The following is a 288,358-nucleotide window of genomic DNA, read 5'->3' on the forward strand; positions in this document are numbered from 1 at the left end:
GCGATTCATTATTTGAAGTAAAATGTTAAGTACAAAGTTTTAACATTTATTAAAATTAAAGCATATTATGATCACCCTTTTTAGCTTAAAATATGATATAGGACAAGATTTCAGAAAGCACAACATATAGAAAGCAGCATATTAGACTCAGTTAAAACTATTATGTGCACGTTACAAAACTCTAACTCAAATTGGCTTCAACAATGAAGTAAGTTCATTGTCACCTAGACTAAAAAGGCCAAAGAGAGGGCCGCTTAATTCAGCTAGCTCAATCCAGAGACAAGGCTTAACCAGCAGCTCACACGATGTCATCATAGAGCAGGATGACCATATGTCCCTGTTTACCCAGGAGAGTCCAGTTTATTCATCCTGTCTGGTTTGGCATTCATCTTGCCTCATTTCATTCTCAAAGTTTTCCTAGTTTACAAGATAAATGATATGTTTACTTAATCAAGGTTTGCTCTCTCTGCTCAGTTTCTGTGTTGTAGGATTCACCCTCTAGTATCACATGATACATCCCCCCACCCCCACCCCACCCACCCACCCATTGCCTGTAGCTCCAGCTTCTTCCATGTGGGTAGCAAATTACCTATAGCAGCTGCAGACCTCACACCCTGACACCCCTTGATTTAGTGGGACAGAAAATCACTTCCAACAGCACCTAGACAAGTGCCGGGACTCACTGTTTCTCCCTGGTCTGATTTAGGTCACGTGGCCATTCCTGCGCATCCATTTAGGAGCATGGGTTTGCTGATGGACTTAGACAGTCATGTTCACACCTAGAGTAAGAATAAGATAATTCCACACAAATCATGCAACCAAGAATGAGGATGGATGAATTCTCCCAAGGAACAACAGTAGCTGTGGGCAGCAGAAGAGGTGAGTGGATACTGGAGAGGTAATTAATACCAAGCCAAAATGATTTTGTCCATTTCCCAGTCAGGTTCGTTGCAGAACCGTAAAAGCACTGGAGCAGGGATCAGCTGACCCAGTTTTCAGCTTTTCCACTAAGTAGCGTTGGGACGGTGGGCCAGCCTGCGCGTCTTAGACCTCAGTTTCCTGTTATTGTTAGGTAAAGTGCGAAGGTAGGACTAGAGTACTTCAAAGATTCTGTTTCGCTCTATGTGTTTAAGTTATGGCTACATTTTCTCATCAGTCTTCAGAGTTATGAGTTCCAGGTTTATTTCCTTACCTGATTTTTCTCACTGGAGTTCATAGACCTCACCTTGGCTTTAGTCTTAAAGCTAGAGGCCTTCCCACTCTGGTGGGGATCTGAAGTGTTCCATTGCTCCCATTAAGTCAGTCATATTCTTTAACTAGCTAACTATCCCCACAGTTTACAACTTGTGTCAGAGTCCAGGAAGATTTGCTTTTAGTTTTTTCCCAGTGAACCAAACAAGTCATAAAAACAGATTTATATCATGGTTTCCTTACAGCTGCATTTCATCCTAGGTTTCTTAAATCAAGAAATTGACTATCATAATGGCTGAATGAATAAAACACGGCAGCAATGAGTGACTGCCTTTAGCAAACGGAGAGGGAGGCTTATTATTTAAATGTTCCTGGTTACATTAAGTGGAGCAAAAGGCTTGGAATCGAAAGTAAGAGAAATAGGCAGCCACGTCAAAAATGCCACCAAGCTGTAAATAAAATATGAAACTGGCTTAGAAAGGGAGCATTACATCGAAGTCAAACACTGATATATAGTCCCTAATTGTGAGACGTTTGTAAAAGGTGACATGACACCTGTCAGTTACCCACAGCAGCCAGGAAGTAGATTACATGAATAATTCACGATCCAGTGCCCTTTGTTGCTAAGCCGTCTAAGCCCAGTCCATAAAATAACTGCTGATACGAGAGAAGGAAAAATATGTTTAAGTTGCAAGAGCCTTATGTTTCACATGGAAATGTTCTAAAGGCAGTTTCATTATGGAACTATGTTCCAGTGAGCACCAGTGGCTAAATAATTAACATGTGAGCCTTGATCAGGTGTAACAAAGGAGGGGGCTTGGGCTCTGGAAACTTTATATGCTCCCTAGGGGAGGCCCATAAGAGAATCTTCAGTATCAGAAACATATCATCACGGCCTTACAATTTTCTCACCCTCCCAAACAGCATGCAAACCTTTAAGAAGGCCAAGTCTGACTTTCGTTTTGGAATCATGGAATTATAGAATATTAAATTTGGGAGGTCACTTAGAGATAGCCTACTTCATTGGTTCTTAGAAGCAACAGAAACCTTTTTTTCAAAGTCTCATGTGAGAGTACACAATGGAAGACAGATAAAAGTGGAATTGTTTTAGTTGACTCTGGGATGGTGGTGAGGAGGAGGATAAAATGGTCAGGAACTACCTACTCAGCAGCCCCTTGCCCCACCCCAGCCCAAGCCCCTGCAGGGATCCAACTGTCCTGTTTCCCAGATAAGAAAACGGAGGCTCTTGAGAGACAAAGGGGCGCACTGAAGTCCCAGAGCCAGACAGTGGCAGAGCTGGGACTGAGAGCCAGACTGCTGCCTCCCGTGCAACACACAGACACATGTACAACTGTAAGTACAGCTTGTCTACACAGCCACGTGAGTAGCCAGGATTTGGAGAAATACCAGTTCTGCAGCTCCCAGGACCTCACAAGTGAGCATGAGGAATAAAAAAAACAACTGACTCTTTCATCTGTGGTCTGGGCCCAGGCAGCCTGATACCTAACAAGCCCCACCTCCCCCACTCCAGTGTTGGCCACAAGGCCAGAGTCAGAGGTCACGAGCCAGGTGGAAGGTGGGGCCTTGGAATGCCCAGGGGACTGGGCAGGCAGCCAGAGGTAACCAGAGCCAGCCATCCAATCCATCTGCTTCCCTGGGCTGCTGTACGAAAAAGTGTCATTGGAGAGAGAGCTTCAGAGGTGGCTGATTCCAGCAGAGAATCCAGCAACGCTGAGGAGGAAGATTTTCTCACCTCGACAAGGTGGTTCATTCCTTGTAGCTTCCTTCCTTCATAATGAAGATTCCAGCAGACAAAGGGGAACAAAAAAAGGTTGTGTTTCATAGAGTTAATGAAAGAAAGAGGACCTTCTTTTTTCATTTTAGGCTTATTTGCTGCCAAGGTTTGGCTTTGTTTTTGGTTTTTGTTTTGTTTTTTAATTTGCAAGGAGATTTCATTCCTGTGTAAACCTACTGTGTGCAAGTGTTTTGGCACAGGTTTTCTCTAATGTTTGCTATTGTCTCAGTTGATTTATAGAAAAGCTTTTCAGGAGGTTTCCAGTTCTAGGAAAATGGTACTGGGAAAGGGAACCAAGTTTCTGATGTGGGTCAAAAGTAAATATAATTTCAAGACTTTCTGAGTGTATTTCTTTGCAATCAGTAATCACTTTTATAATGAACACATAATAATTTGTTTACAAAATAATAATGTGCTGTTGGTTTCACTGGAAATGCTGAAGATGAAATGTTTTCATTCTGACCATTCCAACCAGCCTGAAACAGGGGAAAGTGGGCATCTTGATGTCACAGCTGGTTTGAGGCTGATTCTCTCAGTGCGTATGTCACTATGCCCCTTTGACTATGTGAGGGTGGGAGAATTTCTTTCAACAAACGGAGGTTATTATTAAATGAGTCAATGACTTTCTAAACTAATTAATGCTTGTTCCAATAATGCTTCAATGTCTCACAAGGACGGCCTGGGGAACTCTTCTCCAGTACGAGACTGGTGGGACTAGAGCAGCTGAGTGTGAGACCAGCACATGGATAGACCTCCCGTCAGCCTCAGTTTCCTTGTTTGTAATTCGAGTGCCTGTCTCACAGGATGGCTTCGAGCATTATGGCTACCACATCTGCCTGGCATAATCCTCGCCTAGTTGGATTGTAGTCTGGGTTCCCAGAAATCTGGGACTGAGACAAAGGCTTCCACGCACGTTTTTTATTGCACATGTGACTCGGGGGAGCTGGATTCGAGATGGAGGCGCCACACAGGGGAGAAGCAGGCATCGTCAAGGCGGCTACTGCTTAGCGTTGTCATTTTTAGCAGGTCAACAAACAAAACACCCAGCTAACGTTGAATTCAAATAAGCAACAAAGGTTTTTTTACTGTAAGCGCATACCATGTAATATTTGGGACATACTTAGAGTAAAAAATTCTTTGTTGTTTACCTGGAATTCAAAGTTAACTGAAAGTCCTGTGTTTTATCTGCAACTAGATGCTTGATCCTCTGGGACTGAGAAGTCGTATGAAATCTGTGTTGTCATTGAGCCATGCGTCCCCTTCCCCCACTGGTCAAAGTTAATGTTCCCCGTAGGTCAGGACTCTCGGAGCTCTTCTGTGTTACTCATGTAGGGCTGAGTGTGTTCCCATTTCGGTCCCTAGTGTCAGGTCAGAGCCGAAGGTGAGGTGCCAAGTTGGTCCTGTGTGAGGCTGATCTGAGGCAGCAGTGGCTAGACACGTGACAGCGGAAGGTGTGCAAGAGGTGTCCGTTACAGATGGTGAAGCATAGTGATGGAGAGCGCACATCTTGGAGCAAAAGGCCTGTGTTCGAATCTCAGTTCTGCCACTTAGTAAGGCAGGTAATATAAAGTTTCCATGTCTCAGTTTCTTCACTTTAAAATGGCGATAATAATGCATAGTAGGATTGTTATGAAGACTAAAAACAAATACAAAGTTCTCAGAATGGTCCTTGGGAGATCCTAAGTGTTTGCTGTTATCCTGAGAGTGGTAGATTTCAACCACTGTAACTTTGCAGCTGGGAAAAACTTGAATACCTTGCAACTAACTGTGTTGCCAAATTTTGATCCATGTCCAAAATATTTTTTTTCACAAGTGAGGCTAAATGTTATCACCACCTGGCTCATGTGGTTGTTCTTCAGCACTGAGAAGAATTATTATCTGCCTGGATTATGGTCTTTTAGAGAATCCAGAGGGAAAGGTTTTTCGTGCCCCATTGAACCCGTGGTCTTCCTGAGGAACCAGCTACATGCCCTGAGCCTCCCACCCCTCACTCTCCACCAGTTGTGTCCCCTCCATCCAGCACCACAGGACCCGCTCAGCTGGACGCCGTCTGCTAACCCCGAGGTAACTAGATGTAGCCATGGTTATAGCAGAAATAAATGGCACGTATTGACCAGAACAGAAAATTGTGTATCTCTCCATATGCTGAGATTAATAGTAAGTTTTTTCAAATTCTCTGAAACTTGCTTCTTTGTCCCAGTGTTCACTTCTCAATACCTCACATGACCTGCCAGAAATTCTAAAATGTGAATCTGGGCCTCAAACACAAAATTGCTGAAAAAATGCTGGCTTACAGAGTCACTCAAGTAGTGCTTCCTCCACAAAACCATCCCACGCTCTCCCTGCCCTTAGAAGCTGGCCCCTCGGTGCTGTGTCGGACTGCCGGCAGTCCTCAGCCTCAGCCCCGAAGGCAAAGCATCCTAATGGCTTGTTTGCAGGTCTGTTTTCCTGAGACTGTTGAACTCCATAGGGCAGAGCCACGTATATTCACCTCTGTATCTCTAACCCCCAGCCCACTTCTGGCATAGGGTGGGAGCAGGCCTGATTTATCCAAGTAGGCACAGTATGCACCAAGCCCAGGACCTACAATGTTTTTTAGGGGGGTCCATGAAAAATGTTAAACTTCCCTTAACATCAGAAGAAAAAAAGGAACTGTTAAAGTAGAAGTAAATTTAAAAATATTTCCTCATATCAGAAAAAAATAAAGAAACTTTTAGGGCCCTAAAATCTATTCAGTTGTCTTAATGTTTGTTTATTTTTTAATGGAGAAAGGGCCCCAAAAAGACAAAGTGCCAAGGGCCCACAAAAGTCATAATGTGGTCCTGGTATTGAAAGATGAAGTAAACAAGTGAGTAAATATGCAATGACTGTTTAAAAATGCTTTACAAATGACACAGTGCCATGAGCATGTAGCTTATTACTAAAAGCTGACAGTTTTATTGCTGCCGTAGAGTTCTCCTGACCTTTAGGACATTAGCCTCTAAGGAGTTTAAATTATTTTTCCAAATTGAAGGCTTTTTTTAGTCATATTCATATTCTTTCTTCCTATGAAAGAACAGCTTTAAGTGGCTTCCTATAAAGAATATTGTAGTGGCCTGACTGGCATGGCTCAGTGGTTGAGCGTCAACCTATGAACCGGGAGGTCACGGTTCCATTCCCGGTCAGGGCATGTGCCTAGGTTGCCGGCTCGATCCCCAGTGTGGGGCATGCAGGAGGCAGCCAATCTTTCATCATTGATGTTTTTATCTCTCTCTCCCTCTCCCTTCCTCTCTGAAATCAATAAAAATATTTTTTTAAAAGAATATTGTAGTGTGGACAAGGAGGGGGTAATACAGGCACAGAACAAAAAGGCTCCAGTAGGCAGAAGAGCTGTCCAGGTACTTCTCACTTACATACCCAGTATATATGCCACACGAAGTGAACACTGGATGAAAAGCCGAGTTCCTAAAGAAGGGGAACCAAAGTGACTGTTATTTTTAGAAAAAAGAAGTCCATGAGCCTAACGTTCATGTAATGAAAGCTCACTACCCCACAATCACGGCTCACCGCTGAGAAAAGTGAACTCGAGTACTTCTGGAGCGATCTAGTGCTATCTTCTAACCTTTGAGTTGGTTGATGACAAAAGAATCCTATCTGTCTCTCTCTTGGAAAATATAAACTCAGGGGACGCTGATGCCCAGAGTATCTTCCAAGGGATGCTGAGACCGTTCTGACCCGGAGATCACTCAGGAGACGCTACTCTGGGCTTCCACAGGTACTAAGGCGAATCCGGACACATCCATTTCTTGGAATCTTGAAGAGCCAAACTAACGTAAGAAAGAAACTTTACTTTCTGAAATTATTCTCAGTAGAATTCCTTTAAAATATGAGGCCTCGTGGTGCATTAAAATATGAGAGTACAAAACGACCATAGGTGGTAAACTTAAGGAAAGGGTTATTTTTTCCTTTTTATTCTAAGACATTTTTTCCATAATGCAGCTTTATTAGTCATACAAGAATAAAACAAACAAGAGTTACAATGTATGGAGCCCCAAACCATGCCCTCAGCTCTTCATACACATTTTCTTATTCAAGGAAAAAAATTAAATACAATGTGTTTTGCAAAAGTCATTTTGCAGAACTATTGAGAAGGACATTGTTTCACCTATAAAAGCAGCACAAAAGCAAAATCAACTATAATTAAAAAGCTACCATATTATTAGCTTCCTGTTTAGTTCCTGAGTTGTATGTCCCTAGGCTGGGCTTCCCCTGGCTTGGTTTTGACTTGATGCAGAGGTCAGAGAAGAGTTCTGATGAGAACAGGCTCTGGGGAGAATGGTCATGATCGGGTTCCCAGGAGATGGGCCGCCAAAGAGCAGAGAGCAAAAGGAACAAAGATGTCTAGCAAATGGACAACTACCACCTCCTGAGTGTCTCCAGCTGTTCTAGGCAGCCATTCCAGGCATCTTACCTCCATGCACAAATGTCTCATGATGGATAAGCTCCTGTGTGCCAGGCACCACTCCAGTGTCTGTGTTATTAACAAACCTTCCCAATACATCAGCAGGGCAGGTCCTATTATTATCACTGTCATGTTATAAGCAAGGACACTGAGGCAAAGAAAGCTCAGTGCCAAGATCACCCAACCAGTAAGGGAGGTAGGTCTGGAACCAAACGCGAAGCTACAGAGCCCAATGTAAAGCTCAAAACAATCCCAAGAAGTAGGGACGTTCATTAATCCCTATTTGACTTGCAGAGAACATGAGATTCAGAGAGGCCAGGCGACTTCCTGGCGTTTACCTAGTGAGTAATTAGCAGTGATGAGAAGTTTATCCAAGCAAACCGGGCCCCTGAGCCAACACACTGACATCTCTTCAACACATGCAGTGTCCATGTTCAGGACGGCGCTCCAGCCTGTTTGCTGAGAAGGGATATAATGGTGTGATAGAGAGGCTGCTGCGCAGGGAAAGGAGGCAGGGGGAGGGGCACAGAAGAGGCCCTGGGGAGTATGGCCGAAAGAAAAAGGGGGCCAGCTCTGGGCTTGACACAACAATAGTGGAAGTAGTGCAGCTTTCCAGGACACAAGAAGAGGAAACAAATCAGAAAATGGGTAAGGCGGAGAGATTTCTTAAGGATAAGTTTTTTGTTTGTTTGTTTGTTTTTAATATATTTTATTGATTTTTTACAGAGAGGAAGGGAGAGGGATAGAGAGTTAGAAACATCAATGAGAGAGAAACATCGATCAGCTGCCTCCTGCACACTCCCCACTGGGGATGTGCCCGCAACCAAGGTACATGCCCTTGACTGCAATCGAACCTGGGACCCTTGAGTCCATAGGCTGACGCTCTATCCACTGAGCCAAACCGGTTAGGGCTAGGCAGAGAGATTTCTTAGAAGCACAGGGGCACAGAGAAAGGGGGGACACCCAAGGTGTAAAGAAAAAGAAGAAGGTGAACAAAGTATAAAGAAGGCTGTAGAATAAATGTCCTGGAAAGTTCGGAACCATCAGCTCATGGAGGGCCAGCATTGGGTGGGTGGAGTGACAGCTCACTGCACACCAGCCTCCCGTGGCCTCCACATGCAACACCAGGCAGGCCCTTTCCCCATCGGGTGGCACACACCCGAGGATCGTAAGCAAGGCCCTCGGGGCTTCGTTCACAATAAAACATTGTATGGGCCTTCCACCGATGACTCAGTGTGCACTGTATGTCTGATTGAAAGGAAGATTGGCTTGACCTGCAAGTGCTAACGTGTTGGCTGAGTTGAAATGAGTGCACGATTACATAAGAAATAAAAATACCTGGGGAGCAAGCAGGTTACCACCAGGCATGGGGCATGCAGCATCCTGCGAGGAGAGGTGCCAGGCGGCTCCGTTGCCAGCTGTGAGAATAGCTGTGGTTGGACGGGTGTTTTGTGTAGCTTTTACCCCAGTGTTTGGCACGGAGTCCCGAACACTGGATGGGGCCCCTGAACCCTGCCTGACACCGAATTGCTTTCTCTAATGTCATTCCCGTTTTACTTTGAGAAGGAATGGGTAACAACCAAGGGGAAAGGACAGAGTAATTAAAATTTGTTTTATGTGAAAACTTTATGTGCTGAGCCTTGCAAGAAATAGAGTGTAATGTTTAAAAGAAGACCCTTTGGCCCTGGCCGGTGTGGCTCAGTTGGTTGGAGTGTGGTCTGGTACGGCAAAAGGTCGGGAGTTCGATTCCTGGTCAGGGTACATATCCAGATTGTGGGTTCAATTGGGAGATAATGGATAGATGTTTCTCTCTCACCTCTCTCTCTCTCTCTCTCTCACACACACACACACACACACACACACACACATTGATGTTTCTCTCTCTCTCTGTCTCCCTCCCACTTCCTCTCTCTCTCTAAAATCAATAAAAACATATCCTTGAGTAAGGATTAAAAAAAAAGAAAAAGAAAAAAAAAAGAAGGAACTCTGGGACTAGACATAGATAGGTTCAAGCCTTGGCTCCGTTTCTGTAACAAGTTACTCAGTCTCCCTAAGCCTTAATGTTTTTCATCTGTACAATGGGCATAATACAGGATCAACCTCAGAGAGTCCATGTGGGAACGGTATGAGACAATGCAGGCAAACGGCTTAGTTTAGAACCTGGCACATAAGTGCCTAGCAAATGTTAGCTAGTATTGTCATCTGTAAAATGGGACCGATAACCTCTCCAGTTCCCTCGAGGAATGCTAAGGTGGAAACAAAAGGTTAGCAAGATGAGAGCTCTGTGAAAATCACTTGTCAGGTTTACATTATGCAGTGTGGTGTAGTAAAACCAATATTGAACATGGAGTTGGAAGACTTGGATTCCGGTCTGTGGACCTTCATCTGTTTATCCTCTAAGGCAGTGGTTCTCAACCTTCTGGCCCTTTAAATACAGTTCCTCATGTTGTGACCCCACCATAGAATTATTTTCGTTGCTACTTCATAACTGTAATGTTGCTACTGTTATGAATCGTAATGTAAATATCTGATATGCAGGATGGTCTTAGGCGACCCCTGTGAAAAGGTCGTTCGACCGCCAAAGGGGTCGAAGCCCACAGGTTGAGAACCGCTGCTCTAAGGGGTGGGTTGATTAAGTCCCCTTTGACCTTCCCTTTCGCTCTGACATTCTGGGACTCCAGGGCCTCTTCCTTCTCCTGCTCATCTGTGGCAGGAAGGCGGAGACCCTCCCTCGGGTGGGTTTGTGGCTGTAATACCCATTTCCCGGTGGCCTGCCAGGGCCCTATTTGACCAACTCAAAAAAGGAAAGAAAAAAAAAAGTACTCACACATATCGGGGAAGACGTGCCAGATACTTTTAGTAAAAAAAAGGCGAACGGAAGAACTGTGTGTAATTCTATTGCATAAACAGTCTAGAATAATTTTTAAAATATAGATTTTTGTATTGCAGGGATTATCTCTTGGGCAAGTTAAGCAAACTTTCACTTTAGGGTTTACACATTTCTGAACCGTATACCGTGAGCATGTTTTACTTGATAATGAAAGCAATTATAGTAAAGATGTAAATGAAATTCCAAATATGTTTGTTGTAGAGAGTTTTGGGAGAAAATAAGAAAATCGCTTATTACTTAGGCCAACCTAGAAATATTGCTTTAACATTTTCATTTATATTCTTTCAGTCTTTTTTCTATCTGTGTACTAGTATATCACAGAGAAATACATGTATTTATTTACAAAACATAACCACGTTGTCCATGCTGTCTTATAATTAGCCTCACTTAACAATATATTGTTTGTGTTTCCCTGTCATTAAAGTCTCTCCTACAATCTACAGCATGATTTCAATGACTGCTTACTTTTCCATATTGTATGTGGCCAACCTTCTCTTGCTGCACATTTTGGCTCTTCTTGGTTTTCCCATTGACAGGCTTCTGGAGAATAATGAAACGCTGAAATGTTTGGCTTGCTTTCTCTCTTTGGGTAGAGCCGGCTGCTCTGTCTTTTCTTCCTCCTCTTTGTATCCTTTAGCTTTTGGGTGGAGGCCCAGCGAGCTCCACAAGGGGTGGTGTGTGTTTAAGAAACTCAGCTAAAGAAACAAACTGATCTCAAAGAGCTCTAAACCTAGAGTGTCGGGAAAATGCTGAGCATTGTAATTGGCCTAATGCTGCTCCCGTGAGAGATGCCATCTCCCTCGGCCTCCAGAGTTCTGGCAGGGAGCTTCACTCTTCTCATCCAGCCGATGACAGATAAATATTCCTCACTTCAACAGTTTTGTGCGGCCCCCAAAATGTTTCCCTCGGCCTGTCAAACACTCATTGGCAATGCCTACCAGCTCATCTTTGAAGATGGAAAAAACATGCTTGGTGACATCAGCAAACCGAGACTGTGGGCTATGGGTTTCATCAAAAAGATAGCCTCTTGGACCACACTGGCCCCTGCTCCCTGAGCCAGGCTGTTGGTCCAGTGATGGTGACTCAGGAGGGAATGCCAATGACGAGCGACAGGCATGCCAGGGAATTACTCAGCACATGCCAACAAGTAACCTCATACGGTAATCAAACGCCGGCCAATCTGCGAACACTTTGCGTAACAGCATATTTGGATTTGGGGCTTAGCTCTTAGAGCTTGAGTTTCACGTTTGCCTGAGCCTAGTCCCAGCTTCCCAGGGCCCCTCCGGTGTGCCCTGTCTCTGCTTCCAAGTGCAGAGAGCAGTTCTTCCAAGAGCCAGAACTTGGCTCTCCCTTCGAGGTAATGCCAAACTCTGCCAGAGATCAGCTGTCTCATCTGTCTGCACTCCTCGTTCGGGCCAGCACTGCTTCTCCGTACGCCCTGTTTCTTACCAGTAGGCCAGCAATGTGGGTGATGAATGCCTCCTTTGCTGTTGGGATACTTAATAGTCAGTCTTGGTATTGTGATTTCTGATGCACCCTACCAACAAGAGGGAGGTTTGTTGACTGACAACTGCTGATATAATAAAATTCTATCCAGTCCTGGCTGTAATAACTGCCAAAGTATTCCTGTACCAACAGGCATTTGGACTGTCCAGAAGCCTCAGAAAGGGCAGAGAAGCTTACAGATTTCAAAGCGCCTCACTTATGGATCTGGTCCTTCTGCAGATATCCTGAAAACTGAGAGTTTGATGGATTTCATTTAGGATCCACATGATATGATATCCTCTCTGCTTTCCCACACAAATGTGCTTTACAATGGCAGCCACTCTCTGGGGTCCCTTGAAGCTGAAGGCCAGGGCCAAATGAGCCAACTGGCCCACACACCTCATCGGCACTGCCTCCACGTGTGTCAGCGTTTCCTCAAGGCCTAAGTATTTGTACTCAAGGTGATATCGAACATGAAGTGTTTAAATAGCAATACCTTGGGTGAGAGACAAAGGCTAATCAATGATTGTGTCCATAATTCTTCCAATGAAGGAACCATTTATATTCAAACTCCAAGTGAGAAGAAATTGTTCCCATGAGGTAGGGCTTTTAAAATGCCCCTGCTCTTGCCACAGTGCCCTGAGAGCTGGATGGCACCTGGAGAATGTGGTTGCAGACAGAGGCCCAGGTTAGAGAGACCAAGAGCTGCAGTCACTCAGCAATAGCTGTATTAGAGACCAAAGCCTTCCCCAGGAAGAAGTTGATAAGGACTCAGTATTTAAACACAGTACTTTGCAAAGAGAAATGAATCAGTAATCAAAGATCCTGAAGAAAGAAGCTGACATTCCAACACAGATCTAATAATAAAACCTCATGGGATGTTCACCAGCTCTCCAGAGTAGGTGTGAACAGCAAGATTTCCCTTGCTCCATCAGTTAAGGGTCACCGCCAGTTCATTTGTTTGTTTTTTCCTTTTATTTATTTATTTTTCTAATTTATGTTGTTTTTATTTTTTAGTTACAGTCAACAAACAATATTATATTAGTTTTAGATGTACAACATAGTGATTAGACATTTATATAACTTATGAAGTGATCGCCCCAGTAAGTCTAGTACCCATCTGATGAAGAGATTCATGCAATAGGCCTTTCCTTCTCATGGCTGCGGGCACCAGTTTTCCTCTGGCACCCGGGACCCAGGCCTTCGCTCTGGCCAGAGCCGTCTTCTGTCCTCCATCTTCGCAGCCCCGGCTAGAGCTGCCTTCCGTCTTCCATCTTCGCAGCTCCGGCTCGCCTTCAGTCTTCGCTCTGCCACTTGGAGCCTACGTATGCAAATTAACCACAACCTTTGTCGGTGGTTAATTTGCATATCACGCTGATTAGACAATGGGAGGCGTAGCGAAGGTATGGTCAATTACCCTGTTTGTCTATTATTAGATAAGATTGACTATATTCCCTATGCTGTACTTTACATCCCCATGACTATCTTCATAACTGGCATTCTGCACATCTCAATAAGGAGAAACTGAAGGTTGATATCTGAACCCATTATAAAATGTGCTTATTACCAAGTGTGGGTTCTGTCATTCTCAAAAACAAACAAGAAATCTTTTCCTTCCAGAAAGAATGAAAACCCCACTAACTTTTGTTAACTATAGGTATGTTTGGGGGGTAGAATCCTCACTGTGTCTCTGATTTTAACTGTGGATGATAAAAAGCAGAAGATGCCCAACTGAAGCAGCTATTAATACTTTTTGTAGCACTAGATATATGTATACCTGTGAGCCAAGGGCAATATGAAAGTAAAATCTCTTTCAAAGTAGAAAATAGACTGCTTGTCTTTTACAAAGCAAGAATCAAGCACAGTAATTATTATTATTATTTTTAAATATATTTTTATTGATTTCAGAGAGGAAGGGAGAGGAAAAGAGAGATAGAAACATCAATGATGAGAATCATTGATCGGCTGCCTCCTGCACGCCCCCTACGGGGGATTGAGCCCGCGACCCAGGCATGTGACCTTGACCGGAATCGAACCTGGGACCTTTCAGTCTGTAGGCCAATGCTCTACCCATTGAGCAAAACTGGCTAGGGCTAGCACAGTAATTATTAATGCTTTATTGATAGTTATTAGTCCCCCCAAATCTCAACAAGTTGAACCTATACTACCTATGTTTTAGAAGAACATAAAATGTGGCCTCCAGTGACAATAATGAAAGGAAAGAATAAATTTGGGAAATTCTCTGAATAGTTCATCATAGAAATTAATCAACCCCAAGCCTTCAAATGTTAAAGACAATTTTTGAAGGTTTAAGAGATGTTCTTCAAAGAGCTATTTCTTTCATATGAACTATGTGAAGATCATTTTAAAGTTTTAAAGTCACACAATATGTAGAACACAAGAAAGGTGGTAGCATTTAGAGAAAAGGCCTAGATGTTTGGCCTCTGCTACTGATTTCTGATGTTGACGAGTCAGGAGCCATTCCCAGGAAGGCTCGCAGCAGAACCTCAGAGCAAGAGTGGCACCTGAAGTACAGGTTTCCCCTGCAGGGTTGTTCCTGGAGTTCCTCTGCTGAGGTAGGTGGGGACGTGGGTGTCATGTTGACCTATGAGCAGCACTGTGGTGGTTTCCTCAAAGCAATTCAATTTCCATTCCCATACCCTACATTTAATAAAACTCTACAAACCATGAGAACCTATCAGGAACAAAGTGTGGTGCCATCCTGCCTCCCACTCTACTAATTATCTGCTTTTTTCTTTCACTTGGTCTCCTTCTAATTATTGAGCCATCACCTCCAATTCCAGAAGCCAATGCCTATTTTATTTTTCCAATCTAAAGATGAATAAGGAGTTTATTTTCTCTCGTCCAATGTCCAAGATGAACTTTCTCAACTCATCCTCCTCAAGGAAAAGAAGTTGTTGGCTGAGTCCCATTTGTAAGTTTATATACATCCTACCAATAGCATATACATACGCAGGTGCAGTGTCCTCTCTCTCAGGAACGCTGTGCTCCATGGATGTGCATCAAGTGATGTAAAGGTCGCTATGGTTATCATTTCTGTTTCGTTGATAGTGTGGAGGGAGAAAAGCACCCCAAATGGGCATATTGCAATTTAGAAGAATCTCTGGATACTTTTAAAGCATTGGACCACAATGCACATTTTTTAAAGTGTCATCAATGACAGCATATTGGTTGTCATTTCTTGGAAACAGTCATGTAGGCCTAGAACATTGTTTCTGCTTCTTAGATGCCTATTTGTTTCCCACCTTTAGGATGCACTCTGATTATCTAAGGTTAAGTCATTTGACAGGGGTGACAGGAAGATGAAAATCATGGGGTGAATGTGGGAAAGGGATGAAGAAAACAAGCTTAATTGTTTAAAATTATCAATAATTCTTACTCTTTTCCTGGATCTGCCACCCTCTGCTGTGCAACTTTTGGACCCTCTGGGCCTCAGCTTCCCCAACTCTAAAATTGGGATAATAATAGGGCCTAACTGCAAGTTGTGAGGTACAATGGGTTACCATTTGTTAAGCGTTTGGGGTACTGTCTGGCACTTAAGTGCTCTCTAAGTGTCCCCATCCGTATTAATATTCTAGCCTGCATGTGAGCAGTCTGGGCTGGGCCTTTGGAAGGAGAATAATCAACACCACCATCGCACATTCTTGGAAAGAGTGTGTTGTGAATCAGCCAATTGACACACAAGCTTCCCCTCCCACATTTCCCATGATAGCTCCTCCTCCCTTCCCCAGGCTCAGTATCTTTCCTTCATCAACTCTAAACCACAGATAACTTACTGCTTCCAGGGGAATTTGTATTTTCACAAGGCTCACATACGTGAAAAGGTGTGACTTGGTGGAACTGCAGAAGGTGAGGGTGAAAGGATGCTTCTAAAACCCTCAAACACACCCCAGATGTGGTTACTTCATCCATCTACCTGTGAAGCTGACTCTGGCAGGGGAGGCGCTTGCACTTCACTAATTGCAGTACTGCCCTCCAAATCTTGCAATCTAAAAGAGAGAACGTTGATCCAGAGTGATAATAAACAGGTTAAGTAATTCAAGCCCGGTGATGTGGACTAACTCCCTGAATCAGGTATTGGCATGGAGGTGCAGGGCACACGCAGGTGGAACAAGACCTGGTGTTTGGCTTCAATAACTTCCCAGTTTATTGGAAGGGACAAAACACAGCAGATGGTGATAAGGGAATGTTTGTGAGTGAAAGGGAAAGAGAGGTGTGTTGACAGAAGACAGACTGAGCAGGTTAGAGAACAGAAACTTGAAAGCATTGGAGGTCTTCGGAAAGGGAGGCTCGGGTATGAACTGGAAAGTGACGTAGCCCAGCCCTTTCCGGCTGGATGATTAGCTGAGTGCCGAGCACAGGAATCTTCACTAGAGAGAAATGGGAGCCTGAGTGTCAAGGACTTATTCTCATCCACTTGACATCATCTTCAGATTTTCATTTAACTTTTCCCTTCCACATCAGACACCCCTAATTCTTGGGTGGTCTGCCACTCCACTTCCTGCCAAGTCCCACTACTTTACTCTAGGTGGAGGGCTGAGGGTATGGATCTTATTTCAAAAGGAGAGGGGAAATTGAAACCAGAAAGGCTTTTGATGAACTTTAAGAGATTCTTTTTTTTCTCCAGCACAGGTTCCCCAAGGCTGGTATCTCTAGTTGAAAGCTTGTTTTTTTATTTTTGGTGAGAGTCAACCATTCAAAATGGAAGTCCTTTTATAATTGGATCTGGTTATGCAAACATAGCCCATTGATGTCATCAAATAGGGTCCAGATGCAAACAACGCACTGGAGTATAACTCGGAATAACTCCCAGGAGCTCAGGCAAACCATCTCTCTCCCTACCACCCTTTTACCTCATAAGAATTCCTTCCATTTGGAAATGAGCAACAGGAAAAGAAACAAAAAAGGACTATTAAGATGTCTCAAATGGTCTTAAAATGACAGCAGTAACTAGTGAGAGTTGCTGGGATCACACAAAATTGCCATGTAAACAACTGAAGTAATTTCAGAGTTATGTGCGATTAGGCATGCATCCCTAAGAAAGGTTAGGCACCTCCATTTCATGAAAGATAAATCAATTACAACGGGAAGGCAGGTTCCAAACGGAGGTCACCCCGTGACTCACAGCCAGGTGCCCACAAGACGACTGGGTTCGCTACAATTTGTTTAACAGGGCGTCACATTCCCTGGGGCCCTGGGTGTTTTAACTGTTCTGGATAGACAGTAACCAGTTGTTGGGTGAGGCCTAATACGGGGAACCCTAGAATGGTAATGGTGCTGCCATTTTCTGCACAAAAGAAAGTTTCAGTTGTGTAAAAGGAGGTAGGTAACGCACAGCAAGTCCTAGACCTCAGAGCTGACTGCCACTGCTGCCTGATTTTCCCAGAATGCCATTGTCTTGTGAGTACCTGTTTGGTCAAGAGGCCAAAGTCTTGACTAGTGTCGTGGGTCAGATTTCCTACTTTCAGAATAATTCTTAATTTTTAAAGGTCTTTTTTTGTGTGGGGGGAGGGGAGGGGGAGAAGGAGGGGACAGGCTCCAGGACTACTATGACTCTGTGAACCTTCATAGGTAGCTGAGCAAATGATGAAAAGTTGCGGGGGGGGGGGGGGGGGGGCGGCGTGGGGAGAGAGAGAGAACACAAAACAGTACTTTAAGTTAGGAAAACCAAAGTCTAGAAAAGTGGTAAAGTGGTTGGTGCAATCTTCCTGAGTTAGCTCTGGGGCAGAATTACACACTAACCAAGAAATCCCCAGAAGGTGCTCAGTGAATGTTGGTAGAATGAATGTTGACTAAAACCCTGAAGCTTCTCCTGTGAGATTCTTCTTCACATCAGGTGTTATCAACAGGAAGTTCTTTCTATGGTCAACCCCCAAATCCCGTCTCCAGCAGCTTCAGCCCATTCTCTCCCTTCCTGCTCTGAGGAGACCAGGAGAGATGCTGACAGTTCTGTTCTTCCATCGCTATTAAATTTGTACATCTTAAACTTGCCCTCAACCTTCCATTTTTGTGGGCTGAATGCCAATTTTGTAAGCTTTTCCTTCAAAATTGTAATTTCACAAACACTTTCATGTACCAAACATACGAATCACAAATGTTGAGAAATAACTTACACATTACCATATAGACATAGCCACACCGAGATAAATAATGTGCTTTGTTCATAAAGATGCTGCTCCCGTTGAAATCCCTGCATCCCGGGCAGTTGGTGGCAGCACTGTAGGTTTCTATCTTCTCTCTTGAGCCTGGAAGGAGGTGATAGCTGATGAGCTAGACTAATGAGCTGCAGGTTTGCACTGATTAAATGCCCATTTGGGGGTGGGGGGGGTGGGAAGGGATGGCTGACAGGAGCAGGAGAAAGCTGCGAGGAAGCTTGTAGCAATTTCCCGAATCTACAGCTACCAGTGAGCTTTGTGTGCTTAGAGCTATTATTAGCAAAACAATGGCTGGAAAATGTACCAGGGAGAAAATTAAGAAATGACAGGCTTGTTTTTTAAAAGTAAGAGAAAAGCTTGTTTGTTAAGTTTCTCCAAGCAGAAAGTTTCACTTTAGCGAGGAGATGCATCATCCACCCATGGTGCCTGGGTCAGGAGAGTGAATAGGTAGTGTGAGCTCTGGTTTTTTTCAAGCAGCCTCTGATCTCGGGGGCTACTGCTCAGGTGGGAACATGGGCTCGGGGCTCTCCAAGGGAGGGTAAGCATAGTACGTACCTCAAAACCCCAAAGCTACCTGTGAACCAGGGTGTAGATGCTGATGGGGTGGAGGGGATGCACAGGCATGTGGTGGTGAATGGAGAGAGCTGTCATTTTTAAAGAGTAACAGAACAATCTCTGGCTAGGGCTCTGCTGTCCAACACAGTGGCCACTAACCACATGTGGCTACTGAGCCCTGGCAATGTGGCTGGTCCGATTGAGATGCGCTGTATGTGTAAAATACCCACCAAAGGCCACAGAGTTAGTATTTAAAAAAAAGAATGCAAAAGCATTATTAATCATTGTTAAGATCGACTACATGTTGAAATGATAGTATTTTGGATGGATTGGGCTAAACAAAATAAATGCTACAACATAGGTGAACCTTGAAAACACTATGCTGAGTGAAAGAAGCCAGACACAAAAGGCCACACATTGCATGATTCCACTTATATGAAATAGCCAAGAGGCAAAGCCGTAGAGACAGAAGGTGGATGAGTAGTTGCTTAGGGATAGGGGGTTTGGGAGGGAAACGGGAAGTGAGTGCTAATGGGTATGGAGTTTCTTTATGGGCTGAGGAAAATGTTCTAAAATTGATTGTGGTACCGGTTGCACAACTCTGTGAGTATACTCAATTGTACATTTTATTTATTTATTTTTAAATATATTTTTATTGATTTCAGAGAGGTAGGGTGAGGAGAGAGAGATAGAAACATCAATGATGAAAGAGAATCATTGATCAGCTGCCTTGTGCAGACCCCCTCTGGGGATCGAGTCTGCAATTCAGGCATGTGCCCTGACCTGGAATAGAACCATGACCTCCTGGTTCATAGGTCAATGCTCAACTACTGAGCCATGCCAGCTGGGCTCAACTGTATACTTTAAATGGGTGAATTAGAAGATATGTGAATTATAGTTTAATAAAGCTATTTAAAATAAATACATCTGGATACAAAATAATTTAATCTGTTTATTTTAAACTTTTAGAAATGTGGCTATTAGAAATTTTTAAATTACATAAGTGGCTCCCACTATATGCTGTTGGTGTCCTGGGCTAAGGAGACTGAGAATGAGGGTAAAACTCCAGGGCTGGGGCAGGCATCTGCCCCAAGTACCAGCTCATGGGACTGATGACAGACATAATGATGGCTTCTAGATACACTGGGGGCTCTGTGTTTGGTCATCTCTCCAGAAGACTCTTATCAGCTCAGCCATGGGCAAAGCAGACCTGCCTTTCACAGTGGCTGTTCCAGCTGCCTCCAGTCCTGACCTGCTACCTCTGGGGCTAAGAGGATCCACATCTTGACCCACTTGTAACACTTTTGTATACCCGAAGTCCATCCTTGGTAAGCTCCAGCAGGCAGACCAGGGAGCTCTGAGCCTAGGGAATGGAAACTTCTGGCCAAGGGAGCTTGTCTGGTCTGTTTATGAAATACCATAAACAAAGCCTCGTGTTAATTAGAGGCTTTGTGGGATGCAGCCCAAAGGGATGCCTTGGGTACCTTCTTGACATTTTCTCCCCAACCCAGGTTTCTTTCCAGTTCAGATCCCTTCCCAAGCCCAAAAGCGCAACAGTTTTTCAAAGGGCTCAGCTCAGTGGAAGTTGGATAAGACAGCTAGCTATACACGGGCCTCCCAAAAGACAGGATTCCATGACTTGTCTCTGGGGACAGAAAGATGATTGGACTGAGGGTGAACTGAGGTGAATTAACCAGGTGAACTGTAACCCCAAAGACCTGGAGGAGAGGAGAGAAAAGCAAATACACTGTGCTTGGCAGTGGTTAAGTTTTAGACATGCAGACTGAGTACTTGACACCATTCTGTGTCTTGTCCGAGTTATGTCCTGATATTTGCTCGCACTGCAGTAAACATTAGTTTTTCTCATGACTGTGTATTAGGTCTCAATGGACAGGGTGGGTGGCAAGCAAAGAAATGGAGTAGGCAAAGTTCATGAAGCTAGTGGTATTGTCTGGGCAAAGTAAGCACTCCTGCTTTCTTGCCCTGAGGAAGCAACAACAGAAAGTTAACTGTGTTCAATGTAGGCATAGGAGACACAGATGAGTACATCTTCTGTATGACTAGTAGCTCCTGACAAGTAAAGCTTATATAAATTATTCATGCCCATATCTCCACATTAGGGCCTAGCACATGGTATATACTCAAGGAATATTTGTAGCATGGATGGGTGGATGGATGGATGGATTGAAGAATATGACCCAGTAGATAATTAACATTCATGTTACATAATGATTTGGTATTTTGGGTGGTAGATGATGAGGAGGAAGGATGTGAAAGAATTCATTTATGAGATAGGGAAATAAATTCTGAAAGTGTTAAAATAAAACAAATATGACAGCATTTTTAATTTTGTCATTTATCTAGCTTTTTCCAAACAGTGCTTAGATATATTGAATAAGACTGAGGGTGGGAAGGGGGGAAAATGCCTAGAGTTACAGCTCATGGGCCTCTCTCTCTGGATCTTGTAAAATGCAAACCACTTAGGAGTGGGTGAATGACTTAATGATGATGTTGTCAGGGCCCTCGGAATAAATATTTCCTTTTCCAGACCCACTGCTGGTACTACACAGTGCAGCTGGCATATCATTAAGAGGTTGAGATCTCCTCATTCTTATCTTCTGAGTCAGGCAGCACAAGATGGTGAAAACTTTCTCAAAAAGCATTTGGATCATTCATCCCTTTTCCCTGTAAGGCGAGGCAATCCTTTTTGACCAAGCATCTTGTCCTACAGGTAAGTTGGCTTTGTGTGTTTGGCAGTTAGCAATCTATATTTTAAAACAAGGTATTTAAAAGTCAGAGTACAGCCCTGACCGGTTTGGCTCAGTGGATAGAGCATCGACCTGCGGACTCAAGGGTCCCAGGTTCGATTCCGGTCAAGGGCATGTGCCTTGGTTGCGGGCACATACCCAGTGGGGAGTGTGCAGGAGGCAGCTGATCGATGTTTCTCTCTCATCGATGTTTCTGGCTCTCTATCCCTGTCCCTTCCTCTCTGTAAAAAATCAGTAAAATATATTTAAAAAAATAAAAAATAAAAAAATAAAAAAAATAAAAGTCAGAGTACAGAAAGAGTTCCTATCTCCTGATAGTTCTAAGATAGAGCTCAAGAGGCCCATCCGGAATATTAGAGGGCAGAGAACTTTAAAGAAAGCAAAACCATGTGTTATTTTCAGATTGAACTTAGAGCTCTCAGAAGTCTGTGAAACTGTCTTATGTGGGCCCATGACACGCCAGTAATCAAGGTGGATGGGACCCTGGCAGGGGAGCTAATAAAGCCGGGTTCTTTTAAGAAAATTTTCTGTGATATCATGACGGGGAGGTGCAGGTGCAGCTGGACGGGAAGCCTTGGTGCCAAAGCTCACTGTGATGGGTCCAAATGCCTGGCACCCATGTTCCCTGACTCAAGTCACTTCTGCTCATGAACCTATGCTCTGACTCACAAGCAGCCAGCAGCAGCTGAGAGGAAATGATGTGGCAACTGTGTCCGAAGACGATGGTTAAACGTTGGAAACAGAAAAGAAAATTCATTAAAAAAAAATATGCCATTGTATTTTACAAAAGGCCGTGGAAGATTTCAAAAGCATGCTTAGCATTCCGAGTATTCTCCCTTCTGTGTCTTTGGAGACTGGCTCTGAAAGTGATTTTTTTGTTTACTTAACATTTAATCAAAAGAGATTTGGACCCCGCCAGCTTTTGAACAACAGCTTCTGTAGCGCTGCCTCCGTGCATTTAGTTCGGGGAGAGAAACTTCACCCATATGGAGAATTTGATGTCTGTAATATGTACTAAAAGATCAGCTGCTCTAACTTTACAGCGCTAATAAAAGGGAAGAATTTTCCTGTGCTCAGGTCTTTTATGAATTATAAATAACCATTCACTTTGGAAGATTGCACATCATAAAATTTTTTTTCACAAATATGCACAAATCCACTTTAAGATCCAAGGAAAAAAGATGTTCAGAAGTCTCAGATGTACTCAGTTTTGATTTTGTGGGGGAAACATGTTCTTTTACCATATGGATGCTTTCAAGGGGGCAATCAGCTGGGGCTTTATAATGACACCCCAGTGGCTAAATAAGGGATTTCTTTCCTTCTAACATTATTTCTCTGTTATTAAAGGTGGAAAAACCTTCCACAAATAGCATACTATTAGAGTGCTTTAGGGGGTATCCTGGGAATCAAGGTTATGTGTCTGCTCCAGAAATACTGTCTGTAATTATCATTCCTCAGTGGTTCTGAGGATGATGCAGTGTCGGTGTTTTCATTAATTTCTTGATTCTACAAGTCTGGAGTGCCGGCCTGCTCTTGATATTCAATATTTTACAGTAGGAGGTTTTTGTGTTTTAAGGGTCACAGGTCTCTCCCCCTCCCTTCCTCTCATAATAACCATTTCCTGCCTTCTTTTGTTTGCTAAAATAAAAAGGTATGAAAGACTAGACATGAAAAGAAAAAAGTCAGATATGAGATTCTCCCAAATCCAAGCCTTCATCTTTCCCATTTATAATCTAATATGAATATTAAAAGAGAGAATATTCAGATCTAACAACTGAAAAGGGTTCACAGGTCAGGCTATCACATTGCTTTTTCCCCTAATACTTTATTTTGAGTGTTTCCAACTATATACAAAGTTAAAATAATTTCACAGTGAGCAAACATCTTGTAGATTCTGCCTTTAACATTGTACTATTCTTGCTGTGATATAGATATCACATATCTATACATCCCACCTTCATTAATCCATCCTTTTGTCATGCCTTTAAAAGTAAATTGTAGGCATCAACCAATTTCCACCTAAAATCTTCAGTTCAACATTTTCTTTTTATGTAAAATTTATATACAATGAAATATAAAATCTTCAGTGTGTATTTCCTGAGTTTACCTGTATACCTGAATGCCTATAAAGAAATAGACTATTACCATCACCCCAGAAAGTTCCCCCATGCCACTTTCCTGTCAATTATTGCCCCTCCTCCTTTTTCCAGAGGCAACCACTGTGGGTTTTTTTTTTTTTTTACAGATTTGTTTTGCCTATTCTAAATTTCATATAAATGGAATCAAATAGAAAAAACTCTTTTATATAAGATTTCTTTCATGCAGCATACAGTTTTTGAGGTTTATTAACGTTAATGTGTGATAGTAGTTCACGCCTTTGTATTGCTGAATAGTACTTCATTGCATGATTAAGTCACAATTTCATCTATTCACCTGTGCATGGCCACCTGGGCATGGCCACCTGGCCTATATCCATTTTCTGGCTATTGTGAATAAAGCTGTTGGGAACATTGGTATACAAGTCTTTTTATAGACATACTAGGGGCCCAGTGCACGAATTTGTGCACCTTGGAAGGAACTGTGAGCCACGAGGCTGCAGTGGGCACAAGGGCGGGTCTCGGCCCATCCTCCACACCCCCACCAGGCTCCTCCCACCACGGCTCCTGGTCCCCTGTCTGCTGGCAGCCCCACTCCTGCCTCCACTGCTCCCACACGCTGACAGCGCCAGCCCTGCTTGCACCCGCTGATGGCGCAGAGCAATTGGGGCCAGTGCCAGCAGTGGGTGCAAGCGGCAGTTGCGGCCCTGGTAAGCCCTCAGGAGCAGGGGGAGGTGGAGAAGCACTCAGGGGCTATCAGGGCCAGCAGCTGCTGCTCACACCCGCTGATGGTGCTGAGGGAACAGGGCCAGTGCCCAGCACGGGCAGCTGGTGCAAGCGGCAGCTCTGGTGCTGGCAGCAGGTGTGAGCAGGGCCAGCACCAGCAGCAGGTGCGAGCGCTGGGCAGAACCACGGTGCATGGGAGCAAAGAATTTTCAGAAACCACCAGAGGCTCGCCCTGCTGATAGTGACCGGTGCCCCACCTTGGTCTGGTGCCCCAGCTCACCTGCTCCACCATCCTACTGCTGCCAACACCTGCCATGTTCTGCACATGCCCCCTGGTGGTTAGTGCATGTCATAGCGACCGGTTGTTCGTTTGTTCCGCTGTATGGTCTATTTACATATTAGCCTTTTATTCTATAGGATGTTTTCATTTCCCTTGGGAAAAGACCTACTTGTGTCATTGCTAATCACAGGCTAGGTGTGTGTTTAGTTTTTAAAGAAACTGCTATTCCTGTTTCTAAAGTGGGTGCTCCATTTTATATTCTCACCAACAATGTATAAGAGTTCCAGTAGCTCCTCATCCTTGATGACATTTTGGTTGTCAGCCCTTTTATTTTAAGCCATCCCGATGTAGCGATATCTCATTGTGGTTTTAATTTGCATTTTTTCCAGTGACTAAGGACATTGGACATGTTGTCATGTGCTTATTTGCATTTCGTATGCCTTCTTTTATGATCTGTCTGTTTAAATCTTCTGTCCTTTCAAAAATAATTTTTGTCTTATTATTGAGTAAGAGTTCTTTATACATCCTGGACATTGGTCCTCTATTGAGTTTATATTCACAAATATTTTCTTCCAGTCTATGGTTTGCCTATTCATTTTGTTAATGGTCTCTCTTCTGATGAGAATATTTTATTTTGATAAAGTCTTATTTATCAATTTTCCTTGTATGGTTATTGCTTCCAGTGATATAAACAAAGCACCTTGGTCTTTATAAATGGTGTTCCCAAAATCTTCTGTAGGCTCAAGAAAACTTAAAGCTTCACTAGGTTCATTGTGATAGATGTGTTTGTCTAAAAAAAAATCCATTTATGTGCCTATTGGAAACAACTGAGGAAAACCTGGCAATCTGTAAACACTCACTCTCAACAGCATCCCAGAGAATGAAGCAAGTTCTAGAACTCCCTTCCACTTTGCTTTATAATAACAATTTTTCTGTTTTATTTGTGGAAAGAGTCACCACTAGTAAAACCACCTGGTCATGGTCTTGTTATAATATCAAGTCAGCCCTTCTTATGGTCAGCATAAATAGGTTTTTATAAATCAATCATATATTATTGAGAAATCATATTTTAAATGATTTGATGTGAATGAATGGAAAGTCTTCCCATAAAGGCTTTAAAAATTTAAAAGAAATAAATTCACAGAGAGACCTAGCTGTCAGTGATAGCATGGGGCAAAATTAAGAACAGATTGAAAAGGGGAATAGTTAGCAATGAGAAAAGCAGGACCTGGAAAAACAGAGACCAGCTCAAGGGACGTCATGATTCTTCCAACCTGTTCTTGGGCTGCACATTGAAACTTTCCCTAAGATTTTACCCCAGACTCTTTGCCAACTGTTCTGCTTGTCAGTGAAGCTGTTCGATTTCTCCCTTTGTTTCTTGTTTGAACCAAAGAGACACTCAATACGGACATGACATTTTGAAAACCAAACTCACGTCTTTTTCACCCTAACTTCATTGTTAGTCTGGCCTACTTTCTCTTAGACACTTTCTTGAGGGTGCAGACTGAATGTGGTCTTTCACACTTTCATGCAAACTCCCCTGAGTGTCTTTCCCTCTCTGATTCCATCTCCTGTGATCCTTCATGGTCTGCAACTGCTAATTTAGTTGTGGGTTATCCCAGGCCTTTTGCTTCTTCAGTTCTCTACTTTTTATCATCAAATTTTCTTCCTTCTTTATTAGAGGCTGTGATTCAGGAAAGAAAAAGGGTGAAATTTAAATGGGTGATCTTTACTGTTTGATTGCAGGTTGAAATTAGCAGTTGAATTTTTGTTTTTGCATTGAACCTACTATTTTGGTTACTGACTGTATGATTCTCATTGGAAGTTATCTTGAAATATGAACTATGGAGAGAGAGCACCAATTTGAAGAGCTCTGGACAGTTCTAACCCTGAGAATACTCACCAATGACTATGTGGGTGTGCCTGCTGGGCTGGGAAAGGATCTAGGATAACAGTGAGTTTCCTAACCCAGCAGTCCTCATCCAATTGCTTGAGTACAAAGATTAGATGTGGGTGACAAGTTTTTCTGGCCTCCTGGATCTGTTCCTGAAGAGAGCAGATAAGGTCAGGATGAGAAAAGGCTAGATTCTGTGTTAGAAAAATTAAATAAGACTTCAGAACCTCTGAAATAAAAAAATATGCCCTAAATAATTAATACACAAACATAATTAAAGTAATCAGAAGGGAGAAATGAATGGGGTTCAAATCATAGGACCGCATGATAAATTATGTCTGGCTCTGCAAGTGGGTTAAATCACTTTCTAAGACATTTCCCACAGCACAAATATCTGCATTTAGCATCACATGCAACAAAAAGTGAACCAAGAATACTTTCCAAGTTACTTTCCCTTTGGAATAGTGATTCCTGCTATGATAGTGTCTCCACTGGGTGCTCGAGGATCTTAGGCAAAGTCTGAGCCAGGTGGGTCCCACTGGTCTGCAGTGGGTAGAGTTAGGTGGGTGTTGCACTTAAACGTGCTGCTAAGGGTCGTGGAGCAACTCGTAAGGCAGTCCTGTTGCCAAACCTCCTCGTGCATTTTCTGCTCATGCATATTCTTTATTTATACTAAACTCCATTCCAGCCTGAAACTAAGCTCAAGCAACTTGGCTTGATCGTGGGGTTCGTCAGGAGCAGAAGAGTCTGGTGTGGACAGGGGACATGGACAATAGGGGAGGGGACCCAAGAGGAACAAGCATCGACGCATCTTCCTTCCTTCTTCCCTCCCTTCCTCGCTCTTCCCTTCTTCCATCAGAATTGTTGGGTGGCAGCTCCATCTTCTAAGGAACAGGTCTGGGAGCAAAGGCAGAGACATGGCAAGAAGACTAAAGACAATTTTCTAGTGACTGAATAAAAACTGACAGTAAAAATGTTAAAGTTTGGTGATTATATTGATAACTAAACTTGAAATCAGTACTGCACAAAAGTTTAACTTATTTTTTAAGCAACACAATGCTGCTTGCTGTGATATATTACCAGAGTGTCATAGGAATATCTGGCTGACTGGCAGCTATGTTCTCTGAAGGGAAGGTTCAGCTATTGCTACAGTAAAGTTTGCTCGAACTTTCCTTAACCATAAAGTTTATCTGAATCTCAGAATATCTATGATCTCGCAAGCTCCAAATTTCCCTTTGAGCTAATGTTTGTCTTTCATTTGTTTCCTAATTAGCCTTCAGGTTTTAGCCCAAAAGTGCATTGCCAGAGGCATAACATCTCCCTTGGTGGTGACCCTCCTTAGCATCCTTCTAAAGTGAATTCATAGGACTGTTCTATGATTTTCAACTTCGCTTTGTGGTACAAGGTCTGTGACTGTTTAGTTGACAATACGTGTGTGCCTCTCTCATTTCCTGTTTTTAAGGACTGCACTTAATTTATTTGAAAGGGCGGAATATTTTAAATTACAATTCAGCAGTTTTACTAAGGAAGGCTGTAAAACACAATGAGCAAGGAGTTTTACTTCCTCCTTACAATTGCTATTCCCCTGTTTTGAAATCCTGATATTCTCCAACCAGTGGGAATGGCTTTAACTTAGGTTGTAACATTTTGAACAGCAACCACGCCATGGCTGGAGTTGGAGAAGGGCATTGGATTCCTGCACACTATAATTCCATTTTTCCAGACGCCTTATTAGTACCCGGAATGTGTCTGCCTGCGCTTGATATTGTTCTATCATGTCGCGCCCCCCTCCCCCAGGCACAGCATTTGGATTGGTTATAGAATACAGTTGCTCAGCCAACCAAGTGAAACCTTTCCCTTGCAACCCTGGCAACACCTGACAGGGGCCATTGACAAATGTTAAGAGAAAACCCCTGATAAATTCAACCAGCTATGAAAATGGCCCTGGGAAGGGCAATGGGGCTAGTCCTGCCCACAGAGCACTTTGTGTGGCCTGAGGTGTTACTGGTTTGTGTCACCTGAAAAAAACTAAACCTGCAAGTGGATGCTTAGGCTTGTGCCCAGGGCATTACCCCAATCTGCTGCCACTTTGGCTAAACTGACTTTTATTAATCAAAACCAGTGTTGGAGCTAGAGATCTGGGGGGGGTGGGGGGGGGAGTTCTCATCTTCTCCCACACCAACAAACCTCCATACCCACCAGAATATTTCCAGTGGCTGGAGATGGAGCCCCCATAAGACTTTGGCTCCAGAGTCACATTACTGTCTCCAGTGCTATTTTTTTCCTTAGGCAAGAGGAGCATTTTCCGAGGGTAGCAAGATACCTGGCTGTGTCCCCAGTGATACCTTTCCAAGCCTTCGGGCTATATATTACCTCCCAGCCTGGCTCTGAACCCTGGGGTGCAGTGGGCCTGTCTGCCTCACCTTGGTACACTCCTCTCAGGATGCTGCTAGAATGAAAGGAACTCTCACCTCTCTCTGGGAGGTTTCTTGACTGAGGCATCTGTAGGCAGACCTGGCAGAAGCTGGGGTGGGGGTGGGGTAGGAATGGAGAGTAAGAAGGGGGACTTGCCAAAAACATGCACAGACAATTCAGAGGCAAACTCATGTTTTCACAAAGACATAATAGCTGTGTGTCTATGATACCCTCCTGAAGTCCCCTTACTTGATCATTCCAGTTAGTCTAGCCACCTTGAAGGCATATTTCAAATCCTGGTTGAGTAATCCATTGTGTAGTGATTAGCTGTTAATGAAGCTGAAAATACCTAAATCATCCAGCAAGTTCTCTGAATTAAATTTTTATGATTACACTGCTAGACCAGTCAGTGTCTTGACAAGGAAAGACCTGGGGATATACACAGATATTTGCACACACAGATAATAATGCACACACAGTCACACACACATAGATAAACCCAGGCAAGAGGAACAAAGGTGGAACAAGGTGGGGGAAAAAGAGAGAACTTCACAGACAGCCATATGAATCTAAGATAACGAAACCCAAGATAACATTGTGAAATTAGAGAAGCTCCTTCAGTGTCCCCCCCATCCCCACCCCCACTCCCACCCAGCATCCTACTCCCTCTTAGCACCACCCTGCAGGGCCTGCCTTGAATTTAATTTTCCATGGGGGAGTGGGGGAGCAGTTGGCTCTCAGACAGTTTAACTAATCCCTTGGGATAATGAATTGATAATGACTTCAAGTTTTAGCCCTTTAGGGGATATTGATATTTTTTTCAAAGGAAACTCATGAAGGTCCAAAAGAACAAAATCTCTAATGGTTGAATTATAAATTGAGAGAAATATCTTTAGTCTAGAGACTTGACCTTACTCAAATACACTTTTAATGTAGAAGCCTCCTCTGAATATTCCTAAAGCCAGAATCACGGGCAAGAAGAGGTCGTCGAGGTCGGGTGGGGACGTGCAGTGGGGAGCAGTCCATCAGTATCTCCGATGCCTCACATGGAGAGGGAGAGGCAGCAGGCTGGACTTCCACGCAGAAACAAACCAGCAGCTGGTGTTAGAATCTTCCATATCTGTCCTTCAGGGAACTTGGAAACTTTCTGGTGACATGAGATGTGGAAAATTACAATTCAGGATATTATATAATGTGTTAAAAACCAAGTCTTATATAACCATGCACAGGCACATAGGTTCTAAAATTGAAGTTCTGAAATTGTGGACATTTGCTCATTAAGGAGACAAGTAAACTGTTTTTTTTTTCCTTTTCCAGTGTTTTCAAAATGTTTAGTTATTACTGGTCAAGTTTTCTGTGGGTATGAACAACAATAAACTATTAAGACTATGGAACAACAACAAAAAGCAAGATCAAATATTTCTTGCTTTGAAAGTTGACTTTTTTTTTTATCTATCTTTGAAATAGAGAAAGAAAAAATAAAATTGACAGTGTATATAGTAGGGTTCTTTGAAACCCATGATTCTAGCTGTATAAAATATCTGAAGTGTTATGAAGGTACCTAGTTTATGCTTCACAATTTGAACTTGACTTAAGACTGAGAACCGGCATCTAGGAGGGGGTATGTTTATCTTTAATGTAGTAATTTGGAGGTGGAGGCATTCCTGGCATAGAACAATGCCTGACGCATTGTAGGCACAAAAATAAATATTTACTGATGACACAGATTTCACAGATATTACCAAAGGAGGAAAACTCTAGAATCCCAATATAGTGGATATTTCCCCCTCTTAATCTCTAAGATATCATCGCTTCCTATTTCCATAGTAACGGGACTCAAAATTGCCAAAACTTGAGAGACACTTGAGATGAAAGCCAGGGGGGGAAAATAGCAAAAGACAAATGTTACAGGCAGCATGCATAACAGTGTGGCAAAGTTTTTTAAATTTGGGAAGATTTTCTTCTTATTTCTTTGCTTGGCATAATGCCATGATTTCCAGAGTGCAGCAGTAATAGCTTCACACCACACTACTGAATGTTCATTGAGTCAATTTTATTCTTTTCTTGAAAGGAAAGGAGAGACCCACGGACCTTGGAAGCAATCAAATGAAGGTAAGACGTTAGAAATTGCTCTCCTGGCAAGCCTTGATGTTAACTACAATGGCTCAAGTGCCCTTGCTCCCTCCCTTCCATGAAGTGAACTAATATTTATTGAGCACCTACTATTTTCTAATCTAGGTAATCTGTTCTACATTCAACTAAATGAAAAATTACAACTCTGAAAAGGGCTCCTAGGAGATGTACATGTAACTACTGGCGTGTATAATAGGCAGAAGTGACTGGTCAGAGCAGCCAGTCCTTCCTAAGGAAGTATGTTTAAGCTGAGTAGGAGGAACTAGGCAGTGGTTGCAGGGCTCCGGGAGGGGGAGCATTCCAGGCAGTGGGAACTCTTGGACCAAGGCCCCCTGGAGGAAGTGTTCAAGTGTTCAAGGAACTGAAAGCAGGCCTAAGCATCCTGCATTGGCCTAACCCCAGAGAATCTTACAGGGTCGGTTTATTAAAGATTTTGGTCTCTATTCCTCCTCACTCAAGAGTGAACTGAAGCTATAATAGGAATGCATGATAGTCCCTTCTTGTGTGTGACCTGGAAATGGCAGTTTTTGGTTTGTCTGAAATCCCTCAGAATATTACCATAAATTCCAGATGGGAACCATCAAATTTCAAAGGGCATGAAATACTCTAAATCTAAATCATATTCAAGATATATTATTTCATGTATGATGATTCAGTAGGCAACTCAGAGTCATCGTCATGAATTTGACTGTCAGAGTTTGACTGTCTAATAATCCCTCCTTTACCTGGGACCTAGCTGGGATGCAGAAAGTCTGCAAGAAATCAAAATAAATGTGACAAAGACTATGCAAATTTTAAACAGATGGGTCCCTCTGGCGTGGCTCAGTGGTTGAGCATCTACCTATGAACGAGGAGGTTGCCTTTCTGATTCCCACCCAGGGTGGGGCATGCAGGAGGCAGCCAATCAATGATTCTCATCATTGATGTTTCTATTTCTCTCTCCCTCTCTCTCTCTCTCTGAAATCAATAAAAATATATTAAAACATTTTTTTAACCAGATGGGAGGTCCTCATTAGAAACGTTGTTGATTTTTTATCTTACACACAATTTTAACAAATGTGCTTTCTGGGTTCCAAGGCCACAGCAGATGGGGAGCAATAATTCAGAAAGGGAGAAGAGGTGGGTGGTGTATGACAATAATGAAAAGGAACAGGGACAGGCACAACTGTAGAAGAGACCAAAATATAAAAATAAAAAGACAAAAAAAAAAAACTACATAAAAAATAAAGGAAGGAAGAAAGGAATGAAAACAATCTGGGACTTTTAGTTAAGGCATCTTACATGCCTTAGCACATCTTCAGGGCATTGTTTTGTCTATAAAGAGACCTTATGCTTAAGAAGTCAACTAAGTTGTCATGTTTTAGAAAGATTTCTAGCCTATAAGGTTAAGCTTTTTAAAAGGGGTTTGGTAGTTAAAAAGTAGATCAGTTTTTTGGGAAAATTATCTATTCAGGATGGTTCTTACAGAGTTTCTGCATAACCATAGTTTTATTGTAGTATGGTTCTGTGGAGGTGTTAATATAGATTTTCAGGTTGAAAAAATACCTGACACATCAGATTTTGCTGAGACTGTTTGATTTTCACAAGTTATCTAATTCTGGGTTTGAATGAAGTCATTGGAAGTGACACTTTCATATCTGAATTGCCATAACGCTATTCCTTTTTTTTTTGAATTGCCATAATGCTATTCTTGATAAGGAATGAGTTTTTTAAATATTTAAAAATATAGTAGGTGATAAAATGCCCTTAATAAATACATTTTAGAGTTCGGCTTTCACATTTTTTGTTGTTGTTATTTTGTTAATCCTCACTTGAGGATATTTCTCCATTGATTTTTAGAGAGAGTGGAAGTGGGGGGGGGGGGGAGAGACAGAGAGAGAGAGAGAGAGAGAGAGAGAGAGAGAGAAACATCAATGATGAGAGAGTATCATTGATCAGCTGCCTCCTGCATGCCCCAAACTGGCAATAGAGCCCACAACCCGGGCATGTGCCCTGACTAAAAATGGAACCGTGACCTCCTGGTTCATAGGTTGATGCTCAACCACTGAGCCACACTGTCTGGACAGCAATGTCATTTTTTTTAAAATTTCTATAGGCATCCTCCTAAGAGCTGGGACTCTGTGAAGTTCTTGCCCCAAAAGCGTACTTTTCAAACTTGATTGTAAAGGAGATTCATGTGGGGAGTGAGTGTCAATTTCTGTTTCCCAGTTCCAAAACTGTGTGCATTATGATCTGGGAGACTTTAAGGGTTTCTCTTTGAAAAACTACTGCTCCAAGAATTTGATACTATCTATTGAATTTAATTCATATTTTTCACTTTTAAATTAAAGGCAAGTAGAGGAGTCATAATAGTTCTCTGAATAGAACTTTCAAATAAATTTCTTTACCTGCCATCCATCCATTCATCCATCCATTCATCCATCCATCCATCCATCCATCCATCCATCCATCCAACTGCAACGGGCCAGGTGCTGGGGGAGAAGTGTCTCTCTTCTTGGGCACCATTAGTTTATGGAGTCCTGGAAGTCTTGTTTATGAAGTGTGCCTGAGAGCCTAGCTCTTGACCACACTGGCTAATGTGGTGTGGTGTGGTGTGATCTGATGAGTCACTGCATTTGGGAAGCTGTAGATTTTCTGTACTCTGATCTCCTACCATTGCCCAATGGTAAACATGGGAGCATAACCAGAGGTCTTTAGCCCTGATTTGGTCCCTGGGGTATGAAAAGAGCAATTATAAGTAATTTAGTAATAATTTCTATGAACACCAGAAAAAAAACAACACACTTTAAATACCCCCAAAATGAGCGATGGCACAAGTACCAGCCAACGATGACATACTGTTACTTATTTCTCCCTTGGCTCGTGGGTGTAGCTGACCTTTGGGGAGACAGAAGCCTCACAGTGCAGTGAGGAGTACTTGGGACTCCAAAGATGGCTGAGGCATAATCCCAACCTTCAGAGAATATCTAACCAGGGAAGAGAGAGAATGGCTCAGGCTGGTGTAAACAAAACTGCGATGCTAGGCTGAATGGTATAAATGTCACAAGGAAGATCCAAAGTGTTGGAGGGGCCTGAGAAGAGAGACATCACACATCCAGGTGGGTTTTCTCAGAGGAAGTGGCATTTGAGTAAGTCCTTGAAGGAAGGGTAGGAATTTGACAAGTTGCAAGGGAAGAGACATTACTGGCAGAGGGGATATCTTGAGCAAATGTGCAGAATAGGAAAGTGGGAATGACTTCTGGGGTAGTGGGAGAAGTCTTGTTGGGACTAACAAAATTCCTGTTGGGAAACTGGAAGTTCTGTTGGGTTTTAGTGGGAGATGAGGCTGGAAAGTTGGGTTTGGTCAAGATGGTATTTAAGTTTGGAGTTTTTCCAGTAGGCAGCAGGGAGCCATTTAAAGGGTGACACCATCACACTTTAGGAAGCAAAGCAGCTGGGTGGAGGAGGATATGGAAGCAGAAAGGTTATACAGACATATTAGTGAGGAGGCTCTGAGAGTGAGGAGGAGGAATAATAAAGCAGTGAGAAGGGCTGGGATAGACAATAAACTGATATGGGAGGTGCCTATGAACAGGTGGCAGGAGTAATAACAATCTAAGGGAAGGAAGAGAACCTGGTTTCCAGGAAAGGTGGTAGTTTGGGTTTGAGGTGGCCATGAGAACCCTTCTGGCAACAGAAAAGGAAGCTGGCCATTAGGAAGAAATAAGTGAGCTCAAGCAGAGACCATGGTTTCGAGTTGAAAAGGGGGGAAACCCTGCAAGGAGTGGGTCACCAAAAATTGAGAAGAGATCCTGATAGGTTGTAGCACAGGGTGAACATTAAACAGTTTGGAGGAAGAGAAACCCCCAAACAAGGCAGAGAAAGAAGATTTGGAGACGTTGGGATAGAAGTGTCAGGGAAACCAGGAAGAGTACATACAGTTCAAGAGGGAGAGAGTGGTCTCAGTGTAAGAAACCGCAGAGGGAAAATTGGGTCAGGCTGAGCAGGTGGCTCTGGATTTGTCTTCAAATTAGAGTGAAACTAAATCCCACCAATGTAGGACAATATCTTACTTAAATCTGGTCTCTGGTTCATTACAAAATCAAGGCCTCTTAAACGTTAGGCACTTCCAAAGGTGTCTATTTTCCTGATCAGTATGAATTAATTTCTTCCACTAACACCTTCTATGACCCTGAATGAGTCATCTTGTCTGGGGGCACCAGTCTTGTCATCTTTAAATTTCCAGTTCAGCGATTCTATGTGTATATGTACATGACAATGCTTGGTAATCTACATGATAGTATACAAACCTATAGAGCCCAAATTGTATTTTACTTTTCGACTTATTTTGTACTCCAATCACCATTTTTTTTTAAATTAAAAATTAGTTTTATTTTTAAGAGGTCCAGAAATGAAACAACTGGAGGAAGGAGCCTTCCCTCTGCCATTTGCCATAGTCTTCCAGTTTTCTGCCCAGGCCTTTTCCTAAGCATTGAGGAGGTGCCCAGAAAAATACCAGAGGAATATATAAAAACATAATGTCACCAAAATTTTCCTAACAAGTAAGGCAGCTATGGAAAGTCTGCCAGTGTCCCGTTCCCCTGGGACCTGCAGCCTGAGGCTTGGTAAGGCCTAACACGGGGAAGAGCCAAGAGCTGGAGCTCAAGGTCTCCCAGGCCTCGGCCCTGAGTGGGCGATTTTGTTTAAAACTCAGAAGCGCTCTATTCCTTTAAATGTAGGCAACGGGGTGCCAATCAATAACCTTAAAAGATGCGAAAGTGCCAAATGGGATGCAGTTTATCTTCTACAACAGCGATAGCATCAGTAATACGGTTTACAGTACAGTAAAAACAGAAGGGGGTGGGGGGGCAAAGTAAAGATGTCTCTATCGTGCTAAGTAAAGTCCGTGGCTTGGACCCAGATTTGACCGAGCTCTGCGGAGTGCGAAGAACAATGTCCGCAGGGTTCCTGGTTCAGCCTGGCACTCGCTTCTTCTCCTTCCTCGGCGCCCTCGCAGCAGCAAGCTGCAAGCTGCAAGCTGCAAGCTGCACTCTTCAATCGCTCTCGATTGCCTGCTCCCCAAAGTGCCTGTTCCGGGGAGGATGGGGCGTTCCGGCGCCGCCAGGACTGCTGAGAGCGCGGCGTGCGTCCGGAGCGCCTTGGCTCGCCGCAGCCCGGCACCGGGTGCCGAGCCGGGGCGCAGGACTAAGTGCGCACCGAGCGCGCTCGCAGCAGCCCTCCGCCGCCAAGCGTCCCAGGATCAGTGTCTGCAGCCGGCTGGGTGGTGCGCGCGCGCTCGAGGGGTGTGTGTGCGCGCGCTCCCGTGGGGCGTGTACTCACAAAGGTGTTTGCTAAATCCACTGCTCGGTGTACCTTCCATCCCGAGTGCGAGCACCCCGGGACTGAAGCGGTGTCTTATCGGCGAGGCCGCGGGGGTGACGCGAGCCAGTTCAAGTTCCCCAGCTCCAGGCAGGGATGAGGGAGCGCAAGGGCGGGGCTGCCACGGTGCCCGCTCGGAACGCCCGTCGCCCAGTTGCGGGGTAGGTTTCGAGCGCTCTGCGCGTTTGCGGACACTTTGGCTGGCTCGGCCCCCAGCCCAGCCACCAGGACAGAGCGGACATTGGGCTCGGAGCCGTGTGCGCTGCAGCCACACGGGGCAGCGGAGCGGGCGCTCTCCTTCCCCACCCGGGTCTGCAAAAGTGAAGTGGAAAACAGCCGCCGAGCGCAGCCTCCTCCCTCTTCCCAGGCGCCGCCGCAGCCCTGGCTGGGGGTTGAGGGGGAGTTCCCCCGGGCTAGCTGGAGGGGAAGCGGGCAGCCCGGCGGCTACAGCCGCACCTCCTCCGCCTTCCTCTCCACCCCCATCCCCTGGGCTCCACGCCGCATTTCTTTGTTTTGAAAGCGCCTCCTCCGCCCAAAGGCTTTTCCCCCGGCGGGCAGGCTTTGACGGAGGGTGGGGCCTCGGCCCGCGGGCCCCGCCCCCCACTTAGCAGGACCTCTGCCCAGGCTCACCCCCCATTTCCCGTCTTCTCCCCGCTGTGACCCACGAGGCGCGTCCTCACTTGCCGGACATCAAAAGAAGGCAGGGAATTGGAAAGGGAAGTGGAGTAGCAGGGGGCGCAGAGACCCACCCACCTTGGGCCAGGTCCGGAGGCCCGCCCCCTCCCGCGGGAATCCCACCTGAGCCCCGAATCCGCCTCGCAGCAGCCGAACATCCTCACAACCCGGCGAGCGCCCAGCCTCGCCGCCCCCTCTACCCCCGTGTCGGCCGAGTGCTCTATTTATGTTTGAGCCCAGCGATTTGCATAGCCCAGCCCCCGGCCCTAGGTCCCCCTATCGGCGCTCCGCCTCAGCCCTGACGTCACTGTGGAGGCCCAACCTCTTGGGCCCATACAAGGAGCGGCGGGCCCTAGATGGCAGCGTGGCGTCGCGGCGGCGTGTGCGTGTCGCGCTTCCTTGTGCCGTTTATAGGGTCCCGGCACTTCCGCTGTCGGGTTAGAAGCGACGCGGTCATGGCGGAGCGCGGACAGCAGCCTCCTCCCGCAAAACGGCTGTGCTGCCGGCCGGGCGGCGGCGGCGGCGGCGGCGGGGGCAGCAGCGGCGGCGGCGGAGCGGGTGGCGGCTACAGCTCTGCCTGTCGGCCCGGCCCGCGGGCGGGCGGCGCGGCTGCGGCGGCGTGCGGGGGCGGCGCGGCGCTGGGGTTGCTGCCGCCGGGCAAGACCCAGAGCCCCGAGTCGCTGCTGGACATCGCGGCACGCAAGGTGGCGGAGAAGTGGCCGTTCCAGCGCGTGGAAGAGCGCTTTGAGCGCATCCCGGAGCCGGTGCAGCGTCGCATCGTCTACTGGTCCTTTCCCCGCAGCGAGCGGGAGATCTGCATGTACTCGTCCTTCAACACCGGCAGCGGCGCCGCGGGCGGCCCCGGCGACGACAGCGGCGGCCCCGCCGGCGCGGGCGGCGGCGCGGGCGGCGCGGGCAGCGGCAGCTCGTCGTCTTCTCCCGCGGCCACCTCAGCGGCCGCCGCCGGAGCCGGAGCCGGGGCTCCGTCGGTGGGGGCGGCCGGGACGGCGGACGGCGGCGACGAGACCCGGCTGCCCTTCCGCCGGGGCATCGCGCTGTTGGAGAGTGGCTGCGTCGACAACGTCCTGCAAGTCGGTGAGTCACGGGCAGCCGCGGGGCCGTCTGTCCACCCGTCAGTCCCTCGGGGGCGGGGCGCCCGCCCGCTCCCCTCCGAGCAGCCCCTCGGTCCGGCGTGCGCCCGCACCCTGCCCGGTGCCCTCACGGGACCGGACGGTCCTCCCGAGCGCGGAGCGCCCGTTTCCTCCCGCCCCTCCCCGCCCCCTGTCTCCCCGGACGGGCCGGTGCGAGTGGGAAATGAATCAGCAGGACGCGCCCCGCGCTGGGGTCGGGGGGTGGGTGTCGGGCGCCCTCCTCCCGGGGAGCAGGTCCTGGAGGGCTGCGAGCCTTGTTGGGGGGCGGATGTGGACAAAGGCGCGGCCGGCCGGCCCCGGCGGAGGGTGTGTGACGGGGCCGTGCGGGGCGGGGGAGGGGGCGCGGGCCGCGCAGACAATGCCGGCCGGGCGAGCCGGTGGCCCGGCCGCGCTCCCCGCTCTCCCTCCGCTCTCCCCTCGCCTGTCGCTCGCCCTCTTTCTTTCTCCTCTTCCCCTCCCGCCCCTGCGTCCGGAGGGGAGGGAGTACATGTTCCTGCGGCTCGGCGGCCGCTCCTCACAGGGCTTCGACGGGCTGCGGCCCCGACGCGCCGGAGTCGCTGCGGCGTCTGGTCCGGCCCGGCGAGCTCCGTGGCCACCGGGGATTTAAATGTCTTCTCCCCTCCGCCTCTCGGCTGGCTCGGAGCAGCGCCGGAGGTGGGGAGCGGGGGGAGTGGGGCGGCGGGCTGGACCCCTCTCCTGAGGGAACCTCTCTCCTGAGGGGACATCTAACCCCTGGACGCCCCGAATGAAATGGCGCGAGTCCGGGAAGGAGCGGCTGGCGCTTCCCTTTTCTCTGGGGCCGCGGCGGTGCCCCGGGGCTGTGGCCGCCCGAGTTCGGTTGGCGCCGGGTGGCCGGTGGTCGCGCGCGGGAGCAGGGACGGGCTCTGAGCTCCCGCCGGCGGGCGCACCAGCGCGAGCCCGAGCCCGAGGGGCTCCGCGGCGGCTCCCGCGTCCCTCCCGGCGCGGCCGCCCGGCAGCCGGGCACGACCCCGCACTTGGTTCTCATTTTCAGGTTTATTTGTGCTCCTTTCAGTTTTCTGTCACCTTCCGAGAAGGGGAAACCAAACAAAAGAGTCTCTATTTCTTTCCAGGGCTTGTAAAGTAGAAGGTATTTGACAAAGGCGAGAGAGGGACTTGTGATTTAAAGCTGTACAGCCCTCCTTTCTCTGGTAGACCAGGAGAGTTTTCTCAAATACGGAGTTTAAAAGCTTTCTCTGTCTCCCCTCGGCCCCCTCAGGGATTTTTTCTTTTCTTTTTCTTTCTTTTCTTTTTTGGCCAGATACCTTTTTCAGCCATAGCGATGGGGATGTCGGAGCCGACTGAAGAGAACAATGCTATAGTGAGCCCCCTCCCCACATTTTTCTCCTGATTGCAAACGGCGTATTTCCTGCTCTTCCCATATTGCCGTGTACTTTAGATTGTAGTGGTGGACCGCGTACCTAATGCATGGGGAGAGGTTTGGAGGCATCGCTGTCTCTTCTTTGTAATGATTTTTTCCGTAGTCAGTTCCTTTTATTCTTGTCTTTGGGGGTTCGGTGGGGATCGGTAGGGGCTCCAGGAGAGAATTGAGATTTGTTTTAATCCTGTCTGCTTAATTTGAATTTTAATGCAATCTGCAAACGTGATTTTCTGCATGGTCATTTATTTCCAAAGGCATCCCCTAGTGTTGCCTTTTCTAGTTTCAGCACCCTATCCTTCTCTCATAGAGGGGGTTCAACTTTTGAGGCTACCCATCCATCCATCCATCCATCCTTTTTTTTTTTTAAACCCAATTAACATACTTTCAAGTTTTTGTTTTTTTTCTCGTTTCCTGCTGCCAGGTTGAAACGGATTGAAGGTATCTATGGATCCTCAGTATAACTAACTAGAGTTTGAGAATTTTTATGGCTTGGCTGGCAACGTTGAGGTTTTTTTTTTTTCTTTCTCCCCTTCTGTGCTTGATTCTGCTTGCAAGCAATGAGGAATGACAGGAGAGCACATAGGGAGGGTTTCTTGGCTGATTGCATTTAAGCCAGGAATTCACTGTGAAAATAAAGCCAAGGAGTGATAAATAAAAGATGCAATCTTCTCTAGGAGACAGACACACAGCATGGGCTTTGCCTGCTTTCATCAGTGAAGAGGCCTGGGCGAGTTGTAAAAGAAAATACTAACTTTATGAATAGTCCCCAAAGGGGAAGGAGACCACTGAATGGAGTTGGCATTGGTTCGTGTGAAGTAAGTAGTATGCTGCTGCTTACAGTTTTGAAGAGTTGACCACCCTTTAGAAACACATACGTGCTAAACAAGTGCTGCAGAAATTGTGGAAAATATTTTTCTCCCCCTCTGAGTTCTGCCAATTTTCTTAACTTCCAAGTTGTACTACTTGTTGTGCCAGTCAGCTTAGAGATAGAAGGTTGTTAAATGCCTGGCAGCTGGCACTGAGATAGAAAACTTAGGACCAGAATTTCTTTCTTTCTTTTGTTTTTGATGGAGAATGGAGGGAGTAGCTAGATTAACCATCTAATTTAGCTCTCAGTGGTGGTTTGAACTGGAATACTAACTCAAGAGGCTTATTTTATAATTTTGTGATTTGAGGTAGAACTCTTTTTCACTTCAGGACATGAAATGAAACAACAGAGTGTAAGCATTGATAGCATCATGAGCGATTTTCTGGTATTGCAAAATTACAAGTTTGTATAAGGAGTATTTATTGACTTTTGTAGAGATGATTAAATTATAATTACAATAGGGAAAATCTAGTTCACTTACACTGTTGAAAATTATTTAATGATTGAGGGACAAAGAATTTAGACATCCCCAGGAATTGAACAGACTTGCTAGTTATTTTTCAACTCCTAGGTTTTAAGAAGACATATAAAGGAAAAAAAAAAAATAGCCCTAACCCGTTTAGCTTAGTGGATAGAGTGTCAGGCTGCGGACTGAATAGTCCCAGGTTCGATTCTGGTCAAGGGCATGTACCTTGGTTGCAGGCACATCCCCAGTGGGGGGTGTTCAGGAGGCAGCTGATCGATGTTTCTCTCTCATCGATGTTTCTAACTCTCTATCCCTCTCCCTTCCTCTCTCTAAAAAATCAATAAAATATATATTTTTTAAAAAAAGGAGAAAATATACTCTCAGTGTGGTAGTTGTAAGTAGTGTTTCATTGGTGCAGAGTTCTCCATTAGCTGATTACAGGAGCAGTGGTTCTCAACCTTCTGGCCCTTTAAATACAGTTCCTCATCTTGTGACCCAACTATAAAATTATTTTCATTGCTATTTCATAACTGTAATGTTGCTACTGTTATGAATCGTAATGTAAATATCTGATATGCAGGATGGTCTTAGGCGACCCCTGTGAAAGGGTCGTTCGACTACCAAAGGGGATGCGACCCACAGGTTGAGAACCGCTGGTTTAGAGGAAGCGTAAGTTGACTTATTTTTGTTAAATAATGACACATTAGAACTTATATGTAAATATTATTGATATCATTTAAGCGATGATTTAGAAGTCACATTAAAAAGTTTCCCCAAAGTTTTGCCTGGGAAAGACTTACCTAATATGGTCTAAAATTTTAATTATAAGGGAAAATAAATGCAATTGGACTGAAACAGCTAACTGGGGCAAATATTTGTAGCATGCTCGACCAAAGGCTGGCAGAGAACTCCAAAAAAATTGGTTAAAAAAAAGATGAATAACCCAGTAGAAAAATGGGTAACACATTCACAAAGAAATGCACACGATTGAGCTTAACTCATCTTCACTCTTTTATAAAGAAACACAAGTAAAAATAACATGCTGTCTTCATCTATCACATTACTAACAAGATGGGTAGGCAGTACTCAAATAGATTGAGGAGATGGTGGGCGAAGAGGATGCTGCTTCCCTGCTTGGCACAATATTTTTTAGTCATTTCTAGAAATTTTTCTGCACAGAGTTGGTCTGTACAGTGAGCAATACCCGTTGCTATAAGGTTTGCAATTCTAAAAGGTTGGAATCATTCTACACTTTTATCAGAAGAGCCCTAGCTGGTTTGGCTCAATGGATAGAGCATCGGCCTGTGGACTGAAGGGTCCCAGGTTCAATTCCAGTCAAAGGCACATGCCTGGGTTGCAGGCTCGGTCCCCAGTAGGGGCAGGAGGCAGCCGATCAGTGATTCTCTCTCATCATTAATGTTTCTATTCCTCTTTCCCTCTCCCTTCCTCTCTGAAATCAATAAAAATATATTAAAAAAAAAAAGAAGGGAACTGATTAAAAAGTACTTGCGGAATACTATGCAACCATGAAAAAAGTGAAGTAGATTTATATGTACTGACAAGAAAAAGGTGATCTGAATATTTTGTTTAAAAACAAGCTAATTGTTCATATAGTATGCTGCAATTTCTGTTTAAAACAAAAAAAGACATACATATAGATGCATAAACATGTCTCGAAAGGTTACACAATCATTGAATAGTGGAGAAAGATGGAGAAGGGCTCTTAAGTGAATAGGCAAGGTTTTGTGAGGAATTTTACTTTTCATTTTATGTCAGTCTTACGGTTAGATTGTTCTTAAAAACTAAAAGCATGTATTTTTGTAATAAAAATCTAGGAAAAATTATTCTTGTGTTTTTAGTTCATTTATATTTTTTGTTTTGAGTGTGTGTGTGTGTGTGTGTCCCCTTTCTGAAGACCTGGTTGCTGTACATCCATTTTTGGGGGGCTTTGAAACACAGTTTCCTTATTTGTGACTAAATAATCACTTTTAAAAAAGGCAAATCTCAAAACAAAACTAGGGTTTTATATAAGAAGGAAATAGTTAATTTTTAAAAGGAGTTGCTTTTATTTTTTTGCTGATTACTTTTTCACTTTGGTAAACACTTTTATGGTCTTTTAAGATTCATAACTTAAAATATTGTGTTTTGGGGGTGGCAAGGCAATAAAAGGTGATTGTTATTAGAATTAAGATGGATAAAAATTTTTAATTAACTAATTTATTTAGGGTTGATTTGTTGGCCTTTCTTTGAGTATTTTGATTTTCTTTACAGACCGGAGGTTATTATATAAAGATGTGATACTAAATTACTTTTAGAATTGGATGTTTTACTTATTGGTGATGGTACATTTTACTGAATGCATTTTCAAGACTAAAGTAATTAATACAGAACAATTTTGAATCAGGTATTACACTTTTTTTGCCTTTTGATTAATGGAAAAAGTACATAAAAGAAAATTTGAAACGGTGCATATGTATTTTTTATTTTTTATGTAAATTGCGATGTGATTTCCTTACAAATTGGGTTTTGAAAGTAAGTTCCTCATCTGTGTTCAGCATTGTTCTGAGGAAAGTTAGGTTTTCAATTTTAGCTGAACAGATCTTGGGATTTGTTATAATACTTAGTTCTCTGATGGTTAGTATTGGTTCAAATCTAAAGTATTCAGGAGACAATACTTTTGTAGCTATATAAGATTTCAACAATACTGGAAGTTGGAATTGCAGATGTGGATTAAGAAAGCATTTCTACTCTTCTTCAATCTTTTTAATTTCTTGCCACACACTTGTATTCTGAGTACACCCTTGGATTGTAAAAGAAAAGGCCATTCCTATTGTTTGTTTGTTTCTTTCCCCCAGCTTTGCATTTAATTTCATCCCTTTGCAGATTTGAGACTTTGATGCCTTTCCTTTTAAAAACTATAGGATGCCTGTGGAATATGTGTTTTAATAGAAGAAATACTGCAATTAATTGAGCAAGTCAGGTTATAATTGTCTTGAGTATGTCCTGGCCGGTTTTTGAGATGTTTATCCTGGGCCTTTTTTCTTTTCACAATGGATAATCAATTGCTTTCAATTCTAACTCCAAGTGTTTCCTTTGGAAAGACACAGACCAGCATATATTTTCTGCTCACACTCATATTAAGAGAGTTCAATTAATGTATGATTTCAGCTAGTAATATGTTCAGTGAACAGGATGGCAGTGGAGGAATGACTGATGTTTTCTTTTAAGAAAGCTATACCTTTGAAAAATTACACAGGTGGCCCTGCCTGGTGTGCCAGTTGCTTGAGCGTTGTCCTGTGCACCAGGAGGTTGCCAGTTTGATTCCTGGTCCAATTCCTGGTCTGGGTTGCATGCTCCATTCTCCATTAGGGGGTGGGGGTGGGGGGGGCGGTGCAGGAGGCAGAAGATTTGTACTCTCAAATTGATGTTTTTCTCTCCCTCCCTTCTCTCTCTAAAAATCAATAACCTATTCTTTAAAAAAAAATTACACGATTAGATCTATACTAATTCACATGCTTGCATGCTTTATTATTTTTGTTAGAAAATTAATTTTCTTCAATGATGCAAAATGAATCTTTGTTGTCTTTACTTTAAGACGCTTACTTACATATACATATGATAAACTCGTTGCATTAGAAATTTTTTTAAATTTATTTTTTTAATATATATTTTTATTGATTTCAGAGAGGAAGGGAGAGGGGAAGAGAGAAACATCAATGATGAGAGAGAATCATTGATTGGCTGCCTCCTGCATGCCCCCTACATGTGCCCCGGCATGTGCCCTTGACCGGAATCGAACCTGGGACCTTTCCAGTCCGAAGGCTGATGCTCTATCCACTGAGCCAAACTGGCTAGGGCTGCATTAGAAATTTTTATAGGGCAGTCATTAAATTTGAACTGCTGTTGACCCTCAACTGTTATATTTGAGGACAAATATCCTAGAAAAGAAAGCAGATTACAGGTAAGTATAAACATTTTAGAAACAAAGCAGATTATAGGCCATTATTTATTAGATGGTAATATAATAAACTACATGGAACCTACAAAACCATTTTTAGTCACCTTTCAAATAACTATAATACAATTTTTTTTTTTTTTTTTTTTTTTTGCTGGCTGCTTCTCATTTATTTTCCACTTGGTGCAAGGCACATGGCTATGGGGTGTTAGGCAGGCTTGCATGTGGCTTGGGTAGTAAAGACTGGGGCTCTCTCAACTTCGCTGTTTTGATATAAAAGAACCCAACTGCTTCTGCTTGCTGCAGCCGGCCTAGTCTACGCCAGGTGGGGTGAGAGGGAAGGGGATGGAGGAGGGGGGGAGGGGCTCAAAGCCTAGCGCCTCTGGAAGTCTGGTGGCTGGTGCTGGCTACTCAGGATGGGGGCCCAGCGTTGACTTTGCCAGGCTGGCCGCCAGGCTGCTTCCTTGTGGCTTCCCGAGCCAGGTCACAGGTGATCATGCTGCTGGAGGCCTGGGGAGATTCCGAGTGCTCTGGGGACTCCAACACTGTGGCCATGAATGGGAGAGTGGACTTCCCAAAAAAGAAGCTTGCCCACCAGTGACCCGGGTCGGCTTTGGGGAGACCGGGATGGTGGGGGATGGCTTCCCCAGGGTACTGGGCACTTCCACAGGAGCTGTTACTGGAAGTGGAACCACGGCGGCGCCGGTAGTAGCCGTGGGTGGCCATGAGTGAGCCGCTGGAGGGGATGGCGGCCATGCTCTTGCTTGTGCACTGGTGGAAACCTTGGCGGCGACCCCTCGCGGACCTCGGCGTGCGATAACGGGATAACGGGGGCGCTAGGCCAGGGAGCCCATTTGCAGAGGAGACCGTGGGAGGCCACACCACGGAGACGCGCGGAGGTCACTATGATACAATTTTAAGAACAGTACTTTCTCACAGTAAAAAAACCTAACTTAATTTTCTTGGCTTATTAACTTTTTGAGATAGCTAACTAAATGTTTAGGGATTACTGTAAATTAGAAAACATGAGCTGTTTCCTCCTTTAAATGGATGGGAATACTCTCCATCTCTTTCTGAGAAATTAGTATCAAGTGATAATTTTGAGAAAAACATTGCATTACATAGTCTTGTCCCATGAGAAGTGACTCTTGTTCTCAATCCTAGCCAGAGTCTCTAAATAAATAAATAAAAAGTGTGTTGGTTATATTTGTTTAAAAAATCTGAGTATCTTTCCAGTTTTTGCTTTCAGTGCCTGTGTTCTGCTGAGAATACACTTTGTACATAGTTTTCAATTCTTTTTTTTTTTTAATATATTTTATTGATTTTTTACAGAGAGGAAGGGAGAGAGAGAGAGAGTTAGAAACATCGATGAGAGAGAAACATCGATCAGCTGCCTCCTGCACATATCCTACTGAGGATGTGCCCACAACTCAGGTACACGCCCTTGACCGGAATCGAACACGGGACCTTTCAGTCCGCAGGCTGATGCTCTATCCACTGAGCCAAACCGGTTTCGGCCTAGTTTTCAATTCTTTAAAAATAATAGGTAGCCAAAGCAGGCTTTGGAGAGAATGCAGTGCAAAATCTGCTTTTCATTTTGAACTTAAAGATTGCCTTTCAGCTGATAGTAAATGAACTCTGTTACTAAGGGTATGCAGTTTTATATTTGTGGAAATCTTATGTGAGAATTAGTTTTGAGTCAGCTAACATATATTTACATATATTTATTTATGTATTTGTAACTAAGTTGATCAAAAGTGAGCAGAAAAAGAGACAAATGAATCCAGGTGTCATTTGATTATGGTTACCTCAAGCATATTTCAGTGACTTCTGTGTATAGATACAGTTCCATTTCTTCTTAAAACAAAATATGCTAACAGATGAGAAGCTATTTTTATACAATATCTTGCATGATAGCCGTTATCAACTTATAGAGCTATGTAGGTTTTAGAGATGAAAAGATGACATAAATTCCAGCCTTTTCCATTTTGCTGATGAGAAATCTGAGGCATAGACATATTGAGTAATTTGAAAAGTTAAATTTTGTGTCTCTTTCCACTGCTTGGCTACCTCTTAATTTGCTGGGAGTGTTTGGTAAATCTCAGAAAAATCTTAGAAATGAGAACAATATTTTTTTGTTGTTTGTTAATCCTCACCCAAGGATATTCCCCCCCCTTGATTTTTCAAGAGAGTTGAAGGGAGGGAGGGAAGAAAAGAGAAAAAGGGGGAGAGAGAGAGACAGAGAGAGAGAGAGAAAGAATGAAAGAAAAGAAAGAAAGAAAGGTAGATGTGAGAAAGACTCACTGATTGGTTGCCTCCTGCACGCACCCAACTCCAGCTGGGGATCGAACCTGCAACCCAGGTACTTGCCCTTGACTTGAATCAAACCCTCGAGACCCTTCAGTGCCTGGACAGATGCTCTAACCACTTAGAAACATCGGCCAAGGCAGAGGAACAATATTCTTGAATGTAAATTGACTGAACTGTTGCAGAGTTTATTTTGCTCACATTTCTTTGAATGTTATAAAAGTATTTCTAGACAGCATTTTAATTTTAGGCCACATTCTAATAGCTTCAGTTAAGCAATGATTCTAGCATACTAAATACATGGTAGTGTAAAACATTTGTAGACATTTTTGGAAATTGTAGAGCTGTTCTAAAGTGAGGTTAAAATTCAGGAAAAGTTAGTTATAATTGCTAACTATTTGAATATTACAGCTGTGTGAATATACATGAAATTATGCATACACCCATGTAATCAAGAATTTACTAAAAGTTTAGTGCTTTGACTGCTCTGAATTTAGTATGTTTATGAAAACTTATCTAGTAGTGTCTGTATTTGACTTGTTTTTGTACATTTTTCAGTGTGTTGTCAGTCCCTCCACCTTCATCATCAGTGAATGGTATACACATAACCCCTAGATACACTTTATTCACATAATTGATGTGGCTTCAAAACTTAGTGACCTCTCTAATTTTAAAGTCCTCTTTGATTTGGTGCTTTTCTTCACTGAGCTGAACATAATTTACCTGAGCCTCCTAATACTACTGCAACAATATCATCTGTATAAAAGCCTAAGCAACCGTTGACTGTTAGACCGTTTGCTATGACGTGCACTGGCCACCAGGGAGCAGACACTCAACGCACAGGAAACCTGGAACAGACTGATGCCTCAGAGGGGAGGGGGAGAAGGGCGGGAAGAGATTAACCGAAGATCTTATATGCATACTAGAGTCTTGGTGCACCGTGGGGTCCCTCGGCCTGGCCTGCAGGGATCGGACCGGAACTGGCAGTCCACATCCCCTGAGGGGTCCCAGATTGCGAGAGGGCGCAGGCCAGGCCGAGGGACCCCACTGGTGCATCAATCCATGCACCAGGCCTCTAGTTTATTACTAATACTAATAGCAGTTAACACTTCCATTATACTTAACCATTGCCAGATACTGTTCCAAGTACTTTATATTTCTTTTCTTTTTTTTAAATATACATTTTTATTGATTTCAGAGAGGAAGGGAGAGGGAGAGAGAGATAGAAATATCAATGATGAGAAAGAATCATTGATTGGCTGCCTCCTGCATGTCCCCTACTAGGGATTGAGCCTGCAACCTGGGCATGTGCCCTTGGCCGGAATCAAACCAGGACACTTCAGTCTGCAGGCCCACACTCTATCCCCTGAGCCAAATTGACTAGGGCATACTGTCTTATTCTTGAGTATATTTCTTTTCTTTTAAAATAATTTAAAATGTTTTATTTATTTATTTTTTATTTTTGTTGTTAATTCTTACCTGAGGATATTTTTCCATTGATTTTTAGGGTAGTGAAAGAGGGAGGGAAAGACAGAAACATTGATGTGAGAGAAACACATTGATTGGTTGCCTCCTCAACGAGACCTGTCAGGGCTCGCTGGGGAGGAGCCTACAACCAAGATACATTCCCTTGACCGGAATCGAACCCGGGGCCGTTCCCTTGACCAGAATTGAACCTGGGACCCCTTTGGTCCACAGGCCGTTGCTCTATCCACTGAGGCCAAACTGGCTAGCGCAGCACTTTATATTTCTTAACAGAGGTATGAAACACTTTTTAAAAAATGTTTTTATTGATTATCAGTGAGGAAGAGAGAGAGAGAGATAGAGAGAGAGAGAGAGAGAGAGAGAGAGAGAAACATCCATGATGAGAGAGAATCATGGATCTGCTACCTCATGCACGCCCCCTAATGGGGATCGAGTTCACAGCCTGGGCATGTGCCCTGACCAGGAATCAAACCAGTAACCTCTTGGTGCACAGGATGATGCCCAACCACTGAGCCACCGCAGTCGGGCCCTATGAAGCACGTTTATTCTCATGTTAACTGATGAGGAAACAGAAGCATAGGAAAAAAAGTGCTAGTAACTTTTGTTCAAGGTCACACAGGCTGGTAAATTATGGAGCTAGAAACAGCTTGTCTGACTGGTACTTCTACTGTCTAACTAGTACTACCTGTGATGCATCATCTACATATATAAAAAGCCAGCAACCATAACCCTGGAATGACTGGTCACTATGATGCCCACTGTGGCCAGCGAACTGGCCCGATCTGGGGGTGAGGCTGGCTGGCCAACCCCATCCCCGATGGGCCCCCACCACCCCAATTGGCCCGCAGCCCCTCCCCTCCATTGGCCCTGCCCCTAATTGCCTGCCCCCTACCCCAATAGGGGGCAGGGCCAGCCCATCAACAACCTGTGGCCCCTCCCCCCGGCAGGCCCCACCCCTGATGGGCCCCCGCCACCCCATGGGCCTGCGGCCCCTCCCACCAGCCAGCTCCACCCCTGATCGGCCCCCCCACTCCGATCAGGGGCAGGGCCGACCAGCCAACCACCCATGGCCCCTCCCCAGACCACTGGTCCCCTATCAGCCTCCCCTACCCCATTTGGGGGCGGGGCCAGCTGGCCCACCACCCACATCCCCTCCCCATGGCCAGCCCTGCCTCCAATCGGCCCCCTCCACCCCAATCAGGGGCTGGTCCCCTCAGCCAATTGCCCACAGCCCCTTCCCCCAGCCAGCCCAGCCCTGATCAGGTCTGATCAGGGGCGGGCCAGCTGGCTAACCTCCAGCAGCTGCCTCCTTCTGAAAGGCCCGGCCCCGATCCACCCCTATTGGGGCCGGGCCGGCCAGACCTCACCCGTGCACAAATTCATGCACTGGGCCTCTAGTCATTAAATAAGATAAACCTAAAGAAGGTTCATCTCTAGGTTTATAGTCTCTTGCTACTTTCTAGGGCAGCTGTGGGCAAACTACGGCCCGTAGGCCGGATCCGGCCCGTTTGAAATGAATAAAACTAAAAAAAATAAAAAGACCGTGCCCTTTTATGTAATGATGTTTACTTTGAATTTATATTAGTTCACACAAACACTCCATCCATGCTTTTGTTCCGGCCCTCTGGTCCAGTTTAAGAACCCATTGTGGCCCTCGAGTCAAAAAGTTTGCCCACTCCTGTTCTAGAGTGTCTTTCACTGTGGCCAGAATTTTAACTTGTATTCATAGCTATGATTTTTAAGGTGTATTTTTAAAATTTGACTTGAAAACCTGCATTATAAATTCCTTTTATGAGTGAGTTTCAGCTTTGGAGGAAGGTTGTGTGGGGTGATTTTGTCATCTTCTATCAGACATTTTAAACTTTTAAATGAGGAATGACATGTAGGCTAGATCTAATTGTGGTATATATGCAGTGAAGGCAATTTTTCAAAGTATATTAAAGAAATATATCTATCTCATTTAAGCACCTTTTTAAATGTTATGATTAAACATTATACTATTAATTATTGCTGGTAAGATGATTTAAATTCTTTAAAAGAGAGAGTTTATTGGGAAGATGTTAATTGGAAGGATGCAATAGAACCTGCCAGTACATTGAAACTCTTACTAACTGAATAAGCTGATCACATAAATTGGAAGCTCATTTAGTGAATTATTGTGCTTAAAATTCAGGTGACTCCTTGCCTGGTCCTGGCTTATGTAACACTCTGTTTACTTAAAGCATTTTTCATTGTCAATTGATGTCAGATCCATAATGTTGGAAGGTATTATACAGAAAATATGATTAAAAAGATAGCATGTAGAGTAAGTCTACAGAAACAAGGTTTAAATTTTTGTACTTAATTTAATTACACCAGTACAATTTAGAAGTGTACCTGTTAAATATTTGCTGACAGTGACCAGCTTTTTTATATGTGAAGTATAGATATTTTATAATTTCAGTGTAAAGGGCAGAGCCTGGTGTCTCTTCTAGTGTTGCTATTGGTCTGGGTAAAGGCCTGCAGAAGTCCAAAGGTAGCATACTGAATTTGTTATTGTGGAACCTTTGCATCCTGCTACTGCTTTATATGAACTCATTTCTACAAAGATGGTGGTCATGAATTTTATAAGTATTTGTCATAAAATAAACATTTAAAATTCAGGTAACAGAAGTTTATAATTAATTGTTGTATTTGAGTAAGGACTTTTTAAAATGTCCTGTTTCTTTAGCATTCTTTAAGCTTTCTTAGCACTTAAGATTTTGTACTCTTGCCAACATGACTAGTTTTCTCTTCCTTCCCTCCCCCAATTATCACCTGTGTAACTTTTGTCTTATACTTTCTATACTTTATCCAGACCTGCAGTAAAGCTGAGGACTGAAGTGACCAATATCTGCTTTGTGATGATGGTGGAATCAAGTGAGACTTGAAGTCAGGAGATGGAGTAGCCTCAGAGCTTCAGCTTCTCCCCTCCTTCCTTGTCTCCCTCCCTCCTTCTTTTCCTCCTTCCCTTACTACCCTTATTCTCTCCCTTCCTTTTTTGGAATGGGGGAATGGAGTAGGAGGAGAGAGAAGTAGGAGGGAGTGATAGGGAAAAAGGCAAGAAATTGGAAGAGGTAGGAAGTACCAATGATGAGAATGTACTCCACTCCTTTCTTTCCCTGTAATTGTCTCCTCCCCTCCAACCTCCCTTGATTTAGGGAAATAAAGCTGAGGTCACAAGGACCTATGTATTCTGCTGCTTGGCTGCTATTTTTAGCTTGGCTCCACATTAGGCTGGCACCAGGCCATGATGGCACAGGGCCAATGCATTGTGGGACTGCTGGCAAGTTTCAAAAACCTGATTTTTCAGGTATCAGACTAATTTTCAGACATTCTACTGTGATATTCTACTTACCTCTACTTTTACTAAATGGATGTGCATGTTTTTATTTGTCTTTTGGCTTTTTAAAGAAGGGATTCAAAAAAAAAAAAAAAAAAAAAAAAAAAAAAAAAAAGAAGGGATTCATTAAAAAAAATATTGTTGAAAGTATTACATATGTGGGACTCATTTTTGATAGTATTATACTACTATAGCTATTTTGGATGGAAGAAAGATTTAAGAATTGCGTTATCAGGTCAGACTTACATCCAGCTCAATAATTTTGGTTTTGTGGCAGCACCAAGAGGTGTGAAATTTGCCTGATTGATTTAATGTGCCTTGGGCATCTTTAAAATTGCCATTGCTGTTGAAGTGTGGAGTTTCAATTGGTTCATATAATTATAGGTGTCATCAGACATTTAACAAAACAATGTATTTATTTTTATGCAGTTATCAGTGTTCCCTTTGCTAACAAAGTTGTCTGTGTTTAGGTTTAGTTAGTGCTATAGGAATATGTAGGAATAAAAAAGCCCACTATTTATTCTCATAGGAAGCAGCTAGGTTTTGGTTGAAATATCAGTATTTGGGTCTAGATTTTATATACCTTAGAGCCAGTATTTATGTGGGTTGTATTTGCAAATTGGGTTTCAAACTTTTGGATGCACGTGTAAACTTGATTATCAATTGTACTCACATAGAAAAAATATATTGTATTTGTTCTTGAGTAATTTTGGAAAGAAGTAAAAAGAATGTCACATTGTGAATCTGTATCTTTGGAAGGGACTTTGGTAAGAATAACAGTATTTATATTCTTTCCATAGCGGTACACAGGAAAGCTGAGTGTAGGTTAGGGATGATGTTTGGTGTACCGTGGACTACACTAAATATGAATAGAAATAGGGATGATAATTGTTAGGCTTATTCAATGAATAGTGGTGTAACGTATTTAGATCTGTTGGGTATCAGGAAAACATTTAGTTAGTGCATTGATCTGATGTCCTTCTTAAGATAGTACCAAATAATTGGCCAAAATAACTAGAAATAGAATCAAATTGATTTCTCCCCTCCCCCCCTCACTTTAATGTAACTATTAGGTGAATTCTGCTGAATTCAATTTTGTGAAATAAGAAAGTATAAGGTGAAAAACACACAATACGATTAAAAAGTGGGAAGAAGACACCCGGATAGACATTTCTCCAAAGAGGACTTACAGATGGCCAATAGACATAAAAGATGCTCAGCATTACTAATTAGAGAAATGCAAATTAAAACCACAATGAGATATTTTACAACTGTCAAAATGGCTATCATCAATAAATTAGTAAACAGTAAGTGTTGGTGAGGATGTAGAGAAAAGGGAACCATTGTACTTTGTTGGTGAGATTGCAAATTGGTGTAGTCATTATGAAAAACAGTATGGAGGTTCTTCAAATAATTAAAAGTTGAACTACCATATGACCCAGAAATCCCACTTCTGAGTATTTATCCAAAGATATGTGCACCCTTGTGTTCAATTGCAGCATTAATTGTAATAGCCAAGATATGAAGCAATTTAAGTGTCCTTTGATATACCATTGGATAAAGATGTGCTATATATATATATATATATATATATATATATATATACACAATGGAATATTACTCAGCCATAAAAAATGGAATCTTACTATTTGCAACAATATGGATGGATATAGAGGGTGTTATGCTCAGAGGATGTTATGCTCAGTGAAGTAAGTCAGACAGAGAAGGACAAATACTGTATGATTTAACATATGTGGAATTGAAAGATTAAAATACCCGAACAAACGAAACAGAAACAAACATAAATAGAGAACATTTTGATAGTTACCAGATGGGAGGGGAGTTGGGAGGCTGGGTGAAAAAGGTAAGGGGATTAAGAAGTACAAATTGGCAGTTACAAAATAGTCACGAGGATATAAAGTACAGCATAAGGAATATAGTTAATAATATTTTAATAACTCTCTATGGTGTCAGGTGGGAAGTATCAGGGGGATCACTTTGTAAGTTATATAAATGTGTAACCACTACGCTGACCCCCGAAACTAATATAATATTGAATGTCGCTTGTAACTGAAAATAAAATTTTTCAAAAAGTGTAAGGTGAGGGATTAGTGAAAGGTGAGTTGCCGTTCTAATAGCATATAGGAGGCAGATGTTATAGAGTTTATTTAAATTTTTATATCTTAAAATGAGAAACTTACATTGCGGATAACAGCCAGTTTGCTGTTACCGATCCAAGAATATTTTATTACTTAGGGTGAAAACAAAAATTTAGGAAATAATCAGAATGTCTTGGGGAAAGAATATTGACTGAGTGTCAAGTATATTGAACTATATCACAGTGTAGTAATTATACCATATGGTCTCTGCAGTTAGAGGTTATGGTAGATATTCGAAAAGGGGCTTGGAGATACAACCATTAATCTATGTATATATATTTCTGCAGATAGGTGTACATGTGTGTGTGTGTGTGTAAAATTTAATATGATGCATAGAACATTGTAATCTACTGGATGGTAGTAGGTAAATGACAATCTTTTGGGTCCTTAATTTAATATAGATTTTATTTAGGTGAGTCATGTAAAAGATGTCAGCTCCAGCTTAACTAACAGGCTTGATTAAAACCAAAGCCCAGAAGGTAGTTTGACTAGTGCTGTTTAGTGTATGAGCAAATTGTTCAAATGACGTTCCTTATTGGAACTTGTCAGAGCAGTTTCTTTGGAGTTTTCATGGATCTCTTTGCAACTTAATAAAAAGGCATTTTGTCTAAGCTGTTTCATAAATAGCAGGAAATTCCAAAGTACTGGATAGTATTGCATTTTTGCTTTCAAAAAGGACTTTTGTGGTGGGAAAAACAGTTTTGTAAAAACTATTTATTTTAACAGTTTATATGGCAAAGTACTTTTATTTTAAAATGGACAGATTTTTTAAACATTCTTATATTAACAGTAATTTAAGTTTCATCCATGATTTTTCATGCTCATTTATTTTTTATAGTTTGTTTGCAGAGTTTATAATATTAGATTTGTTAGAAAAAAATTGGAGATACCAGATCAATGACTGATTTTATTCAAATTTCAGTGTATGTATTAGGTCTGAATTGGTATTAGTAGCTCATAGCTTAGCAGTGGGTTGTCTTTTGCTTTTGATAAATCATGAAGCTTTTGTGAAATTTATTTTTTGACACATAATGATATGCTTTGTATTTTTTAAACTGTGTGTGTGTGTGTGTGTGTGTGTGTGTGTGTGTGTTTTGGGTTTGGAGAAGGAATGTGGTAGTGATGGGCTAAGTGGTGGTGGGATAAACTCAAGAAAGCACAAATTTAAGTAGCTATGTTTAAATATATAGAGGGTTCCTTTCCTCCCCCCTTTTCAGTTCAGGAATTTATGTTTCGTTGTGCTGCTTATTTAATGTCATTATATAAAAACTCATATTTTTACTTATCCCCCCACCCCTCCATTCTTTCTGTTAATGATAGTGACAGTTCAGAATGTAGTCTGTGAAAGTTCACGGTATGACAGTCTATTTTATGGTGGTATTAGGGATGTATTGACTATTGTATCTCTAAAAGGCTAATTTTAAAAATTCACTTCTTAAAGTGATGATTCCATCTTTGAGCCTTTACAATTTTGGAGCAGCTAGTTTTCTCCTTTTTGGTTTGCCTTTTTAATAATTTAGAATTGAGTTTTGACAACTCTTCAAGAAGCCTTATTTAATAAATCTAGAAAAATCTATATATCCTGACTCTTTCAAGAAGCCTTACTTGAGAAATCTACAACCATCGTATTGTTTTTAACACTCCGGTGTGGGGTGAATTTCCCGCCAAAATATAAGATGGCGCGGGCAATTATTTAGGTTTCCCGCGCAAAATCAGGGATTTTTATGATACCTATTACCCCAATGGGTATGAAACGGTTCGCATACGCAGGTAGGTATCTTTGTGAACGGCAAACAAACAAATATTTGGTAATACGCAGTTACAATCGGCCCGAGTTTACACGTTTCCCGCACTCCACCGCAAATCTATATGAACCGAGTTAAGACGGCTCCCGCGGAGTACGCGCAATTCACGCGAGCCGACTTAACTCGTTTCCCCCACTCCAAGTGTTAAAAAGATATAGTAACGCGTATGGCTCCCGCTCTCACAGCCATTGCAGTACATTGAGCTCCATAGAGACAGCGCTGGGGCCAGTGTGAGCTGGCCGGGCACTGGGTGACTGTGTGCTCGCTGAGGGAAAGTAATTAAACCTGGGCAAAGGAGATCCTAAGAAGCCGAGAGGCAAAATGTCATCGTATGCTTTCTTTGTGCAAACTTGCTGGGAGGAACAAAAGAAGAAGCACCCAGATGCTTCAGTCAACTTCTCAGAGTTTTCTAAGAAGTGCTCAGAGAGGTGGAAGACCATGTCTGCTAAGGAGAAAGGAAAATTTGAAGACATGGCAAAGGCAGACAAGGCTCGTTATGAGAGAGAAATGAAAACTTATATTCCTCCTAAAGGGGAAACAAAAAAGAAATTCAAGGATCCCAATGCACCCAAGAAGCCTCCTTCGGCCTTTTTCTTGTTTTGTTCTGAGTATTTCCCAAAAATCAAAGGAGAGCATCCTGGCCTATCCATTGGTGACATTGCAAAGAAGCTGGGAGAGATGTGGAATAACACTGCTGCAGATGACAAGCAGCCTTATGAAAAGAAGGCTGCTAAGCTGAAGGAGAAATATGAAAAGGATATTGCTGCATACTGAGCTAAAGGAAAGCCTGATGCTGCCAAAAAGGGAGTTGTCAAGACTGAAAAAAGCAAGAAAAAGAAGGAAGAGGAAGAAGATGAGGAAGATGATGAGGAGGAAGAGGTGGAGGAAGATGAAGAAGATGATGATGATGAATAAATTGGTTCTAGCGCAGTTTTTTTTCTTGTCTATAAAGCATTTAACCCCCCTGTACACAACTCACTCCTTTTAAAGAAAAAAACTGAAATGTAAGGCTGTGTAAGATTTGTTTTTAAACTGTACGGTGTCTTTTTTTGTATAGTTAACACACTACCGAATGTGTCTTTAGATAGTCCTGTCCTGGTGGTATTTTCAATAGCCACTAGCCTTGCCTGGTACAATATGGGGGTTATAAATTGGCATAGAAATTTAAAGCAGGTTCTTTTTTGTGCACAGCACAAATTAGTTATATATGGGGATGGTAGCTTTTCATCTTCAGTTGTCTCTGATGCAGCTTATACGAAATAATTGTTGTTCTGTTAACTGAATACCACTCTAATTGCAAAAAAAAAAGTTGCAGCTGTTTTGTTGACATTCTGAATGCTTCTAAGTAAATACAATCTTTTTTATTAAAAAAAATAAAAAAAATAAAAAGATTTAGTAAACCAGGTAGGTACATTTAGGTAATCTGGTTTTTATTTTACCTAGTGAAAGTAGGTAGACCAAGGGGTTGTTGCAGAGACTGACACTTGACTGCCTGATCATGGCTTTTTCTAAACTTTAGAGTACAAATGAGGAACTCATCTTTAATGTAAAAATTGGAGGAAATGAGGGATAGTTTTTAATGAGAAATCAGAAAATTAATTTTTTTTTTAAGATTGCAGGTTTCTAAGCACCTCTGATAGAGGGTACAACAGTTAGCTATAAAACAATTCAAAACATGAAGTGGTAACAAATAAATGTAAGAATATTCTACCACATACTGTTACAGAGTCATTTTTGTTTCCTAAATGTCGAGTCTTGTTTTTTTTGGGATGAGAATCAGTATTTAAGGTAGGTACAAAGTCCCTTTTTGGAGTGAAAGTGAATCTGCTAGATTGAAAAAAAATACTGGCAAATTTTAAATTCAGGCCAGCCAATTATGATAGTGTTAATTGTGTAGTGTGTACATAGTAGACATTGAAATATAACTTGAATGAATGATATACTTAGATTATATGCCAGTCTTTGTGGGTGCCTGTATGAAATTCTATTAGTTGAAATTAGTAGCTCCAAGTTCTAATTTTTATTTGATTTTCTGAATCATAGTTGCGTAACTTAAGTCTCCTAAGAGGTATTTTGAATAGGAAATGACCACAATATAGGCAGGTTGGTTTTAGGACTTGGTTTATTATCATCAACTTACTACTACATACAGATACCATATTAAGTTTCTTTCTAACTTAAATGAGGGGACTTTTTAAATTTATTTTTTATTAGAAGCCCAATGCATGAAATTCTTGCAGGGGATGGGGGGTCCCTCAGCCCGGCCTGTGCCCTCTTACAGTCTGGGACCCCTGGGGGATGTCCACCTGCCTGCTTGCTGCTCCATAGCGCTACCATGGAGGTGGAAGCAGGAGAGGCTTCTGCCACCGCCGCTGTGCTCGCCAGCCATGAGCCCGGCTTCTGGCTGAGTGGCACTCCCCCTGTGGGAGCACACTGACCACCAGGGGACAGCTCCTGCGTTGAATGTTTGCCCCCTGGTGGTCAGTGCACATCATAGTGACCGGTCGTTCTGGTCATTCTGCTGTAACAGTCACTTAGGCCTTTTTATGTAGATGGTTGACAATGTTAACAGATATCCCTCATTTCCCCGCCCCCCCCACCCCCCTTTGCCCACCTCCACCCAGACCCCACCCCACCCCAGGCCTTCACTACACTATTGTCTGTGTCCATGGGCTATGTATATATGCATATAAGTTCTTTGGTTAATCTCTTCCTGCCCACCCTCCACCCCCTTTTCCCCTGAGATATGTCAGTCTGTTCCATGCATCCATGTCTCTGGATCTATTTTGTTGGTCAGTTTATTTTTGTTCATTAGATTCCACATATAAAAGATCATGTGATATTTATCTTTCTTTGATTGGCTTATTCCATTTAGCATAATACTCTCCAGGTCCCTCCATATTGTCTCAAAGGGTAATAGATCCTGCTTTTTTTTTTTTTTTTTTCACAGTTGCATAGTATTGCATTGTGTAAATGTACCATAGCTTTTTTAATCCACTCGCCTACTGATGGGCATTTGGGCTGTTTCCAAACCTTAGCTATTGTAAATATTGCTGCTGTGAACATAGGGTGCATATATTCTTTCTGATTGGTGTTTTGGGATCCTCAGGATATAATCACAGAAGTGGGATCACTGAGTCAAATGGAAGTTCCATTTTTAATTTTTTGGGGAAACTCCATACTGTTCTTATCCCTGATGAACATAGATGCTAAAATCTCATAAGATATTATTAGCAAATTGGATCCATCAATACATTAAAATGATCATACACTATGATCAAATGGGATTTATTTTGGGGTGGCAAGGCTGGTACAGTATTCACAAATCAATAAATGTGATACATCACATAAATAAAATGAAGGGTAAAAATCACATGATCATATCAGTAGATGCCGAAAAAGCATTCTACAAAATCAGCACCCATTTTTAATAAAAATTCTCAGCAAAGTGGGAATAGAGGGATCAACATAATAATAGAGGAATCAGCATTTCTCATATATGACAAACCTACAGCCTACATCATACTCAATAGGCAAAAACTAACAGTGTGTCCTTGATCTTGTCCCAGGATCAAGACAGGGGTGTCTGCTTTCACCACTCTTATTCAACATAGTATTGGAAATTCTCCCCATAGCAATCAGACAAGAAAAAGTAACAGGCATCCAAATTGGAAAGAAGGAAATAAAACTGTCATTCACAGATAACATGATATTATACATAGAAAACCCTAAAAACTCCACCAAAAACCTACTAGATTTAATAAATGAATTTGGCAAAGTAGCAGGATACAAAATTAACAACATTTTACTACACCAATAATGAACTCTCAGAAAGAAATGAATCCCATTTTCCTTTGCAGCAACAACAACAACAAAAATAAGATACCTGTACTTGGAAAACTATAGGACATTGAAGAAAGAAATAGAGGAAGATACAGACAATTGGAAGCATATACCCTGTTCATGGATTGGAAGAATTAACATCATTAAAATGTGTATTATTCAGAGCAATCCCTACTGAGGAGACTTTTTCTTCAAACGTGTTAACTTGCTAACAGCATCAGCCAAAAAAGTTGCCCTGAATACATTTTTTTAAAATCCTCGCCTGAAGATATGTTTCTGTTGATTTTAGAGGGACAGTGAGGGAGCGGGGGAGGGAAGGAGGGAAGGAAAGACATCAATCGATTCTCTCCCACATGCATCCTGACTGGAGATGGAACCCGCCAGCTGGATATGTGCCCTGACCAGGAATCAAACTCACAACCTTTTGGTGTACAGGCTGACACTCCAACCAACAGAACCACCTGGCTAGGGATGAAAACAAATTTTTTTAAATTAGATGATTCCAACTTCTAAAAAAAATAATTTGGACATTTCTGTGTAGAACAACAACAGTATTTTTGGGTTACCCAAGAAAATAACTTTGAGTTATAAATGTCTGAGGGATTAAGAGATTGCTTTTCCTTTTATTTGATATTTCACTTTTTAAAGAAACTGGCAAAAATAAATTTAATTATTGTTTTTAAAATTTTCCCCCCAGATGATTTAAAGCACATGTAATTTCAAAATACCACACAGATCTTACACTTTGTGAAAATACATTGGCTAATTAATAGGAATGGTTTATTAAACTGGTCTACAAAATGCTGATGACTTTCCCTTGCGATAGACTTTGCTTAAGACTCAGTTTTGCATAAAATGGACATACCAATCTGTGGTTTTTTTTTTTGTTCTCACCCAATGATATTTTTTCCATTGATATTTTAGAGAGAGTGGAAGGGAAAGGGAGAGATAAAGAGAGGAACATTGATGTGAGAGATACACATTGATTGGTTGCCTCCCCCATGTGGCCTGACTCGGGCTGGGATTGAGCCTGCAACCGAGGTAGATGCTCTTGACTGGAATCAAACCCACGACCCTTCAGTCTGTGGGCTGACGCTGTAACCAGTGAGGCAAACTGGCTAGGGCCCAATCAGTTTTTTGAACAGTAATTTAACAATAAGGGTGTACTCCCAATGATTGGTTCATGAGAGGGATGGGTTATTCAGGTATTGGGTGCCCACTTATTCCCATTTGCCTAGTCAGTTTTGTTGTATGTCTCTTTTTCTGACATAATTGTGAATAGTCACCTCTTCTACTCTTAGAAGTATTCCAGTTCAGATGATAAACTATGGGGTGTCCCCCCAAAAAGGTATACACACACTTTGAATAATTAGGCAGTTTTTATTAAAATACATTTCATTTTCAGAATTGAGCTATCAGCTATTAAAGTGTGTATACATTTTTTGAGGACACCCTGTATATAGTTTATATCTTGTTTTTTAGAAATAAGGGGGCAATTAATAACTCATTTAAAATTATACTCTGTGTTTGCATTACACACACTTCAGCCTTTGTGTAGGGAGAGAGCTAGAGTGAGAGGGAGAGAGGAAGGGAGGAAAGGAAGATTTGTTTGAGACTGAAAGGAGATGGCTTATTTCTGGTCTTCATCAGGTGGCTCCACTCAGTCTCTTTCAGATAGGAAATTATTTCTGTCTAGTTTCTTGTTCACAAAAAAGGAAGCAGTTAATGAAAAATACTTATTATCTATCAGTTTGTGATGTGTCCCATTACACTCCCCATCCCCATGTTCCCCCATTTTTTTTTAACAATTTAAATACAAACATTTTGTTACTTAATGTTAATTTATAAAACATATGTTTGTTTTTTGTTTTTTTTATACAGCTTTCTTTTATTTTTTATTTTTTGTACATTTTTTTTGTTTTAATTAAATCTTTATTGTTCAGATTACATTTGTTCCTCTTTTTTTTCCCCCATAACTCCCCTCCTCCCAGTTCCCGCCCCACCCTCCGCCCTCACTCCCCACCCACTGTCCTCATCCATAGGTGCACGATTTTTGTCCCGTCTCTTCCCGCATCTCCCACTCCCTTTTCCCCCCCAAGAATAGTCAGTCCATTCCCTTTCTATGTCCCTGATTCATTATAATCACCAGTTCATTCTGTACATCAGATTATTTATTCACTTGATTCTTAGATTCACTTGTTGATAGATGTATGTTTGTTGTTCATAATTTGTATCTTTACCTTTTTCTTCTTCTTCCTCTTCTTAAAGGATAACCTTTCAGCATTTCGTATAATACTGGTTTAGTAGTGATGAACTCCTTTAGCTTTTCCTTATTTGTGAAGCTCTTTATCTGACCTTCACTTCTGAATGATAGCTTTGCTGGATAAAGTAATCTTGGTTGTAGGTTCTTGGTATTCATCACTTTGAATATTTCTTGCCATTCCCTTCTGGCCTGCAAAGTTTCTGTTGAGAAATCAGCTGACAGTCGTATGGGTATTCCCTTGTAGGTAATTGAGTCTCTTTCTCTTGCTGCTTTTAAGATTCTCTCTTTGTCTTTTGCTCTTGGCATTTTAATTATGATGTGTCTTGGTGTGGTCCTCTTTGGATTCCTTTTGTTTGGGGTTCTCTGTGCTTCTTGGACCTGTAAGTCCATTTCTTTCACCAGGTGGGGGAAGTTTTCTGTCATTATTTCTTCAAATAGGTTTTCAATATCTTGCTGTCTCTCATCTTCTGGTACCCCTATAATTCTGATGTTGGTGCATTGAAACTGTCCCTGAGCCTCTTTACACTATCATTGTATTTTTGGATTCTTTTTTCATTTTGCTTTTCCGGTTGGGTGTTTTTTGCTTCTTCGCATTTCAAATCTTTGACTTGATTCTTGCGCTCCTCTGGTCTGCTGTTGGGTGTCTGTATAATATTCTTTATTTCAGTCAGTGTGTGCTTAATTTCTAGTTGGTTCTTTATCACAACATCGAGGGTCTCATTAGATTTCTTGAGGCTCTCATCAAGTTTATCGGCAGTTTCTAGCAAATTATTGAAAGCCCTCAAAAGTGCGTTTTTTAGCTCTATATCCTCCATTTCTGTCATGTTTTTTTGTCTCCGAATTTTTTATGCTTTCTTGGTGCACCCCCTTGTGGTCTTTGTGCGCAGTCTTGTTCTAGTTAAGCCTTGATTGTTGTAGTTAATACTAGAGGGATTTGACCACCAGGCCAACTGGCTGTGAGAATCAGCTGTGTCTGCAGTGGGAAAACTTCTGTCCTCTGGGGAGGTGCTAATCTAGCCTTTGCCTGAGGCTATCCAGCAAATGGCTCTGCGCAGGGCTTGGGCGGGGCAGGTTGCAGGGGATCAACAGGGCAGGTGGAGGGAGCAGTTATGGCTGCTCTCAGTCCCGTTCCCAGAGGCTCTGCTTCTCAGAACCCCAGCAACCGCTGCAAACCTCGGAGAGAAAGCTGCCCTCACGTTCCGACTGATGCCAGACAATCCCGCTTCTCCCGTTTGAGTCTGAGTCCCTAGAGACTCGCCCGGATCTGGGGCTCAGAGTCTGAGACTCCCTCCCGATTGAAAACGACAACCGCGCCCTCAGCCACCAGCCGGCTCCACGCGCACCTCTGTACCTTTGTATTTTCCACACTGCGCCTCCTCTGAGCCTCGGTATGCTGTTCTCTTTCCTTCTAGTTGAAGAATCTCTCCTCAGCCAGCCTTCCTGTGGTTCTGGGTGATGTCCGTTCCGTCTTTTAGTTGTATTTTTGAAGTGGTTGTTTGCGGCAGCAATCTCTGGTGTTTACCTATGCCGCCATCTTGGTTTCCTCAACATATGTTTGTATTAATGATACAATTTTATTTGTACATTGTTTGCCTTAGATCAGTGATGGTGAACCTATGACACGCATGTCAGAGGTGACATGCGAACTCATTTTTTTGGTTGATTTTTCTTTGTTAAATGGCATTTAAATATATAAAATAAATATCAAAAATATAAGTCTTTGTTTTACTATGGTTGCAAATATCAAAAAATTTCTATATGTGACATGGCACCAGAGTTAAGTTAGGGATTTTCAAAATGCTGACACGCCGAGCTCAAAAGGTTTGCCATCACTGTCTTAGATTGATGTTCACAGATACTGCTCATTTAGGTATTTGCAGTTAGCCATTTTGGTGAGTATATCATTTACTGATCACATGGCCATGAGCTTTGGAGAAGCTGCCTGACCCATCAGGAAAGTAAAGTCTCCTTTGTTGGGTCTTGTCTTACTACCTGTGTACTTGTAGTCAGGCCACTTAACTGGCTCTGGGTTGCTGTGAGTCCTTATAAAATGGGAATAATTATACCTCTGTCACCTCTATCATGAGGCAGTGAAGAAACTCACATGGGAATACATGAAAGTACTTGAATTCTTACTAATTACACAAAGGGGAAATACGTTATCATTATTCAGTGGTCCAGTTTTACCTAATTTAATATTATCCTATATAATAAAAAGTTACTATACTAATTAGACCGGACGACGGAACAAACCTATGGAATGACCTTCCAGAACCATCGATGGGGGGCAGGGCCACGAGTCAGCTGGAGCTGCGAGGGCCTAACTTTGCATCGGGCTTCTAGTTTTCCATATTTTCCAAAAACCCTACAATCATGTATTTATTTTATAATCAGAAGGGAAATATCATTTAAAAAAATCAATCTCGTTATGATTAAAACATTAAATTTCCTTATCTAAAGTTAACCTGTTAATATTTTATTTATGATTGTAATTGTTGCCTGATTTAGTGCAACTAAACAGAACATGTATTATTCAACAATGTATGTTATGGTCTTAATGTCTTAATGCCTCCCTTGTTTTTTGACCTTAGTGATTGATGAATTTTGTCTTCACTTGGAACTCTAGAAGTAGTCTTATTAAAGTAGAAAGGGGCTTGGCTAAGATCAATTCAGTGACATTCAGGAATAGAATGGACAGTTCGTAGATTAATCTATTCACTTGGGGTTTAGTGTCTGGGTTTCCCTGAATATTTATCATGGGCAAGTAGAAGATGGGATCAGATACAAAACACTCAGTTGCAGATATTTTCTGAATTTCTCAAGTCATATTACTGTTTACTAAGAGCTACATTTCCTTCTTTTGTTGACTTGAATCAATTAAAAGAGTTGACTAACCCTTTCCCCCTCATTTAAAGATTTACAAATAAAGTATTCAGAAAAACAGTTTCCAGTGAAATTTTTAGAGCTTACTATGAACTGAATCTTGGTTGTGTATTCCCCCCCCCACCAATTCTATTTTTGGGTGATTTCATAAGTCCTTGCCCTTGAAAGCTGTGCTGATGTGACCTGACTACCCACCCCACACTTGTTCCTAGCTATGCAGTTAAAGGCCTGTTAATGGCCTTTCTGTACTTCTAATATGTACCGTAGAGGTGTTTTTAAGATTATTTATTTCCTCTTTCTATGTATGTACACACGTGTGAGTAAGAATGAACTTTCATGTATTTGTAAGAGTGTACTAGTAATAATCATCTCGTAAAATTTGGGCAGGCAGGGATCAGCTCTTAAAGTCCATATTGCAGCCAGGATGCTGCTGCCTGTACTCTCCCTGTGCAGAACCTTCAGTGGCTTCCCCTTTGCTTAGAGGACTAAAGTCATGGGTGTGCAAGGCCTGGCATGGTCTGGCCTGGACCCCCATCTGCCTCTTGCACATTTTTTCCCTTGCCCTTCAGCTGCCTTCAAGCTGCCCTGCTAGCTGCCTGTGCCTGTGTTCTTTTTTCTGCTTGGAATGCTCTTCGTTGCCTAGTTCATGACTTAATTATCAACTTGGCTCAGAAATCTGGCAAAGAGGTCTCTCCTTTGTAACTCTAATCATAGTTTCCTATGTGATTTTTTTTGTCTCTCTGATTAGATTTTGTGTGTATGTCTGTGTGCGTCTCTGTATGTGTTTACTTTTGTATTTACAGCTCCTAGTTATAAGCAACCCTTTGCCATAGTTGACTCAGAAAAAGCTTGTTGAACAAATAGATGAAGGACATGGTTATTTTACTTTGGAAATATTTTCCTAACTTTCCAGGAAGAGGCACTGCTTTTACTCTGGTTTCATCTACCCCCATGCCACAAAGAATGTGTCCGTTTGAAAAGCCACCCAGTTTTGTGTTTGTGGCTGCTTTGGGCCACTCCCAGATTCCCCAAAGGTACGTTTTCTTGCATTTCTGCTGTTAGAGGGTCTTTCTTAGAAGAGTTTGAGAAGCTTCCTTATCAAGGTCAATTGTATTGGTATGTGGATTTATATGACATGGTCTGAGAAATTTAGGTTTGTCACATATTACCTAGGAAAACCCAAATAGCCAAAGGTTTTTAGAGGATGGTAGGGTGTGTAATTAGAATGGATACTCTTGCCCACTTGTGTAGGTCAGTTATCTTTCCTTTTTCTCATTTCTCTTGGATGAGCAGTTGTGTTCTGTGATGGTGGGCAGGGCATTGGTCTTGGGCAGAGCTTGTGTGCAAGGTCACTGTGTGCATCATTCGTTTTCTTTATGTAACTTTGTGCATTTTTGTCTGTGAATGAGCTTTTCTTTTTCAATCTTTTTTTTATCATGTTAACGTTTGCTTCCTTATGTTAAATGAACTCCAAAGTGGCAAGCTAGAATGATGCATGTAAGAAATATTAAGCAAGTATCTGCCACATAAGTTATTTCAAGCTCACTGATGCAATCTTGGACAAAATTGAACTTTTTTTTTAGAATCTTGTTTGGGGAGTTGGGGTTAACTCTAATTAAACATTTGTATTCATTTACTATGTTACATAGTTGCAGCTCATATCTACCACTAAGTGAATGCTAGTTTTGTGCTTTACAAGCATGATTTCCACTCCTTATGGAACAATTTAGGATGAAGGTATTCTGTTCTTTCTGTGGCTAAACCGAGACATGAGATGCCAAGTCACTTGTCCGTTAGCACCCAGGCTGCAGGCTGCCTAGCTCTGGAGGGAGTCTTTTTACTGTACCACCTTCTTTTTAAGCATTGTTAGGGACAGCTTGTCTTCCTGCATGTGCATGAAGGAAACCATGGAAGGATCTCCTTGGTCGCTGACACCATTCAAAATCAGCTCTCTGACCTTTGAACAGTGTTCCACAATTTCTAGAATGGGGTATGTTTAAGTTTTTTCTTCATGATAGTATTAATGGTTGTATGGCCCATAGTACCTTGTTGTTTCAGAGCTGGTACTATACTCAGTTTATTATGACTTTTTTCTTTGCTAAGCTTTTTAAAAAATAGAGTTTGATTCACAGTATTTGATGACATTAATAGTTTTGACTTGAAAGAATTACTGTTTTCTCTTTCATCGGTCCTTAATTTTAGTGGGAGACTTGGGGGCGCAATGTATGTAGGAGATACTTCAAAGAGAAGATTATAATAGAAGCTCTGTGAGCAGCTGAGGTGCATACTGCATTGTTACTAGAAGGCAGCTATGGGCGCTGGTGGGTTGTATTAACAGCCCTATTAATGGAGAGATTTGACATTTGCTGAAGTGATATGGATATTCTCTTTCTGCTAAATTATAGCCTAAACACCTTTCTAACTCTTAGAGCAAGTCTTAACATTGTCTTTATCTCTTTTGTTTTTGAGAAACTCCTCTCTTTGCAGGTGAGGAAAGATTAGATGTCTTTCCAGGTGACATCCAGGGTCTCCTTATTTTCTCCTGTGTGTCACCATGAGACTACATAAAGGAGCATTTCTGGAGGCTGTTTAATCCACTAGTTTAGGATGCCAATATCTTTATTTTTCCCGTTGGGATTAGACTGTAAGGGTGTGCAGTGTGACTGGCTAATATAAGATAGTAAGTAAAGTCAAAACACTATCCTTCCTTATAAGATGTATATTATTAGATTTGCCTTCTTGTGACCTCATTCCTGCTGCACCACACCCTCTTTTCTCCATTGAGCTGCCTGTGGGTTCAACTTTTATTTCATAGCTGGGTCTCTCTGCAGCAGTTGCAGCTTATTTACTGTGTAGACTTATCACAAGTTAAAAGCCTAGGAATTCTATATAAATTGTTATAATTTTAGCACTTTAACTTACTAAGGTATAGGTTTGGATTATCTGATTTACAAAAGTGCCATATAAAAAAAATCCACCTTTGCTCTTTAATTGCTGAAATGCTGAGTAAGCTCTGCTTTTTATGACCAAGTTATGGGATGAGTAATTATTCTCTAGAGCAGCGGTTCTTAACCTGTGGGTCGTGACCCCTTTGGTGGTCGAACGACCCTTTCACAGGGGTCGTCTAAGACCATCCTGCATATCAGATATTTACATTATGATTCATAACAGTATCAACATTACAGTTATGAAATAGCAACGAAAATAATTTTATGGTTGGATCACAACATGAGGAACTGTATTTAAAGGGCCAGAAGGTTGAGAACCACTGCTCTAGAGTGAATGGTTCAAAATGAAATAACTGTATGCCTAAGGTGTGATGTGGCACCAGATGTATTTAAGCCCCAAAGGTATGTAATTATCTTACTACTCTTGTACATACACACAAATACATTTATGCTTATGGCAAGAGTTTTATATGCAAAAGAAAACCAACTTTCTGATAAGTGATGAACAGGCCATTATTTTTGAAGGGTTCAGACGTTGTTTGGTGTTACAAATATTTTTTCAATGCCTGTGCATTTCTTTAGGGTATCATTTAAATTCATAAATCACTGGATTCTAGAGTAAACCGGTACCAAACTCTGGCTTTCAAATATTAAGTTTAATTTAGGGAGTTTCTCAAAGCACCATGTTTATGATTTACTAGTTACCTGTCGCACGAAATCGTGCAAGACCCAGGACCCACCCCTCCCCCCGCACCTTGGGACCGGCCTGCGTCCTGGAGTCCTGCCCCGCGTGGCCGTCTCACTGCGAGACGGCCCCAAATCCTGGAGTGCTGCCCCGATGCCCTGCCTCTGGGCTGCGTGCAGCAGCTGCTGGGCCCTGCCTGTACGGTGCACATGGGGGGCCATGGAAACCCTGGCAGAAGTTGCGTCCACAGGAACCCCGGGGGAAGCCATGCGGAGCGGCCGCCGGCCCTGCCCCCGCTGCCCCGCCCCCGCTGCCCCATCCCCGCTGTGCGTGCCGCCATCTTGTGACGGCGTTATGGTGTGAGGGTCAATTTGCATATTACCACTTTATTATATAGGATACTCTGCCCCTGTACTCAGTGATTTATATACACCATTCTTGGACTCTATTTTGATCATCAGTTGTATTAATTAAAGGCAATCAATGTACTCTGGCTTCCTATTGAAATTTGTAACCTACTTAAATTTTTGATTTTGTATACAGGTTATTTGTCTGGTCTCATTTGACAGCGCATGAGGAATTAAAGATAGTAGTACCTCAAGCTCATTTGTCCTTTCTACTTTAAATTCAGTATTAAAATAATATTGTAGTCACATAAAAAATTTGATATTTTTTATCACAATTTTACCAGTCCCATTAAGGGGGTTAAATGTGTTGCTAGTGAACACTGCAAAGTGGTAAGGTTACATCAGTTCTCCCTGTCAAAGGATCAGACACCTCAGTTTGGGGATTTGGTTTGTAGTTATGACTTAGTTCCCTGTTCGCAAATTCCCAGGAGATGAGAATTCCTTAGGTTGGAGGCCAGTGGAGGCCCAGAGTGGCTGCTGGTTCTTCCTTTTGACTAGTGAAAGGTGAGTTGAGATACCGTTGAGGTACTGCTGGCTTTGGCTTTGGGACTCTATAAAATAGCAGTAATGGTAGCTTACCTGTTTACAGTGTGATTCACATTGTGAAAATATATATATTTAACACAATATTAGATGACAGGAGCTTGAAATTCTTAAAAAAGTAATTTACAAGTAAGTTGTGAAAACAGCAGTTAGGACACTATCACTATACTTAGTAGCAAGATCTTCAATAAAAGACTAGTGAATTTGTTTGTCTGTCTGTTTGTACTGTCTGCTGTGGTAGCCACCAGCCAGATGTGATTAATGAGCATTGGAAATGTGGCTAGCCTGAAAGTATTGGAAGTGTAACACATGCATCAGATAGTGTAGACTTAGTGCAATAAAAAGAATGTAAAATATACCATTAATAATTTGTTAAAATGATGATAATTGGGCTACTTTGGGTTAAATGAAATATATCAATTAAATTAATTTCACCTGTTTCTTGTTACCTTTTTAAATGTGGCTACTAGAAAATTTAAAATTATGTATGTGGCTCACATTTTTCTATTAGTGCTGGTCTGTAGACCTTTTAGTCTCATAAGTTCTTTTTGTTTATGTATACAGTTCTGCCATGATTTGATTACATACTTGATTTTAACTTTTTTTGCCAGAATAATACAGTACTACTACTGGTAGGCTTATGGGAGCTCAGGAGCCAGGTTATTCTGAGGAAATTGGGAATCTCCTAGTAGGAGCTGTAGTCATGGGAGATATCCAGCCAATGTTGGGAATTCTGCCTGAGGTGGAGAGGAGGGGAAGAAATATACTGGCTCCTCCCTTCTTCCCACCTACCAGTTATCCAACAGTGCTTTCCATAGACTGAACCCAGGGAAAAGTAAACTGACCTAGGAGCCTGAAAAATGATATCTGTAGAAAAATGATAATCTCAGAATAGAGGACAGCCTTATTAAGAGAACAAATTTAGCTTTATAAGACTAAACTTTTCTTTTATAATTTCACTGTGGGCCATAAAAATCTCTTTAGGGGCTGGAATCTGTGAGTTTGGGAAACTTACTTTATACATTTGAAAGACTGTTTACTGTCTACTCCAGAACCTTTTTTTTAAAAAAATTATTTGACTATTTTTGGATGTTGTTATTCCTTACCCAAGGATATTTTCTCCATTGACTTTTTTTAGAGAGAGTGGAAGGGAGGGAGGGGGAGAGAGAAAGAGAGACATTAGTGTGAGAGAGATGATGTCCATTGGTTGCCTCCCCGTTCCTGCCCTGACCAGGGCCAGGATGGAATCTGCAACCCAGGTACGGTGCCCTGGACTGGGAATTGACCTGGGACCCTTCAGTTCTCGGGCTGATGCTCTTACTACTGTGCCAGTGCTAGCCAGGGCACTTTATTTTTTTCTATCATTATTTATGCCTCTTCCACCCCCCCCCCCCCACCCCCCCCCCACACACACACACACCCCTAATCACTACACTGTTGTCCATGGACTTTTTTTTTTTATTATCCTCTTTCTAGTTAAGGCTTTACCAAGCTGTTTTCTGTCGGTAGCGCCACCTTGTGGTAGACATGGGAAACTTATTTCTTCAATTTCTGTAATAACATCCCTGGGACAACCTGGATTTTTTTTTTCATATTTCACCTTTCATTGCTTAAAGCTTAGTTCTACCTTTTTGTATGTACTCTTTATCTTCAGTATTTCATTTTCCCAGTGTTCTCTCCCTTTGTCCTTTGCTGTTTCAATACTAGCGGGTGGGAGAAGGGTAATTACAATTGATAGGCTTAGAAAAAGAAAAAAAACAAGTTGTAGGTTTTCAAAATAAAGTTAGAAATAGCATCTTGGATCTTTTAAGCCCTTGAAAGGGTACTTAAAGATCCCTCTGCAAAAAGTCATGTATTTCCTCAGCCTTTAATTTTTTTTCTAGATAACTAGTATTTAACTAGTATTTAATAATACTACATAATAGTATTGTTTTATACTGTTTATAATAAATGAAGCCTAAGAAGCTAACCACAGTTTTCCCCTTTGGAGGGGTCCGTGTTCTGAATTCCAGTTGACTGACTGTCTCAGAATCCAATTATGTGTTTAATGGTCCAAAATAAAATCTAATAACTTATGAATGCAAATGAGTCTGTAATATATATTCTTAGAAAGATCTATGCTTTCATTCACTAACTTTCTTGTATTCATATTCCAAAAATTAAGAAAAAAGTTGTAAATAAGTGAGGAACTGTATAGTTTTCATTTTACTTGTAAGTTTTTATAATAGGAAATGCTGCCAGTAAAAGCTTGACAATGGAGAAGGAATTCTATTTCATGAGGTCTGGTGGAAGACCAGAACTATTGTTTTATGTGCAAGGTGCTGTAGAGTAGTGATTCCAACGTATTTTTACTTCATAAAACACAGAAAATAACATTTATACAACGCACTGGGATAGGAGATTTTTAACTGTAGAAAAGTTGCCAGTGGGCTGTGGGTAAAGCCCATTGACCTAGGGGTTGGCAGCCGGGAGAGCTGAGGTATCACTTATCTTACAGTTTAGCTCTCATTGGAAGCTCTGCTATATGGAGGGACATTCAAGGGGTAATGAATTTTAGTCCTCTGAGGAACTCAGCACTTAGCACCATGTTATAATAGTAGAAATACTAAGGAAGAATAGGAGAGGTTAGTTCTATTTGAGGTGGAAGAGATACAGTAAAGTCTGGAGAGGGTGGAGCAGAGAAGGTATTTTTCATTTCGAGGGATATTCTTGTGCAGAGGTATAGAGGGACCAACGGGCAGAGAGAGTTTGGGGAATGCCAAGGATTTCTGATGTGGTTGGGAATGTAAGATTTGGTGGTACTAATAGAAAGTAGTATACTGGGAAGTACTCTTAAGAAAGTAGTCAGGGGTTGACTTCAGGAAGGCCTTTGTGTGATTGAATGGGTTCATGACCTTGGGCACCACTGGTAGTGAGTGACATGATTAATCACCTCCCCTGTGTTTAGAAAAATTCTCCTGGGGCAGATTAGAATGAACTGGAACCTGCAAACAGATACATTCCTAGGGAGGGGAAGACATTGATGCTGCTTAGATAAGGAATGAAGGCTTGTACCTGGTGAATGGAGATTGAGAGGGCTCTCTGAAGTGGGAACCCACAGATTTTGCTGATTTGGATGACTCATTTGGATCCTGGGTGAAGAAAAGGATGACTGTCAGAATTAGAGTCTGTGTGGGGGACAAAGACTCTTGATTTTAGACATGTGGATTTTAAGGTGCTTGCGGAGTAACAGATGTTAACATTTATAAAATGCCTTCAAGGGCCAGGTACTGATCTAAACACTTTACTTTTGAGAAACTTATTTTATTCTCACAACCATAAGTAGTAGATGTTATCAGTTAGTGTCCAATCAGTAAACTGAAAAGCACCAGATATTTTAAGCACAGAAGGATTTAATACAGGGAATTGATTACAGCAGCATTGGAAGGGATGGAGGAACAAAAAGAAAAAAGTGTGTGTTGGACCAAAAAGGGGAGAGAGAGAGAGAGTTTTGAAGGAGCAAGGAGGAGAAGGGGATGTTACTCAGATATCAGACAGCTGCTGTATAAACTGTATGCTCTACAGATTTGCTGAAGATCTACATTGGTTCTGCTGCTTTGGAACCACCACAGATGCTGCTGGAGCCTGCGGTTGTCTGCTGCTGCTTATGGAGGTACCACCAGAAACAGGAAATAAAAAAAGACAGAATTACCCTTCTTTCACCTTGCAATCTCCTGTCATAGTTTCCCATGGGCAGTATCCAACTTAGAAGCTAGTTAGCAAGGGAGTTTGAAAAATGTAGTTTATAGTCTTCCAAACACTTGTAATTCAATAAAAGAGATCAGAACCAACAAAAATTAATTGGCACAGTGGGTTCTGTGTTTATCCTTACTTTACAGATGTTGAAACTGAGGCACAGAGAGGTCACACAGCTACAACTTGGCAGAGTTGAGATGTGAATCTAGGTAGTCTGGTTTCAGAGTCTGTGCTCTTAGCTTCTACACTTTGATCTTGCTTCCACACATGGTTATTGTTTGAAATGTTCCTTATTGCTGAGTACTTCAAATGAGCAGCTGTTTGCATTGATTTTGCTTATTCTGTGCTTATTTTTCTTTTGATATTGCTTATTGGCTTCAGCTTTTCACCTCTACCCCTGGAATCTCTCTCTTCATGGCCACCACTGATTTTGTAGCCAGTACAATGGGATATTTCAGTTTCTATTTCTCCTTGATCTATTTCTAGCTTTTGGTGCTGATACTCATTTATATGGGATCCCAATTTCTACCTCTGGGTGCTGACTTGCTTTGTTCTTACCTCATTGAGCCTCCTTGTTTTTCTTCACTCTCTTCCTATCACCATCTCTCTGTTTGAGTTTGGAGTTCAATGTCTTATCTAAGAAGCTATTTAATGTTAATTTCATGTTTAAATCAGGATAAATAAAAACATCAAGTACACAGTTCATGTGGCCTTTTTTCTTTATGTTTTGTCTAGTCACAGAGCAGTCACAGCAGAGCCTCAGTTTCACTCTTGCCTTGGGCAAGAAGGAAAAGAGAATGGAGACTGAAGGAGAGGAGCTCACTTTGGGCGCCTGCTATGTGCCAGTCAGTGCTAAGTGCTTTAAATGCATTGTTTTATTTACATTTCTCCTGTGGCATAGGTTGTTGTTACCCATATTTTACACATTAACAAACTGACTCAAAAGCCCCCACTTTTTTTTATCTGTTAAATGAAGGACCTGGGCAATATAGTATTGTAAGGCCCATTTCCATTACATCATTATGATTCTGTCACATACTGATTGTCTTAAACAATAGTTGCTTCTAATATTGAAAAAGGAAGTTGCCATCCCACTCTAGGAAATGTCCGTTTTATTAAGACCAAGAGTACTAACACCTTATTTGTAGAAGTTACGAAGTAGGGCAAAGGCATTTAAAGTAGTCACGATGATAGATCTTCATATAAGTTTCAAGAGAGCCCCATTACCTCCAAATGAGGCTGCTGCCCAGAACGTTAAAGGCTGCTGTGGCTTTTATTCACAGGGGCTCAGGATAATAGCTTTGGAACACCTCCAGCCTAAACAAAGGGTAATCCTGTTATTCCATTATACTTTTCTGTTGAGAGCATTTGTTTCCTGATTATTAAGAATCCCTTCTTTCCTTGCAGGGAATTTAGTGTGAGATTTGCAAGAAGATAGTGAAAAATATATTTTAAGGACAAGATTCACTGTTGTAATGTGTTTTAACATCTTTAGAAAGCCAGTGGACAACCCTAAATGTTTACCATGTGATTCGCCCACATGTTGTCTTCAGACATGCATATAGATGGTTTAAGTGGATACCAGCATCCTCTTTTGGTATACAGCACCCACCATAAGCATTCCTAGGTATGTATACATCAGCAGAGTAAGTACATTTCCAGGCTTTGTCGCATCTGTTTTACACTAATTCACTCATAAACATCCTTCAGCCTTTCCTCATTCACACCTTATTTTTTTAAAAATGGGGAATTGAAGGGGATATGCCTCTTTTTTGAACTTCCATTTTATTAGCTTTCCTTGCATGGGAGGAAGCCAACACGGAATATCGGCTCCCTGGTTTTCCTACTACCTCTCGTCTGGTTTTGGTGGTTTCTCCTCTATCCAGCCTGTAAATGGTGGTGACCCCAGGGTTTGAGTCTGGCTCTTTTCTCTTTTCTCATGCCCTTTTTCTAGATGATGCCAACCACCCCCAAAGCTTTTAATGTCATCAAGTGATGATGGCTCCCCAATTTTTGTTTTTAGGCCTGACTTCTGTCCTGATTACGTATCTCTTATGTCTTCTTAGATCTGGCAGGTATTTCAAGCCTTTATAGACTGTCACCCTCTCTTCAGAGTAAAAACCTTACATTGCAACCCAGTATATACACATACATTACCATAAATAACATAAAAAACAAAAGTTTCATAAACAATAATTACCCCCAAAACATACATGCCATGCTTCCTGGTATTTTCTGTGACCCAGAACATTGGTCGTCGCCTATTAGTGGATTTTGACCCACTATCTGAAAAACACAGTTCTTGAGCCATTGTAGATGTTTTAGAGATATTTCAGGTTGCCGGGAGGGAGCCTGCCCATGTGTTTGAGACCATAAATATTTTAGAGTGCAGTAAATAATTATAAAATGAAAGAAGGCATGAATAGATTCCTTGCATTTCACTATGTCAGGAAGCCAAAATTTCTTGGGCTGCATCTGCTCTTATCTAGGTCACTGATAATCTAACCACTAGCTGGATACCCCCCCCCCCCCCCCCCCAAGAAATTACATTTTTGCATCTGGATAAATGGAATTACTAATTATTTTTAAAAGTGTGAACCGAAACAAATCAGAATTCCAGGTGCAAACAAATGTCCAAATATATATATCCCGCCCCCCCGGTCTCCAAATGAGGCTGACTTAGGAGATTTTGGTCTCCCAAAACAAGTATGTATGTTCCAACTTAATCACTGACTTTCAAATACCCAAGGTAAGTCAGTCTGGTTTCAGTTTGTTTATTTCTTTTTTTCCCTGAGAATCAAGATGAAACGCTCTGTTTTCTTTACCACCTGCAGCAGATCTCTGTCACCTGTTTGAGCAAAGTTGCTAAAATGAGGGAACTTTCTTCCACTGATTCCCACTGTATCCTCCTCTCCCCACACCACAGGGGATACTGCACACAGAGAAGGTGGTTGATCAGATGGAAAGATTCATTATAGGCAACAACACCTGTATAAAGGTTATCATAGAAGAGTGAGCACATCAAACTCTTGGAGACAGTGACTGTGGAATCAGTATAAGCAAGCTTTTGGTTATTCAGAATTATTTATTATTTAGAATTGGTAGGGATACATTCAGTGATTTACTGACATGTGGAAATTGTCAGATTATAGAGTACCAGGTTTGAATATATCTATAGCAGAATCCTATCTAATAAAGAGGGAATATGCTAAATGACCCTCACGCTGTCACAAAGATGGCGGCACCCACAGCCAATAAGGAGGGGATATGCTAATTGACTTGACTGCCCTACCCTCAAAGGTGGCGCCCACAGCCAATAAGGAGAGAATATGCTAATTGACTGCCATGCCCTCAAAGATGGCAGTGCCCACAGCCACAAGATGGTGGCACCCAGTCCCCTTGGCCCCGCCGGGGCGGCAGGCATGCAGCAAGGCCTGGCCACTCCTTGCGCCTGCCTCTGGAGTCCCCCAGTCCCCTTAGCCCCCCAGCTGCCCAGGGCCGGCCCGAGGTGCAGGCAAGCCTCTGATAGCGACTGCCCAACCGCCCAGGGCTGGCCCGAGGCACAGGCAAGTCTTGGATGGCGACTGCCCAACCGCCCAGGGCCGGCCCGAGGCACAGGTAACCAGGGACGGCCGAGGCTTGCACTGCCGGCAGTGGCAGCAGCAGAGGTGTGATGGGGGCATTGCCTTCCCTTGATCGCTGGGTCGCCTCCTGCCCCTGAGGGCTTCTGGACTGTGAGAGGGGTCAGGCCGGGCTGAGGGACCCCCCCATCCAGTACATGAATTTTCATGTACTGGGCCTCCAGTTTTATAATAAGATGTTACAGGTACTTACCTTTCACAATTCTGCTAAACTCATAGAAGGTTGACTGTTCTCAGAAGCCTCCCCTTAATCCCAGTGTGTTCTCATTTTCATATTTTAGATCCAAAACAGCATTTATTCTAATGAAGCTTCAGAAAATAGCTTTCTATCATGCTATAGAAATTTAAAATCGTCACAGTGACTTAATGGTTAGTTGACTAATTGGGGGTTTTGGGGGAAACTCTATCTATGCTAGGATGGGACCTAAAAATACTTTGCTAATAATATGAACACTGCAATATTTTAATTCATTCCTGAGGGGAGCTAAAAGATCTTTAAAGGTTATTAAAAAGATGCATTCTCCTATTTAACATTTGGCATTAACTTTAGAGGCCAGGATTACAAAGTAGTTTGCATAGCATATTTTCTATTTCAAAAGTATAATAGTACATTATTTAATCTATGGACTATCCTACACCACTCCCTCCAGATTTGAAGGGAATCTGATCTCAATATTGTAGGTGGGTATTTTGCATTTCCATTTTTGAATATTAGGTAACTTATATCAGGGATCAGAAAATTATGGCCCATTGGGCTAAATCTGGCCTGCCACCAGTTCTTGTGTATCCTGCAAACTAAGAATAGTGTTCATATTATTTTAATGTTTGAGAAGGAAATTAAAAGTAGAGTAATGTTTTGACATATAAAAATTGTATGACATTAAAATTTCAGAGTTTATAAATAAAAATTTACTGTAATATATTCATGCTCATTAGTTTACATATTGTCTGTGGCTGCTTTTGTGGTACATGGCAGATTAGTTGTGGTAGAGACTTAATGGCCTGCAAAGCGTAAAATAGAAAAAGCCCTTTACAGAAACACTTTGCTCACCCTGGCCTATATATATATATATATATATATATATATATATATATATATATATATATATTTTTTTTTTTTTAAATTAAGTTTTTGGGGCGACATTTGTTAATATTTTGTAGCCTTTTGGACTGTAACGTTTTATTAATTATGTCAGTGAAGTTAATAATTTGTCTCAATTTGGAATATCATGTTCATAAACATAGGTAATAAAGGTTTGGAGGTTAAAAACACGAATTTGTTCATATATATGAACAAGTGTTTGAAAGTGGCAGTTACAATGGTGTGACACAGAGATACAGCCATGCTTGATAGCATTGCTTAATAAGAGTGGAACATTCTAAACTTTGTTTCAGACTTGACAACTTTTCTTCTATTTTTGAAATATCAAATACATTTTGTACAATCACTTGCATTTCACCCTCCCTTGTGTGCTTTTATTTTAATCCAGTAAAGACTTTTCTCGCAGTAAACAGTGTGATTGTGTTCTCGTATAACACTTAGTGGTTTTGGTACTTAAGTTTACCTAATGGACTCATGACTGAAAGTTGGAGTTAGTTCTTTGCTGCCTTGCTAGAGAGCATGTGCAGACAGCACTGGGTTGAAGAAAAGTTCTCAAACCACCATATTTGGCAGTAAGTTGGGCAAACTTGTCTAAAATGAGGATGGTGTCTGTGTGATATTTAGTTCCTCTTCCGTACAGCGCCTCAAACCCCAAAACCTATCTTGTATTAGCTGTCACTTATAACCTCCACTAGCACTTAGTGAGCTAGAGGAAAAAGGGTTGTTTATGCTTTTATGGAATACTAGTGGCCTGGTGCACGGATTCATGCACATTGAAAGGAAATTAATTAGAAGAAATATTTTAATATCGCTGTTCGCCCTTTCTCTATAATAGAAGTGTCAACCAAATTCATGAATGACAATGACAGTTCAAAACACACACACGCGATTGGCATCAGCGAGAGCTTTATATGTATCGTGCATTCGTGAGGCAACGTTTATTTTTAAATTGCCAGTGCGCATCATATGTACTGGTACCAGCCGGTTGGATGGTTGGATGGACATACAGTGGGTCACTTAGCCTTTTATATGTATAGATTTGAGCAATCCAGTATACTAGCCTGCAGCTGCCTTCCCCCACTTTATCTGTGTATATCTGATTTGACAGAATAACAACAGTGCCACATTCTAGTGTGCTCCAGCTAGCCCACATTTGTCTGTAGGTCTAGGACAGTGATGGAGAACCTTTTGAGCTCCGCGTGTCAGCATTTTGAAAAACCCTAACTTAACTCTGGTGCTGTGTCACATATAGAAATTTTTTGATATTTGCAACCATAGCAAAACAAAGACTTATATTTTTGATATTTATTTTATATATTTAAATGCCATTTAACAAAGAAAAATCAACCAAAAAAATGAGTTCGCGTGTCACCTCTGATACGCGTGTCATAGGTTCGCCATCACTGGTCTAGGATGTATGGTATCCTCAATACTCTTAAAAACCCAACACAGAAGCCAGATAAGCAAAAGACAAACAAACAAACAAAACCCCCACAAACCCTTGAAAAGCCAAAACTAGGTATTACAAAGGCCATCTATTAGTTTTTCTCTTAACTAGGGGTGACCCCAAATTCTTTCTCAGAATCTGGATTTTTTTAGAAATCATTTTAGGAAGTCTGGCTATTGAGCTTATTCGAAAGAGGCATGGAACAGGGGAGAAAAGATGCCCCATGCAGGTATATCATCAGCCAGGAGTGCCAGCTTGAGAAGGTGATAGCTTGAGAAAGTAAAATCTTAAAAAAGAAGATAAAAGAACTCAGCAATAGCAGTTTGAGATCATTTGGTGTGGGACCAAAGCCCCAAACACTCCCATATCCTTGCAGGATTACTGTGTTACTGACATATTTACATCCTCAGTGTGAGCCACTTACTGTTTATTAAGCATAATGTTGTCTTCTCACTGCAATACCTTGATGCAAGAAAGGTTAAATGCATACATTCTTTTTGTAGTTGAGAAAAGTGAGAGACAGATTTTCTCTAGCTTCTCCAAGATTAATCAGTAAGAATGGGAGCTAGGATTTGAACCCAGGTAGTCAGATCCCAGAGTTTATGCCTTTCCTATTATCTCCAACCCCCATGAGAGAATGGGCAGAACACAGGGAGGCAATATGATGTAGTGAGTGGTTAGACTACCTAGCTTCAGATCTCAGTTCTATTACATTCTGATTTTTAAACTAATTTTAGTACCCCATTTCCACATTTATAAAATAGACCTTAAAGTTGTTTGTACTTCATCATAAGAGTTGTTGGGAGAATTCAGCAAGACTTTGATGTAAACCACATTATGAAACATTTGCAGGAAAGTGTGAAAAGCATTTTATACCATCAAGTTAACCAACCATAGTCACAATTTTAGTGTTTTTCCTTTTTGTATATTCCTATACATTAAAAAAAGGTTTCCCTTATCTGCACATTTTTATATCTAGCTCTTTTTAGTTTGTCATTGTATGAAAAGCATTTTCATGTTATATACATTTTAGAATTATTTTTAGTGACCATGTATATAAACTAATGGATTTATCATATTTCACATAACCATTCTCTTAATTAGGATATAGAGGTTGTTTCCAAGTTTTTATTTTAGGAATGGTGGTCAGTTGAGCATCCTCCCTCTACTCTGCCCATATTTTAATTCCCCCCTCCCCCCCCCCCCCCCCGCCTTCATATAGACTTCCAGAAGAGGAAACTGAGGTCCAAAGGATATTTTTATGGCTCTCTATACATACTGCCATATTGCCTACCAATTTCATATACCAATTACCAGCTCTAGATATTAACATGGTTTTATATTTTTGCCAATTTAACAAGTTACTAAAAGTTTGCCAAAACAAGATACCTTGTTTTAATATGAAAATTTTGGGTTACTCAGGAAGTTAAATATTTTCTCATATGTTTGCTTATTCATTACATTTCCTGTTTTATGAATTTTATTCCCATCCTCTTCACCTGGTGGTAAAAAAAGGGGGATGGGCACAGTGGTGGAGACCAGGAACTCTGGAGACATCTGCCTTCAGAGTGGGGAATGAAATGTGGGCAGGTGCTGTTACCTTGCTGAGATTTTAGTTGCCATTTGGGGACATTTGGAAGACTTTATTTTTAGGAATTCAAACATTTTTTCCATGGTGATTTCTTTTCTAATTTACAGAACTTGCTGTACCTTTTCAGAGGTTTAATACTCAATTCTAGTTTTCTTCTGGTTAGAAAATTATTTTATCTCCTTATTCTACCTAGATTTTATTTTATATTTTAATATCTTTTAAAATTGATGACTTTCACTGTTGTCTGTGCTTATTATGATAACATCAGACATTCCTCATGAATAAAATTTCTCATATTTGAAATTTTAACATTTGCACTGTATGTGTAGTACCACTAAATGTTCACAGGTGTATTGGGATAATGATGTTTAAATAATTTGTTAATGCCTTTACCTAAATTGCTTTTATTTTAGAATTGGGTCAGAATTTATTAGCTATATTAACTAGTATTTGGCATGGTGATTTGTTAGGTTTTGGATATTATAAACAATTTTATTTCTTCAGAAGTAGTTGGTGAGACATTTATTTTTTATTCTTTTTCCTAAAGGTGAGTTTTATATAGGAATCTGTACCTCAAAAATCACATGGCATTGTGTACAGAGTGTCTAGGGAGTAATTAGGAGGGCAATCTGTTAAATCTTTTGCCTCAAGGCAAAACCATTAGGTGTGCTGTGTGTGTGTGTGTGTGTGTGTGTGTGTGTGTGTGTATGAGCCTCAAGGGGTGTAAATAACCAAACCATTCATGTAATCACCAGTTTCCTTTCATTTAAAGGCATCTGTGAAACCTTTAATCTTGTGGAAGAATCAGAGGAAGTTGACCTATTGAATCCACAGATTATTCTCCAAAACCTGAATATTTTGAGAAAGCATATTTCAGAATTGACAAATTACTGGTTGAATATTAGGCATAAGAACTTTGTGAATTTCATTTTCCATTTTGTTGTGAACATCCTATCCTGAAGTTTTGTTATGATTTAAATGTCAACAGCTCTCTTTTATGAACTCTTTTGTGTCTGCATAAAATATTTTTAAAAAGATTTATTATTGATTTTTTTGGTAATTTATTAGAGATTAGGAGCAAATTACCATTTATGGATGGCAGAGATTTCTCATTGCCATAATAAGACCATCCTCAGAAATGAGCAGCATTCACTGTTTCTTACAGTACTTTTGGGGCATTATTTAAAGGAAGAAATTTTTTTTTTCTTAATACTATTGTGCATACATACTATTTAAACATGGGGAAATCTTTTCCGTTTTAAAAAAAAAAATCGTTCTTTCACACTGAGCCTTCCCATACCATTCCTTCTCTCAGTGACCTGTTCTCCCCCCCCCCCCTTCTTTTTCATAATCAAATTTCTTGAGAGTAATTATACCATATTTTTTCACCTCCCTCTTTATTATTCAGACTTCTGCACTCTGGTCTCTGCCCCATCACTCTTCTGTAGCTGGACCTGTTAAGGACACCAGTGTTAACTGATTGAAGTAGGCTTTCCTATGTTTCATCTTATTTGATAGCTCAGCAACACTCAACAAAGGTGACCACTTTTTCTTGAAACACGGACTTTACTTGACTTTCATAAATCCAAGCTTTCTTGTTTTTTCTCTTACCTCTCTGGTTACACAAGTCTTCTTTGTTGGGTTATCTTTTCTACCCACTTTTCTGGGCCCTTTTCTTACTTTAATCTACTCTCAAAACTCCACATAGAAGCTTCAAATCTTTCCTTCTCCTGAGCTCCAGACTTCTGTAGTTCACTGTATATCTTCACTTGCTTGTCACACTTGTGCCGCAGACTTACCATTTTTCTTCCAAACCTGCCTTTCACTCTCTATTCCCTTGTTCTGTAACCAGTGTACCACTGCCTAATGAGTTATTCAAGCCAGAAAATCATCAGTGTGTTATCATTTCTACCACCTCAATATCTCTTCATTACTACTGCTACTCTTAAGTCCAACGATCATTGGTCTAGTTCAATGGTCGGCAAATTGCGGCTTGGCAAACCGCGGCTCATGAGGCACATTCGGCTCTTTGGCCCCTTGAGTGTGGCTCTTCCACAAAATACCGGCTCTTCCACAAAATACCGACTTCTGCGCATGGGCCACGAAGTTTCAATCGCACTGTACGTGTGCGCCCGCACGTGGTATTTTGTGGAAGAGCCACACTCAAGGGGCCAAAGAGCTGCATGTAGCTTGCGAGCCGAGGTTTGCCAGCCACGGGTCTAGTTCATTGCAGTAACTTTTTGCTATCTTCCCTTGCCACACTTCAACTAACCCATCCTCTGTACTGTAAACAAATGATTTTTGAAAATCGTTGTGATCATGTTCCTTCCCTATTTAAAATTCTTTTGAAGGCAAACTTCTAAAATTTTTACTTAATTGTCTACAAGACTTCATGATTTGGCCCTGCCTACATCTTGAATCTCATATCTTGCTCCTCCATCCTTCAACAGAGCGGATGTTTCTCTTTTGGTATCTAAGATTTATAGCATTTAAATTATAAGATGTAGAAATGAGTATTTGTTTTTAAGTATTGCTTATAAAAATGGTTCTTCATTTTCTGTATTTTTTATTTATATGTAGGCAACCCAGTTTATGCATACATATTCAATGAGATAGTATAAGTTACATGTTTGTAAATTGTAAATGAAGTATGTCAGACTCACAGCCTGCAGGCTGCATGCGGCCCACAAGGAATATTTTTGTGACCCAGCCAATATAACGGTATGTAAGACATGTTTTAATAAAAATTTTGTAATTTAATTTTTGTATTATCCTGTTCTATATAATACTAGGAGCCCAGTGCCCGATTCGAAATCGAGTGGCGCTGTCCACCCTTGAGTCGCTGGTCCAGCTCTGCCTCCCTCTCCAGCCCTTGAAGCAGCCTGGGCCGTTGCTGATCAGGCCCTCCCACAGTGCAGGTGCGCGGAGGCCCCTGCCGCCCTGCCCTCGATGCTGCGTGTGCAACCTCCTCCTATCTGGTCTACCCATTATGGTGTCCCGGTTAATTAACATTTCTCTATTTTAACTATATGGATAATTAACAAACTACAACGTTTGCTAATGACTGATTACTATAATCGTGTTGCATTCATTTCCCTTATGCGCCTTATGTGCTGGCGCACCATTTCTCTCCACTAATACTAGAAGCGAATATTTTAGCAGCCCGTTGCCACGTCATAGTCTTGTACTGACTTGTTTGGTGTGAGCAATAGGATATTTTGCTTTTCGAGAGCAAGAAAAATAGGTTTATTTGTGTTATGCTTATTAATTTGTGCAGTTATTCAGTGTCTGGTAAGTTAATGTTCAAGAAAAAATATTACTTTTTATTAAAATGTTCTATTATTTCATGTTAATGATTACTTATTCATTTCAGCCCTTTGTATTCAGCATGTCTCTATGAAAATAAACCTGCGTTTCTATGAAAATTGAAGCTTTTGTTTTTTTGCGGCCCACATAAACTTAAACCTTGTTTATTTGGCCCATGTTAGCCTTTGAGTTTGACATGCTTTTTGTAAATGTTAATGTAAAATATTGTTTCTATTTTTTGTTTCCATCCATTATTTCTTTTTTTAAAAAAATATATTTTATTGATTTTTTTACAGAGAGGAAGGGAGAGGGATAGAGAGTTAGAAACATCGATGAGAGAGAAACATCAATCAGCTGCCTCCTGCACACACCCCACTGGCGATGTGCCTGCAACCGGAATTGAACCTGGGACCCTTCAGTTCTCAGGCCGATGCTCTATCCATTGAGCCAAACCGGTTAGGGCATCCATCATTTCTTTTGCTTCCATTTGCATGGTGATAAAAGATACTATACATGTGGTAACAGGTAGGAATTTTGGAGTAGAATGGACATGATTTTCCATTTTGGAGTATTATTGGAATAGGAAATTAGGAAACAGTCCATAAAACAAACCATTATGGTAGGAGTGATATATTCAGAAGAAAAGGTTGCTTAGAACCTGGTGTAGATCATTTGTCTTTTTCAATTCTTTACTCCCGTGTTTTTAGCTTCCATTTTAAGAAAGCATATGGTGACCATGGAATTATTTTCTATTTCTATTTAATTTATGGGTAAACTCAGTGAATATGCTATTTTAACAGTGCTTCTGGCATTTATACATTTTTCATACAACCCTTTTGTCTATGAGCAAAGTTAATGCCAAACACCACTATTACCCATCAGGAAGAACATTCTTTGTGATTGGAAACATCTAATATGAAATTTGAATGCTCTAGCTATGTCATGAATCAACACCATTCATACTCAGTGGAACAAAATTGCTGTTCAGGAATGTCCTGAAAAAGAAAAGTAATGAGAGGTGGGACCAGCCTTACAAGATTTTAAAAGATATTATTAAGCTACATTAATGACAGCTGTGATGAAGGTATGTGTACAGATCTACAGTTAAATGGAAAAAAAAAAAGAAGAAGAAGACTGGGAAGAGAACCCAAAATACACAGGACATAATAAAATTGGCATCTCAAATCAGTAAAATTTATTTAGTATAAATAGTGTTGGGATAACTGGGGAGCCATCTAAAAATAAAATAAAATTGAATCTATATACTTCTACCAGAATGAATTTTAAGTGGACCAACTTTAAATTTAAAAAACAAAGTCATAACAGAAATAGAGCTAAGTCAGGGAGAAATTTTTTATCATTTAGAATGGAGCTTTTTCCAAGTTTGATGTAAAACTTCGAAGTAATTAAAGAAAAGGATTTATAAATTAGACTTTATAAAAATAAAAAAGTTCCACCCTAGCTTTTTTGGCTCAGTGGATAGAGTGTCAGCCTGTGGACTGAAGGGTCCTGGGTTCGATTCTGGTCAAGGGCACATGCCCGGGGTTGCAGGCTCAATCCCCAGTAGGGGGTGTGCAGGAGGCAGCCAATCAGTGATTCTCTCTCATCATTGATGTTTCTCTCCCTCTTCCTTCCTCTCAGAAATCAATAAAAATATATTTAAAAAATAAAAGTTTCTGCATATAAAAAACCCCTAAAACAACCCACACAGGCAAAGTCAAAAGACAAGTTAAAAAAAAACATTTAACAACTCATCAAACATAATGGGCAAATTTCCTTAATGTATAAAAATTCAACAAGTCAAGAAAAAACCCCCAACAATTCAGTAGGAAAATGTGCAAAGGATATTTATGGAAATTTCACAGAAATGAGATATAACTGGCTTTAAATCTAAAGGTGCTCACTTTATAAGAGAAGTGCAAATTAAAACCACACCAGATGCCATTTTTAAAAAGCCTATCACTTTGGTAAAAATAAAAATTTAACACATTGTTAGCCTGGGTGTGGAGATGGGCACTCATACATTGCTGGTGGGAGTATAAACTAGGACAATCTTTATAGAGGGTAATTTGACAGCATCCATTAGAATTATAATTTGTGGGACCTCTTTGATTCAACAGTTCCGCTAAATAGAAATGAAGTAACTTAGTGAAGAATTATTTATAGTAGCAAAATATTGGAAACAACCTAAATGTTCATTATGGAAGACTGGTTAAAAAATTATAGTCCATTCACATAATGAAATACTGTGCAGTTGTAAAAAAGGATGGGGAAACGGCTGATATGGAATGGTGTAGATCAGTGATGGCGAACCTATGACACGCGAACTCATTTTTTTGGTTGATTTTTTTTTTGTTAAATGGCATTTAAATATATAAAATAAATATCAAAAATATAAGTCTTTGTTTTACTATAGTTGCAAATATCAAAAAATTTCTATATGTGACACGGCACCAGAGTTAAGTTAGGGTTTTTCAAAATGCTGACATGCTGAGCTCAAAAGGTTCGCCATCACTGGTGTAGATACTTGTTAAATGGCCCCCCCGCAAAAAAGATGTAGAATAGCGTGTCGTGCTGCCATTTGAGAAGAAAGGAGAATAAATATACAAGCATTTATATGCTGCTCGTATTTTCATATAACATCTTTGGGAAGGATTCACAAGAAAGTGATAACCTTAAGTTGCTTTGAGAAAGGTGGGGTAGGCATTCCCTTTAAAAAAATTTAAAGTTTTAAACCAGCGGTTCTCAACCTGTGGGTTGCGTCCCCTTTGGGGGTTGAACGACCCTTTCACAGGGGTCGCCTAAGACCATCGGAAAACACATATTGAATATATAATTACATATTGTTTTTGTGATTAATCACTATGCTTTAATTATGTTCCATTTGTAACAATGAAAATACATCCTGCATATCAGATATTTACATTACGATTCATAACAGTAGCAAAATTACAGTTATGAAGTAGCAACGAAAATAATTTTATGGTTGGGGGTCACCACAACATGAGGAACTGTATTAAAGGGTTGAGGCATTAGGAAGGTTGAGAACCACTGTTTTAAACCATAAAAATGAAAAAAAAAAAATAGGGAAAGAACAGTGTAGAAGTTAACAAAGTCTATATATTCAGTTTATAAATTCAGACATGTTTTTATTTCTTAGTGCAATTTCTTGGGCTAGACCTTGTGAAGGAAATTCTTTTTCTATCTTGGGAACAATTTTTTGGATTTGTGAAGTGTGTTTTATTGCTTCTCTTTCCTTTTAAATCTTTATTGGCTAAACGACTGCACAGAAGTAGACTGTCATCTTAAAATTGTAGGAATTTACTTGTGGTCAAGTAATCCATTGCCTTTTACAGTTTCATTTTTCCAGAGGGTCCTTTGACTAGTTTTGAGTTGATAACTGTATGAAGACAAAGACTTTGATACCACAAAACACTGAAGCCCCCCACTTTTTTTGCTAGTACATGTCAGAAAAGCAGTTTTTTAAGGGATTTTAAAAATTTCCATGGGCTTTTGACTTGTGACAGATGTCTTTCATGAGGGATAAATTATATTTGGACCCATCTTTTATAGAATATCAAGGGAAACAAAGCAGATGAATCTTCCTATATACAATGCCTTCCCAAGACAATAAACACCACTCTCCAAAAACTTTTCTACTCTGGTGATAGACTGAACATGAAAGCATGCTTATCTGTAGCTTGACATTTTTAGCACGTCCAAGTCCTCGTATAGGTAGGAGATCCAGTTATTGCTATTCAAGAACAACTAAAAAGGACTATTAACAATGCAAATGCCAAATTACATCTGATAGACAATAAAATGGTAAGCATATTTGTGTATTATTTAAGATGGGGGAAAATGGCTTTGCCTATTTTTTATTACTTTGAATAGCCTTGGAACTAATTCTATTTATCACTACCCCCCATTTTGTGTAGTTTTAAATAATTCTTAGAGTTTGGACAATCAGCAGTATTTAAGTACTCTCTTGTAGTAGAGCTCTAGAAAATGTTCCTAACAATTAACATCTATATAATGGTTTTTTCAGAATATTTAAATCTAGTTTTTGAAAAATACTAGTACTTTAGTGTCCATTCACAGTTCTTAGGACTTCAAATCTTGACAAAACTGAGGATATTGAGTGTATTATTGCACCAGGGTCAGCATCCTCTGTATAGTCTGGGAGTCCTTTCTAGGTATCAATTCAGGATGTGGAAGTGCAGGAAACGCTGAGCCAGGTTCGATTGCCTTGCACACAGTAGGTATTCAAGAAATATTTGTTTATTGCAAAATGTTTACTGGAGCCCCAGGGAGATCATACTCATGTGCATTGACCATTGAATCTTCTTTAGCAATGACTTTTGCTTTCTGATTTTTGTGCCAGCAATTACCAACTCTTGGTTTGAATGGTCATTGCAAGCATGAACTCCTTCATGTGTTTGTGAACAATTAACTGTTCCCATAGCATGTAATAGATACACTTGTAGAATGAATCATTCTAGGACTTACTTTTAAAGAATACCATTGCATATTTTTTTTTTAAAGTGAAAATTATCTCCAAATAGTTCTTTTGAGTTTGACAAAATTGAACTTAAAGTAAGCTACATGTGTCCTGTACAGAGAACACAAAGTAACTAACATTGTGATGCATGTCATGTCTTCATCTTAAAGGATGAGGAAGGCACACACATGCCTCAGTGGTGAGCAGTTGTCTGCATTTTATGTTGTTCTTGTCTGTGACATGTGGTCTCTTGACTGTGGAAAACTGGCATGCAGTGTATTACCTCTTTGATCATTGGAGTGATATATTTTTCCCTGTTGTTCACCTGGAATTCCATATAGTCCAACTTTTGAACGCCACGAGAAGGGCTTTTTTTTCCTCTTTAGCAATTGAGACATTTCTGCATGTGGAGTGAATAGATCCACTCCATAGCTGTATTACGTAGTTTACTGTGTGGTTAAATGTAATGCAAACCATTAAAAACTGATGTACAAGGGCTTTTCATGTAATAGTGGCATGTGGATATCTTTCTTCATATAACAGATGAGGTTGGTAGCTAACGTGTTATATGAATAAAGGTCCACTTGCTAATCTTTTTGTTCTTTGTTGAGGGATAGACAGTAGACTGATACAGATATGCTAGGAAAATGAGAATTGGAATGCAGGCCAAAAATTTGTCAGTTAGAGATGACTGCAGCCAAGACTAAGTGGCATCATGTTCATCTGATAGACAACTGTGGCTGCTAGTGGTTGGTCCTCTGTGCTCTTATATGCACATTCCCCCTCTCTCTACACATAGCTATTAGTCATTTGGTGACAAAATAGCCAGAATACACATCTTTTCTATTTTGGAGCAGAAAGAGATAATCCTTTCCAATTCAACTTTTCTCTGATATTTTTGCAAAGGAATTATGTGAGTACCCTACTGCCCTTGCTTTTGACACTTGCATCAATATTAATAATTTCAGGAGATGCATTTATGATTAGGTATTTGCTTGTAGTTCCTGGGCAATCAGTGACAAAATTAACTGGACTCTGGTGGAGCCATTTCTTTCTTTCTTTCTTTTTTTTTTTTTTGCAATTTTTTCAGTTTCCCAAAAGTGCTATACCATAACCAATAAAGTCCTGATGTCTTCTTTGTAGACAGAAATTTTGTGTTTGGGGTGAGTGAGGAGGTGGGTAAGAAATTAAGGGAGCTAATTTTCAATGAATTCAAAGACAGGATATCTAAAGTTAGGAAATGTAAGATAGACTTATTTTTAAGCAGCATGTTAGATTTACTTTAAAATAACATGCTCAGTATAATTTTATTTAACCTCCAAACATCTTTCCAGGTGAAGTTATTCTAAATTCAAAGCAATGGACCTATTTCTTAATCTGAAGGAAGTATAATAAAGATAGTGTGTCTAAAAAGTCTGGATACAGAGAAAATAATGTGCCTGTTGATTGAGCATATTACTTGAAAATGCAGCTTGCATACTATTTAAAAATAAGTTTATTCTGTTTTGTTTTTAAGTTTCACACACCCGTGTTTTGTTTCTATTTACGATTTCTTTTAAGTTTTAGGCATAGTGCTAAAATAACTACAGTCATCAGAAAGACTAGGCAGTTGACAAGAAGCAGTTTCTTCCCCACTAGGTCAAAGATCTGGGCAGCGTGGAGCTACATCTTCAACTTAGGGAGGTGGGAGAAGAATGAAAAGCAGATGATGGAAGTGGAGGATGGTGGATGATTGGCTTTCTTTTTATTCCAGTAGCTGGCTGTAGTCATAATTGAAATCTTGATCTTGTTTTGAGTGAATGAAGACCTGGAAAGGTTGATGACTCTAGCATAACAGTATTATTTTAACAGTTTTTATTTTTTGTTGTTGTTACTCTTCACCCGAGGATATTTTTCCACTGATTCTTAAGAGAGAGTGGAAGGGAGGGGGAGACACACAGAGAGAAACATCGATGGGAGAGAGACACATTAATTGGTTGCCTCCTGCATGCACCCCAACTGGGGCTAGGGATCAAGCCTGCAACCAAGATAAATGCCCTTGACCAGAATCGAACCCAGGACCCTTCAATCTGAAGGCCAATGCTCCTTCCACTGAGCCAAACTGGCTAAGGCTAACAGTTCTTATTTTTTTTTAAATTAAATCTTTATTATTCAGATTATTACATTGGTTCCTCTTTTTTCCCACCATAACTCCCTTCCACCCAGTTCCCACCCCACCCTCCGCCCTCACTCCCCACCCACTGTCCTCATCCATAGGTGCACGATTATTGTCCAGTCTCTTCCCACACCCCCCACACCCCTTTCCCCCCCAAGAATAGTCAGTCCATTCCCTTTCTATGTCCCTGATTCTATTATAATCACCAGTTCATACTGTTCATCAGATTATTTATTCACTTGATTTTTAGATTCACTTGTTGATAGATGTGTATTTGTTGTTCATAATTTGTATCTTTACCTTTTTCTTCTTCTTCCTCTTCTTAAAGGATACCTTTCAGCATTTCATATAATACTGGTTTGGTGGTGATGAACTCCTTTAGCTTTTTCTTATCTGTGAAGCTCTTTATCTGACCTTCACTTCTGAATGATAGCTTTGCTGGATAAAGTAATCTTGGTTGTAGGTTCTTGGTATTCATCACTTTGAATATTTCTTGCCACTCCCTTCTGGCCTCCATAGTTTCTGTTGAGAAATCAGCTGACAGTCGTATGGGTACTTCCTTGTAGGTAACTGATTTTCTTTCTCTTGCTGCTTTTAGGATTCTCTCTTTGTCTTTTCTCTTGGCATTTTAATTATGATGTGTCTTGGTGTGGTCCTCTTTGGATTCCTTTTGTTTGGGGTTCTCTGCGCTTCCTGGACTTGGAAGTCTATTTCTTTCACCAGGTAGGGGAAGTTTTCTGTCATTATTTCTTCAAATAGGTTTTCAATATCTTGCTCTCTCTCTTCTTCTGGCACCCCTATAATTCTGATGTTGGTACGCTTGAAGCTGTCCCAGAGGCTCCTTACACTATCTTCATATTTTTGGATTCTTTTTTCATTTTGCTTTTCCGGTTGGGTGTTTTTTGCTTCTTCGTATTTCAAATCTTTGACTTGAATCTTGCGATCCTCTGGTCTGCTGTTGGGAATCTGTATAATATTCTTTATTTCAGTCAGTGTGTGCTTAATTTCTAGTTGGTCCTTTATCACAACATCGAGGGTCTTACTAGATTTCTTGAGGCTCTCACTACATTTATCGGCGGTTTCTAGAAAATTCTTGAAAAACCTAAAAAGTGTGGTTTTGCACTCTGTATCCAGTAGTTTGCTTTCCTCCATTTCTGTCATTTGTGTCCTGTTTCTTTGTCTCGGCATTTTTTATGCTTCGCTGTGTCGATAGAGTGGCTTTCTGTGCTAAGTGTCCCAATTACCTGAGGTAGACACTCTTGGTGCACCCCCTTTTGGGCTTTGTGCACAGTCTTGTTGTAGTTAAGCCTTGATTGTTGTAGGTAAAACTGGGAGGATTTGACCTCCAGGCCAGTTGGCTGTGAGAATCAGCTGTGTCTACGGTGGGAGAACTTCTGTGCTGAAGACACCTTTATGGGGCAAGACTTGCTTCAGTGGGGCTTTGGTGCTCACTGAGTCTGCCCCCTGAGTGTGTCCCTTATAGATCTAAGGAGTTGTAATTGGAAAGTCCCACTCTGACCACTGGGTACACTGGTTTTTGGATCTAAGGAGGTGCTAATCTAGTCTCTGCCTGTGGCTACCCAGCAGAAGCCAGCTGTAAAGCAATGCAAGTTGCCCTGGGGCCTTAGGGCAGCTGCAGTTTGTTAAGTTATTTTCAGATTACAAAGGGCCGGGCCTTTCACATGCAGAAGCCTCCGTGCATGGCTTGGGCGGGGCGGGTCCCAGGGAATCAACAGGGCGGGTGGAGCGAGCAGTATGGTTGCTCTCAGTCCTGCCTTCAGAGGTCCTGGCAATCGCTGCAAGTGCCTCCGAGAGAAAGCTGCCCCTCGAGGTCCGACCGATGCCAGACAGTCCTGTTTCTCCCGTATGAGTCTGGGTCCCCAGAGACTCGCCCAGAACTGGAGCTCAGAGCCTGAGACTCCCTTCCGATTGAAAAAGACAATTGTGTCCTCAGCCGCCAGCCCTCTCCGCATGCACCTCCGCACCTTTGTATTTTACTTCGGCACCGCACCTCCTCTGAGTCTCGGTATGCTTTTCTCTTTCCTTCTAGTTGTAGAAATTCCACTCAGCCAGCCTTCTTGTGGTTGTGGATGATGTCCGTTCCGTCTTTTAGTTGTATTTTTGAAGTGGTTGTGTGAGGCAGCAATCTCCGGTGTTTACCTATGCCGCCATCTTGGTTTCTGTCCTAACAGTTCTTATTTTAATCTGATACCTAATGATATATACAGAATAAATTCTTATACATGCTACTATCTTTTGGGATTGGTTTAAGTAATACATCATCTTAGTTAGAAAAATGAAAAAATGATGCTAGAGGCGGTAATATTTCTGAGGAAAATTACTTAAAAAACATTTGCCAGGTAAGGATCAGGCTTACAGTGTTAATGTGTTGCTCTCCTTGCTAAAACAGAGAATCTCTGATCTTTATTGATATCTCTCCCAAATTGATGAAACATTTTTAGAACAAGTATAGTAGTGAAAAGGTACATAGCTCTGTGAGCCTAGGCTGGGAGGAAGCAAGGTTCACAAAAGGTAAAAGAATAGTGCACCCTCACAAAACCTTATGAATAGTTGCTTTAATAGTTACATTTGAATCTTAATTCATGAGATTACAGAGTTTAGAAAATGTTAAGATTGACAGGTGGCCAGTTTGGTGGGCATTGTTTATTTGCTAGAGTGGCTGAACTTAAGGTGGGATGTTGGAACCTTTGTATCCCCAGAGCTGCTTAAATGAACATTAGATCCATTGAGCCACATGTAAATGCTTTGTTTTCATATTTTTAACACTTTAGTCCTCTACTTTGGATAAATCTTATGAGGAAGACCCTGCATGAATAGGGTTTGACTGGGTGGTCTGTGCAAGCCCCCTCCATCTCTAAGATGAGTACAGTCTCCCATCCCAATGGTAGAACGCCAGGGACCTGGCATGACCCATCTACTGGTTAGTGATGGTTGGTATATTCTGTTGAAGAAGGCAGTTATATATTTTGAGAAAGATATTTCATCAAAAGTGGTAAAAATAGAGGCATTTTAGTGTTTGAAGTAGCTCTCCCAAGTCAGTGTGTGCTGCAGGTTGTCAGGAAAATGCTCAGTTCCTTTTTGAGTTTCAAACCACATTTATAGATGCCCACAATGAATTACTTCAGGGCAGCATGGTGATGAGAAAAATGATAAAAGATATCATGATTTGATGGAAAGAACACTCTCCTTGTTGTTAAACTTGGGGTTGGTTGGTTTCTGATTCTAGCACTTACTCTCTTTGTGACCCAGGCAAGTTATTTAACTTCTCTGGGTTTTGGATGCATTCATTGAGATAATTTATGTCTAGTGTCTAGGCCAGTGCTTAGCGGTTTATCTACGTTAAGGCCCCCTTTCTACTTCATTGTTTCATGGTGGAATGCATATATTCTGTACAGCACATACTGTCTCACATAAGTAGTTTAGTTGGCTCCATCAATCTACCTGATCTCAGTTCTTTTGTGAGCTCGCTCTCAGCCCCTGGGCCCCATGGTCAGAGGGGTATGGATAACCCTGCTAGCTATGGTTATCATGCCCAGTTACCAGGGTTTTACGGAGTAGCTAACCTGGCTCTCAGTGTCTTTTGAATAGTAGCAGATACCGCAGACTGCTCATGCCTGGTTTGATATAATTTATTGCAGAGGTTTGGGTTTTCACTCATGTTCAGGAAAGAGCGAGCCTCCTGATACCAAGGGTGGGGAACCTTTTTTTTGCGAAGGGCCATTTGGATATTTATAACATCATTCACTTAATATAATTCATTTAATATAAGTTTATGTTGCTCTTAGATTTATTGAATTTCCGGTCAGTCAGGACCAGACCAAATGATTTCATGGGTCTTATATGGCCTGCAGGCCGGACATTCCCCATCCCTTGTGATAGCTACACGGAGTGGTGGGCATGATAGGCTTAGGACATATTGGGAACAGTGGCGCTGTTGACCAGCAATTGAATGCTACTAAAGATGGGGAAATCTTAAGCTAAAGATGGGAAATATTTGTGGCCTAGTCTGCATTTGGCTTTATAAATTGCACACTAATTGAGAACACATTTTTCTGCTTTGAAGTCATGAAAGCTCTCCTGCCTACATTCCAGATTGATGTCTATCTGCCTTGAGCTTGTTGTTTGTTTAAAGTACATACTACATCACGGAAACACAGACCTCTTAGAAACCTTTGGTTTGTCCCCAGTGCATCAGTGGACATTTCTCTTCCTGCTTCTAAGTGATTTTGCCTTTGTCGTTGTGCCTTGGCAAGTTTTTTTGTTTGCTCTTTAAACAGGAATTAATACTTTCTTCAGCTGAGCCATTGCTTTTTTTTTTTTTTTTTTTTACAGGAATTGGTGATTGTAAAGCTTTTTTTTCAGCAGGTGTGGAGCAATGAATAGTCTTTTTAATTTCATTTTTCATTTACATTTTTTATAAACTCTTCAACAACAAATGGTGAAACTCTATGTCTATATTCTTTTTCAGTCAATTGTTAATGGTTTTTCCATACTTCCCAGCTGCTTATCATGGGCACAGCTGACAAAACCAGAAGAGCCTTTCCAGTAAGGTGAGCTGAGCTGGCTTTTGAGTAGTACAAAAGGCTTTGGTATAGAATTAGGGCTTTGAGAAAGGGAACAAATGTAAAGGCAGCTGGAAACTTGAGTGTTGCTAATCAGGAATATATTTCGAGATTCTGAATTTCCCAAGAAGCGTATACTTAAGCAAAATAATACAACAACTTGTGGATGAAGAGATTTTCCTGTTTTAAAATCCCTTTGTGTGAATTTATAAAAATGTTTTTAATATTTTTCATTATCTTACTTCTCAAAGAACATTACTAACTCTCATTTTTTAAAATATTTTTGCATCCCAACAAAATTATTTACTTTTGAGGCTCTTTACCCATTTGCTCTTGCCAAATGCCCTGTATCCAATTCAGTTATTATGGCTGATCCCTTTATCTTTAATTGCTAAGACTCTTTTCAAGGGATCATTTGCTTTTATTGTTTTATTTATGACATCAATAATGAGTACTACATGAGTTCAAAGGGGTTTGTTCTGACTATTGAGAATTTACTTCTCTGCTGATAGTTGCTTGTGTCTAAAAATAGGTTTCTACAGTAGATTGGCCATCTGCTTTTGGGAAAATATACACTTTCCCTGAATCAACAAATGGGTAATATCAGTAATAAGGTACAGTAAATCTGCTACCTCCAGAAAACAGTATATTTACATAAGTTTACTGAAAACCAGGATTGTGTCCATTTCATGTTTTCCTCCATGCTTCATGCTGGAGAAACTTATAATTATTTTCATTAATATTCCTGTGTTATTAAAAAGTAATGGAATATTTTAAATGTAGGAAATAGAGAAGAAAGGTAACACTTTTGAGATTCAAATGTAGAAGTTACTTAATAGGACAGTGCTTTTTAATTAATTGGGTGCTGGTAACAGTCTATACTCAGAACTGTAAGGCAAAAGCACTTTGCATGTTGAACACTCCACAGGTGTATTTAAGGTTAGTTTGAGTTAATGCCCTGTCAAAACTAACTGAAAAACAAAAGAAAAATACTTCCCAAATCATCTCTCCCTTTCCTTTTGAAAGATGGAAGAGGGCACAGTTTAAATTTCAAAACTTTGCTTGATTAGCTTAACTTCTTAGAAAACCAGTTAGCTGAAGGATCCCAATATACCAAAATAGTTAAGATGTAAGAAACATTTTGGACTTACACTGTCTTTTCAAATTGGGAAATATTTGGAATGCTTTAGAGGTGACATTCTTGTTCTATGACAGGTTCAGTTGAAATGCTCCTGGTAAACCTCTGGATGATGATGGTGATGATGTAGATGATGGTGATGATGGTGATGATGTAATAATAGTAGTAGTCATTACTATTGCAGTAAGTGCTACATACTGTTGTTCTAAGAGCTTTATATTAATTTAAGTTAGGAGATATCTAAGTAACTTACTTGCCCATGGTCACACAGCTGGTAAGTGGTAGAACTAGAATTTGTGCCCACACAGTGACAAAAAAAAAAAAAAAAAAATCTGTGCTCGTAACCACATCACTGTGTAGGCTTTAAGTTTTCTTGGGTTAGGATTGTGACTTCAGGTATTTTGCTACTAGCACATCTTAAAATGGAAATCTATAGTGTTTACATGGAAGTAGGAATAATTGTGAAGTTGACAATTTTATAATTGAAGTTGGGAAATTCTGAATTTGATTATTCTTTAGTCATAAAAAAGACTGCCTTTAACCTGTCTTTCAAATCACTTAGATCATTGTTTCTTTATTCTTTTTCACTTAAAGATTCATAAATGCATTTTGGCATACTGGGACACTTGTCCCCAAACTCATTTAGGGAGGAGAAGAGTGAGAAGAGACAAAAAAGATGAGTTACCATCTGTCTGTGAACTGAAGGTCTGCTCTCCTGCCCTTGAGGCACTTTCTGTGGCTCCTGCTCCGGAAAGCGCCACCTAGTGGAGTTTATCCCTTTAGGAAGGCCTTCCTCACCTGGAATTTGATGTGGTGCCACACTTGTATATTGAAGTGGAAGAATACTTTTCTTACAGCTTTAAGAACTCTGCAACTTAACGGAGAAGATAGGGAAATGTTAAAGGTTGCAGTGTGATTCAAAGACTAAATGTATTTGGAAACTATCTCGTGAAGGGGGAAAAGCCACTTTAAGAGTTTCAGAATACAGTTTTGACAGATTTAAATCATTCTGTGTATGTTTGCTCTGTGTCTGTGTTGGTCTTACATGCAACTATCATTAGAAGTTATAGCAGGCCACAGTTATATCTTGATGAGGACATGCTGGGCTGACAATAGTTTCTTAGCCATGTGCATTACATGCACTAACCTTGATGCACAAGAGTGCCTGTGGTTTTTTATTTGGAAACCAAAAAAGCAGTCCTTTGGCCAATCTGGGGAATTTCTGTAATAGGAACATGCCATTAATGAAATTTCTCGTAGGCATCTACAGCATAAGGCAGAATCCCTCCCTCCCTCCCTCCTTCCCTCCCTTCCTGCTTTCTTTCCTTTCCTTTCTTATTTGTTACCAAGTCCCCTTTCTTCTTCATATCCTATCTCCTTTCCTTGACTCTTTGCTGACCAGTCTGTCTGGCAGTCTGCCTATCTACCTGTAGTATGCCCTGTGTTCTCAAAAGAATTCAAGGGCAGCCTGTCTGCCATAATGAAGATAGTATGACATTTTAGATTTATTTTTACCATATTTATTTTTAAAAGATCTTTTTAAAAATACAACTTCATTATGACTAAGAAAGTTACTATAATTAACATGTTTCTTATCCTTTTTTTTTACATTTTAAAAATGTTTTTATCGATTTTTAGAGAGGAAGAGAGAGAGAGAGAGAGGAACATTGATGAAAGAGAAACATCAACATCCATTGGCTGCCTCCTGCACGCCTCCTGCTAGGGATTGAGCCTGCAACCCAGGCATGTGCCTGGGAATCGAACAGGTGACCTCTTGGTTCATGGGTTGACACTCAACCACTGAGCCACACTGGCAGGGGCAATGTTTCTTATCCTTTTATGTCTTATTTTATAAAGAGGAAATTACTAGAATTCAGAAATAATGTGACTAACATTGTGCCCAAATCACAATTTTTTTTTAGCTCAAATACCTTCAGATACCATGTTTCACCTCCCCCCTTATTAACCCGAGGTTATGACAAGGTTAATATTTTTTGTGTTTTTCAAAATTTTTTTCCAGGTGAAATGTCCGATTCCCTTTGTGCTTCTTCTTTCCCCTTTGTCTTTGCCCCTTGCTTTATTGAGCCCATACAGCATTGTCAGTTGGGTAAGCAATCTCAAAAATAGTGTTTTCAAAACTGCTTGGGCCAAAACTCCTTTTGCAGTCCATTGGGCTTTTTATAGGGCTACCTCCATTTTGCATGCATTTTTCTTCAAGATTGTATTTTTTTTTTCCCATTGGTTGACATGCCACTGTAGGTTTTTTTCCCATTTATTTTTTATTGTTGACAGTATTAAAATTGTCCCCCATCCCTGTCCCTTTGCCTGGCCCCACCCCAGGCCTTTATTACACTATTATCTGTGTCTATGGGCTATGCATGTCCTTACTAATAATAGGCTAAGTAGTCATCACGCCCTCACACGTGATGCCCTCACACCATCACAAGATGGCTGCGCACACAGCAGAGGTGGGGTTCCCATGGCCCTGGCGGCCGCTCCGCGTGGCTTCCATGGGGGCTCCCGTGGCCCCGTGCTTGCCGTGGAGGCAGGACCCCCGGCTCTGGCCTACCTCTTTGGGGCAATCCATCGAGGAGCCCCAGATGGGTGAGAGGGGCCTACCTCTTTGGGGCGATCAATCTCGGGGCTCCCTCACTGTGAGAGGGCACAGGCCAGGCTGGGGAACCCCCCTCAAGTGCATGAATTTCGTGCATGGGGCCTCTAGTATGCATAGAAATTCTTTGGTTAATCTCTTCCAATAGGAAGAGATTACCCCCTTTCCTGTTCCCCTCCCCCTCTGAGATCTGTCAGTTTGTTCCATGCATCCATGTCTCTGGACCTATTTTGTCATTTTATTTTGTTCATTAGATTCCACATAGGTGAGATCATGTGATATTTGCCTTTCTCTGACTGGCTTTTTTTGCTTAGCATAATAATCTCCAGGTCCATCCATACTGTTTCAAAGGGTAAAAAAATCCTTTTTATGGCTGAATAGTATCCCATTGTGTAAATGTATCACATTTTATCCACTCATCTACTGGTGGGCACTTGGGCTGTTTCCGGATGTTAGCTATTATAAATAATGTTGCAGTGAACATAGGGGTGCATATATTCTTTCTGATTGGTGTTTCGGGATTCTTAGGATACATTCCTAGAAGTGGGATCACTGGGTCAAACGGCAGTTCATTTTTAATTTTTTGAGGAAACTCCATACTGTTTTCCACAGTGGCTGCACCAGTTTGCATTCCCACCAGCAGTGCACAAGGGTTCCCTTTTCCCCATATCCTTGCCAGCACTTATTTGTTGATTTATTGTTGGTAGCCACTATGTTTTAACATTGAAAATTTGATGCTATACTTCTTCCAGATAGATCTAAGAAACTATTTGAAATTGATAGGTGATTGGAGCTATATGTAAGATATCCTTGTGTTACAAGTATTCTAGCTTTCAAATTGTATTTTCTAGTTGTATTGACAAATTTGCAATGATAAATCTATATATTCTTTTGCTTATTTCTCTATTATAGCTGATGGATGGAAGATAACACATGGTGGTTGCATGTAGGCTAGCTACATACAAATACCTACCTGCCCTTTTCTCCCCTTTATCGAAAACGGTGTTTGAGATGTATATGCTTATGCTGGAGTGTATTTTTCAAAAGCATTTTTTTCTCCTATGAAAAATCTATGTCTCTATAGGGAATTCAGACAATACAGAAAACTGTGAAGAAGCAAAAATCAGTGGTTAACAGTTTGGTAATGCAGAGTGATCACTGTCAACAGTTTGGTAATACGCCCGCATATACACCTGTTATGAGCATACATATTCTAATATGTGTATTCTTGTTATGAAGTTATATAACACATGCCATTTACCAACCTTTATTTTTTTTACTTAATACTTTATTTTGACTACCTTCCCATATTAACAGATAGGATTTTAAAAAATGGCTGAATTGTGGCCTTGGCTGGGTGACTTGATTGGAGCATCATCCCCTACACCAAAGGGTTGTGGGTTCGATTTCAGGTCAGGGCACATACCTCGTTTGCGTGTTTGATACCCACTCTTGTTCTTGAGGCAACTGATCTGTGTTTCTCTTTCACATCAATGTTTCTCTCCCTCTCTCCCTCTCTTAAAAAGTCAATAAAAAAATACACAGCATATCCTTACGTAAATTGTGTTCCATTTTATGTATATATCACAATCTGTTTCTTTTTTCTTGTGTCTTTTTTTGTTGTTGTTAATTCTCACCCGAAGATATTTTTTCCATTGATTTTTTTGAGAGAGTGGAAGGGAGGGAGGGGAAGAGAGAGAGAGAGAGAGAGAGAGAGAGAGAGAGATGAGAGAAACACATTGATTGATTGCCTCCTGCGTGCACCCCAACAGGGTGCGGGGGATCAACCTATAACCCAGGTACTCATCCTTGATTGGGAATTGAACGTGTGACCCTTCAGGCCAACACTCTAACCATTGAGCACACCAGCCAGGGACTGTTTCCCGTTTTAATAGGTATTTAGTTTTCACTGTTGTGAATAATGCTACATTAAACATAGTCACATATTCATCTTGCCCACCTATATTTTGGAGTCAAATTTCTCTAAGTGGAATTACTAATATAATTTTATTTTAAATGGAATTATATTTTAGCTATGACAGTATGTTAAGAAACATATAATTTTGTATGGTCAGCATTCCCAGAAAGTTGATGAGGTTTGCCCCTTTAAGAATCTGCACTGCTCTTTTAGATCAAATATCTATATAACTATCTATATCTATGTCTATGTCTATATAGTCAAAATGGTCTAGATTGCTGGACCTTGGGGTTCTTGGGTCTGTTCTTTAATAGCTTTTTGTCTTATAAAACTCTTTTCTCAAATGTGCATTTCTCAATCTGTAGAGAGCTTGGAAACAAGACAACCATCCTTGTTATAGGATCTATAAAATAAAAGCAAGCAGCCCCCTGAGTTAAAATTTGTGGAGTGTTCTAGTTATAGGGGTAGGATAGAGAAGTTACTGGCTGGTTGAATTTAGAATAGGTAAGGACTTTTTCTTTTTGTTTGGGGACTGCTATTTTATGTCCATGTTCTGCTGGATTAAATAATTTCTACTACAAAGCAGTTTATTGCTAAATGTAGGAGACAAGGTCATATAAATTGAGATAAAAGGCAGTTTTTGATTAAAAACTTTGCCTCCTTCAGGTTGGTGGAATTACTGTTGGAGTGTCTGCCTGTCTACCCTTTCTCCGCCTGGTATAGCCCATCTGTAGAGTTCTTTCTTGGGGAAGTGTGTTCTTGTCTCTGAGCATGCTCCATGGGGAGCCAGCTCATGCAGTGTCTTTTCCATGGCTATTTCTTCGAAGGAGTCAGCCCCAGCCTGACTGCTTGTGCCCTGGCAGGCCCTGAATGGGAAGAGTTCCCCGGGAAAACAACTGAGTCCTGGCCTGCTGAGCACTACTGGCCCTCCCTCCGTTATTGACTATTTGATTTGGGTATGCAGAGCTGCGTCAGAGCCCTTCCCCATCTTCTTGGAGCTCACCTGGTGGAAAAATAAGAGGGCCTCAAGGCATGTAACTTGACAGTGTACTAAGTATCCTCTGTTTTTTTATTATTTTTTTATTTTTTTTGTGAGGGGGGACTTATCATTTTTTTCTGGGGAATCTGTGAAGGCTTCTGGAAGAGAAGGGGAAACTTGGAAACCAGTGGTGGGAAATGATAGGAGTTGGCCAGGCAAATACTGTTAGTAGGGGGGAAATGGTTCGTTGAGAGGAGAGACTGGAAATACATTCTAGGCCTCATGAAGCTCCTTCGAAAGTGAAAGTGTGAAGGTAGGAACCGTTACCTCCCCTTTGTGATTCAGATTCTTCACAGCTTCCATGGCTGGCGCTAAGTGTTGAGGAGGGTGGTAGTAGAAGAGGAGATGATAGAGGCAGGCCAGACCATAGTGCATCTTGTGTGCCATGATGCAGAGCTGGACTTGATCCTCTAGATTTTAGAGATAGTGAGACATCATCATAAGCCTTGTGTTTTGATTCATGGACACAGTTATGAGGAGCCAAATGAAAGCCATTGTACTCATTTCTTGGAGTGATAAAATCCCATTTATAAGTTAGGGATGTGCTAAACATTAGTACCAGAGGGAGTACATTTATAATGTGACTCATCTCTTCATCAAAACTCTCATGGCCTGTCAGATGAACAAGAAAGACTCCTTTTATAAATGGGGCACCATTTCAGACAGGTGGTATACATTGCGCAGTGCTGAGAAAGCTTCTGTGCAGAGGCCAGTCTGGTGAAGGGATACAGATGTAGGGGATGACACAGGGTATGTTCTTGCAGTCTTGCCTGACAGCGCAACACAGGACATATGACAGGCTATGCAAAGATTAAGAGAAGTCATTGTACAGGGCAAAAAAGACTGTGGCTGTGCATTGATTCCTTTACCCCCATTCATACCTGCCCACGTATATGGATCTGTCATGGTGTCATCTTTGAATGCTGAATTAAGCAATATCAGAGTTAAGATAAAAATCAGTTAATTGATTAAATGAGCACAGGGCTCGACACATGTTGATAACTCAGTAAATACTTAATTGGTTTTTAAAAAAATCCCAACTTTAAAACAAAATAAATTTCAAAAATTGAGGCACTTGGTTAAAAAAAATCTGTATTTTTAAAATGTATTCGAAGAGCTTAAGATTTAGAATTACAATGTTCTCTGATAACTTATTTCCCTATAAATTATTTAGATGGGATAAAGAAAATGGCTTTACGTCCTAGCCGGCTTGGCTCATTGGATAGTGCGTCGGCCTGTGGACTGAAGGGTCCTGGGTTTGATTCTGGCCAAGGGCACATGCCTGGGTTGCGGGCTCGATCCCCGGTGGGGGGTGTCCAGGAGGCAGCCGATCAATGATTCTCTCATCATTGATGTTTCTGTCTCTCTCTCCTTCTCCCTTCCTCTCTGAAATCAATAAAGAAATATATTTTTTTTAAAAAGAAAGTAAATAGCTTTACTCCATGGGGTTCAGAGAGCTGTAGACTTGAATGTTTTATTAAGCTTTACATATTTTTTTGAGGGGTGGGTGTTGGCTTAAGGCATTCTAAATTAGTCTGGAATATTTGTGCTTCTTTATAAGTCTACCACATACACTGAGATGAGAAAATACAGTCTGTTATTTGGGGCAGGGTGGACCAGAGAGCTGAGCTTCCACTTGGGTTTCCACTGATGTCTTATCTCTTTCACTCTCATCTTCTTTTGCAAAATTATCACAATAACACTTAACCCTCCTGACCTTATAAGGTTTATTGTGAGAATTGAGTGTTTGCATTCAAATTTGAATGAAGCATTTTATTTAGCTTGCAAAATGCTGTACCCAAAGCATATTTTTAATTTCAATCAAATTAGCCTGGTTTAGTCTTGCTAGGATGTCACTTTTCAATTCCCTATTAGGGCACATGCCTGGGTTGTAGGCTCAATCCCCAGTAGGGGTTGTGCAGGAGGCAGCCTATCCATGTTTCTCTATCCCTCTCCCTTCCTCTCTCTAAAATAAAAAATATATATATTTTAAAAAAACATTAGCCTAGTTTAAATAGTTTAAAGAAAAGAAAAAAATCTACATTTACAAGTAAAGTAGTGGGAAATTTTTGAATTTAATTTTTTGTTTAAAATTTTTATTTGCTGCTGAATAAAAATATTCAGAAAACAGTTTTTGTTGATTTCTTTTTTTTTGAGGGGGGAGGGCTTAAATGAATTATCCTTATAATGTGTTCCAGATATCAAATATTCCTTATTAAATTTTTGAACTGGAGATAGTTAATTTCTTGTGAGCATTATAAATATAATACTAATAAATTTATCCTTTATACTTTAAAAATTATTATTTATAGTTTAGGGAACTGCTTCTCAAGAGGTTAATGATGTGTAGTTGCATCAATTTATATGACTTTTTCTTAGTTTGACAAAGAAGCCTTTAGCATAGATGTTTCCAAAATAATATCACTGCCCAAATGTCCCATTAGCCAAGCATTTTATAAATCAGCAAGACCAGTCCCATCTGTTCCTGCTGTCAATTCTTTTGTCCTCTTCCTTCCCCCTCTTCCCAACTAAGTGCATATATGTATGCTTAAGTAAGTACTCAGGTTGATACCCACCCCAGCTCCACAGGTAAAAGGAGAGATTGGAAAAACATACCAGAAGTCTTTTAAAGTTGGGACAAAATTCAAGGGGCTATCTCCTATCATTTGTCACTTTTAAAATATCCTTTATGGCACATGCACATCCGAGTTACGGTAGCATTTAGTAGATATTTCTGTGTTGGAGATGCTCTTCAGTGTAAAGTAGTAAGCAGTAATAGAGCACTCACTCTGTAGAATTAAAGGACCTTATTTGTGAGGACTAGAAAAGATGACTAACAATTATAAGTACTTTTGGGGGAATGGAGGATTTACTGGTGAGAATGATTTTGAAATGTATCTGTATGTAAATGAAATTTTAATATAATTATTAGTTACAATAGAACTTTTAAAACTGTAGTGGACTTTGTTGTTATGTCACTCGTTATCATTGGAATTTTGCTTTGCTTACATTTGGCTCCCAATCTATATAAAACCTTAATCACCTGAAGTAAAAATTTGAACTTTTGCGTTATGGATTCTAGGAGCAGTATAGAAATGAAATCCCCAGTGATTCCGTTTTTTAAAAAAATATAGGAAATACTATGTCTAGAAGCTCTCCAAATAAAGGTGTTTTTAATGATTAACTTTCTGCAAAGAACAAAATAATGTATAGTTTCTAGATTACATTGCTCTAGGAGTACATTTAGAAATTGGAACTCTAATAGGATTCAATTTTATTAAATACATAAGGTTTTGCATCTTAAAAAAGGTTATCCAGTTGCACCCAAGTTAGGAAATTTAAAGTTATTTTTCTCACAATAACTGTTACTTTGTCCCAATGTGCAGATTTAAAATTTGCATTCTTGGGCATAATGTCTAATTTTTTTTGACTTTTTTCCCCCCATCACCATTTATCTTCTCTATTTACCCTTTCACTCATAATGTCTATTTTTTACATACATACTTGAGTCTAATATCTAAATGAATGAGAGAAATTAACTATTTTTGTATATTTTTAAATTGAGTAACATTCATTAGTAATGACTTGATCATATTCTGTGTGATAGGTCCTGGGGATATGGAAACGGATATCTGAGATATCATGTGAAACTGTGGTCCCATGATAAAATTAAGGGAATAATTGTGCATTGCACTAGGAATAATGTCCTGTTTATAAATGAGATCATTTGCCAAGTTTACACATCTGATTTAGAAAAAAACAAAGATTTCAAACTTAATGTCTTTGGTATCTTTTTGAGGCAACTCTTCCTACTCCTTGAAGACTGTCTTGAAACCATCAGCAGCAGGCCTTATTTAAAAACCTCCAGTTATGGCAGTAATTTTAGATTGAGTGACTATTCACTGGGGCACAGTTTTCATATTACCAAAATTAAGATATTTTCGGGTTCAGACCTCTTTTTAGGCTGTTAAAACTATGGTATTGTTTAGAAAAATAAATCAAAAATAGCCTAGCAGTGATGGCGAACCTGTGACACACGTGTCAGAGGTGACACTCGAACTCATTTTTTTGGTTGATTTTTCTTTGTTAAATGGCATTTAAATATATAAAATAAATATCAAAAATATAAGTCTTTGTTTTACTATGGTTGCAAATATCAAAAAATTTCTATATGTGACACGGCACCAGAGTTAAGTTAGGGTTTTTCAAAATGCTGACACGCCGAGCCCAAAAGGTTCGCCATCACTGGCCTAGGGTTTCTAAGCCATGTGGCATTGGTCAGTCCTATTCCTGTTGTTATAGAGCAGAGAGCCATTGTAAACAGGACAATTCTAATCCATATGTAGCTGGCAGCTTCAGTCTTTCACAGACTAACATAAGCCCACTGTGAGTCTCTTAGCTCCCTTAGTTCCCCATGGGTGTGTGGTCACATGGAGGCCAGGGGAGGAGGAGCCAGACAAAAGGACTGCTTTGTCTCCAGACTTAGAAAGTATACTTGGAAAAGAAAAGAGAATCTTTTGAATAAAATCAGAAGGGAAAATGCATGCAAACAAAATTCTGGAATTGTACAAAAATTTGTATTCAGATTCTTTCTTGGGAGTTGAACACTTATTTTGGCCAGTGCTACTTTTTGTTATAAAAGGAAGCAGGTTTTAATGCTCAGATCTCTTACAAGTTTCCAATCTTGTAAGCTTCCTGATATTTAAGTTATATATATGCTCCAACCGGGAATCTAACCCGAAGCCTTTTGGTGTATGGGACGATGCTCCAACCAACTGAGCCACACTGGCCAGGGCTAGGGAGTTTTTGTTGTTGTTTTTTTACAAAGTAGATTCCTGGGCTCCACCATCAGCTGTTCTATTTCAGGACATCTGGGGCTTGAGTCTGATTATCTGTATGTTCCTTGCGTTATGTAGGTGCTTTTGATGCTCAATTATGTTTGAGAACTGTTGGCTACCTGGTCTCATCCTAGGCTTAGGAGTACCATATTTAAAGTATATTAGTTTTGTCTGTTTTTATATTTCTTTTAATTTATAAGTTGATGGAATGATAACTCTTCCCCCCTCCCCCCCCCCCCAGAAAAAAAGATACGGCTAATAACAATGTATACTTTGTTCACATAAATAGGATATCTAAGTAGATTTTTTAAGTAAGTAAGATCTATATAATTTTTTTACATAACAGTTCTTTTTCCATTAATAGAGTGTAGTGTTTTTTTTTCATCTTAATAAAAATTTTAAACATATTTTGATAGAATTTCATTTTAATATTCTTCATCACCATTATCATTATTAGAGAGGCTCAATGGAGTTTATGAGGGGCTGATTCTTCAGAGGGGCAAGAAATTATGGAGGAGGTGGCATTTGAACTGAGCCTTTAAAAGGAGATGTGAGGTTAGAGATTGGTATTCTCTGTTGTTGGGTGGATATTCCAGATATAGAAAAATGTGATCAAAGTCAACAGGCATGTTTGAGAAACAGCAGGCCCTGCTCCCATGGGGCCAAAGTGTAGGCTCCTTGAAAGAAAAGAGTAGAAGAGTAGATTAGGGGCAGAGTGTCAGGAGCTTTAAAGCAATTTCTCTTTGGACTTTATTCTGTGTGTCACAGTTTTTATAGGGAAATGGGCTCAGAGTTTAAAATAGCAACTACACAAATATAGTTGTAGCACCACATCTCAGAAGGATAGTCTTTTATTTGAGCTATACTTCAGAACTTGAAAAACTGCATACATGCAGATATCTGTATCACACAAGGAAAATATACCTTTAAAGGCTTTTTCTTAACACACAATTTGTGGTCCTGTGACTTGGGACTACTGTGAAATAAATGATAGCCTCATCATGTAGAGGACAGCCTGAGCTGCATTGGGAAATTCTGCCTCAAGGTTTGAGGCTTCTCCCTGCTTTGGCATCTCTGTATTCTCCCTGCCCCCTGCCCCCTGTTCCCTGCCCTCCCCTACTACATTAACATGAACCTTATATCTTAAAGTCTGCTATCCTAACCTTATGAGAATCAAAACAGTGGATTTTTCTGTGTTTTTAGCAACTGATGAATGTGGCATATTGCTCTCTTTTAACATCTCCTTAAAGATGAAATCATTTGCATGCTTAATACTTCTTATATTTAATAATATAATTATTATTTATTTTTTATATTTTTATTGGTTTCAGAGAGGAAGTGAGAGGGAGAGAGAGAGAAAAACATCAATGATGAGAGAGAATTATTGATTGGCTGCCTCCTGCAGGCCCCCTACCGGGGATTGAGCCACAACCCGGGCATGTGCCCTTGACCCAAATCGAACCTGGAACTCTTCAGTCCGAAGGCTGATGCTCTATCCACTGAGCCAAACCGGCTAGGGCAATAGTATAATTATTTACCAGTATGATGGTTTACAATGTAAAAACCTATGAATTTCATAGAGACTTGGTATAATCTCTTAACAGATATAGAAAGGATGACAAAAGCTAGTTGAAAGGACTAGTTTTTCCTCATTTGTTACTCATTTTTCTTTAAAGAATATTCTTCAGAGGATATGTTAAAAGGCATTATCTACAGTCAGTATCAAATTTGTGCTTTAACAGTGTTTTTAACACTTTAAATCATGTAATTATCTGAAGTATTTTTCTATTTAAAAAAAAAAATAAACATGATTTAAAATTTTTAAAAATTTATTGATTTCTAGAGAGAGGGGAAAGGAGACGGAGATATTAATTTGTTGTTCTATTTATTTATGTATTCATTGATTGATTCTTGTATATACTCTGACCGGGGATGGAACTAGCAACCTTGGCATTGGGATGACACTCCAACCAATTGAGTGAGCTAGCTGGGTAGGCCTTATCTGAAGTCTTTATGAAGTCTAAAAGTATTTGCCATAATTGGTCAGGGAATGTTTCTGAACGGAAATTTATTTTCAAAAGCTAGTTACGTTGAAGTCACGTTAGACACTATTTCACTGTAAGTCTTAAAATGTATTCTAATATTATGCTTTAATTTATCCTAGGATAAATTAAAGGATTTCTTTAATTTATCCTAGGATAAATTAAAGGATTTCTTTAATTTATCCTAGGATAGATTAAAGGATTTAGTTTGGTTTAGAAATAAATAAAACTCGCCATCTGATATGTATTTATGGAAACTGTATCTTGTTGTCTATGGAAAGCATATTTTACTTTCTATTAGATTTAAAAATGATCACTGGTAATGAATGCAGCATTAAAATCCTATGAACCCTACTTACAAAAAAGAATTTAGTAAATATAATAAAAGTAGCATTTCTGTGTTGGGAATAGTGCATAATCATATAGGAAAAAACAAAGTACAAATTCCAAAGATTGAAATGTGAAACTGAAAACAAGTATAAGCAACGACAGGAGGATCCTTTTATAAACTGTATGGGGAATGACTGTTTATGTCTGACTGATACACTAACCAGAAACCATGAAAGAATAGATTCGATAACAATTCAGCTATATAAATCCCTAAATTTCTGTATGGCAGAAACCACCAAAATAATTCACCAAACTGGAAAATAAGTTTTGCAACTCATATCATATACAAAGGGTTAATTTCCTTATGTATAGAAAGCTTCTTCAAACTCTCATCACAGACAAAAGGAAAAATATAAGAAGCTCCTACAAAGCAGTAAGATGAACAATCCAATAGAATAATGGTCAAAAGTGATGATGCTAAGTAATAAGTTCATAGGGAAATACAAATAAATGGCTTTCAAATGTATAAGAGGACACTCAACTTCATTATATGAGAAATGTAAATTAAAATTACACCAAGATACCATTATTTTTACAGATATGTTTTCCAAAAGTAAAAAAAAAGTTTGGTAACAATGGCCTGACAAAGAATCTGAGACCAGTATGAAATAAAGGAGAGAACCGTAATTCTCAGGAGACAGTCTAAGTTGCAGTAGGGAAATGGAACCCTTATGGCACTGCTGGTGAGGAGGGTATGAGGTATAACTTCAATAGAGGGCAGTTTGTAGGCACCTCTAAAATTACAAATGCATGTTTGCTTTGACCCAGCAATTCTCTTTCTGTCCCTTCCCCCTCCGCCAGCAATTCTTCATCTAGGAATTTATTCTAGAGATATAGTCATACAAGATTTTCACTGCAGCATTATTTGTAATAGCAGACATATTGGAAATTACCTAAACGCTTATGAGCAGGGGGCTTGGTAAACAAGTTGTAGAATTCCATGTAGTTTTAAAAAAGAAGGAAACAAAGGAGAAAAAAGCTTGTGTGGTGGTTAAAGGGAGAAAATACAACGTCTTTGTATTTTTATATATATAACTAAATTTCTAGATAAATGCAAGGAAAATAAATTTCATTAGTTTTGCCTGGCTGGTGTAGCTCATTTGGTTGAGTATTGACCTATGAACCAGGAGGTCATGGTTGATTCCCATTCAGGTCAGGGCACATGCCCAGGTTGCAGGCTTGATCTCCAGTGTGGGGCGTGCAGGAGGCAGCCAATCAATGATTCTCTCTCATCATTGATGTTTCTATTTCTCTCTTCCTCTCCCTTCCTCTCTGAAATCAATAAAAATATATTAAAAATTTACATTAGTTTTCATGGAGTGAGACTGGGGCAACAGGATTGGAGGGAGATTTTTGTCATTGTATAACCTTTTGTTCCTGTGTTTGGATCATTTGAAGGCGCTAGATCTTGAAAAAAGTAAGTTCTGAGAGGTAAATAATGAAGACAGGGTCTTGAAAAAATTGAACATTAAAATATATTGTTTTAATAAAACGTTTTAGTTTCCTTGCTTTTAAAGCAGCATTGCTTTAAGGGGGGAAATAGTGGGCTGTTTGGGGGCGGAGCATGTGTGTTTAATTAAATTGCCTCTTTAGCAATATTAAAAATCAGTCAGTTGTGATTTGGTGTGGAATATATTAAAAACCTATGGGAGACTGACTTCCCAAGGTTGCTTTGAAGTTCCACCCGGAGAAGAAGGGGTTAAAGGTGTGGTGCAGGTAAAAGAAGGGTTAAGGGCATTATGCAAGCTGTTAAGTAAAAAGGAAGTGCATTACAAAATGCTGAGCTCAGGAGTCTGGCTGCCAGCCAAGCCTTTGCTTTCTTCTCTACAGCTGAGGGCTTTCGAAGCTTCCCACCAGTGGGTTTGTCTGAACTGTTTAGGAATGCGGCCGCGGTCGCCAGCTGACGTCAGCGCCTCCAGTTCAGCCGAGGGCCAGAGGCTGGGACTGACAGTGCAGGGAGGCGGGGCGGGGCCTGCGTATGACTGACAGCGCGGGGGCGGGGTGGCATGTGTGTGACTGACAGCGGAGGTGAGGCCAGGTGGAGTGGGTTTGCAGTTCCTTAAATGCTAAATTCTGATGATAGATTTTCCTTGCAGTAAGGTGAAAGACTTTCCCCCCACCCACCGTTTTAGAAAGCCAGGACTCTGTTATTGCTTCAGTTTAATAAGTATAAACATAAAATTAAACGTAACTTGAATATCAAGTTGTCAAATTTCACTGACCACTTTATTATTTGTTTTTGTTTCTGAGAAAGGAGAAACAGTAAAAACTATAGTGATTTTTGCTGGTGGAGGGGCAAGAGAGATGATTTTTGCTGGGTGATGTTATTTTTCTTTACTTTAAAAGCCCATTTCATTTCAGAATTGGTACCAGAAAGAAGTAGTAAACTCTCTCAAATGCAGTTCTGTAAAGCTAAAGGTCAAAAAGAAGAAATATTATGTGGAAAACTGCCAAAATTTATGAAACTATTAAAAACACCTTTTGGCATGATAACTTTGGGTTATTGCTGATTTTTCAGCCCTTAAAGAAAAATGTGAGGGTTTTTCCTGGAGACATCTTCTAAAGATCATGATTAGAACTACACCTCCAACCCCTTATATCCTGTTTTCATGTGGTTAACTTTACTTTTAAAACATTTGTATTCTTGACTGTTAATTAAATCCATTTGCTTGGTCATATACAAGATTTTCGTTAATCTTCTGCTTCTTAGTTAATGTGAATCAGAGTCAGGAATGCAAGTTTATTAGCCTTTTGTGGAGGGGGCTATGCAGAGCTATGAGAGGTGTGGGCAGTTAGCATGGAGTGCAATGCAAGTTTATAAACAAGGATCTAAAAGGAGCCATTAAACTTCATGGAAAACTTTGTTACTTGACCGGCCCAATAAATGAAAACCTTTTCCAGTGGCTACCGAAGTTATCTGGTATAATTTTATTGACTCCCTTTGAGTAACTGTTTCAGGGACTCCAAATTTATCAAAGTGTGTTATTGACTTTTGATAGAGGAGGTTTAGCCTTTTGTGAAAGGAAACCTTTGTTCTTATTGAGAAGCTGCTTCTGCATGATCTCAATCATTTTTTTAGGCATTGATGGTATTCACCTTCTCTAATCAGTCACTGTAATTTCACCTATGTGCAGCAGCCCAGCTAAGGTGAAATCAGTCTATTGATTGAAAAAATAGAGCAAAAAACCCCCCAGGACCTTCTTGGGTAAAAGACAACTTGCTCACTCAGCCCTAAATTACTCAAATGCTCAAGTGCTCAGCCCTAAATTACTCAAATGCTCAAGTGCTCAGCCCTAAATTGACAGTTCCACAGAATTTAATTTTGTTCTGAGGTTTTGAGTAGTATAATAATAATTGATTTATTTTTTTTAAAGCATTAGGCTAGACTTTAAACTTGTGCTTTTTATTTTTGCTTAGATACTTTTGGTGATAATATACTTCATGCAGAATATTAACTATATTAACTATAACTATAGTTAATATTAACTATAACTATATTCTCTTATATTGGATACAAATATTTCATTTAACACATGGAATATCCAACAGGAATATTTGGTATATTATTGAACATTGAATTAGGAAAGAGGTTATCAATTCTTTCTTAGTCGCCAATTATGTGACTGCCTAATCACTTTTGATGTTGCAGTGTCTTGGTTTCTCCAGGGGTAATGCTTTTAATTAGTTCCCCCCATAATAGGAATCAAGCCAAGAAAGGCCATTATCAAAACATAAAAATATTCTGAGCAATAAGTCAATATGTTTGGTCTCCCTAGGGATAAGGCAGCAGAAGAAATGAAGACCTGTGTAAATGCTTACTGGTCTCTCCATCCCCCTGCTTTCTAAAGCACCCCAGCACTTTTGTTGTGAATTCCTCATTGGCCTGCCCCGTGTTCTGACAGTGGAGTTGCAAGTGCTTTGAATGTGGATTTAGAATTCGAGTTTCCTTTCTTCTTTGTTTTTGCAAAAATAATGATCATTTCTTCTAAGAAAACAACCCCTTCAAAATACAGAGTAAATGCTTATGTTTTATTGTATGAGTCTATATTTGGACTTTGTAGAAAAAAAGTAAGACCTAGTTAACCAACTGCTTTTCAAGGTCAATTTAATACCAACTAAGGTGAGCACAGTTTGTGTTTAAAGGATGGGAACATGGCAAAAATTGCCTCCCAACAGTTCTTGATGTTAGTTAAAAAGGGAGCTTTTAATTGGAAGCTTTTGCCCCAAACTGCAGTGTTTTTGTTGTCCAAAAATACTGTAATATATTTCACAGAGTTTCAACCTTGTCTTTAATAAGAACCCTTTAAAATTTTGTTTTGTCTAGTTAATTCATATTTTAAAAGATATTATCTGCAAATACATTTCCATTTGTAATTATTGTGTATTCAAAAAAATTAACCAAAGACATTATAGCAGGCAATACTGAATAATCTCAAATAACACTAAATTGATTTACTTACAAGCCCATAAGGAGAAAAAAAGATGTTTGTTAGCCTTGTAAGCTTATCCCTAGTACATCTTTAATTTCTGTTGCATGGTTTATACTTCATGTTTCCAATGAACGATAAGGGATTTTGAGACTGGAGCCCCCATACTGAGACCTCATGATTAAAAGAAAAACCTCACAAAAGAAAGTTAGCTATTTTTCAAGCTGTAATAGAACTATTGGGTAGGTCAGAATTGCAACTATCATACTTTAGATCTGACATCTTGTTTATTTTTAATGGGGTGGGAGGGAAAGCAGCGTCCTTATTTTGATCCTGTGAAGGCTGACAGTTCAGGCATAGGCATAATAATACATCATTTTTATTATATTTCAGAGCTTTAATTTAGATTCTTTCCCCTTTTGTTTCCTCGCATATCAGGAATTAGTTAGGTGATGGCATTTATTGTTTATGTTATTTGGAGCAGCTGGCAGCAAGTTGTGTCTTAGTTATGGTTAATGTTTTAACTATTTGCATATTTCCTTTTATGGGCTGCTTCTTGGCTTCTATTGAGAAGAAATTGAAGAGAGCAAGTTCAGCAGTGAAAACAGATCATCAAAACCAGAAAGAGAAATTATATTCAGTTTTCAAACTCTTCTGTTAATCTCTGTCTTGGTTCTTAAGAGTATTGCTGAAGAATCTGTGTTTTCTTAGGATTGTCCATCTTGAATATTAACTTGAAATGGTATATTGTAAACTTCCTTTCATGGAGGCTGATTTCTTGTATTTCCATTTTATGGTTAAGAATATTTATCATTAAAATTTATTTTCTCTTCCCATTCATTCATTCTTTTCTCAGATATTTTTTGAACACCGACTATGTGCTGCTGACCTTTAAAATGTCAGGTGCTGGGTACATATTGCTGAATAAAAACAGCTCACTTGCTTTATAGAGTTTATAGTCTAATGAAAATTAGAGTTAATAGAGTATGTGTGAAGGAAGTTCCTGAGGGGAGAAGACCCTAATATATATATATATATATATATATATATATATATATATATATATATGAAACTGAAAGGAACTCAGCATGGATGGTGAAGTAGAGGAAAATCAGGGTAGGAGAAATGGGCTGGACAAGATTTTGTAAGGCATTTCCAGGGCATGGTTAAGGAATTGGCTTTTATTCTAGTGTAGTGGCAAGCCATTCTCTAACTGCTGTGTGGAGAATAGGTTGGTGAGGGACATATGGAAACAAAGCATCCAGTCAGGAAGGTGATTACAGCCGTCCAGGCAATATTTAGCTTAGACTGGTGTGGGGCAGTGGAGATGGAGAGAAGTGAACAGATCAACAAGGATTGGTGAGTGTGGTTGAAGAGGAGGGAAGAATCAAAAGTGACCCCAAGTTTCTGCTTTAGACAACTGGGTGATGCCTGTTTACACAAGGGTTTTGGAGTGTGACAATCAAGAATTTGGTTTTGGCCGAACCGGTTTGGCTCAGTGGATAGAGCATCGGCCTGCGGACTCAAGGGTCCCGGGTTCGATTCCGGTCAAGGGCATGTACCCTGGTTGCGGGCACATCCCCAGTGGGGGGCGTGCAGGAGGCAGCTGATCGATCTCTCTCATCAGTGTTTCTAACTCTCTATCTCCCTCCCTTCTTCTCTGTAAAAAATCAATAAAATATATTTAAAAAAAAAAAAAAAAGACTCACACCTTTGGGAAAAAAAAAAAAAAGAGTTTGGTTTTGGACCCAAGTTTTAGCAATTCAACAGAGAAGTCAGATAGATAGAGTGGCTGGAATCTTTTATTTTCTTTTGCTCTATAGAATTACTTATGCTATTACACTGAGCGGCCAGATTATTATGGCCACCTGACGTTTGTAGGCAAATTAGCCGTACACTGCATCGTATGGGATATGGAAGCTGAAGGCCTGTTCGAACTGCAGTTACCAAGATAAAACATCTCCAGTTCACACAGGAACACAAAGATTGGACAGTTGAGCATTGAAGAAAGTCATGTGGTCCGATGAATCAAGTTTCCAGTTGCATCATGCAGATGGCAGAATGAGAATTTGGCAGAAACAGCATGAAAGCATGCACCCCATATGCACGAGTACAACCCTTCAAGCTGGTGGGGGCAGTGTTATGGTTTGGGGCATGTTTTCCTGGCATGATTTGGGCCCTTTAATTCGTGTGGAACAACGTCTGAATAGCACAACATACCTAAGTATCGTTGCTGATCAGGTTCATCCTATCATGTTGATGGCATATCCCAATGGAGATGGCTTCTTCCAACAAGACAATGCGCCATGCCACGGTGCTCATATTGTGCATGAGTGGTTTCAAGAACATGAGGGAGACTTTACCTTGCTTAGGTGGCCCCCACAATCACCAGATCTCAATCCAATTGAGCATTTGTGGGGCGAAGTTAAAAGAGCCATCAGGCAGCTGGTTCCACAACCATTAAATCTCACAGAACTGGACAATGCTATTCATCAGGCATGGTGTCAGATTCCTCGCATCACCTTTCAACATTTCGTGGAGATAATGCCAAGAAGAATCACCACAGTATTGAAGGCAAAAGGTGGCCCAACAAAGTACTGATGGGGTGGTCATAATAATCTGGCCACTCTGTGTATGTGTGTGTGTGTGTGTGTGTGTATCCCATGTTCAAAGGCTGTTAAATTGCGTTGTTTACCCATATCTTCAGAAAAAAATCACTTCTACCACTGTGGTAAACAACCTGCTTCCCTATTTATAATGGTCTGGCCCTCTAGCAACTTCAGTGCGAAATTATAGCTAATTTGCCTACAAATGTCAGGTGGTCATAATAATCTGGCCACTCAGTGTAAATGTTCAAGACAGGATTTTAATTCCTACTTGTTGGGTTTCTTAGTACCTCAGGCTGAAATACTTTATATAAGGAGACTTTTGTCTCCTTTGTGGAAGCAGAAATATCTTCTAGTAGTTAAAAACACAACAGAAAGCCCCCAAATTGAGGAACTCAGCTTGAGAGAACTCTGCTATGCTCATTAAATATGATTGGGAGATAGATCAAATAAGACTTATGTATGTTTCAGAGAAGTGAGCACTGTTTATTAGTTGAATTTTAAGTATTTTTTTGCTTACTTTTTGGATTCTTTTCCCTAAATGATGTTAGGCAGCTTAAAGAAAAAGACATAATAAAATAAAATAATAAAATATAAATAGAAAGTAAAGAGTATAGATATTTGCCTGCCAGATGATTAGTTTGTAAAAATTAGAAGTAGTGTACAGCTGTTTCTGGAATAGTGTTAAAATCAGGACATTGTTCCAAATTCAGCACATTTCTATATTGGATAAAAGGTTGGAAAGTAGATGTTTTATCATATTATTTTTTATTTCTGCAGATGATATCAATGACCTGCCTTGACTTGCTTTACTGTTACTATGTCTAGACATTCTTGAGTGATTTTTCTTAGAATTACTAGTAGTTATACATATACTAGAGGCCCGGTGCACAAAAATTTGTGCACTCGGGGGGATCTCTCAGCCCGGCCTATGCCCTCTTGCAGTCTGGGACCCCTCGGAGGATGTCCACCTGCTGGCTTAGGCCCACTCCCTAGGGGATCGGGCCCAAGCTGCCAGTCAGACATCCCTCTGGCAGCCCGGCAGCCCTCGGGGGATGTCCACTTACCAGCAGGGAGCAGACCTAAGCTGCAGTTGGATGTCCTTAGTGCTGCTGAGGCGGTGGAAGAGGCTCCCACCACCACCGCTGTGCTGGCAGCTGTCAGCCTGGCTTGTGGCTGAGTAGAGCTCTCCCTGTGGGAGCACATTGACCACCAGGGGACAGCTCCTGCATTGAGCATCTGCCCCTGGTGGTCAGTGTGTGTCATAGTGACCAGTTATTCCTAGTCGTTCTGTGGTTAGGGTCAATTTGCATATTACCCTTTTATTATATAGGATAAAGGTCTGGTGCACGGGTGGGGGCCGGCTGGTTTGCCCTGAAGGGTGTCCCGGATCAGGGTGGGAGTCCCGCTGGGGTGCCTGGCTAGCCTGGGTGAGGGGCTGATGGCTGTTTGCAGGCTGGTCACACCCCCTTCAGGGTGGGGGTCCCCATTGGGGTGCCTGGCCAGCTTGGGTGAGAGGCTGATGGCTGTTTGCAGGCTGGTCAAGCCCGCCCCCCCACCCCCCAGTGGGGACCCTCACCCCATGGAGGTTTGGCCAGCCTGGTTGAGAGGCTGATGGCTGTTTTCAGGCTGGCCACACCCCCTTTAGGGTGGGGGGGGGGTCCCCACTGGGGTGCCTGGCCAGTCTGGGTGAGGGGCTGAGGGCCATTTTCAGGCTGGCCAAGCCCCCCTGGCCAAGCTCCCAGCCTCTCCTTTTTTTCTTTTTCTTTTTTTTTCAATTCTGGGATTTATTTATCTTCTATAATTGAAACTTTGTTGCCTTGAGTGGAGCTCAGAGCCTGCCGCGGCAGGCGGGAAGTTTGGCTTCCTCCATCACTGAGGCAACCAAGACTCCTGTTTGCTCCAGCTCTGTGGCTGCCGGCTGTCATCTTGGTTGGGTTAATTTGCATATAGTCGCTCTGATTGGCTGGTGGGTGTGACTTAAGGCGTAACGAAAGTACAATCAATTTGCATGTTTGTCTTTTATTAGTGTAGATAATAGAGTTACTTAATAAGTTTGTGGCTCTGGAACACAAATAATGCTTCATTTGGCACTTTTCTGTAAGCTGAGATACCTGATTAGACTAAATTGGATAGGAAATGCTGGATTTAATCCAACTAAGATAAGACTTTCTTGGAGCTGGATATATGCCAGATAGGGTCATAGGATAATAGAACCAGAGATCTCTAATAATGGAGATAAGTTACTCAAATAATAGAAAGTACAGCAAAAGTTGAACATTATGTGCCTTATACTATGCTGATCCCTTTCTCTGCATTATTTTATTCAAACCTTAATCCTTACAAGAAGGCTGTGAAGTAGTTGGTGTTTGAATCTTTACTTTATAGATGAGGAAACTAGCTTGTGGGAGGTTATTACTTGTTCCAGGATATAGAGCTAACAAATGAGTTAGGACTTGAATACACAGGTTTGACTGGCTACAAAGCCAGTGCTGTCAGTCACTGTTCTCTATGGCTGGAACACAGAACCAACAGTTCTGTGTATCTGCAGGCCATTCTGGTGTTACAGAGAAGTTAATGTGGTAGAGCTCAAATAGGCTTTTGCTTGTTAGTTCAGAAGCTGAAATGTATGAAGTTTTAGTCTAAAAGATACTTCCAAGGTACTTAGTGTGTTATGAAGGGAGTGTTATTTTAATGTGTGGTACAGGAACATTTAGCATAGAAATACTTATTTTTATATACAAATATGTTTGTCTGTTAGGGTGGATATGAGATGGAAACTAGGATTGGTCACATAAAGGTTCTGAGCCGCATTTCTCTACAACTGAGAACTTTAAAGACAAAAGCCTTTATAAAAAATTTACCAATGAAAGGTAATGGGAGCTTAAGTTATTCAAGATAAGCTTATCTGGGCTTGGGATACCAGCAGTCTGATTTTCCTGTAAAACCAAAAGCATAGATCATAATCTTAAGTCTAACCTTCTTACATGTGGGTTGGGTAGAGAAGTATGCAGATCCTAGGAATCACTGGGACCAAAAAGGGCAGATGGAAGTAGGCGCTCTACACATGAGATGTAGAACAAAAGGCATTCCTTTGTTGCTCAGTGAGTCCAAGTGCTGGGAAGGATTATAGAGAGAAAGGAAGCAGAGGACTTGTTTTTCACATGGCTATTCTATGTGATAACATCTCATTGGAGACCTTCTTAGGATGAGTCAATTCTGGTTACCTTTGGGTTTTCCTACTAGTGAAACTTCTCTTCAAAACTATTGAAAATCTTAATAAGAATTTTATATACTGCAGTAGTTATTTCCGGGAGCCATAGCCTCTGATAACATGCTGCTTTTGATCTTCTTCCTACCTAATTATATACCTGTCAGAGCTTAAACACCTTTGATTTCCTGTGGGTTTGTAGCATCCTGCTTCTGGATCATCTCAGAAGTGATGAGTGACCAGCCGGTAAGCCTCTTAGCCAGGTGATTAGGACCTCATGCCAGTGACATTAATCAAGGGTTTGATCCTTTAGTCCATTCCTTATGGGAGTGATTTAGTTTAGCTATGCCACCTTCTCTGGCCTCAAGTAGTCCATTAGCCCTAGCCTGCTAACTTGCCAGCTATCACCTTTATATTGCAAGACAATTACCTGAAAAGTTGAATCAACAAAAATAAGTTACTAGTACTAGAAAACACAAAGCCCCTGTGACAAAACAAGTTGAGGGAAGTGAACACTTGTGAAGAGAATGAATGAGAAGGATGGACAAAAAGAGTCAGATAAATATACCTACTTTTGTTAGCATCTGCTCATGGATTAAGTGAGGTTAGGTCAGAACTGCAGTTGTAGAAATGAAAAGGATTCCGTTGACAACGTGCAAACTGCCTATCTCTTCTAGAGGGTTCTGCCTTACTAAATGCTAACTAAAGTTACTCACGTTATTTTGAAAGTGCATTTTTTGAGTGTTAATAGACCCAAGTTCCCAAAGAAGCATTCACATTGCTAGAAAAGCCGTTTGTTCTTTTTCAAATGTTGTTAGAGGACACAGATTCAGAATTGTAGAACATAAGAGCTGGAAAGATTGTCCAAGAGGCTGTGGCTACAGTGTATGAGTAGTTTGAAGATAAACAAAAAGCAAAAACTAACGAAAAAGGGCCATGTTCACATGTGCTTTTTCTAGTGCTCTAGGTTGCTAACGGTATAAGTAATTAGGAAAGCCAGTGTGGCCCATATAATGTACCTTTTAATTTGCACACTTAGGAAGAACTTGTTTTTTGAAATACTAGAAATGAATATCTTTTGTATTCAAAGAACTGGTATACTCAGACTTTTGGAGAATGGGTAGATTGTCATTCAAAATTTTGAAGCAGGTTGTTCATATCAGTTTTTCTACATAAGCAAATTATGCGATTTTTTTCCCCCTTTAAGAACTCCTTCTCCCATTCAGAATATTATAGATAGGTAGTTTTTTGATAATTGGAAGTTACTTTAGAGATTATCTAATCATCCTATCAATTTACAAATGAGAAAAAGGAGGCAATGAGATATTAAGTGATTTGCAGAGGACTACATAGGTAGCATTCAGAATCAGAACCAGGACCCCAGGTTCAGTTCTGTTATCAGCACTAGTAAGGTGCCTTGAACATGCATGACACTAAAGGAATAAGAAATGACAATTGCTTTTGTTCATAGGATTCATAAAACCTATCTAGGGATTTTGAAAGTCTTAATAATTGTAATACAAAGAAGGATTTGAAGCCACACCAGTCTGTTACTTTTATTTAAGTGAAACCTAGTATCTAGCTTGGTGAATGAGGGAAATGGTATGAATGGTGATAGCGATATGTGATACTATAAGGGCAGAGAAAAGGGGATGGCTTTTAAAATGCTCCTTTAAATTCTTCAGTGAATGAAGAGTTAAAGAAATAATGCTTGACTTACCAAGACACTTTGCTTTTCACAACCATTAGCTCCTGTTTATAATTTAGTTGGGTTAGTATCCAAGTAGGGTGATAAACTCCACATCCAGGATGCCAGTGTGGCCCATAGAATAGAATTGAGTTCCTTGCCCTTCATAGTTGATACTATTAGCAGGCCTTGGAGATCTACAGTCACTCATTAGATTTAAGTGACCACAGAGTTTGCAAAGATTGAAAGGCTATTTATGATTATCTTTTGGTTGTATTATTTTTGATTGTATCACATCCATTCTTGTTCCCTTGAACCAGTGCTGTTCTCTGGGTTCATTATTGTTAATTTTCTATTTCATTTGTGCTTAAGGCTACAACACACGTGGCTATTTACATTTAAATTAATTAAAATTAAATGACATTAGCCCGATCTTCGTGGCTCAGTGGTTGAGTGTCCACCTATGAACCAGTAGCTCACAGTTGATTCTGGTCAGGGCACATGCCCAGGTTGTGGGCTCATCCCCAGTGGGGGTGTGCAGGAGGCAGCCAATCAATGATTCTCTTTCATCATTGATGTTTATATCTCTCTCTCCCTCTCCCTTTCTATTTGCAATCAATAAAAATATATTTAAAAATCAAAATAACAGAAGTTTAGTTCCTCAGTTATATATTTCAAGTGCTCGATAACCATACGCGACTAGTGGCTACTGTATTGTAACAGCTTACATGTGGAAAGTTTTCATCACTGTAGAAAGTTCTATTTTACAGCTCTTGTTTAGAGTTTCATTCTGTATCTACATATTGAAGCCTCTCTGAAAGCCCCTCAGGACAATGGTAGTATAGTGTGGTTGCATTCATTACAGAAGAGGATCTGCAACAGATATTGAGTTGTGTCAAATGAATTGGGAAGTACTTTATAAGCTGTAAAGTCTATACAATTATTTTTCTGGTATGTAGGCACTACAAACACCTCTAATACTTTTTTATTTTTTATTTTTTTAACACCTCTAGTATTAATTTGCAGTAATAATCTTTAAATTTTGTCATCTTTGCTTGGATGGCATCACACTGAACTAATTGATAAAGAACTAGAAAATGACCATACAAAGAAGTCAACATGTGCTTTAGAGATCAGATTGTCTAGTGACAATATAATATTAAGTTATGGACCACATTAAAGACAATATGATACTAGTGCCTCAGCTTCTTACAGTATATCTAAAAGTTCTGACAATATAGACATTTCACTTGCTTCTAGATCAGTAAGTAACTCATTTAACATCAGGTGGAAAGATCACTTATAATTAAATGTTTTCTATACAGAAGTTTCTAGTATTTTTACCAAAATACATAGTTTTGTCTGGTCTCAGAGACTTGGGACATGGCAGTGGACATTATCCATGTTATAAGTTGCTGTGGAACAGAGGCTACTGGTAATGGGGTGGGTTGTGTGTGGGAAGGTGTACATTGGAGCAGTCTGACTTGGTCGCTGATTATTAAGAAGCAGTTATAGATTGCATTTGTGCCAGTTTCTTATAAATAGAAAGGAGTACCTAAGGCAGCCTTTTGTTAGTGAAGAATACAAGTGAAATCTTCAGCAATTGGTACTGCTACACATTTGATGTATACTTACCTATGTAGTCAGGCCTATGATGGCTGCACCTGTAGTGAACATGTTCAGACTTTTTCCTGGTCATTCCCTAAACAATCTACACTAATAAAAGAGAAACATGGTAATTAGTGTACGACCGCTACCCTTCCCATTGGCTAATCAGCATATCCTTATGCAAATTAACTGTCAGCCAAGATGGTGGCCGGCAGCCATGCACTGAAGCGAACAGGGAGGCTTGCTTGCTCCAGTGACTGCGGACTCCAACGTTCCCCGCCTGACTTGCCGGCCTCTCAGGTGCAACTCTAAGCTGCAACTGTGTTACAAATATAGAAGCTAAACAAAACTCCAGAAACCGGCTTTCAGTCAGCGCCGGACCGCAACATTGTATCAAATACAGAAGGAAAAACAAAGGCCAGAAACCTGTTTTTAGCAGCCGAGGCCTCAGAGCTAAAGCTGGCCCAGAATAGGAAAAAAAAAAAGAAAAACAGTGGTTGGGAGCTTCAGTCAACCCACCAGCCTGAAAACAGCCCTCAGCCCCTCAGCTAGACTGGCCAGGCACCCCAGTGGGGACCCTCACCCTGATCCAGGACACCCTTCAGGGCAAACCAGCCGGCCCCCACCCGTGCACCAGGCCTCTATTCTATATAGTAAAAGGGTAATATGCCTCCCAGCACCGGGATCAGCAGAACAGTGAGGCTCCTGGCACCGGGATCAGCGTGACAGGGGGCAGCGCCCAAACCCCCTGATCGCCCTGTGGCTCTGTGAGTGACGGGGCGGGGCTACAACCTCCCTATCCGCCCTGCTCTGTTCATGACAGGGGAAGGCGCCCCAACCCCCTGATCAGCCCTGCTCTGTGCCTGATAGAGGGGAGCTCCCCAATCCTCTGATCGCCCTGCGGCTCTGTGTGTGACAGGGGGGAGCTCGCTAACCCCCTGATCGCCCTGCGGCTCTGTGTGTGACAGGGGGCGGGTCCACAACCTCCCTATCTTCCCTGCTCTGTTCATGACAGGGGAAAGCGCCCCAACCCCCTGATCAGCCCTGCTCTGTGCCTGATAGAGGGGAGCTCCCCAATCCTCTGATCGCCCTGCGGCTCTGTGTTTGACAGGGTGCGGCGCACCAACCCTCTGACCGGCCCTGCTCTGTGTGTGACAGGGTGCGGAGCCCCAACCACCCCCCCCCCCCCCCATGGGCCCTGCTCTGTGTGTGACAGGGTGTGGAGCCCCAACCCCCCCCCCCCCCCCCCCCCCCATGGGCCCTGCTCTGTGTGTGACAGGGTAGAGCCATAACCTCTCCATCGGCCCTGCCCTGAGTGTGACAGTGGCGGCGCCCCAACCCCCTGATCAGCCCTGCTCTGTGGGTGATAGAGGGTGGCGCTTCAACCCCCCTCCACGGGCCTTGCTCTGTGTGTGACAGGGTAGAGCCATAACCTCCCCATTGGCCTTGCCCTGAGTGTAACAGGGTGCAGTGCCCCAACACCCTGATCCACCCTGCTCTGTGTGTGACAGGGGGCGGTGCCCCAACTCCCCTATCGGCCCTACTCTGTGAGTGACAGGGGGAGCTTGTCAACCGCCTGATCGGCCCTGCTCTGTGCGTGTCGGGGGAGCTCCTCAACCCCCTGATGGGCCCTGCTCTGTGCATGACAGGGGGCAGCGCCCCAACCTCCTGATTGGCCCTGCTCTGTGAGTGACAGGGGGCAGCGCCCCAACCCCCTGATCGGCCCTGCTCTGTGCGTGACAGGGGGTGGCGCCACAACCTCCCCATCGACCCTGCCTTGAGTGTGACAGGGGGCGGTGCCCCAACCCCCCAATCGGCCCTACCCTGAGCGTGACTGAGGGTGGCATCGCAACCTCCTGATCCGCCCTGCTCTGTGCATGACAGGGAGCGGCGCCCCAACTCCTCAATCGGCCCTGCTCTGAGCCTGACCAGGGGCTGCACCTAGGGATTGGGCGTGCCCTCTGCCACCCAGGAGCAGGCCTAAGCCAGCAGGTCGTTATCTCCTGAGGGGTCCCAGACTGTGAGAGGGCACAGGCCGGGCTGGGGACCCCCCCCCCCCCCCAGTGCACAAATTTTTGTGCACCGGGCCTCTAGTTTTTAATAAAATTCTTATCTTAAACTATCAAATTTGTTATATTTACAATGATTTTTTTCTGACTCAGTTAATAAAAATGAGATTTTATTGTTCATACTACCTCTGCCACATTGAGACTTCCTTTTCCAACTACTGAAGATGGCTTTCTTAGTTTCTATACTTTGACAATGGCTCTTGGACAGGTTAGGTATGAGCCTGCTAGAATTTAATAATAGTAGTAGTGGGGACCACAAGAGACTTTACATCTAAAGGACAGTATCTAAGGGAGTTCTGACTTATATAGAACTTCCTTAATATTTTAGATTCTGGCAAGGCACTTACAAATGAGTAAAAACATAGGCATGAATGCTATGGTGAACTAAGTCACTTGACCTAGTTTGATTTTTCCTGACTTGTAAAAGCCACTTTGCTGGTTCTCTTAGGCTATTTTATTTTGAAAAAGTACAGGGATGCCAGAAATCTTTGAAGGGATGGAGAACATGGTCATATTTCATTAGTAATCTTTTTTTTTTTTTAATATATTTTATTGATTTTTTACAGAGAGGAAGGGAGAGAGATAGAGAGTTAGAAACATCGATGAGAGAGAAACATCGACCAGCTGCCTCCTGCACATCTCCTACTGGGGATGTACCCGCAACCCAGGTACATGCCCTTGACCGGAATTGAACCTGGGACCTTTCAGTCCGCAGGCCGACGCTCTATCCACTGAGCCAAACCGGTTCCGGCTTCATTAGTAATCTTAATGTTGTTGAAACCTCTTGCTCCTGAGTTTTGGTTTTCTGCTTTAAAAAAAATTTTTTTTTCTGCCCTTAGCTGGGTGGCTCAGTTGGTTGGAGCGTTGTCTCATACACCTAAAGGTTTCGGGTTCGATTCCCTGTCAGGGCACATTCCTGGGTTGCAGGTTCAATCAGGAAACTGATCGATGTTTCTATTTTTCTCTCTCTCTCTACCCTCCCTAATTCTGTCCCCTCCCTCCCTTCCTCCCAACCTTCCTTCCGCTTTCTACACTTATCCTCTAGTGAGGATTTAAAAAAAAATCTGAATTAAAATTTTTTTTCTTTTGCCCAAGATTTGTGCAGTGGGGCACATAGCTCAGTGGATAGAGCATCGACCCTTGGACTGAAGGGTCCTGGGTTTGATTCCAGTCAAGAGCATGTACCTCAGTTGCAGGCTTGATCCCTGGTCAGGGCACATGTGGGAGGCAACCAATTGATGTTTCTCACATAGATGTTTCTCTCTCTCTCTGTGTCTCCCCCCACCCCCCCTAAAAATCAGTGGGAAAATATCCTTGAGTGAGGATTAACAAAAAAAATTGTTTTTTTCTTTTTGATCTGCTGTCAGTGATGATCTTCACATGTTTGCTTTTGGGTAGCTTTGTGCTTTTTAATGACTTTGACCTGTGCCTCTCACTTTGGCTGACAGTGTTACTCTTAGTCATGAGCAGGGGAAGAGGAAACATTGTAAATGATTTATTACAGGTCCATTGCTACAATTATAAAATCAATTCTTGGTTGTAGAGAAAAAGTTACTTGATTTTTTTTTGGTTTTCTTACCTTTATCATTTTATGTTTTGAGCTAGGAGGGAAACCACAGTTAAAGACAACTCCTGTTTGTGTGTGACAGGGACAGTCAAGTGTTGCCACTATTTGAGGGTCAGATTCTGAGACATTTATTGAGTGCCTACTTTTCATGAAGCACCACTCATGCAGGGGGGTAGGGTTTGATACAGAGAGAGAGATGACGTACTGGCCTTAATCAGGGGATGTGAATATCTGGCCTTTTAAAAATTGAAATTTATTTTTAAAAGTAAACTTAAACAGTTGAACTAATTATAGCTGATTTAAAAAAATATATTTTATTGATTTTTCACAGAGAGGAAGGGAGAAGGAGAGGGATAGAGAGTTAGAAACATCGATGAGAGAGAAACATCGATTCAGCTGCTTCCTGCACACTCCCTACTGGGGATGTGCCCCGCAACCAACGTACATGCCCTTGACCAGAATCGAACCTGGGACCCTTCAGTCCCCAGGCCGACACTCTATCCTCTGAGCCAAACCGGTCAGGACAAATTAGCTGATTTTGATTGGGAATGTGTACATTGACTACATTGACATGCTTAATAGATATACATCAGAGTTTACCTGTTTCACATTTTTTTTTTTTTAAATATATTTTATTGATTTTCCACAGAGAGGAAGGGAGAGAGACAGAGAGCTAGAAACATTGATGAGAGAGAAACATCGATCAGCTGCCTCCTGCACATCTCCCACTGGGGATGCGCCCACAACCCAGGCACATGCCCTTGCCCGGAATCGAACCCGGGACCCTTCAGTCCACAGGCCGACGCTCTATCCACTGAGCCAAACCGGTTTCGGCCTGTTTCACATTTTTTATGTGGGGGTTAAATGGAGGAAAATTTGAGTTTTCTAGGCTTATTATAGACAATGACAGCATTTATAAAATAGGGGGAGTAAATCTTGAGGTGGAAAGTGTAAAGAGAGGAAGGAGAGTGCAAGAGAGATGAGACCACAAGCCCTTAATTTTCCTATAGAATACTAGAGGCCTGGTGCACGAATTCATGCACAGGTGGGGTCCCTCGGCCTGGCTGGTGATTGGGCCGATCGGGCTGATCAGGGCCAGCCGGCCATGGTGAGGGACCATGGGAGGTTGGCCCGCCATGAGAGGTTGGCTTTGGGAGCACACTGACCACCAGGGGGCAGCTCCTACGTTGAATGTCTGCCCCCTGGTGGTCAGTGCATGTCATAGCTACCGGCCGTTTGTCCGGTTGTAATGGTCACTTAGGCTTTTAGATAGATAGATAGATAGATAGATAGATAGATAGATAGATAGTTAGTTAGTAACAGTTCTGGCATAGCATCTAACTATGTTTTAAACTGGATTGGTGTATCACAATGGGGAGCGGAGGGGCTTATTCGTCAAGGTGAGAGGTGAAGCCCAATTTGTAGAAGGGCATTGGGAATGAAGGTGAGGCAATATATTTGAGAGAGAATGTAGAGAAAAACCTTGGCAAGATTTGCTGTGGCCAAGATGAGGGAAATGAAGGAGTCTGACCTGGCCTGAAGTGTGCTGGTTTTTTTAGGAGAGACGTTGAAGGAGGTACTGTGTTGGTGGATGTCAGTATGTATTGTCCACATGGAGATACTAACCAATATTCTGGAAGGGAGGACTGGTCAGCAGAAGAAAATAGAGATGAAGATATAGACTTGGGAGCCTGTGTGTGTGTGTGTGTGTGTGTGTGTGTGTGTGTGTGCGTGTGTGTGTGCGCGTGCGCCCGCACTCTGTTGTGTTTTGTGGTGGAAGGTGTAGAAATGGATGCTGTTGTCTAGGAAGAGAATGCATTCTGTGGTAAACCCTGAGGACAATCCAAGGACAGGGCCACTCCATTGCTCAACTCCAGTGGGTTATCAATCACATCGTCATTTGTGTGAATCCCCAAGATTTGTGCAGTGGGGCACATAGCACAAAAGGCACTCAAATTTAGGGTCATTTAGATCCTGAATAAGTGAAAGGTACTGAGAAGGGGTGCTTTGAAAGGTTGATGGAGAATAATGCCAGTGCCATGTTACAGAGCCAAGTCAAAGGGTTTTACGGAGTAGTGTCAGATGTTGTAGGGAGGTCAAGGAGCATGAGGCCTGAGAAGAGACCTTTGTGCTCTGCATTTATGAAATCATTAATTGCTCCCAAGAGAACCTTGACCATGGGATATTTGCAGTGCAAGCCATATTACAAGGGGTTTTAAGCAGTGAGAAGAGTAAAGGTGGGAAATGGCTCGAGGAAGCAGCATCCTTGAGACATTATATACTAATTTGATAATATCATAGAATATATCTATTTGAGGTAATTTTGACAACCCTGCATTTTAGAGATTATTTTGAATTGTAGTGCTCTTTAATTTTCTTCATATTTTAACTTTTTCTCATAATTTTCTATAATATTTTGGGAAATTAGTAAGATTCTCAAATTTTATTTCCCATAATTTTATATTATCTCATTAAATCATATTAATTTTAAATATTATGTTAAGTCATATATTTCCCAGAATATTATAGAAGCTGGTTTGTGATACTTCCATTATACATTTGTATTTAATGAGCTATAATAAAAATGAAGTGCTTTTGTCAGCCTCTACAGTGAATTTTCAAACATCACATCCCTTATGATTGATCAAGATTGATCCTTCCAATCTTGAGTGAATAGTTATAAAGGTTATAGTTAGTAATGATCCCTTATATTTCAAATATACGGGAACATAGACTTGTGTTGGGAAAAATATTAATATAGGCACTTAAGGAAAAAGATTTTGTGTTTGAACCAAAACAGTACAGTCATTCCTGGTGTTGAGGCAGAAGGTTCTGGGTGAGAGGAAAGAACCTTGTGATTTGTCAAAAAGTCATCTTGCGATGATGAGTGATTTCTCCCCCTGTATTGCTTAAAATTTGACCATTTCAGCTACCTTCTTAATTCTTCTGTTAAAGAATGAGGCTTAATTGAGACATAGTTGCATGTGTTGTTATGAACATAAATTCAATGCTGTTTGCCTAAGGAAAGTTTGGGGTTTCCTTTTTCTGTTTTTGCTATTTTTGGGAGGGGTTTGGGGGGGACTTGGCTAAGACTGTGGTGGTTTTCTCTCCTGCCTTTTTTTCTTCTTCTTTTAACTCCATTAGCCATTCACAGAACAGAAGCAAATAGCCATTTTTAAAATTCATGTCTTCAAATGTTAATTTGATGCTTTGAGGTATAAATGACCTTTCTAGCCAGCCCAGACTTGTCAAACAAAGGAATGATCAGAACAAGCTGCTGTTTGTTCTAATACAACAGGCTGTTTTTCACAGAGAATTTCAAAACAATTTTGCTTCCCTCTTCTCTAAAACATTAAATTAAACTTTGGCCTGTGCTAGGTTAGAATTTAGAAAGAATTGTGTACACACAAGCGGTTAAATAGAATGCTGATCACCTGTGCAAAATGAACCATACGCTTCAGCTTGTAGAGTCTACAGTGTGTGTAGGAAGTGCACGCCTGGATTCTCAGCCAGATATTAGACTCAAAGCTTTACCATCGAGTTCACAGAGTGTTGGAAGAGAGAAAGGAGCCCCCCAAAAACAGTAGGTAAGCAGAGTGAGGCATTGTGTAAAGCTTTGTATTGTTCTTATTGCAAATTAATTGAAACTAGTGAAATGAACTGAGGCAGTGTTGTAAAATGACTGCTGCTCTTGGCACTTACAGAGCTTGGTTTTCATCACAGTTTTGCAGCTAACTCACTAGCTTTGGACCCTAATGCAGTCATCCAACCTCCTTGAGTTTTTTTTTTTTTTAATTGGATTTATTGCCATTTCATTGACTAATAAAATTAAATAGTTTTGAGGGATACAGTTCTATAATACGCCATCTGTATATTGTATTGTGTGCTCACCACACCAAGTCAAGTCTCCTTCCATCACCATTTACCCCCCTTTACCCTCTTTTACCTCCCTCATCCCCCTTCCCCTCTGGTAATCACCATACTGTTGTCCTTGTGTATTTTTTTCTTTGTTAATCCCTTCACCTTTCTCACCCAGTCCCCCCAACTCCTCTCCCCTCTGACATCTGTCAGTCTGTTCTTTGTATCTATGAGTCTGTTTCTATATTATTTGTTTGTTTTGTTCATTAGATTTCACATATAAGTGAAGTCATATGGTACTTGTCTTTCTCTGACTGGCTTATTTCACTTAGCATAATACTCTCCAGGTCCATCCATGCAGTCGCACCAGGTAAGAGTTCCTTCTTCTTTTCGGCTGGGTAGTATTCCACTGTGTAAATGTACCACAGCTCTTTTTTTTAAAAAAAATTAAATCTTTATTGTTCAGATTATTACAGTTGTTCCTCTTTTCCCCCCCATAGCTCCCCTCCACCCGGTTCCCATCCCACCCTCTGCCCTTACCTCCCTCACTGCCCTCATCTATAGGTATACGATTTTTGTCCAGTCTTTTCCCGCACCCCCCACACCTCTTCCCCCCTGAGAATTGTCAGTCCACTCCCTTTCTATGCCCCTGATTCTATTATATTCACCAGTTTATTCTGTTCATCAGATTTTTTATTCACTTGATTTTTAGATTCACTTGTTGATAGATATGTATTTGTTGTCACTTTGTTTATAGTTTTTATCTTTACCTTTTTCTTTCTCTTCTTAGAGAATACCTTTCAGCATTTCATATAATACTGGTTTGGTGGTGATGAACTCCTTTAGCTTTTTCTTATCTGTGAAGCTCTTTATCTGACCTTCACTTCTGAATGATAGCTTTGCTCCGTAGAGTAATCTTGGTTGTAGGTTCTTGCTATTCATCACTTTGAATATTTCTTGCCACTCCCTTCTGGCCTGCATAGTTTCTATTGAGAAATCAACTGACAATCTTATGGGTACTCCCTTGTAGGTAACTAACTGTTTTTCTCTTGCTGCTTTTAAGATTCTCTCTTTGTCTTTTGCTCTTGGCATTTTAATTATGATGTGTCTTGGTGTGGTCCTCTTTGGATTCCTTTTGTTTGGGGTTCTCTGCGCTTCTTGGACTTGTAAGTCTATTTCTTTCACCAGGTGGGGGAAGTTTTCTGTCATTATTTCTTCAAATAGGTTTTCAATATGTTGCTCTCTCTCTCTTCTTCTGGCACCCCCATTATTTGGATGTTGGTATGCTTGAAGTTGTCCCAGAGGCTCCTTACACTATCTTCATATTTTTGGATTCTTTTTTTTTTTTTGCTTTTCCGGTTGGGTGTTTTTTGCTTCTTCGTATTTCAAATCTTTGACTTGATTCTTGCGATCCTCTAGTCTGCTGTTGGATCTCTGTATAATATTCTTTATTTCAGTCAGTGTATGCTTAATTTCTAGTTGGTCCTTTTTCATATCCTTGAGGGTCTCACTAGATTTATTGAGGGTCTCACTACATTTATCGGCGGTTTCTAGAAAATTCTTGAAAAACCTTATAAATGTGGTTTTTAACTCTATATCCAGTAGTTTGCTTTCCTCCATTTCTGTCATTTGTGACCTGTTTCTTTGTCTCCGCATTTTTTATGCTTTCCTGTGTTGATAAGAGTGGCTTTGTGTGCTAGGTGTCCTATAGGGCCCAGTGGCTCAGCCTCCCCAATTAACTGAGGTGGACACTCTTGCTGTACCCCTTTGTGGGATTTGTGCACAGTCTTGTTGTAGTTAAGCCTTGATTGTTGTAGGTATCACTGGGACGAATTGACCTCCAGGCCAATTGGCTGTGAGAATCAGCTGTGTCTATGGTGGAAGAACTTCTGTGCTGGAGACACCTTTATGGGGCAAGACTTGCTTCAGTGCGGCTTTGATGCTCACTGAGTCTGCCCCCTGAGTGTGTCCCTTATGGATCTGAGGAATTGTAATCTGGATGGTCCCACTCTGACCACTTGGGTACACTGGCTCTTGGATCTCTAAGGAGGTGCTAATTTAGCCTCTGCCTGAGGCTACCCAGCAGGAACTACAGAGAGATCTGCAGATTCCTCTTCTTTGTTTGGGATTTGGAGGTGCCCAGATGAGGCCCAGCTGTGAAGCAATGCAAGCTGCTGTGGGGCCTTGGGCCTTCTTTTGGATGTTCTGGGTCTCTCTGACCCAGCTGCAGTTTGTTAGATAATTTTAGATTGCAAAGGGCCAGGTCATTCATATACAAAAGCCTCTGCGCAGAGCTTGTGTGGGGCGGGGTCTCAGGGAATCAACAGGGTGGAGCAAGCAGCTCTGGCTGATCCTCAGCCCTGCTCTAAGAGGCTCCGGGTCTCAGTGTCCCACAGTATTCGCTGCAAGCACCTCTGAGAGAAAGCTGCCCTTGAGTTCCGCCCACTGCCAGACAGTCCAGTTTCTTCCCGTATGAGTCTGGGTCCCCAGAGACTCCCCCAGAACTGGAGTTCAGAGCCGTTGGGAGCTAGTGTCTCCTTCCCGATGGAAAAAGACAACCGCGTCCTCAGTTGCCAGCCCTTTCCACGTGCGCCTCCGTACCTCTGCACTTTACTTCCGCACCTCCTCTGAGTCTCAGTGTGCTTCTCTCTTTCCTTCTAGGTGTAGACTTTCCACTCAGCCAGCCTTCCTGTGGTTCTGGATGATGTCCGTTTTGTCTTTTAGTTGTATTTTTGAAGTGGTTGTGTGAGGCAGCAATTTCAGGTGTTTACCTATGCCGCCATCTTGGTTTCTCTCTGTACCACAGCTCTTTTATCCACTCATCTACTAATGGTCACTTGGGCTGCTTCCAAATCATGGCTGTTGTACTAGTAAATAATACTGCTTTAGCTATCAAATGGGAATAACACTGCTTGACTGTTTCATTAACAAGATGTACAAGGTATTTGATGAGAGGTGCCTATAATACATGGATGTACATTTGTCTCAATAATCGTGATGTTAACTTATCCCCAACCTATTTTGGATATTGTCCACTGACTCCAACTCTACTTTTCCTGGACATGATATAATGTAAAGAAGTGAATAAAAGTTTTGAGTTTGGGTTTTTCGTTGGGTTCTCCAGTTCTAAATAAATGACCAGGAGACAGGAAACCAACAAATCAAAAAAATAGTCCACCTACAAATACAATCCCAAATAATTTAATGTCCAGTTATTTCCTTTGAAAGTTAACACTACACATATGAAAAAGAAAGAAAGAAGGAAACAGTTTTTGTCAAAGCAAGGCTAGAGACTCATTAACCCAAATAAGCTTAAAACAGTCCCCAGTAGCCCGGCCAGTGTTGCTCAGTGGTTGAATGTCGATCTATGAACTAGGACAGTGGTCGGCAAACTGCGGCTTGGCAAACCGCGGCTCGCGAGCCACATGAGGTTCTTTGGTCCCTTCAGTGTGGCTCTTCCACAAAATAGCGGCTCTTCCACAAAATACCGACTTCTGCGCATGGGCCATGAAGTTTCAATTGCACTGGACGTGCGCGCCTGCACATGGTATTTTGTGGAAGAGCCACACTCAAGGGGCCAAAGAGCCGCATGTGGCTCGCGAGCTGTGGTTTGCCCACCACGGAACTAGGAGGTCATGGTTCAATTTTGGTCAGGGTACATGTCCGTGTTGTGGGCCCAATCCCAGGAAGGGGGCGTGCAGGAAGCAGCCGGTCAATGATTCTCTCTTATCATTCATTGATATTTCTATCTTTCTCTCTCCCTTCCTTTCTGAAACCAATAAAAATATTTTAAAAAATAGTCCACAATATGTTCTGAAAATTTGTTCTTAAAAATTTTTTTAGAGAAATTGTTCTATAACAGCAAAAGATTTAGAGTACATTTGATTTATTGCCTTTAATTCCTCCTCTATGCAAGGCATAGAAAATTCCTATATTAAGTATTTGGTGGCTGAGTTTGTTTCTTATGGGGAAAGGGGCTATTTGGAAGTTTGATAGTGTTAATTACAAAAATATATTCTGATTACAAGAAAGCATGAAATGTAGTATATAGTAGAAAATGAAACATTAGGTTGTGTGTAGGAGCTAAGAAATTAACTTTGAATTAAAAGTAATAACTTAGCCTTTTGACCAGGTTAATAGGATTGGTTTGTAGACTTAATTTTTATGGGAGGAGTTGGGAGAAGGATATGAAAAAGAGAGGAAAAGGTTTGTTAAATTAAAAGTCTTATAAATTTCACAGGATTCTTTAAGCTCTTACCACAGTTATGAAACAAATATAAGTCTGGTTTTACAAATAATGATTAGCTCTTATATTTTATGAAAATGCTATGCACTTAAAATAATTTCAGCCTGCTTTTTATTAAATGGTATATTCGCTTGACACAGTTCTACTCCTAGGATCTCAGTATTTGGTTGAAACAATTTTGTGAAAAGGCCCTTCTTTATACTAGGAACTAGGAGATAAGGATATTCCAGACAGAGTCTACTAGTAGCTACTAACTAGTTGTTTGACCTTGGGCAATTTACTTGACTTCTGTCATTTGATAAATGATATAAATAATTAAAATATCTCAAATACCACTTAAACTCTTACTATTTTTGTCCTTGGGAAATGTTATTAAATGTAATGGAATTTATTTTAAGTATACATTCAAAATATTGTATTTATTTTTTTCCTTGAAGAGTTTTCATTTAGCCAAATGGATTGATTTAAAGTTTTTGACCACAGCTGCTACAGAAATGTGCGCACAGCTACTGTTTTGGTAAACATAGACTAGTAACCAGATGGTAGTAATACTTTAAAAAGTTGGGCTGTGTGGGCTGGGAACCATCCAAATGGAATTTTCAGTGTTTTGCCTAGGTACATTGGATTTAGTACACACTAACTGAGTTTTAGTGTGTTTTATTACTTCAGTGGCTAGAAAGAACAAAGAGTATTATGTGGAATACAAATAATGCTTATTAAGCTTGCAGTTGATTCCTTCTGATAGATGTTCCAAATTGCTGTCAGACTTTATTTACTTACTCGTAAACAGATGTGCTTTGCTTTAAATCAGGATAACTGTTGCAAACCTAGTTATGCATATTTTAAACAACTGTTAAGGATTCCATTTTTAAGTCGTTGATTAAATAAGAAGCTGATTTGTTATGTTTTCTAAAGTTGTTGGTTCCTAGTGGTTGTTTTAGATGACAAAAAACTTAATGTTGTTTGTTGAAATTCTGATTAAAGATGAGATATCATCAGTTAAAAATTATTTTCTGGATTGACCAGGTGGCTAAGTTGGTTGAGTGTTGTCCAGTACACCAAAAGGTTTTGGGTATGATTTTCCCTCAGGGCACATACCTAGATTTCGAGTTGGAGCCCCAGTTGGGATGTGTGCTGGAGACAACTAATCAATCTCAACCTCCCTCCCTCCCTCCCTCCCTCCCTCCCTCCCTCCTTCTCTCCCTCCTTCTCTCCCTGCCTCCTTCCCTCCCTCCCTCCTTCCTTCCCTCCTCTTTCTTCCTCTCTTCCTCCCTCTCTGTCTCTCTAAAATAAAAAAAAACACATATCCTTGGGTAAGAATTTAAAAATACATATGTTTTTCTGGCCTGTAGTCTAGAATGTGTAGTTAAGGCAAGCAATTATATATTTCATTTTAAAGAACTTGAGTCGCTGTTTAATTATCACCAGAAGAGATGTTGGGAGTAATTTGGACATCAGCTGACCCATGCTTTAACTAAACAATACAGCCATAATAATCATAATCTTAAATTTTCCAAGTTAATAGTGTTGGAAAATATTTCTTCCAGTTTTAGTTTTTCCTGCTATGTTGTTTTTATGGTTTATTTGTTAAAATCTTTGCTAGGTCAGTGCCATACTATTCATTAAATACATAAAACTTCTATCGCCTCAGATCCTGACATTAGTAGACTATGAACTAGCTTAATCACGGAAGCCCTGGTCATTATCTACTCTCTTCTGATTTGATGTTAGGTTCTGTCTATTCAGTAGGTTTGTAAGATAGTTCTTACTAATTCTCAGATTACTTATTTCTGGCATTCATGCTCACATACATTCACAACAGATATTTATTGAGTCATCATTACTAAGTATTAGGCATTATACTGGGACAAATTGGTGACTGTAGTTCTCTGGAGCATACCTTCTAGTGGGAAGAAACTTGTTAAATATATAACAAATATAAAATTGCAATTGTGATAAAGTGGCAGAAAGTAGAGTTCCCTTAATTAATGGTTCTTGCTCCTCAGAAATAGAGCTAGTTCTGTTCCTCAATATAAAAACAGGTTAAAATGATTTCCAGCCTGAAATATTCTTGATGGTTTTAATTATAGCAGCTGGCACTTATTTGGACTGCCCATCTTCTAACTTGTTTTGCCAATAACTACTCTTAGATCTTGCCCTGCCTACCTCCTCCAGCTGAGAGTATGAACATCTGCCTCAGATGCACAATCCCAATTACATTAGCTGGTGTAAAGTCTGACTAAAACCAAGCAAAAAGGACACTATAACCTAAGGCAGTGGTCGGCAAACTCATTAGTCAACAGAGCCAAATATCAACAGTACAACGATTGAAATTTCTTTTGAGAGCCAAGTTTTTTAAACTTAAATTATATAGGTAGGTACATTGTTATTAACTTAATTAGGGTACTCCTAAGGCTTAGGAAGAGCCACACTCAAGGGGCCAAAAAGCCGCATGTGGCTCGAGAGCCGCAGTTTGCCGACCACGGACCTAAGGGAAAGTGGAGGCAGGCACTAGGGTTCCTTCAGCAGCCACAGGACTGCTTGGCAGCTTGTAAAAGATAGTGTGAAGTAGACATGCACTTGTAGATATTTTTTTCTTGGAGTACTGGAATCTAAATTTCTGTGTCTAAGAGAAGAATAGATTAATTTTTTAAAGTTTATTGCCAAATTTTTAGGTCAAATCCATTAGTCTATATCTAGGATTCAACTACATAAAAAACACCCACAAGATCTACTAGTTACCTTCTGTAATCAAAAGTATTCATTGACAAATGTGATTGGTTTATAAAGCTAGAATAATCTTATTTATTAATCTGAGCAAGTCACTAATCACACCAATAACTGGTAAAGCAAGCTAGATGATTGTGTCATTGTGGCACTTTTAATTCTGTTAACACATGCATTAGCTCTCTTTTTTTGCATTAGCTCTTTATTATACATGTAGTATTACTTAGGTTTGACTAGCATAATACTGATATGCAGGGTGGTTCTTAAATATTGAACATTCTCAGCTTCCTGCTGAGTATGAAGATTAATGAACAAAAGCAATTATAATCTATAGATGGGATATAGCTTAAATCTACTCTCTCTACTCCTACCCCATCCTGAGGCTTATTCATGGACATGTATCACCATAAAAAATATTATACCAAATATTTTACCAAAAAATGTTATATTTTTCTGGGATGAATTGTTGACAAGAGAGATGTGCTAGAAATATAACTTTTAACATAAGAGTACAGATTTTCCAGAAAATGAACAATTCCAATATTCTGTGTTTACCACAGCTATTAAAAGTTTAATACCTCCCCCATCCACATGGCAAGTTAATGTAAAACTATATCCAGGAATAGGGAGCCTAGAATACAAAGTAAATTATTAGTAATTACAGGCCAAAAACTTGTCACAGTGGTTACCTTACTCTGAGTCATGGTTTTTTGGTCTTCAATACTCTATATGCTGTCCTCTGTAACAGACAACACCAAGGAAGAGACCTAATAAAATGTTCCATGTTTTTCAAAGAGAACAATTTAGAATAATGCTACCTAAGAGTACCTAATATCAGAACAAACAGGCAATGAATAGCATCTAATTCTGCACATTATGCAGAGACATTAAATATACATATTAGTAAGGTAGCAGATGCTTTGGTTCTGAAATTGACATGTAAAATAGCAGTCTTTCTCTGCAGGGCTCCGCTCCAGCCAGCACTCCTTCACATATAATGAATAGCTAATTTCAGTACTATGGTCCATGGGAGACTGGGGAACTGGGAGGAGGAAAGCATTCCAACTTTAAGAACAGCAGGATGTGCTGAGATGTGCTTTTTATTGGAGAAACATTTAGAACTCTTGGGGATAAATTCATAAAGAAGGTTGTGCATGTGTTTTGTATTTAAATTAAGGAATTATTAATATAGTTAGACAACCAGGAATCTGGCAGCAGTATTGCAAAAGGGAAAATCAGAATTTGGCAACTGAACTATGAGCTCAGAAATACCTTAAACTTTTAATAAAATACATCCTAAAACTAACCTGTGTTCAAATGTAGCCGCTTATTAGAAACTAGGGGCCCAATGCACAAATTCATGCACCTTGAAAGGAACTGTGGGCTGCAAGGCTGTGGTGGGCACAGGGGTGGGTCTTGGTCCATCCTCCGCGCCCCCACCTGGTCCCACCCGCTGCAGCTCCAGTCCTGTCTGCCTGCAGCCCTGCCCTTGCCGCCGCTGCTGCTCCCCCCATGCGCTGACAGTGTGGAGCGATTGGGGCTGGCGCCAGCAGCGAATGCAAGCAGTGGCTCCGGTGCAGTGCAGGCAGTGGGTGCGAGTGGATCCGGCACCTGCAGCAGGTGCAAGTGCCCAGCAGGACCTTGGAGCATGGGAGCAAAGAATTTTCAGTAACCACCAGAGACTCACCCTGATGACAGCGACCAACCACCCACCTTGGTCTGGCGCCCCCGCTCACCTGCTCCACCATCCTGCCATGGCTGATACTCCCTGGTGGTAAACACACAACGACCGGTTGTTCGGTTGTTCCACTGTTTGATCTATTTGCATATTAGGGTTTTATATATATATGTATATATATATAGATAGATAGGCATTTGAGAATATATGTTACTAGTTAAAATTTGGGGCTGACTTAAAAAAAACTGGTCTTTCCCTGTATACAAGAAAGGGGAAGTGACTTACCAGTATATTCTTCTGCCTCATGGAGATTTCCTTGCCATTTGAGATTTGTGTTCATTATTCATTCATCCATCTATCCAGTCAATATTTGTTGAGCATCTGCTGTGTACCATGAACTTCTGGGAGCTCAAAAATGAATAAAATCAATCTCCACCCTCAAGCAGTGTCTAGTCTGGTGGAAAAACAGACTTATAAATGCTGTAACTGAAGTGAAAATAAGGATTTTATGGGTGAAGACTAGAGTTTTTAAACTAAAAGACTGCCTATTATTATGAAGTATAAAATATATATTAAACAGTACATAAAACATAAGCCTGCAATTGAACAGATAGTTATGGAATTACACTTTATGTGTTCTTTGTGCTTGCTTCTTTTATTCAACATTTTGTGATTCATCCGCGTGGTTACTTGTAGCATTCTCATTGCTGTATAGTAATATACTTTTTATTCCCAGATACTGTTTATCCATTCTACTGTTTTACACTTGGGTTGCTTCCAGTTTGGGGATATCATTGACAATGATGGAGTGTTCTGGATTATGTATACACACTTATTTAGTGTATGTAGTTTTAACTTACTAGATAAGGACAAACTATTATTTCCAAATGATTTGTTCCAATGTAAAAAGACTTTTGAAATTGGTGGTTATAAAAAAGCAAATATTTTCTTACAGAACTTGACTTTCTCGTGAGAATGTGGTATAGTTAATGTATCTAACATATAGTTTGGTTGTCCTTTTTACCTAACCTGGATTGCACGAATATGTTTGAAATGTCAAGTTATGACTTAGTATTTTTCTCTGGTAATTGGACTAGTCTGTGACAAATTCGGGAAGATAGAAAAGATCTTTTTTTTTTTTTTTTTTTTTTTTAAATATATTTTATTGATTTTTTACAGAGAAGAAGGAAGAGGGACAGAGAGTTAGAAACATCGATGAGAGAGATCGATCAGCTGCCTCCTGCACGCCCCCACCGGGGATGTGCCTGCAACCAAGGCACATGCCCTTGCCGGGAATCGAACCTGGGACCCTTGAGTCCGCAGGCCAACGCTCTATCCACTGAGCCAAACCGGTTTGGCAGAAAAGATCTTTAAGATAGGAAAGCATGCCACAGTTTTGTTTAATGCTATAAAGAAAAGCTAGAAAAATAAAAGCTAGAGTATATTAAGGATACAAAAAATTTAGTGGTTTTAAAATATTGAGCTCACATTTTCGCCGAAACCGGTTTGGCTCAGTGGATAGAGCGTCGGCCTGCGGACTGAAAGGTCCCAGGTTCGATTCCGGTCAAGGGCATGTACCTGGGTTGCGGGCACATCCCCAGTAGGAGATGTGCAGGAGGCAGCTGGTAGATGTTTCTCTCTCATCGATGTTTCTAACTCTCTATCTCTCTCCCTTCCTCTCTGTAAAAAATCAATAAAATATATTTTTTTAAAAAAATGTTGAGCTCACATTTTGAAGTGTAATTCTATTTTAATATCTTTTCTAATGGAAGAAGAAAGATGACTGATTTGGTAGGGTAATCTTGTTTGAAAAATTGACAATTCTTTGGCCTGAGGCCCAGATCTCTTTTCAAATTTTGTGTGAAATAGAAAAATGGCAGTCTTTTAGATATTATTCATGGAAGGAGGGAAGGGAGATTGGGGGTGGGGAGGAGTGCTACCTCTTCATATAGTAGGAGAGTAGAAAATAGGAGATAGTGGATATTTCACATAATCAACTCCTCTTACCTTTCCAGAAAATAGAAAGAATGTCATGAATAAAAGAACAATTAGAAGAGTATTACTTTAAAATAATGGGAATATTTAACTTTTCTTGGCCTCCAAATCTATAAGAAATACGAAGACTTGTTTTTTTCCCCCCTCCTAAATTGTGAAGGCCTGCTTTCACACTAAATTGTAAGATCAAGAGAGCTTTTGCCTCTGTTCCTTTTAAAAATACTTTTCACCAAGGTTCTTTCTGAGAACTGAATTTATAGGGTACTTCAACTTTGCTTTTGCTGCCCAGTATAGCAAAACGTGTCTGAGCTTGAATATTTGAGATGTTCAGGTCCAAAGTCATGTTGGTTGACTGAATGGGAAATTTTTTCTTCTATTCATTTTCAATTCTGTTCATTTAATGGATGTCAGCTATGTACCTGGTAGGTGCTGGGGACACACAGATGAATATAACAGCTTACAGTTCACTAGGAGAGTGAACAATTTACCATAGTGTTGTGTGCTAAGGGACTATAATAACAATTTGCAGAAAGTACTTTGGTGCATAAAAGAAAGAACAAAAACATTTTTGTGTGTGTGTGTAATGGGTGGTGAGGTTCTAGGTAGTAGTGGTCTTTTCACTGTGTGGATAAATGGATTTAAAACAGGTCATACGCAGGAACCAAGATAGCAGTGTAGGTAAATGTGGTACTCGCATCCTCCCATAAGCACATCACAATTACAACCAAAATACAGAACAACCATCATTCAGAACCGCCTGAAATCGGGCTGAATGGAAGTCCTACAACTAGAGTTAAAGAATAAAGCACATTGAGACTGGGCGGAGGTACGGAAGTGGCTAGTCTGACACCTCTGTGTGGCATGTTTTTAATCTGGAGGGATATCTTGGCTATGGAGGCCTCCCATGAGAAGCAAGGGTCCAAGACCCACACAAGACCCCCTCAGCCCAGGGTTCTAGTGCTGGGAAGAGAAGGCCCCGTAACTTCAGGCTATAAAAACTAGCAGGGATTATGGCTGAGTGACTCGGAGGCTGCCGGAGACCCAAACAGTTCCTCTTAAAGGCCTGGCGCACTGACGTACCCAGACTCACTCCCTCTGAGCTCCAGCACTTGGGCAGCAACTTGAAAGGATCTAGGGCAGTGGTTCTCAACCTTGGCTGCACATTAGAATCACCTGGGAATCTTTTTAAAATCCTGATTTCTGGGCCTCATCCTCCAGAAATTCTGTTTCTTTGTTATGGGGTGGGGCCACAACATTATTAACAAAGAAACAATTTCCGGAGGATGAGGCCCAGAAATCAGGATTTTAAAAAGATTCCCAGGTGATTCTAATGTGCAGCCAAGGTTGAGAACCACTGATCTAGGGACATACGGGGAGGAACTAAATTGTCCGGTGTCAGAGCAAGAACTCAGGGTCAGGTTTCTCCCAGGCAAAAGTGCTCGCAGAGGTCATTGTTTCTATGCTGAAATCCCTCCCTAACTCCCTCTCCCACCACAGAGCTGATTGGCAGGCACAAAATCTGAGTCTCCATCAACCTGGACCTCACCCTGGTGATTCCCTGAGACCTTGCCCTACCCAATTTTTAGCCCCACCCAAGCTGTTTGCAGCAGCTTTTCCATATGAATCACCTGTCCTGGCTTAAGCTTCAGACTTTCCTAAAACCTCTCAAACAAGTAGCAGCTGGACTCAGCGTGCCCCATACCTCTCGATAAGCGGTCCCAGTTCCAGCACTAGCAGCAGCCTGCCTTGCTTCACAGTTTGCACTCTCCTGGGAACCTCCAAGCCCAACACAAGTAGTAACCATCTGCAGACCGCTCTGTAGTTTGTGCTGGGTGGCCCCAGGCAGGGCACAGGCAGTGGCTGACTTTATCTCGTGGAAAGCCCCAGATCCAGTGCACTCAGTGGACAGTTTCGGACCAGGTCATATTACAATTCTTTACATCCATAAACGACACACTCAAGGGGCAGACTTGGAGAGCACCAAAGCCCCCTGAAGCAAGTCCTGCTTCAGAGGGGTGTCTCCTGGACATCAGCTCTTCTGGTGTAGTCAAAGCTGGTCCTTGCAGCCAGTTGGCCTGGGGTCAGTTCCTCCCAGTGGTGCCAACAGTAATCAAGGCTCAGTTACAACAAGACAGTGCACACAGCCCACACAGGGGCGCACCTAGAGTGCCTGTTCAGGTGACTGTGGAGGCTGAGCCCACACAGGGGCTCAGTCAGAAATTAAGCATACACTAACTGAAATGAATAATTTACAGGGAATCAACAATAGAGTATAGGATGCCAAGAATCAAATCAGCAATTTAGAATATGAGGAAGCAGAAAACACCTAATCAGAAGAGCAAAAAGAAAAAAGAATCCAAAAATATAAAGATAGCGTAAGGAGCCTCTGGGACAACTTCAAGTGTACCAACATTTGCATTATAGGGATGCCAGAAGAAGAGAGAGAACAAGATACTGAAAACCTATTTGAGGAAATAATGACAGAAAACTTCCCCTACCTGGTGAAATAAATTGATTTACAAGTCCAGGAAGCACAGAGTCCCAAACAAGATGAGCCCAAAGAGGCCCACAATAAGACACATCATAATTAAAATGCCAAAGGTTAAAGACAAAGAGGGAATCTTAAAAGCAGCAAGAGAAAAGCAGTTAACCTACAAGGGAGCACCCATACAACTGTCAGCTGATTTCTCAGCAGAAACTTTGCAGGCCAGAAGGGAGTGCAAGAAATATTCAAAGTGATGAACAGCAAGAACCTACAACCAAGATTACTCTACCCAGCAAAGCTACCATTTAGAATTGAAGGTCAGATAAAGAGCTTCACAGACAAGAAAAAGCTTGAGTTCGTCACCACTAAACCAGTATTAATGCAATGTTGAAGGGCCTTCTTTAAGAAGAAGAAGAAAAAGATAAAAACTATGAACAATAAAATGCCAATAAATACATATCTGTCAACAATGAATCTAAAAATCAAAATAAATGTACAAGGAATCTAATGAACAAAATGAACTGATGAATAAAATAGAACCAGAGGCATGGAAACATGGAACAGACTGATGAATCTCAGAGGGAAGGTGGAAGACAGGAAGAGATTAAACAAAGAACTTCTCTACATATGTGCATTACCTATGGACACAGACAGTAGGGTGGTGAAGGCCTAGGGTGGGGCGGGAACTAGGTGGAGGGGAGCAGTGGGGGGAAAAAGAGGGACATCTGTAATCTCAACAATAAAGATTTAAAATAACAAAATAAAATAGTTCATAAGATACTAAACACTCATAACATAATTGGCTAGTTAGATGGTTTTCAAATTTTGGCAATATAAATAGTGATCTAATAAAAGAGTAATATGCAAATTGACCATCACTCCAACACACAAGATGGCCACCACAAGATGGCCGGCAGGGGAGGGAGGGCAGTTGTGGGCTATCAGGCCAGCAGGGGAGGGCATTTAGGGGTGACCAGGCCGGCAGGAGAGGGCAGTTAGGGGCAATTGGGCCGGCAGGGGAGCAGTTAGGCGTCGATCAGGCTGGCAGGGGGTTGGTTAGGGGGTGATCAGGCTGGCAGGCATAAGCAATTAGGGGCAATCAGGTAGGCAGGCAGGTGAGCGGTTGGGAGCCAGCAGTCCTGGATTGTGAGAGGGATGTCCGACTGCTCGTTTAGGCCCGAATCCACTGGGATCGGGCCTAAACGGGCAGTCAGACATCCCTCGAGGGGTCCCAGATTGTAGAGGGTGCAGGCTGGGCTGAGGGACACCCCCCTCCCCCACACGAATTTCGTGCACTGGGCCTCTAGTCTCTATATAAAAAAATAAAATAGGTCACAGAGGTGATTAGAGAGGGAGAGAAAGGGCATATTTGGCAGAGGAAATTGCATGAGCTAATGGGTTTGTTAATTAGATTATGTATAATCTACATGAGATTATATTATGAGTAAAAATTAAAATTGCACAACAATATAGGCAGTGATCCCAAGTTTGAAATTGTTAGTCTTTCCTATGTTTTATCACTAAAATACACATATTCATAATGTTCTCTCAGCCAGAGTTTAGAAATTAGGCCAACTCATCTTGGACTCCTCCTAGATGTAAAGATAGCTTCATGAGTAGACTCTAGTCGTTTTATCTTTCAGCATTCAATGCTACTTATTAAATGCAAGTCTTTTGTGTTCAGTAGCATATAAGTTGAAAACTTAATAGACTTACTACTTTCTTTATAGGTGGTAATTTTCAACCCTCTCCCTAGATTTCAAACATTTGTTTAAAAAATTCTATAGGTTTGCCTTAGCCCTTGCTCAGTGGTTAGAGTGTCAGCCCATAAACGAAAGGGTTGCAGGTTCAGTTCTGGTCAAGGTCAGGTACCTCGGTTGCAGGCTGGGTCGCCGGCCTGGTCATTGTGTAAGTGGGAGGCAACCAATCAATGTGTCTTTCTCACATCGATGTTTCTCTCTGTCTCTCCCTGTCCTTTCCACTCACTCTAAAAATCAATGGGAAAAAAATATCCTTGGGTGATGATTGACAAAAAAAAAAAAAAAGTTCTATAGGGTTGAATATTATTATAAGAGAAAAATAAAATAGTGGTGGACATAACCTTAAAAATTGTCTAACCTACCCCTTACATTTTATATGTAGGAAACTATGGCCCTAATTGGTTGAATGACCTGTCCAAGTATATAGCCCATCTGTAGGCTGGGGCTGGATGAGGAGGTAGGGATGTGTAAGTATCAGGTACTCTTGACTGCCTAGGGGTAGGCTTTTTCATGTGGTTAAGACTCATAGTTAAGGTATGCCCAGGGTTTGAGTAGCTCATAGATCATTCTTCAAATATTTGCTGCAATTATGGTTTAGAAAACTTAATCTGATTAAGCTAGATTGAAGTCAACATGGTATATGGCCAGAATCAGGAGAACTGCCACTTAGTAGTAGAACATTAACATCATAGATCATAGCTTCCATCTCTGATTTTCCTTCTCCCTATCTGTAACAAGGGGGAAAAGAATATATATTTTATTGAGTGGTAGAACTTTTAAATATAAAATCTGTTGACAGTGTTTGGCTTTTAATTGCCATCAAGTGTCTTTTCTTTTTTTATATATGAAGATCAAATGAGATCATAGACTAGAAATCACTTAGAAAGTTTCACATTATATACAAATGAACATGTATATTAAATTAGTTTCCTTCTCTTCATTATTTCATTCTCTCCTTTATAACTAATTTGTTGAATGGCAATACTACTTTATTATGATGGTTAGAGAACTTAATATTTGCTTTACTAAATCCCATGATTCTCTAGTGAATGAGATAGTGTGTGTTCTGTGTGGGGGAGGAGAGATGATAGAGGTGTGTTGGTAGGTATTCTGAAAGAAACTTTTCAAGGACGTTGCAACCTCAGAGAGACAAACTGACCCTGATCTAATAATGCGCTTAGAGACAGTAAAATGAAAACATTGACCCAAGAAATATATGGGGGTATGGTGAGAAGATTTATATATCATGTGGAAGTCAATAGTAAGCATATTTTAGGAATAAAGAGAAAGGATAAGGCTATAATTTGGAGTGGAGGTTGAGTGAGACTAGCCTTGACTAGAGATATTAAAGTATTTTGAGAAAATCACAGTGCCAATAAGAACAGAGAGTAATGATAGATATATATAGGATATTTTGATATTACCTACATGAAATTTCACCTATAAGGGGAATATGCTGGGAAACCTCATAAAATGCTAACACCTCACCCTGGCAGTCCTTGTAAATATAGTATCTTCTTTCCACCTTTAAATGCCTTTTTGGCTATCCTGTAAGAATTTGATTGTTTTTAATAGCCTAGCTTTGAATAAGGCCATATATACTATCTCACAACTCTCCTCTAATTAAATTATGCCATTCTGCACCTCAAAAGTTGTTTATTAGTTGTACTGGGATTTTGTTGTCATAGTTCCCAGAGTTACATTCCCAACACAGCTGGGACGGAGAGTGATGCTGACTGTACAAAGCTCTGTGTGGAACCCACTCCATCCCTTTCATACTTTCCCCCTGTCTGCTTATAAGTGTGTCTATTTTAGGATAGAAACAGGTGTGAAGCAGATGGGAGGGCAGTCTCAGTGAAACACCTGCTCCCTGATTGATCTCCAGGTGTGATTCAGGCAGTAACTAAAAAGGAAGTTGACTGGAAGTATGAATAGTCTGTCACCTCACTGCCAGCATAACTAGAAAAGCACACAGTAATGGCCTGGGGTGCTGAACAGTTTGGACTGACGCTGCTAAATACTTCAATGCAATGAAAGAACAGCTTCCTTTTAGAAACATGTGTTCCAAGTTGATATACTCCTACTGCTTCTTAGAAACTCTGAACCTAGTAGCCACCCAGAAACCTCTTGTCTTCTAACATCCTCACCCCTTCTTTCCCTCCTTTCTTTCTGCCCCTCTTCCTGGATTATCTTTTCTACTCACTTTTCCCTTTGTCAGTCTGTTAGTAGCAGGGAAGTGTGGGCAAAAGAATGGTGATTTGTTCAAATTCTTCTTTGCCCCACATATGAAATGGGTATTGCTGAAGGCAGTAAAAATAGTTGTCTGTGGTTTGATTTGGACCCATCAGCCTTCCGATTCCTCCAGGAAGGGGAAAGGGTGGACTAAATGGGAATGTACTCTTGCTTTAAATGATTTTTCATTTGTGTGATTTATTAAAAAAAATTGTTACACCAAATAAGGGCTGCTAAAAAGTATGTGTTCTACCTAATTGCCACCTTAACATCTTTTCCTAAAGTGGGTTAATAAAGTCCTCGGGCAGTTACAGGCCACTGTTAGAGATTTTATCACTTCCTGGTGCTCTAATGTTATACTCCTTTGAACTATGAATGCTTAATCTGCATAATCAGTTGATTATTGTTGTTACTAAGTATTTACAGGACTTCAAAGTAGTAAATAGTATACAAAGCAAATATACCACCTTTCCTCCATGAACTAAGCAAAATAATTCATGAAGGTGAAGCTTAGGGCAGGGATAACTCTGCACTTGAGGGAGAAATAAGGGCAGGGAGGTGGAACCCAGGAACATTTTGCCATTGGTCATTTTGGGAACACTTAAGTAGTCATTGTATTTCTTAGGGCTATCTGTAATTTTATTTCATTCAATTGAGGTTTATTTATTTAAAGACTAGAGGCCCGGTGCACAAAAATTTGTGCACTCGGGGGGTGGGGGTCCCCCAGCCCAGCCTGTGCCCTCTCACAGTCTGGGACCCCTCGGGAGATAACGACCTGCTGGCTTAGGCCTGCTCCCGGGTGGCAGAGGGCAGGCCCAATCCCCAGGTGCAGCCCCTGGTCAGGCTCAGAGCAGGGCCGATTGGGGAGTTGGGGCACCGCCCTGTCATGCACAGAGCAGGGAGGATCGGGAGGTTGCGATGCCACCCTCAGTCACGCTCAGGATAGACTGATTGGGGGGTTGGGGCACCGCCCCCTGTTACACTCAAGGCAGGGTCAATGGGGAGGTTGCGGCGCCACCCCGTCACGCACAGAGCAGGGCCGATCAGGGGGTTGGGGCGCTGCCCCCTGACACTCACAGAGCAGGGCCAATCAGGGGGTTGGGGCGCCGCCCCCTGTCACCCACAGAGCAGGGCCCATCAGGTGGTTGAGGAGCTCCCCGCTGTCACTCACAGAGTAGGGCTGATAGGGGAGCTGGGACACCGCCCCCTGTCACACACAGAGCTGCAGGGCAATCAGGGGGTTGGGGCACTGCCCCCTGTCACACACAGAGCAGCAGGGCCCGTGGGGGGGTTGGGGCGCCGCCACTGTCACACACAGAGCCGCAGGACAATCAGGGGGTTGGGGCGCCGCCCTCTATCACCCACAGAGCAGGGCTGATCAGGGGGTTGTGGCCCCGCCCCCTGTCACACACAGAGCCGCAGGGCAATCAGGGGGTTGGGGCGCTGCCCCCTGTCACGCTGATCCCGGTGCCGGGAGGCCTCGAGGCTCCGCTGATCCCGCCCGGCAGGGTCACAGATCCGGGTCCCAGACCACAGACAGCCTTGCCTGCTGCCGCCTGCCTTCAGTATGCAAATTAGCCGCCATCTTGTTGCTTCAGGGTGGGGGTCCCCACTGGGGTGCCTGGCCAGTCTGGGTGAGGGGCTGAGGGCTGTTTCAGGCTGGCGGGCGACTGAAGCTCCAAACCTCTCCTTTTTTTCTTTTTTTTTAATTCTGGCATTTATTTACCTTCTATGGCTGTCACTGGAGCTGAGAGCCGGCTTTCTCTCTGAGGCTCGGCTGAAAGCAGGTTTCTGGCCTTTGTTTTCTGTATTCGAAACAATGTTGCGATTCCAGCTCTGAGATCCCGGCTGACTGACAGGAGGTTTCTGGAGTTTTGTTTATCTTCTGTAAATGTTACAATGTTTCCAACTGAAGCTCAGAGGCTGGCGGGGAACGTTGGAGTCCACAGCAAGCAAGCCTCCTGTTAGTTTCCAGCTGCCTGGCTGCCGGCCGCCATCTTGGCTGACAGTTAATTTGCATAAGGGTATGCTGATTAGCCAATGGGAAGGGTAGCGGTCGTACGCCAATTACCATGTTTCCCTTTTATTAGTGTAGATAATGTGGTTCCAAGAAGTCTGTTTCCAGGGACTACAGTTTGAAGCTCCTTTACCTTAAAAGTATGTCCTGACTCCTGAAGACTAACCATCTGGCTAGGATAGTTGTCATTATGATCAATAAAGTTTGATTTTGGAGTGATTTATCCTGAGTGTTAACTGCTTACAACTGCATAGAAGAGGCAGTGGTACATGTTTGGCTCCTGTTCAGCTGGGGGAACTTGAGCTTCCTTAGTCCTTTCAGAAAGCTTTACTAGGAGGTTGGCATCGTGGCAGGAATGTTTTAGTTAGATTCAGGAAGTCAGGGTACAAATGTCAGAATAAGATTGACAGACTAACTAGATTATTAGTTTGTTTTTTTTAAATATACAAACTGTGCTCTAAATTATAATCCTATTAAATACATTATTTAAGATACCTGTAGGAAGTAATAAAACTTTCAATAAGTTTTTTATTTTCTTTTTATTTCCCCATTGACATTAATTTCTCAATTTTATAGTTTTTTAAAGCAAAATTTTACACTGCAATAAATCCCCCATCTCCCCAAAGGAAATGTGGTCTTTAGCTTTACCTTGGCTACTTTGATACCTTCTGGATGTTTGGGGATATTTTCTCTCAAAATCAGAACTTGACTAGAAAGAATCATTAAGTAAATGATTATTTTCATGTGGATTTAAGTATTTCTCATTGAGTAAGTATATAGTAAATTTAGGGTGCATTAAATTAAAAAATAGTTTAACGCTGACCAAAGTGAGCACTTTGTAAGCATATGTTTGATATCCTATAGCTCAGTCTTGTCATATGATGGATTTGGGCCAATCTTTTCTCTTGGGAATACTGTTTTTAGGTGTGGGTATTGAGCCAAGGGCCACTTTAGTGTTTTGTATTTAGAAAAAACTCACTGTTTTTATTATCATCCACCATGGAGATAATGAAAACGTCGTTTAAGTACAAGTACTTTCACTTTAAAAAAAAAAGTTTTATACCCAAGTGTGATAACTAACCTGTGGTAGTTACTCTAAAAACAAAAAATCCTGATGTTTAATTTTGAGGGTGTTTTATGAATAATTGTGGCTTTTGAAAAATAAGATGCAATAAAATACTTCAAAATCTAAGACATTTCAATCAGAGTACTGAGTTAATTTTGGTCTGATTGTAAGGGAGACAAGAGTATGTATTCGGAATTTTGGAATGACAGTTTAAGTGGGTTTCTTCTTATTTTTCTCAGCATATACAAAATTCTTGTTTTTTGGAGGGAAAATGCTTTATACCAGGATGGCAGTAGAGATATGGGAAAGTTTCTTTCCTTTTAAATGGAAGAAGGTAGATTTCTCAGTGTAATACTGGACTCCATTAACTTCTGGGTGTTTATCCAAAGAAAATGAAAGCACTAACTTGAAAAGATACATACACTCCCATGTTCATTGTAACATTATTTACAATTGCCAAGATATGGAAACTATCTAAGAATCGTTCAATAGATGAATGGATAAAGAAAATGTGTGTGGGTGTGGGTGTGGTGTGTGAGCACAATGTAATATTAGCCATAAAAATGTAATCGTGCCATTTGCAACAACATGGATGAACTTTGAAGGCATTATGTTAAGTGGAATAATCAATCAGAGAAAGACATATTGTATAATTTTACTTATATGTGGAATCTAAAAATCAAACAAATAGAATCCAAGCTCATAGATACAGAGAATAGATTAGTGGTTGCCAGAGGTGGGGATTTGAGGTCGGTGAAATGGATGAGGGGTACAAACATATAAAATAAATGATTAATGGGGATATAATGCATAGCATGGTGACTGTGGTTAATAATACTGTATAGCATATTTGAGAGTTGCTAGGAGAGTGGATCTTAAGAGTTGTCATCAAGCCGTGGTTGGTGTGGCTCAATTGGTTGGAGCACCTATATGCTGAAGGGTCATGGGTTCATTTTCCCGTCAGGGCACAAGCCCAGGTTGTGGGTTCGATTTCTGGGCATGGGTCGGGGAGGCAACCAATCCACTGTTTCTCTCATATCAATGTTTCTCTTTCTATTCTCTTTATTTAATACATGAGAAGAGTAGAGGAAATAGGAAATAGATATTAATGGCTGAAAGGAGAACAAGTTGCCCAGTCTTTCTCTGCCTTATCTTACCTTGAGTGCTGTACTACATCTTTTTCTTTGGAATGTGGCTGAGCCACAAGGAGGACTGAGCATCCATGGGTTAAGGAGAGTCTGGAAGTGTCCTTTTGCCTGAATAGGCTGGTCCAGTCAGTAGTGTGATGACCACATTGATGACTTTCATTGTGAGCATTTGGTGTGTGATCATTATCAGTCTCCCAGAACATGTGCTGGACATCATTTACGTGACAAATTCTTTACTCAGGAACACTTTGAGCACTTTTAAAATTTTAGCAAAAGCACTTTTTTTTTCTTTAAGCAATTTGTGTTCATTTTAGAAATTTTAGAAAAACCACTTCCCCATACACCAACCAAAACAAAGAAAATAAAAAGTCACCTGTAATTACACTGCTCCAAGATATGGGTGAAAATGCCTTACTAAGTTTCATATTTTGAACAGATGACCTGTCTGCTTTTCTTTTATCACCATGTACTTAGGAAAAAAGTACTCTGATTAATCATTTTTAAATTTTTATATTTTAATCTAGGTTTTTAAATGAAGGTTTTACTTTATAGTAATATATTTTTGTTACTACAAAATTTTATTTATTTTCTTAATGCTCAGACCAGTTTAACATACCTTTCCTGACTTCTTGGAATGGGAAGCATTTAGGTTACATAATAAGCTAGAAATTGTATACATTCTTTATATCACAAGTTATATATATTTTTACTATTCTGTTTATGATGTTAATTGAGTACATTCTGACTAGACTTGTTTAGGCTATAGTTCTAATCATCTAGGTCAGTAGTCCTGGACCTGCAGCAGCAGCATTACTTGGGATGATGGCATGGGGCCCAGCAGTGTGTTATAACAATCCCCCCAGGTGATCCTGATGCATATTCCAGTTTGAGAAGCACCAGTCTATATGTTCCACATACCATATGTTCTTTCATCTAACATGCTTCTTGAGTGTTTCTCCAGGACAGTCCTCTGTGACAATGATGCCAGAGACCTCTGCTGTTTCCTATGGTGTCACAGATCTCTGCTGCTAGCTTAACTCATAAGAGAGGAGTGGACTCTTAGAAATAGTCTTTAGTTAAGTTTAAAGTATCCTGGGCTTGGAGCCAAAGCATTTAGTCACTTGTGACTTCTACATTGTAGGGTGGTATTGCTTGGAAGAACCCATGAGTTCCTTCATTTGACATAGTTACAGGAGCCTGGCCTATAATTCCAAGCAAGGGCTGTGCTGGATCCTTGGGTTGCAGAGATGAAAGATGGTGCTCTACCTCCAAGGGTCCTATAACTTAGCAATGTTTACCCAAGTGTCTGGATCTGTTAATCTGCCTCATTCTTTTAAATCACTTATGTATTGGTATGGAAAGATTTAGTTGTACACAGTTATCATTTGGATTTTAGAAAACCCATGTTTCTACCAGGCCCGCTTAATCCCAAGTATGTTCTACCACCTCTCTGAGAATTCCTGTAAAAAGGGGAGGGTGATGCCCACTTTGCAGAATTAAGTCTGTTAGAGCTTGGGAATGAGATAGGCATTAGGAATCAGCTAGGCCCAAAATGTGGTGCTCCTGTTGGGGTTGAGGGGTCAGGCTGGAGCTCTAGGGTGTGGGTGGTGGAATCTGACTACTGAGGCCTACATTCTCCCCTCCCCAGCCTGAGCACACTTTTCTCTTTACCTCTTGGTTCTGGTAAACAAAATTAGTCTCCTGAGTTACTCCCTCACCCCCACTCCTAAAGCAAACAGCCAAGCATTTTTGAAGGTTGTTATGCTGTAAGCAACAACCCAGGAAATAAACTGGTAAAGGGATTTTCAGTCTCCTCTCCTGTTTAGATCCAGGCCCTGGGAAGTAAGACAACAGGTGTTTAGAGCTGCTAAGTTAATATTTTGGCGCCATAGGGCTCTGTTAAAACTTAATCTGCACTTCAGAAGTTGGAGACCCAGGTGAAAGGCCAAGTTTGAGGGCAGGAGAGAGGGAGCCCTGAACTGAAGGGACAGCATTGGGGCTATTCTGACAGCAAGGGAATCTGGTAGATCTGTTCTTTTAAAAAGGGCAGAAGGCTGGAGCTGCTTTGCTTGTATTAGAAAATGTCGGCATCAGAGAAACTGGCATAAAGTGGAATTTAACAGATTGGGGCAAATAATTTAAATTCTCAAGCGCTTTGTGGCATTACAGTTGTTAAAGTAACTCAAATTAGTCTACCTAACTTGTTTATTACCCACCCAGAATCTCAGTCTGGGCAATGGTTGTTTCCCTCAGTTCTGAAAAATTACCTGATGGTAATGGTGGTGGTGGGGAACCCTTAGTACTTCAAAATTTGGGATGAAATGGAATGATGTGATTATAAACAAAATCTAGCACCATCCCCCTTTAAGCTAGTGCTCCTAGTTGCCCATTGCAGGTCGCTAAATTAGTGGATAAGTGTCTTTTTAGAAATAATATAAAATAATAAAAGTGTAATATGCTAATTAGAGCAGACGTCTTTCTAGACATCCTTCCTTCTGGACAAAGCTGCAGCAGGCGGGGGCTTCGGCAGAGGCCCCCGGTGGTGGTGGTGGTGGTGGTGGTGGTGGCGGCAGCAGTGGCAGCATGGGCCAAGGCCCTTGCATGAATTTCGTGCATCGGGCCTCTAGTTTTAAATAACTGTCTAATGCCATTCAGATCTAACAGTAACTCTTACCATGTGGATCTTTGTATGAAATGGTACAAGAATCTACATTAATGAGAACAAAACCGATACTGAACTGAATGCCACTGGGAACTCTTGGTTGGGCCCATCTAGTGCATGCTTCGTAAATTTTTATGTTGTTTATATGTGTGCTGTGGTTTACAGTCTGGTCTTTGCATTAATTTGCCATTGTCTTTCTCTCAAATATTAATGAAATGTAGGAGTGATTCTATTCCAAGCAGGCATTTTTAAGGTAGACTTAAAAATAAAGCTTTTCCTTTAAAAAATAATTTTCTGAAAGATGGAAACCATGTCATTAGTGATTGCCAGCAAAATCTCCTAATATCTTTCTATGAGCTGTTTAAGCTTAGTATTAGAAATTAGGGCTAGAGGATTTAATTAACCAGCTCACAGGATACAGTCTCTTTAATTTAGGATTTCCCTTTGAGAAAATTATATAGTTGAGAAGGACTATCATATTTTAGATAACTTGGTTTTGAGTTGAGTTTATTGTCTCCATCTTGGGCCCTTAACATGTCAGTACTGCTGAACTGGAAATTAAGCACAATTTTAATTAAAACATAGTTGTTGTTTTTTAATGGATGGTTGCAACGTGTGGTGAGTTGGATTTTGTGTGCTATAGTTCTCAGAGTTAGGAAAGATAAAAGTTAGGTTTTGGGGGCCAAAGATTAATTCACCTATTTTACCAGGGACACATAATCAGGTATTGGTTACTATACATTTAGCCAGTGTAGTGGGTTTAGTTAACCAATGAATATACTTTGTTTTGAGAGTGTTAAATGTTAACACTTTTGCATTGTTTTGACTTAGCTTAGAAAAACACAAAAAATACTCTCTCATAACCCTTGCCATCCTTTCAGCCATAACATTACATTACCTTGGTTTCTGCCTTTAATTTCCCCGGGGTTCTTTTATTTAGGAAAAGGGTAAAAGATATATTTGTGTAGGTACTACACCAGTACTTCTGTTAAATTCTTTTTCAACAAAGAATATATTACTCGAGTGCTTCATGCACAGGCTGCATATTTGTCTGAAAAGAATGTGCCCTGAAAGCAGTAGTTTTCAGTGTATATTTATTTTATGCCTATCAGATTATTTTAGCTTAAAATAATGCTTTGAGTTTGAAACCATTTTTCAGTTAACTGGGCACATACACATACAATCACAAAATGGTATATTTTGAAACAGTTGTCTTTCCAGTCTGATATGGGTCTCCTTTAAAATGCAACTAAAATCTAACCTTAGATATGGAAAATAAGCTCTTAAGGAAAGCTTATTTTATAATATCAGTGAAGAAATAAATATTTGCTTTCCAGAAACCTTAATTAATTCTAATTAATGTGAAATTAATGTAGATGATTTGAGTATGTGCTCATGCGTGAGAAATTTGCCCCTTAAGTGTTTCTCTGCTGAGTCTTATTAACTACTGACCTGTAAGATCCAAGTGCAAATGATGTTATTTCAAAGATGATTTGGCTAAAAGGAGTTATTTCTTCCCTTTCTTAGCAGTGCATTATAAATAGTTCTTTATCTTTCTGATCTCTTAATTATTGAGGACCTCACAGTCCTTTTGCTTACTAAGTGTACACTCATGAGAAAGAGTTTAAAGGTCAGTAATGTCTAGATATAATTATGAAAAAAAAAAGTTTGGTCTTGTGGACACCCTGAAAGGGTCTCAGGGATCTTTGGGTGTCCCTGGACAACACTTTGATTAATTTTAAAAAATCTCATATTTTCTGGTTTATCTGTATGAAAGTAACACTGACAAAATTAGCTATTTGTGTGTTGGCAGAACTTAATAGGAAAAATGGGGAAAGAGTGCTGCATTGAGCAAAGGTATAGCTGACTGAAGTTTTTTGGTTTTGTTGTCAAATAGCAATTATCCTTCTAGTATTGGCCTATTCACCTCAAGCATTCTCAGTAGCCAAGTTTATTTTCTAAGACACGACATGAGTGAGACCCTCCTCCCCCCCAAATTCAAGTAGCATAGAAAAATAAAAGTGTTATGGATGAAGGGAATGTATCCAGTACCCCTCCCCTACTGCTCCAGCTGGGAAGGGAAGGAAAGGGAAATAAAATTTAATGAGCACTTTTACTATGTGCCAGGTGCTTTACATATGTTACTTCATTTTAATCCCAAAATAACCCTAGGAGGTATTTCTAGCCACATTTTGCAAACAAATAGAGCCAGAGACGGAGATGTTAAATAGCGTGTCCAGAGCACTCAGCGTTTAAGTGACAGAGCCTGAACCAAGTCAAAGTCTCTCTATTACCAAGGCCTATACAATACTGTGCCCATGTTTCTGCTTTGTTTTTCTTCAGATTGATAATGTGAATATTAATGTTTTATTGGGCTCAGTGGTGACATGAGGATAAAACAGTTTGACTGCCCAATGAAGTTTGTTCTCATGGGATTAACTATCTTTGATAGATTATATTTTGTAAAGTCAAATAAATATATTTATAAAAAAGGTTTAGATAATTTCTTCAGTTTTAGTTATTTGAAAAGAAAACATTATCCATGTTTTTTCATAGACTGGAAGATTGCCTCTTTTTGTGTCCTCTATTCTGTTATATAGAACAGCTAACTATGTCAAAGGAGATTTTGCCTATAACAGCTGGTCACCAGGGTTTGTCAGAACTCCAGAAAGGCAGAATCCATTCTCAGGAACATTATTATGTTTCAAGTCATCCAGTACCTAAGAGATAAGACTGGTTTGGGGTGGAGAGGAGGGTGTCAGGGAAAGATGTCTTACAACCCTCTAGGGATTGTTGAGAGGAATATTCGCCTTGCTTCTCTGTGCATGCTCTGGTATGATTTAAGACCCACAGAGAGTGTACTGATGGAATTTCAAAGAAGGTTTTTCAAATTAGAGAAGCCAAAATACATGACTATACCATCGTGAAGTAAAGCTAATGGAATTACTATCTATCTATTGACTCAATATTGCATGGTCTTAAAAAATAATATACCAGCTGTGCTTTACATGTATTTATGTAACTTTCCTGTATTTAAAGTAAAGCTTCCCGTCTCTAGCAGCAATAGAGGTGCAAGTGACCTGGGGGCAAAGAATTTTCTATGAAAAAAGGGAGGCAGTATAGGAGAGGAGTCATTGTGGTAGCTGATAATGGAGAAAAGTAACAAAAAGTCCCACATAAAGAGTACTGCCACCTGCAGTTGTCTGTTATAGGGAGCGCTGCTTCACTCACTTGGTAACCTCCTAAATGGTCAGATGATTAGGGCAGCACAGAAGTATTTCCCAAAAATGTTTGGAATTCTTAATGGAGTTTGGGTACATGAAAGATAACCAGAATTATTTGGAAAATGAATATTCATGAAACTCCTTAATCTTTGATGATATCAGATTAATGAAGTGTTACTCTGTAAGACAAGTATATGTTCATGTGTGTCCTGACGTATTTCTTAAATTGGTGGTCATAATCTATAGTAATAAAAGGGTAATATGCAAATTGGTTGGGACACTGTCACAGTAATGACCGATCAGCAGGCTGCATGTGCAACAGGCATGGTGGGTGGGGACTTGCAGCATTGGGGATGTGGATGGCGGCTGCCGCTTGCCCAGGGCCAGCCCTGGGCAAGCAACTGCAGGGACAGGGGCAGGGGCAGCAGGCCCAGCAGAGGGAGGCCTGTACTCCCCACATGGTGGTGGCTGTGAGCGCTCCCGATGGCCACTGCTGTTTGCCCAAAAGGACCACAGGTTCCTTCTGCCAAGTGGCAGCAGAGCCGCTCTGCAGGGAAACCTCTGCACCAGCAGCAAAGGCAGATGAGCGAGGGAAAGCCCAGCAGTGAAGGCAGGTGAGGGCAAGGGAAAGCCCAGCAGCAAAGGCAGGTGAGGGAAAGTCCAAGCTCCATAGCTAAGAGCTCCTGGCCCAGTCACACCCCTCCTTGGCCTCCAGCACTGCGGGTCAGGGGTTCTGAGAAAGGCAGCTCCTTCTGCAGCTCCTCAAACTCCCAGGCCACCTCCATTGCCCCTCAACGCCCCTCGGGTCAGGGTCAGGAATCAGTGGAGGCCTCCAGGGGCCCAGACAAATAATGTAGGGAATTTCCTCTAGGAGCCGGACCCAATGACTCAGGCCGGAGGGAGACCCTGCAGCCAGGAGAACCCTGGAAGACACGGTCTGCCCATCACTGGATGAGCGCACCCAATTGGTTAAGCACGGGGAAGCTCATGGCCGATGGCTGCTGCTGCTTGCCCAGGGCTGGCCCAGTTCTCTGGCAAGCCGCTGATGGCCGCTGCCATTGCAGGGGCCCGAGGCTCAGGCAATGAGGGCCGGGCGAGGCTCAGGCAAGCCGCAGTGGCTGCAGTGGCCGAGGCTCAGGCAGCCTCGCCGCTGGCAGTGGCAGTAGCAGAGGTGTGATGGGAGCATCACCTGCCCTTGATCACAGGGTCGCCTCCCGCAGAGGGAGGCCAGACTGCAGCTTAGGCCTGCTCCCAGTGGGGACATCCCCTGAGGGCTCTCCCTCCCCCTGCAGTGCACGAATTTTGTGCACTGGGCCTCTAGTCTCTCTCTCTGTCTCTCTCTCTCTCTCTCTTTCTCTCTCTCTCTCTCTCTCTATATATACATATATGTATATATAAAAGGCTAAGTGTCTGTCCATCCAACTGGTAGCTATGACACACACTGACCACCAGGGGTCAGATGCTCAATGCAGGAGCTGCCATGATGTGCTCTGGCCATTTAAAAATAAATGGCACCACAGTCCTGGCGCCAATAAACCAACACTCGGCTTCCCCCAAGTGAGACACAGGCCTAGCCACCACCCCGGAGCAACACCCCACCAAATCACAGCCAATACTGCCAAGACCCCATGGCGTAAAATGTGGCCCACAGCCCAGCCCAGCCCGGAAACAGTTGCTGTGGGCACCTGGTAATGATGTCACGTAACTACACCTGGCTTTCTCTCCCTAGCAACTAGCATCCTTGGAGTTTCTTCAGCCCAGAAACCCAACTTGCTTTATAGCCAGGTGCAAACACTTTACAGCTTAACCAAATGTTTGTGAAGCATTTTCCTGTGCCTCATGTCATTTGATCCTCACAGAAATCCTGGAGTAGGTAGATATGAGACTTGGTAGAATCCTATTTTCTTTTCATTAGCAAGATGCGAATAGCGATATTAAAATAATTTCTTCTAATTAATTTCCTTTCAATGTGCATGAATCCGTGCACCGGGACACTAGTATTTTATAATTTGCTTTGCTTTTTAAAAAGTTTTACAATAGTAATAAATGTTTTATGAAATTGGATGATAAATTGTATGTGATACCAGGAATCAATATACCTGACTTCCTTTTGACTGGCACAGATCACATGAATGAAGAAGTCATTTTTGCAAAACTTTTTGAGGACTTCATCAGTTTTCCTAAGGACCTCTTCTTTTATAGTTAAATCAGTCTCTTGAAGTACTTGTTAATAGCCTTAATGACAATTTAAATAATAAGTAGTCTAAATCTGGAATTCTCAATTGTCTTGGCTTTCTTTGCCTGTGTGTGATTGGAGAAGTTCTCCAACATCACTTTGGAGGAGAGACAAAGATGTTGACTTGGTGGTCAAGAAGAGACATGATAGTGTTAACCTGGGAGAGATCGATTTTATAAATGGGCAGTTTATGACAACTATTTATTGTAGTAATAACTGGTTTCTTTGTACACATACATATGTGACAGATGGAAAACATTTCTTGCACTAAAATGCACAGTATGTTCTTGGAAACGTTTTTGAATTCGCTCTTATGATCCATTGATTTTTTTTGTCTTACCTGTGCCTATCACGTGGATTTTTAGTTATTGTAGGCTTACAGTACATCTCATCTATACTAATAAAAGAGAAACATGGTAATTAGTGTATGACCGCTACCCTTCCCATTGGCTAATCAGCATATCCTTATGCAAATTATCTGTCAGCCAAGATGGCGGCCGACAGCCATGCACTGAAGCGAACAGGAAGGCTTGCTTGCTCCAGTGATGGCAGACTCCAACGTTCCCCACCTGCCGCTGCCGGCCTCTCAGCTGCAACTCTAAGCAACTATGTTGCAAATATAGAAGCTAAACAAAACCCCAGAAACCAACTTTGAGTCAGCCGGCCTTCAGCCAGCCTGACCGCAACATTGTATCAAATACAGAAGGAAAAACAAAGGCCAGAAACCGGCTTTCAGCAGCCGAGGCCTCAGAGCTAAAGCTGGCCCAGAATAAAAAAAGAAAAAAGAAAAAAAGGAGCGGTTGGGAGCTTCAGTCACCTGAAAACGGCCCTCAGCCCCTCAGCCAGGCTGGCCAGGCACCCCAGTGGGGACCCCCACCCTAATCCAGGACACCCTTCAGGGCAAACCAGCCGGCCCCCACCCGTGCACCAGGCCTCTATTCTATATAGTAAAAGGGTAATATGCCTCCCAGCACCGGGATCAGCAGAGCAGCGAGGCTCCCGGCACCGGGATCAGCGTGACAGGTGGCAGCGCCCAAACCCCCTGATCGCCCTGCAGCTCTGTGTGTGACAGGGGGTGGGGCCACAACCTCCCTATCCACCCTGCTCTGTTCATGACAGGGGAAGGCGCCCCAACCCCCTGATCAGCCCTGCTCTGTGCCTGATAGGGGGGAGCTCCCCAAACCCCCGATCGCCCTGCGGCTCTGTGTGTGACAGGGGGGAGCTCCCCAACCCCCTGATTGACCCTGCTCTGTGTGTGACAGGGTACAGAGCCCCAACCCCCCTGATGGGCCCTGCTCTGTGCATGACAGGGGGCAGCGCCCCAACCTCCTGATTGGCCCTGCTCTGTGAGTGACAGGGGGCAGCACCCCAACCCCCTGATCGGCCCTGCTCTGTGGGTGACAGGGGGTGGCGCCACAACCTCCCCATCGACCCTGCCTTGAGTGTGACAGGGGGCGGTGCCCCAACCCCCCAATCGGCCCTACCCTGAGCGTGACTGAGGGTGGCATCGCAACCTCCCGATCCTCCCTGTTCTGTGCATGACAGGGGGCGGCGCCCCAACTCCCCAATCGGCCCTGCTCTGAGCCTGACCAGGGGCTGCACCTAGGGATTGGGCGTGCCCTCTGCCACCCGGTAGCAGGCCTAAGCCAGCAGGTCGTTATCTCCCGAGGGGTCCCAGACTGTGAGAGGGCACAGGCCGGGCTGGGGGACCCCCCTCCCCCCCCCGAGTGCACATATTTTTGTGCACCGGGCCTCTAGTCTATAATAATAAAAGTGTAATATGCTAATTAGACTGGATGTCCTTCTGGATCTCCTTCCAGACGGCCTTCCAGACGAAGCTGGGGCTGTGAGGGAAACCCGGGTCCCAGGTGCCTGCCAGCGGCTGTAGGGAAGCCCAGGTCCCCGGTGCCAGAGGGAAGCTGGTACCGGCAGCCGGAGGAAGGCAGGCCTACTCTTGCATGAATTTTGTGCATTGGGCCTCTAAGTATATAATAAGGCAAGACTGCCCTTATTTGTTTTTGAAATGTTCATGGGTATTTACTTTGTAGTGACTTTTTCCTCATGGGAAAATACATTAAAATTTTTTAAAAATATGATTGGATTTACTTTGTATCTTTTCTTTAATTATGGTTTTCCAAAAAACTTCTTGACTAAAAGAGATAAAGGAGACTGGAATATCCATTCTGAAACTCTGTGGAAGAAAACCAAAATGGATAATCTCTGAAAGAAAACTAAAGGTTATCTTTCATATTACAATTCTCAAAATTTCTTATTGTGAAGCAATAATAGTAACTTCTTTTTAGAAAATACTTTTTAAGTTGATTAATTTGGTAAGAATTATTATGGCACTTTTCTCTTTCCACTAAGTGTTGCTGAATATGACTGATAAGGTCAAATTACATTACTCTGAAAGATTTCTTGTAGTTGAATAGGGTTTATTCCAACTCTCTGGCTTAATTACCCTTCCTTGAAGAAGACAGTAAGCGGGGTTCAGATGCCTCTAATTAAACTCTAGGTGTCATCTGGCCACCATTCTCATGTCACATCTCTGCAGCTCCCCAGAGTTCCCACATGGTGAAGAACCTTTGTGAATGAAGGGGAATCTAAAGAAATGGTGGCAGGCTTGGATTTTATTCAAGTAGTATAGGTAGTGGAAGGCTGAGAGCGAGCAAGGGCTTTATTTTGTAACTTCAAGTTTCTGCCAGGCACTTGATTCCTTAGGTAATGTGACCTGGAGTTCCTAAAGGGATCCCATACCATTAAGGTTTATCCCTGGCCTCTGAATGTGGCTTTCAGGGAGGGAAGATGGAACTAATTGGCTGTACAAAATAAAATTTAAGATAACCTTCCAAACACAGTAAGGGAAGAGGCATGAGGAGGAATTGTCCCCTGGCCAAACAGGCCAGGACTGACAGGTGACAGTGGTGATGGAAGGCAGTTTTTAGTTGACTGTAAGCTGTAGCTACGGCTCTCCAAGGGGGAATTGTTGCCTGTGTGGGGTGAATGTCTCATCTCTGGACCATTATTAGCAGTGTCCGCGTGGCTGTCGGTCTGGGAGATTGTGGAGGATTCCTGTGTGGTTTTAAGTTTAAGATACAAGGCCTCTAAGGCCCCTTGCCACTTGGTGATTTTTTATGCCTCTGTGTGTGTGTGTGTGTATGTGTGTGTGTGTGTGTGTGTGTGTGTGTGCGTGTGCGCACTCAAGCATGAGTATTTAACAACTTCTGTACCAGCTTTAACTCTATAATGTGAAAGAAAATACTCGTTATTAGCTACTTAGGTATGGTATGCATGAGATTTGTTGGGCTTTGCAGTTCTATCAGCAGACACTCATATTGCTATATTGGGGGATATGTATGCATGCTATAGAAAGGATTATTAATTAAAACTTTTTTTCTGGTCACTGTGAAAGGGAGCCTCCTCAGAGTTACAGAGTTGGTTGATGAAGGAGACTAGTGACTGCCTAGACAGGGGTGGGCAAACTTTTTGACTCGAGGGCCACAATGGGTTCTTAAACTGGACCGGAGGGCCGGAACAAAAGCATGGATGGAGTGTTTGTGTGAACTAATATAAATTCAAAGGAAACATCATTACATAAAAGGGTACGGTCTTTTTTTTTTTTAGTTTTATTCATTTCAAACAGGCCGGATCCAGCCCGAGGGCCGTAGTTTGCCCACGGCTGGCCTAGAATAAAAATGGAGGGAAAGGAGGAGTTTGTTGAGAAGAAAGCTGAGCTGGCCTACTCTACTTTAAAAAGTTAAAAAGGAAGAACACCACTGATCTAGGGAATTTTTATCGAGTATTCCACAGATTCGGAGTAGAGTAATGATGGCTTATTAGTTCTGTAATCTATTTTCTAAAGGAATTATAGTGGTTTATTCGATAAGTGCTTTCATATAGCTCTGTAAAATATTTCAGATGTCTGTTAAATACCATTTATTTTTTACCTTTAAGATGTGGGAGTAGGTGTAGGGTGGGGTTTGAGTGGCCTGAATGTATTTACTTGAAAATAAAAGCTGTCATGTTTGTTTCTTGCTGCCATGAAGTACTACACATTTCAAAGAATTAGAATATTTCATAGCATTTGAATGCAGAAGCTAAAGTCTCTCCTCCCTTTCTTTCATTTAGGTTTCCACTTGAGTGGCACAGTAACAGAACCTGCAATACAATCGGAGCCAGAAACTGTTTGCAACGTGGCCATCAGCTTTGATCGTTGCAAGATTACCTCAGTGACCTGCAGCTGTGGAAACAAGGACATATTTTATTGTGCCCATGTTGTGGCACTGTCTTTATACCGCATTCGCAAGCCAGATCAGGTCAAATTACATCTTCCCATTTCAGAAACTCTCTTTCAAATGAATAGAGACCAACTACAAAAGTTTGTACAGTATTTGATCACAGTGCACCACACAGAAGTTTTGCCAACTGCTCAGAAATTAGCAGATGAAATTCTATCCCAGAATTCAGAAATTAACCAAGTTCATGGTGAGTATAGATATTCATTCTATAGATTTCTTCTGGACTCTGTTTTGTTTATAAGTTCAATTCTTCATAAAAATGAATTAAATGTGAGTTAGATCATCAGCATTGCTCTTATTAGATAGCTGAGAGAATTGTGTGTGTGTGTGTGTGTGTGTGTGTGTGTGTGCGCGCACGCTTTATATATTTATTATTGATTTCAGAGAGGGAGAGATAGAAACACCAATGATGAGAGAGAATCATTGATTAGCTGCCTCCTGTGTGCCCCCCCCGCCCCCCCACACTTGGGTTGAGCCCACAACCCAGGCATGTGCCCTGACCAGGAATCGAACCGTGACCATAGGCCAACGTTCAACCACTGAGCCACGCTGGCTGGGCCTAAGTTTGTTTTGCATTTTAAAACAATTCAGTTTTGTGCATTCTACTAGCTACCACATAGCCTTTTATGCTTAGAAAAATATTTCATTTGTTAAAGCTTGGCTTTTATATTTGGTAAAATTTCATCAAATACTAGATATTAGTTGTGGAAAACACTTATTTAACCATTTTATTTACCCATGTCAACTATTATCAGCAAACTGACTTGTGCATGCTCAGAATTTTTTTTCTGTTCTCTTTAAAAATTTATTTTCCAAGGCAGAAAGTTTGTGACAGAATGCCTCAAAGTAAGAAAATAAATTATTTTTAGAAAAATATTACAACTTGTTTATAGAGAGATTAGGATATGGCTATCATGAATAAGATATCTCCAAAAGGTTTTCTTTCATACATTGAACATGTGATTTCATTTATTTGTAAACACATTTACCAACTATTTATTTTGTGCATTGCAAATACGTTGACTCACAAGAATATATGCACAACTTTTCACAAATAGACACATCACCTATTTCATATATACTACATTAGGATAGGATAAATAATACTGTTAAATTATAGGTTGCTGTGCTTTTAAAACATTTAAACATAATTTCTGAAAGTTTTTTTTTTTTTTAATATATTTTATTGATTTTTTACAGAGAGGAAGGGAGAGAGATAGAGAGTTAGAAACATCGATGAGAGAGAAACATCGACCAGCTGCCTCCTGCACATCTCCTACCGGGGATGTGCCCGCAACCCAGGTACATGCCCTTGACCGGAATCGAACCTGGGACCCTTCAGTCCGCAAGCCGACGCTCTATCCACCGAGCCAAACCGGTTTCGGCAATTTCTGAAAGTTTTAAAAAAACATGTTGAAGACTGTGACGGTCTTGAGTAAGCAGTTTAGGGGCCTAACATTTTTACATTTCTTTAGTTGTATTGATTTGAGATACAGGGCCAGTCACTCAACCCTATTGTTTTAGGTTTTCTTCAAAGTCATTACTTGATATATAGCAAATATAAATGTTTAAGGAAAGCAGTTGGAGATAATTTCTTAAAAACTTTAAATTGTGAGCTATAACACACAGAAAAGTGCATAAAATATAAATTGCAGATTAACAAAGCAAACCAACACCCAGGCCAACAAATAGGCCACTCTCAGCACTGTCCATTAGAAATATAAGAGCCACATGTGTAATTTGATCTATTCAAGTAGCCCCATTTAAAACTAAACAAGTATCCAAAGACAGAGAAACAGCGATCAGACTATCAATCCCCAGAGGGAAAGTAGGGGAGGGTGGGGGTAAGGGGAAGAGATCAACTAAAGGACTTGTATGCATGCATATAAGCCAAACCAATGGACAAGGACAACAGCGGGGGGATGAGAGCATGAGTGGGGGGGGGGGCGGGGGGAGGAGTTGGGGGTTAATGGGGGGATGAGGACACATTAAAAAAAAATAAAAATAAACAAGTAAAATTAATTTTAATATGGGTTTTATTTATCTCAGTATATCCAAAATATTGATTCAACATCTTCATATTAATATCACAATATTCATAAGTATAAATTCAACATAAATATTGATATATTTTACCCTTTTATTCATATTAAGTCTTTGAAATCTGATGTCTGTTTTACACTTTCAGCACATCTTAAATCACACTATAGTCACATTGCAAATTCTCAATAGCCACATGTGGCTAGTGACTACCTTATTGGACAGCTCAACTCTAGAGTGTTCTAGGTACAAGAACAGCACTATTGTCCATTCCACTGTTAATAGATCTTGTTGTTTTGAATAGAGCTGCTTCAAGCATACTTTTACAAGTCTCTGGGTGCCATAAGGTATTTTTAACGTGGTTTTTAAGTCAGGAAAACCGGCATAGCCATGTTTCTGTTAGTACTCCCCATATCAGGCTCAGCTTTATTAAAGTAGCTGTCTTAAGGTGTGTAGAGCATTTTACTTGGTAGAGTCTACCAATCTATACTAATAAAAGGGTAATATGCTAATTAGACTAGGATACCTTCCGGGAGTTCTTCCAGACTTCCTTCTGGGCAAAGCCATGGTGGCGGAGCTGAGGCAGGGGTGGTTAGGGGTGATCAGGCCGGCAGGGGAGGGCAGTTAGGGGTGATCAGGACAGAAGGGGGGGCAGTTGGGGTTTATCAGGCTGGCAGGCAGGTGAGTGGTTAGGAGCCAGCGGTCCCGGATTGCGAGAGGGATGTCCAACTGCCAGTTTCAGACATCCCCTGAGGGGTCCCAGATTGGAAAGGGTGCAGGCCAGGCTGAGGGACACCCACCCTCGTGCATGAATTTCGTGCAGTGGGACTCTAGTCCTATATAATAAAGCTCTAATATGCTAATTAGACCGGCCGGTGGAACGACCTTCCTGAACAACCAGTAGGTGGGGGTGGCGGGGCTATGAGGCAGCTGGGGGAGCTGGGAGGGCCGAGCCCCTTGCATGAATTTTGTGCATCGGGCCTCTAGTGTTGAATAATAGCATTGTAAACACCTCTGCCACAGAAGTACCTTGGACCCACCCAGACCACATGTACTTAATGACTTTTGCAAGTCGGCTTCTGTTGTCATAGCATATGTCTCAATCTTGAAAATTCAGGCCAGCTAACAAATCATTTCAGAGATTTCTCACAAGCCCTATTGTGGCTTCCTACTAAATTGTTCATGGAGGCAGAAGAATCTATAATAATGAAAGTGTAATATGCTAATTAGACTGGACGTCCTTCCAGATGACCTTCCAGGCGAAGCCAGGGCTGCGAGGGAAGCCCGGGTCCCAGGTGCCTGCTGGTGGCCGCAGGGAAGCCCAGGTCCTGGGTGCCTGCCAGAGGCTGGAGGGAAGCCTGGGTCCTGGGTGCCTGAGGGAAGCTGGTGCTGGCAGCCGGGGGAAGGAAGGCCTACTCTTGCACAAATTTTGTGCATCAGGCCTCTAGTAGGATATAACATTTCTTCAAACTTCTATGCATTCTCTTTTTTTCTTGTTTTTATATATATTTTTATTTATTTTTTACAGAGAGGAAGGGAGAGGGATAGAGAGTTAGAAACATCGATGAGAGAGAAACATCAATCAGCTGCCTCCTGCATGCCCCCGACTGGGGAGGTGCCCGCAACCAAGGTACATGCCTTAACCGGAGTCGAACCTGGGACCCTTCAGTCCGGAGGCCGACGCTCTATCCACTGAGCCAAACCGGTTAGGGCTCTTCTTAATTCATTAGGGTCACTTGGTTCTCTGAGTTTTAGTTTAACCAGAAGTCCACACCAACAGTCAGCTGTTCATTCTGTATTTGTCTTCCTTGCTTGGATAGCAGCCTCCAAAGTTTCCTTTCTTAAAGCTTTTAAAATTCATTTCTATGTTGAAGTTGTGGGACTAATGAAACAGTGTAAACTAAAGTTGGGTGCAGAATGTGTTCACATGGCATATTTCTTTAAGAGTTTCTAAAATTGGAAGAAAAATATATCTAACGAAATATCAAGTGCAGAATGCAGGTTAGCTTTAGACTCAATGTGATTTTCAAGTAACTTTTTTGTATGAGAGCAGTGAACTGGAGCAGTTTCTCTCACCAGCTTTCTCTTCATTAATTTATCATCAGATTTCTCCAGCCTGGAAATGGGCCAATTACATGAGCTGCCTTCCTACTGCTTTCCATTCTAGTGACAAGTGGTAAAAAAGAAGAGAGGTAGGAAGCAGGCCGTGACCTTAAGTGATGAAATGGGAAATCTGCTCCCTGGAGGGTCTTATTGTAACTGTTAGATTAATGACTTAGTAGGGATGGGATTAAAAGTGTTTTTCAGTTATTTGACTACATGGTCCCATTGCCTCCAAACATCTGTACATAAAGCATTCTTTAACCTGTTTTTAAAAGCAGTACATTTTTGTATGGTTTTGTGGGTGTATTTTTTCTTTAAGAAAGATGGCTGGAATGTGAATATTGGGAAGAATATCTTAAAGACAATAAGGTTTAGCTTATCCAAATTTATTTTAGAAAAAGTCATAATTTGTAAGTAAATGCAATTTGGTAGTAGATTTTTCATTTTCCTAGTGAACTTATCCTAATGCTTCTCAAAATTCTATTAGTTGCTTTTCATTATTTTGAATATTTAAAAAATTTATATATTTTTTTATTGAAAGGGTGAGGGAGAGAGCAATAGAAACATCAATGATGAGAGAATCATTGATTAGTTGCCTCCTGCACGACCCCTGCTGGGGATCGAACCTGCAACCCGGGCATGTGTTCTGACGGGGAATTGACCGTGACCTTCTGGTTCATAGGTTGACACTCAACCACTGAGCCACACCAGTTGGGCTGAATATTTTATTTTTAAAAGAATTTTATCCTGAGGAATTAAAAACTTCTTCAAGTCTATTTCATGTACTTTGTTCCTCACAATTTCCTTATAAACTAGATATTGGGAATTTGTACCTGCAGTAGTTTCTAGATGAAGAAATGGGTTAGTGACCCATCCCAAAGTCACAGGTAGGAAAGGCAGTTGGAATGTAGATTTAGTCACCATAATAGTTCAGTTCTTGTTAGTAGGCTTTTTTTACATTTCATTGTTTCTATAAAGTTTTCCATGTTAACTTTGATTATATTATAAAATTAACCACTGTATGCTAAATAGTGGCTGTAAGATAGTAAATGTTAATGGCTATCCAGGGAAATTGCCAGTTACAGTTTTGTATTTTTTTAAATATATATTTTTCCGTCACCATTTATCACCCCTGTGTCGTCCTCCTCTCCTCCCACCCTCACAGTCACCACACTTTTGTCTGTGTCCGTGATTTCTTTATCTTTTTTCTTTTTTGCTGAATCCCTCCATCCATCCAACCTCACCCCTCCCTGACCCCCAAGCTACTAGCCTGCTCTCTATCTATGAATCTGTTTCTATTTTGCTTGTTAGGTCAGTTTGTTCATTAGATTCCACATATGAGTGAAATCATATGGTGCTTGTCTTTCTCTGACTGATTTATTTCACTTAGCATAATGCTCTCCAGGTCCATCCATTCTGTCCCAAAGGGCAATTTTTTTTTTTTTTTTTTTTTTTTACAGCCGAATAGAGTAGTTAGTATTTTATTGCGTAAATGTACCATAGTGTACCATAGCTATTTTATCTACTCATCTAGTGATGGAGGACACGTTGGCTGCTTTCAAATCTTGGCAGTTTTGCATTTTTTAAAATATATTTTTTATTCATTTTAGATAAGAAGGGAGAGGGGAGAGAGAGATAGAAACATCAATGATGAGAGAGGATCATTGATCGGCTGCTTCTTTCACACCCCACACTGGGGATCAAGCCCGCAACGAGGGCATGTGCCCTCGACCAGAATCGAACCCAGGACCCTTCAGTCCGTAGACCGACACTCTATCCATTGAGCCAAGCCAGCTAGGGCCAGTTTTGCATTTTTTTTAAAGCAAAATTATTTACTCTTGGTTTTATATTCTAATTAAACTTTCCAGCTTCCATACTCTTAGAAAAGAGGCTGGTGTCTTTGCTAAGTACTTATTTAGGAATTTGCTAATTTCTAAGTGCTTACTCACTTTTTTAGTTACTTCAACTCAGCCTTTTCTGGCATTGACGGTGAAACAAAAAAGGGTATGATCAACTGGTGGTTGATATAATTAGCAAATATATTCTATAGGAGAGAATAAAGACTAATTTTTCCTCATATGTAAACGCTCATTATCTTCTCTAACAATTTTGTAAGAATTTTAATGATGTAACATATGCATATATAGTAACAAATAATCTATAATAATAAAAGGGTAATATGCTAATTCGACTGGACATTCTTCCAGGAGCCATTGCAGATGTCTGGGGCCAGAGGGAAGCAGCCTGGGTCCTGGGTGCTGTAGGGAAGCCAGTGCTAGCAGCCAGGGGAAGGAAGGCCTACGCTTGCACGAATTTTCGTGCATCAGGCCTCTAGTAATACTAATAATATAACCTAATATAACCAAGTTTACCTCCTGTTGGGATTTCTGTAAGAAGCTTCTCATAGTTAAGAAGAGAGAAGAAACCAATTGAGGGATGGATGATTATTGGAAGTCAGCTTGCTTTTCTCTGACTTTCTGGCACATATTTCCTCTTTTACTTTTTCTCTTGTGCTCGTCTTTTAGCAACCTTTTTATGGGCTAGTCTGTACTGGGCAGATGACAACAAAAAGTGACAGACTGAGGGGAGGCTGTGACATTGGAACAGTGGGGAAGGGAGTTTATTTCCAGGGCCTAATGAATCCTAAAAGTAGGCTAGACTCATCCCTTACTAACTGCCATATGCCCAAATATACCATCTCCGTCAGCCAGATGTAGAAGGGATGTATTCACGTGTCCATAAGGGTTGGTACATCTCTTTCACTTCTGATTTTGTGACTCTTTGTAGTAGTATTTCTGCAGAAATCCAGGAGGCGCCTGTGATCCATACTGCAAAGGTGTACCTCTTGTACTTCTACCCTACCCAGATGTGTTTGTATAATTTTCTTAGATCAGATATTCAATTTGTTTGAGAGTGGTTCTTACTTTTTATAAACTAACACCATCAATTCCATTCATGCTGACTGTCTCACTAAACTTAGCCTCTGAATGCCTCTGTCTCTCCATGTCTTATATATCAATCTATTCAGGCTCCCCCAGATATTACCAAACACACACAAACTTATTCAGTCCCATGTTCATGTGTAACTTATGTGTACTTGATTGTAAGCTCCATCAGGGCCAAAATTATGACCTGTGTATCATGGTAGCCTTTCTAAGGACAATATTTAAGAAGTAATAGAGCCTTGCCTGGGTAGCTCAGTTGCTTAGAGTGTCATCCTGATATGCCAAGGTTGTGGGTTCAATCACTGGTCAGGGCACATACAAGAATCAACCAATGAATGCATAAGTAAGTGGTACAACAAATCAGTACTTCTCCTCCCTCTCCCTCTTTCTCTCTTCCCTCCTCTTTAAAAATCAATCAATAAATTTTTTAAAAAGTAATAGGCACAAGCAATTTGTTAAGCAAAAAGTAACACTTATTTTTTTCATTTCATTTTGTTCTTAGTATAAATTTGGAGATTTTTTCTTATAGACATACATGTTCCAAATCTAACATTGAGAGCCAGTTGGAGTTGTTTGGAGGCTTCATGTCACATCTTTCTTCCTTTTATTTTCCTGTAGATGGTTATATTCATTATAATTGGACTTGCTATTGCTATTGGCAACCAGTTTTTGCAAGTATCCTAGGGAGTTAATTTAGTTATTACAAGCATATACTTTATATTGTAGAACATTCTGACATTTGACAGTTGGTGAAACAAAGGTCTGATCAACTGGTGGTCAATATAATTAGCAAATACATTCTGAAGGAGAAAATAAAGTTGCTTTAAATATATTATCTCAAAGTGCAGTAATGTGAAATTTAAAATTTTTAAAAATAAGACTGTATCTTGGAAAAATGTATGGTAGTATAGAAGTATGTGAACATGAAAAGACAAGTCCTCATTGGCTCCCCACTCCCAATAGCTTCCTCCTTAGTCTCCAGTAACACCCTACTCCCCCAAGGCAACCACTGTTGACAGTGTGGTTTATATTCCTTGAGGCGATTTTCTTTGTGCGCACACATATGTATTATAATAACAGTTTAGAAAACATTTTTCTGCAGTTTGCTTCCTCTCTCAATATTTGTGAATATCTTTTTATGTTAGTATAAACAGGTCTATTATTGTTTTAAATTTTGTGTAATATTTTATAGAATGGATATATTTACCCATTAACCTACTGAATGATTTTTGAAGTTGTTTGTATTTTTTCTGACTATATACAGTGCTGCTGAGACCATCCTTTGTGTGTGTGTGTGTGTGTGTGTGTGTGTGTGTGTGTAAGTAATTTTGAATAATAATAGTAGTAAAAATTTCTTAGCAGTAGAAATGCCAGAGCAAGTGGTATATACATTTTGTATTTTAGCCTTATTGCCCAACTAGGGGCCCAGTGCACTAATTCATGTGCCTTGAAAGGAACTGTGGGCCGCGAGGCTGTGGTGGGCACAGGGGCTGGTCTCAGCTCTTCCTCCGCGCCCCCACTCAGTCCCTCCCTCCACGGCCCCTGGTCCCCTGTCTGCCAGCAGCACCACTCCCGCCACCGCTCCCACATGCTGCTGGCGCTGGCCCCGCTCACATCCTCTGATGGCATGGAGCAACTGGGGCCAGCACCGTCAGCGGGTGTGAGCACCGGGCTGGACCGTGGTGCGTGGGAGCAAAGAATTTACAGTAACCACCAGATGCTTGACCCGATGACAGCGACTGGCGCCCCACCTTGGTCTGGTGCCCCTGCTCACCTGCTCCACCATCCCGCCAAGGCCGATGCCCACCATGTTCGGCGCTCTGCTGCCTGCTGTGGACGCCCACCTTGTTTTGCCCATGCCCCCTGGTGGTCAGCACATGTCACAGCAACCAGTTGTTCAGTTCGGTTTTCCCACCGTTTGGTCTATTTGCATATTAGTGTTTTATATATATAGATTTTGCTCTAAAAATTACTGGTTTTACTCTTAAGTTTTAACTAAAACTTGATGATTTAAATGTGGTTTTTTTTTAAATTGATGGAATATACAGTCATGTACAGGTGATACTTTTTCCTTCACATGAAAAAAATATTTTATTTACCAAAAGAGGAATAATCTTAGAACTTAACTCTTAATTTGGAGGAATTACATCTCTTACTCAAGAGGAATTTGCTAGGGTAATGCAAAGATAGCCCAAAACTCTTCCTCCTTTTCTTTTCACCTCCAAATCTTGCCTTTCCTTACATCCTGTAGTCATCTCTGACATTGCCCCAACTTTCATAATTTATAAAGGATTGCTACCAGCTGCAATCAGCTTCCTCAACATCCCTCTCTCCTTTAATTAACCCTAAGTATCTCCATGTTGGCTGGATGAGCTTATACATGGGTTTCTTGTACCTCCCACTATAGGACTATTCAGAGTGTTTAGGAACGTTAGAAGTTAGACAGCCTAAGTTAAAATACTGGGGATAAGTAACTAATTCTCTTCAGGTCTCAGTTTTCTTATTTGTAAAATATAGACAATAAAGAGTGCCTATTTCATAAGGTCAGGAAGGTTCAAGGAGTAAATACGAGTAGCTCTTACCACCATTATTGTGATGTGGTAATTGGCATGAGTCTTCATAGGCGGTGATAGATACCTGAGGAAGATATTTGTGAACCAGTTTTTAAAACCATCTTTTAAAATAATCTGAACAACCCATTCTTGAAGATTGAAAACATTGTAGATATCTTTTAATAAATTTGAAGAGTTGGATTATCTAAAATTGAGACTTTCTGAGAACATTTCTTTTAAATATTTATATTTGTGTATCAAGTAATTGTTAATACATTTATTAGCTAACTAATGGAACATGATTTACCTGTTATGCACTCTGTTTATACTCTGCATTTTTAAATGAGCATTGGAGAATGTACATATACTTCATTGCTCTTTGTCCCTATAAAAATACATGATTATTTCTGTACATGAATAAGTATATTATTGAACTTCTGAAGTAAATTAGATGATAATAAAAGATGAATAATACAATCAGATGAGAGGAAAATAATAGAGGAGGAGCTATAAAAACCCTGACAGGCCTATTTTAGTTCCCTGAGATATATGCTGATTACAGTGCTTCTTCTTTCCTTCCTTGGCATTTAGCTGAAGGGAAGGTGGCTTGTTTAGGGAGCAGAGCTGGCACATGCCAGGGCTCCCTAAGTCATTAGCTCCATGATAAAGAAATCAGGTTGTCCTCTAACAGCTTCTGGAGAGGATATCACACTGTATCATGGCAATAGAATTACATGGACAGACCATTGAGAATAGAAGGTGATGAAGGATCTGTCTGTTTCAGCTACCACAAAACTATAAATTGAAATTAGTCACTACTTTGAAATGAGGATTTAATTAAGAATAAAATTTAAATATTTTCTCAAGTGTTTTTATTTATTTGCTGCTGTTGTCCTCTCTAAAGAAAGGCTTTTTTGAGTCTGAATCACTTGAAGTTTGCTGCCTTGCCTCCTTCTTGGTGCCAATAGTTGATGTCAGGATTTTGCCTTCAGCTTGTAAGAGGTGTACTGGTGCCTTTGTAAACCACAGACTTTTATATTCCCTAGTTTTAACAGCAGGCATTACAATGGTAAGAAAGGCATTCTTCTACAGGTCCCTCAAAAGAGGCTTAATTCATCACTTACGCAGTGCAGACATCTGCCTGTATTCTGCCTATATAAACTGAACTTGACAATTTAATTTTAACACAAAAGAACACTGCTACATACATGTAAATAGTTATAGCATTATTTTGGACAATAGAGTTACTAAAGCAGTTAGGTCACAGTTAAGAGGAAGATGTAAACTAAAAGCCGTTCACTTCTTTGAATTTGCTTCCCAGCAGAGTAAGAAGAGAAGAGAAAGCATTAAGTTCCCCACTAGAAACCACAGCTATAGATAATGCCACATACCAAACGAAGCATAAGCCAGTTGTGAACATGTCTTAATATCTCAGTTTTAAATTTGCAGAATGATTTGATGTTTCTTAGTGCTTAGAACCAACTATTTCTGTGACATGAGACAGATACCTCATTCAGTGTGTCTCTAATGTGCTTCATATAGTACACTGAGAGGCCTCTGATGCTTTAGGACCCTGAATACTTTTCAATACAAAGAATGTGCCACCACGTCTAACATTCTCTCCAAATATAGAATTCTCCCCCCACTCTTACCCCCTATTTTTATCCTGGCAAAGATTCCAATCCAGTAGATCTGAGGTGGTATTTTTCACAGTGTGCCTCAAGAATTTTCATATACACTTAAATTTGAGAACCGCAGGGGGAAGGGGAGTTTTGATATTGGGATAAATCAAACTAAATTAAGTAACAGATAGGGGAAGCTAAAGATTTGACAGTGGTTCTTCAAGTCTATGATTTCTCCTTTGCTTGCCTCCTATGGTATTACATAACCAAGGTAGGAGGGTAAGTCAGATCCACACTCCCCAGTTGGGAATGAGAGACAGTTAAACTGTTTCACTTTCTTCAACAGATGATTTCACTTTCCCTGAAGGCTTGCAACTTTGACAAATTAAGCTTTGGTAATAAAATGCTCACAAAGATTAATGATACAGTTATAAAAAGTTATAGCATTTATAATTATATATAAGAGTAAAAATATGATAGGTTTTAAAACACTTACGTGGACCATTTAATTTCCATACACAGATTCTGGTTCCTGTCCAACTGGGGGAATATCTAAGAGTAAATGTATATATACATGAATGATGTTTCTCTCTGCATGCCTTTTTCAAAACTAAATGCTGAGAGATTTGTCTTTGATAACAGACGGCCATTAACAAGTACAAATAAATTTTGCAAATCTGCATTTTATACAAGGCTTAGGCAACACTTTAATGCATGTAATCAAGACATTAGGATTTGATTAGTTAAACTCTATCATTGAAGTTTAATAAATGAATTTTCTATTTTAAGGGGATCATCATTGTAGACATTTAATTTTCTGGACTATAATATATATTGTACATGTCTTACTCCTAAAATGTTGAGTTATACTTATAGTAAGTTTATATCAACTAGTTATCTTTGCTTGCATTGCAATGGCTAAGTGAGGATGTTTTCTACAGAGCCACATGAGGTTTCTAACTTTTATTTTCTAGTTAATTTTTTATCCCTACATTATGAATTTTAGGGTTGAGGAAATGGAGACCTAAGGAGCTTAAGTGATTTTCTGGAGGACATGGTTTTTCTAAACTGAGCCTAGAACTGAAGACTTCTCAATTCTAATCCAGGATTAGGAACCGCACACGTCCTTGCAACTTGTGTGGAGACTTTATTAGCCTGTTTGCAGTAAAATTTTGTCTTTGGCCATTTTTCCTCTGTGTTGCCGCCTCCCTCCCCCATTTGCTCAAGAAGTAAATTAAGTTTAGCCAGGCAGGCATGGCTCAGTGGTTGAGCATGGACCTATGAACCAGGAGGTCATGGTTTGATTCCTGGTCAGGGCACATGCCTGGGTTGTAGGCTTGATTCCCAGTGTAGGGTATGCAGGAGGCAGCCGATTAATGATTCACTCTTATTGATGTTACTATCTCTCCTTCTCCCTTCCTCTCTGAAATAAAGAAAAAAAAGAAAGAAAGAAATGTTAATTCTAATACTAGTTCACAGCCCCCCAATAAAAACCACAACTTGATTTCCTTAAGAACTTGAGAAACATAATTTCATGTGTTTAGACATTTGCTGTTAGATGTCTTTCAAGATGGACAAGAAGAAAAATCTGTATGCATGTAAATTAAATGATTCATTAAAGGCATTTTAAATCTGTCATATATTTAAAAAATATGATAGTGTTTTAAAACCTACTAGATTATAAGGAAAAATTCATTGTGTAATTCAAGTCAAATAAAAGTGATTCCTGATTATTATTCCTAGTACTTCTCTTTCTTAGTATGAAAAATACAAGAATTGAGTATATCCTGAAGTTTGGGAGAGTATCTGAATGTTAACTCATTTGCCACTTCAAGCCAAGAAGCCTAGGATTTTCTCCAAACCAAATTAAAATCTACTTAAAATATCTGGATATTTCTGTGGCAAACAGAAACTCCAAGCCTCATAGAGCTCTGACCCAAGCAGCGAAGGGTAGCACAACTCCCTCACACCACAGGACAGTCAGCCCCCATCCATGTCCTTCTGAGGCAGGACTCCTTGTAGGTCTGTGCCTGCAGTTTCCAATAGAAAACAATTTTAAAATCATAAAAATTGGGGGAAATAACCATTCTGAGGGTAGAAATCAGAGAAACAGTGAGGAATGCATAATCAGTACCTTGTCAGAGTTTTCTCTAAGAAGAGGATAAGAAGGGACATGCCAGATATCCCAGGATTTTAGGAAGATATTGGGAAGAGCTAAAATATAAAAGTTGAGACTCTATAGTTTAGTTGTTTGGGAAGTCTCTTCTGACGAATGCACGTGTCTGCCAGTCTCTCTGTGTTCTGTGTCTGTCTTTTCCTAGAATCTAGGCAATTGGCTGGATTAGGGACTCTGAATCCCTGTGGGATACAGATGTAGCCCCAGTAAACTCTTCACATCATTGTTGTATCCTTAAATCTTTCTGTACAAGAGAACCATGCCAGCAGATGCCTACAAACATCTGTGTCATTCCTTAAATTTATCTTTAATTTACGGTTCATAATACTTGCCTTGATGCCTCCTGGATTCAAACTTTAGTTCCAAGGTTCTGGGATATATTCTTCCCCAGGGGAGAGAATAAGACTGGATTTGGCATTGTGGCTGAGGATAAGTCTTAATAACTCCTAACCTGTTTCTCCTCTCTAGAACAGGGATCATAATCTATGCTCATCTCCGGCGGACATTGTGAAGAGAAACTGAAGTAGTGAAATAATGTGTTTGAAGACACTAGCAGTGGTTCCTGTTTGATAGGAGTCATATGCATGCCTTTTTCCCTCCCTCTTTCCCCTTCTTCCTCCCAATACTTGATTGCCTGACAGTGACAAACACTAGCTAGGTATTAGGAAGCAGTCGTGAGCAGGGCAGATAAAATCCTTGCTCTCTGGGGGCTTAAATTTCTACCTAGTACCTACTTGGAACAGCTTTCTCTGCCTTCCAAAAGAGCAATCTCTCCTGGTCTTCTTAATAGACCACACATTCCCATTGCCATCCTTGCTGATTCTCTTTCCCAGCCTTTAAATGTTGGGCTTCATGTTAGATGCTCTTTTTATCCCATACTACCTACAACAGGATACCCTGTTGATATCCTGTCCTCTCTCTTGGCTATTTCAAAGGTACTTCAAATTCACCACATCTAAATGTGAACTCATGACCTAAACACTACCCCTCCTACCCCCAAACCTGATCCTGCTCCAATGATCTGTGTATCAGTGAGTTTACAATATCTTGTCCAGTTGTTTAATCTAAAAACCCCTATGTCTCTCAACCCTTGATCTCCCATACCTCACATATCCACTTCTTCAAGTCCTATTGATTGTCCTATTTAGTTCTCCATTTCTGTTCTCACTGCTGTTTTTCAAGCGACCACTTCATCCTTTGTACAGACCATCAAAATCTCATCCTCACTGTTCTCATATATTTTTGCTTCCCAATCATTCACACTTTAGAGTGATACTTTTTAGATACATAAATATGTTCACATGGTTCCAGAATTTGAAAGTATGAAGAGGTACTCAGTGAAGAGCCTCCTCTTCTCATGAAACTGTTACTCATCCTAAACATTCTTTCAAGACATTTTATGCATATGTAAGAAAATACTAACACACAAGCTGTTTTTAAAACTTTATTGTTTATTAAAAAGATGGTAGGAATGGCCAGGGAGAGGTTAATGGGAGAAAAAGGAGACATATGTAATACTTTAAACTATAAAGAATTTAAACTAAAAAAAAAAAATGGTACACTATATATAGTTTTCTTCATCTTGTTATTTTTTCCCAATCAACAGTATATGCTGGATATCTTTCCATTGTAGTACATAGAGAATCTTCTCATTAATTTTTATGGCTGCTTAATATTTCATGGTACAAATATTGAAATTGATGTACATCAGGACAAAACATCTTTTACTGTCTAGAGCAGTGGTTCTCAACCTTCCTAATGCCGTGACCCTTTAATACAGTTCCTCATGTTGTGGTGACCCCCAACCATAAAATTATTTTCGTCGCTACTTCATAACTGTAATTTTGCTACTGTTATGAATCGTAATGTAAATATCTGATATGAAGGATGTATTTTCATTGTTCGCCACCCACAGGTTGAGAACCGCTGGTCTAGAGTATTCCATTCTTCCAGTTTGGATAACCTTGTCATGAATTCCCATTCATTACTCTAAGGGGGGAAAACTGAGGTCACTTGCCAGGGTTCTCAGGGTCTGGCCCTTTCTTCTCTTCTCCAGGGTTGTCTTGTATTGCTTTTTCCCTCGTCCTCTACTTTGTTGTTCCTTGGACATGAACTATCTTTTATTTACTCTACATACCACATCCCTTCCCACCTGAGACCTCTGCAGGAGCTCTTAGTCTCACATGCAGACCCAGACGTTCAACGCAGGAGCTGCCGAGCTGTGGTGACTTGGCAGTGGCGGTTCTCAGGTGACGCACCCAGAACCAGAGAGGAAGGAGCCCGATTCCAGGGTGTGTCACCGGAGAACTGCCCTCTCACAATCCGGGACCCCTTGGGGGATGTCAGAGAGCCAGAGAGGAAGGAGCCCGATTCCAGGGTGTGTCACCGGAGAACTGCCCTCTCACAATCCGGGACCCCTTGGGGGATGTCAGAGAGCCAGTTTTGGCCCGTTTCCCCACAGGCCAGGCCGAGGGACCCCACGCACCGCCCCAGGTGCTGCCGGCCAGGGAGGGACCACAGGAGGTTGGCTCCAGGGAGTGTCCACCTGTCTTGCCCAGTTCTGCCCTGCCAGCCACCCTCTAATTAATTTTTTCAATGTGCACAAATCCATGCACCGGGGCACTAGTTATTATATATCTGTATGTGTGATTATTAGATTGATATTTACCTCATACACTAAGAAGTGTTTCTTATATAGTGAGTTGCAACCCCTAAGGGATTATGAAATCAGTTTTTAAAATTATGACAAGATCTTTAAAAAAAGGAACTAGAATAGAAAATACCAGACCTCTTTACTTATAGTAAGGGTATTTTTTCATCATACTGTCCTTCAGATTAATAGATAGATGTGATCACATAAGTACCCAGATACATAGGTGTATTGGTATGATGTAAATTGTATTTCTTATTATGGATCTTAGTTAAAAAGAGTTTGAAAGACATTGAACTAGATGATAAATTCTGTGAGGATAGGAATTCTATATATTTTGTAAACCATTCCATTCCCAAATCTAGCAGAGGGCACTCAGTATATATGCTGGCTGAACAAATGAATGAAAGCACACCTTCCCAGAATGGTTTATAGACCTACTGTCTTATTCCTCAGGACTAATGGATCCTGGTTATTATTTTATTAATAAATAATGAAACATAATTTTTACCTGTCTAAATATGTGGGTGATTTTTAATTTCTAAGGTAGTCTACATACAGGGCTTATTACATAGCTATTATCTTTTGTGTGTACTTCAGCAATAAAATATTTACGCAGTTTGGCAAGGTGATACTACAACCTGGTTTAGTACAACAGCTGCACTGCCTGTTCCCATGTGGCTTGATTTCCCTTTTTAATCTTCAGTTTTGTCAGCATGTAGTTTATACAGCAGCAGATAATGGTGAAGGCTTCTTGAATTAATATAGTGAAGAGAGAAATACTCTGCTGAATTTAGTTGGTTTCATGTTTTTCTAAGTCTTTGAAAAACATTTTCTTAACATGTCCTACACAGTAGAGGTTTATAAACATCACGTATTTACAATGAGACACTTTTGTGACTTTTTTATTCTTTAAAGAACTTGTAAACTCATCTCCAAAGGTAGAATCTCTGATCTTAAAAAATGGGAATGTTTCAGTTCTAAAGTAGTCTGCATCTTGGCTTAGCATAAATTAGGAAAATCCAGGAAATACAAGAATGCCTCTTGTATTTATTTTAAGTCATAAATTTGTATGTGTAATTGACTTGAGATTGGATTAAAAAGTGTTTAGACAAAGAGTACATAATCTTAATTCTTTTCAAGTTTATTATCAGAGCCCTTTTAGCACAGCCTTTATCTAGCATATGTGTTATTTTTTCTTTTTATTTCTAGGTGCTCCTGATCCAACAGCAGGTGCTAGTATAGATGATGAAAACTGCTGGCACTTAGATGAAGAGCAGGTTCAAGAACAGGTTAAACTGTTCCTTTCCCAGGGCGGGTACCACGGATCAGGGAAGCAGCTTAATTTGCTCTTTGCAAAGGTATGATTGTTTATTTTTAAAGAAATATTCTAAATATATACAAATACAGCAGGTATCTTTATATGATCATGTTTACAATAGTGTAAAGACTTGTCTTTTGAATATTTTTTTTAAGAATACATTCTAAGTTAATCAATTAGAAACTTCTGTGTTCTAACACAAGTATTAATTTGCTTAGATGTCATTAGACACGATGCGGAACCCTTTTCTCTCTCTCAGTTCCTATTAATAAAATTGTGACAATTTATACAATTTTGAAAAAACATTCCCATACTAAAGCCAAAATAAATACCTTAGTGGTATTTAAAATGCCGTTTTGTCTTTTTCTAATTAATTTCCCCAGTATCTTGAATATAGCCCTTAAAAGGTGCTTTATATTTTTAGTTTAATAATGTCAGTATCTTTAAATTTCTTTTAAAAGCATAGACTTTGAAGTCATATAGACCAGGGTTTAGATCTAAGTTCAAAATCTTACTAAGTAGTGAAACTTGGAAAGTTTTTAAAGTTAGTTTCCTCATCTGTAAAATTAGCTAATAGTAACATATCTCCTCAAGTTGTTATCATGGTGTTAAATGATAATGGTGTCTAACATGTATTTGGGCCTTGGTAAATATTAATTTTCATCACCAAAATTTGATGACCTAAGAAACAAAGTTAGCTTTGTTATAAGTTCTGTGTGAGCAAAAGTTGTATCTGTTGTTTTATAAGAACTTTTAATACCACAAACACAAATCTAAATATTGGATAAAATGCTTTTTTAATCATATTAAATCATTGTTTTTTCATTGGAGTTACAGCCATCATTACTGGTATTATATTCAGATTGGCTTTAAGGGAACAGATCATTGTACATTGATACTTTTGTTAAATCTTTCTAATATTCATAATAATTAAAATGTGTCTTTCAGTTCAGAAGAATTACAGTAAACTCTGTTACTAGTTATGACCAAAAAGTAGTGTATTCATCATATTCTCTTAATAAATACTTATTCAATATACCAGGGGTGGGGAACTTCCAGCCTATGGGCTGTATAAGGCCCACAAAATCATTTGGTCTGGCCCTGCCAAGGCATGAGGGGTAAGTTAATTAAATGTTTGACAAAATATAACAGGCTAATTTTTAAGCTGATAATTTGTATGGCCTGAGAATGATGTTATAAATATCCAAATGTCCCTTGGCAGAAAAAGGTTCTCCACCCTTGCGGCATATACCATACAGAGATTGCCAATTTTCTGATGATTAGATTAAAAAAATATACTTAACTCTAAAACTATTCCACACATGATTTACTCATCTTTAGTAACTCACAGGCACTTCAAACTCCTTTAATGCCTCAGAGTCAACAGTCTGAAAATTAATTACCATTACGCTATAGATGTAGTACTGGCATGTTGGTTAATATTACTGGTTTATATGCTTACTAGTGCTTATTTTCATTGTTATTTCTAGCTGAGTAATAGGTTAGAAATTTATCAGGAAAGAAAACATTAAATCAAACTTGATATAGTGGTAACTATTAAAGTTTTAGTATATTTAGACACACTGAAAGTATTTCATAGTCTCATGCCAGCAGAATACACTGTGGCCTAGTAGAAGCAATGTGAAAGAGGTGTTAGACTGGCCTTCATTAGTAGTTTTTATCTGTATATGATGTATATATTACATATGACATATGAAGTAACATCAACTTCTAATTTTGGGAATGGCATAACTTTTAGTATTCAGTAGAGTTAAGACAGATCTGGGTTCTGATTTTGTCACCATATATTTGACCCCTTTAACCCTTTGTACTTTAACTTGGTTTTATAATTCATAAAATGGGGATTATAATCTGGCCTACTTTATATGGTTGTTATAAAGATTAAATGGTAAGTATAAATGTAAAAAACTTTTAAGTATGATGCACAATAAATGGCAAGTCCTTCTCTTTCTTCCAATATTTATCTTTTCATGAATTTTTAGTGCTTCCATATTAGTAATAAACTCCTTTTTAAGATTACTGAAATAACCTTCCTGGAAGCACAACCCTTGTGGTTTACTGTAGAAGTGCTCAAATTCTAGAACCTATGAGGGGATTCCATCACTTGTTAGGGTACCAGCCTGAGGCAAGATGTATTCATCTGGAGGTTTGAGATGCTTTATTGAAGATCTGCTATTTCGTCCTCATTTGCTGTTCACAAAGAGAATCTTGAATCAAAGGACCCACTTCTCCTTTTTCACTGTTCATGACCTTGCTTTAGGAATTTCCTATAGAGAGAACTGCTGGTATTCAGCTGGGATTCTTGTTGAAAGCATAGCTCTTCACTTTTGGAAAGGATGGTTTCATTTAGGGTTTCCTGTTAGCCTTGTGTTTCTTTTCTTCCTTTTATTTTGGAAATGTAGCACAAGAGTAATGGACAGAGAGCTTGAGGTTCCAGCGTGAGAGACTGAGAACTTCCTAGGGCCCTGGTCATGATTCTGCTTCGTGGATTGCTCGTTTAGAGCCAAAAAAGTTCTTGAACCTACAGCCCTGTTCACTTTCCTTTTACCATTGCAAAAACAATCCATCGAAGTGAATATGCTACTGTTCTTTATGCCACAGAACTTGGGGTGAGAGAGAACTTACTGAAATTACTAATTTACCTCAAAAATTGAAGAGTTGCACAACTTTCTGAATATACTAAAAACCACTGAATTGCACAATTTAAATTGGTGAATTGTATGTATGTGAATGTTGTCTCAATAAAACTCTTTCTAAAAAACTGCAGGACAGATGCTATCATAAACATCATTAGGTCAATTCAGAAGATCCCTAAAGAGTTCTTAGTAGCTTGCTTTTTAGGCTCACCTCTTCTGGTGGGAAGTGCAATCAACTGGAGAGTCAGGAAGATGCCAAATGATTTGTCTTCTTGGTTTTGATACTGTTTTTCTGGGAGCTAGCAATTTTTCTTTTTGAATTGGAAGTTAGTCAAATTTCTTTGCTTGTGTGGATTCTAAAACAATATAGAAAAACTAAGAGTCAGTTCTTTGATTCAATTACCATTTAGGGTAGAAACCAGTTTTAACAACTTTTGTTTGCTTAAGAGAGTTGGTGTTGAGAATTAACTGCCCCCCCCCCCCCCCCCGCCCCTCCAAGAAAAGTGATCTGTCTCTGTATTGCTATTTGTTTTGAACATTTTTTAAAAAGTCTGTTTTGTTTTTTTCCCCCCACTAGGTCCGGGAGATGCTGAAGATGAGGGACTCTAATGGGGCCCGCATGTTGACCTTGATAACAGAGCAATTCATGGCTGATCCTCGTCTGTCACTTTGGAGGCAACAAGGCACTGCGATGACTGACAAATATAGGCAGCTCTGGGATGAACTGGGTAAATATAAGTTTCCTGACAGATTGCCATTGAGTTATATGGATGAAGACTATGTTGAATGTTTAAAGAGCATGATCAGTGTAGCTGAAGAGAGAGCGCTACTCCTATATGAACTTGTTGCTGTGATATACTGGGTAGAAGACAGGGAGAATAAGAATTTTGCAGGAAACAATCTTGGCAGGGTTTGGAGGGAACTGTCTGATCTTAAGGAAAGTGAGCACAGGAACCAGCCTTTAAATATTTGAAAAACTGTATTACTTTGAATAAGTATTTTGTATAAAAGTTAGTTTTTTGTTTCTAGAGTAATATTGTGATCAATTCAGCTAAAATTTGGCTGTTTTTCCCTTTTGCCTACATTAAAAATATCAAAAGTAGTTTGAACATTCATTTTATATTTTGACTGTTATAGATTAAAATGAACTAATGATCATAAGAATGAAAAATATAGAGCAGACTCTAATTTTTATTGCTTTCCAAATCCTTGGTGGTAAAGATACTAATACAGCAGGTGGTTGAAAAAAATGAGAAACAGCTGTCGTATTCTCTGGGAAATGTTGGGGGATTACTCTTGTTACCTAATGCTCATTGCTAAAGAATTAATAATTTACTTATTATTTTGTCTTTCTATTAAGGAGTCTATGTGGCAAGTGGAATTTTTAACCAGTACTTTATTGTGTTTGTATTAATTTTAAGTTCTAGGTATATTTACTAAAACATCCTAGTCTAAATGCAGTTGAGTAGTAGAAGTCTTCACATCTTCATACCTGTCTTCATCTTGCCTAATGATGGGGAACACATCCTGCTGATTGATCCCACATCTGTTCTAGACCAAGTGAAACTTGCTGATGAAGATGCCACATGGTCATAGTAATTGGAATGGACTTTTCAGATAAACTCATTTACAGATAAGGAAACTAAATTCTGAGGAGGTTAGGAGACTTCCATAAGATGACATTGTATGACGTAGGGTTATACAACAAGTTGGTAAAGAATTTGACATGCAAGTTTTCTTCCCATTAATAGAATGTGTGTTCAGGAACTTGACTGTGGATGGCAACTCTTGGTAAATGTCAATTTAATCTTGGTATTTTCCTTGGGGATCTGAAAGAATAAAGTCGATGGCCTTTCCCCCCAATTAATCTGTAATGTCAGTAGATAGTTTCAGTGTATTGGAGGGATGTTTGGGAGCATGCTGTAGTGGTTAGAAAACATAGGCATAATGCATGGTTTAGACAACTATTTTTATAGAATACTGAGTGTTTGACTTTCCTAAGTAAACCATCCTCAATTTTGTTACAGTAAATGTTGAATTCAGTAGTTGGTTTATGATGGTAAAAAGGACTAGCATTAAAAAAACTATAATGAAGGGAATCATTTAAGAAAACATTATTTGATTAATATTAAATGAATAAAATTTAAAGAACTTTAGTACTTAGAAAAGCTTAGGATTACAAATAACTAGTAAGAAGAAAATACCAACTAAATTTTTTGGTTATCAAATAAATACAAGTGATATAGCCAAAACTCGTATAGTTCACATTTAATCCCTTAGTCACATCTTACTTTTCCAAGTTGGTTTTGAAAATTATGTACCTCAACCCTTAATCAAAAGTATAAATTCTCATTGGGTGCAAGTTTCCATGAGCTGATTCTAGTTATACCCTCTGATGACCTAATTATGGACCAGGCTCTATTCAAGTTTGGTTTCAGTCCAGGAGGAAGAGTACATCTTCTTGCCCTATGTTTTCTTTTATCACACCCCATCCCCAAATAATTACTAGACTGCTATAAATTCTCCTGTGTGTTCTGGTGGTGAGCAGAGGTCACCTGCTGTTTTAATGGGGTCTGAGCTCTGTGAAGAATCCTACTTAGAACAATAGCTATCACATCTTAATATTCAGTCACCAAAAAATTAACTAAAAGTTGCTTCTGGACTACAAAGGGAAAGGATTTTGGTTCTTAATAAAATGGGGGAATTTGACTTTGTGCCCCTGCACTGGGCTCACATTGCTTCAAGGCTCTGCTCTGGAATTAAATGCTGAGCACTGCCAGATGCCAGACATTGAGAAGAGGCTGAGTTTTGTCGGCAAATGGGATCTGCAAGTTAATTGGTGTTTTCTGCAGGCTTCTGGCTGTGAAATGAAATTGGAAGCCCTTTAGCCACATGGATAATACAGGACTTGAATACAAATGTCACATGTCACCATCAGGACCCACTGTGAGACAATAGTGTTCCCACTCCAACACTGCGCCATTACAGATCATTTAAATATGGGGATTACATTTAAACTAAAAGCCCCATTTGCCTTTTACTGCAATTTAAATGTCCTCTTAGCAAAAGCTAAGTGACAAATTAAATGAAAAAAGTGCCCACATTTTTAAAGCTGTAATGCAAAACAACCTTTTATTGCTTCTCATGTGCCACGAATGAATCATTACACTTGTCAACCCTAAACCAAGCCATAATTGGAGCAGCTACTGTTATCAAAGTGGGGCTGCTCTGTGACAGCTTAATAAAGCTGAAACTGTTAAATTAAATCTCAGATGCTTAACTCCTTAGCACTGGTGGGTTCGATGGGTCCATTTCTGGCAATGACCAATACACCAGAAAAAAATATTTCCTGGCATGAAAGCTTTACTCTGACGAAAGTGTACAAGTAAGACTATCTTGGCTAAGTAACTCTGCTGCTTGGCAGAGGGGTTTGGAGGCATCTTGGCCAGATTACAAATTTTTTTTTTTATAGGATAGATATTCCTCCTCCCCCAAATTTACAATATTCTGAGTATATGTAATTTATTAAAATTTAAGTGTTGTTGATTTAAAATTCGTTTTAAAAAACAGCAGTCACTTAACTTTTTCTCTCTTTCAGTTAAATATATGTAAACTTTTTTTGAGGTAGCAACAGGCCCAATTTCTTCCCCCATTCTCTGGCTAACAAAGGAACTAATTATGCTCAGTTCTTCTTTTCTAAAATTAGTGCCTATGATATTCATTTGGTCTGAGTTAATTTTGTGATTTACTCCCTGATTTTCATAATGTCATATGAAATAAATACAAATGAATATTAAGCTTCTGTTTAGTGCATCTCATTTGCAGATACTTTCTTTTATGTGAATCAATTTTTCATATATTAATTTTACTTTCTCTACATGAATGTTCATTTTCTTAAGCATAAGGCAGACTTCTCAAGAGGAGTGTTGTGTCATGATCAGCTATAGAAAATGTGTGTATTAAAATCTTAAAACAGAAAGCCCCTTGCAGTGGTAGAAGCTAAGTTGCACATTTGACAGAGGCTACACAGCTAGTAGAGCTATAGAACACACACCTCTTGAATTGCTTTTGTTATTCTGAGAATTGCAAATTTTCTGGAAAACAGATCACAGATACTACTTGGGATTTTGAAGAACAGCCCAGTGCCATTGGTGGCGAGCACACCTACTGGTTAGCCCTAATGGCTGTCTATTCAGCACACTTAATTACCATGGGGGTCTTTCGGTATGAGGGGATATATTGTAACCTCTCATCTGTGTTGATGGGTCTCTTCGCCTTAAATGTTTCTAGACTGTAATTTTACTTTGCTTTTTAAAACTATAGGTTGCGGCTGCCAGTTTATTAAAACCTAATTAAAATGGATGTCATTAGAGGAAACAGTTAAATAAGATTTAATTACAGTTTTATCATGGGGGAAAAGCCTTAAATTTTCACTTTCAAGTATTACATAATATCCCCTTCTCCCCCATATTTTAAACACTTAACTTTCTCTCTAAGCTGAGTCATGTGTTTTGCTATTTAGCATATCAACCCTGTTTCTTGGGGAGATGTTATTGCAAGAGCCTTGCATCTCTGAGTTGTGTTCACTCGGGTCACTTGAAAAGATGGTACCTCTGAGTTCTGTCCAAAGCTTTTTATCTGGATGCCTAACTCTGTGTTAGCAGAAATAGCCATAGTTAGGTGTTTCTTTCTAGTTCAAATTTCATTGTAAGGTTAGTTTGACCACTATTATTAAGCAACAGCTATAATATTGCTGGACAGATTGAGTAGGTTACAGACTCAGAGCACTTGAAATCAGTATAAATCTGTTTAGCAGTAGAGGACTTAGTTTATCCATTGAGATCACATTTATTTAAAATACTAAAAATTACCTATACCATGGACCTAGAAAATGCTGTTCCTTCTACATTTCCAGATATAAGTAGTCTTCTCTCATCTCTGGGCCTATTATTCTACACCCACCCACATTTTTTTTTAAACCTCATCTGAGGATATGCTTATTGATTTTAGAGAAAGAGGAAGGGGCGGGAGGAGAAGCATCAATGTGAGAGAGAAACATTGATCAGTTGCCTCCTATATGTGTCCTGACCTGGGGTCAAACCTAAAACCTAGTTATATGCCCTGACTGGGAATCAAACCACGGTCTTTTATTATGTGAGATGATGCTCCAACCAACTTAGCCACCCAGCCAGGGCTACCTATAACATTATTCTTGAATAAGGAAGAAAACATATACTTAAGTTACACATTCTAGAGGATATAGTAAGACCCTTTGTGCACAGCCAGAAATAATACTCTAAAGGCTCTGGTTTGGGGGGTAATTGTGGAGAAGTTTCTGGGAAATGCCATCTTACATTGCTGAAAGCAGTAGGCTAGGAACCCCCTCTGCTCCCTCCTCCCTCCACCCACACACACTGTTTTAAGCCCCTTAGTTTCTGTGGTAAATTCAAACTCAAGCTTTCCACATTTTGAAGTTGATGGCGGTTAGTGAATGGCTAAGGAGTAACTGCTTCTCATTGAGAACTAGAAAGCATTCCAATGTGGTTTACCTCCTTGCTAGTGCCATGGAGAAAACAGCAATTCCCAGAGCCCCATCTTGCAGTAAGAAGATGACACTACAGACTTGGAAACTTTCTTGTAGCTGCGACTGCAGAATATTATCCTAATGAACCACATTATCAGGGATTGTCTTCCTTGGTTACAAGGAGAATACAGCTTTACCACTTCAGTGCCTTCTTTCCAGAATTCTTAACTCTAGTTTCTCTATCAGTACATATTTAGCACTTACTATGTCCAGAGGAATAGATGTATGAAATATTTTATTGTGACAATGGTACTGGTAGGAAGGTGGGATTAGAGAGCTGCCAGCCATCAGGAGACACGAGAGATTAGAACAGGCATGAATGAACTGAGAAGCACTTTGATAGGGTAATTTACTTCCTTTTTAGTACAAATATGTGTACAGATTGAATTTAACATGGTTTTACAAGATGTTTATGAAAGTGAATTGTAGGGAATACTCCAGAAAGAAGGAATAACATGAACAAAGATAGGGATGAGCTCAATTGAGGGATGAGCTCAATTCATTATAAAAAATGTTGCCTTCAATCCAACCTTGTTCTTTTTCCATGTTAACTTCAAAGGGAAGAGAGAAAGAGAGAGGATCTAGATTTTCGCTTTGTTTTATTTCCCATTACAGTCCAGCCACTATATCAGGCACTATGCTAAGCACTTAGTTCATGCATTGTTTTATTTAATTCTTAAACAGTTATTAGCTCTAATTTGTCAGCTGAGAAAACTGAGGCTTAAAGAAACTGCCTAACTTGCCTAAGATCACAGCAGCAGAGCAGAAATTTTATCCCAGGTGTCAGTGACTTCAAAGACTTAACCACCAAACTAGACACTGTCCTTAGCCTTTTTTTTAAGACTGTATAATGCGTCTGTTAGGCGGTCTCTCTGCTAAGTGCAGAGCAGGGGACCAAATGAAGATTATACCTAGATGGCCGTAAACCACGCTGTAGAAGCTGCCTGGCCTGGTCTGCCCAGCCGTGCTCCCTCGGTCCTGACTGCAGTGGTCAGCAGAGCGCACCTCATCTAGTTGCCCGTTAGTTTCCAACGCTCTAATTTCAGATCCTGAAAAAACAAACACATTAATGTAGAATAGGCAAACATATGCCATTGAGAACTGCATTATATGTTATATATTAAGATATTACATACTGCAGATGGGATACAGTGAAGTTTTGATCTCATTTTTCAGTCCCCTTTGCTAAGGAGCAGGGAAGACCCTTAGGCTACTGTCTTTGTCCTGGCCTATACAAGGCCCTGATGATAACATGGTTGTCAGCACTTGTTTACCTGATGTGGTCTGTAGGCTCTGCAGACCCTTGCTGCGCACAGGCTGGGCTGTTCTCCTCTGGAATGGGCTGTGAGTTCCTGTCTTGGTCTCTGCTTTCCCCTTATTATTCAGAGCTCCCTCTAAATACACGGGCTTTGTCAATTGTGTTGCTCAGGAGACTTTGCTTCCCCTCCAGCACTGTTCTCAGAATGGTATCTGCTGCTGGGTCCTCATTACTGGGGTCTGGTTTCTTTCTCTGTTGTGTGATCCTACTGCTTTCTGTCTCTTAAAACTGAGACCTCTCTGTTCTTGGGTCAGAAGCCTCTGGATTCTGTTCTTGTCTGGGGATGGGAAGGAGGGGTTTATTCTCTGCTTCTTTAAGTAGGCAGAGTAATTTCTAGTTTGGGTCAGAAGTTAACCAAAAGAGAAGGCATATTTCTGTACAGTTAGCAAACCTATGATAAATACTGTGTAATGCATCAATCAATCATGCTTCTTTTTGACTGCAGCTGCTAAGATTCAATATCCATTCGGTACCCTGTATGTGAAAGTAGAAATAAAGAGAAAACAGTTTAAATAAATATTAATATAAAATAGTAGGTTCTCAAGATTAAAAGAGAGCTTTAAAGATAATTTAATCCTATTAGCTAACAAGTTGGAGAGTCTTAATAATAGTCATATAAGGTATTTAGATATTTGGATAATTTGTAACAACACTTGAGGTCACCCCTTTGTATATTTTTATAAAACTATTCTAAATACCATGGAGATTTAATTAGGAATTAAGATGCCTTATGATTCATCGTATACTTTAGTGTTCTATATCATATACGTAGCATGCTGGTACATTATTTGTACCAAGAATGGGTTCCAGTTACCTTTTTATGCTGTCTTTTTATTTGGTCCATGAGTCCATTGGTAGTAGATGCTACTCTCAAGTTAGTGGTTAATAGGAATGTAAGAGCATAAGTAAAACGTGTCCTTTTCTTCCTCATAACAATTTAGAAAAGTTCTCCTTACTTTTCCCACTTCCTAAGAGTTAGTATTGCACTTGTCCTCAAGAAGCTGCCACCAAAGGGAAATGTAGCTGGAGGAGTCTCCTTGCTAGATTGTGGATCTCAAGAGTGTGAAAGTGAAAATTATTGAAGTCAGGCTAGGGATAATTTCCTTGCACTATTTCTTACCCTGAAGTGGCAGCATACAAAAATTAACAAGGTCTGAGAAGCCTCATTTAAACAATCTGAGATTCCCAGGGGCTTCACAGGAATCAGGGATGCCAGAAGCTAGAATAAAAAGTGGAAGCCCAGGACTGAGGCAGCCACATACTTATACACTCTTCTCTGGATGCTGTACAAATGTTCTCATAGTTCATTTAAGCTTAGGTAGGTTAATGAGGGGTGGGGAGAATCCAGGGAAGTAATTAATATTGGTTATGCCTTAGACAGGGGCTGTTCAGACACTGCCTCACAGAGCCCTAGGGTAGGAGGGAAAGGAAGAGAGAGCAGGTTCTTCTCAATTCCAGCAAGGTGACTTTCACCACTTTACACTATGCTTTCCACCAAGATTTCTCTAGAACAAAGGATTCTGAGATTCAAAATGCATGCTTGATAGTCGTACTCATAGACTTTTAGTAGCTGCTCTTCTTAGAGATATACCAAAGAATAACTTTTTTATTCATATAAAAAATTTCCTCTTACATATTTTAGGGGGAAGACAGGCTGGTAAGTGATTTGCAGCAGATGAATTTTTGTGAGGCTGCTGTAATCTTGTCTGGTAATTGTATAATTTTGTTTGAGTGTTTTATTTAAAAATTCCAAATTGAAATAAAAATAGGACTCTAGTAAAATACAGGTGCCTTCTGACATTAAATTGCTTGGATGAGTTAGTAACTGGTTTTCCAGTTATTTTCTCAGACTCTGAACTAAAGGTAATAGTCAGGAGTAGTGATAGTAGTTGTCTAAAATGTGGCTAACTCAACTCTACGCCTTCTGTTGCGAAGATAACCTTTGAAATAGAAATCCAAATCTCTGTGATGGTGAGCTATGGCCAGACCTTGTTGACTGTGGGTCATGCTTTCCAACCCTTTTCATTTTGGGTTACTCTAGTAAATTTCAAAATTTGCTTCAGCAAACCTGGAGGAGAGAGTGAGAATCATTCATAAAATAGGTAGATGTAAGCGATCAGCAGTCTTTAAGTGCCATAGATTGGAAGCCATAGTCTTTGCAGATGAGCAAGGGCTGAAGAGTTTGGGTGGGAGGAGTTAAAGGGCACTTGGGTCAAATGTAAGCTTGAAACTGGGAGAAAATCCCATTAGGAGGAATGCTTTCAAAATGCTGCAAGAGCACAAGAGTCTGATCTCCAAGACCAAGTCATCTAGAGATTTTTGTGTTGTTGTTTTTAACCACTAAACTACTCACTCTATATTTTGTCTTTATTTAGGCATTTAAACCAATTTCATAGCTATTCTTTTTCATCCCTGTGTTAGTGCTCACTTGATAATCCTCACTCCCCCCCTTTTCCCTTCTTGCCCACTGATTAGAACACTGATTGTGACCCATTTTAAAAGTTTGTTTTTCTGTAAAGGTTGAGAAAAACATTGGTGCTCAGTAAATATTTGTGAATAAAAAGTGAATGAATAATTGAGGTATAATACTAGTCACCTATTTGGAAGCATTAAGAAGCGAGTACTAAAAACAATGATTGACATTAATGTTCTCTGTGTCCTCAGTTTTCTTTTCCTTTTCTTCTTCTGGTTTATCCCACCTTTTCCACCTATGTATAGGTGGATCTTCATGGGTGCCTGTGTATGTGTAAAAACACACACACATAAACACACACATATGCATGCACACTGGAAATACAAACAGTTTAGAGCACAGAAGGGCAATGATTCCCTCTTGCCATCAATGCTGCAGGTAATCTATTGCATTAATCAGCCAGCCAGTGGGAAATGCATGGGGAGTGATTATACTATCATACACAATACAATCAGCATGAAGCACTTGTCAAGACCAATACATCAAAGTTTAATTCGGTAATAGAATGAATTAGAGCAAAATGAAACATTGTATTCTCCGAGAAACTCGGCACCCATCACAGGTTCTTTCTGAACTCCATAGAAAAGTCAGTGCATTACAAACTGTTTCTATAAATAAAATTGCAGTTCCAATATGACAGGATACTGTATACCCTTTTCCTTGCTATTCTTATACAACCATAGTGCTATACATAGTCTATAATCATAATGGTAATTTTTTTTTATTTTTGGTAGGGCTCCTGATTACTTTTTTTCTAAATTGATTCTCCATGATAAGTGAAAGGAAAGATGTTGTACCAGTGGCTCAGGGAAGGCACTTATTTATAAATATGGTTGGTGGACAGCAGAGTGACAAAAGCCTGTTATTTACAGTGCCCTATGGTAGGCACTGCCATTGAGGAACTTACTGTCTAGTTAGAAAACAGATGAGTAAGTGAAAATTAAAGCAGCCCAAAACATACTAAAACAACCGAAGAAGTGAGGTTATATAAGGTAGGATACATTTCAGAAAATTTTGAGGATAGATCTAATACATTTCATATTATATGACACTGTTCTGTATCATTTTATAATATACTAGGGGCCCGGTGCACGAAATTCGTGCACTGGCGGTTTGGGGGGGGGTGTCCCTCAGCCCAGCCTGCCCCCTCTCACAAACTGGGAGCCCTCAGGGGATGTCCTAGTGACAGCTTAGGCCCGCTCCCTGCTCCCCTTGGGGAGCGGGCCTAGCATTTTCAAGATGTGTCTTTCATAGGATATGACATTTATTTTTTTTTTTTAAGCCTCACTTGAGGATATGTTTCCATTGATTTTTAGAGAATGTGGGAGAGAAACATCAAAGTGAGAGGAACACTTTGATTGGTTGCCTCCAGCATGAGCCCTGACCTGGGTCCCGGCCAGGGAGGAGCCTGCAACCTAGGTACATGCCCTTGGTCAGAATTGAACCCAGACCCTGCAGTCAGCAGGCTGAGGCTCTATCCACTGAGCAAAAACCAGCTAGGGCAGGATATGACATTTCTTAGCCCTCCAGCACTGTTTGGTGCGGATTTTGGGCTGGAGGCATCATCAGACCATTCTTCTTCGAAAATGCGGCTGCTCAGGCAATAACAGTTAATGGTGCTCGCTATCGTGACATGATAACCCATTTACCCGATATACTATTCCATACATAACCCTATACTGTCTACTTTATGAATCAATAACAAATTTACAATTTTTAATTATAAACCTGTGTTTTCTATCAAAATTACTTCTTGCGTGAATTTTGGGACACCCTTCGTTAGATAAGGGCCACAGATTTGCCCAGAAGAACATTATCCAGGTTACTAGTCAACTGCTTTGGAATATACGTGGCTTATTTTATTTCTTGACAACAAAAAGATGGTTATTTTACTGATTAAATGCCCTTTTGCTGAGGGTTTAGCTCTGCTTGACCTAAGTGATCTTGAAAACTCTCTCTTTACAGTATCCCTGAAGTTTTATTTTGAAATTTTCCTTGAGATGTTTTAGTGAATTAAGAAGCTAGCATACCAAATTTAAAGTAAGGAGAATGTTTTTACCAGTTAAACTTATTTTCTAAACATGAGTTACTAACATATTAAGACTGAATTGTACTGAGAACAATACTATAATTAGGGTCACGGTTTTTGTGTGGCCCTGACCCAAGAAATTTTGTAACTACAATTTTGCTAGCACAACTAATTATGCCAGTGATCTCCTATTCGTGACTGCAATTGGGCATTTCGTGGCCTCTAAATAAGTATAATTAGTTAATTGGATCATGCATGAAATTCTAGCCTCTTATAATAGCCCTGAGAACAAAATAAATATGATAAAAATTATGAATTGTTTTATATTTGTGGAACCCTGGGAAATACCAGAAGTGATTATTTTTCTTTGCTTGCTGCTAGTTCATAAAAATAAACATGATATTAAAAAGTAGAAATTAAACTTCCCATACATTTAACAATCTTTATTCTCCATCTTTGGAACAGAGGAAAGGGACTCACTGACCTTTCTTATTCTCACCTTTAAAGAAGATAAAAGTACATGATTGTCTAAGCACTGTGCTGTACATCTGAAACTTATTAATACAGAATAATATTGAATGTCAACTATAATAGACAAATTTAAAAACAAATAAAAAGTAAACAAGGTGATATTGGTTGCCCTGGTCCTCTGTTCCCTACTTCCTCTGCTGCTTCCCTTTGCTATCTTCAGTAGCATTATACTCATTGTACCTCCTGGAAAACAGGGAAAAGAGCAACATTTATCAAAAATTCCAAAGTGTTTTTTATAAAATATGTAGCTTTTATTTTAAACACTGGACTTATTTGCATATTAACAAAAAACCATGGAATAGAAGGAACTTTCCAAACAAGTTTTTTGATGGAAGGGAGGGTCACGGGGGGTGGGGGAGAGACAGGGTAGCAGTAGTTAGAGAATGGCCACATTTATTCAGTCATAGATCATAAGGCTCCCCCCAGCAGGCAAAAAGCACACTCAGTCACATGCAAGTGCATTATCCCAGAAATGCTGACACAACTCCCCCCTAACAGACCTCATTGGACATTATCATATTTTCAGAGAAAACAGATTTCAGTTGTAAGCTGAGTCTTCAGATTGTTTATCTGCTGTTTTAATCTACAGTGAAATTATTTATTTGCTATGCCTGTCCTGAAAAACTGGTTTACTTTTGTTTTATTAGACTCCATTTAGATGAACCTGTGTAGGTTTTTGTTGGATATGCTTTCTATACATGCATAAGATATATTCTAAGAACACATGGTTAAAGTATAGGGTTTATTGGTTGTATATTTAAGGCTCCTTCATAATTTTATTTTATTTTTATTTATTTTTAAATATATTTCTTTATTGATTTCAGAGAGGAAGGGAGAAGGAGAGATAGAAACATCAATGATGAGAGAGAATCATTGATTGGATGCCTCCTGCACGCCCCCCACTGGGGATCAAGCCTGCAACCCAGGCATGTGCCCTTGGCCGGAATCGAACCTGGGACCCTTCAATCCGCAGGCTGATGCTCTATCCACTGAGCCAAGCTGGCCAGGGCTCCTTCATAATTTTAGACAGTGATATGTCATTTGTATTATACTGCTAAAATTTGAGGAAGGGAATAATGATTCTGTCAAAAGACTAAAAGCATTAATCTTGGAAATCATAGAAGCATAGCTGCACATATGAATCCTAACTTACAGAAGTACTTTCTGACCACATAGCCTGGCAGAAAGCTAAACACCATAGTGTTTAAGAATAACGATTTTGGGGGGAATGTGGGTGTGGTAACAAATCCTGGCTACCATCTTTTTAATAGCAGCACAACCTTTCCACTTCTCTGAACTTCAGTTTCCTTGTCTGTACAGTGAGTTTTTTTGTGAGGGTGAAATATAATGTATATAAAATACTTTGCACAGGGTTAGTGTCAGGTAAATATTCAATAAATGGCAGCTGTTATTGTCAGGTGGATAAATAAAGATGCCATTCACTTTAGAAATATGTTCCTTGAACCTAGATGGTATGATCTTTGTACCCTAAACATGAACATTTTAAAACTTTAAATGTGGACTCTTAATTAGGAACCTAACATGTGTAACCCAATTTTGTTAGGATTTTCCTTTAAAGGGGTAAAAAATTAGCATACATACCAGCACTTAATATTGCAGCATGTGTTGGATCCTTTCTATGCTGTTAAGTTTTTATAATGATTTGTTTGTTTTTGCTTGATTTGGAGCTCTTCTCATATGTTGAGTGGTTTATTTAGATTTGATCATGTTAACTAACATTCTCATACTGGTAAATACCTCTTTTCCATTTTGTATTCAGACAAACATTTTATAATCTCTTCTAGAGATTATAAACTTTATAACATTTTATTATTCTTTTCTAGTAATTTTGATAGATTTAAAATGGCCACAGATTCTTTGATGCTCTTATTGAGATGTGGGGTCTGTGTTCTCTTCTCTTGTACCTGGGCAGATTTTATATAAATGTTTGACCAACAGAATACGGCAGAGTAGATGCTGGGCCAGTTTCTGGGTGCAAGCATATAGTGGTTCTCAACCTTCCTAACGCCGCGACCCTTTAATACAGTTCCTCATGTTGTGGTGACCCCCAACCATAAAATTATTTTCGTTGCTACTTCATAACTGTAATTTTGCTACTGTTATGAATCGTAATGTAAATATCTGATATGCAGAATGTATTTTCATTGTTCGCGACCCACAGTTTGAGAACCGCTTATAGTATTAGTGACTGGCAGCATCCACTTCCTGTCTCTCAGAGGGTTCCATCCTTGAGACCTGGGTTTCTAGGTCAAAAGTCTAGTTATCCTGAGGCAGGCTAAGATGTTTCTAGCTAAAAGATATGCATGAGAAAGCCCTTGGTTTCTACATGGAGAAGCTATTTTGGGGCAGGGAGGAGTAAGGAGCAGAGAGAATTTTTGAGCTACATAATCATGTGATGCAATGGTACGTTGTTGTGGTAAGCATTAAGTCAGAGTAGTTTTGTACGTAGTAATAGATAACCAGGGCATGGTTGTGACCCCTGACAATATTTCATGCTTTTTCTAATGGTCATTTTCCAAATGCCAAATATCTCTTAACAGTGTAGAATAGAATAATATGTGAAAATGAAGTTCTGTTATTTCAGTGAACTTTATCCCTTATGTTGGACAAAGGGATAAAATTGTCAAAAATGAATCTATATTATTAGGAAATGGTACAACATGGTCCTAGTGTAGTCTACATCTTAATTTTTAATAATTTTTGTTCAACAGTGATTCTTCCTCACCTTCATACTCTCCTTCTACCACATTTCACTTCTGCTTTTGACTTCTGCTTTTCCCCCTCCAATAATAAGAACTTGGGATCTGTTAACTTTTGAGTTTCTATAGAATATTTGAACCCTAGTGAAAATCAGAATCACTTGCAATCTGAGCTCTCCAAACTGTTTTAACCTTTGAGTCTCAATTTCCTCAACACCGAAGTCTACACAGGGGCACGCAGGAATGCACCTTTTGGAATTGGGTGAACTTCGCCATTTTCAACTGTATTATCTTACTTAAGTTCAAATAGCCCACTGAGATAGGTAGAAATTATTATTCCTATTGTTTAAGTAGGGAACTGCTGCCACAGAGAAACTAAGTGGGCTTGCCCAAGTTCTTGTGGCTGGTAATCCATATCTTGCCCTTTTAAGATCAGAGCTTGTCGATCAAACATTTATTCTAGTTGGAAATGTAAGACAATGTGAGGTAAGGCAAAATGGTGTTTGACAGGAAAGACTGGCCTTCAGGGCATGGTAATTCATTGATTTTTGTTACTGACATTTGCCCAGAGTGTGGGTGGTTGTCCACTGGCACTGTTATTGGTGCAATGCAAGTAACCACAGAGGCCTTTGTGATGCTTTGTCTTCTGCCTCAGTGTGATTCTGTCCACATTCTCCTACTATTTTGGTCAGGTATATAGGACGTGAACAGGTTTAAGACCACCCAGTGGATTAGAACCATTCACCATGTGCAAAGAATGCTTTCTTCTTCTTCCCAGGGAAGTTGCTTTCCTAGTTTTGTTTTACTTTGGCTTGTATGTTACAGTGCATCTTTTTGCTGAAATCACTGAGTGCAGATTAGGCTGAGTAGTGGAAAGGAGAGGAAAAGCATGCTGGATGGTGAAGAAAACCTAGATGAGAGCTGAAATGTACAATGATGAGAGCCATGGATAATTCAGAATCTGAATGCTGCACACACCAGTGATTTGATAATTGCCTTTATATACTTTGAGGCATTGAAGCTAGGAAAGCAATTTAAAACTATTGAATTTGTTTTCATTGTAACTCATAGCAAATAATTAAGCATGTTCTGTGAAAGAACCAGTAATAACTTCTGGATGCCAGATCTTCTGCTAGGTGCTAGAAACACAAAGTTCTCACTGAGTTCTCCTATATTTGGTTGAGTCTTTGAAAGAGTTAATATTTCCAGGGACAGCAAAATGAAGCATTTGATCATCAGAGAATTTTATTTTTAAAGCTGGGAATGTTTCAGACATGTATTGGAGGGGAAGGAAATCAATACCCAAAGTGGGACTCTGAATTAATAAAATTTGGAGAATGACATACTCAATTTAGTTAACTTGGTTATTAAGGCTAATTACAGCTTTTGTATTGTTGACTGTTAAGATTAAAGACCATATCTGTTAAAGTTCTGAACTTGAATCTAACATTAAGAACATTCTTTCAGGATGAAACCTCTCTTTTAGAAAGATAAAAGAATGTTACAGGCAATTTAATAAATTCTTGGGTTTTAAATATTTTCTCATTCTGTAAAATAGAAATTTTCTAATTAAAGTAAACATGAAAATCTAAGGTGAGTTTTATGAATTTCTTTTTTCATCAAGTCATAGAAATCATTGTTTAAAGTTTCCAAAAATATTTACGATCTTGGTTTTAAGGACCATAATCTCTTTAAGATTTCGTTTTCTTACCTTTAAAATAGAAATATTAATTCTGACCATGGGGGATTATTGTAATGAGTTAATGGGAAAATGTTTGTAAAACCCTAAATATAATGCCTGTAGCTTATAGTAGGCACCCAAGAAATAGTAACTATTAGTGATAATAACAATTATTTAATTACGGTTTTCTTAGTGTTTCTCTAGTTCTTCAAAAGAACTTTTTTTAAGTAGAATTGTATTTCCTTGTCAGTACTGTTTTATCGTACAGACTCTTGAGTTTTCCCCAGGTAAAGGTGAAACGCACTGATTCATTGTCACATTATCAGTTCCTTTATATGCAAATCAGTCAGTCCATAACACTACATACATTGATTAATATTTTCCTAATTTTATCTTTGAGTTACTTAAAAAGAACTAGTGCTTAATATAAATTTGGTTACTAATTCTGTTTTTAAAAATTAGTATTGCACTTGCATCTTTAAAAATAAGAAATTGAATGTGAAAACAATGGATTTGAGATACATATTTTAGAATATGTAATTTCTACATTTAATTTTTTTTTATTTTACATTTAATTTAAAGTTAGCTTTATGCCACCTGTCTTAGCTTTTAGTTGTCTTGGTAGTGCTTTTAAGTAATTTTCAAAATAGATTATAATTCACACAGATATGAACAAATACAGAATTCTGAATTATGAAAATGGATACATTGAAAATAAATCTACATCACATTATTTGTGAATATTAATTTTTTTATTGCTGAGTAGTATTCTGTTATATGCACCACTGTTTATTTATCTGTTCACCAGTTGAAGGACATTTAGGTTATTTCCAGTCTTTTACATTTACGAATAAAGATGCTATAAACATTTCTGTACAAGTTTTTATGTGAACATAAGTTTTAATTTGTCTTGGGTAAATCCCTAGAGGTTGGATTTCTGGATCATAAGAAACTTCTGGACTATTTTCCAAAGTGGCTACATTACTTTGCACTCATAGCTACAATTATGAGCATTCCAGTTGCTCCACATCCTCAGCAGCAGTTGGTATTATCAGTTTTTAAATCTATTTTTCTAAATTTAACCATTATAATAGGGGTATAGTGGTAACTTGTGTGGTTTTAATTTGCATTTTCCTTGGGGCTAATGATGCCAGGTATGTTTTCATCTGCATTTTGCCATCTGTATATTTTCTTTGGTGAAGTGTCTTTATAAATTTTTTGCCTATTTTTTATAGGGTTGTTCATTTTCTTGATGAGGTTTGAGAGGGCATTACAGATATAAGTTCTCTGTTAGATATATGGTTTGCACATATTTTCTCCCAGTCTGTGGATTGCCTTTTTATTCTCTCAACAGTATCTTTTGAAAAGTAAAAATTTTTAATTTTGATAAAGTCCACTATCAATTTTAACTGTTATGTATCATGCTTTTGGTATTATTATATCTAACATTATCTTTACCTAACCCAAGGTTACAGAGATTTTTTTTCTAGAAGTTTTATATTTTACATTGAGGTCTGTGATACATTTTGAATTAGTTTTTTTGTTGTTTCGGGGTTTGTTTGTTTGTTTAAGAATAGTTTTTTTATTTTTAGAGAGAGAGAAACATCTATGTGAGAGTGCAACATCTATTGATTACCTCCCTCCCACATGCTGCATGCCCCCACCAGGGTCAGGCGCAAAAACCTCGGCATGTGTCCCAGTCAACCTCTGGGTGCATATGACGACACCCAACCAACTAAGCCACATTGGCTAGGGGCTGAATTAGTTTTTAATAAGTTTATTGAATTATTTTTTAATGAAGTGTATGGTGCAGGTTTAAGCTAATCTTTTTCATGTGAATATCTAATTGTTTCAGTATCAGTTATTTAAAAGATTTACCTTTTCTTCTTTGAATTGACTATGAACCTTGAATAGGCCATATTTCTGTAGGTTTATTTTTGAGCTCTTGAATCCATTGATCTGTGTGCCTTTCTTTCACCCCTTGTACGTTGTCTTGATTACTGTAACATGGGAAGTCTCAAATATCATGTTAACATACTGTGAGTCTTCAGCTTTGTCTTTATTTAAAATTGTTTTAGCTATCTTATATCTATTCTTTCCATATGTACACAGACGCTTGGTAGGGTTTTGAAAGGGGTTGTGTTTAATATATAAATCAATTTGGGCAAGAATGGCATCTTAACACTTGACACTTTCAATCTATGAATATAGTAACTTTCTGCTTTCTGAGATTGTCTTTATTTCTTTTGTCAGTGGTTTGTAGTTTTTACGATAGAAATTGTGCATGTTTTGTTAGATTTATAAGTATTTTACGGTATTTTGGGTTCTTATTTGGTAAATTTTGATCTCTAATTGTTCAATGACGTTTTAGCATATAGATGTGCAGTTGATTTTTTTATTTGAATTTTATTACATGACCTCGCTAAACTTATTAGTTTTAGGAGCTTTTTTTTTTTTATAGATTAGTTGTCTGCAAATAGAGGCTATTTTACTTTTTCCTCTCTAATCTATGCCATTAACCTCCTTTTCTTTATTGGCCTGGCCAGGACTTCCATCATCATATTGAATAGGAGTGACAAGAGCAGGCATCTTTGCCTTGTTTCGATCTTAAGGGAAATACATTCTGTCTTTTGCCATTATGATGTGAACTGGTTTTTTTTTAAACAGATGCCCTTTATCAGGTTAAGTAAGTTATCTTCTTTTCCTAGTTTTCTGAGAGTTTTATTTATTATGAAAGGATGTTGAATTTCGTCAGTTTTTTTTTCTGTATCTGTCAAAGTGGTCATACGGTTTTTCTTCTTCATTCTGTTTATATAGTAAGTTATACTGATTGATTTTGAAAGTTGCACCAGCCTTGCATTCCTGGCATAAACTCTAATTAGTTGTGGTTTACTTTTTAAAATATATATATATTTTCTTAATTAGGTTTGCTGATATTTTGTTGAAGTGTTCTGTTTTATGTTCATGAGGGATATGGATTTGTAATTGTATTTACTTGTAATGTCTTTCTCTGGTTTTGATATCAGGGTAATGCTGGCCACATAAAATGAATTGGAAACCATTCCCTTTTCTTCTGTTTTCTGGTAGATATTGTGTACAATTTGTATTCTTTCTATTGTAAATGTTTGGGAGAATTTTCCAGGGAAACATCTGGACCTGCAGTGTTAGAGACTTTTAACTACATATTTAATTTTTAAAATAAATTTACAACTGTTCAGGTTATTATTTCTTCTTGAGGGAACTTTGTAGTTCTTACAGAATTCATTTTATCTATGTTGTAGAATTTATGGACATAAAGTTGTTCATAGTATTCCCTTTTGAGCCTTTTAATGCCTCTAGAATCTTTAATGATGTGCCCCCTTTATTCCTGAAACTGCTAGTTTTTCTTTTCTTTTTTCAGTCAGCCTGATTACAGCTTTAATGATTTCATTAATCTTTTATAAAGAATTAGCTTTTGGTTTCATTGGTTTTTTTTTTACTGGTTTTCAATTTAATTGATTTCTGATCTTTTACTTCCTTTCTTGTGCTTTAGTTTTGATTTCTCTTTCTTTTTATAATTTCTTAAGGTGGATATTTAGATTATTGATTTGAATCTTTTCTTCTTTTCCAATATTAGCATTTAATACTATAAATTTCCCTCTAAACTCTTTGATATACCTCATTTGCATTTTCTTTAGGTATAAAATATTTTCTGGTTTCCCTTCTGACTTTATTTTTTACTCATGAATTATTTAGAAGTTTGTTGTTTAATTCCCAGATATTTGGGAATTTTCCAAATATCTTCTATCAGTTATTAAGAGAGGAGTATTGAAGTCTCCATATACAATTGTGGATTTGTCCATTTTTTCTTTCAAATTTGTCAGTTTTTGCTTCATGTATTTTTAAGTCTTGACATTATATGAAGCATTCTCATTTAGGATTCTTATGTATTCTAGGAAAACTGACCCTTTTTATCATGTTATATCTCACTTTATTCCTGGTGTAGTATTTCTTATTCTCAAGTCTACTTTGTATGATATTAATATGCCACTTGAACATTATTTTGAAAATGTTTGCATGGTATATCTTTTTCCATCTCCTCCCCCCCCCCCCCCTTGATATATGTCATTATATTTAAAGTGTATTTCGAATACACAGCATAGAGTTGGATCTTGTGTTTTATTTTAATATTTTTTTAATTGATTTCAAAGAGGAATGGAGGGAGGGGGGGACATCAGTCATCAATAATGAGAGTGAATCATTGATAAGCCGCCTCCTGCACGCCCCCTGCTGGGCACTGAACCCACAACCCAGGCATGTGCCCTGACCTGGAATTGAACTGTGACCTCCTGCTTGGTTCATAGGTTGACACTCAACCACTGAGCAACACGCCTAGGCTGGATCTTGTTTTTAAGTCCAATTTTACCATTTTATAATTGGTATGTTTAGACCATTTATATCTACACTAATAAAAGAGAAACATGGTAATTAGCGTACGACCTCTACCCTTCCCATTGGCTAATCAGCATATCCTTATGCAAATTAACTGTCAGCCAAGATGGCGGCCAGCAGCCATGCACTGAAGCGAACAGGGAGGCTTGCTTGCTCCAGTGATGGCGAACTCCAGCATTCCCCGCCTGACTTGCCGGCCTCTTAGCTGCAACTCTAAGCAACTATGTTGCAAATATAGAAGCTAAACAAAACCCCAGAAACCGGCTTTCAGTCAGCCAGGCTTCAGCCAGCCGGACCGCAACATTGTATCAAATACAGAAGGTAAAGGCCAGAAACCTGCTTTCAGCAGTGAGGCCTCAGAGCTAAAGCTGGCCCAGAATAGAAAAAAAGAAAAAGAAAAAAAGGAGCAGTTGAGAGCTTCAGTCACCCGCCAGCCTGAAAACGGACCTCAGCCCCTCACCCAGACTGGCCAGGCACCCCAGTGGGGACCCCCACCCTGATCCAGGACACCCTTCAGGGCAAACCAGCCGGCCCCCACCCATGCACCAGGCTTCTATTCTATATAGTAAAAGGGTAATATGCCTCCCAGCACTGGGATCAGCATGACAGGGGGCAGCGCCCAAACCCCCTGATCTCCCTGCAGCTCTGTGTGTGACAGGGGGCGGGGCCACAACCTCCCTATCCACCCTGCTCTGTTTGTGACAGGGGAAGGCGCCCCAACCCCCTGATCAGCCCTGCTCTGTGCCTGATAGGGGGGAACTCCCCAATCCCCTGATCGCCCTGCGGCTCTGTGTTTGACAGGGTGCAGCGCCCTAACGCCCTGATCGGCCCTGCTCTGTGCGTGACAGGGGGTGACGCCACAACCTCCCCATCGACCCTGCCTTGAGTGTGACAGGGGGTGGTGCCCCAACCCCCCAATTGGCCCTACCCTGAGCGTGACTGAGGGTGGTATCACAACCTCCTGATCCACCCTGCTCTGTGCATGACGGGGCGGCTCCCCAACTCCCCAATCAGCCCTGCTCTGAGCCTGACCAGGGGCTGCACCTAGGGATTGGGCGTGCCTCTGCCACCCGGGAGCAGGCCTAAGCCAGCAGGTCGTTATCTCCCGAGGGGTCCCAGACTGCGAGAGGGCACAGGCTGGGCTGGGGGGACCCCCCCCCCCCCCCCGAGTGCACAAATTTTTGTGCACCGGGCCTCTAGTTTAATATAATTATTGATGTGGTTGAGATTTTTAGATCTACCATCTAATCATTTGTTTTCTGTTTGTCTTCTCTGTTTTTATTCCTCTGTTCTCTCTCTCCTGCCTTCTTTTCTCCTTCTTTGAATTACTTAATTTTCTTAGTATGGTAATTTATTGTCCTTTTTGTTTGTATCTCCTTGTATTTTTTAATGTTTTCAGTATTACAACAAACATATATACTTTGTGTTAATATTTTGCCACTTTAATAGAATGTATCTTTAACAACTATATAGGTTCCTTTATGTTATAGTTTTCATGTGTATTTCATCTACATATATTTATTTATTTATTAATATATTTTATTGATTTTTTTACAGAGAGGAAGGGAGAGGGATAGAGAGTTAGAAACATCGATCAGCTGCCTCCTGCACACCCGCACACCCCCTACTGGGGATGTGCCCGCAACCAAGGTACATGCCCTTGACTGGAATCGAACCTGGGACCCTTCAGTCCGTAGGCCGACGCTCTATCCACTGAGCCAAACCGGTTAGGGCATCTACGTACATTTAAAATTCCATAAGGCAATGCTCAGATTTTTATTTTCAATAGTCATACTTATTTTAAAGAATTTAAAAAGACAAAAATAGTCTGTTGCACTTACTTAGGTATTTATTATTTCTATAACTCTTCCTCTGTTCCTATAATTCCAACTTTCCCTCTGGTATTATTTCTGTTCAACCTTGAAGAAACTTCCATTAGCATTTCTTCTAGACCAGGTCTCTTGGCAATGAATGCTGTTAGTTTTCTTTAATCAGAGAATGCCTTTATTTTAGCATTTCTGAAGGCTATTTTTTCTGGATATAGAATTCTAGGTTGACAGTTGTGTTGTTGTTTTTTTAACAATTTAAAGATAATGTTTCGCTGTCTTTTGCCTTTTATAATTTCTGATGAGGAAGCTCTAATTATTTGAGTCATTCCTCTATATATGGTATTTCATTTTTCTCTGCTTTCAAGATTTTTTTAACTTTGGTTTTTAGTGATTTGATTATGATGTCTGGTCATGGTTTTCCTTGAGTTTACCTTTTTTTGTGGTTAGCTGAGCTTATTAGATCTCTAAATTAATCTTTCTCCAAATTTGGAAAGTTTTGAGTCATCATTTTTCCCAAATTTTTGTCTCTTCTGGGACTCCAGTGACACACTGTTTTCCCACCTGCCTTTAAGGCTCTGTTATTTTCTGTGTTTTTGTTGTTGTGTTTTTTTCTCTCTCTGTTCTTCAGATGAGATCATTTATATCTTGAAGTTCACTGACTTTTCCTTCTGTCTAATCGGCTCTTGATTCCATCCAGTGAATTTTTTATTTCGGATATTGGTGTGTGTTTTTTTTTCAGTTCTAAAATTTCTATTTAGTCCATCTTTAATAGTTTGTATTTCACTTCTTTCAATAGTGGTTACCTTCATCTCATAGAGCACAGTTATAAAGTCTCTGACTGATAATTCTAACATCTGGTTCATCTTGGTTGGCATCTGTTGATTGTTTTTCCCTTGAGAATTGATCACATTTTACTGTTTCTTTGTAAGCCAAGTAATTTTGGATCCTGGACATTTCGAATATTGTGTTGTGAGAGTCTGGGTCCTATTAAAATCCTCTGGATAATTTATTTTTTTAAAGCATACAAATCAGCCAGAGTAGATTCTGAATATAGGGCCTGTTTCACCTTCTTCAGGTGACAATGTCAATAAAGTCTTTAAGACCTTGGCTGTGCTTCCTGGGGTCTGTTTCATGCACATGAGATGTTACCAGAACTTGTACCTCTTTGCACACAGTATCCAGGATCCCCTTGCTCCTGCTCCCGAGTGGAGGGCAAGGTCCCCTTTTCCAGTCCTTCCACCAGGTAGATGAGATTTCTCTCAAGTTTTTGCTGAATATGCCATCTATAAAGTTCCTCTAATGGGTCTAATCTTGTGTCCAAGCCAGAAGAAAAGAGAGGGAAAAGAAAACAGGAAATCATCCCCATATGGCTTGCTTCTTCATGTTTTGTTTCCATAATCTGCTTGTAATATTATTTTATTGGTATTTAGCCTTTACTTTTCAGAGTCCCTAGATTGCTGCTTTTTGTATTTTGTTCAGATTTTTTTGATTATAATGATGGGGAGAGATAAGCTGTGGTGGGCTTATCTAGTTCGACCACATTTTGTTTTTCAATTGGCATTTAAAAATATGGAAATGTTAATTGTAAATATCTGTGGCTTAGATAGATTATGGCCACTTTTATTTTCTTGTGGTAAAAGTTTATTCGGTATTTAAAATACCAAAATTTCTAAGTGAAGAAGCTTGCTAATATTAAATGTGGAAGAACATAAAGCATCTCTTTTGGACAAACAAAACATAATGATCATTTCTATCTTTATTATTCATTTAACACAACTGATTAAAATAAAATACACACAGACATGTGCCTTTTCAAAGCAAAAGTGTTGTGAATGGCTTTGAAGTATTGGTATCTATCTTGTTTTGAAATTAATAAAGAAAAACTTGAACTTTTAAAACTTGTAAACTATTTGCTTGAATTAGCTACCTCTTTTCTGAAGAATGTAGAAAGTAATAAATCAAAACCTTAATTCAAATTATAAGTTATGTCTTCTAAATTCACTTTGGCTTTTACCTTAAATAACAAGTGTAATTTTGATTAATGTTTAGTGATTTCATTCACATAAAGACATACATTTAATGAGTTCATTTATATAAAGATTAATTCCTGGTTAAATCATTTAGGGAAGTATATTTAAGTGAATTTTATTTTTAAGATATCATTGATATAATAGATAGGCATTCTAATTAATAAATACAATAAAGCTTGACACTCTTATAAGGAAACTAGGAAGTTGTTTATTTGTGTTCATTGTGTTCTTTATTTAGAGTGGCTTTTTGCAGAATCCATGTATAAAATCTGTTGTTAAATTGAAGTGGCAAACTGGACCTTAGGGTTGTACCTTTTATTGACTTTTTGTCCAAAATGTTACATAAGTAGAAAAGTATTTAACAATAAACATTTGAAATATCTTTCTTCTTTATTTGTAACAAACAGTGTTTGAATCTTTGGTTCAAATTCAGTTGTCCTCCTTCCATTAACTCTGCATGGGGTTTGTGGCTTGGATTAAAGAGAGAATTGTGTTATAAAAATGACAGATTTGAATCCACTTTGAAATGGTTTAAAATTTATCATTAGGTATTAGAATTGAACATTTTTATAATTTTTTTTTAATTAATTTACTGCCTTCTCTCCTTTTAAATTAGGTGCTCTGTGGATGTGTATAGTTTTAAATCCCCACTGCAAGTTGGAACAGAAGGCCACTTGGCTAAAACAGCTGAAAAAGTGGAACAGTGTTGATGTCTGTCCATGGGAAGATGGAAATCATGGCAGTGAATTACCCAACTTAACCAACGCTCTGCCTCAGGGTGCAAATGTCAACCAAGGTTAGTCCACAGTAATATTCTGCTTTCTTCATATCTAATTGTGCACATACATTTATGACAGTAACTTACAATGAATATGGGAAAATAATTTCCCCACTTAAGAACTTACTATAACTCAAGGAATTTAATGTGTTTTGACTGTGAATATATGTTTTAATTTTTACCTGAGACCATTGTGTGCTTTTCTTCATATTCTCAGAATACAGAAGGATGTAATACTTATATGTATTAGTATGGGTTATTTACAATTATATAAAACTAGAGGTGGGGTCCCTCAGCCTGGCTGGCAATGGGGCCGATCAGGGCCGTCTCACCCAGTCTGGGGGGAGGGACCGTGGGAAGTTGGCCAGCCATGGAAGGTTGGCTGTGGGAGTGCACTGACCACCAGGGGGCAGCTCCTGCATTGAGCCCTGGTGGTCAGTGCGTGTCATAGCGACTGGTCAACTGGTTGTTCAGTCGACCAGTCGTAACGGTCACTTAGGCTTTTGTATATAGAGATTATATGGTATATAAACTTGCTTATTAACTATTTAATTTGAATATTTTTAATTTAATAAATCATGGTATAGATTGGTAATATTGAAAGGTTTTAGCAGCTATGTGTTTTTGTCTCTTTTGGTCAATTCATATTTGGGCTACTGCGTAGTCAGTTAAAAATTCTTAGTTTTAGAATATAGCAAGAATTTTATGATGGTTGGAAGGGCATGGGGTGCTGTTGGCATTTGGACTATGAAAATTCTTCATTGTGAAGGATTGTCTAGCATACTTATTTCTACCTTCTGCAGGCTAATAGTGCCCCCTACTTTGGGACAACTAACAAATGCACACAGACATTTCCAAATGTCCTCTGAAGAACCTCTGTCTTACATTTCCATCCTGTTTTGTTTGTTTGTTTTTTGAGCTCCTCTATTGGATCGACCCATTTAGCTCAAGTCCCTCTCATCTTTTTTTTTTTAATCTTTCCTCTGCTTAACTATTTTTTCTCAGCTACTATAGCATTTTCTCCTCTCTTTCAGAACCAAATCTTAAAAGTAGTTAACGCTTACAAATAAAACTTTCATTCATTAATTCATGTCACTATTTTTGTGTGATTTTGTGCTGTTGCTGCCTTTTTCTATTTTATTTTTGAGAAAACTTGAAAGACTCTAAAGTTATGAAAAATGCAAGATGAGAGTTATATGGTATCAGAAGGATCCAGAATCAAGACTGTCATTCTATGTGTGCTGGCCCCATATACAGTTGGTACTCCTGGAAAGAGATGACAATGTGCTGAGTGCAAATGTGGGTTAGCATAGTGTTCTCAGTCTCTATAAAGAAAGAATTACATGTATTACTCCACAGGGACTTGTCCAATGAAAAGGATGGAAGTTTTAGGACTTGGGCAAGATGATTGGCTGGCTCTGCTTTGTCTAGAGGTATTTGCCTTGGGAATTCAGTATTTGAAATCTGTCATATCTTTATTGCTCATGATTTTATTTAATAACTTTGAAGAAAATACATGTACCCCTTATACCCAAATTATTTTCCAGAAGCTCAGAATTTTCAAGTTTAGCAATTCAACATCTTTTCTCTTGCATTGCTAGGAAAGGATATGCCTACATCTATATAGGCAATATCTTTAATCTTTTATTTCTTTATATTTGGAAGTTTCTCTGTTTCACTCCTTACCTGCTTTTGGGGAGCACCATTCTAACATTTTACACTTACTTTCCATTTGGTTACTTTCTCCTTGGTTAAACAGGAATATTCCATTGGCTTCAGAACACCCTTAAACAGTGGTCCAGCCTCCAGATAAAACAGTTCATTTTATTTATGGTTTGGCCTAGGGGTATGAAGTCAGGACCTAGTTTCTGAGGGCAATATTTATAGCTGTTGTGCCTAAAGGCACCAGGGCTCCTGTTTTTAGCATAATGCTCACATCCTCCAGAGGGGCTGTCAGGAGAGAGCTGAACAGGCTGCTGGGGAGAGCCCGCAGTGGCCAGCAGTGCCATTGCAGCTGGGTGTGGAGTGTACAGACAGTGGGCAGAACTGCATGTGTTGGCATATTGAAGTGAATGTGAAGGGCAAATCAGGCCCTGACTTTGCTAGCAGAGATTGATTGTTAGAATTAATTAACAGCAGCAATAACAGTATTAGAATCCACACCCTTTGAAAGAGTAGTTTGTTTGACTTTTTAAAATGTACGACAATGGTAGCCAATTTTTTATTTTTATATTTTTTGATAAAATAACTAATTTCTCCCATTTTACCTTTCTGAATTTCTCAAGTTTTCTTCAATAAGTATGCATTATTATTAATACATTTTATTAAAAATTGGGTTAATATAATCTGTTTCTCTTTTTTTATCTTAATTGCAAAAATCAGAAAACTAAAGACATCTAAGATAAAAATTGACCATAATTTTGCCACCTAATCAAGCCAACATTTTGGGGTGTGTTTTTTTGTCATTGTCTACATACATAGTCAGTTTTTTCTGTGTCCCATATTATTATAGAACTTTCTGTCTTACATTTTCATTTAAATATTATTTTATTAGTATTTAGCCTTTTTTTTGTTACAGTTGGTTTTATTGTTCTCTTAGAGCTAACAACTGTTAAAAGCCTAGTGTGCCCTATACCTTTCTCTATGCTCAGACAATCAATACAATCATGTGAAAAGTTAAGGTCTTTATTTTTTTTCTAATGGAATGCTATTATTGATACCACAGTGAAGCAAATCACCAGGTAGAATTTCTCATTCTTTTAATATCTGCATAACATTAAGTTGCTCTTTTAAAAATCTCCTTTTAGTTTTAAATTCTATTTCTTTGATTTGAGCTAAACAAAATAAATGAAATGACAAAGCCACTTAAACATGTGTGAGCTTTGCACTTTGGAATATTTGATCAGTTGGCTATGAGAGGTGATGGAGCCAGTTCTTTATTGGGTAGGAGTATATTTATTCTGCTCAGGAAAGGCCCTGATAGGTTCAAAAGGCCTTTTAATGTAAGGTGCACTCTTCCCATTTGTAAGATGTATAATTAAAACTACTGCTAGCAAGGAGTCTAGGCAGGGGCCATAACACATACGTCAGTATCTGTTCCTCTCAAATTATGTCATTGATGCATTTTGATATGTCTGCTATGCTTAGATATATAGATATCTAAGTTGACCCGAGACCAAACTGAAGTAATGTCTTTCTGTTAAAGACCTTCAGAAACCTTCCAGCTGAAATAGGTGAATTTGGACTGAGGATATCTGTGTTTTGATCTTGATTGCCATTGCCTCGCTGTGTGACCTTGGCAAGTCACTTTACTTCTCTCTATTTTCAGTTTAATCAGCAGAATAGAGAGGTTGGACTTGATGAGTTCTCAGGGCTCTTCTTGATTTTATTTTTTATTTTTATGACTTCCTGATGTCTGTGCTTAGTTAGATCTCCAGTGACAGGAAGATGAAACATTATCAGCTAAGGAAGCTCCAGATTTTGCTTCTCATTTAATTAAGCCTCAGAACAGTGAGGGTGATATTTTGATATTTGAGCTAAGTAAAGTACACATAAATAAAAATAGTTTGTTCCCCTGATTTTCAGTTGAGGCTCACTAAGTTTTGTGCCATAGTTGAAGGTAAGTCTGGAGTGGGGACACAAAGGGTGGGAGTGCACGTAGAATTTGGACCATGTTATCCAGAGGAACTGAATATTCCCAGAAGTGGGGATGAGAATATCCTTTATTCCCCAAACATTTCTTTTCTCCGTCAGGTCCTGAAACTTGAACCCTCTTCGGAGTGTATGCTTCTGCTCTTTTGTGATGCCCGGCATACACTATGCTGGGGACATCACACCAGTCATGGAACCTGCACAGGAGTCAGGAGGCAGCCTGTAGGGGCAAGGTAAGTGCGCTGGTTTGTTTTGTAGCTATGTTGTGTGGCTTTGTGAACTGTTAAATATATGCATTTATGCCCTTTGGGATATAAAGTGGCATTTAACCATTATATCCCAAGAAGCATAATAGTTTTAATTGTGCAAAACCGCACAATATAGTTAAAAAATACAACCAAAAGCACAACCCTTCTGCATATCTTTAAAGGCTGATTGCATCTTCCTGAAAGGTTCCATGGCTGGTGTCACATCTCTTGCATAGTGCTTGTGAGAGCTGTTGATCCCATCAGGGCAGCCCACCACAGCACCTCCGAAGTGGGGAGCAGTGAGTTTTCATGTAGTTTTTGTGCCGAGTGCCTCCTTTGAGTGTATTTGGCATGGAAACTAGACTTGACAGTTCTTTTTGCAGGATGCCTTTAATCTTAGCTTGATGGCTGCAGAGTGTTTGTGTTGGATAAAACAAATGAGTGAATGGTGGCTCTTTGGGCTGACTTGCCTCCTAGTACTTAGGACATGAGAATATTCACCCTCCATCCTTCTGCGTAAGGGGTGAGGACAATGCGTGTGGGTTTGCTCATGAACATCTGGCCACAGAGTGGTATGACTGATTTATTCACATGTGAATAAAAGCTGACATGGCTTTCTGAATTGTGAAAAAAACAGATTCATCGAACAGGCCACATCGGACAGTGTTCACCCGAGCCATCGAGGCATGCGATCTCCACTGGCAGGATAGCCACTTGCAGCACATTATCAGCAGTGACCTATACACCAACTACTGTTACCATGACGACACTGAAAACTCCCTCTTTGACTCCCGTGGGTGGCCCCTCTGGCATGGTAAGTGCCCAAACCGGAAAGACATTTCCATGACTTACTTCTTTGTTTAGTTTCTATAGCATTATTGGAGTGGGAGGAGGAGAGCTGAGGGATTCAATGGGAGATGGATGAATGCTTGGCAATAGGAGCTGAGTTTTTCATTCAAATCAAAGTTCAGAAATGGTTTGTTGTGTTTTTTTAATAGTATTTTTTGGGGAAAACATCTTACTATTAAATCCTGTTTTTATGGATATATCTGACAGTGGCAACTTTCTCTCGCCCCTTAACTTTCTGTTTTTAGAACATGTCCCTACAGCCTGTGCAAGAGTGGACGCATTACGTTCTCATGGGTACCCCAGAGAAGCATTGAGACTGGCAATAGCTATTGTTAACACGTTAAGGCGGCAGCAACAGAAACAATTGGACATGTTCCGAACTCAAAAAAAAGGTGAATGTGAAGGAGTTTGTTTTCATTGGAATGAATGGGATTTTTGGTGATGACATCACTAGGTTTTGTGCTCTTTTGGGAGAGATGGCTTTTAAAATGAAAGTGATGGAGATGGCAGTACTTAACCACTCATTCGAAATATTTAATATCTGATCTTTGAGAAATTTTAGGTATTTTCCCCCCTGGCTTAATATTGTAAAATGTAAGGTTTTTTTTTAAGTGTCTTAGGTTAGTTAATTTTTTAAGGGGGAGAAGTTTTTATTATTATTATTTATCATTGGTACAATTTGAACCAAAGAAAGGGGGAGCTTAATATGTCAGAATTATCTAAAATATAAGTTAGCCAAATATCTTATTTTGTGACTGCATTTTAATTCTAACAGTAGGGTTCTGTGGGGTAGACTGCCTATGTTTGAATCATAGCAATTGGTCCAAACTCAGAGTCCTTGGGCAATGACTAGACCTCTCTGTGATTTAGACTCCTCATCTATGGGATGAGGCTCAGTTGAGGACCTATTTCTTAGAGTTCTTGAGAAGATTATTAATCCTTTAAAGCACTTAAAGCAGGGCCTGGCATAGTGTGTAATCACTCTAAAACTTTTTACTTGTTATAATTTGTACATAAAGACATTATATTTAAAGTGATCACAGCAGAAAACTCCTCGGATTTTTAAAATTCTGTCAACATTTGATGATGAACTGTCAGCTGACAGAACATATTTAACTTCTCTTTATCTCAGTTTATTAATCTTTTAGATTTTACATTAAGCATTACTGAGTAGTCAGAAAAAGAAATACGTATGCTTTTTCTGGATAATCTATGCACTTTTTGTTCCATCTGTAGGTATAAATCTTTTTATGTTTCTTTGGCAGGATTGTGTTTACTCTGGAATTTTATTTCTTATCCAGAAAGATAGTTTTAGTTGCTGTTGTTTTTTTCTTTTTATGTTTTTGTTTTTAATTCTTGAGTGATTATACACACTCCACCTAGGATACAGCTAAAAATTATAAAGAAGTTGTTGAAGTAGGCTGGAGGTTAGATTTTTTTTGAACTTTTAGTATCCTCTACATTGAAAATATTATAAATGTTAACATTATCATTTATATGATGGAAGAAAATTCCAAAGGTACAATTTGAACCAAAGAAAGGGGGAGCTCAGATAGTATTGGATTATAATATTCCTGATAATCAAGACTTTGTTGTTCAATCTTTCATGTTCTTCATGTCATCACTAGTTAACAGATATGTTTGCAAGATATGCTGCTTGGTCCTTTGGAAAATATTCCTGAAATTCTCCTCCCCCTAAATACATATAATATCTGGCCAAAAGGTATTTACTTCTGAAAAGTATAAAGAATGATAATATTTAAACTAAGGAAGATTGGAGCACATTTTATCCTACAAAAAGAGAGCTAGCTCATGATTATCTGATCTTTAAAAATCATAACCTTTAAGAACTGTCTTTAAAATGAGTTTAATAAAAATGTTGCAGCCCTAACCCGTTTGGCTCAGTGGATAGAGCGTCGGCCTGCAGGCTGAAGGGCCCCAGGTTCGATTCCGGTCAAGGGCATGTACCTTGGTTGCGGGCACATCCCCAGTGGGAGGTGTGCAGGAGGCAGCTGATCGATGTTTCTCTCTCATTGATGTTTCTAACTCTCTATCCCTCTTCCTTCCTCTTTGTAAAAAAATCAATAAAATATATATTTTTTTAAATGTTGCAAATCTAAGAAATGCAAAGTGTATAAAAATGTTAGCTCATGTAGGTATGTTTAGAATACATGTTAAATTAAACTGATTTGGTTATCTTTGAGGCCACTCTTAGACACATTTCTCTTTTATCCTGGGAGCAATGAAAACCTTTATTTCTGATTATTCTTAAGTATTCTGGGATTACATATCTATACCTATATTTTTCTCTACTTTTTTTGTCTGTCAATATTTAAAGAATATGTTTTTCATAGCTGTTTTTCATGCAATACAGTTACTTATTACATGGACAAGATTGGCAAATGAATTATTTTGTACATTTTTTAATACTATATGGCATGATATGTCAGCTTATGTTTTTTAATTGATATATAGTTTACATTTAGCATTATATTAGTTCTGGTGTACAATATAATACTGCACTATTTATATATTTAAAAATGGCCAGAACCGGTTTGGCTCAGTGGATAGAGCGTCGGCCTGCGGACTCAAGGGTCCCGGGTTCGATTCCGGTCAAGGGCATGTACCTTGGTTGCGGGCACATCCCCAGTGGGGAGTGTGCAGGAGGCAGCTGATCGATGTTTCTCTCTCATCGATGTTTCTGGCTCTCTATCCCTCTCCCTTCCTCTCTGTAAAAAATCAATAAAATATATTTAAAAAAAAATGAACAGCCCAATAAGTCTAGTTAACATCCATCACTACATATAGTTAAAAATATTTTTTCTTATGACATTTTAAGATCTATTCTCTTAGCAACTTTCAAATATACAATACAGTATTATTAACTATAGTCACCATGCTGTAAATTATATCCTCATGACTTATTTATTTTATGCCTGAAATTTTTTACCTTTTGACCACCTTCTATTTCATCCATCCCCTCACCTCTGGCAACTGCCAATCTGTTCTCTGTATTTGGCAGCTCAGTTTTTTAAAAATATGAGTGAAATCATATGGTATTTATCTTTCTCTGTCTGACTTATTTCACTTAGTTCAATTTCTCAATTTTTTCCCCTTTGTTCAGACACTTTACTTCTATTAATTTAGTCTGAAATTGCATCATGTTTCTTTTTTTAAAATTTATTTTCCCGTTATTGATTAAGATACTACAAATGCGTCCTTATCCCCCCAATGTCCTCTTATCCCCCCAATCCTGCCCTCACCCTCACCCCCTGTTGTCCACATCCATCACTTATGCTTATATGCATGCATACAAGTCCTTTGGTTGATCTCTCCCCCTCACCCCCACCCTCCCCTACCTTCCCTCTGAGTTTTGAGCATCTGATCGATGTTCCTCTGTCTCTACATCTGTTTTTATTCATCGGTTTATGTTGTTCATTATAATCCACAAATAGTGAGAACATGTGATATTTATCTTTCTCTGACTGACTTATTTCACTTAGCATAATGCTCTCCAGCTCCATCCATGCTGTTGCAAATGGTAGGAGTTCCTTCCTTTTTACAGCAGCGTAGTATTCCATTGTGTAGATGTGCCAAACTTTTTTAATCCATTCATCTGCTGATTGGGCACTTAGGCTGATTCCAAATCTTAGCTATTGTAAATTGTGCTGCTATGAACATAGGGATGCATATATCCTTTCTGATTGTGTTTCTGGTTTCTTGGGATATATTCCTAGAAGTGGGATTACTGGGTCAAATGGAAGTTACATTTTTAGTTTTTTGAGGAAACTCCATACTGTTCTCCACAGTGGCTGCACCAGTTTGCATTTCCACCAGCAGTGAACGAGGGTTCCTTTTTCTCCACATCCTCGCCACCATTTGTCATTTGTAGATTTGTTGATGATAGCCATTCTGACAGATGTGAGGTGGTACCTCATTGTCGTTTTGATTTGCATCTCTCGGATGATTAGTGACTTTGAGCATGTTTTCATATGTCTCTCAGCCTTATGTATGTCCTCTTTCAAAAAGTGTCTATTTAGGTCCATTGCCCATTTTTTGATTGGGTTGCTTATCTTCCTTTTGTTAAGTTGTATGAGTTCCCTGTAAATGTTGGAGATTAAGCCTTTATCAGAGATATCATTGGCAAATATGTTCTCCCATGCAGTGGGTTTTCTTGTTGTTTTGTTGATGGTTTCTTTTGCTGTGCAGAAGTTTTTTATTTTGATATAGTCCCATTTGTTTATTTTCCCTTTAGTTTCCATTGCCCTAGGACAGGGGCCGGCAACCCCTGGCATGCATGCCAAACATGGCACGCCAGTAACTTTTGCTGGCACGTGAAACCCTCTCTTATAATCTTCCATTTACAATTTTTTTCTTAATATCAACTTTTTAATTTTTCAGATAAATTCAGTGTAGTGCATCTTAGATAAATAAATAATTTTATATAACAAGTTTTAAAGACCATTGACATAGCTGACTTTGAAATGCAGTTGATTGAATTTCAGAGTAGCTCAATTTGGAAGCAGAAATTTATTGACCTTAGAGTTGACTTGGAAAACATTGAAAAAAAGCGATTAGAGACAGGAGTCCCAGAGAGAAGTGTCGAAAATAAACTATTGAGGACTTGGAATGCCATTCCAGAAAATTTTTTCTGTTTAAAAAACTTTGCAACAGCATTACTCTCCATGTTTTCATCCACATACGCTTGTGAATCTTTGTTCTCAGTGGTGAATTTTGTTAAGTCTCGTAATAGGAGTAGCCTGATGGATGAAAGTAGTAGCTCGTGCATATCTCTGAAGGTCACGAAATATAAACCTGATGTAAAATCTCTATCATCAGTGATGCAGCAGCAAAAGTCCCACTGATAATATCAAATGGAGTCATAAAGTTTTCTGTTGGACTATCAGTGTACATGTATACATTAAAAAGTAAATGTATTTTTCATCATCATATACTGTGTTTTTGTCACTGGAATGAATTTTATTATTTCTTCAAGGTTCTTCACATACGTACACCTTAAGAGATATAAAGTAGGCGTAACATGTTCTCAAAAAATTAGGGTTGGCACGCAGAAGAATTTTGAGTCAGAGATTTTGCTGGTTTTGACATGCACTCACAAAAAGGTTGCCCACCCCTGCCCCAGGAGCTGTGTCAGTGAAGAAATTCCTTCGGCATACATCTGAGATTTTGCTACCTGTGGATTCCTCTAATATTTTTATGGTTTCCCGTCTTACGTTTAAGTCCTTTATCCATTTTGAGTTTATTTTTGTGTATGGTGTAAGTTGGTGGTCTAGTTTCATTTTTTTGCATGTATCTGTCCAATTTTTCCAACACCATTTATTGAAGATACTGTCTTGACTCCATTGTATGTTCTTGCCTCCTTTGTCAAATATTAATTGAGCATAGTGGTTTGGGTTGATTTCTGGGTTCTATATTCTATTCCATTGGTCTATATGTCTGTTCTTGTGCCAGTACCAGGCAGTTTTGAGAACAGTGGCTTTATAATACAGCTTGATATCTAGTATTGAGATCCCACCTACTTTGTTCTTCTTTCTCAGGATCGTAGCAGCTATTCGGGTTTTTTTTTTTTTTTTAATTTTTTTTATTCCAGATGAATTTTTGGAGAGTTCTTTCGAGATCTGTGAAATATGCTGTTGGTATTTTAATGGGGAGTGCATTGAATCTGCAGATTGCTTTGGGTAGTATGGACATTTTGATGATGTTGATTCTTTCAATCCATGAACACGGTATGTTCTTCCATCTGTTTATGTCTTCCTCTATCTCTTTTTCAATGTCCTGTAGTTTTCTGGGTAGAGGTCTTTTACCTCCTTAGTTAAGTTTATTCCTAAGTATCTTAATTTTTTTTGTGCAATGGTAAATGGGATTGTTTTTTTAATTTCTCTTTCTGTAAGTTCACTATTAGCATATAAAAATGCCATAGATTTCTTGGTATTAATTTTGTATCCTGCTACATTGCCAAATTCATTTATTAGGTCTAATAATTTTTTGATGGAGTCTTTAGGGTTTTCTAAGTACAGTATCATGTCATCTGCGAATAATGACAATTTTACTTCTTTTCCAATTTGGATGCCTTTTATTTCTTCTTCTTGTCTGATCGCTTTGGCTAGCACTTCCAGTACTATGTCGAACAGGAGTGGTGAAAGTGGGCATCCCTGTCTTGTTCCTGTTCTTAAGGAAAATGGTTTTAGTTTTTGCCCATTGAGTATGATGTTGGCTGTAGGTTTGTCATATAAGGCTTTTATTATGTTGAGGTATGATCCCTCTATTCCCACTTTGCTGAGAGTTTTTATCAAGAAAAGGTGTTGGACTTTGTCAAATGCCTTTTCTGCATCAATTGATATGATTGTGATTTTTGTCTCTCAACTTGTTTATGTGATGTATCACGTTTATTGATTTGCAGATATTGTACCAGCCTTGCATTCCTGGAATAAATCCCACTTGGTCATGGTGTATGATCTTTCTAATGTAATGCTGGATCCGGTTTGCTAGAATTTTGTTGAGGATTTTAGCATTTATGTTCATCAGGGATATTGGTCTGTAATTCTCTTTCTTTGTGGTGTCTTTATCTGGTTTTGGGATTATGGTAATGCTGGTTTCCTAGAAAGAGCTTGGAAGTGTGCCTTCCTCTTGAATTTTTTAGAATAGTCTGAGAAGGATTGGCTTTAGTTCTTCTTTGAATGTTCAGTAAAACTCCCCTGTGAAGCCATCTGGGCCAGGGCTTTTGTTTGCTGGAAGCTTTTTGATTACTGTTTCAATTTCATCAGTAGTTATTGGCCTATTCAGGTTTTTTTATTCTTCCTGATTGAGTTTTGGAAGCTTGTATTTTTCTAGGAATGTGTCCATTTCATCAAAGTTGTCCAGTTTGTTGGAGTAGAGTTGTTCGTAGTATTTTTTGACAATCCTTTGTATATCAGTAGGGTCTGTTGTTACTTCACCTCTTTCATTTCTGGTTTTGTTTATTTGGGTCCTTTCTCTTTGTTTCTTGGTGAGCCTGGCGAGAGGTTCATCAATCTTGTTAATCCTTTCAAAGAACCAGCTCTTGGTTTCATTGATCTTTTGTATTGTTTTTTGGTCTCTATGTCGTTTATTTCTGCTCTGATCTTTATTATTTCCTTCCTTCTGGATACTGTGGGCTTTTCTTGTTGCTCTCTTTCTAACTCTTTGAGTTGTGTGGTTAGATCATTTATTACCAGTTTTTCTTGTTTTTTGAGGTAGACCTCTAGAGCTATGAACTTCCCTCTCAGGACTGCTTTTATTGTGTCCCATAGATTTTGGATTGTTGTGTTTTCATTGTCATTTGTTTCCAGGATGCTTTTTATTTCTTCTTTGATCTCTCCAGTAACCCAGTCATTGTTTAATAGCATGCTATTTAGCCTCCAAGTATTTGATTTTTTTTCGATGTTTTTATTGTAGTTGACTTCTAGTTTTATGCCATTGTGATCTGAGAAGATGATTGTTATGATTTCTATTGTTTTCAATTTGAAGAGACTTTGCCTGTGTCCTAAGATATGGTCTATCTTTGAAAATGTCCCATGTGCACTGGAGAAGAATGTATATTCTGTAGCTTTGGGGTGAAATATTCTGAAGATGTCAATTAAGTCCATCTGATCTAGTGAGTCATGTAGGATTGCTGTTTCTTTGCTGATTTTTTGTTTAGAGGATTTATCCAGTGGTGTCAGTGGGGTATTAAAGTCCCCTACTATGACTGTATTGCTATCCATCTCTCCCTTGATATCTTCCAGAAGTTGTTTTATGTATTTGGGTGCTCCTGTATTGGGTGCATATATGTTTACCAGAGTTACATCTTCTTGTTGAATTGCTCCCTTTAGTATTATGTAGTGGCCTTCCTTATCTCTTGTTATGGCCTTTACTTTGAGGTCTATTTTGTCAGATATAAGTATTGCAACCCCAGCTTTTTTCTCATTTCCATTTGCCTGAAAAAATTTTTTCCATCCCTTCACTCTCAGTCTGTGTGAATCCTTCGTTCTGAGGTGAGTCTCTTGCAGACAGCAAATATATGGGTCACATTTTCTTATCCATTCAGCTACCCTGTGTCTTTTGATTGGAGCATTTAATCCATTTACATTTAATGTTAGTATTGAAAAGTACTTGTTTGTGGTCATTTTTATTCTTAATGTTTGTGTTTCTTCTTGTCTTTCTGTTTCTTCTTTTTACAGCAGTCCCTTTAGCATTTCTTGCATTGTTGGTTTGGTGGTAATAAACTCTCTTAGCCCTTTTTTGTCTGTGAAGCTCCTGATTCCACCTTCAATTTTGAATGATAGCCTTGCTGGGTATAGTATTCTTGGATTTATTCCCTTGCTTTGCATCACTTTGTAAATTTTTTTTCATTTCCTTCTTGCCTGGTGTGTTTCTGTTGAGAAGTCAGCTGATATTCTAATAGGAGATCCCTTGTAGGTAACTTTCTGTCTCTCTCTGGCAGCCTTTAAGATTCTTACTTTGTCGTTGGTGTTTGCCAATTTAATTATGATGTGTCTTTGTGTTGGTCTTTTGGGGTTCATCTTGTTTGACACTCTATGTGCTTCTTGGACTTGTGTAGTTTTTTTCTTGCCAGTATCAGGGAAGTTTTCTGTCATTATTTCTTCAAACAGGTTTTCTATTCCTTGCTTATCCTCCTCTCCTTCTGGTACCCCTATTAAGTGAATGTTGTTTCGTTTTGCGTTGTCCCAAAGCTCCCTTAGGCTCTCCTCTTGCTTTTTAAGTTTTTTTTTTCCAGTTGCTCCTGTGTTTGTGTGTTTTTTCCTACCTTGTCTTCTAATTCGCTGATGTCGTCCCCAGCCTCTTCTAGTCTGCTGTTTAAGCCTTCCATTGTGTTCTTTATTGCAGCTATGTCATTCTTCATTTCCTCTTGGTTCCTTTTCATGTTGGTGACATTCTCATTCAGCTCCTTATAATTCTCATTGAGTTGTGTGTATTTGTCATCCAGCCGTTTGAGCATCCTTATATCTATAACTCTGAATTCTTTCTCTGATAAGTTAGTAGCCTCAATTTCATTTAACTCCCTTTCTGGTGATTCCTCGCTTTTTCTTTCCTTTGTGGATTGCTTTTTTTGTCTTCCCATGTTTTGCTGTAATGTTTTAATTGTAGCTCCGATTGCTTTGCTACCCAGTTTCTTTTTGGTATGGTGCTACTGGTGTGACCTCTCAGGTCTCCTGGGCTTAGTAGTATAGTGTAGCTCCCTACTTGAGCTATTTGGGTTCTCTTGATGTAGGCCTGCGAGCTGGAAAGGCGCAACTGAGGTGTCTAGAAGTTAGCAGCCGTGGATGGGGTGTCCCAATTTTTGCTGTCTTGTGCCTTTGGTTGAAATCATGCATGCCCAGCCGGTACTCACAGTGGCACCCAGGAACCGCGTCCGTTGGGGTAATGGGGCTCAGGAGGCCTGTGTTCTGGAAAGGCGTGACTGTGGTGTCCAGAGTTCTGTAGTTGTTGGGTGGGCAGACTCAGCTTTTGCTGCTGCTTCCGTGGTTGGATACATGCAATCCCAGCAGCAGTTCACAGGGTCACCTGTGGTGTGTTTGCTAGCAGGGTGTACTGACACACTCTGAAGGGCCCTGGCACTGAAGCCACTGGATTGCAGTGTCTGTGGGCAGGTGTCCCAGAAGAGGGAATTCAGCATTTCTACAGCCCAGCAATGCACCCCTGTTTGTTTAAGTGCATGTCCAGCGGGACTCACAGCGGGGCCCCAGGGCTGCTGGTCTTGGGAGACCTACACGCTGGAAAAGCATGCAACTGTAGTGGCCAGAGTTCTGCAGCTGTGGGGTGGGGAAACTCAGTTTTTGCTGATGCACCTGTGGTGGATAGGCGCGCGTTCCCGGTGGTGGCGCACAGGAGCACCCACAGTGAGTTTGCTAGCACAGGCGCACTGAAGCACTCTGAAGGGTCCTGGCGCTTAATCAAGGCATCTTTGGGCAGGTATCCAGGATGGGTGAATTCAGAATTTCTACTGCCCAGGGGAGTGTGTTCCTATTTGTCCAAGATCGGACCCAGCGGGAGGCTCACTGCGTGTCCCTGTGTCCTGTGGATAGGTGGGCTCATTCAAATGATATGTTATCTTCTGCTATAGTTCCTTTTTGTGGCAAAGGTCCTCCCTTAAATGGCTCACTGATCCATGATAAGGAACAATTTCATAAGGTGATAGGGAAGTAAGCTAATAATATTCATGGGGGAGTCCAAGTCTGACCCAGGCCACAACTGCCCTCTAGTCTCCAGCTTAGGTGATCCAGTGAGCACTGACTCTGAGAGCATCTTCTTAATAAAATTGTAGAGTTATCCAGTGGTAATTCTGGGGGCAACTTTTTAGTCCTCTCTAATGTCACTCTTAGGAAGTGAGGGGAATTGTCCCTAGCTTCTCAGGTGACAGTTTGGAATTGACATTTCCTCATACAACATAATTTAAAAGTGTACATTGTAATGTTAACGCTGTACCCTGGGCACATGAATTAAATAGATGTTTGGGAGCTTTCCTAGGAGGTTAGTACCATTTATATTGATTTATAGATGAATCTTCCGAATTCAAAATAGTTTACAAGTTGGGGATTATATGTATCTTTGTTTTTTAATTTAATTCAGTATTAATTTGTCAGGATGCTGCTTTAAATGGCAAAGCCTCTCTTCCCTTTACTTCTTTTCATCTCTCAATTTCCTTTTCTTACACAGAGCTACCCCATAAAAGCATAACCTTGATAACCAATCTGGAGGGCTGGGTTGGACACCCTCTGGACCCTGTGGGCACTCTTTTCAGCAGCCTTATGGAAGCCTGCCACATGGACGATGAAAGCTTCCCTGGATTCTCCAATTTCACAGGTAAAACCTTGACATTGGTCTCGTGTGCCCTTTTTTCTAAACTCTGAATGGCAGTGGTCATTTTTCTTCACAGTTTGTTTTATGAATCCATACAGTTAACAATATCTACAGCTAGCAAGAGAGCAAGGAAATAGGCACTCGCCGCTTTTCAGGCAGGCTCAGATTCGACAGTTGACAACATGTATAAAGAACCTTAGGCATATTTATTCTCTTCTAGTCAGTGGTTGTGCATCTAAGAATTTATTTGCATTGATGACTGTTTTCCAGCATAAAGATATACAATAAGGATGTGCATAATGTGGGAGTGAGAAAGGATTGTCCCTTTGCTGCTCCCAGGGTTGGGTGAGCTCAGAGGGTTTATTATCTTCCCTCCATATTGTCTATTGTGGTGGTTACCTCCATGGATTATGGGTGACCCAAAACTCTATTGGGAGGGCAAAAGGTATGACTGTGAATGTGCTTTCCTTGGGAGTTCAGTGGTTGAAAGTTTGTTAAGTTTCTAATGGAAACAGAGATAAGAGAATGCTCAAAGAATCATTACTATTGTGATAACTGATGACTTATTTGATAACAAAAAGGCCCTTGAAATTGGGTTACATGTATTGTAATCTCTACTGTTTTTATTATAAATTAGAGGCCTGGTGCATTGGAGGGGGTTGTCCCTCAGCCTGGCCTGCACCCTCTCCAATCTGGGACCCCTTGGGGGATGTCCAACTGCCAATGGGACATCCCTCTCACAATCTGGGACCACTGGCTCCTAACCGATTGCCTGCCTGCCTGCCTGATCACCCACAACTGCCCTCCCCTGCCAGCCTGATTGCCCCCTAACTGCTTGCTCCCCTGCCGGCCTGATCGCCCCTAACCGCCTCTGCCTCAGCCCCCGCCACCGTGGCTTTGTCCGGAAGGAAGTCGGGCATCCGGAAGATGTCCGGTCAATCTGGTCTAATTAGCATATTACCCTTTTATTAGTATAGATTTTAACATTGTGATAAAAGTATGCAAACTTTGTTTATTGTGAGGCTTTTAAGAATTGGTAACTGTTGCAGTCATCATATAATTTTACACTTGTTTAATTAAAAGTTTTCTCATTCTTAAGTATTCTTAGTATCTCCTCTTAGATTTATAGTTTTCTTTGGTGATTCATTTTCAATGGGAAAAATATTTGTAATATTCTATCCCCCAAAACATACACATCTAGTTATTCATTTAGAAAACATAATGGAAAGCTATACACTTGTTTTTTGGTCTTCTTGGAATTAAGTCAATAATTCATTTACAAGTGCTGGGTAAAACAAATATTTGTACCTGAAAAAATAGTTTCTGAACTCTGATTTCTTTTGTGACATTTTACAGAGAATATGGGACAGTGCAAATCTCTGGAATACCAGCATCTACCTGCACACAAATTCTTAGAAGAAGGGGAATCCTATTTAACACTAGCTGTGGAGGTAGCCCTGATAGGGCTGGGACAGCAGCGTATCATGCCTGATGGGCTGTACACACAAGAGAAGGTTTGCCGGAATGAGGAGCAGCTCATTTCTAAACTTCAGGAAATTGAATTGGATGACACACTGGTGAAAATTTTTCGAAAGCAAGCAGTCTTCCTATTAGAAGGTAGTTTAATAAAGAGATTTTCCACTTATTTAGCCAATTTTATTTATGTTGGGAGTAAGGTTTGAATGTATTTAATATGGTGGTTATCCTGGTAGTATGGTCAGTGAGTGTTCATTATCCAATTATAGTATTACTTAATAAAAAAATACAGATGTTCAGATTTATATCATTTTATTTAGGTGGTCACCTAGGATAACCTATTAGAAATGAGCCCCATTTAATGCCACCAGCTCTGAAAAGGACTGTTTTTATTTTGGCTTGTTGTTCCTGAGATAAATGCAAGTTTGATATTTAGTGAGCTGTTGCTGGTAGCCATATTCCTCTTTGCTGGATCAATTAAATAATATAATGGAAATTGATTGGCATTCCTCTGAATTATTGGCTATTACATGACGTCTGGGTTTTGAATATATCATTTGCACATGCTAACAAAGGACTGAAAGCTGCAGGAGTGGATCTCCACTGTGCTGAGTCATTATTTCAGAGAATTCATTAGGATTAGATCCAGCAAGTTAAAGTTTCATAGACTCTCTAAGGCAAAGCCCAATTTTCTTCTTTTCATAAGGTTAAGAGCTAAGTGCCTAACAAATTTGGCAGGCATTTTTTTTAACACAGTTTTGTGTTTTTTTCCTTGAAAAGACTAGGTATAATTAGTATGGTAAATTTAGGTGATGTCTAATTGATAAAAATGACTTCTCTCTCAAGTACACATTTGTCATTATTATGGGATTCTCTCTGATAGGCTCATAAAGTGTGCTGTCTTCATCTTATATTCAGAACTGTTACAGATGGGGAAGGGATTTAGAGAAAAAATAGCATTTCAAAATCTCTTTTATTTTTCCAAAGCTACAGATCTATTTGAAAGAAAATATGTTCACCAATACAATATACACATTTGTGTTTTAGGAATGCATTCTAAAGAGAAAATGTTTTTAATAGCATGCTTAATTTAGGTAAAAATTCCTAATATTATTTTTTTGAAGCACTCTGCTAAAGTTTTTTTCTTCTTCTTCTAAACATAAAAGCCTATCTTGGCAAATTTCAAGTGATCTTGATTCTTTCATTACTGTTTTCTTTTACTTTCCTCTCATAATTTCTTTTGAAATAAGCAAAATCATTAGCCATAAGTTTTTTTTATGATGTCACTGGCTCTTAGTAACTGGCTTTTGGTTTCCAATATATTGAAGGGTAGGAAGAGGGTGTATGCTTTTCAGTCTTGAGGGTGTCTGATATCTCTTTATCATTTACCTTTTGAAATGTTCTCCATGTTCATTACTCATAAATAGTTTTTAACTGTCTTAGTCTTTGATTAGTTCATACCTCCCCATTAAATATTTTTATAAGAACTGTGCCTGATGAAGAGTGCTGTTGACTCATCCCTGCTCGGCCCACAGAGAGTGGGTGGTGCAGGACAGGAAACAGTCCAACAGGAAAGAAAGGGACCCTTTCTGTCAACTCCAGAAGATGGGCACTTCATGGTTGAGTTGACTGCACTGGGAACCAACTTCTTTATGCATCAATGTACTCCAGGAATTTCAGGGGTGCAATAGTTAGCAGACTCAGATGTCAGAAACTTCTGGGGAACTTACTACCAAATTTTAGTCTTTCATTATTCAATACACTGATTATTGAATTACAGTGATTATTAAGCCACAAATAATTCGGTGTTACCCGACTGAATGTTTTGCTTGTTGGTAAGTGTCATAACAAAGTGCCAATTATGCATTCTGGCTTTTCCTGCATAGTGAACAGGTAGCTTGATGGTTTAAGGGGGAAACATTGGAATGAAATGGGAGAGACATGAAAAAAATAGTCTACAAATTTGCTATATTTAGTTCTTAAGTAAAATAGAGTTAGTGTCTTAGTCTGTTGAGGCTCCCATAACAGAAAAGACTAAGTGTAATTAATAAGGTAAATTTAATTTAGTCACTACAGACTGGGTGGCTTAAGCAGTTGAAATTTACTCCTCAGTTCTGGAGGCTGAAAAGTCTAAGGTCAGGTGCTGGTCAGTACAGTTTCTGGTGAGGTCCTTCTTCTTGGCTTGTAGACAGCTGCCTGAGAGAGAGAAGGTGCATGCATGAGAGCTCTAGCTCTCTGCTGTCTCTTCCTATAAGGATATTAATCCTATTGGATCAGGGCCCCACCCTCTGACCTCATTTAACCTTCATTATCTTTATGAAGGCCCTTTCTCCAAATACAGTCACATTGGGAGTTGGGACTTTGACATAATGAATTGAGGTGGGAGATAATGAGCATTCAGTTCATAATAATAACCTAAATAATTTGGCCTCATTATATGAGCTAAAGGTCGAACTACTAGTATAATGCTATTTCAGCTTTTGAAGAATACCAGATCATTAAAGCATTTTTAAATATCTTAAACACAAGAAAAAGTTGAATAGGTTTGGTAAAATTAGAAATGTAGGATGCATTTTAATTTACCTAGGTTAAAAAAAATGGTGTTTACTATATGATTTTTCAAGTACTTAGAACAAATAATTAAAAAATACTAATGAAATTTAAAAATAACCTCTATTAAAATTATCTATAATATGTCATACGTAATGTTCCTATTCCATGCTAGTGCAGTAACTCCTCTCACCGTTTCTTCTGCATTTCTTGCATTTTAAATTCTTCACAAGGCTGATTTTTCTCAGGGAAAACAAATGCATTATGTCCTTTGAGCAGTAGTGTCATGGTTCATAACTCCAGAAATCATGAAACAGTTTTTACCCAAAGGTGACATGGAAACTAATTTATTATACAGTTTACAGTAACTAAACCTCAAGGTACGTAAGTGGAAAGTAGTTGAACTAACCACTGTGGTTTCCTTTAAAAATTTAAAAGTCTGTATTGCCCTTCCTAGAGCAGCATTCAGAGATCACAGGGGAAGTTGGCTCTGCCACCATCCCTGTCATAGCTTACTAAGAAATGAATTTTGGCTGCTTCAATGTAATTTTGCTTTTAAAATTGGTCTTTTGGAGCGCAAAAAGTAAATTTTCAGTTACTTTAATTTTTTTTCTTTTGCCTACGGTGAGTATCAAATGGGTAACTATTCTCTTACTATTAATCACTTTCTGAGAATCAGTATTTCTGCTTATTAGAAGAAACAATGTTTAAAGTCTTTGTATTGAGATTTGTGGTTCAGAATCCTCCCCAACCCTTCAGAGCATTCTTTTCTGGAAACTTGGCTTATCTGTGCCCTTGAGACTGAGGGACCAGGCACAGGTTCCAAAGTTAAGCGGCAGAGTTACCTGTGCATTTGAAAATCTGGATGCTGGAACATACACGTGTACAGAGAATGTTTCTTGAATTCAGTGAGGTTTTATCCATTGGAAGGTTTCTTTCTCCAAAGCAGTTATAATGTGAAAAAGCTCTGCCCTTTAGTTCTTTGATTCTCATTTCAGCTGCGGTGCAGTTGGAGGATTGTTCCTGAAGTAAATTCGACTTTGAATACTATAACCTATAGAATCATTTTTGAATAAGAATCTGTATTCCTTCTACTATGCCACTTAGATCAGTGGTCGCCAACCTTTCGGACCTCGCAGACAATTAGTGGTCCTCAGACCACCGGTTGGCGACCGCTGACTTAGATTACATTCTTAACTAGATTAGCTTGTATATGTTATAACTTTACATAACAATTTTAAGATATACTTTACATGAAATCTTAGTTCCTTTTTTAGGAATGTAAAATGTGTATGCTCTCTTCCCACAGCCGGACCATATAGTGGTTTAGGCGAAATAATCCATCGGGAGAGCGTTCCAATGCACACATTTGCCAAGTATCTCTTCACCTCTCTCCTACCTCATGATGCTGAATTGGCATACAAAATTGCACTGAGAGCAATGCGGTACGTATTCACAGCCCAGCCGGGCAGATGCAATCCAAATTCCCCCCTGGGAGGAATGGCTGTTCACTGATTTCTCATTCATTCATGTTTCTTGTAGGCAGCAGAAAATCTACAGAACATATTTATTTATATGTTTCTTGGATTGTGTAGTGGTTTGTTCATGGGCCGTGGGCTTGTTTGACTTCAGGTTAAAAGGAAGATGGTATCCTTGACTGCTGTCATACCCTGCACTCCAGTGGAGGGTGACGGTGATGGGACTGTTTCTAGTGCTGAAGGCTTCACTAGGAGGACAGATGCTGGTCTGCCAGGATCTGCCCCCCTCAGCACTGACTGCTGCCATGTCCTCTCCAGTCCCTCCTCTTCAGCAATAACAATTAGAGTATGTTCTCTGCCACTCACCTTTCTATTTTCACTTCTCTTTTAAAAGTCAGTTCACCAGATAATTATTTTTACTGCCAATCTGTTCTTGGTGAATATTTTTTAGTGACTTCAAGATGTATTTGTCAGTATTATTTGTAGCCTATTGTGCTTCAAGGACCTGAAAGGAATATCTACCTTTCTTAAAACATGAACTTTTTCCTTTAAAAAGAAATTAAAGCACTTCTATGTTAAAGTGCAGATTAGACCTCATTATAGTCACCTAAAGACAAACCATGAACATAACCTAAAAGCTTGAGGTTCCGGAGAATAGTTTGATCCCATAGAAACTTTTCTTCAAAGACTCTATGTCTGCAACCAGTACAGTGGGTTCAAATCAAGCTCTTGCCTTTTTATGTGTGTAGCTCATCTCTCAGGCCTTTTTTTTGGTGCAGTGATAAGGGTGTGTGTGTACCTGTGTGTCAGTGTGTTCTGAGGCTGACATCTTTCAATTTCACATGCTTCCCTTGGCAATGTGAAGTTTCATTTACCTACTAGAGAAACCTTATAAATTCTCTTGTCTATTTTTAAAATACCAAAAAATAAATTTAAAACTAACAAGCAAAAGTTTCCCACCAAATTATTTTATACCACTTGGTTTGTGTTTTAACCAATTAACTGCCACATGTCCAAAGACGCTTTTATCTCGCTTGCGTCTATAGACGCTTATGGTGTACAAAGTATTAAAGCACACTTAGTAAGTTCCCGTTCCCATGTTTGGAAGCTGAAAGTTGTCAGATGAAGACAGATGCTCAGCTATACCTATTCAAATTTGAGAGTTGTGCTCCTGTGTAAAGGGAAGGATGCTAATGTTATGATGCCACCAGATGCAATTGCTCTGACCATTGTAAAGTTTAAGAGGAAAATAGCATAAGATTTCTCTGTGGGTCTGGCTTATGCTAAGGCTGACACTCAGAAACTCATTTATGATTGTGCTTGGTTGCTGCCCAGGCAGTTTGTTCACGGGGTACTAGAAGGGCACAAGGGAATTGCTTTCCCACCTCTTCGCTTCTACCTGCCACCATCCCCCTGCCAAAGGACTGTGTGGTGGGACCTCCTTGGGCAGCCATGGGAACAGGAAGGAAGAGAGACCTGTAGCTTACTTGCTGCTTAGTCCTTCTAGTAGGCGTGGTGGGCTGGGGAAGGGTGTTTTCAGCACTCATTTTCTCATCTTTCCAGGGGGGTCGACTAGTTTCTTCTACAACAACTCTGGAAAGATCTGCCTGTTAATTCAGGAACATTCTGGATGTTTTTGTGTGCTTTTTTAAACTAAAGAGCAACCCCACCAAAATGCTTATTACTTAATTGACTACCTTGCCATCCTCTAATGCTAACATCTCTTTGTCCCTAAATAAAGGGAAAAGATAATGAGGCATTTGATTTACCAGAGCAGTACCTGCTCTTGGATGGGGCCCCAAGGCCAGCTTCACACCCTGACCTTGCTAACTCTTCTTGATCCCCAGCTCTTATTCTGTAGTTCCTAATACTGGTGTACTTGATTGAAGATCAGTGTTTTGATGATTGTAGAGGAATTATTTCAGTTATAGCTACTGTACTAATCTCTTTGGCAGTTATATTTGGAGACGATCACTAAGCATGTGCTTTGTTTTTAATAATTATTCTTTATTTGTCAACATATTAATCAATGATTGATTGAAATAGGAAATTCACGGAATTTATACGAGACTGTCAAGGACAAATACTTGGATCATATGCATTCCTCATCTTCTGATATATATGATAGAACCTATTCTAACTACAAATGCCTGAAGGAATAAGGAACTCATTTTTTAGAATGTATGAGTAATGGAAAGGGAGTCTTTTTTTTTTTTTTTTTTTTTACTTTCTCTCTTATGTTGTGTTTTAGTAAGTTAAGCATATATATCTCAGTTATCCCTGACTGTTGTAATCTAAGTCTTAATATCCACTTCACTGTTTTCTGTTGATTTCTATTTTTTAATGAGTGGTAAGATTCAAAAACTTAAAAGTAGGTAAACATCAAGACTGAGTTTCATACTTCATTATTACATATCTTAATTTCTTTGAATTGTGCAATTTTCTGAACGGTGTTAAAGAAAGAAATCCCTTAGGTTTGGATAATGAGTAATTAACAAGATGACTTTGGCATCCAGACAGCAGAGTGTAGCTGTACCAGCTCCTCCTGCACAAGGACTGACCGGTTCTCCCAGCATCTACCCACTCCTCTGGCAATAGGCTAGTCCCCGTGGCAAAGATGATAGATGAGTGATAACCAGGAGCCACCTACCCTGTCTCTTCTCGTTACAGGTTACTAGTATTGGAATCTGCTGCTCCAGCAGGAGACCTCACCCGCCCACACCACATTGCATCAGTTGTTCCCAACCGATACCCTCGCTGGTTCACTTTAAGCCACATAGAATCCCAGCAGTGTGAGCTGGCATCCACCATGCTAACTGCAGCCAAAGGTATTGGATTGTCCTGAGGCCTCATGATTATTTTGTTAGTTTACCTTTTTGTTTAAGGGTCATGTTTGCTATCAGATTCTCAGTATTGGGTTGTAGGGGATACTTTTCATTAGTGTTAGCTTATGGGGCAAAATAGGTGTTGTTCATTTGAGCCTGGCATTTTCCTTTTAACTGCATCATTAAACCTGTTGCTGGCAAAGTTCAGGTTTAGTTGCCATGCCGTGTGAGTGATGGTTGAGATTCAGAAGGAGATTGAAAAGTTTGGTTATATTTTTTTCTTTCCCTGAAATATTCACCAAACATATATAAGTAGGAACTAGGAGAGCAATTTGTTATCTTGTGTTGGTCCTGGGTCACATGTGTTTTTAGTCATTGAGGGTTTGTTTCAGTGTTTCTTTTGGGTGAAGCCAAGATTCATAGACATGGCAGTGACTTAGTTATAACATCTGTGCCATCTGTGAACATTTCAGGGAAATTAACTTCTGCTTTATGTTTATTTTGTTTCCTTTTTACTTCCCTTTGTATGTGTGTGTTTGGTATGATTTTTTTGTTTGTTTTTATTTTGCTTTGATTTGGTTTGGTTTGGTTTTTCCTTGTTCATTGCAGGCGATGTTCGGAGGCTGGAAACAGTATTAGAATCCATCCAGAAAAACATTCACTCCTCATCCCACATCTTCAAGCTTGCCCAGGATGCATTTAAAATAGCAACTCTCATGGACACTTTGCCAGACATCACTCTTTTGAAAGTGTCTCTGGAGCTGGGCCTGCAGGTATGTGACTCATGGTCTTTCTTAGGATACCAACGATTGCTAAATAAAGGCAGCATTTTGAAGTTGTTTCTGTTTACTTACTTGGATTTATTTAGTGCAGGTAAATGAGTTGGGTGCATAAGTCTGTTAGACTTTCGGGAGAGCACTGTGCTTCATAGCTGAGGTCATTTCCCCTGAACCAGGTACTGCCTGAGGTGCAGGGACTGCATTGACATTTAGAAGGCTGATTTGATATGTGTCTTTCAAATAAAAAATCATTTTCTATAGCCTTAACGTCACCTTTTCTCCTTTAATGAATGGAGAAGAATTATTGCTCATTAGAGACTTAAATAAAGCTATCATCCTATCTAATAAGAAGGGAATATGCTGACTGCCCCACCCTCAAAGATGGCAGCACCCACAGCCACAAGATGGCCGGCAGGGGAGGGCAGTTGTGGGCGATCAGACCAGTAAGGGAGGGCAGTTGCGGGCGACCAGGCCGGCAGAGGAGGGTAGTTAGGGACGACTGGGCTGGCAGGGCAGGGCAGTTGGGGGTGATGGGCTGGCAGGGGAGGGCAGTTAGGGGCAACCGGGCTGGCTGGGGAGGGCAGTTGGGGGCAATCGGACCGGCAGGGGAGCAGTTAGGCATTGATCAGGCTGGTAGGGGAGTGGTTAGGGGATGATCAGGCTGTCAGGCAGAGGTGGTTAGGGGCAATCAGGTAGGCAGGCAGGCGAGCGGTTGAGAGCCAGCAGTCCTGGATTGTGAGAGGGATGTCCGACTGCCGGTTTAGGCCCATCCCGGCAGTTGGACATCCCCTGAGGGGTCCCAGATTGGAGAGGGTGCAGACTGGGCTGAGGGCCCCCCCCCCCCCCCCCCCCCGCCCAGTGCATGAATTTAGTGCACCGGGCCTCTAGTGTATAATAAAGATTCAGTTGTTGGGGGTAAATTTTTAGAGGAAGTAATTTTTATTGATGTTTGCATTTTCATAATAGATGGGTAGTTCTATCTCTTTTTAAATTTAATCCTCATCCAAAGAGGGAGGGTATTTTTTCCATGATTTTTAGAGAAAGTGGAAGGGGGGAGGTTAGAGGGGGAGAGAGAGAAGGAGAGAGGGAGGAGAGAGAGACAGACAGACAGGCGTTGATGTGAGAGAGAGATATCAACTGGTTGAACCTGTAGTCAAGGTACCTGTCCTTGACCAGGAATCGGACCTTTGGGCCATAGGCTGACTCTCTAACCACTGAGCAAACCAGCCAAGGCACTCTCTTTTATAACCCTGAGAAATTAGGTAAAGAAGGAGTGATGGCCCTAGCTGGTTTGGCTCAGTGGATGGAGCGTCGGCCTATGGACTGAAGGGTCCCAGGTTTGATTCCGGTCAAGGGCACATGCCTGGGTTGCGGGCTTGGTCCTCGGTGGGGGCCATGCAGGAAGCAGCCGATCGATGATTCTCTCTCATCATTGATGTTTCTATCTCTCTCTCCCTCTCCCTTCCTCTCTGAAATCAATAAAAAATATATTTTTTAAAAAAGAAAAAGAAGGAGCGATAGTGCCAGGGGCCAGTTTCAGCATTCAGCAAGCCACTTAGACATATTACCCAGGACATTTTCAGTTAGTTATGCCAATAGATGTTTGCTTTCTTATAGACTCTGAAAAGATTACTGTATAAACCCAGAACTGTAAAGTTTATATTTCTACTTTTCTCAGGAAATCTCTGTATACATTTATGGGGGCTTTTTTCCCCCTCCTTGAAAAGCAGTGAAAGAAATTTTTATCCTCTAGTTACCTAAAGTATGGGGAATGGAATACCCTGATTAGGTGATTAATCTAGTTTTCTAGTTATGGATTCTCCTTACAGTAGTGAATAAAGTTTAAAGAATTGTATTACAAGAAAATACAGTTACCGTATATAGTACTATACGAGCAGAGGGTATAGGACAGTGATGGCGAACCTATGACACGTGTGTCAGAGGTGATACGCGAACTCATTTTTTTGGTTGATTTTTCTTTGTTAAATGGCATTTAAATATATAAAATAAATATCAAAAATATAAATCTTTGTTTTACTATGGTTGCAAATATCAAAAAATTTCTATATGTGACACGGCACCAGAGTTAAGTTAGGGTTTTTCAAATGCTGACACGCCGAGCTCAAAAGGTTCGCCATCACTGGTATAGGAGATTGATTGCATTTAAACAATAAAATGACATTTTAGAAGTTTCTTTATAAAAATAAATTCTGGTTATTTGGCTTATTTATTTTGCCTCTTAAAGGTATGCAGGAAAACACACACATTAATACAAGTTTTCCAGGTATTTGGAATCCTGGCAGATTTGGGGGATAAATGGCAGGTTACTGAGAGTTTGCTCCCTGCCTCATTCCTTGTAAGACACAGGGAGAAATCCCACAGGGCCTTTCCAAGGCTTTAGGAGTCACGTGCCTAGGTTTTCTGAATCTTAAAAAAATGGGGGAAATAGGAACAGAGGGATATTTTATCTTGGGGTCTCTTATTAGAAAGTGAAAAACAAAATCAGATCACTAATGGTGCCAAAGATGATTTCTTTTCATGGACCTGAGGTTATCTTCACACTTGCCTAACAAGAGAACCAGAGACTGAAATAATGACTAAAATACCTCTGCCATCTGAGGATTTGTAATCAGAATTATTTCAGGAGAGCCTCAGAAATCTAAAACCATGGAGTGTTAAAGTTGGGGAGAAGATGAGGCCTGGGCTGTGTTTAATGCTTCAGCCCAGGCCTCTTACTTTGCAGATGAGAAAAGTGATTGAGTGACTTGTCCAGGATGCTGCATCTGGTCAGTTGGCCCACCAGGAGTAGAGTGTGGACCTCCTGCCACTCTGGCTGGGACAAGGCTGGGAGAGCCATGGACAAATTCATATGCAGAGCTTTCTCTAAATATGTCTCTCTGTCCTCCTGCTAATAGGGGGACTGCCATGTAGTTATACCTTGGAATGAATTGTTTTATATTTCCACTGACTTGGGATAATCTTCCAAAACACTTTGTTTTCCTGTCTTTCTTATAGGTTATGCGAATGACACTGTCAACCTTAAATTGGCGACGGCGGGAGATGGTCAGATGGCTGGTAACATGTGCTACTGAAGTGGGTAGGTAAACTCTGGAGGAGGAGCTTCCCCAGTACCTCCTGTCAGACTTAACTCCTCAGTTATAGGTAAAGAACTTCTTCCCTCTTTCACCTTGACTTTTCCAAGGCTCCTGCCGCTCCAGCAACCAACAGGGGCTCCCTTCCCTCCAGCCTTCAGTTGTACACACTTGCATTGCTCCTCTTCCAAACTGTCAAGTATGTGGGGCTCCAAACTCACTAAAATGGAATAGGTCAGTGAGAAGACGCTTTTTATCCAGTTGTTCTGTCACTATTAAGGTGCTTTTAGTAACTTTTTGTGATAATCAGGTTACAATTTTATATTAAAGGGTTCCAGCATGAATCCTTGGTGGATTGGAGCCCACCTTTGAAACTAACTTGAGACTGGATTAGTGGTTCAGTCCATTTCAGTAAAAATGATATAGTTGCCTATTTGCTCGGAGTGTTTTCTTCATCCTCTCAGGCCTTGTCATGCTGCCCAGCAGAGAAATGACCACTGGGTATGGTTCAGGTGAGCTCTCAAATGTGTGAGATATTGTAGCTAGCCCTAAGAAGATCCCCCAAGCTGCAATTTGTGAGACCTTTTAGCTGCCTGCTTCCCCTCTGCAGCAGTCAGTGCTGAAAAAACTACATTCCCAGCAGGAGCATCAACACCAACAAAATGGTGGCTGTTGAAAATAAATGTTGGTTCACCTGTCTTTCTTTCTTCCTGTTTGCATCAGAAAAGGACACATACCTCTTGCTGAGAGGACACTACCACCTCAGTATTTAGAAACTGACACAGCAGATACTGTAAAGTCATTCTTGTTATTCTTCTTTTATTAATTTGTGATGCTTTGTTATTTTGGGAAAAGGTAAATTGGTTTCAATATAAAAATTATGTTTATATTATTGATGTGATGCTTTAGTGAAACAATACAAAGTAATACCACCTTAAGAACTGCCACACAATTCCCCTCCTCTGCACCAAGATACATGCCTAATTTCTCTCTGCAATTTAGTACCTTCTCTTTAAACATTCACCTTTAGGACTTTTCTACAGTTGAGGCATGTTGGGTCTGTGTACTTAATATGGTTATTTTTAAGTTCTTGTCAGCCATTTCCAACATCTGAGTCATCTGTAGGTCTGCTTCTGTTGAAGTTTTTCTCTTGATTATGGGTCACATTTTCCTGCTTCTTTGTGTGTCTTAATCATTTTATATCATGTGTATTTTAAACTTACACACAAACCCACACACACACCACATAAAAACTACCTATTTTATTGGGGGTTTTGGTTTTTCTGAGAAAAACTACAGATTCTATAGTGGGTATCTGACAGGAGGCCCCAGTGAACTGGAACTCATTAGCAAAAAGCCATTGTCTGAAATGGCAAGCAGCACAGTGCAAATACCAGCTACCGAGAGGATTAGTTCTGTATTACAGGAAGTTCATGTTCCTTTCAGGCACTTCACTGAATAACAATCCATAATAACTTTATTCTAAAAGGTTGCTCCCAGGCACATTACCTTATAGGATTTTCTGGCCTCGCTCATGTCTGGTGATAGTTAACAATGTAAGCATTGATTGTAAAGTGAAAATAAGGCCAGACCTCTAGGCAGCGTCCTTGTCAGTAATAAGGCTTCTCTGTGTTCCTCGCAGGTGTTTATGCCCTAGACAGCATCATGCAGAGCTGGTTTACGCTTTTTACTCCCACCGAGGCCACAAGTATAGTTGCAACCACCGTGATGTCCAACAGCACCATTGTCCGCCTCCACCTGGACTGCCATCAGCAGGAAAAGCTGGCCAGCAGTGCCCGGACACTTGCATTGCAGTGTGCCATGAAGGACCCTCAGAACTGCGCCCTCTCCGCACTCACCCTATGTGAAAAGGATCACATAGCCTTTGAGACGGCGTACCAAATTGTTCTCGACGCTGCTACCACCGGCATGAGCTACACCCAGCTCTTCACGATAGCACGGTACATGGAGCACCGCGGGTACCCCATGAGGGCCTACAAGCTGGCCACCCTGGCCATGACCCATCTCAACCTGAGCTACAATCAGGACACGCACCCTGCCATTAATGACGTTTTGTGGGCCTGTGCGCTCAGCCACTCCCTCGGTAAAAACGAGCTTGCAGCTATAATACCTCTGGTGGTCAAGAGTGTCAAGTGTGCAACGGTACTGTCAGACATTTTGCGCAGGTGCACTCTGACCACTCCTGGCATGGTGGGACTTCATGGAAGGAGGAACTCTGGTAAGCTCATGTCACTGGACAAAGCCCCCTTGAGGCAGCTCCTGGATGCCACGATCGGGGCCTACATCAACACAACGCACTCGCGACTCACCCACATCAGTCCTCGGCACTATAGTGAGTTTATAGAGTTCCTCAGCAAGGCCCGAGAGACCTTTCTAATGGCGCATGACGGACACATTCAGTTTACGCAGTTTATTGACAACCTGAAACAAATCTACAAAGGCAAAAAGAAACTGATGATGTTGGTTCGGGAGAGGTTTGGTTGATAGAACTTGTATGAATGGGGTGGGGGTGGGGGTGGGAGGGATGGTTTGTTTTTACTTGAGCCTGCCTTTGTATCCTTTTTAACTTAAAGAACAGAGCCACACCGGTATTATATGTGTATAGTTCTATTGCGTTTGCAGACTAAATTGTCATGTTGTGAAAGTTTGTGTGTTCTTAATTTTTTTCTACTCTTTCTCTTCTCTTCTTTCCTTTTACTTTATTATATTTTGTTAATTCTTTTTTTTTTTTTTTTTTTTTTTCTTTTGTATGAGAGAGACGTTAAAAAGGTTTGGTTTACACTGAGTATATGTTGTCAAGTGGCAAAAGTCCACATAGCTCTCCTGTTTTCTGTATACGTTCACAGCCTCAAAAAAAATAATTGAAATGGCTTTAAAAACCAAACAGAACACCTCCATCCTGTGATAAGTACCTCGAATGGATTCAGCTTTACTCCTTTGTAACTCATCTTTACATTTTCAGCATATTTAAACAAACCAACAAAATGAAATACTAGTAGTTAAAGGCTGACCCACGTGGCTTTGCAATGCTGTTCGTCCAGAAGCATGGCACACGATGCTTGTGCATGTGGAAACTTAGCGACTGTCAACATACATTCTCAGGGATTTATCAAAAAAATTAAAAAAGAATGAGAGCATTTATTGTACTGTATATATATTATAGTATATGTCTGAATATTGAAAATATAACATTAACTAATTTATAAAAAAATATTCTATGTAATGCAAAATACTTGAAGCTGCAGTAGCTTGGTTTTAAACAAAAACAAAAAACTGAGAGAAAACCTATCAGAGGGACTAAAAGTGCGCCTTGCTTCAGGGTTGGCTCAGGCGGTGAACTTCATACTGGGCATCTATGCAGAGCCACCTTTGGATTGCATGGTTGGACTGAGATCTATTTGGGAGAAATTATATATGTATATATATATTTATACAACTTATGTATACATATATATGTAGATACAGACACCAGACACACACACATAACAACAACAACAACAACAACCACTACACCACACATGCTTGTAACAGGCACTAGAAGAAAGAGGGACAACAAAAACACAGCCAGAGCAGCAGCCTTAGCATTAAGAATATACAGTGTGCCGGAACTGGGGTTCGTGCCTCCTAGCCTACGAAACTTAAATATCCTTTTGACACAAACGCAAAATGTTTTCCAGAACAATTGACTTATGATACATAACGCCTTTGCAGTGAGCTAATAAGCTAACCTTTGTGCACAAATAACATTATATATATTATATGTCTCTTCTGCATAGGTATTTTGACTTTGTGCAGGACAGAAAGTTGTGTAGGTAGGACTGTTCTACTTTTCAGTTTTCTTTCTTTTTTTTAAAATATATTTTATTTTCTCTAGAATTACTCAAAACAAAAGCAGCCTTCTATCTTGCCTTGTCTTAATGCTTTAAAATAACCAAACTGGAGATCTAACTACCAAACTGTTCATTATATTATGAAATACCAACTTTGGTTACAGTATAGTGTCTTTACTTTAGCTGATGGTTCTGTAACCTTGTGCTTTTTAAAGCAATTTTTATGTTTTGGTGCAAAAGTTGTCCAGTGTCTCTTGTTCCCTTCATTAGAGAACATGCTAGAGGTATGTTTGTAGGTATTTTTGTTTAGAAGAACTATTTCATGCGCTCCATTTTATTTATTATAATAGGTAAAAAGAAAAAAAAAAGGTTGTACTTCATCACCCATGTAAACATGCTCATGAAGTTGAAAGTAATTAAGATTTGATACACTGATATCAATTTATTTATGTAACTAAATCACTGTTTTATAAACTTGTTAATGATCAACAATTTTTGTTTTGATTAAAATTAGTTTTTTGAAAGTTGATTCTGCCTCTTTTTATGGTATATCTCTTACTACACTTGTACTTGGTGATTATAGAACTGGATTTTACTACATCTTCAAGTGTTTATATTCACTTATCTAATAAATACTTAAGTACTAGTCCCTGGAGATATAATGGTGAACAAACAAAACCAAACACTGGAGTTTACTGTCTGCTTAATGGACAAAACAGACATAGATCAGATACAAAGATAAACTATAAGATAGAATAGCCAATTTCTCTTCACTTTGTATACTTAGTCATTCCTCCCTAATTAATAAACTATAATTTAGGATACTCGGTACTTGATATAGTTAATAAATGCTGTTTATGGAAGGTTTTTTGGTGTGTGGTTTAAAAGGAAATCTGTAATAATAAAAGTGTAATATGCTAATTAGACCAGACAGCCGGACATCCTTCCGGATGAAGCCGCAGCGGCGGGGCCACGGCAGAGGCCGTTAGGGATGATCAGGCAGCCGGGTGGAGTGGTTAGCGGCGATCGGGCAGGCAGGCAGGCGAGCCAGCGGTCCCAGATTGCGAGAGGGATGTCTGACTGCCGTTTTAGGTCCGATCCTGCAGGTATGGGCAGTTGGTCATCCCCCGAGGGGTCCTGGATTGCAAGAGGGTGCAGGCCAGGCTGAGGGACTCTCCTCCCCCATGCATGAATTTCGTGCACCAGGCCTCTAGTTGCATTATAAGGATAAATGCTGCGTATACACTATAAGCATCTGTCCTGCCCCATCTTCATTGAAAAATGTATGTGCAAACAATACAGATGTGTTTGCTTTTTGTATGTGATAAAAACACCATTAGTTTACCATTTTAAGTATACATTCAGTAGTGTTAAGTATATTTACATTGCTGTGAAACAAGAGCTCCAAAACTTCCTCATCTTGCAGAACTAAACTCAATATCCAGTAAACAACTGCCCTTCTTGTCCTTCCCCAAAGTCTTGGAAACCACTATTCTACTTTCTATTTCTATGAATTTGATTTGAATTTCTTCTATAAATTACTTTAGAGACCTCATAAAAGTCACAGTATTTGTCCTTTTGTGACTGACTTATTTCATTTATCATATGTCCTCAAAAGGTCATCCGTGTTGTAGCATGTGACAGGATTTCCTTTCTTTTTAAAGGCGCATAGTATTCCATTGTATGTAAATACCGTATTTCATTTATCCATCCATCAGACATGTGGTTGCTTCCACCCCTTGGCTGTTGTGAATAGTACTGCTGTGAACACGTATGTGCAACTATCTCTTCCGTACTCTCCTTTTAGTTCTGGTAGATACAAACCCAGAAGTAACATTGACAAATGTTTTTTTAAAGCTACAACTTTCAGAATAGTTAACCTCTTGAAATATTCTTAAAATTATCTTTGACATCTAGTCTTAACAGCAGATTCCAGATGTCAAAAGGTTAAGTTAATAGGGAGAAGTTTAAATAAATCCATGATGACATTTTAAAATCCCATTAACACCAAGTAAAAATAAAAAACAGAACTATAAAATGGTATGGGGATGGATTTCTTTTTACAAGTTTATTCTCATTTTTTTGAAAGTGCTGCTTAAGTGTAAATATAAATTTATGTGGGTCCATTGAAACCACTGGGACATTTTGGCAATGAAGTGACTGCTAAAAAGTCTGGAGGAGTGGCATCAAAGGAAGTACAAGGTGACTTGTAGGAGCCAAGAGTCGGAGATCTCTCTCCCCTGATGGAAAATTAGTCTGCACCCATTGACTGTCTTTGCAGGGAGGTCTTAGTTATTGTGGACCTTTAGGATAGATGAGACCGAGGATAACAGACAAATGAACTCATTACTCTCCCGTCCCCGTTTTAACCCACATGCTTAAACTACCAGGATCTGCTTTTTGGTTATGACTGTGGTCAAGTACATAAACTAATTTGATGTGTCGTGTTTTCTCATCTTCCAATGGACCAGTGCTAGAAAAAATCCTGACCTGATTAAAATTTGAACAGGAAGGAGAAATGGAAGGAGCAACAAACTTGGATAATTCAAAAGCGAGAGAGGATTCCTAATTGGGGACTGGACTGTAGAATTCTGCATTTTACTGCTCTTGACTTGGGATTTCATTTGAGAAGAGAAGCTATAGTTTCAGGGTGGAAATGAATGTTTCATGACTTTCAAATATTAAATCAATTGAATAAAAATTATTAGCTCAAGTTACTGTAGTCAATATTATAATAAGTTACAGTAGCAAAGGAGAACTGGGCTTTTTCTGAATGCTGAAAAAATTTTTAAATGGCAGCTGTTTCAGGGATTTAAATGTGAGAAGACAGGAAAATGTAGAGAGAAACATTATCATTAAGTAATATGATAGATTAAGAAATGTGACTGAGGTAAAATTTAAGGTGAATGGCTTTCCACCAGTATGAGGACCAGTTCAAGCCAGTGTCGGTAAAAGAGGTCGAAATGTGAGACACTGAAAGGATTCTGAACGGTTTGTGCAGCATATTTTTGTGTGCCGACCACATGGTAGGCATGATCCTGGGTGCTAAGAAAACAAGTAGTGAGCAAAATACCTATTCTCATGGAGCAGAAAGGACATTCTAAGTGAGAGGGAAACATAAATAATATAGGGACAAGCACGAGGAGGGTGCTAGTGTAGGGACTTGGGAAGACTCCTCTATGAAATATGAGCAGACAGATGCCTGAAGGAGGGAGCTGGCCATGCTGCTCTCTGGGAGATGTGTGTTTGAGGCAGAAGGAACAGCAAGTGTAAAGACTCCGAGGTAGGGTGTCTTTGCACTTCTATACCTCAGATCAGCAAAGGAAAGAGACTATAGCTGGGGCAGAATGGGGTGGGAGGAGGGTGAGGTAGGAGGTAAGTAGAGGGAAATTCAATTAGATAAAAAAATAGTTTTCACTTTTATTCCTATAGGGAATTGTAAATATTTTTCCTCTGTATTTGAAGGATCCAAAATAGGGGAGTTGTGATCTGACTTATAATTGAGACAAGAAGCCATTTACTGGCTGCTGTGTGGTTACGAGGGCAAGAGGGAAGCAAGGAGGCTATTAGGGTAATCGCGGCAAGAAACCAAGGAGCGTGGACCCTGTGGGGCCCGTGGAGATGGTGACAAGTGATGAGAGTCCGGCCTGGCCAGGTTGAGGCATTTCTGGATGTTATATATGTAGCATGTGAGGAAGAGAGGCATTAAAGACGCCAACATTTTAAACTTGAGCTACTGGAAGGAAAAACCTGCTAGCAACTGAAATGGAGGCGAAGCAGGGAACAATTGTTTGGAGGAAGATTCGGAGTTCAGTTTTGACCATATCAAAGATGAGATGCCTCTAAGATACCCAAGTGGAGTTTTCAAGTAGGAATTAGTTCAGGAAAAAGAGCAGGACTTGACCTAAAAATTTGGGACTATCTGGTTTTAAAATGTTAGCTGTAACCATGAAACAAGGAGTAAATGAAGATAATTTGATCCCAAATAGAGTCCTGAAAATGACCATTTCCCGGGTTGAATTGTTGCTGTGATGTAGATCTTTGCCTGTCTTTCCTCATCTTCCTGACCTCTGCACGGTGGCTGCTTCTAGCATTCAGTTCTCTGAGCGATTCTTATCTCTTTGTCTCCATATTGACTTAAAAATTGTTCGCCACAGACAGAGAACAAGCTTCTGATTCTTACAGTTCTCTACCAGAGAGAGACTGTTCTCTTCGTTCCAGTTTGGAAAACCCCCAGGAAGACCCCATCTATGGCTTGGCCCCTGATGTAAGGGGGGGAGTGGGAGAACACAGACGTGACTGAGCAGGGGTCCTGTTTCTTGGGGTGTGGGACTCTAGAGAAGAGAGACTTCTTTTCATCTGTGCAATCATCACTTTTGCTGTTTTCTATGCTGGAAACAATAATAACTTACTGATGGGCAGCCTTATAGATATATACAGCCTTACAAATATGTACTAATTGCCTTATGAATATTTTGACTCTCCTAGTCTGTGCTGGCTTTTGGCAATCTTTTAATACTTCCTATGTTTTGGAGGATGTTGGCTTGCTTAAACGTCAGATAAGGAAATAATGGTCCCTCTTCCTCCCTACTTTTATCTTTATTTTTCTCGTTTTCTTTTCCCAACTTTTTATTCTGCAAATTTTAAACATACAAAAAAAGTTGAAACGGTCGTTGAAAATGTCACTTCCTAAATGTTCACACATGCTAAAAGCATGTTTTGGCAATTTTTGTTCATGGGTCTCGTGACTCAGCGTGACGTGATGCAAAACCCTTCTGCTCAGCGAAGCCAGCTCTGAAATAGGAAGGGAAGAAAGCCTCTTTCCTCTTCATTTTGCATCAATACCAAACTGGAAACATCTTCCAACTGCAGGCAGGGGAAGTAGGAGGAAAAATAAAAAAATCTCCTTTACGAAAGCAATTGCTTTATCTCACTGTGTGTATTAATAATTTTATTAAATGTTCAGCTCTACTGATGAACCCTAACTTGAAGGATGTGAGGCCTGCTGACATAAGCACGTACAAAGGAATTTTGCTTTTCCTCCATGAATATTTGTAAGTGGGCTGCAGGCTTGTGAATATGTCTCTTTAAGTAATATAAAATGTAGCAAAGATGAACAGCTTGAACTTTCTTCCACTTTAGAATAGTGCAATGGGTATTCAGACAACCGGCTCCCAAGTCACACACACAGGCAATCAAGCTCTATTGCTTCTCATGGAATTAATGATTGTGTTTATTGAGCACGGCTACGTTCTTAGCACTGTAGAAGGCCCAGAGAACTATAAGACATAGTTCTGACCTTCAAGAAAAAAATGCCACAATGAATTTTAAAATGGATGAAGCAAGGTGGTGGAACTCTTCAACAACTATCTTGCTCTATTGAATTTCCAGTCAATAGAGCAACATGACATGATCAATTTTGTCTTCATTTGAACCAAGGAAATGCAATTTTAAAAATATATATATTTATTTATTTCAGAAAGGAAGGGAAAATGAGAGAGAAATAGAAACATCAATGATGAGAGGGAATCATTGATCGACTGTCTCCTGCTGGGGATCCAGCCCACAACCCGGGCATGTGCCTTTGGCCAAAATCGAACCTGGGACCCTTCAGTCCGCAGGCCAATGCTTTATCCACTGAGCCAAACCAGCTAGGACAGGAAATGCAATTTTATGTGCAACTGTGATGTGTGTGTGTGTGTGTGCGTGCACATGTGTGTACATAGGTGTGTGTGTTTGAAAACAAGATTGAAGCTTATTAGCTCACCTAATAGTCCTCATTTTCCATCTCTGGATCCAAGTTGACTAATGGTGATTCTGCTAGCTTATCACCAGTCAGGGGTCGAGGACCAAGTAGTGGAGAGGGGGTGGGGATGAGCTCATTAATATTTTTCATGATGATAAATACACTTTATTCTCCTTAATCTATGGATCATCTTATATAGCATGTTTATCACAGCATGATCTGTGGACCGCCTACCTTAGAACCACCTGAGGGGCTGTCAGACATGCTAACTCCTGGACCTCAACCCACACTCAATGATTCTGACCCTCTTAATGAGGGACACAGCTTTAAAGATCATTTATTGCCTTCACAGCCAACATTCCCAGGTCTACTTGAACAGTGGATTATGAAACAAGGACTAGAAAAAATGGCTGGGAGGATGTGCTGCTGGCCATGCCAGGCCATCCCCCAGATGTCAGGACCCGGCTTCTCTGGCAGCAGCTCTTCACAGAAGCACTTCTCTCTAGCGATTCCCGTGTGTCTCCCAGAGAACAGCATTTGTCGTCATGGTCGGGGTGCTGCCACACACAGATGGGACATAACGAGAGTATACCTATGGGCTCTTTGCTGGGTGAGCTCCCTCTAGGTCTAGCTCCCTCTCAACCTTCTGGCCCTTTAAATACAGTTCCTCATGTTGTGACCCAACCATAAAATTATTTTCGTTGCTACTTCATAACTGTAATGTTGCTACTGTTATGAATCGTAATGTAAATATCTGATATGCAGGATGGTCTTAGGCGACCCCTGTGAAAGGGTCGTTCGACCGCCAAAGGGGTCGCGACCCACAGGTTGAGAACCGCTGCTCTAGGTGAAAGTCATGAGACTAGAAAACATTCTGCAAAAGAGTTTTGGAACAAAATTTGAGGGATGGCTTCCAATGGCAATTAATACATTATTAGGATATATGCACCCCTATGTTCATAGCAGCACAATTCACCATAGCTAAGATTTGGAAACAGCCAAAGTGCCCATCAGCAGATGAGTGGATTAGAAAACTGTGGTACATCTACACAATGGAATACTACACTGCAGTAAAAACCAAGGAACTCCTACCATTTGCAACAGCATGGATGGAGCTGGAGAGCATTATGCTAAGCAGAATAAGCCAGTCAGAGAAAGATAAATATCACATGATCTCACTCATTTGTGGAATATAATGAACAACATAAACTGATGAACAAAAACAGATCCAGAGACAGAGAAGCAATGATCAGATGCTCAAGCCTCAGAGGGAAGGTAGGGGAGGGTGGGGGTAAGGGGGAGAGATCAACCAAAGGACTTGTATGCATGCATATAAGCCTAACCAATGGACACAGACACCAGGGGGGTGAGGGCATGAGCGGGGCCGGGGGGGGGGGGGGGGGTGGTGCAATGGAGGGATAAGAACACCTATGTAATACCTTAATCAATAAAGAAAAATAATACATTTTTAGCCCATGTACACAGCATCTAAAAAACCCCAGGTGAGGCTGGAGAAAATGAGGTGGTAATCTTGGAAGACACGAGCCTGCCTAAAACCATGGTAAGTGGTTCAGATTCAGATGGCCCTGCCAACTCTGGCTCCCAGAGCTGAAACTGCACCTGTGTCCACTTTTGAACCATTCAGTTGTGCCAGATGATCAAATGCTTTTTGCCTTTTGCATGTCATGCCTCAAACTCTCAGGCCCCCTCACTGGCAGCGAGACAAAGCCATTGAGCTTCCATATTGGAAACCAGTAAATTTAATTTGTGGATGAAATTCCCCAAATCAATTTTGATTGCTGTCACTCTAGGAGACGTGGGGGACTCAAAACTGATGACAATGCGTGAAAAACATTTCATTAAATTGCTAGATAGAGCATTCACACTCGTGGTCTCCTTTGCCCTTCAGGTCCCATTGGGCTTCCAGGAGCATCCTGCCAGCGGTTCGGGTGAAATTGAAGTGGGGGCAGCGCTCGGCTCTTTATCTTGATGACATTCTCAGTGTCTCTTTCCCGAGCAGTTGGCCCGTACAGCCCTGCAGTTCCACCGCGGACTTTAGAAAGGCGATGTGTTTGAGGCAGTGGTTTGTTCCCTCCAAGGCCTTTCTGGCGGGACTCAGTCCCACTGCACAAGAAGCTCCGTGGAGGAAGTGGCTTCCTGTGTGTGCAAGGTGATCTCACACCAGGCAGCACGTGCCCTTGCTGACTTAGCCACTGAGGAGTCCCTGTCTGACCAAGTGAAGGAAAGAGGAAACCAGACAAGCTCTCGGGGCTTTTTCTTTTCTATTTAAGGAGGCATTTGAAAATATCCGCTCACACAACTCTGTGACCGTGTGGACTATTTCTGTTGGTCTGAAACCCAGGCTGGCCTGCACATCGGAATCTCCTGCAAAAGGCTTGTCCTGTAAGAACTAGCCTCATCAAAAGGTAAGTAATAATTTGAAAGAAGAATCAGTATAGTATCTATATAAACATGTTATAAGAAAATGATGAGGAAAGGAGTGAGAAAAACAAATGATAAGAAATAGGCATCAGAAAAATGTGGCCATCAAATAGATGAAAATTATGACCATATTACCTTGAATGCAAAAAAAAAGTTAAGTTGATCTAAGACCTCGAAGCAGTGACGTAAGAGCTCAGGAAGAGACACAGCTATGATTACTGTTATTGTTATTGTTATTGTTATAGTCACCATCATCATCATCTCCTCTTTTGAATTCACAAACAGACCTTAAATTGTGCCCAGCATGGTTCAGGGTGCTTTCATATATTAACTCGTCAGTCCTAACAACAGCCCTGTGAGGTAGATGCTCTCATTTTCTGAATTTAAAGATAAAGTACCAAAGTAACTTAACCAAAGTTATGTTCTGATCAAGGGAATCAAACCCTGGCTTCAGAGCCCTCACTTTTAACCACTATACTGTACAGTGAGGAGTTGGAGAGTCCAGGGAGGAGACAGAAATGAAACTCACATTGGAATCAGAACAAAAAGAACAAATGCAGATGAAAATATAACACAAAGAAAAGGATTAAAAAGCAAGCAAAGTGAATTGGACATGCGGAAGAGTTGACAAGAATAACATGAAAATAATAAATAGACCATCGGTCAAGTGAGATACACAAATAGTATTGCCTTATAAAGGAACCAGACAAATAGGAAAAAAATACTCAAAGAAAAGAATATTTCTAGAACCCTAGACAGTTTGGCTCAGTGGATAGAGCGTCGGCCTGCGGACCAAAGGGTCCTGGGTTCGATTTTGGTCAAGGGCACGTACCTTGGTTGCAGGCTCCTTCCCAGCCTGGGCCCTGATTGGGGCTCATGCAGGAGGCAGCCAATCAATGTGTTTCTCTCACATCAATATTTCTCTTTGTCTTTCCCTCTCTTACTCTCTCTAAAAATCAACTAACAAAAAGAACGTTTCTAGAAATGAAAAAGACTTGAATTTCTACTATGAAAGGGCCTACCATGTCCTAAGAAAAACTGATGTGCTAAGCATTAAATCATAGTAAAGTAACTAAACTTCAAAGGTAAAAGACCCTGTGAGCATTCTAATCAACAGGAAAAGTTGCCTATCTGGGGGAAAACATCAGACTGACCTTCAGCTTCTCCACAGCAAAGGAGGACACTTTTTCAAATCACAAAAAGAAAACGTGAGGAATCCAAGAATTTCACACCCAGCAAACATGTTTATCAAGCATAAAAGCAGGAAACAAACATTTTCAAACATGTAAGGCCAGCAAGTCCAATAACCACGTTTTAAAGAAACTACAAGAAGGCAAGTTTTGTTCAACTAAAAAGATCAGTGAAGAAACCTTGGCAAAAGGAATGGTGGTGAGCATTGAACCCATACAACTGCTGGCCTAAGAATGTGGAAATGATGATTGTAATACAGAATGTAAGTTTCATACACCATTGTAATGTAGAAATAATATATTTCACCAAGGTTCTGGGAGGAAGAAAAGAAAGCAAACACTGTTTTTCAAACATTTTAGGGATGAAGTCAAATAATTTCTGAAGCAGGTAAGTGACAACAATATAAATGTATTTAATTGTAAATAATTAGAACTATAGATAATTTTCAAAATTGTTAAGTAGAGAATATAAAGTTGACAGGGCCTTTTAAGTTCTATTTGTTCTAGGGTGAAGGCTAGGCAAATAGATGGCACGGCTTCTACAGCCCCTCACTCCCTGTAGCTGGAGCCTCCCCACCCTCCTCGGGCTGCCCATAAATTGCAGAACCAAGCATGACCAGGGAAAAGAAATGTTCACTATCCCCAGGTCCCCAGCCTGAGGCTCAGTGACACCGTTTGGTTGCTAGTTAGACGTAAATCTTGAATTTAAGAGTCGTTACTGAGCCTGAGCTCTCATATTGGACCACAGAGGTTATGACAGGTTTCAGCTTTATTCCCATTCCTAAGGGTCTCATGACTCACACCCTCATCCCTGTTCAAGACTGAGAACCTGGCTCGTTCCTGCTAGAGAACAAGAGGGTATAATTAATACATACTCAACCACAAGTCTGTACAACAGCTTGGGATAGATATTACCCCATTTCACCTTCATAAAAGTCTTAGGAATCAGCACAGAAGGACTAAGTAGCTTGCTCAAGGTCACCCAGGTGCAGACCTACCTGTTTTCAGAGCTCTGTGCTTTCTACCATGACACATACATGAACCTGGTTTCCTCTCTTGAAAAAGCAGTCCTGAACATTATGTTACTTTGTAGCCACAGATATCATTAGGGTTCAACCAGCCATGTGATTTTTTGAAACAGTTTTATCGAGATACTAGAGGCCCGGTGCACGAATTCATGCATGGGTGGGGTCCAGCCAGCCCACCCCAATTGGGCCAATTGGGGGTGGGGCCGGTGGGGGAGAGGAGCTGCAGGCAGTTGGCTGACCGGCCCACCCCCTGGTCAAACTCCCGGTTGAACTCCTGGTCGAGGGGACAATTTGCATATTAGCCTTTTATTATATAGGATAATTTACATGCCATAAAATACATCCATTTAGAGTGTACAATTCAATGGCTTTAATATATTTTACACAGCTGTGCAACCATCAACGTAAGCTTAATTTAGAACATTTTCATCACTCCAAAAAGAAATCCCACACCCATTAACAGGCACTCCTAGTTCTCCCCACCCTCTGTCCTACGTAAGCACTAATCTACTTTCTGTCTCTATAATAAGGTTTGCCTATTTTGGGCAAAGGGTGATACAGCTCATGTTGCAACAGCCATGAGACCCTATTATCTGTTCAAATTCTCAGTCTTGCCCTAACCGGTTTGGCTCAGTGGATAGAGCGTCAGCCTGCGGACTCAAGGGTCCCAGGTTCAATTCCGGTCAAAGGCATGTACTTTGGTTGCGGGCACATCCCCAGTGGGGACTGTGCAGGAGGCAGCTGATCGATGTTTCTCTCTCATCAATGTTTCTAACTCTCTATCCCTCTCCCTTCCTCTCTGTAAAAATCATTAAAATATATATTTTTAAAAATCTCAGTCTTCCCTTATTTCTTTGGCTGAAGATGGTTTAATGAGGGTTCCTGCCATATCAAGGAACAGAGACACCTAGTTATTTCTGAAGAAAGTGTTTATTGTGGGGCCCACCCTGATGGCACCCAGAGGTGTCAGATCTTGAGGAAGCTCCTAGACCAGGTTCTTTCTAATACGGCATCTGCACTTCTTCGGTCTTTCCCCTCCACTGAGACTCTTCGCACAGGCCCCAGTGTATGTGGCCTCAGTGGGCTCAGTTTTGCTCACTGGGAACGGCTTAGGAGCTGTTTCTAGAGCTCTTGAACAGTCTGGGAATGCCAGGCACTTCTGTCACTGCTGGGTCAGGGGCCCTACAGCTGCCAGGGTTCTGCTGTGAGGCGGCAGCCTATACCTGTGCTGCATCCCTGGCCCAGCGCCAGAGCTTTTCTGACCGCTGCTTCCCCCCACCCCCCCGCCCCTCCAACCCCCCCCACCACCACCCCGGAGTCTGGCCATCGGGATCCCTCCCCACATTCTCAGTGGAGACCCAAGATTTCAATGAAAACATGAGACTGACTCATGGCCCAGAGTTGACTATTGCTGCAATTTGACAAAATGCACACCCCATTTCCATCAGCGGTGTTCAGCCGGTCGCCTGCACCGTTTCCCACCCTGACAGCCTCTGATCTGAACTCTCATCTTCCTCTTTCATGGCAGCAGCTCCCTCGGCCCCCAAAGTCTTGCTCTGAGTAGTGGCCTTGAGAATAATGGCTTAGATGAAGCCAGAGGTGTATTTCTTCAGACATTAATATACACCTGTGCCATAGTCATTCTGACTCAGAGGCCAGACTGCCCCCTTCACACAGAGGCCTCCTAAGGGGCTGGCAGCTGGGGTGATCGGAGGCCTCAGGAGCCTGGGACCGTGTCCAGTATTCCTCCTTGCTCAGTCAGTGGAGGCTGGGGAGGCCACACTAATTAAATCAACACGGAATGAGAGGATGCTGAGGTCTCCCCAGGCCTGTAGCAGCATCTCTTCATAGTGGTGTCATCAGTGATAGCGACACGTTTGATGAGGCACAAGGCAGGACTAATCTGTAAGGAAACTCAGAAAACGGGTACCCTGAGGAAGAGTGAGCTGACCAGAGGAGAGCGTCAGAACGGGGACATCAGCATCTTGGCCTGGGGTGTGAGCATTGGAAAGGGACCGCCTCTTCATCTTGCACATCAGCAGCCCGGCTTGTCCATGGGCCACAGGAGCCTATTCTTGGGCTAAGTCACCATCACTGAGAGAGATCACAGGATGTAAGAGACAATTGATTTTAAAGCTGGAAGGACATCGTCCAACCCTTGGACCGTGGGTCTACCAGTAACTGGGTGTCCGCAGCTCAAACAGCACCCTCTGCCTGCCACAGGCTGGCTTTCTAGCTCCTACCCATGGCCTTTGGAGAAAGGCCGACAGGATGATAAGCTGAAAGGCACCCACATAAAGTGGGGCACCCAAGGAAGGCTGCCCGAGGCCTGTGGGGGTTAAGTATCTACACTTACCGCATCCTCTGTATGAGCCTGCGCCGCTCTCAGTCATCTCTTCTTCTCATTTAATCATCCCAACCACTCCCTGGGTTTCACATTGTTATTCTTGCTTTATGGATGAAGAGATTGAGATTCAGAAATGTGAAGTCACTTCTCCACGGTCACACTGCTGGTGAGAATGGACTCATTTTTGACTCTCAGTGGAGGCCAAGCTGATGGCCCGGGTGTATCTGATTGATGATCCCTAGTCCCTCCTCTCCACACCCTCGATCTCCCCAATCCAAGCCCTTCCCTGGGCCTGCGGGGGAGAGAGGGAGATTCCCCCCAGTCCAAGCCCTTCCCTGGGCCTGCGGGGAGAGAGGGAGATTCCCACCCAGCCGTTCCTTGAGCATGAAGCTGGCTAGCTCCTGCTTTGTGGGGACAAAAGTGGCCGCAGGCATTGTTCTCACAGGCCCCAGAACGGCGAGGGCCTCAATGAGGAGAGATGCACAGCAGCTATTCTCGGTGTCAAGGCAAGGAATTCATTAGCGAAGGCACCGGCTTCCCTGGGAAGGAAATGCACACAGAAAAGGCTCACTGCCAACAAGTGCTCATCAGCAGCGGGGGAAGAAAGACCGTTTCCACCCTGATAGCCACGGGGGAAGGGCGGACGGGCAGACATCCTGGCCAGGGTGAGCAGGGGCGGGTCTCCTGGTGGGTGTGCTGGGCTGCGGCCCAGGTCCTTCAGCTCCATTCTGAGGCCTGGTTTCTTCCTGGAGACCCCAGCCTTCTTCACCAAAAGGCACAGTGACTGGGTTTCTGGGCAGAGGCTCCCTGGTACCCAGCGGCCACACTGTGGTCCAGGACACGGGCCGGTTTCTTTGCTGTTGGATTGGCCCTTTCTCCTCTCTGCTCCTCTCTACACCCACCCTACTTCCCGGAGACACGAATCCAGCTCCCCTTTAGAGAGCCAGCCCAGAAGGAGGCTCTCACCTTTAAATAAAGGTAATGAGTTTACCGACGTGATTGGACACGTTAAGTTGTCAATCTGGGCTACGCCCTGGTTCTTCCTTCTGCAGCTCTGGGTTCTCACCTGACTTTCCCTACCCTTTGCTTCCCTCTCTGCAGGCTTCCTGAGGCCGAGGAGTTTTGGCCAGGGAAGAGCCTTCCAGAGGGAGGGGACCAGCTCCTCAGGGGTGAGCTCTCCTTGGTGGGGTGTGTAAGAAGAGGCACACTGGAGAACCCTGAGCCGTGGACAACAGATCTCTGGAAGTCTGGGCCGAGGCCTGCATTTAGCACCCGGAGGTTAAAATAGACCCCAGCGGACAATAGTCTGGTGGCAGAGCCATTGAAGAAAGCCACAGGCAGCGGTTCTCAACCTGTGGGTCGCGACCCCTGAAAATACATCCTGCATATCAGATATTTACATTATGATTCATAACAGTAGCAAAATTGCAGTTCTGAAGTAGCAACAAAAATAATTTTATGGTTGGGGGTCACCACAACATGAGGAACTGTATTAAAGGGTCATGGCATTAGGAAGATTGAGACCCACTGCAGGAGCAGAGGGATCTGACGGAAAATCTTGGGTGCCTCCCTGGACCTCAGGTCCTAAGCTTCATCATCCAAACATTTAATTATCCACAAATATTAAAAATCTAGTCTATCTAAATCAAAACTTGGAAGCCTGTATGATCTGATTAGCCAATCACCTCAATAAATTCGATAAATAAATAAATACATAAATAAATAAAGCAAAGCTTTACTCTTGCATATATTTCAAAACTTTGCTCCCATCTGTGCGCGCCCCCCCGCCCCCCCAGTGGGGAAGGTCTCTCTTCCTTCATTTGCCTCCTCTCCTACTCACCCTGTTGCTGTTCTTTGGCCCTTTCAGGGTCTCCCCTAGGGAAAGGGGGTATACGAGAAAACCTGCACAGAATCTGCATGATGAGGTTACAACCTGGAGTCAGGACACTCTGGGTTTACCCCAAATGTGGGTGCTTTTTCAGATTCTTGGGAGGCTTACCCCATCCCTAGGGATCTCCCATTTGTAGCGACTGGCCTTGGCAATGCCTTTGCTGGTGTGCTTCCTTCCACCCCCTGGTTCCCATCCCTCTGTTGGCTTCCCCTCCTCCTTTGTTGGGGAGCCCGTCCCCCTCCTCCCTTCTTGCCTTTTCCTTCCACTGGCACCATCTGGGGCCCATCTGGATGTAGGCCTCACCTCTCCCAGTCACAGACTCGCCTCCTGGCTCACTTGCCTCCCTCCCTCTTTGGGGACAGGAACCAGTCTCTACACCCACCCTACTTCCCGGAGACACGAACCCAGCTCCCCTTTGGAGAGGCTTCCTTGAGGACCCCTCACTAGCCCCCTCACTCACCCTCCACCTACCCATAGAAAGCCGCTGGCACAGCCTGACAGTCACTGTCTCTAGAGAAATCCTTCCTACCAACCTCTTCAACTTCCTGAATCCAAACCGGTTCTCCCAGCATCCTACCCACGGTCACCTCCAGGCTAGAAAAACAGAAAGCCATTTGCTAGACAACCCGACAACTCAGTCAGAGGGCGGGGCCTGAGCATCTATTGTTCCTAATTTGAGGTGCCTCAGGCAGTACTCAGAGACAAGGAGTCCTGTGCAGCTGGTTAGACAAGCAAACGGCCCAGGAGGCTGTGTCACCTGCAAGGTCAGCCTGAGTCCCAATCTGAAGGGCTGGCCGGCTGAGCCTCTCACCAGGGGAGGTCCCAGGCCTCATCCCGAGCTTGTCTTTGCTTCCCGGGTGGACGGCAGCCTCCCTAAGAGACCTCGCTGTGGGATAAGAGGCAAAGTGGGGCTGAAATGCTTCCACATCAATGAAGCCCAGCCTGCCCTGGCCAGACGGTGGTCAAGGGCATCTCAGTTTGGGAAATGTGAAATCTGGGTGGGGAGGTGGAAAGTAGGGCTCTACTTTCACTCTCTTATGTTCCGGGGGTTTTCAGATTAGCTTTGGCTGAGCCACTAACCGCGCGGGGCGGGGGGATGGGGCGGGGACTTAGCAAAATCGAGGAGCCCCTCTGGCCTCAGAGGCTTCGCCTGTAAAATGGAGGTGGGCTTCCCATCAAGGGCTCTTCCAGCAACAAGATGGACAGGAGTGGGAATGCAGCTTGTCACTGGGTTACTTCAGTGTGCTATGGGCCCAAAGGGTACAGGTCTGATGGCACCACTGAGCCCCGGTTGGCTCCTCCCCCTGCACCCCCACATGGTTGTGGCCCCCATAGCTGACGCAGCACCTGGCTCCAGAATCTAGCAGGACCTGACTTCTCCCAGCTCATCCACAGCAAGTCCTGTGAAGTCCCATGGGTTCTGCCTCTAAAACTTACTTGAATCAGCTCATCCTCTCTTTTGATTTGCCCAGAAAAGACTCATGTCATCCCTTGCCTGGATTCTTCCTCTTTCTGGAGCCTTCCTTGATAGGTCCTCATTCACATATGCTCCGGTAACTCCCTTACTATTGCTTCATTGTACTCACTAATGTGTGCTTACATATTTGTTGAATTATTCAAATAGCACCTCTCTCCTCCCTCAGACTGTAAAACCCCCAGGGCAGGGACTGGGTCTCTTTTACTTATAATTACATCCCAGTGACTAGCACAGACTCTAGTACATAATAGATGCTCATTAAGTCTTTAATAAATAATGAGTAAAAGAATGAATGAATGGGCAAATCCCAACAGTCTCCTGACAATCTCCCTGATCTCAGACTCTGCTCACTGTAGGTCATTCTTCAATTTCCTTACCAAATCTAGGCTCTGAAATCCTCAGCAGGTCATGGGAAGATATGAAAACCCTTAGCTTGGCCCTTCAGAATCCAGTTCCAATTTCCTCCGTCACCATCCCTGCCCTCACCCCAAGCCCTAGCCCAGGTTTTCTCAGCCTCTTTGCTATTGAAATTTTGGCCAGATAATGTTTTGTTGTGGGGCGGTCTTGTGCGCTGTAAAATGTTTAGCAGCGTCACTGGCCTCGACCCACCAGATTCCAGTGGTACCTGTTGCTATTGGTGACAAACTGCCTTTAGACATTGCCAAATGTCCCCTGGGGAGCAACTGTCCTTAGCTGAGAATCACCACGTGACCCACATGACAAGCTTTCTCCAAATATGCGAAGCTCTCTGATGTTCCAGGTCCTCGTAATTCCTTCTCCCCCAGCCTGGATTGCCAAGCCCCCCCTCCCCCCCCCCCAAAAAAAACCCATTGCTTCCTTTTTCTGTCCAATCTCCCCTAATTCCCCAGGGGAAGGACCAAGGATAATAACAACACCGACCATTGTTATCCTGTGAGACTCTTATGAGGACTAACTTGATGTCCAGGAAAGGCCTTGGCAGGAGGCACAAAGGTAACGTGTATCAAATCCACGAACAAATGTTTCCTAGGCCCATGGTGGGTGTCCATGGTGGGTGCCCATGGAAAGAAACAGAATATTTGTCTTCAAATGGCTGCAGCATGATCTGTGGATAAGGGAGTTAATCTTGTGAGGTATGAGTGATCATTGAAACCATCCCTCCTCCTGGCTGTGGCTTGGAGGGGGATAGACTGATCTCCAGATCGGAGAAAGAGCTTAGGCAAAAACACCCCTTTTCTTAAAAACACCCACTTGCGGGGGAGTGAGAGGTATAAGGAAAGCAAGTTACAGAGGATTCACAGTAAAGACAATTAGGGGCTGGGCTCGGCACAGGGATTCTCTGTGAGCTTTCTCTGTTTTCCCTGAAGTTTTACGTACATACTTGACATCTGGCAAGGACATGGGAAAGCTCCGAGCTTCCTCGCCCTCCCACAGGGCCTCCATCTCCCCTTTCCAGAGGCCTTCTCTGAGGTGTGCCTTCACTACAGTGCATTTATTCAAATAACGTGTCTCAGAAGGATGCCAGGCCTGGCAGAAGCCCTCTGGGATTTGAACAGTTCCCGGGAGCAGAGGTATTTCAAACCTGAGGCCGAGGCCACTGAGCCAGGCCCTGGGGGGACCCAATGCAAATTCCACACTTTAATTTAAATCTGAGCAGGAGGAAAGGTGCCACAGAAGCTTGTGCCTCCTGGGAATGCTGGCGCCCCAGCGCTCCCTGGTCTCTCGCCTCTGGCTGCAGCAGGCCCCTGGGCCACGGGAGGGGAAAAGCCCGAAGTGCGGGCTTGGTGCTGCTCTGCCCAAGGCTGGATGATTTGCCTGCTTCAGCGAAGACTCTCCTTGCATCTAGTGAGTACCTACTCTGTGCATGGCACAGGAGTGATCTCATCGAATCCTGGCCACAGCAGCGAAGGAGGTATGATTTGGAAATTGGGGCTCAGGCTTTGTGGTCACACATCCAGGCTCACGTCATTGCGTTGTAATTATTCCATTTTAGTTCTGGTAACTCAGAATAACATGGGCTGTAAAAACTAAAGCATCCTCCTGTTGGTGTGTGTGTATGTGTGTGTGTGTGTGTGTGTGTGTGTGTAAATATATTTTTATTGATTTCAGAGGAAGGGAGAGGGAAAGAGAGAGAATCATTGATCGGCTGCCTCCTACACACCCACCCTGGGGATCAAGCCTGCAACCCGGGCATAAGCCCTGACTGAGAATCAAACCGTGACCTCCTGGTTCATAGGTCAATGTTCAACCACTGGGCTACGCTGACTGGGCACATCCTCCTGTTCTTTAGCGCCCTTTCTGGGGACAAATGCACATGAATTAAAATCTGGGTGAGGCTCTCAGAGGGCCCATCCCACCGGTGGACCTCGGGGTTGTAAACACCAAGGTCTGGGCTGTGGCGGAGACACTGGTGCCAGCTTTCATGTGCTGATGCTAATGAGCAGCTCAGAATAGCCCCCACCATGGCTTTCAAAGATCTGTGTGCTGGTAGGTGCATGGGGGTAAATCTTGTCATTTGTATTTCTCAATGTTGGTATCAGGCACTGTGCCCATGGGACCCTGGTTAGGCCCTGGCAGCTCTACCTTCAGCAGGCTCTAGGGACTTCCCCACCCATCCCCAGCTGTGGGTGGGGGCCCACGCTATGTGAGCCCGCCTTCAGCGAACCCCCACTGGCAGAAGGCATGCATTTGCACTTGTTTCCATGTCTGGTTCTTTAGATGGATGCTTCCACTAAGGAGCACTGTGTGAGCAAAGTCTACACTGGGCACTGACATCACCCATGGGGGAGGGACTGGAGCTGGACATGAAGACTCTCCCAGTTCTTTCCTGGGGAATCAGCTCGGGGCCAGCTGAGGGCTGAGCAATCAGGGGCCTGCAGGGGGCCGAAGGGCAGTGGCCTCTTTCTGGGCTGCAGGGCAAAGGTCATTGCCTGGACAAAGGCCATCTTAATGGAAGGCCCAGGAAGGTCGACACAGGCTATAGGCTGGTCTTGAGCCAACGCAGTCTGCCACCACGTTCCTTTCCGTGAAAAGCCGGGAGAGGGGCACGAAGAGAAGATGCTGCCCAGAAGGCAAACTTTCTGTCTTCAGACAAGATGGGGAGTGTCATGGGTTGAATTGTGTGTCCCCCTCCGAATTCATATACTGAAGCCCTAACTCCCAGCACCCCAGCATGTGGCCTTATTTGGAAATAGGGTCCCTGCAGACGTCATTAGTGAAGATGAGGCCATTAGGATGGGCCCTACTCCAAAAGCCAGGTGTCTGTGTAAGAAGGAGAAATCTGACACAGACATGCAGACAGGGAGACGCATGTGAAGGTAAGGCGGAGACTGAGGTGCTGCTGCCAGCCACGGATCACCAGGTGGGGGCATGGGACAGTCTCCCTGAGTCCTTGGAAGGAGCCGGCTCCGGAACTGCAGCAGGGAGAAATAAAACGGAGCAAGGCTTGCAGCAGGGAGCTCTCTGAGGTGATATTTAAGCAAAACTGAGTGAGGGAGAGGAGTGTCGTGGGAACATCCAAGGAAAGAGTAGTAGGGCAGAGTGAGTGCAAAGGCCCTGAGGCCGGGACGAGCCTGGCATGTTTGAGGACCGGGGCTCCTGGAGGGACTACTGTGGAGTGAGCAGCGAGAGGGTGGAGGGGGTGATAGAAATGGGCAATCCCGTCTACCAGGCGAGCCCTGGACTCCCCTGAGCCCACTACAGTGCAGAGGAAGCAGGGCATGTGGCTAGACTTCGGGGGGCATTTGGGGTCTGATGGCGATTCTCTGCCTGCCGGGGGAAAAGGAAAAAAAAATCAGTGTTATTCCGGTGTCACCAGGCAGAAGGCTCCCAGCCCTCCGGCTCTGATTCTGTGTAGAGCCAGGCTGCCTCCCTGTAGGAAGAAGTCCCTGTCCCCACAGGCTCCCCTCCAACCTGCCCAGGGAAGATGGTGGAGCTCCGCTGGCTCCCAGCCTCGCGGGGAAAGACAGTGAGCCTGGTTCACTCCACACTAGGAAGGGACCTCCACTGCTGCACTTGGGTCACGGTGGTGTCTCATGTGGGAGCCTCCACCAGCAGCGGGAAGAAGTGATTCATTTCCCTTCTAATTGTTAAAATTCTCCCCAGTACTCCCTGGGTGCTTCCGCTTTTCCTCAGGAGCAGGGGCCTTGGAGAGAAGGAGAGGAAGGCAGTTTGCTTTGGGCAACACGGAGGGGACCTCGGTGTGGGCGCTTCTCGGCCTCATGGTCCCACAATTGAGGATGAGGAGCCCATACTCAGCCAGCGTCTCCTAGGTCTGAGAGTGGGATGGCCGGATGCCATGATTAACTCGTGTTGTGAGGTGCAGAGGAAAGGGACCCTTTCACAGAAAATCAAACCAACTGAGCAGGTATTTGAGTTGCCAGGTCAGGCCCATGCCACCCAGCATGGAGGGAGAGATGAGAGAGATGGCACAGGCTCCGGGAAACTCCGTCCCACTGGCGGAGCCGAGGCCGGGCAAGCACATGGTTTGGGGGAAAAGGAGGATGAAAGAGCACCGAGAGTCATAAAGAAAGCACTGGAGAAGGAAGAGATTTTAAGCTAATTGGACCCAGGGGCAGTGATTCAGTTCTGAGGAAGAGGAAGGAGAGGATGAGGTTATGCCGGAAACCCCCAACCTGGATGCTCAGACTCTGTGGGGATCCTGTCTCCCCACGTTTAAATGCCACAAACAAGGCTCTGAAAGGGCTGGGCTGGTTAAGTGGTTTGAATCGCTGAGTCAAGGGCACTTCCCAGACCTCCCTCACGTTTGGACTTCTTTCCAGAATTGGCTTTTTCTGCTGGGAGGCCACTCTGTCTCTTCAATGTCTACAGAACCTCAGCCCTTTGATCCAGGGCCATGTTTAAATGCTCGCATGTGTGCGCGAACGTGTGCACACACACACACACACACACACACTCAGACACTCACACACAAGTCTGAATGTTCAGTGTTTCTTGTCTAGGGAAAAGGAAGAGTCAGGTCTCCAGATCCAAGCCCTGCCTGTCTTTGTGCCGTTTGCCAAGGGCTTGGAATGCCATGTGTGGCTGCTCTTGTCCTGTCCCCTCTGTTTAACAGTGAGCCCTCCCTCAAGCCCCGGAATCTGGCTCATTTCCTGTATCTCCTATTTCACTGGACGTGTGGTGCACGATTCCTGTAAGTACCATGATGCAGGCCTAGTGGTTAGGGGAGGTGGAGTCAGGGAGGCCTAGGTGACTTCTGCTAAATGACCGGACACAGCCCATCCCAGGGCGCCTGAGCCCATGCCCAGGAGCAGCCTGTCGGGTGGTGGGGTGGGGGTGGGGGGGGTAGGTCGTTTGTGAACATCTTGGAGGGCCAGGTTCAGCATGGAGTGGGTTAACGTGGCAGGGTGAACAGAGGAGGGAAAGTCTCTTCATCAGCGTTGCTCTGACTCGCTGGGTACTGTCACCCGGGAACACTGGAAGATTGCACACAGAGGAAAGTCAGAGGACGCTGCGTTGTAGGGGTTTGGTGAGACTGCTTGCTGGGGCCTGGATAAGCAGCCTCGCTGGGTCACACTATTCTGGTGACTGTCTGTTGTTTATTTTAACTCCCCAACGTGGCCAAGCCTCCCAGGCAAAAAGAATTGCCACGCTCAGCCAGGCCTCCCACCAAGTGACTCCTGACACAGTTGGGGTGTGTTTGGTCTTGGGGTAAGCGCCTTTAATCAATAGAGTAAGTGCAGGGTTAGCTCAGTTTCTAGCGAGAGCTCTGGTTGGGAGAGGCGTCTCGGGATGGGTCCTGCAAGGTCTGCTTGCTTAGAACTTTGCTCTGGGCACATGAAGCAAGAGCCCCTCGGTTTTCTTATTTTCTGTGCACACCTGAATCCACCATCCAATCATTTAGTTCAGTCCCCGTGTATTCAGCACTTTGTAGAGATTATGAATGAGGCTGTCTGCAGGCAAACCCAAAATAACAGTGACTTACACGCATTGGAAAGCGTTTTTCTCTTGTGTAACCACCTGTGCACACGCCGCTCAGTTACCTAGGAAGGTGGCCCGTGGAATTGGTGTGAGCGCCTCCTTTCTTCTCTCCTGTAACTGGGTGCTGTGCTCACATCTGCTTGGGCCAAAGTGGCTGCCAGCACATCCACGTTCCAGCCAGAGAAACAGGGCAGAGGAAGGGGAGGGCACGTTTCTTCCCTTTAAGGGACCCCCCCCTCCCCCCGCCCGCCACACTGCGCATGCCTTTGGTGTGCTTCCCTTTAGCCAGAACGTGGGCATAGGTCACAGCTAACACAAAGGAGGCTACAAAATGTAATCTTTATTCTGGGTAGACATGTGCACAATGAAAAAGCAGCCCTTCTGTTACTGGAAGAGAGAAGCAGAGAGTGGGTGCCAGGGTACAGTGGGTCTTACGTGCTGGGTGTTCACGATGCTACGTAGGTGCTTAGTCAGGAGAAACAGGATGGGGTCCACTCACAATAGATACATCTAATTTAAGGATCCTACAATCTAGTATACTTTATGAGGAGAGTGACAAGCAGCCTTTAAAATGAGAACAGAGGAGAGAGACCAGAGGGGAGAGAGTAGAAGAAAAGAAATCCCTACTGGTGTGGAACAGTTGGGATTCAGTGGACAGGTCGTTTCAGTCAGCAGGACGAGATTGAGACCCTGTGTTGGTGGGATAGGGGGAATGGTGTGCTTGGGAGCAGTAGAGTCGAGTGGCAGGAGTGCAAGCAGGTGTGGGTGGGTAGAGGGGTGAGCTCAGAGAAAGTCAGCAGGGCCAGCCGCAGGGGGGCCACTCACGCTGTGCAGGCTTCTCTAGCTACAAAGGGACCTTGTCAGATGATTCAGAAAACATCACAATGAGATCGAGGGAAAGTTAGAAGGAAGCGCTGGACTCAAGAGCCTATCCTATATAATAAAAGGCTAATATGCAAATTGTCCCCTCGGGAGTTGGACCGACCAGGAGTTCGACTGCCCACTATGACGTGCTCTGACCACCAGGGGGCAGTGCGGAATGAAGGAAGTCCCAGCAACCAGGGAGAAGGAAGGCCCCAATCGGCCCTGATCACCAGCCAGGCCTAGGGACCCTACCTGTGCATGAATTTCGTGCACTGGGCCTCTAGTGGTTAAATAAAGAGGTACATGTTATTTCTACAGACACATCACCTTTGGGGGCAGGGTAAGGAGTAAGTACTCTTGGACACTGAATTCTGACTTTCAATAGATGAGTCCAGAAGCATCACCCACAGGTGCATACCCACATGGCTTCCTCCCCTGCTCCTTCCCTGACTCCCGCACACACATTTTATAGTCAGCACAACCTATTCAAAGAGGCCACGCTGGGCCTTGATGACTTCGGGGTGGGGAAATTTCAGAGCTGGAGATGTTTCAGATACATCTTGAGCTCTTTTGAACCAACCCAAAAACTCGATTAGATGTTCCTGCTCACACTATCTTTATAAATTTATTTTAAAATCTCTAGTTCAATTTTTAAAATTGGACATACATTTATATTGTTCCAAAGCCAACAATGTGAAAAGTAATGCATTAAATATTTTGCTCCCACCTCTGACCCATATCTGTTGAGTTCCTACCTGTACCCCACACAGATAATCATGTACTGTGAATGTTCGCAGAGTTTTTATCCCAGCTATAATCTTGATCAGTTAGTGATTTCTCTCCTCCCATTCCATTGCTTTCCTCCCATTCCATCTGCTACTTCCCTCAAATCCAAAGTCTCATATTTCTTTTATTGTGTCTTTGCCAGCATTCTTCTCACTTGCACCCTCACCATTTCCCCAACATATTAAGTACACACACACACACACATACACACACATACACACACACACAGCCCTGCCACTCCATCCAAAGACTACACTGCTTCCAGAGTAATATCTGTCAAGAGCAGATCTGACAAAGTCCCTTTGTAGCTAGAGAAGGCCACAAAAGAATGGATGTCTCACCCCAGGCTGGCCCAGCTGACTTTCTCTGAGCTCACCCCTCTACCCGTCCACATGTGCCTATACTTCCATCACTCGACTCCACTGCTCCCAAACACTCCCTTCCTCCCCCATTAGGGTTTCAATCTAGTCCTTCCCTGTCCATGGACTTCCTGTTCCTTTGTATGGGGGATTTTTGAAAATTTGATATTTAGAAGGCTGGATGAGACTCAAGTCTCCTGACATCAAAACATGAATGGTTTCATTTCTCAAACATTTCAGTTGAATGTTTGCCAACTTTTTTTTTTAATCTCAGGGAAACTATTTGCTGAGGTTCTAATATGTAAAATACTGAAGCAAGCCTTCCCCTGGGATTATATTACTATTTAGTTTTATATTTCTTCTGATGCCTCCAATAAATCATGAACATCTTCAGAGATGTCAGAGGGCAGCCTGTCTCTCCGACTGCAAATGACAAGCTGTGAATAATGCACACAGGTCTGGGGAGGCTCCCAACCCCTCAGCCCTTGGGCTCTGGCTTTCGGTCAGATAATCTGCTTCAAGATCACCCGGGGTCAGGTGATCTTCATGCTGGCTGATCACCAGGAATCCCCAGCCTTAGTCTCAGCTCAGAGTACAGGATTCCTGGGGTCAGGCACACCCCCAGGGAATCTGGACTACAAAGAGGAGGCTGCAACTCCTAAAAGAATAAAACAAGGAAACTCAAGAGAAGGTAGCCATTGTGTCCTAATCTTCTCAACTGGACTAACAACTCCTTGAGGGCAGTTCTGGTTCCCTACAATTCCTAAAGTACTGGACCTTAATGGTAGCCCAATAAGTATTTATTGTTTAGAAGGATGGATGTATGGAAGGACAGAAGGATAGATGGATGATAGATAGATGGACTTCCATAGGAAAATTGGCAGAAACAGGACAAGTACATAAAGTACTTGTTTTGATGAGATAGGAAAAGGAGCAAAGAGGAAGAGTTCAAAGTCACCCACCGTCTCTAGACCTGCACTTGGAGCTGCCCCCCTCCTGCCTTCTCTCCCCTCCACCTGCCCGGTGGGCTCAGGATGAAGGCAGGAGGCATTCCTGGGCATCGTTCCTGTGCTCCCAAAGGCTGAACTACCAATTGTCTTCCTTTGCTGGATTGGGTTTGCTTAATTAAAATAATGAAATTTTAGGAGATGGTGTTGGATGGACAACCAGAGAGAGGAGAGAGAATGCTCGGGCAGTATAAATCCCATCATAAGCTGAAGAGAAAGAACTTCAGGACTTGGGGCTTGGGACCAGGTTGGAGATGAAGGGATGAGTCTAAGAGAACTGGCATCCTGGTTCGCCCACCCATTTCATGAAGTTTTGAAAACTGTAGCTCATAAACCAGCATCTTAGATTTCATATCAGTTGTGTTGGGCAGCCTCTCTTTGAGGAAATAGATGAAGAATAAGGAAAGAGGAGGAATTAAATGCTAAGCACAGATCATATGATCTCATCTTCTCAATAATCATGTGATGTAAGAAAACTCCATTGAGGAAACTGAGGCTCAGAGAAGTGAGGCACTGTCTAGTGTCACACACACAGCCTATGACGGCCAGGTCAGCATTTGGTCCCTGCTCATCTGATGATAAATCCCACAAGCTCTTCACTGGACAGCCGTTCAGAGTCCTCATCCTGCTGGCTTGTTAGAAAAATGCTAAACTAACCCTAGCCAGTTTGGCTCAGTGGATAGAGCTTTGGCCTGCAGACTGAAGGGTCCCAGGTTCAATTCTGGTCAAGGGCACATGCCTGGGTTGTGCACTCGATCCCCAGTTGGGGGCATGCAGGAGGCGGCCGATCAATGGTTCTCTCTCATCAGTAATGTTTCTATCTCTCTCTCCCTCTCCTTTCCTCTCTGAAATCAATAAAAAATATATTAAAAATAAAGAAAAACCCTAAACTTAGAAGTCCCTTAGCCCAGCCAGGTAAGTCATCCCTAAGCCACATTTGGAGGGCGGGATGGGGCAGAAGTGCCCCTTGCCCCTCAAAGAAAAACTACCAGGCTAATAGCCCCTTTGGTAGCAAATAATTTATCCTGACCAAGCGGCTGCAGAGTTCAGCTAAAGTCACTTTCTTAGTTCCATCTGGAAGCTCTTCAGAGGCATAATTTCATTCCAACCAAATGTAATTAAGAATTTGATTTGATTAAAAAACAAATAGAAGGAGAGAAATAAGGTTTCTCCTCATTGCCTCCCTTTCTTCACTCATTAACATGACACATGCACATGACCAGTGACCAGTTCAAGGCAGGGAACCCTCCCCCTTGTGCCTTGCCCACCCTTTCTATGGCTAGTGGAGAGGTGAGAGTGGGGATGAGTGATGCAATTTCCAGGGAACTCAGCAAATAAAAGCTAAGGATTTAAAAAATTCTAATTTGGCTTCAAGAGACCAGCAAAACACAGCAGCTGCACAACCACTGCGGAACGAGATGTCCACTTAATTAAAGCATGGCCAGGCGGTGGGAGTCTCCCGGCGAGAGAGACTCAGCAATACTGAGTAATGATCAAACTAGACCTGCTGCCAAGAGAAGCTGTGGTCAGCAGGGATCACCAGCTTGCCTCTCCAGGAAGATGGGCTCCAAAGCCAATTTTGGGTAAAAAAGAAAAGAAAAAAGTAGAGTGAGAAGAAAGGATTTGTGATATTGTATCATTGCCATGACCCAAATAATCTGCCTCTGACCTACTCCAGCTTATCGTAGAGGGTCTCATAAGAATTGTGCGGTGAGATTTTTTTTATAAAGGGCTAATCAAAATGACAACAGAGAGGTCAAATACTGTGTGGGCTGCTCTGGTCAGATTTCTGCCCAGACACACCCTCTCACCTGCTCCCCTGTGTGTGAGAAAGCTCCTTTTTTTTTTCATTTTCTAAATTTGCCCCTTATTCCCTCTTTGAAGAAGCCCTGTCTGAGTGTACATGTAAGCCCTGTATGAGTGAGCTAAGCAGAAGCTGGAAACAATTTTACAATGTTCCTATGTTGTCAAATGAAGGCAGAAGTTACTGAAAAGAACTGGAACTTGCAAGGAAAGTTCCAGAACTCAAAACTGTCATCGGATGGGACTAGAGCATGGGCCTTTGGGCCAAGGTTGATTTAGCTGCTTACAATGCCATCAGCGGCTTAGGCTCTTTCTAGCTTTCTACTACATCATCCCCAGAGTGTTGCCTTTTGCCTCATGTTTGTTGATTCATGGATGCAAGAGGGCCGAAGCAGGTCTGAACAGCACAGCTATACTTAAGGCAGAAAGAATGGTGGGGAGGTGACACGGTCCTTAATCAGAAAAGTAAAAACCTTTTAAGAAGACTCCTTATATTGCCTTGGCCAAATGGTCACATGGTCACCCCTGGCTCTGGGAAAGTGGGTATCTATCTGGGAACTTTGCTGATCTGATAAAAATTGGAGTTCCATTTACAGAAAAGACAGGGGTAGGCAATGACCAATGTCTCCTGTAGGTGTGTAGACTACTGAATAGCAGCAGAGTGTAGTAAGGAAAATAAAACCCACTCCAGGTATGTCAAAAAAGAGAGAATTCAATGCAGGGATTTGGTTGGACAAGAAGGCTCAGAAGATCTAAGAGGGGGGGAAAGAGGAAAATAAGGTTAACCAAATATTAGGAACTGTAGGAAGTAATTAACCCCTAGGTTGTAGCTGCAAAAAGGAATATGGTGCTACCCCAGACTCAGGATTGCTAGACTCCTGGACTACTGGTATACCTGCTGCTGCTGCCACCTCACAGGAAGTCAGAAGCCTGTGCTCTTATTGCAGGAGCCTAGGAACCTGAATACCACAGCCCTGGCAGTGTTGCTGCAGGGCCAGACCCCATGAGCACTGAGCTGCCAAAGGTGTTGCCACTATTGCCCAGGAACCCAGGAATGCGTGCTCCCTTGCCACTACTGTCACTGCACTGATGATACCAGGAGCAAAAGAACAAATACCTTCTCCCTTCTTCCCTCCTTCCAGTCCCCTACCATTGGCAAGACCCAACGGGAAGCCAGCTGGTATGGGAGTTGACCTGGGAAATGTTGTTTGCGGGCCTCCAGCTCCTTGTGATATCGAGAGGCTCACAGATGGCCAGAATGTCATGAGAAATATAAGGACACAGACTTTACCCCCCCCACCCCCCACACGCCTTGGGCGGGTGAAGAGGTGGGGGTTGATGCCATCGGGTTTGTGAAGCAGCATGGGAGTGCACTGTCTTCTGTCTGCAGTGACTGGTTGAGGAAATGGGAGGACAGGTGACAAGCATAACCCAACTTCAAGCACTAATGTAGTGGGAAATCTGGAAATAAATCTATTAAAAGTATGTCCAAAGAACTAGCTTTTAGACCAATGATTCCTACATTTAGTTCTGCTCTAAATGACCAGGAAATTACACTTTTTTTTTTTTTTTGCTAAAAGTATTACAAAGGGTATTACATAAGTGCCCTTTTTATCCCCCCCACCCTTGACAAACCCCTGCCCTCCCTTACCCCCCAGTGTCTTATGTCCATTGGTTATGCTTATATAGATGCATACAAGTCCTTCAGTTGATCTCTTACTCCCCTCCCTCCTGTCCCCCAACCCTCCCTGGCCTTCCCACTGCAGTTTGACAATCAGTTTGAGGCAGCTCTGCCTCTGTATCTATTAGGAAATTACACTTGAATGGGTTTAAAAGGTGTCTTCTGTGGACACTATCTCATGTTTGATGTCATTTGAGAATGCAGAGAAGTATAGGGACCTCTCCTGAAGATGATTCAGGCCATTGATCTGTCATTGAACAAACTCTGTTGAAGAATAGCCCCGCAGTTCCCTCGTAATGGGCTTGATAAGGCCCTTGGAGAAGAAATTACAGTCAGTTGGTTATGGTCACATTTCCATTCTAATGTCAGCTATGATCCTCTGTTTGAATGTAGGACTCTGTGGTTCATCATGATAGTCAATACTTGTCCATAGTGGGGAGGGATATATACAGATTCTGGCTGGAGACACGTTAACTTCGGGATAGTTCTACGGGCATGAGTGGACAGAGGAGCTTGTAACCCCATGTCCAGCTATATTTAGGTATTGGGAAACCCGGGGATGTAGGGATGAGAGTAGGCCTATGGGTCAGGAACTTCAGGCGAGCAATCCCAGGGGCTCCTCTCTCCGATCTCAGCCTTCCTTAAAAGCTGAGCTGGAAAATCTGAGAGGCGGGCCCAGAGCCAAGGCAGAACATTGCTGTGGCAGGAACAAGGGCTCAGAGCTGCTCTTTGGGACAGGACAGGAGGGGCAAGGGAGGAACTCATGATATTAACAACGACCCTTTACGTTTGTGGAGCACTTTACCATTTACAGTGTGCTTTTCTCTCTTCTTGACAGTTCATATGACACAGTAGTCACTTGTCTTCAAGTTAGGTGTTCCAGTAATCCATTGCTGCATAACAAACTCCCCTCAAACTTAACGTCTGTACACCCAGAATGGCGCATTCAAATGGCTGGCAGTCAATGCTGACTGTTGGCCGGGTCAAAGGTTGGTTGCCCAGATGTGTACTGGTGGCCTCTCCACATGGCTTGGATTTCTTAGAACATGGTGGCTGGGTCCCAAGTCGGAGCATCCTGAAAGCATGAGCTCCAAGAGACCACAGCCGGAGGCCAAGACGCCGTGTGATCTGGCCTCAGCAGATCGTGCCACTTCCTTTGCATTCTATTGGTCAAGAGAGTCACTGAGGCTGACTCGGATTTGAGGGGAGGGAAATTAGACTGCACCTCTCAGTAAGAGGAGCAGCAGAGAATTGGGGGCTATCTTTAATCTACTACAGTAGGTATTATGAACCTCACTTGACTTTCTTTTTTTTTTTTTTTTTTACACAAAATTAACTTGCTGGTAGTGATCTAATGAGTAAATGCCAGAACTGAATTGAACTAGACCATAGGTTTGCTGACTCTAAATCTAACATTATCAACATTATATATGTGTGTGCTTGTATATATTTAAGCCCATTGTTTGTGCGCAATACTTCGTTGACTTCATGGTCATTTGGAAAGTGTAGAACCCACTGTGTGAGCTGGTTCCTCTCCTGGCTATTTTTCTTTTGTTGCAATGATTTCCCATGACCCTACTCAAGGCAGAGTGATCTCTTTATACAAACCAGAGATCAGCCGTTCTAGGTCCCAGATGCAAAAGGTGGGCAGCTCTTCCTCAAACCCTAAGAGGTAGAGTGGAGTCCTCCCAGAATCCTGAGTCGCTACCTGACTTTACTCCTAGAGCCTGGGCCTTAAATACCAGACCTGGAGGGGACCTCAGAGGACTCTGCATCTTACTGAGCAGGACACAGAGTTGGGGAGAGAGTTGCCTCAGGGTCCACAGCTCAGTCAGAGATGAGACTAGGTTTGGGGTCTGATCCCCGGCTACAACCCACACGGCTGCCCTTTCGAGGAGCACAGCAGTGGGACCTTGGGGTACCCTTTCCATCTCCATTTCTTCCTGGACATTCCAGCCACAGTCCCAGGTGCAGGAAGCAGAAGGCCAAGGGTAGGAAGGATGGCAAGGGTTTCCAATGAGGGTAGACTGCTGCTTCATTTATAAAAAGTTTTGCACTATGTTGCTGTCCTCACTCTGCAGATAATATTCATGCTCTGCCTTCAGGGACTCCCCTCTTATGTGCTTTTCATAGACCACCCCTTCTGGTACGTGGGCTTGCCACCCCTCACCCCGCCCGTTCCACTCATGCAGGTGTGTATCTGATCCCCTCGAAGTGAATATGTTAGGTGCCTCTGGAGATTTATTTCTTTATGTTTGCATTCCATAGTTTTGTGACTATATTGTTTTTGCTTCTGCATTAAATTAGTTTACTAAATTACTTCTGGAAACAAAAACCACAACTTTGGTTTGTTTCAAATTTCGTTTAAACAACAAAAAGGGGAATATTTAGTCTCTTTCTAAGGTTGGCAGCTCAGCAAATTACAGAAGAGTGGTTTGCCATGGTTTGCTCTTCTAGTCTCTGGTGGAGGCAGACATTGGAACACAGTGGGAGTGGGGGTTCCTGAACACGGAGGGTGGGAGGAGTTTTCTGAAGGAGAAGAGGCAGGTGGCTTGGTGTGTGTGTGTGGGGGGGGGAGGGGCAGAGCAGAGGAGGAGGCACTCAGAGAAACAGAAGAAGCAGATTTCTGTGGCTGTGTCTGTTAACGCAAAGGCTTTGAGGTCATAGGGCAGGGGGAGCATTAAAAAAATGAATGCTGTAATGATTGTAAGTTAGCTGTTTGAAACTTGAAATGGCTATATTATTGTTTATTTATTGCCCCATGTTTTTGCAGGAAGAATCTGGGAGCTCGTTTAGCTGCTCATCACCAGCTGAGGGACTTTAAAGAACCGATGCCCGGTCCCACGCTGAGGTCCTAATGCCATTGGTCTGGGGCAGGGCCCCTCCGGCGACTCTAAAGTGCAGCCAAGTTTAAAGGCCACTGACTTAAGTGATGCATAGAAACAGAGCCAGTGCAAAAAGGCAAAAGAGATGAGCAATGCATGCATGAGGAAATTAGAACAGTGGGGCAATGCGGGGACGAGAGAGAAGTGGAAGCGAGGAGTGAGGTGGCACCGGTAGGATTTCAGGCCCACACGATGAATGAGAACAGGTTTCTCCAGAGAGGCCACAATTCCCAGTCCGGAGACTACTGAGAAATTTCTCTGGTGATTCGCCAGGAACAGCGGTTTCTGTGCAGTTATTGAAGATCTTCAATGGGAGAAGCCCACCATCTTCACTTCTGAAAGGAGGGATGTTTCCTCAGGTGCCTAATTGACTGGGGTATAACATGACTGCACACACAGCACCCACTCAGGATGTGAGCTGAGACACGCTGAGCCCAGCGGTGTTGACCCTGCTGTGCGACGCTGGGGGATGTAGGCCTCCAGATAACGATCTGAACGTGAGCGGCTCAACCTTCCTTACCAAGTTCCCAGCCTGGACAATCATGTTTCAAGCTTCCTAGATGGAGTTCAGTGTGGAGTTCAGTGTGGTGCTTAGAACCACCCGAGGGGCCCTGCCCCAGACCTATAGCATGAGGACCTCAGTGTGGTGCAAAATAAGTTTCCTTATTTTGGATTATAGATCTGCCACTGTGTGACCCTGGCAGATACTTAACATAATTGTCTCAGTTGTCTCATCTCTAAAATGGGTATAATCATGGCAAGTATGATGCTATTGTGATGTTTAAGGAGGTGATGTCAATAATTTAGAATTGTGCCAACCCTGTACAGACGTTTAAAATGTTACTTATTAATTTTGTCTTCTCAACTCACGGAGGAGGCCAAATTCAGGTTTCTCATAGAGAATTTTTTCAAAGCAAAGACTGATTAAAATGAAATTGGGATTTCCTACTGTCCTAGGTGACTCTCCCAGTTTTATTCAGTGGGTCTGGGGGGGACCAGGGCATTGGTTTGTCTGGAAACCTTCCTGATGATTTGTAAGAAACATGCCTCTGATTCATCTCCACAGAAAAGAAACAGCATGTGGCCAGGCAGTTAATGAATTTCCCAGAGCAAACAGGATGTGTGTGTGTGGAGGGGGGGGGAGGGGGGGAGGAGGAGGCGGGGGGGGGGGGCGGGGGGAGGGTTGGAGGGGGAGGTGGGGAGGGGTTGGCGGGGGAGGGGTGTGTGTGTGAAGGTATGAGAGCTGTGCACATGGCTGATAGCCATTTTCCAGGAAGATTCCCCTAAACAAAGGGAGGTGGAGACAGCTAGAAAGGTCTCAGCCTAATATTTAAAGGGCCCAATGGGAGACAGCAAGACCTACGCAACGTACTAGGAAACATGTGACCAAATAGTCCTCAGCCAATGAGGAACCGGAGGAGGGACTAAATAAATAGGCTATGTTCCCTGCCCCCACGTGTTTGCCGTACAATGGACACCCACTCACGAGAGTGTTATTAAAAGTCTCATTTTTGCCGTGTTTCTGTTTCCCAGTCCGTCATTTGAAATTCGGACAGATGAGCCGTTTCTCACATGATTCTAATTAAGGAGCCGTCTTGGTGTCTGATTTTGTTTCGCCTGTTCTTACAGGAGCTTCCCCTGCACCTGTCTCGGCCGTTTAGCCTTCAGGCTGCTTTCACACTTCTTGGTACTTTTGTTCAGAGTAAACATGGATTGTTACTTCTATTTAATTGTTTTTATTTTTCTAATCACCCGTTTCCCTGGTTTTAAGAACATATGTTGATTTTATTCCACTCAGATAAATAAGACATTATTTATCACTTTCATCCAACCTTTTGTCTGCATACCGTGTGTATATAAATGTAAGTTTTAGGGCTCCAAAATTCATTCTGAAATCTGCTTCTTTGGCTTAACTTTATGTCATAAGCATAGTCTTGAATGCTACAGATTTTTGAAAGTATGATGATTTTTTTCTCATTCATCAATCTGATGTATCTCATTGTATTTCCCATATTATCAGGTGTATTGGCTTCCTAGGGCGGCCTGAACAAAATGTCACACTGGGTGGCTTTGGGCAACAGAAACCCAAGTTCCCACCGTCCTGGAGGCTGGAGGTCCAAAATCAAGGTGTAGGCACGGCTGGTTCCCCTGGAGGCTTGGAGGGAGCTGCCCTCCCCGCTTCTGGGAGTGGCCCCGATGTTTGGTGTCCTTAGCTTGTAGAGGCATCACTCTAACATCATCTCCATCTCCACATGGTGTTCTCTGTGTCCCTGCATCTCTGTGTCCAGATCTCCCTCTTCTTCTAAGGTCCACCCCAATCCAGTGTGACCTCACCTTAACTTGAATATATGTGCAAAGAGCTATTTCTAAATAAGGTCACATTCGCAGGTACTGGGGGTTAGGACTTGAACATACTGTTTTGGAGGATACAATGCAACCCAGTATATCAGCCATTTGTTACGTCCATCCGCCTCCTTGGGGCACCATAAAGGTTTTGCGCTTCTTGCTATGCCTGGGTCTCGGCTCCCTAGAGTCTCCCATTTTGCCATGAGTTCAGACAGGTGCTGAGGAAGCCAGGCCAAGGATAAAAATGGGGCAAAAGGGTCCGTTTCTGTCCTCTCTGGACACCCACCTTCCCTGGAGCAAGGAGGGTGTCTGCCCCAGGGAAGTCCAGGAGGGGCCAGCTGAGGCAGGGAGGGCAGCCACAGGTGGCAGCAGGAGCCGGGCTGAGGGCCTCCTGCAGCTGCTCGGCCACCTGGCCGGGCAGCTGTTCTCCCCTTCAGGGAGCTATGTGAGGCGAGGCCTGCCTGGCTTATCACAGCCTCTCGGAGAGTTACAGGATGCCAAAACGCCTGGTCAGATCTGTCAGTTCTGTTGAGCAACTGTTTTGGGGGGTGGAGGAGTGGGCTTGGGGTACGGAAGCACCAAATTAGTTATATATAGTGAGTGCTCAGTTTAGGCATGAATTGACCCAAGTGTACCCACTGATGGTCTAGGGATGGGCTTACTGCAGCCTGCAGGCCAAATCCAGCCCACCGCTGGCTGTGTCCCGGGAGCAAAGGACGGTCTCTCCAAATGGACATTTGCAACTGACCTGATGGTAGGGAACCTTGGAATCTCACGAAAACAAAATGCTAACCCTTCCAAAAGGAATTTCATTTTTCTCACTATAAGATCTATATTATAAAAACATCATACTCAACAATTATTCTCTATTTTGAATTTCATCAATAAAACATTTCTGGGAATTTGTTTTCTGTCTTGTTATGGAAGTACCTATGTTACAGCCTCCATTCTACCTCTAGGCCCGCAAAGTCTAACATCTTTACTATCTAGCTCTTAACAGAGAAAGTTTGTCCATCCGTGGTCTAGTAAGATAGTTAAAACATCAGCAAACATCAGAAGAACCTGTAGGACTTGAAGAAATACAGATTTTAGGCCCCAACCCTGGACTTTCTGATTCAGTAAGTCTGGGGTAGGGACCAATAATTTGCATTTCTATCAAGTTTCCAAGTGCTGTTGGTCTGGGAAGCACTCCTTGAGAACCGTTGGTCTGGCCAGTAATTAATTAACATTTATCTAGGAGGCGACATCCCATTGTGTTCTCAAAAATAGGCACTAAAATCAGAGCTGAGTGGTTGCCAAATTCTGCCACTAACTCTGTGATCTTGAGGATGTTGTTTATATATCCTGGGCCTTCATTTCATCATTTGTAAAGTGGGGATAATGAGAGTGACTACCTCACAATGGTTTGAAGGTTTAAATGCAATCAAGCTCATAAAGCTCAGCGCACATTAGCTATGTTTTGACTCCCTGCCTTCAGACAGTTTACAATGTGGGGATGTGAAAATGAGACTAACTTTAGTGAGCAGGACTGAGTGGTAAGGGTTGTAAACAGGAAGATCAGAGGAGCAACCTGGGAGGACTTCCTGTAGGAAGTGAGGCATGAGCTGAGCATTTGAGAAGGAGAGGAAGGTAGATGGGACCATTTATGGGGGCTTGGAGAATAAAATTGGTATGCTTTTTGAAGAGAGGGGAATTCAGACTGCCCCGTTGGTAGGAAGAACTGCCAAGTGGCACAGGAGGCAGGGGAATTGTTATGCCAGCTCCAGGGGTCCAGTGAAAATGTCACAGTACAGATGCAGTGTGTGTGGGCAAGGGCCTGGCATCCTAGAAACTGCTCTTGGGATTCCATTACAACGTGGGAGCTTGGGGAAGCTGAACCGTCCTCCTTTTTCTCAAAACCCAATTCTACTTCTTGGGGCTGCTTAGTGGGCAGGCCCCACCCTCCAGTCTCAGTTCTGTTTACCCCACAAGCATTCCTGTCATTTGGTAAGAACTGCTGCCTGGCAGAGAAGCCTTGGGAAGCTTTGCTCTGTCTTCTAAGAAACAGGAAGTCATTATTTGCCCAAAGCAAACAAACTCACAAACTGCAGGGTTCACGTTCAGTCCAAAGGCAGTCCCAGGAGGTGCGTGTGGGGGCTGAGGGCATGGGGACCCGATCAGAGATCCCTTTCCCCTCCCCCTCTCCCCTGACCAAATAAACATCTGCCTTAATGTCCCAGCCAGGACTTGCAGGAAGCCCGAGGGAAGTCACCCACACACAATGTATAGACGCTGAGCTGGGGTTCCTTCCCCAGGCAGCACCCATTCCCAATGGGGGTCTTCTTCCCACGACATCAGCAAAGCCATTGCCATGACTCCTGAAACGGGAGGATGACTAACCTTCCACGTGCCCCCTTTCTTTCCTCCACTGAGAGGGAAGGTGGAAATGAGCAATTATTGGAAGCCGACTGTATGCCTGCGCTTGCACAGTCTCACCTGGACTCTTTCATTGAAATCTTGTGACTACCCTGTCCAGTGGGCACTGTTGTCTGCATTTACAGGTGGGGAATGAACGAGGCTCCGAAAGTATGGTCACGTGTCCCATGTCCCTGAGCAGAGCTGCCATTTGACATTATGTCAGGCTGATTCTACATTCTAGCTCCTCTGTTAGTTTAGAGTCCCTGCTATGCCCTCTCTCCCTCCCCAACCTCCTTTCAAAAGTGTTGTCTTGATTCTTCAAAACTGACACGTGTGGCTTTCCTGTGGCATACGCAGCGCAGGAGGCTAACGGAATAGCCCTGCCCGCCGTATGCAGGGCTTGTAGGAGAAAACTGGCAGCTCCCTGCAGAATGTCCCCAACAGAAAGGACACTGAAAAGGACTCAAACAGTAAGCCGGCAAGGGTTCACCGGTGGCCTGACTCAGGTTGCATGTGACTGAGTGGGGCAGAGGAAGACTGTGGGAGACTCGCCAGTCTTCCAGAGAAGGCTTGTACCTAACACTGTGTTCAAAGCATGCTATTCTAATCTAAACTGTATTGCTCAGTGGCCTCTGCAGTCAGAATGCTCAGGTTCAAACCTCCGCTTTACTATTTACTAGCTGTGTGCCCTTTCAGTACCTCAGTTGCTTCATCTGTCAAATGGGGATAAGGAAAGTTCCAACCTTGGCCATGAAGTGCTTCCCAGGTGCCTGGCCCATCTGACCCTGGGACTCAGGAGCCGCTGGGGTGCAGGAGGAGGGCGGCCTCTCTGGCCAGCTTGGGGACGGGTGGGCACTGCCCAAACCCATGCAGCTCCTCTGGCTCCGGGCCCCGAACCCATCTCATGACCCAAGCAGATTAATGGGGCGTGATTCTCTTCCTGACAGATGTTTGGACTATTGTAGTGAAATCTCTCAGGCCAAAACCTTGAAACATTTAAGTACTTTTTCCCAATCAATCAATTAATTATTAATGAGCCATAGCTTCAATCTTCTATCGGTTTCTTCATCCAGGCTTTGAAAAGGAAAGCAAGAACTGCAACCAAGATCGGAAAAACCCCAAAAGGTCTCTTTGGCACATGTTTTCTCAACCTACATAACCGGGCTCTGCCCGGGCAGCTGCCCATCTTCTCCGCTCGCCTAGGGGGCCCCGGACCAGGGGCTCCTGCAGGCACGCTGGTGCTGAGGGCTGGCTGAGGCTTCAGGTGCCCTCTGCCGCAGGGAGGGCCAGCCATGGGCGGCGCCCCGGGACCCACACCTGTTCCCCGGGGGCTGGGGAGGGACTTCTGAGGCATCACTTCTTTCCTTTTGGAAGAGCTCTTAGGTTACCGAGACCTGTCATCACATGACAAGCTGGTCTCCATAATGCCCACTACTGGTCAGTCGCCATAATAGTCACACTGGTGACGATTGTACTTACTGAGTGCTCAGTCCGTCCCAGGCATGGCGCTAAGCACCTTGAAGTGTCGATGAGGCCTTTCTTCAGCAAGTAGCGGAGAGCCCCACTGTGGCAGACGCTGCTGACCCCTGCGATGTCCTCCCAGCCCCATCGTGCTCCTGAGCACCAGCCCGGCGGCCAGCTGCCAGCCCCTGTCACTCTGTCCGAGGGAAGCAGAGGTCCACTCTGCTGTGCCCGGGTCAGGCCAGCAGCGCTAGGGAGGTCATGCCCTTTGCTGCGTCCCAGAGCCGGCCTCAGCCAGCGGCAGATGGGACCATGGGTACATGTACCTGCTCCTGTCCTCCTCGCTGGGATAACTCTGAGGAGGGGTGCTTTGCGCTGCTTCCCAGAGCTTCCCCACGGGATTATGCTCCAGCGGCCACAGGGAAACTGCTTGGTAATGTCCCCTCACTGGCCTTCTTCCCTTCCCTGCTTCTCTCCCCACGCCTCTTCCCGTGCTTCCTGCAACCATCTTCCACAGAAACAACTTGCAGGTGGCTCGTTGTCGTGGCGTTGGCTTCTGGAGGAGGAAAACAAGGCGGAAGAGGACTGTGTCAGCTCCCGCAATGGAAAGCCTGGCTTCAGGAATGGCTTGACTCTGGGTCCAAATGATGCCCAGCCCCCACCTCTGCTCTCGGGTCTGTCTCCTCTGATTTGGCTCTGTCCTCTTTTTTCCAGTTGCCCTCAGGCTTACGTCATCACCATACCCCAGCCAGGGGAGGAGAGAGGTCAACCCCCTGATAATTCAAAATCCTGGAGGGAACTGAGTCTCACTAGTCCCCGTTGCCCACACTTGAGCCGTGTGCTGTCCTTGAAACAACATGGGTGGCCAGGTGGGCAGTGTGTGGGCATCCCCATCCTGAGTCAGGCGTGCTGCCCTGGAAGCTCCCAGGCTGAGAGTGAGAATGGGATGGGCTCTCACAAAGAAATGGCAGACCCATCCCTGAGTGGGGTGGTGAAGGGATGCTGGTTCCCAACAGTAGCCACCAATATTCGTGCATTGCATTTTCCTCACACAAGGTTCTCTTCCCACTCACAGGGAGGATCTTGAGGCTCAGAACAATTATTCGTCTAAGCTCACCCAGGTGGAAAGGGGCAGAGTGACTGGGCACCTGGTTTCGCTGTTTCCAGCACTATTTTCCCATATTGACTTAAATGTATTTTTACTTAAAACGTATGAACTGACACTCATTCCCCACTCTTTTGATTTAGGCCAAAACCTTGTTTTCAGGTGTGGGCCCTGCTGATTCCAGATCCCCCTCATCTTTCTCACGTGGACCATTCCCATGAGAAATGTCCGATTCTAATTTCAGGGTCTTCAAACGGAGAACTTGAAGCATGCAGATAGCAACTGACGACAGCGTTCTTTTAGATTTCCGTGTGCCCCTCCTTGATTTCTTACATTTGTCTCCGTTGCTAATTTGACAGTAATCTTTTTTGGAAACGTGCCTTCATTGAGCTTTTGCAAAGCAATCAACTTAATTTTCATGGAAACAAAAGTTTTCTTTCCTTTTACATTTCACCAATTTATGGGCTAGTTACTGAAATGACTTGATCACAGTGCCGCACGCAGCTGGCATCCATAGGTTCGGGAACACGCAGAGCTCAACCGGCAGAAGGTGGCACAGCGTTCCAGAGGGGGTCAGCCTGCTGTGGGCAGCGGAGGAAGGTTTACAGAGCGGAGGGGAGCTCTGGCCAGTCGGGCCAGTTGGCTGGGGGGAGACTGCTTGAGAGCATGTCTCCGTCAGTGCCTGGAACACCGTGGAAGGTGCTTACGAGGCAGGCAAGACGCATTAGCTGCAGGACAGTTCTCCTGGGCAGCAGTTCCCTGCCCGGTGGTCTGAAGTTGTGCAGGAAGTGACAGAACCACATGCTTCGATCACCCTTAGGGCCTTGGCAAGGACTTGTCCTAAATGTGATTAAATAACCTCAATTCGAGGCAAGAACTGAGGGTGGAAAAGCCAACTCCTCCCCGCCCACGGCGCACCAGGATCACCTGTAACCTGAGATCCCCTCGGCAGGGCTCAGAGCGAGTGCTCACTTGATGTCCTGTTATGCATCTTGGTGGGTAAAGGGCATTTTTTAGGGCCACAGCTGCCTATATGTGCTTTAGTGCAAATTAGGAAAAGGTACTTCCCTTGAGTAGGTGAATTAGGAGGTGCCCTCTCTGGACACCTTTCTCCTGGCCAGCACAGCCCGTTGGCAGACCGTATGGCTTGGCTGGTGCAGCGTGAACGCAATTAGCATGCCCCCCACCCCTCATCAGAGCAGTGCACAGACTGTGCACCCGCACGAGGCAGGCCTTTAGAATCCCCTCAGGCTCCCTCGTTCTAGGCCCAGAGACAGAGCAGCAGTAGGCACTGCTCTGCCAAGTGTGCAGCAGGCACCAACAGAGGCGGCGGCAGCAGCCCTGAGAACTTGCAAGAGATGCAGACGCATGGGGCATGCTCCTGACCTGCTGAGTCAGCATCTCTGGGGACGGGGCGGGGGGGGGGGGGGGGGGGGGGTGGCGCGGGGGCGGGGGCAGGCATCTGTGCTCCCCTAGCCCTGCAGGTGTTTCTGATGCTTGCTAACGATGGAGAACCACAGAGTGCCGGGCTGCTTAGGATCCCCGAGTCTCCCTGCCCATTTCCAGCTGTTGGGCACAGCCCAGCCTGCCCTTCAGACTTGAGTCCAGCCAGGCTGGCTTCCCCTGGCCACTGGAGCTGCCACTTGTGTGGGACAGGACTTGTGAATTCCACGCTGGGCCTGCTGTAACAAGCACACCCCTGCATTTCTCAAGACACTTTCACGTCGTGGGAATGAGGAAAACGATTCACTTCCTGGAGCACAGGAGCTCTGCCAAGTCCCAGGCAGAGCGGGGCCTTAAGGGCCAGTGGATTGCACGCCCCTCAGAATTGGGTCAAAAGGAGGCGAGAGCTTCAGTGGGAGTGTTTGGGGGTGTGGGGAAGAAAACTCACCACCCCTCCCAGGCAAGTTCATCTTGCCACTGTTACCCTTGAACCCAGGCAGAGGCTTGGGGGATGCTCAGCTCCTGGTCCCCTCCAAAGAAACAGTTTTATTTTCTAGGATCAGTCTGATGCCCCTATGAGCAGAGATCTTCCCCCCGCAACCCCCCGGTGAGCATGTTTGTCAGTCCATGGTTTCTCTGCTGTGCATACTTTAAACTCTCTATCTGGTACACTTCCTTCACTTGCTTCTTTCTACGGTGGCGTCTGAGAGGGGGGCAGCGGGGGTCCTCTGTCAGACAATGTTAGAGGATAATGATTAGGGCGTCTTACAGGCATAATGATGCCTCCCAGAGGCAGAGAAACCACTGCTTGAGTTTAGAACACCAGAAGCCATTGTTAGAAACTCAGCGAGGTCTACTACAAAATTTGGTATTTAAAGCAAGAAGAATTAGAGGCACAAAAAGCAAAGCAAAACAAAACCCTTTAGATGTGAAAAGGGGAAGAATTAGGCCAGCTTTCTCCTCCTTTCTCTCCTGTGAAAGGAACGTTGAAGGAGTTGATTACGCTGCAGAAACTGAGAGAATCTTCCACCCTCCCAAAGTGCTGGGCCAGCCCACGCACGCTCAGAGGGGGCTGCGGAGCCCCCGGGGACTGCAGGGAGCACTGCATCTTGTGCTGAGAGGGCATTGCAATTAGAGAGCCAGGGTTCAATCACCACCCCATTTACTTGCTGTGTGATCTTGGGTGGATTTCCTAACTTCTCTGAGCTTATGCAATTACTACATAGTAATATCAAATAGGCATGTGGTACAGAGATGGGTAGGAATTAAATAGGAGGATTTATTGGCAGTACTGGCACACAGTAAGTCTCCAAGTGATTGTTCTTTTCCTTCACCAATCACTTGTCTGTAAAACATTCATGTTATGCTAATGTGTGGAGAGGTCCTGGTGAGTGATGGTTAAGAGCTGGCACTCATGGAGACACTCCTGGCGAAGATGAGATCCGAGTGATGAATGGAGGAGGTGCCCAGTCTCCCCGCTGCCAGGAGTGTTGTGGGGGGTGGTGTGGGGGAGCGGACACCTGGGATGCTGCTGGGTGGCAGTGAGCCGCTGATGAGGCCCTGCCTGAGGCCTATTGGGAGTAAGGGAGGGCATTGGAGGTGAGCCAAAGGAAGGCTGTGGTTTTGACTTAGCAGTTAGGAGAAGGGCAGAGAGCTCCCAGGAAATGGGGTGGGGTGTGGGCGTGGGGAGGGGTGCTGCTGAGGGTCCCATGAGGGATGAACCCTGAAGCTGGAGCTCTCCCATCACGGCTGTGAGACTTTTCTCTCACGAGCCTCAACTGACCGGTGTGGGTACAAAGAAGGGGATAGTCAGGAGTGGGGCTCCGTCAAAACTCTTGAGTGTTGCTGGGTGTGTGAGATGGGACCCAGTGATGGGCCCTGGAGCCTGGGCTGGGAAGGGAAAGGCAGGAAGTCAGGCTGATTCCCTGAGGAAGAAGGTCAGGATGCTCAGGCCAGAGCACGGGTAACAGGTTCCATCTCCCTGCATGGGTATTATGTATTGTAATAATACCTCTCTTGCCTGGGCCTGGAATTCCACCACCATCTCTATATATTCAATCTTCTCATCCTTCAAGGCTCCCCTCAGATGTCCGTCCAGCATCTCAGAGCTGAAAGTTCGCCCGCTCTTGAACTCTATCCCCTCTAGGGCCATTACCCGCTCAGTCAGCTTGTCTTTGTCATGAAGTTGTCAGCTCCTGGACGCCACCGTGGGCCTCACCCTCGCAGTCTCCACAGACGGCGAAAGTTTGTCTTGTGCAGAGGAGGTGAATATGTATTTGTGAAACGACTGGATGAATCATTTCCATTAAGATGTTCCTTAGAATTACAAAATAACAATTCAATTTGTGGATTCTTTTTCTGGAGAAAGGCAATGTTGTGTGAGGAAAAACATATGGTTTTTCAGGACCTGGATTTCCTGGTTGTGCAATGCATTGATGTCTTAGGGATCAGAAATACTGTGTAAGCAGCACATCTCCTAGCACATGTGACAGGATGATGCAGCTTTGCCCCAGGACAAAGAGTTTGGCAAGGAGATTTCAGCCCCCACTTGCTCCTCAGCCAGACACCTTTGTGCAGGGCACACCTACCAATTGTGGCCTCACAGAAATGCCTGGTACACAGTAGGCATTAAATAAAAGTAGCAATTGTGTTATTATAATGCATTATTATTATTATTATACATGATGCCTGCCTGGCACTACATACAGACAGATCCTTTGATTAATATTTCTCTATAGTTGAAATTTTTCTATTTTAAAGATTCAAGTCATAGGCACACAGTAGCACAGTCTGTCTTGAAGAAAAATGAAAGGGTATAGTAAGTGATGCTATTAGAATTACATTTTCCTCATTACAGAAGTAATATGACCCTGCTTTTGGGCTCCAAGCTCCTAGGAATGCTGAAGTTTAAAGACAGAACCGAGAACACAGCCCCAGAGTAAAAGGAATGATCGTAGAAAGCCATAGAAATGGATTTGATCTCTTGTTAGTGGTCTGTATTCTCTTGGTAGAGCTAAGAAAGACAACTTATTATCAATAAAAAAGAATAAACACTTTATAGGAAGCCATTTTCTCTGTCACCAAATGTTTTATATAGCTGTCAATAACTGTAACTGTTAAATATGACATATTGATGAATATAGAGGGACAAAAGGATGCTTTTTTTTCTGATTAGGGTGAAAAGACTTTATAGTCTTTATTTTATAGATGGAAGTAATCCAACTCGGTTATCTATAATCCTCCATGGGAAGGCAATAAAAGAAAGAGAAAATTCTGAAAGAAGCTCTTTTAGCCAACCTGGTGGACACTACCCTTCTTACCAAACTTGGAAAATTGGCCCCAAGAACTGAATTTCTGGGTTGTAGCATATGCAGATGTTCAACTTAAAGCTTTTATTAAAAAAGTAGCACTAGCTGTTGTCACAGAAAACAAACAAATAAAACCATAGGGGCTTAACACAAAAGAAGGACTCTTATTCATCAAGTCTTTTGGAGGTAGGGTGGGGGTGGGGTGAGGATTTGTGCTCCACTCCACCCAGTCATTCAGAATCCAGGATGATAGAAGCTTCTTGAGAATGAGACATTCAAACTCACCTGGGAGAGTACAAATAGCTAACAGAAGGGAAAGTGAAAGGCTAGGGGTTCACAAAGGAAGTTTTATTGGCAAGTCAGGACAGTGGTGTGGAATCATGTGTGCTTACATCCCATTGCTCCAGACCTCAGTCACATGACCATACCCAAGTGCAAAGGAGGCTGGGAAAGGTAGTCTTTCTGTGTATCTAGGAAGAAAGTTAAATGAATTCAGTGAACAGCTTATGAAAACAATGCCAAGTTGTTTTCCCAAGTGACTGTACATTTAGCAGGTAATAGTTTTGTTGATGTAAAATTTTTCCATCTTGTCCTGTAAGTTAACAGAAGTTACTTAAGTTTTGCCAATCTAAGTGTAAATTGTTTCCTAATTGTGGTCTTAATTTCCATTTCCCTGATCACTATTAAGGTTGAACATCTTTTCTTATATTTATAAGCCATGTGTTTCTTCCACTCTAAAATGTTTTATATATTTTGCTCAATTTCTAATGGCTTACTGTAAAAAGTATTCTTTATATATTCTGAACACCAAGACATGCTAGGTTTTTATATGTTGCAGATATCTTCTCTTCTCTGCATTTTGACTTTTTCAAGTTTCATTTGATAAAAAATCATTCTTAATTACAGTGTAATTTATCTACATTCCTTTTATGGTGTGTTGGTGTTCTGTTTAAGAAATGTTTTCCTTCTTTTACTCTCCCTTTGAAGCATTGACGGTGGCATGGAAAAGCCTGCATGCATGTTCAACTCTTTGTTTCTCCTTTTCCCCTCTCCCCGGCCCCCCTCCTTCACTCACTCAACCTCTTTTGTTCAGTATGTGTAACTTGAAGCTAATTTGTACTACTGGATATCGGCCTAGAGCCACAGATACAGAACCTGTATTGTTCTTACTGAAACACGGCATGGAATTAACATTAAACTTAAATAAAACAAACCTACATTATAAATGCCCCCCCAAAAGTGTTTTCCTTCCTATCTCTGATGTCAGAAAGATATCCTGTATTTTCTTTGATACCCCATGTTCATTTGATAAACATAATAGAAGGATCCCCACCCCCATCCTCACAGGTAATTATTTTGAAATTTTCAAACCTGCAGAAAAATTGCAAGAGTAATCCGGCAATCGCCCACTTATCTTTCAGCTGGACCCACCAACTGTTAATATTTTGCCACATTTGTTTTATTTCTCTCTCTGTAGCTGTTCTTATACACACATATACACATTGTTATTATTATTTGCTAAATACTTAAGAGTAAATTGTAGACTGTTCCCCCAGATACTTTAGCATGGACTGCCTAAGAACAAGAACATTCTTATAAAACCACTAGAGGCTTGGTGCATGAAATTCGTGCATGGGCGGGGGAGGTGGGGAGGGGTCCCTTAGCCCAGCCTGCACCCTCTCAAAATCCAGGACCACTGGTCCCTAACTGCTTGCCTGCCTGCCTGATTGACCCTAACCACTCTGCCTGCCTGCCTGCCTGATCACCCCTAACCACTTGCCTGCCTGCCTGATTGCCCCTAACTGCCTCTGCCTGCCTGCCTGATCACCCCTAACCACTCACTGGCCTGCCTGCCTGATTGCCCCTAACCGCTCGCTGGGGGGCTGCCGGCCGGGGTGAGGGGCCATGGTTGTTCTGGTCTCTGGTCGTTCTGCCGTTTTGGTCTCTGGGCTTTTATTATATAGGATAATACAGCCATCAAATTCTTGAAACTTAATGTTGTTACAATACTATAATCTATCCTTCAGTTCTCTCTGGTTTCCTTCAGTCTAGAACAGTTTCTCAGCCCAGCTTTGCTTTTCACAACATTGACATATCTGAAGAGTGGAACCTCGTTGTTTTGTAGAATTTCCCTGATTTGAGTTTGGTATCCATTCAGGTTCTGCCCATTTTGGCAGGAATACCAGACAAGTGATGTTTTGTCCTTTTGGATACATTGTATTAGGAAGCATGTGAAGTCTGTTTGTCCCATTATTGGTGATAAGTTTGATCACATGGTAAGGGTGGTGTTTACCTTTATAATTAACTAGAGTCCTGGTGCATGAATTTGTGCATGGGTGGGGTCCGCCCTGCCGCCCCAATGGGGGCCCATTGGGCTGGACTAGCAGGGAGAGGGGCCGCCGGTGGTTGGCGGCTGGCCCCTCCCCCAATCGGGGCGTTGGGGGCTGATGGGGGCCAAGATCAGGAGGGTTGGCTGCTGCAGTGTGCGTCATAGCCACCAGTCATTTCGGTCGTCCTGGTCATTCCGCCGTTCCAGTTGCTGGGCTTTTATATAGAGAGATAAACAATTTGTGGAGAGAGAGAAAGCCAGTTTTAAACTAAACACACTTGTGTAGTTGGATAGTATTGACCAAATCACTAGAAACTCAAGCCCATTGCTGTTGTTGGTAAGAAGCTATAGAAAGAAAATCTTCTCCCTCTTAAAAACTATAAAACAAGTTCATCCTTTTCCTTTTCAAAACTGGAGAAGTAAAAAACCTTTTTCCCTTTTTGTAATTTGGAGGGGAGGAAATACAGAGAGGGCAATGAGTAAATGAGGGTGAAAATGTGGCAACCAAGTGTAAATGTGCCCGACCTCTAGTGCTCACCCGAAGTCACCGCTCAGCGTGAATGTGCTGTGCAGAGGTGGCCAGCGCCGTACACACATCTGTTTGATGTGATGGGTGCAGAGTGGTGGATGCTTCCAGCCAGGTCATTTCAATGACAACAGGAGACCACAATTCCCGCTGACTGGTATCTTTCAGGCTGAAGAGCTTCCGCAGTCTCTCCACTTCCATACTGATTAGAAGTGCTTGAGATCCATCATAACAGTGTCAGTGCTGTGTTTACAGGGGAAATTGTCGCTGTCTCTCGCTTGTGGAAGGTGACATAATGGAATTTCCTCCCTTTGTCCTGGTTGACAGGATGATGAGCGCTGTCTGGGCTCCAGTTCTGCATGCTTTGCCATTCATGGATGCCGGCTCAGCTGACAAGCCAGGGAAGGAGAGAGGGTGTGTCCTGTCACGGGGGCGGGGGGGGGGGGGGATTTGTGGGGGGGAGCGGGTAGGGAGCCAGTGGGGTGACCCAAATCTGCTGTCTGAGAGAGCACTGAGAAATGGCGGTTGACTTGGTGAAAGTGGGGGTGGGGCAGACACCAAAGATGAGGCTGCATCTCACGGGATCCTGGAAGGATTCTGAGACTCTGGACCCTGAAGACTTCTGGGGCTGGTACCTGGGGTATCTTTATTAGAGTAGGC

General features: G+C 41.4%; 1 protein-coding gene and 2 pseudogenes across 2 annotated transcripts; 2 read left to right on the forward strand and 1 right to left on the reverse strand.

The window, feature by feature from the left end:
• Window positions 1–815: 815 nt before the first annotated feature.
• ZSWIM6 (zinc finger SWIM-type containing 6) lies at window positions 816–241,853 on the forward strand. 2 transcript variants are annotated; one of them, XM_070412035.1, is made up of 14 exons: window positions 816–879; window positions 164,081–164,437; window positions 181,551–181,699; window positions 184,894–185,044; window positions 209,559–209,738; window positions 214,257–214,433; window positions 214,714–214,860; window positions 225,164–225,310; window positions 226,664–226,924; window positions 230,643–230,778; window positions 233,482–233,639; window positions 234,246–234,409; window positions 237,431–237,512; window positions 239,150–241,853. In XM_070412035.1, the coding sequence occupies exons 1-14, from the start codon at window positions 825–827 to the stop codon at window positions 240,010–240,012; spliced, it is 3,027 nt and encodes a 1,008-aa protein (XP_070268136.1). In that variant the 5' UTR covers window positions 816–824; the 3' UTR covers window positions 240,013–241,853. The 2 variants fall into 2 exon arrangements, with proteins under 2 accessions (XP_070268136.1, XP_070268135.1); XM_070412034.1 differs by lacking the exon at window positions 816–879 and adding an exon at window positions 37,319–37,973.
• On the reverse strand, window positions 45,100–45,525 carry LOC139008057 (pancreatic progenitor cell differentiation and proliferation factor pseudogene; annotated as a pseudogene).
• On the forward strand, window positions 55,877–57,538 carry LOC139008059 (high mobility group protein B1-like; annotated as a pseudogene).
• Window positions 241,854–288,358: the final 46,505 nt, after the last annotated feature.

The sequence above is a fragment of the Myotis yumanensis genome, unplaced genomic scaffold, assembly GCF_028538775.1.
Source record: "Myotis yumanensis isolate MYYU_CA2020_CCGP unplaced genomic scaffold, mMyoYum1.0.hap1 SCAF_4, whole genome shotgun sequence".
Taxonomy (NCBI): Eukaryota; Metazoa; Chordata; class Mammalia; order Chiroptera; family Vespertilionidae; genus Myotis; species Myotis yumanensis.

Excerpts from the sequence above, each read along its gene's own strand:
- ZSWIM6 (XM_070412034.1), top strand. The coding sequence starts at position 37,334 with ATGGCGGAGCGCGGACAGCAGCCTCCTCCCGCAAAACGGCTGTGCTGC. Across the intron at positions 209,739-214,256 it reads GGGTGCAAATGTCAACCAAG|ATTCATCGAACAGGCCACAT; the intron begins GTTAGTCCACAG and ends TGAAAAAAACAG. Across the intron at positions 233,640-234,245 it reads CATGCTAACTGCAGCCAAAG|GCGATGTTCGGAGGCTGGAA; the intron begins GTATTGGATTGT and ends TGTTCATTGCAG.